Source organism: Acipenser ruthenus, chromosome 25, assembly GCF_902713425.1.
Source record: "Acipenser ruthenus chromosome 25, fAciRut3.2 maternal haplotype, whole genome shotgun sequence".
Classification (NCBI taxonomy): Eukaryota; Metazoa; Chordata; class Actinopteri; order Acipenseriformes; family Acipenseridae; genus Acipenser; species Acipenser ruthenus.
The window spans coordinates 10,579,996-10,868,353 of record NC_081213.1 but is presented as its reverse complement, the minus strand read 5'-3'; the positions used below and the strand labels follow the sequence as shown (position 1 = coordinate 10,868,353).

The 288,358-nt window shown below is 45.7% G+C and overlaps 2 protein-coding genes across 6 annotated transcripts; both read right to left on the bottom strand.

Moving 5' to 3' along the window:
• Positions 1–64,204: 64,204 nt before the first annotated feature.
• Positions 64,205–212,817, bottom strand: LOC117962752 (transcription factor HIVEP3-like). Of its 4 annotated transcripts, XM_058999467.1 has the most exons (9): positions 212,595–212,817; positions 149,790–149,887; positions 136,088–136,150; positions 81,614–86,746; positions 80,743–80,864; positions 75,518–75,693; positions 73,523–73,624; positions 70,531–71,045; positions 64,205–65,280 (listed from the first exon to the last, which is right to left on the bottom strand). In XM_058999467.1, the coding sequence occupies exons 4-9, from the start codon at positions 85,922–85,924 to the stop codon at positions 64,618–64,620; spliced, it is 5,889 nt and encodes a 1,962-aa protein (XP_058855450.1). In that variant the 5' UTR covers positions 85,925–86,746; positions 136,088–136,150; positions 149,790–149,887; positions 212,595–212,817; the 3' UTR covers positions 64,205–64,617. The 4 variants fall into 4 exon arrangements, with proteins under 4 accessions (XP_058855450.1, XP_058855449.1, XP_058855452.1 ...); XM_058999466.1 differs by lacking the exon at positions 149,790–149,887; XM_058999469.1 differs by lacking the exons at positions 136,088–136,150; positions 149,790–149,887; positions 212,595–212,817 and adding an exon at positions 122,046–122,338.
• A 29,182-nt stretch (positions 212,818–241,999) lies between these two features.
• LOC117414096 (serine incorporator 1-like) lies at positions 242,000–271,829 on the bottom strand. 2 transcript variants are annotated; one of them, XM_034023775.3, is made up of 10 exons: positions 271,588–271,829; positions 257,080–257,241; positions 256,113–256,300; positions 255,392–255,471; positions 246,917–247,051; positions 246,433–246,602; positions 245,556–245,646; positions 244,973–245,120; positions 244,242–244,457; positions 242,000–243,932 (listed from the first exon to the last, which is right to left on the bottom strand). In XM_034023775.3, exons 1-10 carry the CDS (start codon positions 271,624–271,626, stop codon positions 243,794–243,796), a joined length of 1,368 nt encoding a protein of 455 aa, XP_033879666.1. In that variant the 5' UTR covers positions 271,627–271,829; the 3' UTR covers positions 242,000–243,793. The 2 variants fall into 2 exon arrangements, with proteins under 2 accessions (XP_033879666.1, XP_058855526.1); XM_058999543.1 differs by lacking the exon at positions 271,588–271,829 and adding an exon at positions 266,978–267,142.
• Positions 271,830–288,358: the final 16,529 nt, after the last annotated feature.

Here is a 288,358-nt window from a genome sequence, read left to right as displayed (position 1 = left end):
CACAGATATGAAGACACACAGATATGAAGACACACAGATACAAAAACACACAGATACAAAAACACACAGATATGAAGACACACAGATATAAAGACACACAGATACAAAAACACACAGATATAAAAACACACAGATATAAAGACACACAGATATGAAGACACACAGATATGAAGACACACAGATATAAAAACACACAGATATAAAAACACACAGATATAAAGACACACAGATATGAAGACACACAGATATGAAGACACACAGATATAAAAACACACAGATATAAAAACACACAGATATAAAAACACACAGATACAAAATCACACAGATATGAAGACACACAGATATAAAGACACACAGATATAAAGACACACAGATATAAAGAAACATAGATATAAAGACACACAGATATAAAAACACACAGATATAAAGACACACAGATATAAAGACACACAGATATAAAAACACACAGATATAAAGACACACAGATATAAAAACACACAGATATAAAGACACACAGATACAAAAACACACAGATATGAAGACACACAGATATAAAAACACACAGATACAAAAACACACAGATATAAAGACGCACAGATATAAAAACACACAGATACAAAAACACACAGATACAAAAACACACAGATATGAAGACACACAGATATAAAGACACACAGATATAAAGACACACAGATATAAAAACACACAGATATAAAAACACACAGATATAAAAACACACAGATATGAAGACACACAGATATAAAGACACACAGATATAAAGACACACAGATACAAAAACACACAGATATAAAGACACACAGATATAAAAACACACAGATACAAAAACACACAGATATGAAGACACACAGATATAAAGACACACAGATATAAAGACACACAGATATAAAAACACACAGATACAAAAACACACAGATACAAAAACACACAGATATAAAGACACACAGATATAAAGACACACATACATAAAAACACACAGATACAAAAACACACAGATATGAAGACACACAGATATAAAAACACACATATATAAAAACACACAGATACAAAAACACTCAGATATAAAAACACACAGATATAAAGACACACAGATATAAAAACACACAGATACAAAAACACACAGATATAAAAACACACAGATATAAAAACACACAGATATAAAGACACACAGATATGAAGACACACAGATATAAAGACACACAGATATAAAAACACACAGATACAAAAACACACAGATATAAAAACACACAGATATAAAGACACACAGATATGAAGACACACAGATATAAAGACACACAGATATAAAAACACACAGATATAAAGACACACAGATATGAAGACACACAGATATAAAGACACACAGATATGAAGACACACAGATATAAAGACACACAGATATAAAAACACACAGATATAAAGACACACAGATATAAAGACACACAGATATAAAAACACACAGATACAAAAACACACAGATATGAAGACACACAGATATAAAGACACACAGATATAAAAACACACAGATATAAAGACACACAGATACAAAAACACACAGATATAAAGACACACAGATATGAAGACACACAGATACAAAAACACACAGATATAAAGACACACAGATATAAAAACACACAGATATGAAGACACACAGATATAAAAACACAGATATAAAAACACACAGATACAAAAACACACAGATATGAAGACACACAGATATGAAGACACACAGATATAAAGACACACAGATATAAAACACACAGATACAAAAACACACAGATATAAAAACACACAGATATAAAGACACACAGATATAAAGACACACAGATATAAAAACACACAGATATAAAGACACACAGATATGAAGACACACAGATATAAAGACACACAGATATAAAGACACACAGATATAAAAACACACAGATATAAAGACACACAGATATAAAGACACACAGATACAAAAACACACAGATATAAAAACACACAGATATAAAGACACACAGATATAAAGACACACAGATATAAAGACACACAGATATAAAGACACACAGATATAAAGACACACAGATATGAAGACACACAGATATAAAGACACACAGATATAAAGACACACAGATATAAAGATACACAGATATAAAGACACACAGATATGAAGACACACAGATATAAAGACACACAGATATAAAGACACACAGATATAAAAACACACAGATATAAAGACACACAGATATAAAGACACACAGATACAAAAACACACAGATATAAAAACACACAGATATAAAGACACACAGATATAAAGACACACAGATATAAAGACACACAGATATAAAGACACACAGATATAAAAACACACAGATACAAAAACACACAGATATGAAGACACACAGATATAAAGACACACAGATATAAAGACACACAGATATAAAGACACACAGATATAAAAACACACAGATATAAAGACACACAGATATAAAAACACACAGATATAAAGACACACAGATATATTGTAGTTTTCACTGTTCATTCTGAATCGCGAATCGAAATCGCCAAGTGACTCGTTTAGGACTACATGGGGGGTGATATTTGGCAGGGGGGCGGAATTTGCCAAGACACTGCCACTGCATACATGCAAACCCTTCTTTGATTTCATGCAAGCTACAATAGTGAGTGGGGCTGGAGTGTGGCTTCATAGGAAATGTAACATAAAGCATTGTGTGGCCTCCATGATTCTTTGTAAATCCCATCTAATGTTATTATAAGTTAGTGAGGATAAAAATCAGTTTGTGAGTCAGATATAAAAATCCTTAACTAGATGATTCTAAAACAATACACCTGTGGATTTTTGTTTGAGAATTAGACTAATTTACAGTCCTATAATTTGTGAAAACCCAAAATATACGAATGTGTCTCATCAATAATAGTTTGAGAAAGGAGCTAAGTGTTGCAGGCTGTGGAGCTGGTTTGATTTGTTCAATGTAATAACAAGCTCACACTTCAGGTTGCTGAGGTTGCTGATGCTGCTGTCCCTGTTTCACTTTCACTGTTCTTTGTTTTTCATTTCAATTAACCTGAACGCAAGATGAGGAACAGTTATAAGTTACTTATTAGGAACCCCACGGACCATGTACACCTCCGAGGGGGCTGCGGTTTGTATTCCTAAGAGCGAGACTCCCACAGTGCTCCTGACTGAGTCAGCTCCCCTCACAGCTCAACACGCACAGGATTACCCTGGCACGAATGCCATTGTTGGTGCGCCTGACACAAACTGTTCGTCTTTTTTTTTTTTTTTGTGAAAGGGATTGTAGTATGTGTGTAATGTGGGTGTGCAGTTAACAGGCTCAACTTTAGATACTGTTTTGGCACAGAGAAGGCAGGTGTCAGATTTAATGATACAGCTATGACAGAGTGAAACTGGGCAGGATAAGGCCAGACCAAAGAAAGAAAATGTTCCTTGCAATTTTGAAAAAGACACACTTTTATATTTCCCTTTGGGCTTTTTTATTATCTTTTAAAAAACACTTGTTTCTTTACTTTTTGTTTTTACTTTACAGGTTTTTGTAACTTGTTTTTCTTTAGAACATAAGAACATAAGAAAGTTTACAAACGAGAGGAGGCCATTCAGCCCATCTTGCTCGTTTGGTTGTTAGTAGCTTATTGATCCCAGAATCTCATCAAGCAGCTTCTTGAAGGATCTCAGGGTGTCAGCTTCAACAACATTATTGGGGAGTTGGTTCCAGACCCTCACAATTCTCTGTGTAAAAAAGTGCCTCCTATTTTCTGTTCTGAATGCCCCTTTATCTAATCTCCATTTGTGACCCCAGGTCCTTGTTTCTTTTTTCAGGTCAAAAAACTCCCCTGGGTCGATATTGTCTATACCTTTTAGGATTTTGAACACAAAACTGTTTTAGTTTTTGTTATAAAAACAAATTTGTTTAAACACCACTTCTGCTTTGTGCAGAGTGGGGGACGGACAGGCAGGTAGCACAGGCCGTGTACTCCTTTGTTTACCTACTGCCATTTTATTATTTTGATTTTAAACTTTGATTTGCTTGTTTCCTTTTTTTTAAGAAATAAAAAAAACACCAAAAAACTGTTTGTGTTTGTCTAGTGCTGCGTGTGCCCCTACACTTTTGCAGTGTAGGTGCTTTTGTCTTGTGTTGTGCATAACCCTGCACTGGTGATTTTTGCAGTGCAGGGGTGTGTCTGTCTTTTTGTTTATTCATAAAATAAATAAATAAATAATAAACAAATAAAAAATAAATAAATAAAAATGATGAATGGACAAGCTATGGCAAAGGAGGTGGGGCCATGAGCTATTGTGGCAACCTCTAAGATGTGCGAGATGGCAGTGTTCTTCCTGAAATTGGAGGCCGTTGCGAATACAGCAATCGAGAGGGGTCTTACCATCAGGGGGTGTTCATCCCCTGCTCAAGCCCCACTTGCAGGCTATAAGGGAGATGAAGACTGCCATCCGTCCCATCCCCCAGGGTGCAAGGACCAGCCCCTCTGACACGTGCTGTCGTTCCGCTGCCAGATTACCATCCACCTGGCGGGGCAGGACGTGGTGAAGGGGCGGTTTCGTGGTCCCCTTTGAGGGGACCAATTACATAGTTTTTTACTCCTAGGAGGAAGCAGTGCTACCACTGCAAGGAGCTGGGGCACCAGAAAAAGAGATGCCCCAAGCTCAAGCAGAGTGCAAAATCACCTGCGCAAGCACCGCACTCCTCCGAGTTCACCTCCCCCCAAGGCCCTCAAAGAGGCCTACAGAGGGGGTAAAAATACCTCGGCCCCCATCCCAAATACATTTGAAGATGGAAAGGGAGAGGGAGCCACTGAAGCGGCCGGACCCCTCTGCACCACCTGACAGTGGGCAAGGGGAGAACAAAGCCCACCACAGCATCATCTAGTGGTGGGTCAGAGGGAGTTCCTGAAAAGGAGACTCCCTCGCTGGAGCCCCCTGCTGGACACGGTCCCCAAGAGGGTCATTTCACCGGTCTCTCCGGCAGCATCCCCTGGAGGTGGGACGGGAGGAGGATCAGTGATCAGCATGTGCATGGTGCTTTGCAATTGAGAGGAGGACGATGGAGAGCTGGAGGAGTGGGAGGATGACACGAGCCCACGTGTAGTGTGGACTCGGACAGTTTGTCCACTTCTCCAGACATCACTGCAGCGGAGCTCGTGGAGTTTCTGGAGCCCACTATCCACTGCACATTCGAACCTGAAAGTTCCATAACCAGTTGGTGAACATCGGGAGAACTCAGGGTCTCCTGTGAGTGTCACTAACAAATCCTGACAGAAGACCATGTTTCACATTGGTACACTGAACGGGCCCAGGTAATCTCATACATGAAAAAAGGAGGTTACTATATGTGCTTCCTGCTTCCTGCAGGAAACACATAGAGGCCGAAGGGGGGGGAGAGTGTCTTTCAGCCACATCACTGAAACATCTTGTGGGGTGGTGACACTCTTCTTCCGGTCCTTTCGTCCCATGGTACTTGATGTGAACAACGTCGTGCCAGGCTGTCTTTTACACCACTGGATCCAGGACGGGTAGGGGAATCGTTCACCACTTGAACATGTATGCTCCGTCCTCGGGTCGTTGAGAGTCTAGTTCTTTCGCCAGATGTCGACCTACATGAGTACTATCAGTGCTGATGAGTTTGTGGTCCTCAGGGGGTGGATTTCAACTGCAGACAGGGTGGGGCAAGAACCCTAACCACTCTCATCGGCAGCTCTGAGAGAGCTGACCACTCAGCTCTCCCAGGTCGACACCAGGGGGGGGGGAGGGGGTGGGGGCGGGTGTCTCAGTCCCTAATCGTTAGGTTCTACGTCTCGCGGAGGCCGTGACGGTAGCCCTAGCACCTACTGGCACTTTAACAATGGCTTATTGGAGGACGAGTGCTTTGCTCTGTCTTTCCGGGAAATCTGGATGGTCTGGCATGGCAGACGATCTTTCTTCCCTACATGGCGCCTACATGGTGGGATGTGGAGAAGGTGCAGATGAAGATCTTCTGTCAGGATTTCACGAGGGGCGTAAGCAGGTGGAGGGACTCACGGATTGAGCAGCTACGTTTCCAGAAGACGAACACAAAAATCGAGACAGTTCTTCCAGCGACAGCGTGGGAGCGACATCATGTCAGAAAAGTGCAGAGCAGTTAGAAGCAGTAAGGAGAAATTAAACCTGGAATTGCTTTCATCAGAAAATACATTCATTGGGAAATTAATGCATCTTAAATTCTAACAGCTGCATCTCTTTATCTGATCATAAACTGAAACTCAGAGCAGCTGATTCAAATTCAGTGCCGTTCTGAGACAAGGGGAAGGGGCGGAGCTACCAGCACAACAAAACACAACATAGCGAGACAGTTCTTCCAGCAACAGCGTAGGAGTGACATCGTGTGAGAAGAGCATCGTTTTAAAAGTGCAGAGCAGTTAGAAGCAGTTTGAAAGCAGATTGACAGCTGCAGAAACTAAACTTAAACTTACAAATAAATAAATAAATAAATAAATAAATAAATAATAATAACATGGTGTCATAGATAGCTGAGTTGGGTGGAGGTGTAAAAATAATAAAATCCAGACAATGATGTTCCACGAGTTCTTTTCTTTTCCCTTTATTCTTTTCCACTAACAGTGGTAATCAGGACAGGACAATAAACAAAAGAAAACAAAGGAGAAACACTAACTGAAATGTGGAAAGACAAAAACAAATAAACAACAAAGTAAAATTATCCAGGCTCTGGGTGGCTGCTCTCGCCTTTCTGGCCGTTCTGCAATCTGCCCTCCTGGTTGGTTGTCTCTCTTTTAAAGTAGTTTGTTTAGATCTGCCAAAGAATCACAGTTAGCATTTGTTTGTTGTTTTTTTATATCACTCTCAGTACCTCTCCCACACTCCTTCGTGCTTTCAGATACCAGCCCCAACTGCTACAACACGGCCCCCTTTTATGTGCCGCGGAACTCCCCCTAATCAGCGGAACACCAATCAGCGATCGGCATTTTAATCGCCTCCCAATTCTGGGACTTTCCAGCACATTCCGTGTTTTTGCTCTCAACAAAGATGGCGACCGTCCTTTCAGGACTTCCGCCCCAAAGGTGGAACTGCCATGTCACACCATCTCTGTTGGGGCCTTCTAGGCTGGCTCACAGCCCCCAGGCGGCTGGGAGTGTGGATTACAGCATGGGATCACTTTACCTCGTCACACATGGTATTCAAGCCAGTAGTCTGTGACACCTGCATGATGTGAGAAATCCGAGAAAACCCAGCAGAGCTCAACCAAGTGTGTGTAACGTGCCACACGATCCAGGACTTGCTTAAACTAGTAAGTATGCTAGAAATGGAGCTGCAGGAAATGAGACAGCAACAGAAGCTTGAAGAGCTGGCACACCCACAATTCATGCAATTTATGGAAGTCAGCACCCCTAACAGACTGAATGCCACCAGGGAGATGGAAGAGAGTCAAAACAGCTGGGTTCAGATAGGCAGAAGCAGGGAAAAAAATAAACTTTGTCAAACACAACCAAAAGAAATCCAAACATCCAATAAATTTGAGCCACTTCAAAATTTAGATGATCAAAACCAACATCAAGAGAATGAAAGGAACAACATCCAGGACCCTATAAACAGTGCTGGCCAGGCAGCAAAAAGAAGGGAGGTCATGATTGTTGGGGACTCCATATTGAGAAACACAGCAAGTTCAGTTCGCAGAGTTTGAATCCTGTTGGGAACGTGCTTAGTTATTAGACATCAATTGGATGATTTAAAGTAAGCTGTATTGACTGAAATAATATGATATACTCTTTGTCAATAATTATAATAAAATTGTATATATTCCTTTCAAAAAGATCTGCCATACTCCGTAGAAAACAATGGATAGATGTTGTGTGCAGTCTGTGAAAGCACCTGCTGGAAGGAGTCAAACTTGGCAGGCTCTTATCATACAGTGTTGAGAAAAAGTTTGTGAACCTTAATGATAATAGTTTTACCAGGATAGCCTTCTTGAATCAAAACCAGTATTTTCTTAAATATCCAATAGGGTTTATATTAACCAATTCCATGTCTTTTGAAACAAAATGATGTATGAATTAGACAAACAATGAGTAATTAAGATTCAGGGTATGTGAAAAAGTAAATGAATCTCTGGTTTTATCAGCTCAATTAAGGGGATAATTAGAATCAGGTGTGTATGTAACGTTATATAAAATATATTTAACTTATTACAGAATTGGCCCGTTTTCATCAAATGTATATATTTGTAATATATTTACAATGTATTTGCTTAAACATATTTTAAATATATTTAAAATATAATTTCAGGTAACAATATATCAATTATATTGTCCATGTATTTTTAAAAATGTATTATTCAATATATTTCCTAAACATGTATTATATAATGTATTCACAATATATTACATAATGTAAAGTGCCTGGACACACACCATATTTTGCATGTGTTCCACCAAACAGATATGAAGCAAATAAATAAGAAAGGAATGGAATTCCACAATTTCACTTAAAAATAACTACTATCTTTAAACAGAACGGAATATATCAACAAAAAATTCAGTGTATATAAAACACTCAAGTACAAAAATGAAAAGCTTTCAACATATGCTAAAAGGCTGTTTGCATTACAACAGGTGCTTGGGCTGCTTCTCTGTAGACCTACTAACATTGTTTTTCTGAAACTATGAGACGTTACAAAAAACTGCTGCTTTCAATTAAAAATTCTAATAGCTATGCAATTGTTGCTAAAAATAGAGCTATGAAAGTAAAAAAAAAAACACTAATAAACTTTTTTCATATTGGTGGGCATACAGTTTAAATATAAGGTGACTTAAAATATGAACAGCCTATTGTGTCCTTGTTTGTTATTGTTTTTTTTTCTTCTTCTAAATACTAGGCTTAGCCCAGTTATTTTTTATGAGGTATCTGTAACACTTCGGTATCTGCAGAAAGATTGATTAACGACCATATTTGTTCCGTCAAGAATAAACTTATTTACCGAATTAAAATCACAGTGTCTGTGTTTTTATCTGCTGTACATGGATAAACTTATGAAGCCTTCTTGTTTTAAATTTAGTGCTGCCTGACCGTCGCAGTCTCCCATTATATGCAATATATAAATATAGTGTTTGAAAACACTGCATACACTTTTAAATATATTAATGTGAATATATTTATTTACAACATATTTTACAATGTATTTTGAATATAATTTAGAAAAATAAAATGTATAAATGTGAATATGTTGATTTACAAAATACATTTATAGTATATTGTAAATATATTTAAGCAACATGTCATGTTTAAGAAAATATATTATAAATACATTTCAAGTTTAAAAAATATATAATTCCATATATTAAAAATATATTTATTTTCCGTATGGGTATATAAAGATCAGAAACTTTGTGAGTTTGGTCTTCACCATACAGGTGTGTGGAAACATGTCATGCCACGATCAAAAGAAATCTCTGAGTACCTCAGAAAAACAGTTATTGATGCTCATCAGTCTAGAAAGGGTTACAAAACCATTTCTAATGATTTGGGGCTCCACCAATCCACTGTCAGACAGATGAATTCTGCATTGTATCAGAAGATTCTAGAGGAGAATGTCAGGCCATCCTTCCGTGAGCTGAAGCTGAACCAAAAGTGGGTCATGCAGCAAGACAATGATCCTAAAAATACAAGCAGATCTACAAAAGAATGGCTGCAGAAGAAGAAATTCCATGTTTTAGAATGCCCTAGTCAAAGTCCGCATCGAAATGTTGTGGCAGGACCTGAAGCGAGCTGTCCATGCAAGGAAGCCCTCAAATGTCACTGAGTTGAAGCAGTTCTGTAAGGAGGAATGGGCCAAAATTCCTCAAAACCAATGTGAAAGACTGACCAACAGTTACAGGAAATGCTTAGTTGAAGTCATTGCTGCTCAAGGCGGTGCCATCAGTTACTGAATCTAAAGGTTAACATACTTTTTCACACATGGATATTGAATGTTGACTCATTTGTGGATAAATAAATATTGAAACAGTATCATGTTTTTGTGTCATTTGTTTAATCAGGTTATATTTATCAATTATTAGGACTTAGATTAAGATCTAATAACATTTTTTTTTAACATATTCCAATTTTATGAGAAAAAGTAGCTTCTTTCGTTACTATACTTTCATTACTTCATGTCTCATATTAATCAACACCAAGAAACATATAAATATAATATAAATATAAATGTTTAGTTTATATAAAGGTTTTACTGCAATAAAAAACAGGAACTGTTAGGTTGGAATATTAGACAAATAAAGTGTAAACTGTATTCAATAATTTTAGTACACAAAAAATCTACATAAAAATAGCCTTGCCCTTACCTGCTTGCAAGCAGAGCGGTGCTAGATGTGGAAGGTTCTTTTTGGTAGTCAAAGTGAGATAAGAAAACCTGGCTGTTGGACCTAGCATTCCATGAATTAGGGGATTTGTGTCCAGTACCAGTACTTAGAGCCTTTCTTTGGGAGAAAACTGACTTCATGTGGTGAATTTGGAGAAGTGCTTACAATGGTGTTTCATATTAATCAAAACAATAGTCTTGGCAAGAAAACAGGGTACCTGAATCCTGCTTGAGCAGGAAACTTTTAGAAACAGAGAGAGGTCAGGCATAGTCCGAGAATGGCACAGTTAAATAAGGCTGTTATATTTAACATGTTTATTATAGCATAAATTTAAATGAAAATAACTGAACTGACCACTGTATGCTTATTCAAAGGCAATGTTTGTCCCATACTTTGTTAACACACATTTGTATATGAAGTTAAACTGGCCCATTGACAACACACTGAAAGGGTAACATAATATGTGACTTGGAGGGACATATATTTTTGACTCAGCTAAATATAATCAAATAGAGCTGGTGTTACATATTAAAAACATCTCTCATACAGACGTGCTCAAATTTGTTGGTACCCTTACAGCTCATTGAAATAATGCTTCATTCCTCCTGAAAAGTGATGACATTAAAAGCTATTTTATCATGTATACTTGCATGCCTTTGGTATGTCATAGAATGAAGCAAAGAAGCTGTGAAAAGAGATGAATTATTGCTTATTCTACAAAGATATTCTAAAATGGCCTGGACACATTTGTTGGTACCCCTTAGAAAAGATAATAAATAATTGGATTATAGTGACATTTCAAACTAATTAGTTTATTTAATTAGTATCACACATGTCTCCAATCTTGTAATCAGTCATTCAGCCTATTTAAATGGAGAAAAGTAGTCACTGTGCTGTTTGGTATCATTGTGTGCACCACACTGAACATGGACCAGAGAAAGCAAAGGAGAGAGTTGTCTGAGGAGATCAGAAAGAAAATAATAGTAAAGGTAAAGGCTACAAGACCATCTCCAAGCAGCTTGATGATCCTGTGACAACAGTTGCAAATATTATTAAGAAGTTTAAGGTCCATGGAACTGTAGCCAACCTCCCTGGGCGCGGCCGCAAGAGGAAAATCGACCCCAGATTGAACAGAAGGATAGTGCGAATGGTAGAAAAAGAGCCAAGGATAACTGCCAAAGAGATACAAGCTGAACTCCAAGGTGAAGGTACGTTAGTTTCTGATCGCACCATCAGTCGCATTTTGAGCGAAAGTGGGCTCCATGGAAGAAGACCCAGGAGGACTCCACTTTTGAAAGAAAAACATAAAAAAGCCAGACTGGAATTTGCTAAAATGCATATTGACAAGCCACAATCCTTCTGGGAGAATGTCCTTTGGACAGATGAGTCAAAACTGGAGCTTTTTGGCAAGTCACATCAGCTCTATGTTCACAGACGAAAAAATGAAGCTTTCAAAGAAAAGAACACCATACCTACAGTGAAACATGGAGGAGGCTTGGTTATGTTTTGGGGCTGCTTTGCTGCGCCTGGCACAGGGTGCCTTGAATCTGTGCAAGGCACAATGAAATCTCAAGACTATCAAGGCATTCTGGAGCGAAACGTACTGCCCAGTGTCAGAAAGCTCTGTCTCAGTCGCAGGTCATGGGTCCTCCAACAGGATAATGACCCAAAACACACAGCTAAAAGCACCCAAGAATGGATAAGAACAAAACATTGGACTATTCTGAAGTGGCCTTCTATGAGTCCTGATCTGAATCCTATCGAACATCTATGGAAAGAGCTTAAACTTACAGTCTGGAGAAGGCACCCATCAAACCTGAGACAGCTGGAGCAGTTTGCTCAGGAAGAGTGGGCCAAACTACCTGTTAACAGGTGCAGAAGTCTCATTGAGAGCTACAGAAAACGTTTGATTGCAGTGATTGCCTCTAAAGGTTTTGCAACAAAATGTTAGGTTAGCGGTCCCATCATTTTTGTCCATGCCATTTTCATTTGTTTTATTATTTACAATATTATGTTGAATAAAAAATCAAAAGCAAAGTCTGATTTCTATTACATATGGAATAAACAATGGTGGATGCCAATTACTTTTGTCAGTTTCAAGTTATTTCAGAGAAAATTGTGCATTCTTTGTTTTTTGTGGAGGGGTACCAACAAATTTGAGCACGTCTGTATATAGACATATACTTGTATTATATTATAGCAAAGATTCTGTGAACTTTGGTCCACCTGACTTTTTAGAAAAAGGAGGAGTTGGAAAAAGAGAGAGATGAAATCATGTTCCAATATTTTTTGGCAAGAAGTTATATCCAATCAGTTTTGAAAAAGGAGTTGACCAGATCCTTCTAGAATGTATCATTAACTTAAAGATAAGAAATGTCAAGGCCAAGTGATGCTTAGATTTAATTGGGACTCCTGATGTATTCAATGGAGGGAAAATCTTATATAAGCCCAGAGCAAGACCCCATTCGATACCATTCAACTTGATCTTGCAAGCTGACGGGGTCCATGCTCTGAGGGTCTCTGAAAAACTGATTGCTGTTTGGTTGAAGTCAAGTCTTTGCCTTTTGAAGATAGTTCTTATTTTTCAATATATCCTACACTACACTTCCATATACTGGAAGGTAAGCATATATTTGAATTTAATATCTATTTTATATTGATGCATTGCTATAAGGTATAGAAATTATAAGAACATAAGAACATAAGAACAACGTAAGAAAGTTTACAAACGAGAGGAGGCCAGGCGGCCCATCTTGCTCGTTTGGTTGTTAGTAGCTTATTGATCCAGAATCTCATCAAGCAGCTTCTTGAAGGATCCCAGGGTGTCAGCTTCAACAACATTACTGGGGAGTTGGTTCCAGACCCTCACAATTCTCTGTGTAAAAAAGTGCCTCCTATTTTCTGTTCTGAATGCCCCTTTATCTAATCTCCATTTGTGACCTTCAGTCCTTGTTTCTTTTTTCAGGTCGAAAAAGTCCCCTAGGTCGACATTGTCAATACCTTTTAGAATTTTGAATGCTTGAATCAGATCACCGCGTAGTTTTCTTTGTTCAAGACTGAATAGATTCAATTCTTTTAGCCTGTCTGCATATGACACGCCTTTTAAACCCAGAATAATTCTGGTCGCTCTTCTTTGCACTCTTTCTGAGCAGCAATATCCTTTTTGTAATGAGGTGACCAGAACTGAACACAATATTCTAGATGAGGTCTTACTAATGCACTGTAAAGTTTTAACATTACTTCCCTTGATTTAAATTCAACATTTTTCACAATATATCCGAGCATCTTGTTGGCCTTTTTTATAGCTTCCCCACATTGTCTAGATGAAGACATTTCTGAGTCAACATAAACTCCTAGGTCTTTTTCATAGTTCCCTTCTTCAATTTCAGTATCTCCCATATGATATTTATAATGCACATTTTTATTGCCTGCGTGCAATACTTTACACTCTTCTCTATTAAATTTAATTTGCCATGTGTCTGCCCAGTTCTGAATGCTATCTAGATCATTTTGAATGACCTTTGCTGCTGCAACAGTGTTTGCCACTCCTCCTATTTTTGTGTCGTACATTTCCTAACAAAAACTACATCATGAAGACAAAAGAACATTCAAAGCAAATCCAGAATAAGGTTCTTCAAAAGCACCAATCAGGGGTAGGATATAAGAACATTTCCAAGGCATTTAATATATCCCCCGGAGCACAGTAAAGTCCATTATTATGAAATGGAGAGACTATGGCACAACTGTGAATCTGTCTAGAACAGGCCGTCCGGGCCATCCGGGCGAGAAGGGCACTAGTCAGGGAGGCCACCAAGAGGCCTATGGCAACTCTAAAGAGTCCCAGTCTTCCACGGCTGAGCTGGGAGACACTGTGCATATGGCAACAATAGCCTGGGTGCTTCACAAAACTGGCCTTTATGGGAGAGTGGCAAAAAGAAAGCCATTGTTGAAAAAAACTCACATCAAATCTCAGCTAGAGTTTGCCAGAAGGCATGTGGGAAACTCTGAGACCAAGTGGAAGAAGATTCTATGGTCTGATGAGACCAAAATAGAGCTTTTTGGCCTCAACGCTAAGCGCTATGTTTGGCGCTATGTGAAGATAGAGGGCAAAATGGATACAGCAAAGTACAGAGAAATCCTGGAGAAAAACCTGCTGAAGTCTGCAAGAGACCTAGGACTTGGGAGAAGATTCATCTTCCAGCAGCACAATGACCCCAAACATACAGCAAAAGCCACACTGGAGTGGCTTAAAAACAAAAAGGTCAATGTCCTGGAGTGGCCCAGTCAAAGTCCGGACCTCAATCCAATTGAGAATATGTGGAAAGACTTGAAAATTGCTGTTCACCAAAGGTCCCCATCCAACTTGACGGAGCTTGAGCAATTTTACAAAGAAGAATGGGCAAAAATTGCAGGTCCAGATGTGCAAAGCTGATAGAGACTTATCCAAATAGACTCATGGCTGTAATTGCTGCCAAAGGTGCCTCTACCAATATTGACTCAAGGGGGTGAAGACTTATGCAATCAATTATTTTCTGTTTTGTATTTGTAATTAATTTAGAGTCCTTCATGCAGATGACTGTGACTGTGCACAACCACATTTTAGGAGCCATCTGACAATGAATGCATAGGTCTGGCCTGAGATCAGTTGCTTAAGGAAAAGTTATTTGCATAGAGGTGCTTCTGTGGTGGAGCACAGGGCATTCGGAACACACGTGACTAATTGAGCCCCATACTCCACACTGCAGGCACTGTTACATCCTGTAAAACTACAGCTCATTTACACAATCACATGACTGGAAACACTGCTTTGGCAAGAAATTGCATTAGATTTACCAAAAAACTGGCTTAGTTCTTGTTTTATATTATTACAGTATTTAATCATATCACGGAGTTAGGCTATATATCATCATTTGAAACAACAACTTAATTCAACTTCCTCATGAAACCAGTAATAGTGCACCACATTTCAGAGGCTTGCAACTTAATGCGACAGCTTTCAGACCACTATTCCTTATGGTATCTAATTAGCAGCATTAAACTGGCCTGGTTGTGACTGAATGGGTGGGCACTGATCATGTGATATGACCCACCTTATCAGCACAATACTCCAATAAAACCTACAGAAGGGGGCTCATGTCTAACTTGATTACAGAATCAGAAAAACCCAGCGATCTAGTCCTGAAGCCGAGATCCATATTGCTGGATAGATATTTACAGTTGCTGACTAGGCCACACTAATTGCTTCAGCAAGGACACCATGATCCTCCTGAAGTACACGGCAAAGCTTTGCAAATACAGAAACAGATGACTCGGGCAAAACTCAATAACTCACATGGTCAGATATTGCTGCTAGGCTTTCTACACTGGTGTAATCAAGTCACACTGATAGAACGCATCAGCAAAAGCATTTGTCCTCTCGCCTCTTATACTTTTACTATAGTATGAATTTAGTATGAGTGATTCAAGTTATGTATGTACTCTGTACACAGAAACCAGACATGCACAAACACACACACACACACAAACACACACTCACACACACACACACACACACACACACACAACACGAACACCGACCATTCTTGAGCCAGATAGTGCTGAGAAAAGTTCCTAAAAAGCAGAGGGTTCACAAAGGAGACCAGAAAACAGGACCTTGTTTGTGTGTGTGAGTCAGCAGCCACAGGAAGTAGCTCTGTCCTGTGAGCTGCACGCGAGCTGGGCTTGTAACCAACTGGGGTTGGTTACAAGCCTTAGTTCAGTTTCATAAGCCCTCATATTCACAATGTGAATAAAGTTACAGAGTCATGTTTGTGTGCCCTGACTTTCTGTGTGAGAAATACCTTTAATCACTCAATCATACATTCAGTGACAGCACTTGAATTGCTGTCCATCCATGACTTTCACAATGCACCCTTGATTTAGCAGTTCACATTCTCAGATTGCTTGCACTGCCTCAGCCCACTGCTCTGGCACACTGTTTAATGTGTTTGTTTTGACCGCTTTCTCATTGTTACAGTATTCCTGCCTGCTTGCTTCATTATCAATCTCCCGCATTGTTTTTAATACAAGCAAGCTTTTTAAAATCTTTTCATGTAGTTGCCTGCACCTCATTCTCACACGTGTGGTTCTGATTTGTTGGCACGTTGCCACTCTAGAAGTGTGATGCAAAGGCATTGGCACAATTAGCTTGTTGTGTTCTAAAACAATGGCAGCTTAGTAAAGCGTCCAGATATTGAAAGAAGACTAATTGCTCACCTCAGATGACCTCTCAACCTGACCTTTAATGGCCTGCATACTGTTCGAGACGCACAATTATTCCAAAACTGCAATTACCAAAGATATCCATTACCAAAGTTTTAATCTTTGACCTTAAACTCCCAATAATTTGATTTGAATGATCTCTGCACAAACCCAAGCACTTATTCGAACACCACAGACAAGCCAGTCTGTCTGCACCTGCAATGCGAGGAGTACAGGGTGGTTCATAAGTCATGACCAGTTCACAGATCTGCCAGAGAGCAATGAAACTTTGCAGTTTGCAACAGTAGACCAGGGGAAGAGGGTGGGATGGTTGGCACTCAGTCCATTCGGGAGACGCTTAATGTGAATGTGTGAACTGCTCAAGTGAGTTCTGGAGTGCCCTGTACAGCACATGAGACATGCCGGGTTCTGAGTTCTGAGTCTCATCCACTATGAGGGCACCAGCAATAAGAGCCTCGATTCTGAGTTCTGAGTCTCACCCACCATGAGGGCACCAGCAATGAGAGCCTCGATTCTGAGTTCTGAGTCTCACCCACCATGAGGGCACCAGCAATGAGAGTCTCGATTCTGAGTTCTGAGTCTCACCCACCATGAGGGCACCAGCAATGAGAGCCTCGATTCTGCATTCTGAGGCTCATCCACCATGAGGACACCAGCAATGAGAGCCTTGACTCGAGTCCAATTGCTTTTACTGACGATCTCCAATGAATAGAAAATTAAAATCTGTATCTGTTTACAGATCCCCATAGTTTCCCTTTACAGACAAATTATTTGTCTTCAAGCAAGAGTTGAGAAATGCTTATCAATCTGCATATTGATCAATTGATCTGCATATACCATAACACATGCTAGTCAGAAGCACCCATGCAATGAAACATAAATATTGATTCAATCTCTTAATCAGGGCAAGCACTGTTTATCTTTAGAAGGGGCTGCATTTGTTGTATGAGCAGGAGTGGAGCAATGTTTGTGTTGCAGAACCCAGTCTTGTATCTTACCAGGTGAGTTGTCCAGTCTGTGTGTCCCTCACTGACCAGGAGGGGAGCAATGTTTGGCACAGCACCATGTTGCCCAAAAAGACTCCACAGACCAGTCTGAATCTTAACTGGAAGATTCCCATCTGTTTAGTTGTTTCCACAGTGTAACTAAGCGACTAGGAGAAGATATGGGAGATTGGCTTGTGCAAGCAGATAAGATCGGAAACAAAACAGGGAAAAATGCAATCCCTGGACCACCACCAATGAAGGTATTTTCATGTACTTTAGAGATGAGGGGAACAAGACAGGGAAATCATTGTAACTTTTTACATTCACTTCTATGGTGGGATTGAGCCAGCATTGCCCTATGCACAGGAAGGTTAGGGCAGGTAAGGGGAAGCATAGTGTGAGTAGTAGAACCTGTAAGGAGTTGAGTTACAGCAACAGTACCAAGAAAGTTTGTGTTCAGTTTACACTCTAGGAAAGCTGGCCATGTTTGTTCAGAGTGGAGAAAATCAATGTTTAATTAAGGAAGCAATAAACAACTGAGGTACAGATACCTGAAGAAAAACTTGGACCAGCGTATTTGAAGCTTTGTTTAAGTTTTGCAAATAGTTCAAAATAATGAATGTGTTTAAGATTCCGATGGCAATGCATTAGGAGTTTCGATGTGACGGCAGTGACACAGACAGAAAGGGGCTGACTGTCAACTGTGTTAATGAACTAAAAGTGTAGACACATTTACTATTGATAACCCAATCAATTCGGTGTGGTACGGGAGGTAGCATTTGGGTTTCAGCTTCGTGCACATGCCTAATGCTTTCTAAGCTCAGCCAGCGGTTTTCATTTCAAGATGAGAGCAATGGAATAGCTGAGTGTCTATGACAATTAAAAGAAATGCAGCCTGGTCTTTGTGCGTGTATGCAATTGTCTGGGCAGTGGGACTTTCACTTGTGCTTCCCCATACTGGTACACACACTGTAACATGTGTTTATACCCCTGCTTGTGGGCATTGCAAATCTCAGCTTGTGTTTACAGATGAGATACACACAGCCCCCCAGAACTATGGATGTGGAATATCAGGCTGCCTGTTCAGTTCCTAACAAACAAAATCAGGAAAAAGCTGAATGTTCTGATAGAGTTTCCACCTTAATCAGCGCCTGGGCTCTGAAGAGCCTGTTCGCCAGAACAAAAAAAAACTGAACAGTAAAAACAAGTTGAAAGCAGAAAAGAAACGCACCAGACAATCCAGTGATTAATCACCTCCTTATCAAACAGCAGCCCCTGCTTTGCTTAATTGAAAGTGGACATTTCTGAATATTTTTCCAACCGCTTTTGTAAGCCAGGAATGCCACAGGAATGTGAAAGCATCCTGTTTTTCTGTCTGGCAAACACGACAATTAACAGAACAACAGGGACACAACTACTCAAGCGGTGTAACGTTTCTTCTCATTTTGCATGAGCTCTACAGACTCCTAGATAACAGCAAGACCAGGTCAAACACTGTACCATGCCAGCCTACCCTAGAGAGGACTGGTAACGCTACACCACAGTGTCTGTATAGCCTTCCATTGAGATCCTGCACTTACATGGTACAAACAAGAGTATGCCATAAGAGACAGAGTCAAATGTTCATATTAACTTATAGCTCTGCAACACAGCGACTAGACTGGAGGGAGCAGGCTGGACTCACCTGGTGCAGCACGACATCGACACTGGGGACGTAACACCAGTCAAGCTGCAGCCCAGCCAACTACTGTGGACAAGTAAATCCCAGTTAGAAGCGGTTTGAAAGCAGGTTGACAGCTGCAGAAGCTAAACTAAACTTCCAAAAAATAAATAAATAAATAATAAAACATGGTCTTCAAGCCAGTAATCTGTGACAACTGCATGATGTGGGAAATCCGAGAAAACCCAACAGAGCTCAACCAAGTGTGTGTAAAGTGCAGCACGATCCAGGACTTGCTTCAACGAGTAAGTCTGTTAGAAATGGAGCTGGAGGAAATGAGACAGCAACAGGAGCTTGAGGAGCTGACACACCCACAATTCATGGAAGTCTGCACCCCTAGCAGACTGAAAGCCACCAGGGAGATGGAAGAGAGTCGAAACAGCTGGGTTCAGATAGGCAGAAGCAGGGAAAAAAGAAACTTTGTCAAACACAACCACCAGAAATCCAAACATCCAACAAATTTGAGCCACTTCAACATTTAGATGACCAAAACCAACATCAAGAGAAAGAAAGGAACAACATCCAGGACCCTATAAACAGTGCTGGCCAGGCAGCAAAAAGAAGGAAGGTCATGATTGTTGGGGAATCATGAGAAACACAGCAAGTTCAGTTTGCAGTTTGGACCCCCTTACTACAACAGTGTGCTGCCTTCCAGGAGCCTCTGTCACGCACATCACTGAGAACGTGGACAGGCTCCTAGAACGAACAGGAGACGACCCAGTTGTAGTCGTCTACATCGGTACAAACAACATTGGAAGAGACAGGCCAAGATCCCTGCAAAACAAATTCAGAGAGCTAGGAAGGAAATTAAAAGACAAGACCAAAACTGTGGTATTTTCTGGGATACTGCCGGCGCCTTGCAAAGGACCATATGGACAGCTGGAAATACAAAATCAAAATGCATGGCTGAAATTTTGGTGCACACAGGAAGGCTTCACCTTTCTTGAACATTGGAGCACATTCTACAACAAGGACTATCTATATAGGTGGGACAGACTGCACTTAAACAGAAAGGGAACCAATCTACTTGGAGAATGGATCCTTGAGGAGGTCCAGAAGCATTTGAACTAGAAAGGAAGGGGGGAGAAAACAAAAAAACAGAAGGGAGACCACATCAAAACAAGGGCAACAACTCAGGTAAGACAACTATTAAATGTATCTTATCTTAATGCTAAAAGTCTCAGAAACAAAATGTTAGAACTTGAAGCTACTGCACTAACAAGTAACTACGATGTGATAGGTGTTACAGAAACTTGGCTGTCTGAGAGTGATGGAGACGAATATAATATTAGTGGGTACACACTGTATAGGAAAGACAGGCAGGACAGAAGAGGCGGAGGGGTAGCGCTATACATAAGAAATAGTCTTGAAGCCCAGGTGTTAAATCCAGACAAAGAAAACAACGCCGAATCAATATGGGTCAGAATAAAGGACAAAAATTCAAAGGGCATAATAATAGGAGCATGCTATAGACCGCCAAATTCAGACGCTGAGCAAAATAATCTGTTGTACAATGACATTCGAAATGCGTGTAGAAAAGGAGAAGCCATACTAATGGGGGATTTCAACTTCCCCTGTATAAAATGGGAGAACCCGTGGGGAGCACGACGGACGAAATTGAAATGGTGGAAATGACAAATGACTGCTTCCTAACGCAATTTGTCAAGGCACGACTAGAGGGGAGGCATGCCTTGATTTAGTCTTTTCAAATAATGAAGACAGAATAACTAAAACAGAGGTCAGAGAGCCATTGGCAAACTCAGACCACAACATGGTCTCATTTGAAGTATTTTTTAAAACCCCCAAAGTAATGCCTAAAGCTAATGTTTACAATTTTAGAAAAGCAAACTATGAAGGTATGAAACAGAGACTAACAAAGTAGATTGGAGTAAAATAGAGAAAACATCCACAGAAAAAGGATGGCTGTTTTTTAAAAATGTAGTACTAGAGGCGCAAAACAATTACATCCCAAAAGTAGACAAATCTAAATCTAAAACAAAATGGCCAAAATGGTTTAATAGATCAATTAAAAAAAATATTCAGCGAAAAAAGGCACTTTTCAGAGCATTTAAAAGGGACCAAAAACAAGGTACACAGAAAGAGTACTTGGAACTATAATAGGGAATACACTCATTTTTACGTCTGTATCATATATATTGAACGATTTAGCAATATTTTAAAATGAACTAGTCGCACGCATCGCAGGCAAAAAAAAAACAAAACAAAAAGAATTTGAAGACCCCAGGCACTTTTATCAACACATATTAATGTATTTCGTCAGCATGGAAATATACTGGGGAACACACTTATTTTGACGTCTATTTCATTTATATTAAATTATGTATTTCTGTTTTAAAATGGAACATTTGCATTCAAATGTTCCATGCATGGGCTCTGGACTCTTGACCAGAGGGTCGTGGGTTCAATCCCAGGTGGGGGACACTGCTGCTGTATCCTTGAGCAAGGTACTTTACCTAGATTGCTCCGGTAATTGTAATAAAAAAAATAATGTGTAAAAAATAATGTAATTGTATGTAAAAATAATGTGATATCTTGTAACAATTGTGTCACCCTGGATAAGGGCGTCTGCTAAGAAATAAATAATAATAATAATAAAATCTTTCTTTATATAAATGATATACGTGGCATTTGAACCTACGTTCATCATCCTCATCATCATCATCATCATCATTGATCTTCATCATCCTCATTCTGAGATCTAGAGCTCTTAAAATGTTTGGTATCCTGTGAGTGTAACGCTCATTGTGGTCCCTATTGGCGCAAGGAAGTATGGTTTCCTCTCTCTATACTGGTCGATGAGAGTAACGCTATTTGCGGTCCCTGCTGGACAAAAAAAGAACATTTCTGAGAATTAGCTATGCTGAAAGATAGCCTATATATTTGGTAAAAGTAAAACACAAATAAATAAATACATTAATATAAATATTGAAATAAATGAATACATAAATTAATACATAGACATGTATGTATTTATTTATTTATCTTGATATTTATTTATTTATTTTTCACTATCATATAAACAGTGACATTTACTACTATATGAAACGAAAACAAATATTCAACAGTTCTTGTTCAATTGTATATTAGTGAAGGTTTTTGTACATAAAGGCCATCATGCTTTCATATATTTTTACTTTCAAATTGAAAACTATATTGTAACGACCCAGACAATTGCTTTGTTGCAGGAGTTGTCTGTTCAGTTTGTCTCATCTGTCTAGTGTCTGTTTAACTGTTGTTACTTGTTATTCTTGACGGCTAAATATCTGGGAGCTGTCACGTTAAGCCAGCATCAACCCCAGACTACACGGCACTACTGTTGTCACCGATTATTGTGTTAATTCACCATTTGTACTAGGAGCACTTACTGTTGGACTTGTGATCGGGTGTGTGTATAAAGTGTGTGTCATTATTAGTATTACTATTTTTGCATCAATGGGCCCACTGGTGGCAATGCTGTCAGCACAAATGCTGACAGTGCACAGGCTGGCTCCTCCAGCTTGGGCTATTCTGCAAGGGAGGAGCCCGAACGTCCTGCGCCAAAAAGGGAGGAGCCCGAACGTCCAGCGCCAAAAAGGGAGGAGCCCGAACGTCCAGCGCCAAAAAGGGAGGAGCCCGAACGTCCAGCGCCAAAAAGGGAGGAGCCCGAACGTCCAGCGCCAAAAAGGGAGGAGCCCGAACGTCCTGCGCCAAAAAGGGAGGAGCCCGAACGTCCTGCGCCAAAAAGGGAGGAGCCCGAACGTCCTGCGCCAAAAAGGGAGGAGCCCGAACGTCCTGCGCCAAAAAGGGAGGAGCCCGAACGTCCTGCGCCAAAAAGGGAGGAGCCCTAATGTCCTGCGCCAAAAAGGGAGGAGCCCGAACGTCCTGCGCCCAAGAGGGGGGAGTCGGTGCGTCCACGGCCCAAGAGGGGGGAGTCGGTGCCTCCACGGCCCAAGAGGGGGGAGTCGGTGCGTCCACGGCCCAAGAAGGGGAAGACCGAAGGTCCACAGCCCAGGTACCTGCCAGCAGAGGGGGAATACCTGCTGGTGCCACCTCCATCTCCATGGGAGGACTGTGAGTTGCTCCCACCTCCGCCAGCAGAGGGAGCATTCCTGCTGGTTCCACCTCCACCGCCCTGGGAGGACTGTGAGTCGCTCCCACCTCCGCCAGCAGAGGGAGCATTCCTGCTGGTTCCACCTCCACCGCCTTGGGAGGACTGTGAGTCGCTCCCACCTCCGCCAGCAGAGGGAGCATTCCTGCTGGTTCCACCTCCACCGTCGTGGGAGGACGACGTGTCGCTCCCACCACCAGCAGAGGGAGAATACCTGCTGGTGCCACCTCCGTCTCCGTGGGAGGACGACATGTCACTCCCACCACCACCACCGCCAGCAGAGGGAACATGCCTGCTGGTTTCCCAGTTGCAGCCAGAAGGGGAGGAGCCGCCTTCGCTGCCAGAAGGGGAGGAGCCGCCTTCACAGCATGAAGGGGAGGAAGCCCTGCCGCCTTCGCAGCCTGAAGGGGAGGAAGCCCTGCCGCCTTCGCAGCCTGAAGGGGAGGAAGCCCTGCCGCCTTCGCAGCCTGAAGGGGAGGAAGCCCTGCCGCCTTCGCAGCCTGAAGGGGAGGAAGCCCTGCCGCCTTCGCAGCCTGAAGGGGAGGAAGCCCTGCCGCCTTCGCAGCCTGAAGGGGAGAAAGCCCTGCCGCCTTCGCAGCCTGAAGGGGAGGAAGCCCTGCCGCCTTCGCAGCCTGAAGGGGAGGAAGCCCTGCCGCCTTCGCAGCCTGAAGGGGAGAAAGCCCTGCCGCCTTCGCAGCCTGAAGGGGAGGAAGCCCTGCCGCCTTCGCAGCCTGAAGGGGAGGAAGCCCTGCCGCCTTCGCAGCCTGAAGGGGAGGAAGCCCTGCCGCCTTCGCAGCCTGAAGGGGAGGAAGCCCTGCCGCCTTCGCAGCCTGAAGGGGAGGAAGCCCTGCCGCCTTCGCAGCCTGAAGGGGAGGAAGCCCTGCTGCCTTCGCAGCCTGAAGGGGAGGAAGCCCTGCCGCCTTGGCCGCCTGAAGGGGAGGAGCCCATGCCGCCTGAAGGGGAGGAGCCCCTGCCGCCTGAAGGGGAGGAGCCCCTGCCGCCTGAAGGGGAGTAGCCCCTGCCGCCTTGGCCGCCAGAAGAGGAGGAGCCCCTGCTGTCTTTACCGTCAGGAGGAGAGGAGCAGGAGCTACCTCTACCTCCACCACCACCACCACCATTGGGAGAAGTGGAGCTCCTGCTGCCGCCTTCATGGCCAGGGGCTCCCCTCCCGCCGTCGGCATCGCCTAGGGTCGCCTGTGTCTCCCTTGCATCTCCTAGGGTTGCTGCCGGTCTTGCGTCGCCTCCCGAGGGTCCGCTGCCGTCGCCTCCCGAGGGTCCGCTGCCGTCGCCTCCCGAGGGTCCGCTGCCGTCGCCTCCCGAGGGTCCGCTGCCGCTGCCGTCGCCTCCCGAGGGTCCGCTGCCGTCGCCTCCCGAGGGTCCACTGCCGTCGCCTGGGGTCGCCAGGGATCCTGCTTCACCTGGGGTCCCTACACTGTGGTCGGAGCCCCACGGAGGGGAGCTGCCGGCCATCAAGAAAGGGGGGGAGGTCAGGAGACCAGCTCCCCCAGCCGCACTTTCGCGGCCAGAGGTCATGTGGTCGGAGCCCCACGGAGGGGAGCTGCCGGCCATCAAGAAAGGGGGGGAGGTCAGGAGACCAGCTCCCCCAGCCGCACTTTCGCGGCAGGAGTTTGGGTGGTCAGAGCCCCACGGAGGGGAACTGCTGGCCATGAAGAGGAGGGGGAAGGTCAGGAGACCAGCTCCCCCAGCCGCACTTTCGCGGCAGGAGAGAGTGTGGAGGGACCCCCGGAAGAGGGAGCTACCGGCCACGAAGAATTGGGGGGTGCCGGAGATTCCACCATGGCCACCCCCTGGAAATAACTTGCTTCCCCCTCTTCCGGGACATTGAGACTGAGGGGGGAGGTGGCCGTTGGGGCCATGTGTGCTTCGCACAAGGGGGGGGGGGGATATGTAACAGGGCGAGCAGCCCTGTATATTGTTTGTTTATTTATTTTTAGATCGGGCTCTCCCCCTCCGCCCCTGTGCAGATTGTTTTGTATTGTTTATTTATTTTTAGTGTATTGTATTTGTCGGCGAGCGCCATATGTTTTATTGTTTTGATTAAATGACGGCGTAGCGCCGTGTTATTGTTTTGTTTATTTTTAAAACGTGTCCTGGCAGAGGCGAGATCGGTGCTCGTCCTCTGCCAGGAGTAATAATTAATAAACCCGTGCAGATTGTGGCCGAGGGGTAATAGGATGATTTACTAATTAGTTAAACCCCTCGGCCATGATATAAAAGCCTGCAGCTCTCTAGTTCAGGGTGGGTGTTGTAGGTGCGGAGAGAGCGAGAGAAGGTTTATTTAAAAACGAAACTAAATCATAGCATACAGGAACAGTGACAGCGACTGCCCAGCCTGACCTGTATGGTTTATGGTTTATTTATTTTGGATTTTGTGTTCGTGATTTGTTTTTGTTTAACCTTTTTTATTTTGCTCTGTGAGCGAGTGTTTTCTGTTTGAAATATTTATTTTATTTTTGGATTCTTTAAATAAAACGGCGCCCGCGCCACTGCACCATACCTTTTTGTTTTTGTTGTCCCTTCTTCTGCCGTGACGTCACCACTCAGCCATTCCTGTCACAATATATATATATATATATATATATATATATATATATATATATATATATATATATATATATATATATATATATATATATGTTAGGACCCCAAATCTTATTCGGGGTGGGGTTGTCTTGCGAATGACTCCGTCGCGGTGCAGAACATTCACTTAACCCGAACCTGATCTGAAGATCATCCAAAGACACTACCTAACAAGCAGTGAGCAGCAATATCAGCCCCTTAGCTACAGTACTATATTAGCTGCACAGTACACAACAGAGTACAGTCATTTTTGCTGTATTCAGAATAAAATAACACATCAAATAGCAACCTAAACCTTCTACATCTGTTTAATTCTAACAAATAACTTTTTTTTTTTTAATTTTACCGTTTTTCTCCCAATTTGAGTTGTCCAATTGTATTTAGGTTCAGCTCATTTTCCAGCATGACAATGCACGACCGCACACAGCCCGGGCCATCACAGCTTTCCTGTGACAGAAATACAGTGATTCTTGGTGGTAAATCTCCCTCCCGAACTGTGAGGGCGCTAAGTAGTGAGAACAGAGTATCTTGGACAGGTTGGCCTGACAGTTCTTTTCCAGGGTCAAGGGAAGTCGGCCAACTAGAAAGGGGGCGGAACTCCAGTGCATTAACTCATCGACCCGGAAGGGAAACGATGTGGCAGCCGCGGATTGGAGGGGCGGCTGCACTCGTTTACCAAGGGGTCATGTGTGATGGCATAAAAGGGGATGGAGAGAGATGCAATCTGTTCCTTCGCTTTGGTTTATGAATAGAACCCGGAAGGGCCTGTGAAAGAACCTGTGATAACGTATTGTGAGTGTTTGTTTTTGTCACCAATTATTATTATTGTTATTAGTAGACGGCTAAACACGTTCTGGAGCTGTCGCCAAGGGCCAGCACAAAACCCGGAACAATGCTGCACTATTGTCACTTATGAACCTGTATCACCCAACACGAGCACTACTGCACGCACTCAGGACTGGTGACTGGTGTTTGTACATTGTGGGGATGGATACGCGGTTTATTGTTTGGGACTGCAGCCCTGCTATTATTTACCCGGTGCTCTACACATTGTTGTGTATTGCCAGGGATTATTATTTGGTCACCAGACCTGGATTATAAAGTAAACCATTTTCCAACTGGATTACAAACCTCTGTCTGTTGATTACACACCGCATCACTCCTGCACCTGTACACAATAAACCACTTTGCCACATTTCCTCACTCAGAACAATGTTCAATTGCTTCCCTGGCCATCTCGAACACCGATTTGAACCCCATTGAGCATTTGTGGGACGAGCTTGATCGACGTCTGTGACGACGTCACCCCGAGCCACAGATGTTACAAGGACTTTTCCAGGCACTTGAGCAAGAGTGGGTTGCCATACACCGGCATGTTATCCAGGCTCTGATTCGATCCATGGGCAGGATGTCAGGCCATCATCGATGCCAATGGTGGGCATACCCGTTACTGATTTCTGTTGACCTTGAACTTAGTTTGACCTTTGTAAGTGACTTTATTGAATGTCTTAATGATTTCTGTACAGGTTAAGGTTCTTTGGAACTTTCTATTTTACTATGTAAACTGCCATACTAATGCTAGAAAAAGTACATTAAAAATACCTATGCCTTTCTTTTTTTGAAGAGTATATACAGCTCTGGAAAAAATTAAGAGACCACTGCAAAATTATCAGTTTCTCTGGTTTTACTATTTATAGGTATGTGTTTGGGTAAAATGAACATTTTTGTTTTATTCTATAAACTACTGACAACATTTCTCCCAAATTCCAAATAAAAATATTGTCATTTAGAGCATTTATTTGCAGAAAATGACAACTGGTCAAAATAACAAAAAAGATGCAGTGTTGTCAGACCTCGAATAATGCAAAGAAAATAAGTTCATAATAACACAATACTAATGTTTTAACTTAGGAAGAGTTCAGAAATCAATATTTGGTGGAATAACCCTGATTTTCAAGCACAGCTTTCATGCGTCTTGGCATGCTCTCCACCAGTCTTTCACATTGATGTTGGGTGACTTTATGCCACTCCTGGCGCAAAAATTCAAGCAGCTCGGCTTTGTTTGATGGCTTGTGACCATCCATCTTCCTCTTGATTACATTCCAGAGGTTTTCAATGGGGTTCAGGTCTGGAGATTGGGCTGGCCATGACAGGGTCTTGATCTGGTGGTCCTCCATCCACACCTTGATTGACCTGGCTATGTGGCATGGAGCATTGTCCTGCTGGAAAAACCAATCCTCAGAGTTGGGGAACATTGTCAGAGCAGAAGGAAGCAAGTTTTCTTCCAGGACAACCTTGTACTTGGCTTGGTTCATGCGTCCTTCACAAAGACAAATCTGCCCGATTCCAGCCTTGCTGAAGCACCCCCAGATGAGTCCAATTTTTAGCTTTGCCCAACACCTGGTCATCTAATGGTTAGACGGAGACCTGGAAAGGCCTACAAGCCACAGTGTCTCGCACCCACTGTGAAATGTGGTGGAGGATCGGTGATGATCTGGGGGTGCTTCAGCAAGGCTGGAATCGGGCAGCTTTGGCATGAATCAAGCCAAGTGAAAGAAATGTGCATCTATATATGAAATTTATAATTAAAGTTCGGGAGGAGTGTCAGACACCAATCTCCGCATCACCAAATTGAATCATTCAATTTACACATTAGCTAATTTAAATTGTTAGCACTATAAATACCCTCTTCACTTATCTCTCAGTTGCGTTTTGATTTCATCGTACATGCACGATCTGTTTGCTGTTTCCCCGGAGCCGAGATCCACGCAACCAGTTCAACCAGCCCTTCCCGGGCCAACTCCACCACAACTTCGGTCGGCGGTATTACCACTCCAAACTTCTCTGCCCAGATGTCAGCTTCTCCTGTCTGCTGTGGCTCCCGCCTGGCCACTCGTTCCTCCGCAACTCCTGAAATCAGAGACTGGATGATCTCCCGGCTCCAGCTTTATCTTCGTAGCAACAACATCCCATTCAAATCTACAGCACGTAAGGAGAATTTATTTACTTTATTTCATCCTTCCCGTCGCAGGCGCTATGACGTCAGCACTGATCGTTGCTTTACCCAGTGTTGCCAAGTATCACGACAAAACAAGCCCAACCCATGTCAGTATGGGTGTTTTTACAAATTCCAACCCGCGACTCAAGAAGCTAGCCCAATTTCCGCGTATTATAAGCGGACTTGAAACACCTCGCCCGCACCGACTGCATCTCCACGAAGCGCTTCTTCTACCGGAAAAATCCGAAAGCAGGACCATCGCACCTGTCAATCAAAGGCTCATTTAGCAGTTCCTGAGCATTCTGGCTCCAACTATAACCTTTCAGGTTACCTCCCCTCACTGCAGGCGTCCAGCAGGCCCCTGCAGTGACCTCTTTTCCAGCAGGCCCCCATAGTGCTCCCTTCACCTCCAAATATAACCTTTCTGGTTCCCTTCCCTCACTGCAGGCGTCCAGCAGGCCCCTGCAGTGACCTCTTTTCCAGCAGGCCCCCATAGTGCTCCCTTCACCTCCAAATATAACCTTTCTGGTTCCCTTCCCTCACTGCAGGCGTCCAGCAGGCCCCTGCAATGACCTCTTTGGCCACTATGGGCGTCCAGCAGGCCCCCATAGTGCTCCCTTCACCTCTAACTATAACCTTTCTGGTTCCCTTCCCTCACTGCAGGCGTCCAGCAGGCCCCTGCAGTGATCTCTTTGGCCACTATGGGCGTCCAGCAGGCCCCCATAGTGCTCCCTTCACCTCTAACTATAACCTTGCTGGTTCCCTTCCCTCACTGCAGGCGTCCAGCAGGCCCCTGCAGTGATCTCTTTGGCCACTATGGGCGTCCAGCAGGCCCCCATAGTGCTCCCTTCACCTCTAACTATAACCTTTCTGGTTCCCTTCCCTCACTGCAGGTTCCCTAACCTTTCTGGTTCCCTTCCCTCACTGCTCATCGGCAGTTTTGAGCATTTGTATCCAGAGATTGTTTTGCCAGATTTGTAATAACTTCATTGAAGGAACCTGTGCTATTCTGCCTGTAACTTCCTTCATTTCCGCTCACCGTAACTCCACCACACCCAGCATCAACAGTCCCTCACGAAGATTGCTCCCTGCAATATGCAAATCGACCACACCATATTCTTAATCAAAATTGCTGGGAAAAACGCATGACTGGCTAAAGCCAATATATCAAACACATTTAAAATCATGCCCATTGAGCCTGTCCTCAGGGGATTGTATTTTTTATATTTCCACTTTTCTGTCCGGTCCGGTCCCCCCGCCCCCCCCCCCCCCCCCCTACTAAACGCAATCTTCTGTCCCTCCTAGGCCATTTAAACTACATGGGAGCATGGGAGGATTTGCAAACAAGAGGATGCCATTCAGCCCATCTTGCTCGTTTGGTTGTTAGTAGCTTATTGATCTCCGAGTATCATCAAGAAGGATCAAGAAGGATCCCAGGGTGTCGGCTTCAACATTACTAAGTTGGTTCCAGACCCTCACTATTTTCTATGTAAAAAAGTGCCTCCTATTTTCTGTTCTGAATGCCCCTTTGTCTAATTTCCATTTGTGACCCCTGGTCCTGGTTCAAAAAGTCTCCTGGGTTGACGTTGTCAATACCTTTTAGGATTTTGAAAGCTTGAATCAGATCACCGCGTAGTCTTTGTTCAAGTCTGAATAGCTTCTTTTCTTTTGGCCTGTCTGCATACGACATGTGTTTTAAATCCGGGACAGTTCTGGTCGCTGTTCTTTGCACTCTTTCTGGAGCAGCAATATCCTTTTTCTTTTAATGAAGTGTCCAGAACTGAACACAGTATTCTAGGTGAGGTCTTACTAATGCATTGTACATTTTTAACATTACTTCCCTTGATTTTAAATTCAAAACTTTTCACAATATATCCGAGCATCTTGTTGGCCTTTTTACAGCTTCCCCACATTGTCTAGATGAAGACATATCTGAGTCAACATAAACTCCTAGGTCTTTTTCAAAGATTCCTTCAATTTCAGTATCTTCCATATGATATTTATAATGCACATTTTTCTTGCCTGTGTGCAGTACTTTACACTTCTCTATTAAATGTCATTTGCCATGTGCTTGCCCAGTTCTGAATGCTGTCTAGATCATTTTGAATGACCTTCGCTGCTGCAACAGTGTTTGCCACTCCACCTATTTTTGTGTTGTGTGCAAATTTAACAAGTCTGCTTACTATGCCATAATCTAAATCATTATGTAGATTAGGAATTGCAGAGGACCTAATACTGATCCCTGTAATACACCACTGGTTACCTTGCTCTATTTTTGATGTCTCCTCTAATCAGTAATTACAGTTGGGTGCGGCTGCTCCCGCATTCCCCACCCCCCATCACTGCAGGCCCCTGCAGTGACCTCGCTGGCCACTATGGGCGTCCAGCTGGCCCCCATAGTGCTCCCTTCTCTGTCAAACGGTTTTCTACCAGCTGCGAGCTTCAACAGGGCCCCACTGCCCCCCTTCTATTCCTTACCTCCGCGGTCTTCCAAATGTAACCTTTTAGGCTACCCTCCCCTCACTGCAGGCATTCAGCAGGCCCCTGCAGTGACCTCCCTGGCCGCCATGGGTGTCCAGCATGACCCCATAGTGGTCTCTTCTCTGTGAGATGCTTTTCTTCTTTCAGCTTACCGGCAGTTTATTCAAACACTTTCAAAACCATTCCCATTTCTTTGAATATCAGTCAGGGCCGCAATACTGCATACTCTGGAGGCCTTCTGTTTTCTACATGTTAACTACTCCCTAATCCACGTGCATGCATTTCATTGAATCCCTACTGCGTTCAATATGAGAAATTAATCTTTTATGTGGGACTTTGTCAAAAGCTTTCTCGAAATTTAAATAAACCATGTCATATGCTTTGCAATGAGGATAAATCCTCGAGGCAGAGCTTTTATCTCCTACCTTCTCTCTATTTGATCCTTTCTGTCGATTCCCTCAATGATGTCATACTTATGGTTTGGTTCCTTTTTTTTCGCAAGGAACTCCGCCTGTGGGAGCTCCTACTAAAAGAAAGGAATGGCAGTACTTTCTTTTACGACAACTGTCTCCTGCTGCACAAAGATATTCAGCCGTTCAAAGATGCAGCTCCCTCTCTTGCCTTTGGAGGATGCTACAAGGGAAAATTGGTTTTCTGCTCCATGGCCCAACGAATTCAGCATTATTCCTATAACCGATCACTCCTCGTCATTGCGCAAAGTGTGTCCATTTGCTGTAGCCGCACTCCTTTTGGGGGTCTTCCTGGGCTCAAAATCCATTCTTCTCCACTCACAATTCACCTTCAGTCTAAATCTTTAACAAGATTGTTCATTCTCCCACCATATAATGAGAATATTCAGAAGGATTACCTGTTTATCTGTTACTCATCAGTTCATTTTCAGAGCTCAACACATTCTCGGCCACCTGAATATAATTGATTCTCTTTCTCGTTTCCAAACGCAGAGATTCGGAGCATTGGCTTCCGAAGACGACCTCCTGCAAACTCAGATTCCTCATTTTTCAGACTTGACATTCATGTGAGCCACCTGGTGCATTCCCTGATTTCTGCAGGCTCAAGAAACAACTCTTCTCAGCATCACTCCCCGCTCACTGCAAATGTCCCGGTCTTTAAAATTTCACTTTGCATTCAACATTCCTTTCCATCATTTTCAGTGCCCGTAGTGTCATCCTGTTTTATGTCCCTTAAGAACAGAGCTATAAGATTTGAATTTCCGGCATCAAGTTTTTCTACAAACTCAACTCAATTTCAGTGTCCCAGCTCTACACTCTGCAACTCACAAATTTCACTAATCCTGAAAGGGCTTCAACTATCAGAATCTCTTTCTCCTCCTGCTTGCCTACCTATTGCCATCAACGTACTCTCTTGGTGCCTCTCATCTGCTCCAGCTACTCCTGCCTGTTTTAGATAAAACCTTACAGCTCTTTCTCTTAGCCTTCTTGGGTTCCCATAGGTGCTGGGAGTCTACATCGCTCTCAAATTCAACCCCCAGATTCACCCCTTAATCTCTGACCTAGCAATCCCCTCATCTGATACCCTTTCCTTCCTGCTCAAAAGAAGTAAAACAGACCAGGAAGATTAGAGAAAGCTTTTCAATTTTGTTTATAAATTAAACTCCCATGTTGGCCCATATGACCCCTTTCTCTCTTGTCCATCTCCATCTTTCTCAGGGCGCATCACCCTCAGGCCCGCTGTTTATTAACGAAAACTGAACAATCGTCGCCCAACATTTGTTCTTCTTTCACCTGATTTATTTCCAGGTCCGGATTCGCAGCTGAGCAGTTTTCCGGTCCTTCCTTCAGAATCGTAGCAGCTTTTTCCCACTGAGTTCCAGACTCTCTTATCAAACGGTTAGGTCGTTGATCCTCCAGTGCTTACCAAGTTTACATTATAACAAATATTATGGAGCCTAAAAATGCTTTTACAGAAATGTGCTCTTAAGTGTTAGTAGCCTGCCTGGAGGAAGGGCATCGAATCAGCCATGGATTCCCAGAGGTTTATTTCCCAAAAATGGGTTTTGTTTTCCTCTCCTGTGTGCTGATGATGATTTGTTAAAGGTTGGCTAAACCTTCAAGTGGGCTATATTCAATTCTAATTGTGGCATTGAGACCGGCTTGTTCTTTTTGGGGGTCTCAGCCTCGTCCAGTTGGCCAGGCAGCGGGTCAGACACCAATCTCCGCATCACCAAATTGAATCATTCAATTTACACATTAGCTAATTTAAATTGTTAGCACTATAAATACCCTCTTCACTTATCTCTCAGTTGCGTTTTGATTTCATCGTAACCCACCACCTCCCCATCTCCACCTTTCTCAATAACAGTTTTTATGTTTTATCAAATGGGGGTCTCAGCCTCGTCCAGTTGGCCAGGCAGCGAACCCTCAAACCAAGTTAGGTTTGATGCCAAATGAATGTGTTGTAGAAGGAATGAGGTATACAGAGGGTACAATAAAGTAAATGAAGTAAAAAGAACGGTTGTACCAAAACGAAAACGCTGTATAAATGGGATGTATTAAGATGAATGTGTTGCTGGTTGTTTTTAAATCCCGTTGTGAGAAGTAAGGGATAGAGTGAACTACAGAACCCATAATCATTAGCGTGACCAGTCAATGCATACTGGGTAATTAACGCAGGTTTAAATTGACTGGCGAAGCTAATGAGAGGGGGGTCGTAGGAACGGTGGAGAGTTCCGTGTTGATTGTAGAGACGGCGAAAGTCTACAATATTAAAATTGTTGAAGTAGTTGGAGACGGCGTACGGTGGAAGATTTAAATTGAACAACGAAGCACAGTTCAGTTTATGAAGAAGGAAAGCTGTAAGCTTTCTTTTATTAACCTGAAGAGGCACTTCGGATTTATAAAAACAACCAGCAATTGAAACGTCTTTTTAAGTTGGACGAAGTACAGAGGCTTAAAGGAAGGGTATGTAAACCCAGGTTTTTGCATTGTTATTCATTCGCTGTTACCAGACAGACGGCCTGTGTTAATGTGTACAGGGAACTGGCGTTCTTTGTGGGACTGACTGATTGTTAAGATTCTTGCGGTGCACTAACAACACCGAGGACGCTGCTGGGAAGTACCACACTGCTTGTGCACACAGAAAGTGCGCGTCTGTTCTTGTGGGACGTGAAGTAACAGCGTGTTTAATTCTTTTTACTCAACAGAGTGGATTTACAATGCATATAAGTCAGTGACGGTTATACCTCTGAGCTACGGGGAACAAAGGCTGAGAGGAGCAGAGATTGGCGCACACGGTGTACAGTGGAAGAAAAAACACCGTGTGCTTTATTTGAAGTACTGTTTTATTAGTTGTTAGGATTGGTCTCTGGACGGTATACTTTTTAACTTTAAGACCTGCAGCATATAAAGGACTTCCACCAAGTACCAGGAGGGGCAGTCGTGTCCATCCTGCAGTACAGGACCTCTGTAACCCAGGAGCAGCAGAGCTGAACCAACGTACTCGCTGGAGGAGGGGTGGCCTGTCTGTGCACTGCCTCTAGAGGGGACTGGAGGAACTGTATGCAACGCAGGAATAAAGTAACTGTGGTTTATAAGGGTTGGGAGTGCCCACTAGAAAGCTGAACCTACTCACCTTGCAGTTCCACGCCAGGAGGTTTAAGTGGATGGTGAGCGACGGACCTGAGACAATCCTGAACTTTATTACGTGTATGATTTACTCCCTCAAGACTACAGGGACACTCTATGTTGTGTTGTGGATAACGCAGAAAGAGCAGCAGCACAATAAAAGTTACTGTAGTTTTGCATTTCCTGTGTGGCGTCCATCTGTTCACCCTGTTCTACACCTTCTGGCTATCCTACACATTACGTAACTAATACCAACCGGGTTACAGTGTATATACAGCATACTTTTCTGTTAAATCGCATACTCCGCATTCTCTACAATAAATATTTGTACTAAAACATTTTGTGATTGGTGTTTGTCCCGAACTACTGAAATATTGTTGTGCTGGGATTCAATTACTAATTAATTATTCACTTGAATCCCAGCACGTGAATTAATTCTGTGCAACCCCGTGCTCACATACTATACTTTAAATGCATGTGAAGCAATCCCGTGCCTAAATATAATTATACAATTTAAATACTCGTGCTGCACACACCCATTTGTAGCCCATGTACCAATAACTATACACCAACATTTAACACACCACACGCAACATACAACACATAACACACAAATGTACACAGGGGCAGGGCACATTGCCACAATATATATAATATATATATATATATACCAGCTCTTTCAAAGCACAGATTGAAGGCAATGGTTTGCACTCAATCAAGGTGAGAGGCAGTGGATACCAGGGTTGAGCATTTTGATTTTAAACCAATAGCAAGATAGGTGGTGTGACAGAAATACAATGAGTTCTGGTGATAAATCTTCCTCCCGACCTGTGAGGGCGCTAAAGAACGGGAGGAGAAGTATCTGGAAGGGCTGGCCTGACAGTTCGTTTCCGGGACCGGGAAGTGGGTCAGCCTGGAAGGAAGCGAGACTCTGTTGTAAGACCGTATTGATTTGACAGGTAAACAAGGGGCAGCTGCAAGTAATAAGGCAGCTGCAACCGTTTACCTAGATATCATGCGGGATTACATATAGGGGCCAGGGTAACGCTGTTCTTTTCCTTCGTTTGGGTTAAACAGGAGGAGAGAAGGACTGAGAGAGGAGCTCTCAGAAATATAAAAAAGGAATAAGTGTTACGTGTTGTGTGTTATTTCTGTCTGTCTATAATTGTCTGTCTTTTTGTCGCACTACTAGACAGTTAAAGCACACCTCCGGAGCTGTCGCCACAAAAGCACTATCCGGAGCACCACTGCACAGAGCACCTGCACGACTGAGTTCACCCAGGACTGGTGACCGTGCCTTTGTTTTTCTGTTCAGGACTGTGGGATTATTCACGCTCCCCGTGCTTTACACATTGTTGTGTACTGCCGGGGATTTATTATTTGACGGTCGCCAGACCTGGAAACAGCACAATAAACACTTGTTCACCAAATTATCGTTGTCTGTCTGTCACTCCTGCATCGCATCACCGCTACACCTGTTCCCCTTACCATCCACTTTGCCACACGTGGTGTCAGAAGTGGGATCATGGATCGCAACGCACTGGCGGAGCTGCTGCAGGCGCTGGAGAGCAGACGCGACGCAGAGGAGAGGAGGAGGGAGGAGCGCTACACGGCGCTCATTGAACGGGTAGGGCTGGCCGTTGCTGCAGCAACGACCCCTGCCACAATACCGCTGATGTCGCCCCCGAAGGCACGGGCAATGAAGATGTCGGCGGAGGATGACCCGGAGGCGTTTTTGGTGGCGTTCGAGCGGCTGGCTACCGCGGCGGCTTGGCCGCGGGAGTTCTGGGCCAGCCAGTTGGGACCCTGCCTGATTGGGGAGGCTCAGGCAGCCTACCAAGCCATGAGTGACCATCACGCCACCGAGTATGACCTGGTCAAGCAGGCTATCCTCCGCCGGCTGAACATCACCACGGAGACCCACCGGGCGCGGTTTAGGGAGTACCGGAGAGCCCCGGAGACACGCCCCAGGGTGGTTGCAGAGCGGTTGTGCGACCACATGGTGCATTGGCTGACCCCCGGGAAGAAGACCGCCCAGCAGATGGGGGAAGCCATTGTGGTAGAGCAATTTTGCCATGTGGTCGGCGCCGAAACCCAGGCGTGGATACGGCGCCACAACCCCGACACCCTGGAGGAGACGGTCAAATTGGCTGAAGACTTCGAGGACTCCCTGACTTCTGCCCGGATCGGGATCCTGTCGGCCCCTGCCCTTCGGAGCAGCAGACCTCTCCCTCCCTCTCCTCCAACACCACCACCACCACCCCCCGCGTTCCAGGGACCCAGACCTCCTAGAACACCGACCCCATTGGGCCCCCTTGCCTCCCCCCCATGGAGACCAAGGTTGGCCCCCAGCTGGGGTAGAGGTGCTGCCCCTGCCCCGTTGCCATACCAGCAGCGGGACAGATTTATGACCTATGCCCCCTCTGTCCCTCCTATCTGTTTTAGGTGCCACCAGCCGGGACATCTGGCCAGGTCATGCCCCGCTGCCATGGAGTGTGACGTGGCCGCGTGCAATTGGGCACCTGAAACTGGTAAGCGTGGGGAAAATGGTCGGGAGGGGCCTTGTTTGATTAATGTTGTGTTAGGGAATGTGAAAACCCACGCATTAGTGGACACAGGGTGTGAGCAGACTTTGATTAGGACAGCTCTCCTGGGCGGTGTGTCGTGGCGGCCACGAGGTCAGGTGGCCATCTCCTGTATCCATGGAGATACGGCAGCATACCCCACATTAAAAGTATATTTATCGGTAGGACCGATAAAACGTCACCTTGTAGTCGGGGTGGCGGAAAGGTTGCCACACCCAGTTATTCTGGGTCGAGACTGGCCAAAATTCAAAGAATTGATGCAAATAATGGCAGTCTCAGCCACACACGTAAACGTGGCAGAAAAAAAAGGAACGAATTGGTGATGTGTTTCCTTTTCACACTGAAATGTTTTCCCCTCTTTTCCGTCCTAGAAAAACAAATAAGGAGAGACGGACCGCGAAATGGGAGGGAGCATTTGTGAGACAAGGCTGGGGTCTGGTGGGAGAGTGCTGCAATGGTAACAAACGCCAGTCGAAGGGAGTGGGAATGCAGTGTGACCGAGAGAGCGAGGTTACTGGACCGACCAGAGCAGAGGTTATTCCGGTCCCTCTCAATGTACCGGACCCGTGGTACTCAAGCGCGGACCTAGTGTGGGGCCAACATAATGACCCGTCACTGGTGCACGCTTGGGGGCAGGTCCGGTCCATTGAAGGTAAGGATGTTGACGGCGCTGGGGCGCTAGTATATCCACATTTCAGTATCAAGGGGCAATTACTATATAGGGTAAACCTAGCCGCGGGCACAGGACAGCCTGTAACACAATTGTTGGTTCCCCCGTCTTGTTGGACCGAGGTCATGAGGCTGGCGCATGATATCCCTTTTGCGGGGCACCTCGGAGCCGAGAAGACGAGGGAACGGATATTGGCTCGATTCTATTGGGTAGGTCTTCATACTGATGTGTCGAGATATGTAGCCACATGCCCAGACTGCCAGCGAGTAGCGCCGGGTCGAGTGCGCCCCGCCCCTTTGGTCCCACTGCCGATTATTTCCACTCCTTTTGAACGCATTGCAATGGACATAGTGGGCCCTTTGCTACCTTCTGACTCAGGGTATACGCATATATTAGTGGTGGTGGATTATGCAACGCGATACCCGGAGGCAGTTCCATTGAGGTCCACTAGTGCCGCTGCAATAGCCACCGAGTTAGCGCAGATTATGGCTAGAGTAGGGATCCCCAAGGAGATTTTGACCGATCACGGAACCAATTTTCTGTCCAATACGTTACAGCAGGTGTACAAAATATTGAAAATACGTCCCATCAGGACGTCCGTTTATCATCCACAATCGGACGGTCTGGTGGAACGTTTTAATCAGACCTTAAAGTCGATGCTGAGGCGATTTGTAACACAAGAGCAGAAACATTGGGCATCGCTTCTTCCCTACCTCCTTTTTTGCGGTGAGAGAAGTGCCGCAGAGTTCAACGGGGTTCTCCCCTTTTGAGCTCCTGTACGGCCGGCAGCCTCGCGGCATTCTCGACCTGCTGAGAGAGGGGTGGGAGGAGCACAAAGGCTCGTCCAAAAATGTAGTGAAGTATGTGCTCCTACTAAGGGATCGCCTGGATTTGGTCGGTCGTTTGGCCCGAGACAACCTCAGATCGGCTCAGCACCGACAGCAGCAGCATTACAACAAAAATGCACGGATTCGAACCTTTCGACCAGGGGACAAGGTAATGCTGCTACTTCCCTCATCAGAATCAAAACTGTGTGCTAAATGGCAGGGGCCGTATGAGGTGATTCGGGCTATAGGGAAAGTAAATTATGAAATTAGACAGCCCGATCGCCGGAATGAACGTGAAATTTACCATGTTAATTTGTTAAAGCCCTGGCAGGCAAGGGAGGTCTTATTTATAGCCCCAGGCAATATGGAGGATGATTTAGGTCCCTGTCCAGAGACCCCGAGCACAAGAGCGATTTCGATGGGGGAACAGTTGGTTCCGGATCAGCAAAGAGAGCTGCGTAAGCTTATTGAGGAGTTTAGCGATGTTTTTTCTGATGTGCCCGGCAGAACAAACTTAGTTGAATATGACATTATCTCTCCACCAGGTGTCACAGTGCGAGAGAGACCGTACCGGATCCCGGAAAGTCGACAAAGTGGCGTGCGCAAAGAGGTATGGGATATGCTCGAGCTTGGGGTAATTGAACCTTCCAGGAGCGAGTGGTGCAGTCCCATTGTCATAGTGGCTAAGAAAGACGGCACCAACCGCTTCTGCGTAGATTTCAGAAAGGTGAACGCTATTGCTAAGTTCGATGCGTATCCCATGCCTCGGGTCGACGAGCTTTTAGACAGACTGGGAAAAGCGAGGTTTATTTCCACTCTGGACCTGACGAAGGGATACTGGCAAATTCCTTTAACCCGCAGCTCCAGAGAGAAAACCGCATTTTCAACACCAGAAGGGCTGTTCCACTTTAAAACCATGCCATTTGGGCTACATGGTGCGCCCGCTGCCTTTCAGAGACTGATGGACCAGGTTTTACGCCCACATCATGAATATGCAGCAGCGTATATTGATGATGTGGTGATTTACAGCTCCACCTGGCTAGAGCATTTGCTAGGGTTGCAGCCGTTCTTCAGTCTCTAAGGGCAGCCCGGCTGACAGTTAACTTGAGGAAATGTGTGTTTGCCAAGACAGATACTCAATATTTGGGATTTTTAATGGGAAATGGAAGGGTGAAACCTGTGGTCACCAAAATCCAGGCTTTGGTTGATGCAGCGATCCCCAAAACCAAGACTCAGGTGAGGTCACTACTGGGCTTAGCCGGTTATTACCGCCGCTTCATCCCCGAGTACGCCACAGTGGTTAACCCGTTAGTCGACCTCACCAAAAAGAGTGCTCCAAATTTAATTAAATGGTCAGCTGAGTGTCAGGGGGCGTTTGATACGATTAAGCGTAAACTTTGCCAGGCCCCCACTCTTATTACCCCAGATTTCACCAAGAGATTCATCCTCCACACCGACGCCTCGGATGTAGGTTTGGGTGCAGTCTTGTCCCAAAAAGTAGCTGGAGTAGAACACCCGATATTGTACCTGAGCAAAAAAATGTTACCTCGGGAACGTAACTACTCCGTAGTCGAAAAAGAGTGTTTGGCCATTAAATGGGCTACTCACTCTTTACGATACTACCTGCTGGGACACTCATTTGATCTTGTCACAGACCACGCCCCACTCAAGTGGTTAAGCACAATGAAGGACAGCAATGCCCGAATAACTCGGTGGTATCTGGCGTTGCAGCCCTTCATGTACCATATGGTACACCGTGCGGGGAAAGACCACCAAAATGCGGATTATTTTTCCCGGGAGGGGGGAGCAATGGGAAAGGTAGATTTTGCCGAGTGTTCCTTCGGCTCCACTCTGAGCGGTGGGATATGTGACAGAAATACAATGAGTTCTGGTGATAAATCCTCCTCCCGACCTGTGAGGGCGCTAAAGAACGGGAGGAGAAGTATCTGGAAGGGCTGGCCTGACAGTTCGTTTCCGGGACCGGGAAGTGGGTCAGCCTGGAAGGAAGCAAGACTCTGTTGTAAGACCGTATTGATTTGACAGGTAAACAAGGGGCAGCTGCAAGTAATAAGGCAGCTGCAACCGTTTACCTAGATATCATGCGGGATTACATATAGGGGCCAGGGTAACGCTGTTCTTTTCCTTCGTTTGGGTTAAACAGGAGGAGAGAAGGACTGAGAGAGGAGCTCTCAGAAATATAAAAAGGGAATAAGTGTTACGTGTTGTGTGTTATTTCTGTCTCTATAATTGTCTGTCTTTTTGTCGCACTACTAGACAGTTAAAGCACACCTCCGGAGCTGTCGCCACAAAAGCACTATCCGGAGCACCACTGCACAGAGCACCTGCACGACTGAGTTCACCCAGGACTGGTGACCGTGCATTTGTTTTTCTGTTCAGGACTGTGTGGGATTATTCACGCTCCCCGTGCTTTACACATTGTTGTGTACTGCCGGGGATTTATTATTTGACTGTCGCCAGACCTGGAAACAGCACAATAAACACTTGTTCACCAAATTATCGTTGTCTGTCTGTCACTCCTGCATCGCATCACCGCTACACCTGTTCCCCTTACCATCCACTTTGCCACAGTGGTCAAGAAGCAGAAGGATTGTATTCCAATAAATGTGTTGCTTTCTTTTTATGTATAATGTTGAACAGAATCAGAGGCCAAAAGATCAAAATAGAAAACACACTCACCTCTTGAACAGCTAATCTTTCATTAATAAACTCACTCACCTCTTGAACAGCTAATCTTTTATAAATAAACTCACACACCTCTTGAACAGCTAATCTTTCATTAATAAACTCACACACCTCTTGAACAGCTAATCTTTCATTAATAAACTCACTCACCTCTTGATCAGCTAATCTTTTATTAATGTCAATTTTCATTTGTTATTTTTCATTTGAATACAACATTTATAATATGAAATACCTTCTCGATATTACAGTGCCTTGCGAAAGTATTCGGCCCCCTTGAACTTTGCGACCTTTTGCCACATTTCAGGCTTCAAACATAAGATATGAAACTGTAATTTTTTGTGAAGAATCAACAACAAGTGGGACACAATCATGAAGTGGAACGAAATTTATTGGATATTTCAAACTTTTTTAACAAATAAAAAACTGAAAAATTGGGCGTGCAAAATTATTCAGCCCCCTTAAGTTAATACTTTGTAGCGCCACCTTTTGCTGCGATTACAGCTGTAAGTCGCTTGGGGTATGTCTCTATCAGTTTTGCACATCGAGAGACTGAAATTTTTGCCCATTCCTCCTTGCAAAAAAGCTCGAGCTCAGTGAGGTTGGATGGAGAGCATTTGTGAACAGCAGTTTTCAGTTCTTTCCACAGATTCTCGATTGGATTCAGGTCTGGACTTTGACTTGGCCATTCTAACAACTGGATATGTTTATTTGTGAACCATTCCATTGTAGATTTTGCTTTATGTTTTGGATCATTGTCTTGTTGGAAGACAAATCTCCGTCCCAGTCTCAGGTCTTTTGCAGACTCCATCAGGTTTTCTTCCAGAATGGTCCTGTATTTGGCTCCATCCATCTTCCCATCAATTTTAACCATCTTCCCTGTCCCTGCTGAAGAAAAGCAGGCCCAAACCATGATGCTGCCACCACCATGTTTGACAGTGGGGATGGTGTGTTCAGGGTGATGAGCTGTGTTGCTTTTACGCCAAACATAACGTTTTGCATTGTTGCCAAAAAGTTCGATTTTGGTTTCATCTGACCAGAGCACCTTCTTCCACATGTTTGGTGTGTCTCCCAGGTGGCTTGTGGCAAACTGTAAACGACACTTTTTATGGATATCTTTAAGAAATGGCTTTCTTCTTGCCACTCTTCTATAAAGGCCAGATTTGTGCAGTATACGACTGATTGTTGTCCTATGGACAGAGTCTCCCACCTCAGCTGTAGATCTCTGCAGTTCATCCAGAGTGATCATGGGCCTCTTGGCTGCATCTCTGATCAGTCTTCTCCTTGTATGAGCTGAAAGTTTAGAGGGACGGCCAGGTCTTGGTAGATTTGCAGTGGTCTGATACTCCTTCCATTTCAATATTATCGCTTGCACAGTGCTCCTGGGGATGTTTAAAGCTTGGGAAATCTTTTTGTATCCAAATCCGGCTTTAAACTTCTCCACAACAGTATCTCGGACCTGCCTGGTGTGTTCCTTGTTCTTCATGATGCTCTCTGCGCTTTAAACGGACCTCTGAGACTATCACAGTGCAGGTGCATTTATACGGAGACTTGATTACACACAGGTGGATTCTATTTATCATCATTAGTCATTTAGGTCAACATTGGATCATTCAGAGATCCTCACTGAACTTCTGGAGAGAGTTTGCTGCACTGAAAGTAAAGGGGCTGAATAATTTTGCACGCCCAATTTTTCAGTTTTTTATTTGTTAAAAAAGTTTGAAATATCCAATAAATTTCGTTCCACTTCATGATTGTGTCCCACTTGTTGTTGATTCTTCACAAAAAATTACAGTTTCATATCTTTATGTTTGAAGCCTGAAATGTGGCAAAAGGTCGCAAAGTTCAAGGGGGCCGAATACTTTCGCAAGGCACTGTATGTATACAATTAAATAAAATAACAATAACTGGTATTATAAATTAAATAAATATCAGCAGAACTTCATTTTGTTAATATTTAAACCATTGTTTGGAATACAATGACATTAATATTAAACAGAGATTGAACAATGGGTTATTTACATAACCCTGCATCTGAACACGGTTGAGATCAACCCCCCCACCCCCACCATTTCCCTGTCCCTGATCTGGGCTGTGATTAACGAATAGCTGTCAGATTAAAGGCAAGATTTTCCAAGCTCGCCACATCGGTCTGCGCTCCTCTGAGAAAGACTACACCCCAACACCCATTTTAAAAAGACCTTCATATTTCTGTTAGACATCTCTTTTCCATATGTCTAGAACTAACCCTAACCCTAAGCCTTCATATGTCTCTTATACATCTCTTTTCCATATGTCTAGCAACTCTTGGCAAAAGTTAGTGCCATTCAAACTACTTGGCATCTGAAACAATTAAAAAGCTGTAACCATACAGAAAGTCGTTCCGGCATAACAAAGGCCTTTGATTTCACTCAGCAGCTTGGCCATTGTGCTGGGCTGAGGGTGCAGAAGGGTCTGGCCAGGTTACAAGTATGATAGCTTTATGCTTAAGAGCGCTGCGCTGCAGGTAGTCAGTATTATTGTTACAGTAAATGCATCTGCAAAACACTTAACAACATTATTTATGGATATCAGTCCAGGAGTCCAGTACAAAGGTAATGGGTATAAAGTTTGATCCATTCCTGTTCTTCTTACCTATACACCATGGCTAATCAAGCTTGAATAAACCTGGAGTGGGTGAAACTGCTATGCACTAGGAGTGTTATTTCCATCCGTGCACTTGCAAACACAAACGGCGTTTAGACAGGAAGGAAATGCAGCCACAGAGCACAAGCAGATCTTCAGGTGAATGCTGTTTGTGCTTCTGCATGAGCAGGAATGTGTTGTACTGCTATGACTCAGTGGAGGGACAACAGCTGTTTAACATTTACTGAAGGATCTCTCAAGTGCAAGGACCTTGCCTGTGTCCTATTGCCTGTGAATGCGGTCTAATAAAAGATGTGCTCTATGATCAAATCAGCCAGGAGGACGTTTCCAATACTAGTACTTCTTTCTGCTGTTCCTGTAACCTGCAGGCTGATTGGTCCATATACCTCTCTGCATCAGAGTGCGGTCAGTGTCATGACCCTGGTATAAAGACTATCAAACAGAACGGCTGCAAATGTCGAATCCATTACTAACGTAGAATACTGTCTACAGGTTTCTCTGTACTGACTCTATGGAGCCACACATTTCAGTGGCTAACATCACTCGTTTTAACCCTTAATTACTACCAACAAATATACCCCAGCATGCTACTCAAGAGAAGTCTAGCTTAAAAGACTAATTCCAGCACCTCTTTCTTGTGTCTGAAATCAGTTCTGATTTTGTTTTTGTTGAAATGACAGACCCAGTCCTATACTAAATCTCCCACAAACCTTTCCGAGGGTTGAAATGAGAGACCCATTCCAAATGTCTCTAACTCAGAAATGAGTACCAAAGTGTCCAGAGCAGTCCTGGTTCTCCAGAGTTGTAGAGATTCATTACTGGACAGTACTGGATGATGCGTAGTATGGAGCTATCCCATTTTCAAGCCTGGAGTCCCAGCTGACTCGCTGGGCACATTTGAAATACTTTTCTATTGGCTAGTCCATCAGTTTGTGACACTCCTCCTCTCTCGAAGCTAATAGGCTAAAGGCAGGAACCACAGAAGCCCAGAAGCCCGCTGGCCTCACTTTGATGGTGTGGTTTTTCTGTTTTGTTCTCTATCTTTGCTGTGGTCTTTCTATCTCATGTGTGTCTTGTGAATCTTGTTCCACAATGAAGGGTTCAGGGGTTTCTCCTTGTCTGAGATGCTCTGCAGTGCGGCCCTGGTGTTGCCCGAAGCAGCATTCCTGAAAGAGAGAGCTGCCGTTAATACATGGGCTTCATACTCCCGTCCCATACACAGGTTAAGACTGGGTTTCATACTACCTTCCCATACACAGGTTAAGACTGGGTTCCATACTCCTGTCCCATACACAGGTAAAGACTGGGTTTCATACTGTCCCATACACAGGTAAAGACTGGGTTTCATACTGTCCCATACACAGGTAAAGACTGGGTTTCATGCACAGGTAAAGACTGGGTTTCATGCACAGGTAAAGACTGGGTTTCATGCACAGGTAAAGACTGGGTTTCATGCACAGGTAAAGACTGGGTTTCATGCACAGGTAAAGACTGGGTTTCATGCACAGGTAAAGACTGGGTTTCATGCACAGGTAAAGACTGGGTTTCATGCACAGGTAAAGACTGGGTTTCATGCACAGGTAAAGACTGGGTTTCATGCACAGGTAAAGACTGGGTTTCATACACAGGTAAAGACTGGGTTTCATGCACAGGTAAAGACTGGGTTTCATGCACAGGTAAAGACTGGGTTTCATACACAGGTAAAGACTGGGTTTCATGCACAGGTAAAGACTGGGTTTCATACTGCCCCATGCACAGGTAAAGTGTAACTGTATTCACCTGAAAGCACGCAGCAGGCGCGAGCTCTGTCTCTGTGTGTCTCTGCTGCCGTGTGAACCGCCAGCCGTGTTCAAAAACTGCTGAATGACATCGCGGGGGCTGCAGCACAGAAAACAAGAAGCACAGTCATTGGAACTGAAGTCACGGCTACTATAGGCTGAGACACTGTGCAGTACAATACAACACAGTGCAATATAATCAAACACACACATGAGCCATTCTATAAAATCAGACTCCCTCTCAGCCAGTCAGAGCACACTCTTCATTACCATTCCAAAATACACTTTGTTCACACAATATCTGTAGTAACATTGCTAAAGCTAGACTAATCATTTTCAATTCAATTCTGTTTACTAATAAGTTGATATATACAGTACTTCTGGTGTGAGGACTATTACAGCCTAGTAAGGGTGTGAGGTATATAAACACCATTGTACCATAATATGATACATAATATTGTATTATAATATGTAATTATATTTACACTACATTGGATGAGCCTGATTGTGACTCAGAACCCTCGCTAACCTGTCATTAAAAACACACATGCACACAATACACGCATATGTGTGTGTGTGCATGTATTGTGTGTGTGTGTATTGTTATGGAAGGTCATCCGGGTCAGAAATGCGCTGTTTAGTATGCGCTCATATATTTAGTACACATATTGATTTGGACCAATGAAAATACATAAAAAAACTACATGTTCTAAATAAATGTAAATTAACTACGCATTTTCTACGTAGGGACTGGTCATTTTACAGTCATGCAGCGTAATTACAAGAGTAGCCAATCACCTTTGGGATAACATCTTTTCAATTTCAGACATGAAATACGCTTTAAAAAAAAGTTCTGGATATGACTGCACAGCGGGCTTGCAGAGTTAGTTTGGGGGTTGCAGCAATGAATAATAATTGGACATTGGAAAAATGAATAAAAATAATTGTTTAAAAAAAAAAGTACATAATCGTTTTTTTAATTTTCTTTCTTATTTCAGTTTTACACTAAAATATAGTTACTACATTAAATATTAGATTTAATGTCAGATCTTTCAACACTTAAAATTACATATTAGTTCTAGTGGGGTTACCACTGAATTGAAGCGATTTCTAAGGCTCTGAACCCGCCGGCTGATGCTCCTCTCAGAGGTTCTGGGTCTGTCCATCCTTCACTAGACTTTACCCAATCCAAGTCCATGTACCGCCACGAGCTGGGTGGGAATGACAGATGTAAGGCGACTCTTAATTGGATAATTTATTACACATACTATTCTTTAAATTCATTGGTTCTCATACAATTTCAGTGATGTTATTGGCCAAATGAGTATGCGCAGTAATTAGAATTACAAAACATACTAAAGTCAAATGAGAACGTTTACTAAAAAACACGTTTTTGACCCGGGTGGCGTTCCATATATTGAGAGCGTGTGTGTGTATTGTGAGCATGCGTGTGTGTGTGTGTGTATTGTGAGCATGCGTGTATGTGTGTGTATTGTGAGCATGTGTGTGTGTGCATGTATTGTGAGTGTGTGTGTGTGTGCATTGTGAGCGTATGTGTGTATTGTGAGCGTATGCATGTATTATGAGCGTGTGTGTGTGTGTGTATAGTGAGTGTGTGTGTGTGTGCATTAACACACACACACAATACATGCACACGCTCACAATACACACACACACACAATCACTCAGGTCCCTCCCCTCACTTAGGTTGTTATGGTTCTGTTTAGACACACCCCTCTCCGCCTGCAAACAGGCAGATGAATAGCTCTGACCTGTTTCCACTCGGCATGTAATAATCATTTGCCTACCACTCCTCAGCACTCCCTGAAAAAGCATGTGCATGTTATAAATAGCTGGCTGGTTGCCACACACTCATTTTCTGGATGCATTTGGTATTAGGTCTCTCAGGATGACGAGCATCATTTTTTGTTTTGTTTTTTTTCTATTAGAATAATCCGTTACACGTTGCACAACAGTTCATTTCACCACTCCCCACTCGATACGGCAATGTGTGTTTTCTTTAGAAAACATTCCACTCCACAACAATCAGGGACGGAGTTATGAAATGGTACAGGCAGTTTAAAGTACAGTAGTATCAGAACATAAGAAAGTTTACAAACGAGAGGAGACCATTCGGTCCATCTTGCTCGTTTGGTTGTTAGTAGCTTATTGATCCCAGAATCTCATCAAGCAGCTTCTTGACGGATCCCTGGATGTCAGCTTCAACAACATTACTGGGGAGTTGGTTCCACACCCTCACAATTCTCTGTGTAAAAATGTACCTCCTATTTTCTGTTCTGAATGCCCCTTTATCTAATCACTATTTGTGACCCTTGGTCCTTGTTTCTTTTTTCAGGTCGAAAAAGTCCCTTGGGTCGACATTGTCAATACCTTTTAGAATTTTGAATGCTTGAATCAGATCACCGCGTAGTGTTCTTTGTTCAAGACTGAATAGATTCAATTCTTTCAGCCTGTCTGCATATGCCATGCCCTTTAAACCTGGAATAATTCTGGTTGCTCTTCTTTGCACTCTTTCTAGAGCAGCAATATCCTTTTTGTAACGAGGTGACCAGAACTGAACACAGTATTTTAGATATTATGATATGTATGGTTAGTGTAAGGATGACTGGTTCGTGTAAGGATGATTGGTTCTTGTAAGGCTGATTGGTTCGTGTAAGGATGATTGGTTCATGTAAGGATGATTGGTTCATGTAAGGCTGATTGGTTCGTGTAAGGATGATTGGTTCATGTAAGGATGATTGGTTCGTGTAAGCATGATTGGTTCTATAAATTATAGGGAGTGGCTCAAACTGCTCTGAATGCTCAAGCATCTCCATCGCAGCTCACTGATCCTCGTTTAAAGCTGCTATGAGGATTTCAAATGAAGCCGGGCACCAATGATGGAAAGTTGACAGGAAAGAAAAGTTCAATCTGGAATGGGTTTGCTGCAGAGCAACCTCTAGCCTTACCACTAAAATCACCAAGTACAATGAAACTGAGGGTGAATGAGTGAATTTCTACTTGAGCTTCTGGAGCTCAGCTTTCAATCTCATTGTGAAACACAGCAACCATTCACAAGCCAAAGCGTGTTGAATGTATTTCAGGGAAAAGGCTTTATAGATGGCTGTATAGTTATTGTAGTTAGCTATCTATGCAGGTAATATAGCAGACAGGTAATTAGAGAGATAGAGAGCCATGCAATTGCTCAGTTGTGTAACAGTGATGTCAATATTGTGAAAGCTGTGTTTAAGACGACCTATATAGAAGTTATCTTAAAAAAGTTTTCACATGTTCAGTTTCTATGATATAAAGACTTCTTGGTGTAAAAGGTTTTTGACTATACAATGAGAATACTGCACAGATAATAATGTAGATAGAATAGAGACGTGTAATGTGTAGTTTGGGGATGAACAAGTAGCTATAACTCGATAATTGATCCTGGCGAGTCATTTTAAACAAATAAACAGAAGCAGATGGACATTCATATAGTTATCAAGTATCAAATAACACAATGATCTATCTATCTATCTATCTATCTATCTATCTATCTATCTATCTATTTATATATATATATATATATATATATATATATATATATATATATATATATATATATATATATATATATATATATATATATATATATATTGTAACACATCAGGGAGGGGGTTAGTGTCCTCCCTGAAGAAAACATGTGCGTATGCACATTTTGTTTTATTGTTTTGTTAATTTGTTTATTGTTTAATTATCACCCTCACCTGATATATATTGTAAATTAATGTCAGGTGCAGGGTATTTGAGCTTAGCCGTCCTGCGAGCTAGTCAGGGACCTGCATAAAATGTTTAGTTAGTGCTCAAAACGGAGCTAGGTGTTTTGTTTCGTTTTGTTTATTTATTTTTGTGTATATTAAAATTAGCGCGTAAGCGCTTGAAAATCCATTTCTTGTGTCTTGGGTCCTGCTTTTAAAGGGGCAACGAACGACCGTGAGTGCCGGCCAGTTACATATGGTGGCAGCGTGTGTGCGCCCCTACGACCCAAAAAGAAATGGAAAGCATTGAGGAGTTGATCGCAAGGATCAACCGGAACACCGCTGCTCAGTTAGAGCAGACCGAGAGATGGGAGAGAGAGTTCGGGTTGACTCCGCTGGAAAGCAAGGAGCGGGAGCCAACAGAATTGGAGCTGCTGCTCCAAAAATGGGAGCAGGCAGAGGCATTGTCGGCAGTGCCGGCAAGAGAAGCCCCGGAATCGCCTGCACCAGAGGAGCTGCTGCAGGGAGAACAGGAGGAAGAGACCGTCCCGGAGCCAGAGGAGGGAGCACCGCACCTCCACCACAGCTCCAGCCCACAACCCCGGAAGAGGATCTGGCGCTGGTCAGTGCGGTACCTTGCCCCTTGCTCCTGGACACCCTGCCGGTCTTCCTAGACCTCCCTGCGCTTGGCCTGGAGCCCAGGAGTTTGCACCATTGGCCACAGCTCTGCCCCTGGTTCCCTACTCCGCTCTCCACAAGCACCCAGACGTCGCTGGGCTGCTGCCAGACGTCGCTGGTGCTCCCCCTGTTCGCTGCTAAGCTCCCCCTGAGTGATCGGACATCGCTGCAACGGTCCCCGGGTGAAGACCTCTGCCCGCTGCTGCAGCCGCTTGTTCCCCGGCCGTCGCTTCGGTCGCCCCTGTCAGCCCGGTGGGGTCCCATGTCGCCGGTTCAGGGCCCCTTCCTGGAAGCGTCGGAGGAACCGACCCACCCTCAAGCCCGCCCGTGCAAGAGGGCGAAAATTGACATTTGTGGACTCGAGGGTGGGTGGTTGTGTTTTAGGGGAGGGGGTGGCCTTGGAATGGCCGATCAGTGTTGCACACTTGAGGGGGAGGATGTGTAACACATCAGGGAGGGGGTTAGTGTCCTCCCTGAAGAAAACATGTGCGTATGCACATTTTGTTTTATTGTTTTGTTAATTTGTTTATTGTTTAATTATCACCCGCACCTGATATATATTGTAAATTAATGTCAGGTGCAGGGTATTTGAGACGTGCAGCTTGTCTGCACACGGCGGCTGAGTAGAAGGAGGCAGAAGGTGCGCTCTGCTTCCGAGCAGTCAAAGTGCTGAATTAAACTTGTGTGGTTTCCAGTGTTTTTATGACAGGTAAATGGCTTAGCCGTCCTGCGAGCTAGTCAGGGACCTGCATAAAATGTTTAGTTAGTGCTCAAAATGGAGCTAGGTGTTTTGTTTCGTTTTGTTTATTTATTTTTGTGTATATTAAAATTAGCGCTTAAGCGCTTGAAAATCAATTTCTTGTGTCCTGGGTCCTGCTTTTAAAGGGGCAACGAACGACCGTGAGTGCCGGCCGGTTACAATAGATAGATAAATAGATAGATAGATAGATATATGCATGCATTGTTTTTAGCTGAAAATTATTGAAGTTATCTGAATCACATTTTTTCCTTTTAAGCAGCAATTGAAATTCACTCCCAGCCCATATTCCACATCTTAAAGCTACAAACCTTCATCAAGGGACACACAGAGCCAGGTGACAGCCAGGGCCAGTAATCCACTGAGGGACAGAGCCATCACTTCTCCTCCTGTAGCTTTAGTAAAATCCTCTCTGTGTGGGCAGGCAGGCAGGCAGGCAGGTATGTCTTCTGGGCTCTGGTGATACACAGGTGATTATAAGCTCTCCAGCCCGGCTGCACTCCATTTATATTCCACTGTGTGTGACATCACTCAGCAGGCCACTCCCCCAGGATGGATAGCAGCAGCAGAAGAGGCGTCCCAGTGCATTGCTCAGCTGACCCTTCCCTCTGCTTCATCACCAGCTCTTACATACCAGGGATTACTCTTCACTGTTTGCCAAATGATCTCAGGTCACTGGAGCATTCTTAAAATATCCATTGCCAACAAACCCCTGCATAGTAATGTACTGTCTATCACAACAACCCCCTGCATAGTAATGTACTGTCTATCACAGCAAACCCCTGTATAGCAATGTACTGTCTATCACAGCAAACCCCTGCATAGTAATGTACTGTCTATCACAGCAAACCCCTGCATAGTAATGTACTGTCTATCACAACAACCCCCTGCATAGTAATGTACTGTCTATCACAACAACCCCCTGCATAGTAATGTACTGTCTATCACAGCAAACCCCTGCATAGTAATGTACTGTCTATCACAGCAAACCCCTGTATAGCAATGTACTGTCTATCACAGCAAACCCCTGCATAGTAATGTACTGTCTATCACAGCAAACCCCTGCATAGTAATGTACTGTCTATCACAGCAAACTCCTGTATAGTAATGTACTGTCTATCACAGCAAAGACCACTCAGTCAGAACTACTGTAAAGAGTGAAGAGTCCACACCTTGTTCTATCTGTGTAGGTACTTGCTCCTGATGTAGTTTGCAGGTTTGGGGTGAGAGGGTCCACACCTTGTTCTATCTGTGTAGGTACTTGCTCCTGATGTAGTTTGCAGGTTTGGGGTGAGAGGGTCCACACCTTGTTCTATCTGTGTAGGTACTTGCTCCTGATGTAGTTTGCAGGTTTGGGGTGAGAGGGTCCACACCTTGTTCTATCTGTGTAGGTACTTGCTCCTGATGTAGTTTGCAGGTTTGGGGTGAGAGGGTCCACACATTCAGAACTGGGCAGACACATGGCAAATTACATTTAATAGAGAAAAGTGTAAAGTATTGCATGCAGGAAATAAAAATGTGCATTATAAATATCATATGGGAGATAATGAAATTGAAGAAGGGAACTATGAAAAAGACCTAGGAGGTATCTGACTCAGGCCTTACTCCAGCCCTGTGGGGGGGCAGAGGCGACTCTGCATCGTGCATTCTTACAGAGTGACTCCAGCTCTGCGGGGGGCAGAGGCGACTCTGCATCGTGCATTCTTACAGAGTGACTCCAGCTCTGCGGGGGGCAGAGGCGACTCTGCACCGTGCATTCTTACAGAGTGACTCCAGCTCTGCGGGGGGCAGAGGCGACTCTGCATCGTGCATTCTTACAGAGTGACTCCAGCTCTGCGGGGGGCAGAGGCGACTCTGCATCGTGCATTCTTACAGAGTGACTCCAGCTCTGCGGGGGGCAGAGGCGACTCTGCACCGTGCATTCTTACAGAGTGACTCCAGCTCTGCGGGGGGCAGAGGCGACTCTGCACCGTGCATTCTTACAGAGTGACTCCAGCTCTGCGGGGGGCAGAGGCGACTCTGCATCGTGCATTCTTACAGAGTGACTCCAGCTCTGCGGGGGGCAGAGGCGACTCTGCACCGTGCATTCTTACAGAGTGACTCCAGCTCTGCGGGGGGCAGAGGCGACTCTGCACCGTGCATTCTTACAGAGTGACTCCAGCTCTGCGGGGGGCAGAGGCGACTCTGCATCGTGCATTCTTACAGAGTGACTCCAGCTCTGCGGGGGGCAGAGGCGACTCTGCATCGTGCATTCTTACAGAGTGACTCCAGCTCTGCGGGGGGCAGAGGCGACTCTGCATCGTGCATTCTTACAGAGTGACTCCAGCTCTGCGGGGGGCAGAGGTGACTCTGCACCGTGCATTCTTACAGAGTGACTCCAGCTCTGCGGGGGGCAGAGGCGACTCTGCACCGTGCATTCTTACAGAGTGACTCCAGCTCTGCGGGGGGCAGAGGCGACTCTGCACCGTGCATTCTTACAGAGTGACTCCAGCTCTGCGGGGGGCAGAGGTGACTCTGCACCGTGCATTCTTACAGAGTGACTCCAGCTCTGCGGGGGGCAGAGGCGACTCTGCACCGTGCATTCTTACAGAGTGACTCCAGCTCTGCGGGGGGCAGAGGCGACTCTGCATCGTGCATTCTTACAGAGTGACTCCAGCTCTGCGGGGGGCAGAGGCGACTCTGCACCGTGCATTCTTACAATGAGACTCAGCAGGGCTGAGATAGAAAGCATGTAAACAAGAGGGCTTGATAGGGGAGCCTGCATGATGAACCTTATCTTTAAATAATACAAAAAAAATCTCATTCCCGTTACCCTGAGTCTGTGTTGGTGACATTGCAGCCCCCTGAGAGGGATAACACAGAGAGCTGCCTCTGTGTGTGATGAGCTTCACATCCCGAGTCTGTGTTGGTGACATTGCAGCCCCCTGAGAGGGATACCACAGAGAGCTGCCTCTGTGTGTGATGAGCTTCACATCCCGAGTCTGTGTTGGTGACATTGCAGCCCCCTGAGAGGGATACCACAGAGAGCTGCCTCTGTGTGTGATGAGCTTCACATCCTGAGTCTGTGTTGGTGACATTGCAGCCCCCTGAGAGGGATACCACAGAGAGCTGCCTCTGTGTGTGATGAGCTTCACATCCTGAGTCTGTGTTGGTGACATTGCAGCCCCCTGAGAGGGATACCACAGAGAGCTGCCTCTGTGTGATTGGCTTCACATCCTCCCGGGTGACAGACAAATCTTAAAATATTGTGCAAGTTTACGTTTCTCAAATAGGATGAATAGGATTAGTAAAAGCACTGCCTCAATTTCTTAAAGAATATACTCATTTTATTGCAATGATCTGAAGTGGATATCTGCTCTCTACTGGCCTCTGTCATCTGTCTTTAGTGAAGCCATTAAGGGGAGGGATAAATCAGCAAGTCGGGCTAACTAAAGAAATAAAAGGGACATGCCAACATTTAGATCAATACATGACATCTCTAAAGCTGAGGCAACACAAAGCAACTTTTTCAGGAACAGTGGCTTGAAACCTGGTTCCAGGAGGCCAGGAGACCTGGTATGAAACAACTTTGCTGTATCAAACCCCAAGTCTCCCCTGGATTGCCATGAAGTGCCTGGAACAAAGTGGCTTTGTGTTCCCTCAGCTCAAGGGCTGTTTTCCACTCCAGATATACGTACTGTATCACTCTACAATGCAACAGACATGCGCCCCCCGTATGTATGAACTATATCCCTGTGGTCTGGAATAGCCATCCTTGGAAGTGTGTTTACAAACTACACACTTCTCAGCCTCTGGAACACACATCACATAAGCAAAAACATGCAAACTTGCAAACAGCTTTAAAAAGGCTTGTCATGCTTTTAATGAAACGACAGATTAACGGATACTGATTTTGCAAATGTAGTGCTGTACCTCGTAATCAGGGACAGTTGAGAAGAATGGGCCTCTCTGGCATTTTATTATTAGCAGCAACAGTGACATCTGCTGGTAGAGACAGGACTTGTGTGCCGGACTGCAGCTCAGTTTGTAAGAAGGAATACTATAAATGTGCATTATAAATATCATATAGGAGATACTGAAATTGAAGAAGAGAACTATGAAAAAGACCTAGGAGTTTATGTTGACTCAGGAATGTCTTCATCTAGACAATGTGGGGAAGCTAAAAAAAAGACCAATAAGATGCTCGGATATATTGTGAAAAGTGTTTAACTTAAATCAATGCATTAGTAAGACCTCATCTAGAATATTGTGTTCAGTTCAACTTTTTATTTATTTCTTAGCAGACGCCTTTATCCAGGGCGTCTTACAATTGTTACAAGATATCACATTATTTTTACATACAATTACACATGTATACAGTTGGGTTTTTACTGGAGCAATCTAGGTAAAGTACCTTGCTCAAGGGTACAGCAGCAGTGTCCCCCACAAGGGATTGAACCCACGACCCTCCGGTCAGGAGTCCAGAGCTCTAACCACTACTCCACACTGCTGCCCTGCCCTGTTTGTAACCTTGTTACAAAAAGGATATTGCTGCTCTAGAAAGACTGCAAAGAAGAGCAACCAGAATTATCCCGGGTTTAAAAGGCATGTCGTACGCAGACAGGCTCAAAGAATTGAATCTGTTTAGTCTTGAACAAAGAATACTACGTGGCGATCTGATTCAAACATTCAAAATCCTAAAAGGTATAGACAATGTCGACCCAGGGGACTTTTTTGACCTGAAAAAAGAAACAAGGACCAGGGATCACAAATGGAGATTAGATAAAGGGGCATTCAGAACAGAAACTAGGAGGCACTTTTTTACACAGAGAATTGTGAGGGTCTGGAACCAATTCCCCAGTAATGTTGTTGAAGCCGACACCCTGGGATCCTTCAAGAAGCTGCTTGATTCTGGGATCATTAAGCTACTAACAACCATACGAGCAAGATGGGCTGAATGGCCTCCTCTCGTTTGTAAATTTTCTTATGTTCTTACAGTATTTGAACAGATCTCGTTAGTCATGAACAGTTTTATTTGTATTTTTTTTAACTTGAAAAAATGAACACTGAACTTTAAGTGCATTGGTACACATTTACTGTTCTGTATTTCATTGGGTTTAATTTCCTGTATGATAAAATTATAGCATTTTATAATGACCTGCTCTTCAGCGTGTGACACATGGTATACTGTCAGTAATCTGTGAGAAAGCAGTTTCTAGTCAGGTAACGCCCTCTAGTGTGCAGAAGATGCAGGGCAGGTTAACTGAACTGCATGTTGGTATTTCCATCAATTTTATGGTGAAGCGTAACAACGTCCCTCACTGGCAATGGCTATCACTGTATACAGGTTCTTCTGTACTGTCAGGGAACGTATTTACTTTAATTCCGTAACAAGTTCTAATAAATTTGACTGAGTTGGTTTGCTCAATGTGTTATGGTGGCCAGTTCCAACAGCACCCTCCCTATCATTGAAACTGAAGAATCCAATCAGATTACACTCTGATGGTGTGAAAACAGAGCTGGTTGCCACGGTTACCGCTCTGGAATTTGAGGAGCCGCCTGGGAAATGTCTGTCTGGCAGCTCGACAGTACACATCTGTCATGTGAGAAACTCTGCAGCGCAGAAAGGGACATGGACTGGGGGACACAGGTTCAACTCTCAGTGACCTCTCAGCGTCTGCCCCACAGAGGAATGGCGCAAACGTTTCTCTGCTCTCCCCAGTGGCTCTGCTCTGTGTGACAGGGAAAGAAAGTGTTTGTCTGGTCTCTCTGTCTCACACACAGAGCAGTTATGGGTCTCTCTCTCTCTCTCTCTCTCTCTCTCTCTCTCTCTCTCTCTCTCTCTCTCTCTCTCTCTCTCTCTCTCTCTCTCTCTCTCTCTCTCTCTCTCTCTCTCTCTCTCTCTCTCTCTCTCTCTCTCTCTCTCTCTCTCTCCACAGATCTCTGCAGTTTAACAGTCAGCGAGCAGGTACACAGCCAGAGCTCATACAAAGTTGTGCTGCAGTTGTTTGACAGGTTCAGTTAATATGCAAATATAGATATGCAGTAGAACCAGCTGTTCAGGTGACAGCAAGATTTTAGTGAATCATTTAGAAATAACATCAAGCTGTGTGCATGGGCTCTGTGTTGCCTCAGCAGATTACCTTTAGAACAAAGAAAACAAAAGTGCAGGTCTGGAGACCAAAAGAAAGGTCCCTGGCAATACACAGCAATGTGTAAAGCACAGGGAAAATAACATGGGCTGCAGTCCCAAATAATAATAACACATATCTCTCCCATAATATATAATCCTGGTCACCAGTCCTGGGTGCGCGTCGTAGTGCTCCAGGGGGGTGATACAGTTATCTGGTGACAATCCGTGCAGTGTTGTTCCGGGTTTTTGCTGGCCCTCGGTGACAGCTCTGGAACTTATTTAAGTGTTTAATAATAATAATAACAATACTTATTACAAAAACAAATAAACATTCATGAACGGTTATTTACTTTTTAACCAAAGCGAAGGAACTGATCACGTCGCTTCGTCCCCTTAATATACCGTCATACATGACCCCTTGGTAAACGATTACAGCCACTCCTCCAATCCATGGCTGTCACATCATTTCCCTTCCGGGTCAATGCATTCCTGTATCGAAGCTCCATCCTCTTCCTAGATGACTGACTTCCTTTTAACCCGTGGAATTAATTGTCAGGCCAAAAAGTCCAAGGTACTCGGTCCTTGCTACTTATTATTATTATTATTATTATTATTTATTTCTTAGCAGACGCCCTTATCCAGGGCGACTTACAATCGTAAGCAAATACATTTCAAGTGTTACAATACAAGTAATACAATAAGAGCAAGAAATACAATAACTTTTGTTCAAGCAAAGTATAAGTGTGACAAACCACAATTCAATAATACAGCAGATAATAGTGATAGTTACATCAGGATATGATTAAATAGTGATAGTTACATCAGGATATGATTAAATACAAAGTACTACAGGTTAAACACTTGGCAGATCACAGTATTCTGAAGTACAGGATTAAATGCAGTAAAATAGGGGGCAGATAAGAGCAAAATAAAGCACATTTACATGAAGGGTGATAGTGTCCCAGGATACAAACAGAGGAGTTCTACAGGTGCTCTTTGAAGAGGTGAGTCTTAAGGAGGCGCCGGAATGTGGTCAGGGACTGGGCAGTCCTGACATCTGTAGGAAGGTCATTCCACCACTGTGGAGCAAGGGTGGAGAAGGAGCGGGCTCTGGAGGCAGGGGAGTGTAGCGGAGGTAGAGCTAGTCTTCTAGTGCAGGCGGAGCGGAGAGGTCGAGTGGGGGTGTAGGGAGAGATGAGGGTCTGGAGGTAGCTGGGTGCAGTCTGGTCAAGGCATCTGTAGGCTAGTACAAGAGTCTTGAACTGGATGCGAGCGGTGATCGGGAGCCAGTGGAGCGAGCGGAGTAGTGGAGTAGCGTGGGCGAAGCGAGGCAGAGAGAACACCAGGCGGGCAGCAGAGTTCTGGATGAGCTGGAGCGGACGGGTGGCGGATGCAGGGAGGCCAGCCAGGAGGGAGTTGCAGTAGTCTAGGCGGGAGAGTACCAGGGCCTGGACCAGGAGCTGGGTAGCATAGTTGGTGAGGAAGGGTCGGATTCTTCGGATGTTGCTCAGGAAGAATCGGCAAGTGCATGCCAGAGTGGAGATGTGCTGGGAATAAGAGAGGCAGGGGTGCAGGGTGACTCCAAGGTTCTTAGCTGAGGGAGAGGGAGAGAGTGTGGTAGATTCCAGAGGAACAGAGATAGAGAGATCAGAGGAGGGGGAGGAGGAGGGAAAGAAAAGGAGGTCAGATTTAGAGAGGTTGAGTTTGAGGTGATGCGAGTGCATCCAGGAGGAAATAGCAGACAGGTAGAGATACGGGAGGAGATGGTGGAGTCAGAGGTGGGGAAGGAGAGGAAAATCTGAGCATCATCAGCATAGAAATGGTATGAGAAACCATAGGATGCGATGAGGGGGCCCAGGGAGCGGGTGTAGAGAGAGAACAGGAGAGGACCCAAGACTGACCCTTGGGGGACTCCAGTTAAGAGAGGGTGAGGTGTGGAGGTTGCTCCACGCCAGGTTACCTGGTAAGTGCGGTTGGAGAGGTAGGAGGAGAACCAGGCCAGAGCAGTGCCAGAGATCCCCAGGTCAGCAAGAGATGATAGTAGAATAGAGTGATCAACAGTGTCAAAGGCAGCAGAGAGGTCGAGGAGAATTAGGACAGAGGAGAGAGAGGCAGCTCGGGCACACTTAAGTGAGTTGGTGACAGACAGGAGGGCGGTTTCAGTGGAGTGGGCAGAGCGGAAGCCAGATTGGAGAGGGTCAAGCAGAGAGTGGTTGGACAGGAAAGCAGAGAGCTGGCGGTGTACAGTCCGCTCGAGGGTTTTGGAGAGGAAGGGTAGGAGGGAGACAGGACGGTAGCTCTGGAGGGAGGTAGGGTCGAGGGTAGGTTTTTTGAGGAGGGGAGTGATAGAGGCTTTTTTGAAGGCAGAGGTAAAGATACCAGAAAGTAGAGAGGTGTTGAGGAGGGAGGAGATGAAGGGGAGTAGAGCAGGAGCAGCAGCTTGAAAGAGGTGAGTGGGGAGGGGGTCCAGGGCACACGTGGTGGGTTTGTGACCCTGGAGCAGGGAGGAGAGGTCAGAGTCTGAGAGGGGCAAGAAGGTGGAGAAGGAGGGCGAGTTAGTAGGGGATGTAGTGGGTGTAGGGGTTGGAGCAGGAGGGGGTGCGGGGGACGGAGAGGTGTTAAAGAGTTTGTGGATATCTGAGATTTTAGAAGAGAAGAAGGAGGCAAAGTCATCAGGGGAGATAGAGGAGGGAGGAGGAGGGGGGAGGGTTTAGGAGGGAGGAGAAGGTAGAGAATAGTTTACGTGGGTTGTTAGTGGAGGCTTGGATTACAGATTGGAAATAAGCACATTTAGCAGAGGAGAGAGTAGAGGAGAAGGAGGAGAGGAGAGTGCGGTAAAGGTCTAGGGCAGCAGGGAGTTTGGTTCTCTTCCATTTCTTTTCAGCAGATCGCAGTGTGATTCTTGCCGAGCGGAGCGCAGAGGAGAGCCAGGGATGGGGAGGGGAGGGGCGAGCAGGTCGGGAGGTGAGGGGACAGAGGGAGTTGAGGGAGGAGGTGAGTGAGGAGAAGAGGGTGGAGGTAGCAGAGTCTACGGAGAGTTGCAAGAAGGAGTCGATAGGAGGGAGGTGAGAGAGAGCAGTGGAGGCAAGGACAGAGGGGGAGAGAGCGGAGGTTACGGCGAGAGGTGATAATGGGGGTAGGAGGAGCAGGGAGAGGGGGGAGAGACAGAGAAAAAGAGATGAAATAGTGATCAGAGAGGTCCAGGGGGGTGACAGAGAGGGTGGAGGGGCAGCAGGCCCTGGAGAAGGTGAGGTCCAGTTGACGGCCAGCTTTGTGGGTAGGAGGGGACGGAGAGAGACAGAAGTCGAAGGAGTGAAGGAGAGGGAGGAATCCAGCAGAGTGGCTGGGGTTGGAGAGATGGATGTTGAAGTCACCCAACAGGACAGTCGGGGTAGACAGAGAGGGGAGGGAGGAGAGTAGATAGTCGAGTTCATCCAGAAAGTGAGTGAGAGGCCCAGGGGGGCGGTACAGGACAATGAGCAGGAGTTGACAGGGTTAGTTGGACTGCATGAAATTCAAAGGTATTGACAGAGAGTGAGGTGAGATCGGAGGGGACAGAAAAGAGTAAGGAGAGAGAGAGGAGAAGACCCGTCCCACCTCCCCGTCCAGTGAGACGCGGGGTATGGGACAGGACGTAGAGAGAGGACAGGGCAGCAGGAGTAACAGTGTTATCAGGGGATAGCCAGGTTTCAGTGAGAGCAAGGAAATCGAGCGAGAGGTGGGAGGCAAAGGCAGAGATGAAATCAGCTTTGTTAGCAGAAGAGTGACAGTTCCAGAGTGCACCAGAGAGTGTGCGGGAGGGGGGGAGAGGCAGAGAAATGAGGTTAGAGGGGTTGGAGGAGCAGCAGCGGAGGGAGGGCAGAGGACGAGGACGGGAGGACAGAACAGGGATGTGAGAGACAGTCATAGCAGGACAAGCAAGACAAAAGGCACAGTAGGAGCAGTAGGGTGGAGGGTACAGACCTGACTAGTAGATAGCTTCTTCTAGAGGTCCGTTAGGTTCGGATCTAGTCGAACAGCGTCTCAGCGCAGGCCTCCCCTTGCTAGACTCCCACAGCTAGACTCCCGGCTCTTTTGTTGAGGCTCTTCAGTTTGCTGGCGCTTCGTGCTGGCGCCGAAATAAGCTGCTTGATTAAATGTTACACCTGCTTGGCAAAAGAACCAACTAAACTGTGTGGAAACCAATCAAATAGCAAAATCAACTGCTAATCAATTTAGCCACTCACCTGGTACTACTCACACACTAACTCAGCCAATTCAAACACCACCTTACAATGTCACCAAATGTAGTTAGTTAAAATTACTAGAAGCAGGAACTTATCTAATCTGCCTCTGTCCCTGGTTACCTGTAGGTTACCTGTACTTAGCGCCCTCACAGGTCGGGAGGGAGATTTACCACCAAGAATCATTGTGTTTCTGTCACAAACACACACTTACATCACTGATCAATCTGTTACACATCCCTGGAAAGCACCTTATAATATGTAAGAGCTATCAAAGATAATAGATTCAGTTGTGATCGGAAAAACAAAACTGCAGAGCTTATAAACTCTCAGAAAGGGCTGACGGGTGATTGGTTGGCAGGTGCTTCATTCCATAAGCAACACTGACCTGATTCCTGATGTCACATGCAATGATTTTAACTGTGGATTAATTCTCCTCCCAAACTCCTTGCAGACAGGTCACATTAAATGGTCGTAGTGGCCCTGCCCCCTAGTCACAGTGTTATGGAAAGTTGTTATGCAGATACAACACTTTCCATGATTGAAATCACCTGAATCCGGAGCAACAGAAAACTTCAGCTCCCAGAACAAGCACGCTGAGAATTCTTATTACTCGAGGACTGTGGAGCGTTCAATTAAGACTCCTCCCTTGAAAGATAATTTCAGAATGGCTTCAAGGCAGATCTCTTTCAATAACTTTTCTTACGTCTCTTAAGTCCTACACCCAGACCCCTGGATACCGGGAACCACTGCCGACTCTCAGCTGACACGCTCCCCGGCTCTACCTGCTGCTGTTCATTCAGAAATCACATCAACCCTCCCGACTCTCAGCTGACACGCTCCCCGGCTCTACCTGCTGCTGTTCATTCAGAAATCACATTAACCCTCCCGACTCTCAGCTGACACTCTCCTCGGCTCTACCTGCTGCTGTTCATTCAGAAATCACGTCAACCCTCTCGACTCTCAGCTGACACTCTCCTCGGCTCTACCTGCTGCTGTTCATTCAGAAATCACATCAACCCTCCCGACTCTCAGCTGACACTCTCCTCGGCTCTACCTGCTGCTGTTCATTCAGAAATCACGTCAACCCTCCCGACTCTCAGCTGACACTCTCCTCGGCTCTACCTGCTGCTGTTCATTCAGAAATCACGTCAACCCTCCCGACTCTCAGCTGACACGCTCCTCGGCTCTACCTGCTGCTGTTCATTCAGAAATCACGTCAACCCTCTCGACTCTCAGCTGACACGCTCCTCGGCTCTACCTGCTGCTGTTCATTCAGAAATCACGTCAACCCTCTCGACTCTCAGCTGACACGCTCCTCGGCTCTACCTGCTGCTGTTCATTCAGAAATCACGTCAACCCTCTCGACTCTCAGCTGACACTCTCCTCGGCTCTACCTGCTGCTGTTCATTCAGAAATCACGTCAACCCTCCCGACTCTCAGCTGACACTCTCCTCGGCTCTACCTGCTGCTGTTCATTCAGAAATCATGTCTCTGAACTCCTGCCAGGCTTACTGATGTTTTGGTTGCTTAGTAACTGGCAGTACCATGGATTGTTTCAGAAATGAAAACAACATTTGTAGGAAAAAAGTAGAAGAGAGTGAGGAGGATTGCTGAGCCGAGCAGTGCTGACACTCCCCTCTCCTCTTCTAGCAGCTCTATGTTTCTCACTCATTTGGGATTTAATTAGAACATCAGATTTGCCACCTTCTCTGTTTGTAATCTGTTACAGTTGCCTCTTGTTACAACATGAATGGTCGATGCCTCCGTAGCCCCACTGCCTGTATGATGTTCAGATACCCAGGAAACACACATGATGATTGGATCAGTACAACCTTTCAGAAAAGTCTGATGTAGTTTTATTGATTTATAAACTAGAAATACACTCTGCAAAAACTTCAGACAACTGACTCTTTCCCAGTATCCTTTGTTTCAAGTCATAAGAACTTTATTAAAAAAAATAAAAAAAACATGCAGGCGAGTAACAAAGATAACAGCATGTTTAAAAAAGAAAAAAAAGAAAACAGAAGCAGTTTAATAAAGTTAAATACGGCAATAAATATGGACCATAGACTTCATATCTGTACACAGACTTAAGTTCTAAATTGTATTAATATAAAAAATATGTCTTCAGTGCATTATCTTTGCAAAGCTTCAGCTTTTCTTTAGATGATCCCTTGCCCACCCATAACCCACCCTGACTCATCATAAAACGGCAAAAAGACTGAAAAATCACTGTCCCCCATACAACAGAACCACCCAACCCCCCCACCATACAACAGAGCCACCCGACCCCCCCCCCCCCCAATATAACAGAACCACCCGACCTCCCGTACACTAAAAATCTGAAAAAATTCACAGCCTTAAAACATTTTTTTTCTACATTTCAAGCAACAAACCTGGTACAGAAAAGGCACAAAAAACTGTACATTTGAGTAATACTGGACATGGACAAACGAAGTAGGAATTATTATTTTGCTTTCCGTAATTAATTTGGTCATTTACAAATATATTCATATATATATATATATATATATATATTTAAATATATCTATATAGATATGAGAGAGAGAGAGAGAGAGAGAGAGAGAGAGAGAGAGAGAGAGAGAGAGAGAGAAATAGAAAGCCCAAGGATGTCTTATTGTAATCCTAAACTGGCTCCAGCAGAAGAAAAAAATAGTGTCGGAAAGTGTAAAAAAAACAAACAAACAAACACAAGGTCTATCGATTGCAGACATCACTGTGAATCAGGGGGCGGGGATTGGGAAGTGCTTCCTGTTTTGTCGTCCTCGTCCTGAACTGCACTGCTGGTACTACTTCCTGCCATGTCAGGTGCGCGCCTCCTCTGTCGTCCTGCCTGCAACGCCGGTTCACCAGAAAGGTTCCTCCTCCTGTGCATGGGGTGGTGAACCAGCTGGCTGGGAGACGGTTCAGACAGGCTGCTTCTGTCTGGAGTCACTGCGCCAGACTCAGAGACCAAAGTGCTAGTTTGGGGGTAAGTGCGTGAGCTGCCATATTGCTTAGTGCCCTTCTCCTGGGCCTGTCCACCTCCTCCTCCTCCTCCTCCGGACCGCGAGGGCGGTTCAGAGGGCGCGTAGCTGGACAGGCTTGTCCCGCTGTCCGGTTTGTGTACCCTGTATTCCTCTGGTGTGAGGGGGCCTCTCTCCCTGGCACTACCCGGAGAGGGGCTCTTCTTCCTGGGCTCCAGCCCCCCAAGGTTTAGCCGCGTCTGCACCATCTGGATCCCCCCGATCGGGATCATGAGGTAGGGGGTCCTGGCCAGCTGCTGGGAGTGAAGGGGGAGGTGGCTGAAGACATGCTGGCCAGGGGACTCCCCTGAAGAGTGGGAGGGTCTGGGAGTTGGGGGGAAGGGGGTGCAGTCCTCCCTCTGCACAGGCTTCTGCAGGAAACAAACAGAAATGATTTAAATACATTTAATAAAAACCGGTTCATTACTACAATAGTATATCTAATAAAAACCGGTTCATTACTACAATAGTATATCTAATGTAATCATTGAGATAATTACCTTCTGTGTTTCCAAATTCATGTCAATGCTCATAGGCCACTGAACACTCCATTTAATTCTGCAAATAATTATTTATTTTCTGTTTACAGGATGGTAGATCAGGCCTGTTTGTTTGCAAATGGTTGGTATTAGAATGAGTTCTGGATAAGTCTATATATTTGACTTTGTTCCTCGTTGTTTATGTGGCTTACAATACTGCAATTTTTCCATGGTTATACTTTGCATTTACCACAGTTTACTTTGCTGTTTGCTTTACCACACCTCTCTGCTTTTTGCTACGCTTACCTATACTTTGCCATGCTGGCACTATACTTTACTATAAGAACATAAGAACAAAAGAAAGTTTACAAACGAGAGGAGGCCATTCAGCCCATCTTGCTCGTTTGGTTGTTAGTAGCTTATTGATCCCAGAATCTCATCAAGCAGCTTCTTGAAGGATCCCAAGGATCTGCTTCAACAACATTACTGGGGAGTTGGTTCCAGACCCTCACAATTCTCTGTGTAAAAAAGTGCCTCCTATTTTCTGTTCTGAATGCCCCTTTATCTAATCTCCATTTGTGACCCCTGGTCCTTGTTTCTTTTTTCAGGTCAAAAAAGTCCCCTGGGTCGACATTGTCTGTACCTTTTAGGATTTTGAATGTTTGAATCAGATCGCCACGTAGTCTTCTTTGTTCAAGTCTGAATAGATTCAATTCTTTTAGCCTGTCTGCATACAACATGCCTTTTAAACCCGGGATAATTCTGGTCGCTCTTCTTTGCACTCTTTCTAGAGCAGCAATATCCTTTTTGTAGCGAGGTGACCAGAACTGAACACAATATTCTAGTTGAGGTCTTACTAATGCATTGTAAAGTTTTAACATTACTTCCCTTGATTTAAATTCAACACTTCTCACAATATATGCTATTCAAGTGAAGTCCTGTTTGATGGGTCAGGTATGGGAGTGGTATGGGTGTAGTGAAGTCCTGTTTGATAGATCAGGTATGGGAGAGTGGTATGGGTGTAGAGTGTGAAGTTCTGTTTGATGGGTCAGGTATGGGAGAGTGGTATGGATGTAGTGAAATCCTGTTTGATGGGTCAGGTATGGGTGTAGTGAAGTCCTGTTTGATAGATCAGGTATGGGGGAGTGGTATGGGTGTAGTGAAGTCCTGTTTGAGGGTTCAGGTATGAGAGAGTGGTATGGGTGTAGAGTGTGGAGTCCTGTTTGATGGGTCAGGTATGGGAGAGTGGTATGGGTGTAGTGAAGTCCTGTTTGAGGGTTCAGGTATGGGAGAGTGGTATGGGTGTACTGAAGTTCTGTTTGATGGGTCAGGTATGGGAGAGTGGTATGGGTGTAGAGTGTGAAGTCCTGTTTGATAGATCAGGTATGGGAGAGTGGTATGGGTGTAGAGTGTGGAGTCCTGTTTGATGGTTCAGGTATGGGAGAGTGGTATGGGTGTAGTGAAGTCCTGTTTGATGGGTCAGGTATGGGAGAGTGGTATGGGTGTAGAGTTGGAGTCCTGTTTGATAGATCAGGTATGGGAGAGTGGTATGGGTGTAGTGAAGTCCTGTTTGATGGGTCAGGTATGGGAGAGTGGTATGGGTGTAGTGAAGTCCTGTTTGATGGTTCAGGTATGGGAGAGTGGTATGGGTGTAGTGGAGTCCTGTTTGATGGTTCAGGTATGGGAGAGTGGTATGGGTGTAGTGGAGTCCTGTTTGAGGGTTCAGGTATGGGAGAGTGGTATGGGTGTAGTGAAGTCCTGTTTGATGGGTCAGGTATGGGAGAGTGGTATGGGTGTAGAGTGTGGAGTCCTGTTTGATAGATCAGGTATGGGAGAGTGGTATGGGTGTGGTGAAGTCCTGTTTGATGGGTCAGGTATGGGAGAGTGGTATGGGTGTAGTGAAGTCCTGTTTGATGGGTCAGGTATGGGAGAGTGGTATGGGTGTAGTGAAGTCCTGTTTGATGGGTCAGGTATGGGAGAGTGGTATGGGTGTAGAGTGTGGAGTTCTGTTTGATGGGTCAGGTATGGGAGAGTGGTATGGGTGTAGTGAAGTTCTGATTGATGGGTCAGGTATGGGAGAGTGGTATGGGTGTAGTGAAATCCTGTTTGATGGGTCAGGTATGGGAGAGTGGTATGGGTGTAGTGAAGTCCTGTTTGGTGGGTCAGGTATGGGAGAGTGGTATGGGTGTAGAGTGTGAAGTCCTGTTTGATGGGTCAGGTATGGGAGAGTGGTGTGGGTGTAGTGAAGTCCTGTTTGATAGATCAGGTATGGGGGAGTGGTATGGGTGTAGTGAAGTCCTGTTTGAGGGTTCAGGTATGGGAGAGTGGTATGGGTGTAGAGTGTGGAGTCCTGTTTGATGGGTCAGGTATGGGAGAGTGGTATGGGTGTAGTGAAGTTCTGTTTGATGGGTCAGGTATGGGAGAGTGGTATGGGTGTAGAGTGTGAAGTCCTGTTTGATAGATCAGGTATGGGAGAGTGGTATGGGTGTAGAGTGTGGAGTCCTGTTTGATGGGTCAGGTATGGGAGGGTGGTATGGGTGTAGTGAAGTCCTGTCTGAGGGTTCAGGTATGGGAGAGTGATATGGGTGTAGTGAAGTTCTGTTTGATGCGTCAGGTATGGGAGAGTGGTATGGGTGTAGTGAAGTTCTGTTTGATGGGTCAGGTATGGGAGAGTGGTATGGGTGTAGTGAAGTTCTGTTTGATGGGTCAGGTATGGGAGAGTGGTATGGGTGTAGTGAAGTTCTGTTTGATGCGTCAGGTATGGGAGAGTGGTATGGGTGTAGTGAAGTTCTGTTTGATGGGTCAGGTATGGGAGAGTGGTATGGGTGTAGTGAAGTTCTGTTTGATGCGTCAGGTATGGGAGAGTGGTATGGGTGTAGAGTGTGGAGTCCTGTTTGATGGGTCAGGTATGGGAGAGTGGTATGGGTGTAGTGAAATCCTGTTTGATGGGTCAGATATGGGAGAGTGGTATGGGTGTAGAGTGTGGAGTCCTGTTTGATGGGTCAGGTATGGGAGAGTGGTATGGGTGTAGTGAAATCCTGTTTGATGGGTCAGGTATGGGAGAGTGGTATGGGTGTAGTGAAGTTCTGTTTGATGGGTCAGGTATGGGAGAGTGGTATGGGTGTAGTGAAGTCCTGTTTGATGGGTCAGGTATGGGAGAGTGGTATGGGTGTAGTGAAGTCCTGTTTGATAGATCAGGTATGGGAGAGTGGTATGGGTGTAGTGAAGTTCTGTTTGATGGGTCAGGTATGGGAGAGTGGTATGGGTGTAGTGAAGTCCTGTTTGATGGGTCAGGTATGGGAGAGTGGTATGGGTGTAGAGTGTGGAGTCCTGTTTGATGGGTCAGGTATGGGAGAGTGGTATGGGTGTAGTGAAGTTCTGTTTGATGGGTCAGGTATGGGAGAGTGGTATGGGTGTAGTGAAGTCCTGTTTGATAGATCAGGTATGGGAGAGTGGTATGGGTGTAGTGAAGTTCTGTTTGATGGGTCAGGTATGGGAGAGTGGTATGGGTGTAGTGAAGTTCTGTTTGATAGATCAGGTATGGGAGAGTGGTATGGGTGTAGTGAAGTTCTGTTTGATGCGTCAGGTATGGGAGAGTGGTATGGGTGTAGAGTGTGGAGTCCTGTTTGATGGGTCAGGTATGGGAGAGTGGTATGGGTGTAGTGAAATCCTGTTTGATGGGTCAGGTATGGGAGAGTGGTATGGGTGTAGTGAAATCCTGTTTGATGGGTCAGGTATGGGAGAGTGGTATGGGTGTAGTGAAGTTCTGTTTGATGGGTCAGGTATGGGAGAGTGGTATGGGTGTAGTGAAGTCCTGTTTGATGGGCCAGGTATGGGAGAGTGGTATGGGTGTAGTGAAGTCCTGTTTGATAGATCAGGTATGGGAGAGTGGTATGGGTGTAGTGAAGTTCTGTTTGATGGGTCAGGTATGGGAGAGTGGTATGGGTGTAGTGAAGTCCTGTTTGATGGGTCAGGTATGGGAGAGTGGTATGGGTGTAGAGTGTGGAGTCCTGTTTGATGGGTCAGGTATGGGAGAGTGGTATGGGTGTAGTGAAGTTCTGTTTGATGGGTCAGGTATGGGAGAGTGGTATGGGTGTAGTGAAGTCCTGTTTGATAGATCAGGTATGGGAGAGTGGTATGGGTGTAGTGAAGTTCTGTTTGATGGGTCAGGTATGGGAGAGTGGTATGGGTGTAGTGAAGTCCTGTTTGATAGATCAGGTATGGGAGAGTGGTATGGGTGTAGTGAAGTTCTGTTTGATGGGTCAGGTATGGGAGAGTGGTATGGGTGTAGTGAAGTTCTGTTTGATGGGTCAGGTATGGGAGAGTGGTATGGGTGTAGAGTGTGGAGTCCTGTTTGATGGGTCAGGTATGGGAGAGTGGTATGGGTGTAGTGAAGTCCTGTTTGATAGATCAGGTATGGGAGAGTGGTATGGGTGTAGAGTGTGGAGTCCTGTTTGATGGGTCAGGTATGGGAGAATGATATGGGTGTAGTGAAGTTCTGTTTGATGGGTCAGGTATGGGAGAGTGGTATGGGTGTAGAGTGTGGAGTCCTGTTTGATGGGTCAGGTATGGGAGAATGATATGGGTGTAGTGAAGTTCTGTTTGATGGGTCAGGTATGGGAGAGTGGTATGGGTGTAGAGTGTGGAGTCCTGTTTGATGGGTCAGGTATGGGAGAGTGGTATGGGTGTAGAGTGTAGAGTCCTGTTTGATGGGTCAGTGATATGGGTGTAGTGAAGGTGGGGTGAGAATCTGCTGCTGTTCCATATATAATATTTACCCACTTTAGGGTGTTTGTTTTTTCTCTGCTGTGTTTTTATAAAAAATTAAATTCTATAAAAAGAATTAAAACAAAACAAAAAAAACTGTTCTGGATTTTAAATATAAATATGGAATCGTTAGCCAAATCGTTTTAAATATAGATGTCAGCCTTAGTGTTTACACAGTGGTAAGTGTACAGTGCAGGCCATGCTTGACCCATCCAGGCTCATACACAGATAGATGTTTGTGTAATTTATAAAATAGTAATGGAGGGCATATCCCAATATGTTCAAGTTGAATTGTTTAAACAGGGTTAACATCTCGGGAATGAAGCGGAATTGAGCAGCCCTAGCAGCTGTCTGTGCACTGAGGCTGTGACTCACCCACTCTGTGCTCAGCTGGACAGTGAAGGAGGAAGAGCAGTGAGCCCTCTCATACCACAAGGCCGCCGTCTCCGTGACGATAGAAGAATGCAGTCGTCGTGGCGACGGGTTGCCCGGGGAGCGTGGCCGGAAGGGGGAGGGACCCCTCTCGGGCCCCGGGGAGAGGTGCCGGCTGGGAGAGGAGAGATCCTCCCTGCTCGGGGACAGGCAGCGCAGGGGAGAGGCCTCCAAGTGCCGGCGGGAGAACAGTGCCCTCTTGCTGCCCGGTGAGGCCTCGCGGCCCGAGGGCCAGTGTCTCCGAGGCGAAAGGTAGTCGGGCGGCCTGGCTGTGGGCTCCCTCTCCCGGGGGCTGGAATGTCTGTTGTCAGGGGAGACGGAGGAGGGCGGCTCCTCGTGAGACTCCTCCTCTTCCTCTTCCTCCTCCTCCTCCTCTTCATCCTCGTTCTCTTCGGAGTCCTCAGAGTCGTCCACGTCCGAGAACTGGTGATCATCCTGCTCCTCGGAACCACCAGGGCCTGCAAGAGAATAACATTATAAACAGGAGAGGAGAGAGGATAGAGGAGAAGAGAGGAGAGAGCAGAGAATAACACTATAAACAGGAGAGGAGAGAGCAGAGAATAACATGAGAAACAGGAGAGGAGAGAGCAGAGAATAACATTATAAACAGGAGAGGAGAGAGCAGAGAATAACATTATAAACAGGAGAGGAGAGAGGAGAGGAGAGAGGAGAGACAGGGAGGAGAGAGGATAGAGGGGAGGAGAGAGCAGAGAATAACATTATAAACAGTAGAGGAGAGGAGAGAGGAGATGAGAGGGGAGAGAGCAGAGAATAACAAACAGGATAGGAGAGAGGACAGGAGAGAGGAGAGAGATATGAGAGAGGATAGAGGAGAGAGCAGAGAATAACAAACAGGAGAGGAGAGCAGAGGGCAGAGGAGAGATAGGGAGGAGAGAGTATAGAGGAGAGGAGAGAGCAGAGAATAACAAAAATAACAGGACAGGAGAGGAGAGAGAGAGGAGAGAGGAGAGCAGAGACTAACATAAACAGGAGAGGAGAGGAGAGGACAGGGGAAAGAAGAGATAGGGAGGAGAGAGGATAGAGGAGAGGAGAGAGCAGAGAATAACATTATAAACAGTACAGGAGAGAAGAGGAGAGAGGAGAGAGAGGATAGAGGACATGAGAGCGCACAGAATGACATTATAAACAGGAGAGGAGAGGAGAGAGGAGAAAGGAGAGAGAAGAAAGGAGAGGGGAGACAGGAGAGGAGAGGAGAGAGGAGAGAGGAGAGAATTACATTATAAACAACAACAGAGGAGCAGGAGAGTCGATTGTGTTCATCGAGAAAGCAGAGGAGGTGGTGGAGTGGTCAAGTCAGAAAGGAAACTCCACTGCTGTTTTTGCTATCAGTCCCATGTGTTGTGTCTGTGTTTAGCAGACAACACTAAACAACTGCTCCAGCTTTCACTGTCCAGCTCTAAAATGACTGGGACGGAGCAGGAATGCAAGACAGGCCAGATGGCTGGAGAGCCTCCCCCCAGCACTCCAGCACAAGAGTGGAGCGTGGGAACTCCCCTTCCAACAGGACCCAGGAGGCTCATGGGAGCACACAGCAGCAACTCAAAGGGCATCAAGGACACATGCATGCCAGTGCAGCCAGCCAGGGCCAGCTACCTGGGCAGTGGGAATGTCACTGCTCACCCTGCTCACAGGGACATGTGATAAAGAAGGTGTGAGTCGTCCTCCAGGTGAGGGCCACTCACCATGCAGTAAAGACAGTGCTGTAGATCCTGTACAGTGCAAAACAGGGGCCAGACGCCACTCTGTGGATCTCACTACTGCTCTTGTTAAAATAATGGAAAGAGGCTTTTACAGATTGCTACACACTTAAATATATTGGAGATGTTTGATTTTCAAACAGTGGCAGTATTTCCATCCTTGTTCAGATTAATTGACTGGACGCCCGCATCATTGTGAGAATACCCTTTGAAAATGCAAGTACAGGCTAATAATAAGGTATATGTATTAAAAAAAAACAAAAAGAGTTTCCAGCAAAATAAAATCAGCCAGCTTCTGTTTCATTCACAGAACCGTCTCAGTTTGTGAATGAAGCTGCTGAATGGAGGATGGCCTTGGCTCTTCCAGCCTTGCTTCACTGATTGAGTCTGTGAGGAGGCGGCAGACAGCAGTCAATCGCAGTGCTATTCTTACAGTTCACAGTAATGTGGAGGCTGTCTGAGGAGCCTGAGTATCCCTTTAACAGCAGAACTCTTTGATGTATTGTGCTTCAGTCGCTCGCCCACCATGCGCAGAACAGCTTGTCAACTAACACGGCAGGGAGCAAGTGTAATATTAACTGCTGATGGTTTATTCCCCCCCTTTATAGAAGCATAGCAAAGTGAGCAATGAGGAATTCACTGTTCCTTTTCCAGGACACCACTCTGATTAACTCACATACTAGTCACAGCGAGTCAAGACTCTTCAGAGGACAGCCTGTCTGACGTACTCTGTTCCCACTGGCCCTCTCTCACAATCATTCCCTAATCGTTTGGCTGTCCCCCCCACCCCTTCCCAACAAGTGTGAGGGAGAGTGTGGGAGAGAGGGAGAGATGGAGGGAGAGAGTGTGAGGAAGAGAGGGACAGCGTGTGAGGAAGAGAGGGACAGCATGTGAGGAAGCAACAGAGAGAGAGAGGGTGACAGGGAGCGAGGGGAGAGAGAGTAAAGGAGTGAGAGAGAGAGAGAGAGAGGGAGAGAGAGAGAGAGAGAGAGAGAGAGAGAGAGAGAGAGAGAGAGAGAGAGAGAGAGAGAGAGGGAGAGAGAGAGAGAGAGAGAGAGAGAGAGAGAGAGAGAGAGAGAGAGAGAGAGAGAGAGAGAGAGAGAGAGGGAGCGCTAGTGCTCAGAGCTGAGGCGCTGTCCTAGCCAGGTCACTCACACAAGACTCCTCCACAAACCTGCCTCCACTATCAGAATGAGAAATAAATGACTGCCACAAACCTCCTTCCTCTGCCTCCAGCTCGTCGAGGGAAGAGCTGGACATGCCCATCTCCTGGCACTTCTTCCCATGAGCCTTCGACTTCATGTGTTTCGTCAGGTTCCCTGCGGAGAGACAGACAGGCATGAAGCGACCCCTCTCACTGCACTTCAACTCAGCTCAGCTCAATGTAAGAGATTAAGGTAGTGAGGGAGACGAGGAGAGGGAGAGGGGTGGGGGAGGGAGGGAGTGTGGGACATATTCCCTGAATATGATAATACATGAATGTGTATTAGAAATGTAACTGGATTCATTAATGAAACTGTGTCTTGAGAATAAACTGCTGTGTCTTGAGAAGGGGGCCAACAGACTGAACTATGGGACCTACTGATTAGAGGACCGGCGCCTGGACTGGATTAGGCTGAGCGGACAGTTGAATTATGTACAGATAATTCACACGTGCAACAACAATCGTTTTGACGAAAGGAAGACATAAACTAGTGATGTCCCAGTGGAAAAGGACATTAAAACATCAAAGGACTGGGAGTTAAAGAGGCAAGATACACAAATGATCTCATGAAAGCAGCTACTCAGCAGAGTGAAAAAACTATAAATATCCAAGCAAAACTCAACATTTTGCGCTCCATATCGAATGCTAAACAAGGTGCTGTCACTCTGCTAAGCAAAGCTGCAACTCCGGGACTCTGCCTAAAAACGGACCTAAGACGAGGAAGCAAGCTGCAAGCGAGTCAACGACCACAAGCAACGAGACGGAGGCCCGGCTAGAGGACTGCCATAAAACTTACAGTGACTGTTATCAGACAAACCAGTCTGGGTCTGCTGTACACCTAAAACCACAGTATCCAAAAGAAACTGTGCCCTGCTACCTGCGTAGCTAAAAGATTCAACAAAGAGGACAGAGCGGACGGGCACTGTTGTGGATCCTATACCGAGGACTGAAGACTTTGTTGCAGCTGTTTGTTGATTCTATCGAGAATTGAAAGCTTTGTTGCCGAGTCTGATCCAAAGTGGGATTGAAGACTTAATTGTGAGAGGAGAGCTTTTTGTACTGGACACTTCAACAGATTGAGTTTCCAAAACAGCGGACCAAAAGTCTAAGCTTCAAGGAACTGTTGAGTATAATTCCAGTTGCAATTTCCTTTCATGGAACTAAATGAATGAATTGTAACACATTCACATAGCATAACTGTTAATTATTTAGTATGCACACTTTGCGTGTGAAATAAATTTTAGTGAAACTTGATGAAGTAACTATAAGTAATCTACCTCATATTGTTGTATGAAGAATTTCTTTAAAAGTAAACTTGCAATATACTTACTCTATATACCATTAATAAGCTGAATGTGATATATTCTAAGATTGTCTACATTATCTCAGATTTACTCTGTGCTTACATGTGGGTGTGTGTGTGTGAGCGAGCGAGTCGCTACGTCACAGCCTGCTTGCTGTTGAAGCTGCTGCTGGTGTGTGAGGAGACAGGCCGTGTCATATTTCAATTGCCTGCTAGTCAAGTTAAGGCAGTGAGAGTTCTTGACTTGTGTTCTGTGCTTAGAGACTAAGACATTTACTTTCTGTCTTTTCTGATTTCTGTTTATTATTTGTGTATTTAATAAAATACTACTGTTGATTAAACATTCCTTGTGTCTGCGTGTGAATGTGTGTTCATAGTAAATCCTCGATCTTTGTAACAAGTCAATTAAATGTTGTTAGTAAGAGAACTAATCAACCCAGATAAACATTAAATGATACATTATTGAATTGTTCCTATAGGAGCAAGGGAGGGAGGGAGAGAGTAAAGAAGCGAGGGAAAAAGAGAGTTTAACTCAACTCAATACAGTTCAACTCGACTCGACAGTTCAACTCATCTGAGCTCAGCTCAGCTCAATTCAATTCAATTCAGCTCAGCTCAATTCTACTCAACTCAATTAAATTAAGCTCAGCTCAGCTCAGCTAAAGCATTTCCATTGTGAAGCCTGTGAGGTACTGCTTGCCTTACCTTTGGTTTTGAAGGCAAAGTTGCAGTGTTTGCAGACGTATGGCCGCACGTCGGTGTGTGTGCGGATGTGTTTCTTCAACATGCTGGGCTTCTTACAGCGGATCCCACACTCCTCACACACGTACTTCCCACGGCCTCGCCCGCGCACATACACATACTCCTCATTGGACTTGTACCTGTGAGCAGGGAGGGGAGGGGACAGAGCGAGAGGGTTCAGTGGACAGGTTCTTATTAAAATAGGAACCACATGCACAACACTGTACAGGTGCTACACTATTCAAACAGGTTTCTGTTGAAAGTCTGAATATTTTTGCACTGTAATAAACTGGATGTGAGATACCCGTTATACATCTATGTTGGCGATCTGCCTGGATTGTATATTGGGTTTGTGATTGTAACAGTTGTTGTGTGCAGGAGTATCACTTGTGCAAACTGGGTTTTTCACCTGGAAAATCATTTCAAAAGAATAAAATACAGTGTGAGGAACTCAAATCTTATGGAATACCTCAATTCATTATCAAAACACTCACTCATAGGAATTGCTGCACTTTTTAAAGTATTACTTAATGAATGACACAGCGGACTGAAGCAGCTCCAGCCAGCCTGCAGCTGCCCGTCTGTCGTTTTTAAAAGACGCTCCTCTCAGACTGATAATGCTATTTCTGTATCCTTCGCTCCAACCGGTTGCCAGGCAACACAAAGTTAAACACTGATTTATCTCGCTCCTCACTACATATCCCTCTCTCTCTCCTCTCCCTTTCTCCTCTCCCTCTCTCCTTGTTCCTGTCCTCTAACTCTCTCCCTCTCCTCTCTGCGCTCCCTCTCCTCTCTCTTCCCTCTCTCTCTCCCTCTCACCTCTGACTTTCCTCTGCCTCTCTATTTCCCTCTCCCTTCACACATTATAATCACAGAGGTACAGCTTTTTCTCCACCAGCTAAAGCAGCCAATTAAAAATGTGGTGAGGCTGGATAAATGTATCTTTTTGTCCCTCATTAAGGAGCGCTGCCAACAACACCAGAAATGAGGTGAATTCTGCAGGAAAGAGCACTCTATGAAAATAAACCATGGCTACACAAACACTAACTGTGCAAAGACACACCCATATTCAGCCTGACACATGTACAGAGGCACATTTATAATGACACACTGACACTCACACACAGCGGCACACACTCACACACACACTCATTAGGTCTTTTGTTTAAAGAGGAGCTGTTTCCAAGGATTTAAAAAAAATATATGAACAGCTGGTCATTTTTTCTCTCGTGCTGCTTTAGGCTGCAAGCTTTCACAATGCTCCCCCTCACTGGTAACGTGTGAAACCTCAAGCTAAATCCACATCGTTTCTGGTGAGAATAATAAAAAAAAAAACTATGAAATGTTGCTTTCTGTAAAACTAGGTCAGGGGAAAGTCTCCCAACCAGGTTCTAGGAGGACCTCACTGAACACAAGGAAAGCAGGAATGAATTCCTCTGCTTATTAATGACATGGTCGCTGAATGAAGATCATCCCTGATGTCTTCTCTTATTCATGCTTTGTTTATTGTTCCTGGAACTGTTACTAATGCAGCTGGAGTCGATTAAACAGCCGCAGATCTTTAACCGGCATCTTATCATTCTGTAGAGATCCTGCTGTGAGATTTACTGACCCCCTCGCTAACATTAACAGATTACAATAAAAATACAGTGAAAGTCTGTCTGTCTGCATTGCCATTGAAGTGCCACTGTCTGTCTGCATTGCCATTGTAGTGCCCCTGTCTGTCTGCATTGCCATTGTAGTGCCCCTGTCTGTCTGTCTGCATTGCCATTGTAGTGCCCCTGTCTGTCTGTCTGCATTGCCATTGTAGTGTCACTGTCTGTCTGTCTGCCTGTCTGTCTGTGTTGCCATTGTAGTATCAATGTCTTTCTGTCTGTCTGTCTTGCCATTGTATTGCCACTGTCTGTCTATCTGTCTGCATTGCCATTGTAGTGTCACTGTCTGTCTGTTTGTTTGCCACTGCAGTGCCACTGTCTATCTGTCTGCATTGCAACACACACAAGCATGAATGCACTCACACACACTCACGCACACGCACTCACACACTCATGCACACACACTCACACACACGCACTCATACTTACACACACTCTCACGCACACATACGCACTCACGCACACACACACACACTCGCACTCGCACACTAATACTCACACTCACACTCGCACTCACACTCATACTCACTCTCGCACTCACATTCACACTCACACTCGCACTCACACTCACACTCGCACACTCACACTCATACTCACACTCGCACTCAAATTCACACTCACACTCGCACTCGCACTCGCACTCACACTCACATTCACACTCACACTCGCACACTCACACTCATACTCGCACTTGCACTCACACTCACACTCGCACTCATACTCACACTCGCACTCGCACTCACACTCACACTCACACTCACACTCACATTCACACTCACACTCACATTCACACTCACACTCACATTCACATTCACACTCGCACACTCACACTCATACTCGCACTTGCACTCACACTCGCACACTCACACTCATACTCACTCACACTCGCACTCGCACTCACATTCACACTCACACTCACATTCACACTCACACTCACACACTCACATTCACACTCACACTCACATTCACACTCACACTCACATTCACATTCACACTCACACTCGCACACTCACACTCCTACTCGCACTTGCACTCACACTCACACTCGCACACTCACACTCATACTCACACTCGCACTCAAACTCACCCTCACATTCACACTCACACTCGCACACTCACACTCGCACTCACACTCACATTCACACTCACACTCACACTCACTTTCACACTCACATTCACATTCACACTCACACTCACACTCACACTCACACTCACACACTCACACTCATACTCGCACTTGCACTCACACTCACACTCCTACTCGCACTCACACTCGCACACTCACACTCATACTCACACTCGCACTCAAACTCACACTCACATTCACACTCACACTCACACTCACATTCACATTCACACTCACACTCGCACACTCACACTCATACTCGCACTCGCACTCACACTCACATTCGCACACTCACACTCGCACTCGCACTCACATTCACACTCACACTCACATTCACACTCACACTCGCACACTCACACTCATACTCGCACTTGCACTCACACTCGCACACTCACACTCATACCCACACTCGCACTCACACTCAAACTCACACTCACATTCACACTCACACTCACATTCACACTCACACTCACACTCGCACACTCACACTCACACTCACATTCACACTCACACTCACATTCACACTCACACTCACACTCACATTCACACTCACACTCACACTCACACTCGCACACTCGCACACTCGCACACTCACACTCACACTCACATTCACACTCACATTCACACTCACACTCACATTCACACTCACACTCACATTCACACTCACATTCACACTCATACTCGCACTTGCACTCATACTCACACTCGCACTCACATTCACACTCACACTCACATTCACACTCACACTCGCACACTCACACTCATACTCAGCAGCGAGCCCTGCTTGGTTCCTGACAGGAAGACGAGTTTCTCGTAACAAATCCTCGTTCTGCCCCAGCCTGTACTTAATGCTCCTAATTAATGTCTGCTTTCAGAAGTCCCTTCTTCCCTCAGTGAAATCCTCTGCTTTCTCACCTCCTCTCTCAGGCGTGTCGGGTTCCGGGGGGGGGGGGGCCCTGGCTGGGATTTTCCTCCCCTGAATATACTGACAGTACAGTTTGTCATAGATTTTTAAATTGATTTTATTGGATTCCATTTAATAACCACTCTTCCATACTTAATAGCAGCATTGGCATTTTCAAATACTACGCTGGCATATTCAATAACTACCAGCCATATTCAATAACAGAATATTCTGAACTACACTGCTAAATTCACTGAATACCACACTATATTCAATAACTACCAGCCATATTCAATAACAGCATTGGCATATTCTGAACTACACTGCTACATTCACTGAATACCACACCATATTCAATAACTACCAGCCATATTCAATAACAGCATTGGCATATTCTGAACTACACTGCTACATTCACTGAATAGCACACCATATTCAATAACTACCAGACATATTCAATAACAGCATTGGCATATTCTGAACTACACTGCTAAATTCACTGAATTTCACACCATATTCAATAAATACCCAGCCATAATCAGAACTACGCGGCCATATTCAATAGCTAGCCTGCCATTTAGTTTGCTGTCTCTGTGAATATCAGCTCCACTATTTCCTCTTGTTCTTCTTGTCTTGACACCCTCTGAGTCAGCACTCCACACTCAATGAGGTGCTACTTCTCTGAAATGCTATTCACACCTATTTATCAGCAATGATTTCTCCTGTGCAGTGTTACCGATTTCATCGCAAGTCATGTTCTCCCTTGACTGCATCAGTGACAGCCGGCAGTGGGCAGGTGTTGCACTTGGCTTCACAGCGAACTGCACAGGCAGATTAACACAGCTCAACCCTGCCTTGATCTTTCAAGTTAACACCACCGTTGCAAGTGGACCTCTAGTGTCAATCCATCCACACACATTTCAGATCTTGTTGCTCACTGTAGCAGGGACAGTATTCCGTCATTGGCTTCTCGGATGCATGCGTGTGCTTGCAGGAGAGAGACAGACGTTCTGCCTGTGACATGCTGCCGAGTTGTTCACAGGGGATCGAAGCCAAGGATTGGTCAGCTGTGATTCTTTGACTGGCTGATGAGTGTGTCCCAGGGGAGTGTCTCGCAATCAAAAGCCGCTGACTCCCCACCCACTACCATGCTGAGAGCCGGGACCAAACTGGGCCCTATTATCGATTTGAGGAAGACACCTTGTTGGAGTGTGGTCACCACATGTAAAACCTCTGACTCTGTCTCCATTGTTCAGCACTGGCTTTCCTTCAAACCCGTACACAGCTCTACACTGTTTTGTTTTTGTGGTTGTTGTATTTGTATATTCCTTTTGTGCTTATTTAAATAAATCAATGAATCCTGCGCCAATGTCAGCTCCATGTCTATCTGTAGCGCATAAGCCACACCCCTTCCTATCACAGCCACCTTTGGTGCCTCTGCGTGCCAAGCTTTCGAAGTGACTTTCTAACCAGCTGGTGTTTAGCTCAGAGGCAGCTCTCTTACCCGCCCTCGAAGATTGGGATTCGGGATGGCTCAGCTCTCTTGGAGGTGGACACCTCTTGCTCTCTCTTCTCCTTCTTCTCCTCCTCCTTCTCTTCCACACTGTGAGTGGCAGGGAGGTGTACCTGTGAACAGGTTCACGATTCAGCAAAGCAAGGTAACATTCTCACAGCTCTTTACTCCAAATAGTAATAAACACCACAAAGAAACAGAGATAAACCGCTTGGACATTTGAATGCTATCTAAGTCAAGCTGACATTTTAATTTTGCAAAAAAAAGTTTTGATAATCTGGTCTACAGACACAAAGAAGAGTGCGCAGAGTGGAGGGACTGAATCCTGGACAAAACTACACTCTGCTATACTCAATACTACTGTGGCAGCAGTGTGGAGTAGTGGTTAGGGCTCTGGACTCTTGACCAGAGGGTCGTGGGTTCAATCCCCGGTTGGGACACTGCTGCTGTAGCCTTGAGCAAGGTACTTTACCTAGATTGCTCCAGTAAAAATCCAACTGTATAAATGGGTAATTGTATGTAAAAATAATGTGATATCTTGTAACAATTGTAAGTCGCCCTGGATAAGGGCGTCAGCTAAGAAATAAATAATAATAATAATAATAATACTGTATATTCTGCTATACTCCACTCACTACTATACTCTCCTAGACTCTACAGCAGCTTGAGATATACTGTGGTTGATATTTCATCAATAACTCTAGACACTCAATCACATATAATTTACAAAGCCTTCTGTCTAATGCCTTTGTCAGTGTTATTCCTGCAGAATTGAGTGTATGTATATTCAATGCTCTGCCTTGTGCCCGGCTATGCCCAGGCCCCCGGAGGATGCAGTAGTTAGCAGTAGCTGTGCCCTCACCTCGGACATCTTGGGTTTCCTGGAGTTGGCGGAAACCAGCTTGCCAGCAGCTGGGTGCAGGCCAGTGGCCATGGTGTAGGTCCCTGGGCTGTGCTTCTGCTTGGAGCGCAGCAGAGAGAGCGCCGTCCTGGTGGCGAGGCCGGGGAGGTTGGGGTTGTGCAAGCTGATGCTCCAGGAGGAGTAGACAGAGCTGTGGGGGTCTCTCTGGGGCCCGGGGGTGGGCTTTACATAGTTCAGGTAGCACCAGCTGACAGTGGTGGTAGTGTGCAGGCTGGGGTAGGGGGGGCCCTTCTTGCTGTCGGGACCCCTAGCTTGGGATGGCCCTCTCTGGCTTTCCTCTCCCTCTTCTTCCTTCAAAGATGGCTCAGGTTTTTCCAGTGGAATCTCTTCAACTTTCCCCACCTCCTCTGCCTTATCTTTCTTCCCCTCCTCGTCCCTCCGCACTGCTTTCTTCTTCTCTTCTCGCTCCTCCTCCTCGCCACCCTCTTCTTCATCCTCTTCCTCCTTCACTCGTTTCTGCTGCCGCTGTGCCTCCACGCTCAGCTCCAGGCTGCCTGCTGGGGAGAGCATGCGCTTGTTGCCTCCGGCCGTGGAAGGCCAATGCCCCTCTCCCGTCGCCATGCCCACTCCAGTCTCCAGCGGCAGGGTCATGGGATGGTACATTTTGAGCTCTGGCGTGGGGATCTTCAAGTAGGGCGTCCGCGGCCTGTCCTCTTCCACCTTGCAGATGACCACCGCGGAATGGGCTGATTCCTGGGCCCGAGTGACCAGGACCTGGGAGAGTGTTGTGTATATGGCACGGCCATAGGTGGGGACGCGGGACTGTAGGCGGATGGGCACTACCAGGGGAACCACAGGCCTCAGCTGCTCCGAGCTGGGGGAGATTACTGGTCTGGGGGGCTGGAGGAGGCCTGGCGCTTGAGGGTCGAGGGAGGCAACGGGTTTGGATTCTTGGAAGGGTTCTCTTGTGGGCTGGAGGGCTAGTCCAGGGGGCAAAGGAAGGAAGAGGGCCGGAGCAGCAACTGTCGGGTACTGAAGGGGAAGGAGGGAGCGGTACTGAAGGGGCAGTCCCAAGTGCTCTCCAAGGTGTAGCTGTGCAGGGTGGAGTTGAGGGGAGGCCTGCAGGAAAGAGTGGGGCAATACCTGGGTGGAAAGAACCTCTGAGATCCCTGGAGCAGGGAAGAGCTGAGGAGCCTGCCCCTGAGAGAGAGCTGGCGGTGGGGGTGGTGGCAGGAGGCTTTGGAGAGGGAAAGCGTGCTCACATGAGGGAGAGGGTGGGAAGAGCTGCAGGGGCTTGGTTAAGTGGTCTGTGCTCAGTATAGTGGAGTGGTAGGCTGGGGCAGGCTCAGTGGCGGGTGGTGTTGGAGAGTGGTACCCGAGGCAGACCTGTGGCATGGCTTTGATGCTCCGCCCCGCAGGCTGCTCCTCCGGCTCCGGCTCACCCAGGGTGGCCTGTCTCACCAGGAGGCATTTCTGCCTCTCCCTCCAGGCTGTCGAGGAGCGCTGAGGGGAGAGGCTGCCATAATCGAAGGACTTGCTTCGTGCCTCTGCGATCTGCGCTGGGTGCTGAGCACTGGTGGGAGCTTGTTCAGAAGCTGAGCGTCTCATCTCCCGGTGGGGTTGGTGATGCTGGTGAGGACCAGAGGGAACAGTCAGCATGTGGGTCACGTGGGAGGCCCTAGTAGCTGTCAGCTGATATTCAGACTCAGGCTTGCCTGTTTCCTCGAAGGACGCGGACCGGCTCGAGGTGTGGGATACGCTGCTCTCCTGGCTGGGGCTACGGGGGAGGGAGATGGACTCGAAGCTGGACTCTCCTGACGACTGGGCAGCTTCTGCCAGCCTGAGTCTCTTCTTCTTGGGTGGGAGCTTCTCAGCAGGGAGCTGGGAGAGGCTCTGGCTCCTCTGTGGCCACTGGAACTCCTCAGTCTTCTCCGGCTCCTTGGTTGTGGAAGCTGAGGGGGTCACCAGCACCACCTCTGGGTCGGACTCCTCAGTCACAAGGATCTCTGGCACCTGGATGTTAGACTGTCGTACCAGCCTGGAGAAAGTGGGAGGCTTGGGCTGCTGGTGCTGTACTAAGGCAGTAGATCCTCTGCCCTTCTCCTCGCTTTCCTGACTCTCCCCACTGGCTGTCTCCTGCTTCTCGAAAGAGCTGGTGTGCTGGATGACAGAGATCTTCCCTGTGGTTCTACGGTCCTGCTCCGACTGTACAGGGGCCCCCAGAGAGCTCTCCTTGCCCAGGATGTCAGCTACTTGTCGGCTTTCCTCCAAGGGCCTGCTTGGGATGCCTGAGTAGGGAGAGGTGGAATAGGAGGAGCTGGATGTCACAGATGCTGGGCTCGGCTCAAAAGCAGGAGGCTCCTCCTCGTCACCCAGGCTCTTCTCCTTCCTCCTCTTCCGCACTGCTGCTGCCGAGGCCCCCAGCGTGTGATGCATCATCTGTGGGCGGTCTTCACGGTTAGCACTGGGGAGCGACTCCCTCTCGGGGGCTTGCGAAGGATGGACAGGACAGTAGTAGCGCCGGTGGGTCTCGTAGTTGTCCTGTTTCTTGTAACGGGCCCCACAGGCCTCGCACTCGTACAGCTGGGGCCCTCGTCGATGCTTCTGCGCAGGATCTGTGGTGTACGTGGATGAGCAGGAGGAGGAGGGCTTCTCCGGAATGAACTCACCACCCAGGGGCACCTCGATGGCAGGCTGGCGGCGGAGCATGCGATGATGCGGAGGCAACAAGGTACCAGCCCGTGTCTCTGTTGCCAAGGCCTGCCGCTCGTCAAAGGAATGGCTCAGCCTGAAGCTGTGCGAGGAGCCTGCGGCTGCGCTGGGGTCTGCAGAGGAAGGCATCGAGTGACTTCTCAGTAGAGGCACTGTGGAGGAAAGGCCTGCCAGGAAAGCTGGGTCGGACACCTGGGGGTACAGAGGCTCCCCTACAACGCCAACCCCCATGCAGCCTATACTGCTACTGGTGCTGGGAAACTCTCCCTTGGGGTCAAACAGGAAAGGCTCCTTCTGTCCCACAGTTTTGGGTGACTCTAGACTGCCCCTTCTAGACAGGGAGGTCCTCCGGGGTTTCACACTGTCAATCTCACTGGTGTCGACCACGGCTTCGTTGATGGTGATAAGTTTGGTGATGTGTTCGATGACTTGAGTCTTGGGCACTGAGAAGGGGATGCTCTTCTCTTCCTGTGTGGATGAAGAGGGAGGCTGCTGCTGCTGCTGTGGAGGAGCGTTCCTCTGCTGCTGCCCCATCCTCCCGTACTTGCCCAGGATGATTTCGGCGTAGCTCTTGGTGTTGGTGCTGGGCGGGCTCCCCTGCTGCTGCTCTGAGCTCTCGGAGCGTGAGAAGTATCCCGACTCAGTGCTGCCCTTACTGCCGGGGCTCAGGAACGATGATGCAGGGTCGTCCGGCACAGCCACAGGGGCTTTCTTCCTCTCGCTGAGCCGCATGGCCAGCCTCTGCTTTACAGCGTGCGAGTCCTCAGGCTGCTCTGCGCCAGCGCTCTTGCGGGGTGCCAGCCCCCCATACGGGTCCAGGGAGAAGGAGGAAGTAGGAGACGAAGTGCGCTGGCCCGTCTCGTCCTCCGAATCTGTGCTTTCGCCTTCCGTCTGCTCCTCCTGCTCGACTCCCGACTGCCCCCCCTCAGGCCCCCCCGGGGTGTAGCCTTCCCTGCCCGAGGCAAGCCCGGCTTTGATGCGGTGGGCATGCGACTTGCGGTGCTTGTAGAGGTTGCTCTTGGTCTTGAAGGAGAAGCCGCAGGGGGTGCAGGGGTACGGCCGCTCTCCTGTGTGTGAGCGGATGTGCTTCTGCAGGACGCTGGGCTTGGCACACGGCCGCCCACAGTACTGGCACACATACTTGCCCGGTTTCTGAGGCTTGCGCTCCCTCTTGGGGACCCCCTCCTGGGCTTCCTTACCAGCATGGGGGGGTGGGACCAACTGGGGGTGCAATCTGGAGGTAGAGGAGGACGAAGAAGAGGGGACACCCTCCCCTGAGGGTCCAGGGGAGTCTGAGAACTGCCATGCTGTCGTCCCAGTCACCCTCTCTGGGTCTGCGCTCCCAGGGAGCTGAAAAGCGGATGGCGGCTGTTGCTGTTGTTGTTGCAGATGGGGGTAGTGGCGCTCTAGGTCCCCCCTCTTCGGTTGCCGGTGAAGGAGGTGTCGACCGGGGGTCTGCAGGGAACGGGAAGGGAACAGTCGGTGGTGCTGTGGGGAAGGAGACTGGGATAGACTGCCCTGCAAAGGGGGCTCTGACACGGACTGTTCTGGCCCTCCGGACCGCTCCCCACCAGTCGGCTGGCTTTGCTCGGCCTCCATGGGGTGGGGAGGGGGCCTCAAACACACACTGGGAATGCTTCCGGCTTCTAAGTAGTGGGGGGCCTCATTGAATTAGCAAGAGAGCCTCCCCCTGAAACTAGCAACATTTAGGAAGGGACTGGGGGAAAGGGCCTGAGAAGAGAGGGAGGAGAGACTGGGGGACAGGGTCTGAGAACAGAGGGACGAGGGACTGGGGGAGAGGGTCTGTTAAGGGAGGGACGAGATACTGGATGAGATGGTCTGAGTAGGGAGGTACGAGGCACTGGGGGAAAGGGTCTGAGAAGGGAGGGACGAGGGATTGGGTGAGAGGGTCTGAGAATGGAGGGACGAGGGACTGGGGGAGAGAGTCTGAGAATGGAGGGACGAGGGACTGGGGGAGAGGGTCTGAGAATGGAGGGACGAGGGACTGGGGGAGAGGGTCTGAGAATGGAGGGACGAGGGACTGGGGGAAAGGGTCTGAGAAGGGAGGGAGGAGGGAGGAGGGGAGAGGGTCTGAGTTTTTAGAAATCCCTTCTGTTAAGTTTATATTGTCCCCCCTAAACTGTCTCTTTATATGTGTGATTTTTTTGTTTTGGTCAGTGGTTCGGGAGTTTGGAAGCTCGACTGCTCTGTATATAGATACTGTCCATCAGAAAATCGAGAGAGGCTGGATACAAGCCGGGGGCTCGGGTCCATAGCTCATCTCTGACAGTCTCCTTGGCCCCCTACAGACTCCCATTGCTGCTCCAGCAGCCCCCCAGGCCAGCACTGCACTCCGGGCTCCTTCGTTGCAGATATTTCCTCCCGTGCTGCTCTCTCTCAATGTTTCTGAACCCAGGGACCCTGGAAGAACAAATACAGACAATTTACAATAACTGTTGTTAGATTTTGCAATTCTGAAGCTGCTGGCAGTTCTAGGAGGTATCAGCATTATAGAAGCAGCTACAGACTGGAAAATCCATACAAGCACAGGAAAGGCCCCTCGCTGTTCTCATGATCCATTGGACCACATTCAAAAAGCTTCCACTCATATATTAAAGAATGCTTTTATGAATGCATTTTGATAGTCATGCCTCTGTTGAGGACTGCTGTTCAGAACAGTTTAATGAACATGAAAAATGTATTCTAAAGATAAAAAAGACTTTGAAAAAATGAAATAGGACCTTTGATCATTCATGAAGGATTCCAGAGATGACAGATATGTGTGGAGTGACAGTCTGTCCCTGATACCTATTGTGGACTGTTACCTCGAACGAGGGAAAGACAGAGAGAGAGAGAGAGAGAGAGAGAGAGAGGGAGAGGGAGATAGAGAAGGAGGAAAGACAGAGAGAGGGACTGTGTGCCCCACAGCACACAGTCCTGTAACAGCACACAGACACAGCCCCACACCACACAAGCTTCAGCACTCCTCCAGAAGGGCTCCCAACATCACCGAACTCAAAAGACCATATTAATTAAAAAGCTCACAGAAATCGAGGAATCATGAAACCTGGCCATCGAAACAGGACGACCCAGACAGTCCTGGCTGCCCAGAGACAGGAGGCTACGTGGTCACTGTGAACTGGGAGAAGTCGAGACAGAGATGCACTTTCTCCTACACTGCAATAAATATATTTAAACAAGGGACACATTCTTCAAAGATTTTTCAATTTCTCTCCCGTAATTCCCACACCTGACCAGTCCAGAGAGAGTGGCAGTCCTACTGGGGGAAGAACACACGGTCCCACTGTCTGCCCAGCATGTGTGTGCCCGTCACAGGCTGAGGGACGCACGGGGGCGCTGACAGGAGAGGGGGGAGGGGGGGGGGGGGGTAGTTAGCTTATTTACCAGTGCTCAGTTTTACATTCCTACCACTACCTCTTTATTTCATTATTTCTTTTCATGTATTCACTTGTATTGATGCACATGTTTAGATTGTATACTGCACTTTGTAACTGCTTTGGCAATAATGCGTACCAGTTATGTGACAGGGGTTCACATAACTGGTACGCAGGTATGCATGCGAACCAATAAAAAGTTCATAAGATCAGTATTTTTCGTTTAATGGACACTTGAAACAACCAATGATAGCAGGGATCTCTATTAAGCCGTCCATTCAGAGAAGAGGGATGCAGTTACGGGCGTGGCATTGAGGAAGCTCGCTGACGCTTCACTTCCCAAACTGAGCGGGGGTGAGAGGAGGTGTCGATGTTTGAAACTGTTGCATTTAAATGCGAGTTTAAAAAAATACAATTACTTAACCATTTTACTTCAAATAATATAGTTGTCTACGTTTTAGTAACTTTAAACTAAAACAATTGGATTCTGACAGCATTACAATGGGTATCATTTCCCTCCACTAAAGAAGCAGCATGTTATTGAGGAATGGCTGAGGAGTGAGGGGCCCTGCTTGTTAATGCTGTGCTGTGACTCGTGACACATAATACAGTAATAAATCAATCATCTTTCAGAGGAATGTATGTGTTCTGCTTCGACTCTTCGTTCTTTATTGAAACTTCATGAAACCTGTTAACTGTGCAGCGGGTTGCAGTGGCTTTGAAATTTATGCCATCATTTACAATTGATTCTGTCTGACCAGCAGCTGACCAAACGTGGCCGAGGCAGAGATAGTCAAGCAAATCAAACATACCTGCTGCTTCCCTAGTGTTCACTTTGGATCCCAGTGTCTCCTCCCCACTCAGTCACGATGTGTCGTCAGCACAGCTGCTCAGAAACGACTCACAAACTGAAAGTGGCCTTAGCAGGTTTCATGGTGTTCCACTGAGGAACCAGTCACACATGTACTCTAAACGTGAGCTATTTCTTACAGTATTGTGCAAGCTCTGTAAAGTAAATGTTGAAAGCAAGCCTAATTGTTAGAGTGTCCAGCTGGTCTACAGAGTGCTTTCTGGTAACTTCCCTGCTCCTGGCTGTATGCACCCCCAATGGAGGAAGCAGTACAGGCACTTTTCTGTGTAACACCTAGGAACCAGGCCAGGTGCAAAGCAGCTGAGGCATTACGTTATGTTTTAAACCTGCTCTATTGCACATTGGAGGGGGTTCTTGTGAAATTCTAATCAGCATAGCAAAAAAAGTGTTCTTGTAGTTTTAACAGAGAATTACATTTGCATACCAAATGAATAAGCAGTGTGAACGGAAGGCTATTAATGCAGAAGTGTGCACTACAAAAGGCTGGTCTTTGCAGATATCTGTACAAGCCCTGCAGTTTTCTGTTTTTGTGGTTGTTTGCATTAGGTTGAGAAAGGCTTTCTTGACTTTTCTCTTATCAGAATAAAGAAGATGCCTTTTTTTCTTCCTCTGCTTATACTTCTGTTTTGCGTCTGCAGATAACCGAGTAGATGCAGACACATGACTTTCTAAATTCCAGAGTGACCACAGCTGAAACTACCTTTTACAAGAATGTACACAAACTAGAATGCCAACGGTGTCTGGTTTTACAATGCTTCCCCATGCTTTGCTATGCTTCCATATGCTTTGCCATGCTCCCCCATGCTTTGCCATGCTTCCATATGCTTTGCCATGCTTCCCCATGCTTCCCCTTGCTTTGTTACACATTGCTGTGCTTTTGCTGTAGGACACTTTTATATGTGGAGTGCCGCACTGGCCTGCCGGACAGCTTCAATATTTTAGTATGAAACTGAACATGCCTGTCTGGTGAAGCCGTCCCGACAGACAGACAGGCAGGCAGACAGGCAGACAGACAGGCAGGCAGGCAGGCAGGCAGACAGGCAGACAGACAGGCAGGCAGACAGGCAGACAGACAGGCAGGTAGGCAGAGAGTAGGCAGGCAGGCAGACAGGCAGGCAGACAGACAGGCAGGCAGACAGACAGGCAGGTAGGCAGAGAGTAGGCAGGCAGACAGGCAGGCAGGCAGACAGGCAGGCAGAGACAGAGCAGGGAGGCAGGCAGGCAAGCAGGTAGACAGACAGACAGACAGACAGACAGACAGACCCAAAAGCTGTTTCTGAAACCTGCTGTTGTTGCAGCTGCAAACAGCAGTTTTTTCTTCTTTATTTGTCTCTGAGATTTTTTGGGAGAGACAGGATTGTATAGCTGCAGCCACACTCTGAGTATGTTTCTGTTTGTACGGAGGCTAATCTTCCCAGTTGCTAGGGGGAAAAGAAAACCCAAAGAAAGCAGCCAAAGAAAATATTTCCAGGAATGTAACGGCTTAAGAAAATAAAGCTCTTGTTTCACTGACTTAGCGAGGGAGATTTCTTTAACCTGCACTGCCTCTCTGTCAGGACTGACACAAGTCCTGTGATGGCAGCAATTATCTAAATAAACACTGTCCATGTGGTGACTGCAGCCCTGACAGGACCTCTGTGTGTCGTATCTTGGAAAACATTACCAATAATTACCACATTTGTGGTAAATCATCTGTTTCAATGAATACAAAGTACAGTAGTTTGAAACATGTATTTTAAACTCTACTGCAGTGCTTCTATGTGTGTTATAATGTTGGAATGTTTAAGCATTTTTATTGACTGAATCTTATACCCTGAGCTCAAAGTGTGAACACATTATGGTCTGCTTCACCTTGTAGGGTTCCAGTTTTAACTGGAGCTCTGCAGTGTAAAATCAATGTGCACAGGGGCACTAAAAAGGGTTAATGGCATGCAGTCCACAAACAAAGCCTGCTCGTCAGCTAATGAAAGCACGTTCAGGACTGAGCCCAGGATTCATGTACAAGATAATAAGCAGAAAGAGTCTCTAATGTCCTGAAGATCGAGCAGCAAACCATCCAGCCATTACAACCAGCTTTAACAAAAGCACCCAGAAACCATCCAGCTATTACAACCAGCTTTAACAAGAGCACCCAGAAACCATCCAGCCATTACAACCAGCTTTAACAAGAGCACCCAGAAACCATCCAGCCATTACAACCAGCTTTAACAAGAGCACCCAGAAACCATCCAGCCATTACAACCAGCTTTAACAAAAGCACCCAGAAACCATCCAGCTATTACAACCAGCTTTAACAAGAGCACCCAGAAACCATCCAGCTATTACAACCAGCTTTAACAAAAGCACCCAGAAACCATCCAGCCATTACAACCAGCTTTAACAAAAGCACCCAGAAACCATCCAGCCATTACAACCAGCTTTAACAAGAGCACCCAGAAACCATCCAGCCATTACAACCAGCTTTAACAAGAGCACCCAGAAACCATCCAGCTATTACAACCAGCTTTAACAAAAGCACCCAGAAACCATCCAGCTATTACAACCAGCTTTAACAAAAGCACCCAGAAACCATCCAGCCATTACAACCAGCTTTAACAAGAGCACCCAGAAACCATCCAGCCATTACAACCAGCTTTAACAAGAGCACCCAGAAACCATCCAGCTATTACAACCAGCTTTAACAAGAGCACCCAGAAACCATCCAGCCATTACAACCAGCTTTAACAAGAGCACCCAGAAACCATCCAGCCATTACAACCAGCTTTAACAAGAGCACCCAGAAACCATCCAGCCATTACAACCAGCTTTAACAAGAGCACCCAGAAACCATCCAGCCATTACAACCAGCTTTAACAAGAGCACCCAGAAACCATCCAGCCATTACAACCAGCTTTAACAAGAGCACCCAGAAACCATCCAGCTATTACAACCAGCTTTAACAAGAGCACCCAGAAACCATCCAGCCATTACAACCAGCTTTAACAAGAGCACCCAGAAACCATCCAGCCATTACAACCAGCTTTAACAAGAGCACTCAGAAACCATCCAGCCATTACAACCAGCTTTAACAAGAGCACCCAGAAACCATCCAGCCATTACAACCAGCTTTAACAAGAGCACCCAGAAACCATCCAGCCATTACAACCAGCTTTAACAAGAGCACCCAGAAACCATCCAGCTATTACAACCAGCTTTAACAAAAGCACCCAGAAACCATCCAGCTATTACAACCAGCTTTAACAAAAGCACCCAGAAACCATCCAGCCATTACAACCAGCTTTAACAAAAGCACCCAGAAACCATCCAGCCATTACAACCAGCTTTAACAAGAGCACCCAGAAACCATCCAGCCATTACAACCAGCTTTAACAAAAGCACCCAGAAACCATCCAGCTATTACAACCAGCTTTAACAAGAACACCCAGAAACCAGCCATTACAAAATCCAGAAACTACAAAATGATATTTTAAAAGTCTACCGGAAGCCATAATAGTAGTACAGTATTTCATGTTAGATTTCGAAATGTCAATTTTTTAAAGTTTTTTTGTTAAGTATATGGAAAACTACAAAGCGGTATGTATTTCAATAGGTTAACATAACATTACTCAGCAGGTTTCATTTGACTTTATGAAGCAAAATGAGTTAATTCTACAGGGTGATGCAAACGTGTGGCCACAGCTGTACACTGTATTGTACATGAGGCCTCTCCAGAATATAGCTGAGCTCATCCTCACATCAGGGGCTCCAGTGACAGGAAGAGCCCTGCATCATGCTGACAGGGTTACGGCTCTTTGTTTGGCGGATGTGAACAAGTCTAGAGTGAATGGACTGCACTACAGTGTACATTTCACATAGGAAGGTATAGCTTGTCCTCAAATTCCATGGATCCCAGCTGGCTGTGTTCAGAACCCTTCTGAGAGGAGTTCTAAAAGCAGGTGCCAGCACGCAGTCTCCTCTTACAGCTACTCTAAACTGACATGTGGCTCATTACAGAAGTTATCCAGCCAGTAATTAGTCTTTTCTGGCAATTCAATTCTTTAATTGATTATCAGCTAGAAGAGGTCCAGGCCTTCTGATGAGGGGAAGCAGTTTGCCTGAACCAGTTAACCTGAATTAGCACAAGACTGACTGCCCGATCACTCTAGCAACACGTCAGCAATGAAGTTATCAAACACAGGGCTGGACTGGACAAGAGATACTCATTGGATACTGGGATTGCAGAATTCCAACCCCAAGCTAGTCAGTGACATCTATCCCCTGCACGGCTAAATACCAAAATCCATTCAAACCAGTAACTTGAAAAAAGTAGATCACCATGACCGACATCCACGGCATAAAATGCACATTTAACACACAGACAGACAGGCGGGCGTGCCCTGTGATTCGAAAACAAAGTCCCAACTAAAGTTTCTTAAATGCATGTAAAAAGTGTGACCTACTGATGTACTGCCTCCAAATAGCCTCAAATGAACACACTCGCAGTGACTTGGGCTAAAGATGCTCCACAGCAGGTTTCCTTACGATTGGACACGTGGTCATCACTGAACCCTCGCCCACCACGATTCAAGTTCATCACTGAACCCTCGCTCACCACCGATTCAAGTTCATCACTGAACCCTCGCTCACCACAGATTCAAGTTCATCACTGAACCCTCGCTCAACACCGATTCAAGTTCATCACTGAACCCTCGCTCAACACCGATTCAAGTTCATCACTGAACCCTCGCTCAACACCGATTCAAGTTCATCACTGAACCCTCGCTCAACACCGATTCAAGTTCATCACTGAACCCTCGCTCAACACCGATTCAAGTTCATCACTGAACCCTCGCTCAACACCGATTCAAGTTCATCACTGAACCCTCGCTCAACACCGATTCAAGTTCATCACTGAACCCTCGCTCAACACCGATTCAAGTTCATCACTGAACCCTCGCTCAACACCGATTCAAGTTCATCACTGAACCCTCGCTCAACACCGATTCAAGTTCATCACTGAACCCTCGCTCAACACCGATTCAAGTTCATCACTGAACCCTCGCTCAACACCGATTCAAGTTCATCACTGAACCCTCGCTCAACACCGATTCAAGTTCATCACTGAACCCTCGCTCAACACCGATTCAAGTTCATCACTGAACCCTCGCTCAACACCGATTCAAGTTCATCACTGAACCCTCGCTCAACACCGATTCAAGTTCATCACTGAACCCTCGCTCAACACCGATTCAAGTTCATCACTGAACCCTCGCTCACCACCGATTCAAGTTCATCACTGAACCCTCGCTCAACACCGATTCAAGTTCATCACTGAACCCTCGCTCAACACCGATTCAAGTTCATCACTGAACCCTCGCTCAACACCGATTCAAGTTCATCACTGAACCCTCGCTCAACACCGATTCAAGTTCATCACTGAACCCTCGCTCAACACCGATTCAAGTTCATCACTGAACCCTCGCTCAACACCGATTCAAGTTCATCACTGAACCCTCGCTCACCACCGATTCAAGTTCATCACTGAACCCTCGCTCAACACCGATTCAAGTTCATCACTGAACCCTCGCTCAACACCGATTCAAGTTCATCACTGAACCCTCGCTCAACACCGATTCAAGTTCATCACTGAACCCTCGCTCAACACCGATTCAAGTTCATCACTGAACCCTCGCTCAACACCGATTCAAGTTCATCACTGAACCCTCGCTCAACACAGATTCAAGTTCATCACTGAACCCTCGCTCACCACCGATTCAAGTTCATCACTGAACCCTCGCTCAACACAGATTCAAGTTCATCACTGAACCCTCGCTCAACACCGATTCAAGTTCATCACTGAACCCTCGCTCAACACCGATTCAAGTTCATCACTGAACCCTCGCTCACCACCGATTCAAGTTCATCACTGAACCCTCGCTCAACACCGATTCAAGTTCATCACTGAACCCTCGCTCAACACCGATTCAAGTTCATCACTGAACCCTCGCTCAACACCGATTCAAGTTCATCACTGAACCCTCGCTCAACACCGATTCAAGTTCATCACTGAACCCTCGCTCAACACAGATTCAAGTTCATCACTGAACCCTCGCTCACCACCGATTCAAGTTCATCACTGAACCCTCGCTCAACACCGATTCAAGTTCATCACTGAACCCTCGCTCAACACCGATTCAAGTTCATCACTGAACCCTCGCTCAACACCGATTCAAGTTCATCACTGAACCCTCGCTCAACACCGATTCAAGTTCATCACTGAACCCTCGCTCACCACCGATTCAAGTTCATCACTGAACCCTCGCTCAACACCGATTCAAGTTCATCACTGAACCCTCGCTCAACACCGATTCAAGTTCATCACTGAACCCTCGCTCAACACCGATTCAAGTTCATCACTGAACCCTCGCTCAACACCGATTCAAGTTCATCACTGAACCCTCGCTCAACACCGATTCAAGTTCATCACTGAACCCTCGCTCAACACCGATTCAAGTTCATCACTGAACCCTCGCTCAACACAGATTCAAGTTCATCACTGAACCCTCGCTCAACACCGATTCAAGTTCATCACTGAACCCTCGCTCAACACCGATTCAAGTTCATCACTGAACCCTCGCTCAACACCGATTCAAGTTCATCACTGAACCCTCGCTCAACACAGATTCAAGTTCATCACTGAACCCTCGCTCAATACCGATTCAAGTTCATCACTGAACCCTCGCTCAACACCGATTCAAGTTCATCACTGAACCCTCGCTCAACATCTTTAGTGCAACATTGGGCTGCGCTGTGTTTGAGTTTGTACATCTTTAAAATAATACAGTCTTAGATAGCAGTACCATGGTTCACTCTAATACAATCTCAGATAGCAGTGCCACGAGCAGCAGTGATCTGTCCATTAGTATCTCCTCTGTGAGTGAAGCACAGTGGGGAGCAGCAGTGATCTGTCCATTAGTATCTCCTCTGTGAATGAAGCACAGTGGAGAGCAGCAGTGATCTGTCCATTAGTATCTCCTCTGTGAATGAAGCACAGTGGGGAGCAGCAGTGATCTGTCCATTAGTATCTCCTCTGTGAATGAAGCACAATAGGGAGCAGCAGTGATCTGTCCATTAGTATCTCCTCTGTGAATGAAGCACAGTGGGGAGCAGCAGTGATCTGTCCATTTGTATCTCTTCTCTCGCTGGGGACCTCTCTAATCCCCCGCTGCCTTGCTGGAGCTACATTGTGTCTCCAGGGGCTCAGAGCCCAGGTTGCGAGAGTTCAGCCTCAGTGACGTTCATAGTAACTCACCTCACACCGCCATCGTCCCCCACACTCACACTGTTATTTCTCTACAGAGCGGTCTCCTGCGGGCCTCACTGCCACCCAGGGGCAATGTGCTGCCAAATACCGGCACGCACATGCAGGGTGGATGTACCCTCATACAAGTGTCCCACAGTAAAAACACAGTAAAGTGTAATAAAGCATGCCAAAGAATATTACAAAAAAAACATGGTAAACTGTGATAAATGTGTAGTACAACCATGGGAAAAGCATGACAAATTCACTGTTGCAAACCTTTGTAAAGGGTTGACACAATGGTTCAGTAATCCACAAATAAGCAATGAGGGAGGGAGACACGAGCACAGAGACTGTTACAGTATGTCTTTATGCACAAATTGACTATGAGTAAGGATGCAACACGTTGATTTTTTTGTGCATTTCACTGGCAAGTTGCAGAAAAAAAACAAGAATTCTCATAAAAGTTAACACAGGCAGGCATCGTGTCCAAGAAGCGGGGCATCACAAAGATCAGAAAAAAAGATTACGAAACAGATAAACCTCTCGCTTCAGCTACAGTTTGCAGGAAATAAAAAATGATGTTCAGCGGCAGTCTGAAGTGTTTTGTTTAGCAATGTTTAGTTTTAGAGAAAGTGGGTATTTATTTTCAACTTGGGTACACTACATTGTATTAAAAAAAGTTTCAAGAAATAAAATGTAAGTATTAATTAATATTTTTTAAAGATGCAAGTGTATGTATGTGAAGATCACAACCGAGAGTTTACAGTAACATACGATCTGTTTATTTTATTTTATTTATTATTTTTATTTCGTATCAGACGCCCTTATCCAGAGCGACTTACAATTGTGTTCATTTACATGCTCACTCAGCTACACAATACAAATCTCATTCGCTGACCTACATAGCTACACGTAAATGCTGCGTGCGTACACAACCAAACAATTCACAGACTCACAGGTTTGTATTTTCAGTGCGTGACATACTGCATTTTTAGAAAATAAAGAAAGTGGCAAACCAAATGTGTTTTTACATCCATTTCCAAGATTTCAGAGACTTTTGTTCAAATTCAGGATTTTCATGATTTCTGTGACCTCCGTGACAAAATCGTATCCTTAACTATGAGTTACCCACAAAGAACCACTGTATTTTCTGTTTATGCCGACGTAATTAGACATTTAATGATTTACGCAATATGCTAGACTTAATTAGGTACAGTCATTTATGTTTGTGTCACAAGACTGGCTGAGTGATGACGCGTCAGACCCGGAAGAAACACACAGACAGACGGTGGTGATGAGTAGCTGAGTGCAAATGGTAGCACTCAGCGTTTATTAACAAAATAAAAGATTTAAACAGAACACAAAAACAGGACACGGCAAAATAAAGAGACAAACAAAACGGACTACACAGTAAACAGACAGTGCACGGACAGACACACACACACAAACAAACAAACACGGTGAGTTTTAAATAAACAAGTATCGTGCTGGTCCTACCAGCACGTAATAGCAATTGATATTTAAACTAACTTTAACTTCATTTCTCCTTCTCCTTCTCCTTCTCTCTCTCCCGTTCACTACTCACCGAACACCCAACCACGAGTGAATGAAACGTGCATCTATTTATACTGTTGTGCCGGGATTCAATTCCTAATTAATTATTCACTTGAATCCCAGCAGGTGAATTAATTACGTACAACCTCGTGCGCGCATATTACTTACTTTAAATGCACGTGCAGTGATGTGCAATCCCGTGCCTAAATACAATTATACATTTTTAAATACACGTGAAACACAGACCCGTTTATATCCCGTGTACCAATGACTATACACCAACATTAACACACGCACCATACAACACATAACACACAAATGCACACGGGCGAGGCGCATTGCCACAATCCCGTGTACCAATGACTATACACCAACATTAACACACAAATGCACACGGGCGGGGCGCATTGCCACAATCCCGTGTACCAATGACTATACACCAACATTAACACACAAATGCACACGGGCGGGGCGCATTGCCACAGTTTGTTTTAGGGGTTGAACATTGCTGTTGCTGTGGGGAGCCACTATTGTGATGTTGCTCTGCTCAAGCTGGCCGTTGAAATATGATAAATAAATAGCTTTGAAACAGCCACATGCGCAGTATAAACATTTCTCAGAGGACACAAGCAGTTTCTACACAGACACCGAGACACACACAGAAACACAGACACACACACAGACACCGAGACACACAGACACCCAGACACACCCAGACACACACACAGATACCCAGACACACACAGACACCCAGACACACATACACAGACACACAGAAACACACTCACACAGACACCCAGACACACACACAGACACACACAGACACACAGATACCCAGACACACACAGACACCCAGACACACACACACACAGACACACAGACAGACACACACACAGACACCCAGACACACAAGGACACCCAGACACACACACAGATACCCAGACACACACACAGACACACACACAGACACACAGAAACACACACAGACACCCAGACACACACACAGACACACACACAGACACCCAGACACACACACAGACACCCAGACACACATACAGACACACACACTCAGACACCCAGACACAAACACAGACACCCAGACACATACAGACACCGAGACAGACACACACACAGACACCCAGACACACACACAGATACCAGACACCCAGACACAGACAGACACCCAGACACACACACAGACACACTCACAGACACCGAGACATACACACAGACACACACACAGACACCCAGACACACACAGACACACACATAGACACACAGTCACACACACAGACACCGAGACACACACACAGAGACCCAGGCACACACAGAAACACACACAGACCCCGAGACACACACACAGACACACACACAGACACACACACAGACACAGAGACATGCAGACATGCACACTCACACACTCAAAACCACATACACACACTCAAACACGCAAACACACACACAGAGTTCAGCCATTCCATTCCTGAAGGAATTTGCAAGCTATTATCTTGCATCTCCACTGGACTGTCATGGAGAAATCTAGAGAAATATAAGGAACATAAGAACATAAGAACATTTCTTTGAGTACAATAACAATGTTGTCTCAAGCGTACAGTGCTGTGTAAGCAGAGGATCCCTGGCCCAAGAACACTTCCTATTTCAGGGAGCGTCAGGAGTGCGTCTGCCTACAACAGCATTACCATCCACAACCCAGAAACACAGAGACGCTGAGAGACACTCCAGCTAAATACACGAGCCGTGCCAGCAATGCAACAAGCTGAAAGCAAAGGCCTGCCACAAACACACTCAACACTCTTGTATTCATGAACAGAGTTTAGTTGAGTAAATAAGCATCTGCCATGCATATCACTTACCTGAGCGTAAAATGAATTTATACGACTGACTCATTTGTTATGCAGATGAAATCCCGCTGTGTGCTGTGTAATATTTTACAGCTTCACCTCCCTGCTGAAATCCCGCTGTGCTGTGTAATATTTTACAGCTGCATCTCCCTGCTGAAATCCCAATGTGTGCTGTGTAATATTTTACAGCTGCATCTCCCTGCTGTGTAATATTTTACAGCTGCATCACCCTGCTGAAATCCCGCTGTGTGCTGTGTAATATTTTACAGCTGCATCTCCCTGCTGAAATCCCACTGTGTGCTGTGTAATATTTTACAGCTGCATCTCCCTGCTGAAATCCCGCTGTGTGTTGTGTAATATTTTACAGCTGAATCTCCCTGCTGAAATCCCGCTGTGTGCTGTGTAATATTTTACAGCTGCATCTCCCTGCTGAAATCCCGCTGTGTGCTGTGTAATATTTTACAGCTGCATCTCCCTGCTGAAATCCCGCTGTGTGCTGTGTAATATTTTACAGCTGCATCTCCCTGCTGAAATCCCGCTGTGTGCTGTGTAATATTTTACAGCTGCATCTCCCTGCTGAAATCCCGCTGTGTGCTGTGTAATATTTTACAGCTGCATCTCCCTGCTGAAATCCCGCTGTGTGCTGTGTAATATTTTACAGCTGCATCTCCCTGCTGAAATCCCGCTGTGTGCTGTGTAATATTTTACAGCTGCATCTCCCTGCTGAAATCCCACTGTGTGCTGTGTAATATTTTACAGCTGCATCTCCCTGCTGAAATCCCGCTGTGTGCTGTGTAATATTTTACAGCTGCATCTCCCTGCTGAAATCCCGCTGTGTGTTGTGTAATATTTTACAGCTGCATCTCCCTGCTGAAATCCCACTGTGTGCTGTGTAATATTTTACAGCTGCATCTCCCTGCTGAAATCCCGCTGTGTGCTGTGTAATATTTTACAGCTGCATCTCCCTGCTGCAGATCTGACTGATGCAGGTGCTCGGTAGGCAGGTGCTTCTGTATCAGGTGCTTTTGTATCCAGTGATTCTGGAGAACAAACTTCGCTTCAGACTCACAACACAACTTCCCTGCTGGAATTAGAAGAGCCAGTCTCAGTCACTGAGGAAATTTAAACACCTTGTAGACTCGTCACATTGAGCCCTCCAGTCAGCCCTGCAGCCTACTGACATTGTTATGGCAGGTCATTAGGATTTGACAGAGAGTTAGAATCACGTGTTGTAACCCTGTCAGCATGGTGCAGGGCCCGTAGAGCCCCTGATGTGAGCTGTATTCAGGAGAGGCTTCATGTACAGCAGCTCTGCCAGTGAAGCAAGCCCCTTTGAAATGCCTTTCACTGGAGCCTGTGTTCAGAGGGACACACCGGGGACTCTCCTGACGAGCTGCTTCTCCACAGCGCTCAGGGGGGCGAGAGCAGGCTAATGAACACAATCCATTATTAATGAGAATCAAAGCCTGAGACTGGAGGACCTGCCGTTAATTCACTGGGAAAGGTTCAGTGTCACAGTATCACAGTGTTACAGTATGACAGGCTCAGTCTGCAGGTAAATTCAGAAACACTTCTAGACTAAATGTTTTGTCATTGAATTTATTACATTTCTTTTAGTATTTCTAAATGTAGCACTGTTGAGTGTGTAATAGTAAAGGAAGATATCTCCTTGTACTGTGACAAGCATGGATTTTCATGTTTGGATATTCTTTCATTGTTAGTTACAGGCTACACTGTAATTGACTCGTGTGTTGATTTTATAAAAGTAGCTTGCATCACAGAAAAATGTAAGAAATGTGTCAGGAAGTTCCATAAGAAGTCCTTGCCTGACACCTGATCACTCGCTGTGCTGTCGGCCGGCCGGCCGGGACGCCCTCTCTCTGTCATGCTCTTCAGTAATCTCTGCGCTGACTCAGTCGCTCCCTGGCTTGTGTTTTCCCTGTTCCTATGGCATCAGTGACAGTGTAGCAACTCCTAGACCCTGGTGGAGACTGATCTTCTAGTCAAACAGCACTTACAGGGCTCAGGAACTCCAGCACTATCAGAAATCAGAAATCCCAAGTGCGTTTTAAATAGGGCTGCTCTGCATGGACAATAACTCATGAATGGCAATAAAATTAATTATTCAAAAAATGTTCAATACATTTTTTTTTCAAAGAGGGCTGCAGTTAAGTACAGTATTGCAGCTTTTGCAGATTAGTTTCTGTTGTGGGCAAAGCACTCTGGCCATGGGCACAGTTTATAGTAGCCCTGCCTTACAGGGCTAATGATGGTGTTGTTAGGAGGCACAGGGCTCCACATAGTCAGCCCATAGTGTGTAGACACCCTCTGAGATGCAAAAGGAGAAGCTGATTCAGATGAGTAAGCAGCCAGTGGTACTTTCGGGGAATAGTCACTGTAAGTGTGTGAGGCAATCGGAGTGAGAACACAGCACAGAAAACACAGGGTCACTATGCTGGTCAATGACATGCTGCCCACCTCAAGCTTCATCTCACCTGCTATTGCAGGAGAATACACAGAGAAGTTAACCAGGACCTCCGTGAAAGACTGCTTTCTTTTCAGGACTCAAAGCCCTGAAAATGAAACGTTGCAATTGATCCACACCCCAGTGTCATCACGTGTGTCCTTAGCTTCTCAACCTGTTCCCATAACAACACATTCAGTCAAAATGAGCTACTCTGGTACCCACTTCTAGAGGGCTCTTCCCGTACCCTTCAACAAGTATTTGGACAGAATAATAACAGCAAAGTATTTACCCAACTCACACAAACCCTCGCTCAAATACATCAATAAATTGAATGAGCAGTCCATGAAGCATGCAGAATGACTGCGTGGGACATTTCTTCATGTTATCCCCAAACACTGAGTTTCTGCAACAGTGAATGTGTTATTCAGCCTGCTGGGCTGTGAGCTGTGAGCTGTGAGCTAGCACTTCACTGGGGGAGGCTGTCTGTGCCGAGTCAGCAGAAAGAATCGGGTTAGCAGCTCAGAGTCAGGGGATCGCCAGGGGCAGCTGAGTGCAGAGTGGAGCAGAGCCAAGCACAGTGTATCAGGCAGCGCACACTGCAGATCTACTACCCTGCTTCAACAAAGAAACAAAAGGCTACAGTACACTTCTCTACACGTCTGCTTACCGGACCCTGCACAGAAACTAGAGTTAAACCAAACCCTGATCATCTGAACACCTCTGTTATCCAAACAAGCCCTACTTGGTAGCCTGTCCTTGCAGTTTGGGCAGTAGATGTTTCACTGTGGCACTGTCCAGCTCTCCAAAGTGCTCTCATTTCCACAGCTCTGCTCTTACTGAGTAGCTGATAGAAGATGAGCTCTACTCCGGCTCTCTAGGCTGGGCTCATTGTGGAAAAACAACACCTACAAAAACAGCTCTTATGCTCCTTATAAAATGTTACTGTGGCAAACCACAGTAAGGCATTCTGACAGCACATGAAAGCATGCTGAATCAGTAAGATACAGAATTCTAAAAAAACAAACCAGGTCCAGCTCTGGAAATGATCAGTATTCGCATGGTAAAAGCATGGTACAGCGTTACTATGGTAAACTGCGTTGTGGTTCAGAAAGGCAGGTGAAGCACGGCGCTTGTTGTGTTAAAGATGACTAAGACTGAACACTGAACAGAACAAAACAACGGAAGCCAGATTCACACCTGGAGGGAACAGCTTCACGCAATGGTGCCATTTTTTTTTCAGGATGATAATTTAAGAAGTGACAAATGTTTTAAAAATTCAGTGCAAATTGGCTACAGCAACACTGCACTTGTGCTCAATAACGTAAAGTAAAAAATTCTAGAATGTTTTTTCAGACTTGGTCTGCTATATGGGAAAAACTTTCAGAGCTGTGCAAAGTCAGAGCTCATGATCTACAGCACAGCACATTACTGGACCTGCAATACATACAACACTTTACACAGTTAATGCACAGTATTAGGATGATGGATACACAGTTAATGCACAGTAATAGGATGATGGATACACAGTTAATGCACAGTATTAGAGTGATGGATGCACAGTTAATGCACAGTATTAGTGTGATGGATGCACAGTTAATGCACAGTATTAGGATGATGGATGCACAGTTAATGCACAGTATTAGTATGATGGATACACAGTTAATGTACAGTATTAGGATGATGGATACACAGTATTAGTGTGATGGATGCACAGTTAATGCACAGTATTAGGATGATGGATACACAGTTAATGCACAGTATTAGAGTGATGGATGCACAGTTAATGCACAGTATTAGTGTGATGGATGCACAGTTAATGCACAGTATTAGGATGATGGATGCACAGTTAATGCACAGTATTAGTATGATGGATACACAGTTAATGTACAGTATTAGGATGATGGATACACAGTATTAGTGTGATGGATGCACAGTTAATGCACAGTATTAGGATGATGGATGCACAGTATTAGTGTGATGGATGCACAGTTAATGCACAGTATTAGAGTGATGGATGCACAGTTAATGCACAGTATTAGTATGATGGATGCACAGTTAATGCACAGTATTAGTGTGATGGATGCACAGTTAATGCACAGTATTAGTGTGATGGATACAGAGTTAATGCACAGTATTAGTGTGATGGATGCACAGTTAATGCACAGTATTAGTGTGATGGATACACAGTTAATGCACAGTATTAGGATGATGGATGCACAGTTAATGCACAGTATTAGTGTGATGGATGCACAGTTAATGCACAGTATTAGTGTGATGGATGCACAGTTAATGCACAGTATTAGTGTGATGGATGCACAGTTAATGCAAAGTATTAGTGTGATGGATGCACAGTTAATGCACAGTATTAGGATGATGGATACACAGTTAATGCACAGTATTAGTATGATGGATACACAGTTAATGCACAGTATTAGTGTGATGGATGCACAGTTAATGCACAGTATTAGTGTGGTGGATGCACAGTTAATGCACAGTATTAGGATAATGGATGCACAGTATTAGTGTGATGGATGCACAGTTAATGCACAGTATTAGGATGATGGATACACAGTTAATGCACAGTATTAGTGTGATGGATGCACAGTTAATGCACAGTATTAGGATGATGGATACACAGTTAATGCACAGTATTAGTGTGATGGATGCACAGTTAATGCACAGTATTAGTGTGATGGATGCACAGTTAATGCACAGTATTAGGATGATGGATACAGAGTTAATGCACAGTATTAGTATGATGGATACACAGTTAATGCACAGTATTAGGATGATGGATACACAGTATTAGTATGGTGGATGCACAGTTAATGCACAGTATTAGTGTGATGGATGCACAGTTAATGCACAGTATTAGGATGATGGATACACAGTTAATGCACAGTATTAGTGTGATGGATGCACAGTTAATGCACAGTATTAGTATGGTGGATGCACAGTTAATGCACAGTATTAGGATGATGGATACAGAGTTAATGCACAGTATTAGTATGGTGGATGCACAGTTAATGCACAGTATTAGGATGATGGATACACAGTTAATGCACAGTATTAGTATTATTATTATTTATTAGCTGACGCCCTTATCCAGGGCGACTTACAATTGTTACAAGATATTATACATTATTTTTCCATACAATTACCCATTTATACAGTTGGGTTTTTACTGGAGCAATCTAGGTAAAGTACCTTGCTCAAGGGTACAGCAGCAGTGTCCCCACCGGGGATTGAACCCACGACCCTCCGGTCAAGAGTCCAGAGCCCTAACCACTACTCCATACTGCTACCCAGTATGATGGATACACAGTTAATGCACAGTATTAGTATCATGGATACACAGTTAATGCACAGTATTAGTATGGTGGATGCAAAGTAAGGCATGGAATAAGTCCTGTAAACTGCTGAATTACCAAGCACGTCTGGAAGATGTGTTCCAATATTATTCAGTGCCACACTGTACACTTCCTCCTGTATAAGCAGCACTAAGGCTGACAGTTATATTTGAACTGCATGTCATCACAGTGTTTGAAACGTGGCACTCACTCATTAACTATCAGCACCCCTCATAACAAACCAATCAGCTGCTCCAGCGGCATCCCATTGAACCCAAAGTGGAGCACACGTCACAAAGCAGCTTTCAATATATAAAGATCCCAGACAGGCACACTCACAGTGTGCAACAGCTGTGCCCACAATAGTGCAATCCTTTCAATATATAGAGATCCCAGACAGGTACACTCACAGTGTGCAGTAGCTGTGCCCACAACAATGCAACACATTCAATATATAGAGATCCCAGACAGGCACACTCACAGTGTGCAACAGCTGTGCCCACAATAGTGCAATCCTTTCAATATATAGAGATCCCAGACAGGTACACTCACAGTGTGCAGTAGCTGTGCCCACAACAATGCAACACATTCAATATATAGAGATCCCAGACAGGCACACTCACAGTGTGCAGTAGCTGTGCCCACAAGAGTGCAACCCATTCAATATACAGAGATCCCAGACAGGCACACTCGCAGTGTGCAGCAGCTGTTTTTACTCTTTCCTTTCAAAGCCAGATCTTTGGGGGCTCAGTGTGGCTGCTTCACAAGCCCACAGACACACAGTGCAGTTTTATCAGAGAGTATGTCCCGGGGGTTCTAAACCTGCACACCTCTGGCTCCCAGTGCAGCACGCTGCCTGCAGCGCCCCTGTGCGCTGGTTTATTGTGTTAACCCTCCGCTCCCGAGTATGGTCAGCTCTGATCCACACATGAAGAGAGAGCGGAGGGTCCACTAGCACCCCATGAGAGAGGGGTCACACTGCCCAGGATAGACTTCTCCACGGGATATCTTCTCCCTAAGCTTTACAATGCTTCCCTCTTCTTCTATGCTTTATTACCAGGGATTCACATAACTTATCATTAGGTTCTCACAGGAGTAACAGCAGAAATGGTTTGGAATTCACCCAAATTAAGGGTCATCATCCAAGTCGCTGTCCAGCTCCACCTCCTCCTCCCACAGTTCAAACAATTGGGATAGCAGTGTCAGAGACCACAGCTAGAGCTTCTGAATGTTTAAGTAGGAGTCCGGATTTTCTTTGATTACAATTGTTAACAAATCATCACGCATCCTCTATTTATTTCAATATCCTACCACCATATTGCCACTCTGGGGATTCAAAAGCAAAACCCCAAACACTTTGTCACTTTATTAGTGCCGTTGAACACGCTTGATGACACAGTGGTATTTATATATTTGAAGTAAAATATACAGGGTGATTAGAAAGTAAGTTTACCACATCAACACACCATGTCATTGATGTGGTAAACTTACTTTCTAATCAGCATGTATAAATGTAACAAATGCTACTATTTTCCGTAGTGAACATAGAATTAATCAGGTTACTGTCCCAGGTTATTCATCTTTTGAACTGTTAACATTAACACTAAATAGTGCACTACCTGTTCATATTGTAATTATCTATCGACCACCTAAGTCAAACCCATTACTTTTAGCTGAATTTAGTGACTTGCTATCTTCATTGACAGTCCATTATGACAGGATTCTTCTACTGGGTGATTTTGACCTACATGTTGATAAAGAATCTGGCTCCACTTCTGTGGAATTGATGAGGCTCCTGGATTCCTTAGATTATCTCCAGCATGTAAAAGGTCCCACACACAATCGTGGCCATACTCTAGACCTGGTAATCTCTCGTGGTTTAGTTGTTAAAAATGTATTAACTACAGATCTCACCATTTTTGACCATCCTGCTATTCCTTTTGAGGTCAGCATACCAGTAACTACAAACTCCATGGAACGCACACTTACAACTCGGGATATTAACTCCTTAACTGCTGGTAAATGTTCTGATATACTCAGTTTATTATCAATCCCGGAGGGTTTATCTGTGATGAGATGGTGAATACCTACCACACCTCACTGACTGGTATCTTAGATGTTGTAGCGCCAGTCAAAACTCGGAGGGTGTTTTTAAAAAAAGCGCACCGTGGTTTCATGATGCTACTCGCAAATTGAAATATGAGGGTCAGAAATTAGAACGAAGATGGCGGGTAACGAAACTGCATGCTCACTACACTATATGGAAGGACCACCTGGCTAAATATAGGAAGGCTCTGGCATTGGCCAGATCAACTTATTACTCTTTATTACTTTATTACTTAATTGAAACTAATAAAAATAATCCTAGATTTCTTCTTGCTACAATTGATAAATTAATTAATCCTTCTCCAAATAGTTCCACCCTTGATACTGGTTTTATTCCTAGATGTAATGACTTCTTAAATCACTTTAAAAAAGAAATACTACACATTAGAAATCAGATTCCACAAACATATTCTATTCAGGAGGCTTGTTGCACAGCATTTTAAGGCTGCTATGGAGGTCTTTTCTTTGATTACCCTTCAAGAGCTGACAGCTCTGATTCAGCACATGAGAACTACAGCATGTTCTTTTGACCCCATTCCTACAAAATTATTAAAAAACGTTCTTGGAGTTATTATTACCCACATTTTAAAAATGATAAATAGTTATATTTCTTCCGGTATTGTTCCCTCAGCACTCAAGGTAGCTATAGTAAAGCCAGTGCTCAAGAAACACAACTTGGATCCTAAACTCATTAATAACTACAGGCCCATCTCCAATCTTCCATTCTTAGACAAGGTTTTAGAGAGGGTTGTTGCATTTTAAGTACAAAGTTTTTTAACTCTTAATGGTATCTGAGAAATTTCAGTCTGGATTTCGGGCTGCACATAGTACAGAGACAGCCCTTGTCAAAGTTGTAAATGACCTGCTGATAAGCTCTGACTTGGACTTTCCATCAGTTCTAATTCTTCTTGGGCCTTGTCTTATCCTGGTTTCAATCTTACCTATCTGATAGGTATCAATGTGTCTCTATTGGGGAGGAAAAATCAGCATTGACCGAAGTTGATTGCGGTGTTCCACAAGGTTCTCTTCTGGGTCCATTGCTATTTTCATTATATATGGGTGACATCGTTAGGAAACATGGTGTCTTCCACTGCTATGTGGATGACACCCAGCTGTATTTGTCTTTAAAACCTGGTGATACTTCTGTCAGGGTGGCATTTGTTGCTTGCCTTGCTGATATCAAGTGCTGGATGTCTCAAAACTTCCTAATGTTGAATTCAGGAAAAACAGAGGTTATGTTTGTAGGCTCCCATAAGCAACAAAAAAACGTAGGATTGCATGAGTTTGACCCTAGCAGTCTTTATCAAACCCTAAAACTGAAATAAAACATGTGGGGGTTATCTATGATCCTGATTTATCATTTGAGTCTCATATTAGGGAAGTTTCTAAAGTATCCTTCTATCACTTGAGAAACAGCCAAACTGAAACCTATTATCTCCTTATCTGACGCTGAGACTAACACATGCCTTTGTTTCTTCAAGAATTGATTACTGTAATGCACTCCTCTCTGGCATCCCAAAATGTGCGGTGTCCCGCCTACATCTTGTTCAGAATACCGCTGCTAGAATTTTGACTAAAACCAAAAAAAATTAGCACATCACCCCTGTTTTAGCCTCCTTGCACTGGCTCACTGTACAATATGGAATTGATTTTAAAATCTTATTATTGACCTATAAAGCCTTGAATGGAGCAGCACCTAGCTATCTGCAGGAGCTACTGACCGCGTATCTCCCAAATCACACTCTTAGATCACAGGAAGCGGGGCTGCTCGTTGTTCCCAGGGTCAATAAAATCAATACAGGAGGTAGGGCTTTTTCTTTTAGAGCCCCTAAACTATGGATTGCTCTGCCTCCATGTGTTAGGGAAGCTGGGTCTGTAGATATTTTGAAGTCTAAACTTAAAACGCATTTTTATAAAATGGCATTTTTATCTTAGTGGTTTTAATGCAACATAATTGCTAGCTTTTAATGATTTTATTATTATTATTATTATTATTATTATTATTATTATTATTATTATTATTATTATTATTATTATTATTATTTGTATATTTTGTATTTTATTGTATTTTTATGTATTTATGTACAGTGCCTTGTGATACTTCAGTATGAAAGGCGCTATATAAATTAAATAAATAAATAAGTTTCAAACATCGACACCTCCTCTCACCCCCGCTCAGTTTGGGAAGTGAAGCGTCAGCGAGCTTCCTCAATGCCACGCCCGTAACTGCATCCCTCTTCTCTGAATGGACGGCTTAATAGAGATCCCTGCTATCATTGGTTGTTTCAAGTGTCCATTAAAAGAAAAATACTGATGTTATAAACTGGAGTGGTTCCACCTATCACTCTCCATTTTTTTATTAAAACTTGAAGCAGCCAATGACAGTGCTAGCAGGGAGGGACTGCAGTTAAATTGGAACCTTCCAGTCTTAAGTGAAATAAGGGGACTGTAATTTAATTATGGTCAGTGGTAATCAGCACATTTACTCAGAGATCGTTGACAGAGACTGGGGACCCTGAGACTGAATAGAAAAATCTCTGGGGAAATTCCTGAGGTTAGGCAGGTATGGGTCACAGTCAGATAATACGCTTGATCTTGCAATAGTGAGCACCCTCGCTGCCTTTATGAAAAATGCTTTCCTGTTAAAAACTTACTGACGGTACGCCTTTGCACCTTAAAAAACAATATGGCAGTGTGCATTTCTTTGTATTGGTGAAGCCCTGTTTATTACACTTTGCTATGCTTTTCTAAGGCTTAGCATAATCTTTTAAATTTTACAAGAAATCAAATATTATCATGCCCTCCCCCTTTTGAGAAACACACAGGTGTGCACATAACAAAAACCTCTGGGGACTGGCTTTGAATGTTTTCCACTTCCTGTTCAGTCTATTCTCCTTTCTATCACTGCCCCCAAGCCTGTCCTGGAGTGACCCTGCACAGTCAGCTCAGCATTCCCCAGCACAGCAGAGAACCTGAAGATATTTGAACCCACACAGCACAGTGTCTCAGGGTTCAAATCAGACAGCACAGCGCCTCAGGGTTCAAATCAGAGCACAGGGCCTCAGGGTTCAAATCAGAGCACAGCGCCTCAGGGTTCAAATCAGACAGCACAGCGCCTCAGGGTTCAAATCAGAGCACAGCGCCTCAGGGTTCAAATCAGAGCACAGCGTCTCAGGGTTCAAATCAGAGCACAGCGTCTCAGGGTTCAAATCAGAGCACAGCGCCTCAGGGTTCAAATCTGAGCACAGCGCCTCAGTGTTCAAATTAGAACACAGCATATCAGGGTTCAAATCAGAGCACAGCGCCTCAGGGTTCAAATCTGAGCACAGCGCCTCAGTGTTCAAATTAGAGCACAGCGCCTCAGGGTTCAAATCAGAGCACAGCATATCAGGGTTCAAATCAGAGCACAGCGCCTCAGGGTTCAAATCAGAGCACAGCGCCTGAGGGTCCAAATCAGAGCACAGCGTCTCAGGGTTCAAATCAGAGCACAGCATATCAGGGTTCAAATCAGAGCACAGCGCCTCAGGGTTCAAATCAGAGCACAGCGCCTGAGGGTCCAAATCAGAGCACAGCGTCTCAGGGTTCAAATCAGAGCACAGCGCCTCAGGGTTCAAATCAGAGCACAGCACCTCAGCAGGGTTCAAACAGATCTGAGTGCTGGTTTCTGCATCAGTCACACTGCAGACAGGGAATGTGTTCACAGCACACTGCAGACCCTCGAGCTGCACAGGGAATGTGTTCACAGCACACTGCAGACCCTCGAGCTGCACAGGGAATGTGTTCACAGCACACTGCAGACCCTCGAGCTGCACAGGGAATGTGTTCACAGCTCACTGCAGACCCTCGAGCTGCACAGGGAATGTGTTCACAGCACACTGCAGACCCTCGAGCTGCACAGGGAATGTGTTCACAGCTCACTGCAGACCCTCGAGCTGCACAGGGAATGTGTTCACAGCACACTGCGGACCCTCGAGCTGCACAGGCAATGTGTTCACAGCTCACTGCAGACCCTCGAGCTGCACAGGGAATGTGTTCACAGCACACTGCAGACCCTCGAGCTGCACAGGGAATGTGTTCACAGCACACTGCGGACCCTCGAGCTGCACAGGGAATGTGTTCACAGCTCACTGCAGACCCTCGAGCTGCACAGGGAATGTGTTCACAGCACACTGCGGACCCTCGAGCTGCACAGGGAATGTGTTCACAGCACACTGCAGACCCTCGAGCTGCACAGGGAATGTGTTTAAGGTGAAACTCACCCTGCTGTGTTTTACAGAGCAGTCGGGTTCCTAGACACAAAGTAAACACTTGCATCACTCCGGTTGCTATGCAGCACAGAATTGTTATATTTTGCTGTATTCGTTGCTGCTTAACCAGTAGAGTCCCCATTGAGCCTCACAACTCAGTTCACTGTACCTTATCACACTTTGCTATGCTTTCACTGTGGGAATCTGTGGGAATTGTATGGTCAATCCAAGAACAGTTAATTCCATGTTATGTTACACAAAAACAACCTAACTCCTTAATTATATTATTTACTTTGTTGGTTTTAGTTTTGTAAAATTACCAGGTGTTTTGCTCTTTTAAAAAAATAGGAGTTAAATTAAAGACTGGAATAAACGCTTTGATGATTATGTTTGGTACTGATGCTTCTGCTGCCCCCTGTGGGTGGGATGAGGAAGTGAAAGAAAAAAAAAACATGAATACTGCAAAACAAGAACACAGCTTTTACGCGATGGGTATTGCTACAGCAGTTCTACAGTACATTATTTCTGGTCACATGCTCGCTCTCAGTTGCCATGGTGCTGGTCCCAAAGATTACTGGGTAGAACAGAACTGTTAATTGGTTTTGAATACAGTACTGTACTACTTGGTTGCATTAAATTACTGGTAATCATACTTCTCTGGTGGGTAAAGTTTAAAAACAACCCAGGAACTCCTGGATCAAATTAAGAAGAAAAGGGATCTGAAGCAAGCGCAGTAGCATCTGTCAATGAAGAAGTTATCGAGGCCACCAAACGACCAGGTAAAAGAGGACATTATAATGTGTAAGCCAAAATAGCCAGGTACTCTACTGGATTTTGATATGCCAATAAATACAGTTTTTTGTTTTTTTTTCTACACTAAGATTGTGAATTTGAGTCATGTAATCTAGCAGGCCAAAAGTGCAAACATTTGTTGCAGCAAAAATGTACCTTGAGGGCGATTAGTGAAATGAAGTTTCAAATGAATATTATAGCATTTCAACACACAGTACTTTATTGCTGCTAGGAGCAATTCAATTTTTTGTTGCTTGTTTTAGAAAAATAAAATTGTTTTATTCCTATAAGAACTTTGCTTGGATTGAACTCAAATAGTAGTAACCAGCATTGCCCCCCAGCCTCTTTCATAGTAACCAGCATTGCCCCCCAGCCTCTTTCATAGTAACCAGCATTGCCCCCCAGTCTCTTTCATAGTAACCAGCATTGCCCCCCCCAGTCTCTTTCATAGTAACCAGCATTGCCCCCCCAGTCTTTTTCATAGTAACCAGCATTGCCCCCCCCAGTCTCTTTCATAGTAACCAGCATTGCCCCCCCAGTCTTTTTCATAGTAACCAGCATTGCCCCCCCCAGTCTCTTTCATAGTAACCAGCATTGCCCCCTGTCACAAAGACGGCCAGAGTGGGTGGCGTCAGACCAGAAGCAGGAAGGAATACAGAGAGACTTGGGGTTTTGGTATAGCTGAGCGCGTGATCGCGCTCAGCATATAATAAACAGAACAGAAAATAAAAAGGTTGTAACAAAAACACAGGACACGGCACTTGACGCCAAAATAAACAGACAGACAAAACGACTAGACACTAACACACAGGTGAAACGGAGACGAACAAACACGGTGAGAATACACTTATTATATTTATAATTACGCTGATTTTAACTCTCCTCTCTCTCTCCCGTTCTCCACTCTCTGAACACCTAACCACGAGTGACTAAAAATGTGCCTATTTATACTGTTGTGCTGGGATTCAATTACTAATTAATTATTCACTTGAATCCCAGCACGTGAATTAATTCTGTGCAACCCCGTGCTCACATATTACATTTAACCAGCACGTGAAGTGATTTGTGCCCTCCTCGTGCCTAAATACAAATCTACACTTTTTAAATACACGTGAAACACAGACCCGTTTATATCCCGTGTACCAATCTATACACCAACATTAACATACGCACGCATACATACAACACATAACAAGCAAAATACACACAGATGCACACAGGGGCGGGGCACATTGCCACACCCCCCCAGTCTCTTTCATAGTAACCAGCATTGCCCCTCCAGTCTTTTTCATAGTAACCAGCATTGCCCTGCCAGTCTCTTTCATAGTAACCAGCATTGCCCCCCCAGTCTCTTTCATAGTAACCAGCATTGCCCCCCAGTCTCTTTCATAGTAACCAGCATTGCCCCCCAGTCTCTTTCATAGTAACCAGCATTGCCCCTGTCGCTTTCACAGTAACCAGCATTGCCCCAAGTCTCTTTCATTGTAACCAGCATTACCCCCCCAGTCTCTTTCACAGTAACCAGCATTGCCCCAGTCTCTTACATAGTAACCAGCATTGCCCCCAGTCTCTTTAATAGTAACCAGCATTGCCCCACCACCAGTCTCTTTCATAGTAACCAGCATCGCCCCCCCAGTCTGTGATGCCACTGCACTGTTAAGATTCCATTTCATTTCTGACCTGCTTGCTGCAGGAAGCATTGACACTGCATTGGTGTCGCTTGGTTCTGCCCAGGCAGCTTTGTGTCACAGGTCAGGGGTTAACTGGTTAAATCTAAAAGCAGCCTGGCTGCAGGGTTAACGTTACGCACATCTGTAACAAAAACTCTCTGTAATCTCTTTCAGTGCTGTGGCCGCTTCTCCCTATTCTCGTAACCCTAACTGGTTTCCATGGAAACACACCCAGATCCAACAGCAGACGAGACAAAAAGCCTTCTGGTTCTAAATTCACCTGATGGACGATTCTCTGCGTACAAACACTGCCAGCACAGTAACTGGTGCCTGGCCTTCAATAGCGAGCTGAATTAATATGAACAAAGAGAGATAAAAACAGCCCTCCGAGAGGAAAATAACTACAACAAACATCTCCATACAGCCACTTATTTAAGAATGGAAAATATCTGCAATACTAATACTACTACTAATAACAACAACAATAATAATAATAATAATAATAATAATAATAATAATAATAATAATAATAATAATAATAATAATAATAATAATGATGATGTTAGTTGAAATGCTTTCGTTTGCTATTTAGATTGAATAGACACTCCTGTGTTGAGGATGAAATAAAACAGCACACTGTTTCAAGATGTATAATATAAGTGCATGCTGTATATCCAGCTTCCTTGCTTTCCTCTTCTGATAATATGGAAAGCACTGAGGCAGAGCGTGTTTCTCCCCTGCCTGGGCTCTGCTCCACCAGCTCTGGTGGGATTCCCTAAATATCTTTAACATCTTTAACCTCTCACATTCCAGCCTGCAGAAACCACACTGTATGTCAATGCTGTTATATAAATACATGCTGTTATATGTCATTAATACATGCTGTTATATGTCATTAATGCATGCTGTTATATGTCATTAATGCATGCTGTTATATGTAACACAATTTTTGTTCCTGGGTAGTAAGTGTTATTTCCTAATTGCTTATGCCTCAAAAGTATGGTAAATGCCTATTATTCCCCACAAACTTTGCTTTTGTGACCAGGACAGTGATATTTTGAAATTTACCTATTTCCAATGAGAAAACGGGCAAATTTGTGTCTTTTCGTTCACATAAAGTCAGAAAAAAACAACATATGAATCCAAATTAACATGTATTTATACTAAAGTAATACAAAAATGACTACAAAAGATTTAGAAGTGAGTAGTTTTTCGAGATTTACGATTATACTGTAAATCACTTTCACGAATCAGCCCCCAAATGTAGTCTCCCATCATGTTCTCATTATACTGTCCTTGGTAGCGGCGTTCATATCCTGGTGGAATCGTTCGCCTTGCTCCTCCGAGTACGCTCCCATGTTCTCCTTGAATTTATCAAGGTGAGCATCAAGGATATGGACTTTGTGCCGTAGTTCTTCACCAGAGTCTCAACCAGCTCCACATGGTTTTCGGCCTTGTGATTGCCCAGGAAGCCCCGAACCACTGCGACAAAGCTGTTCCAAGCCGCTTTCTCCTTACTAGTGAGCTTCTTGGGGAATTCATTGCACTCCAGGATCTTCTTTATCTGTGGTCTGACGAAGACACCGGCTTTGACCTTTGCCTCAGACAGCTTAGGGAAGAAGTCTTGAAGGTACTTGAAGGCTGCCGACTCCTTATCTAGAGCTCTGACAAATTGTTTCATAAGGCCCAATTTGATGTGCAGTGGTGGCATCAGCACCTTCCGGGGGTCCACCAGTGGCTCCCACTTGACGTTGTTCCTCCCCACAGAGAACTCGGTCCGCTGTGGCCAGTCCCGCCTGTGGTAGTGCGCCTTGGTGTCCCTGCTGTCCCAAAGGCAAAGATAGCAGGGAAACTTGGTAAAACCGCCTTGGAGACCCATCAGGAATGCCACCATTTTGAAGTCTCCTATGACCTCCCAGCCGTACTCATCATACTTCAAGGCGTCCAGCAAGGTCTTGATGCTGTTGTAATCCTCTTTGAGGTGCACCGAGTGAGCCAGGGGAAGAGACGGGTACTTGTTACCATTATGGAGCAGCACGGCTTTGAGGCTCCTGGATGAGCTGTCACTCATTCTGGTTACAGGCGATTCCGATTGCCTCGAACAGACTGGTCACATTGTGGCAGAAGCAGAGCCCATCTTGACGGGTGAAGAAGCTGGAAAAAGGTTGGTGACGCTTCCTCTGATCTGCGACTTGCACACTTTCATCCAACAAGTTCCACTGCTTGAGCCTAGACGTCAAAAGCTCGGCATTGGACTTGGTGAGACCAAGATCTCTAATCAAGTCGTTGAGGTCTTTTTGGTTGGGGTAGTATGGGTTTCTCTCCTCAGCTCCACCTCTGAAATTGTCATCTGGATCTACAACGTCTTCCTCGCTCTCTGACTTGCTGCTCTCTTCTAAAGACGGCTGCTCTCTCTCCGGAGGAGTGGGTACGGGGAGCTCATGGCAGTGTGGCACTGGGGCGATGGATGAAGGAAGGTCCGGATACGTGATAGCAGGTGCATTCTTGCCAGTCTGCCGTTTGGAAGGGTCCACCATGCAGAAGTAGCAGTTGCTTGAGTGGTCAGTGGGTTCCTGCCAAATTCTTGGGATAGCGAACTTCATGACTCTCTTTTCCCCTCTGTACCATCCTACAAATTATTATTATTATTACATTTCTTAGCAGACGCCCTTATCCAGAGCGACTTACAATTGTTACAAGATATCACATTATTTTTTTTCATACAATTACCCATTTATACAGCTGGGTTTTTACTGGAGCAATCTAGGTAAAGTACCTTGCTCAAGGGTACAACAGCAGTACTCCCCTCCCGGGATTGAACCCACAACCCTCCGGTCAGAAGTCCAGAGCCCTAACCACTACTCCACAATACATTTATTTCACCCATGACTAATGTGTAAGAGATTCTCGCAACATTTTTCATATATGATATATTTTTTCAATAACATTGAAAATTGTAAAACATTTTAAAATTAAAAACTTTTACAATTTTAAAAATGTTAACACATTTTATAACATAAAATTCCGAGCAACAATTGTCCAGCTTACCTTCCAGAGTTTTTTTGCAGTGCTCGCAGGTGAAATGAGGTGCCCAGGGTTTGTCTTGATCCCAGACAGGCATGCCGAAATATGCCTTGTAGGCCTCACACATCTTAGCAGATGCTTCCACGGAGTACTTTTTCGCTCTTGTCTTGATAAATTGGCCGCAGACATAGCAAAATGCGTCTGCCGGATGCTTGCAGCCTCTTGATGCCATCTCAGAAAAATGCAGATATGTATCCACTTAGGCAGCTGGAACTAAACTGAACTGGTGGGCTTAAGGCCCCTGTATTTATACTACTATTTATATTACTGGAAAGTTCTAGAAGTTACTCCAAGTTTACTCAGCACTGAATCTATCTGGAATGTTCTGGAAAATAGGTACATTTCAAAATATCACTGTCCTGGTCACAAAAGCAAAGTTTGTGGGGAATAATAGCCATTTTCTATACTTTTGAGGCATAAGCAATTAGGAAATAACACTTACTACCCAGGAACAAAAAAAGAAAAAAAAAAAAATGCATGCTGTTATATGTCATTAATATATGCTCTTATATGTCATTAATACATGCTCTTATATGAACGAATACAAACACATTTTGAGCAGTGCTAGTTCCAGTATTGGCCCCAGTGTAAATGATGCAGGTAATTAAAACCCAACATCACTACAGACAATGAAGAGACAGTGAAAGAGCTCTGAGATAGATCAGTGTATTCTGATTAAGAGCCTGGAATCAGACTTTTCATTACTGCTGCACAATATGTATCCAGTACTTCCTCATTATAAGGCATCCAGATTTACCATGGGAGACGGTCATCACTCGCATTTGCCCCATAATGCCACTACATTAACACTTGTATCCCTGTTATAAGGTGGAACACAAATGATCTCTTAGCTATGGCTCCTGACTACCGCCTGTAATACTCCTGCTGTACGACTGCATCGTCCTGCATTACGACCTGACAGAGAGTGCTGATCCACTGCAGGCTCCACTGCGGGCTCATTCCCAGTGTAACAGAGAGTGCCGTTCCACTGCGGGCTCGTTCCCAGTGTAACAGACAGCGCTGATCCACTGCGGGCTCGTTCCCAGTGTAACAGAGAGCGCTGATCCACTGCGGGCTCATTCCCAGTGTAACAGAGAGCGCTGATCCACTGCGGGCTCATTCCCAGTGTAACAGAGAGCGCTGATCCACTGCGGGCTCATTCCCAGTGTAACAGAGAGCGCTGATCCACTGCAGGCACCACTGCGGGCTCATTCCCAGTGTAACAGAGAGCGCTGATCCACTGCGGGCTCGTTCCCAGTGTAACAGAGAGCGCTGATCCACTGCAGGCTCGTTCCCAGTGTAACAGAGAGCGCTGTTCCACTGCGGGCTTGTTCCCAGTGTAACAGAGAGCGCTGATCCACTGCGGGCTCATTCCCAGTGTAACAGAGAGCGCTGATCCACTGCGGCCTCATTCCCAGTGTAACAGAGAGCGCTGATCCACTGCAGGCACCACTGCGGGCTCATTCCCAGTGTAACAGAGAGCGCTGATCCACTGCGGGCTCGTTCCCAGTGTAACAGAGAGCGCTGATCCACTGCGGGCTCATTCCCAGTGTAACAGAGAGCGCTGATCCACTGCAGGCTCCACTGCGGGCTCATTCCCAGTGTAACAGAGAGTGCCGTTCCACTGCGGGCTCGTTCCCAGTGTAACAGACAGCGCTGATCCACTGCGGGCTCGTTCCCAGTGTAACAGAGAGCGCTGATCCACTGCGGGCTCATTCCCAGTGTAACAGAGAGCGCTGATCCACTGCGGGCTCGTTCCCAGTGTAACAGAGAGCGCTGATCCACTGCAGGCACCACTGCGGGCTCATTCCCAGTGTAACAGAGAGCGCTGATCCACTGCGGGCTCGTTCCCAGTGTAACAGAGAGCGCTGATCCACTGCAGGCACCACTGCGGGCTCATTCCCAGTGTAACAGAGAGCGCTGATCCACTGCGGGCTCGTTCCCAGTGTAACAGAGAGCGCTGATCCACTGCGGGCTCGTTCCCAGTGTAACAGAGAGCGCTGATCCACTGCGGGCTCGTTCCCAGTGTAACAGAGAGCGCTGATCCACTGCGGGCTCGTTCCCAGTGTAACAGAGAGCGCTGATCCACTGCGGGCTCGTTCCCAGTGTAACAGAGAGCGCTGATCCACTGCGGGCTCGTTCCCAGTGTAACAGAGAGCGCTGATCCACTGCGGGCTCGTTCCCAGTGTAACAGAGAGCGCTGATCCACTGCGGGCTCGTTCCCAGTGTAACAGAGAGCGCTGATCCACTGCGGGCTCGTTCCCAGTGTAACAGAGAGCGCTGTTCCACTGCGGGCTCGTTCCCAGTGTAACAGAGAGCGCTGATCCACTGCGGGCTCGTTCCCAGTGTAACAGAGAGCGCTGATCCACTGCGGGCTCGTTCCCAGTGTAACAGAGAGCGCTGATCCACTGCGGGCTCGTTCCCAGTGTAACAGAGAGCGCTGATCCACTGCAGGCTCGTTCCCAGTGTAACAGAGAGCGCTGATCCACTGCGGGCTCGTTCCCAGTGTAACAGAGAGCGCTGATCCACTGCAGGCTCCACTGCGGGCTCATTCCCAGTGTAACAGAGAGCGCTGATCCACTGCGGGCTCGTTCCCAGTGTAACAGAGAGCGCTGATCCACTGTGGGCTCGTTCCCAGTGTAACAGAGAGCGCTGATCCACTGCGGGCTCGTTCCCAGTGTAACAGAGAGCGCTGATCCACTGCGGGCTCGTTCCCAGTGTAACATAGAGCGCTGATCCACTGCGGGCTCGTTCCCAGTGTAACAGAGAGCGCTGATCCACTGCGGGCTCGTTCCCAGTGTAACAGAGAGCGCTGATCCACTGCGGGCTCGTTCCCAGTGTAACAGAGAGCGCTGATCCACTGCGGGCTCGTTCCCAGTGTAACAGAGAGCGCTGATCCACTGTGGGCTCGTTCCCAGTGTAACAGAGAGCGCTGATCCACTGCGGGCTCGTTCCCAGTGTAACAGAGGGCGCTGATCCACTGCGGGCTCGTTCCCAGTGTAACAGAGAGCGCTGATCCACTGCAGGCTCATTCCCAGTGTAATGCCTGCGATCCTGCCAAAGGGTTTAATGTTGTCTGCACTGCACTGCACTTTACTGCAGGTGAGCAATGGGAACAAGCTTCCAGTGTCACTTCTTTTTCACAGTCATCAGGTATCAATAACTTTCATCAATCCCAATACGAACCAAACCCATCAAATAACCCTGATCTGTGCTGGGAAAATACCCTTCGTGATGACAGGCTACTACAAACACAGCGCAGTCCAGCTATCGACCAATGAATTAGTAACAAATACAGCTCAGAGTGCGAGACAAAGTTATGAAGAACAGGTAACACAGGAGCAGAGTTCAGCACAATGAGATCTTAATTAGCAACAATGAGATCTTAATTAGCAACAATGAGGTATTAATTGCAACAATGAGATCTTAATTAGATATTGCGAGGTACTAAAAACAGGGTTTAAAAGGTAGAAAAGTTGCAATCTTTCATTTATTTTAATTTTCACTGATTCCAAGTCCAAGGTAATGAGATGCCTCTCTTCCAGAACAGCACGTTCAGTATTTCTACACAGCTACATCCCAGCAGGTCAGTGCTCTTGATGTGCCGTGACTAACAGTGACACACAATAACGCAATCTGATAGTGTGTGTGCCATTCATGAATATTTGTATGTGTTTTGGGAAACCTGAAGTTCATGCAATTAATTGAGTGAATGTGATAATATATTATTTTTTTATTAAATGTATGTCCATTGGATACTAGACTAACCTCAGACTTTTTCTGTTTTAATGTAGACTGCCTGGTGGGTAGGGCAAACATAAAGGAGCTGCTCTGTTATAACTGGGAAATAACCATGCATACAGTATGTCTGTCTGCTATCAGCAACGGGACCACCTTGGGTTTATCCTGAAGAAATATATTCAACTAAATGCATTTGTTTGGTAAGTTTTGCTGGTTGTGTGCTTCATGGCACGTGTTGCATTGAACAGTATCTGTAATCAGTGGCATGGATAATAACACTGCCTTATCCTGAACCCGCATTATACAAGAATGACTTTGGACTGGAAATCAAGGTGCACTTTGTGTAAAAATGATGAATCACAAAATAACAAATTAGTGACAAGCAAGTCAGTAGTTTATCTACATCACTGCATACTGTACCCTACTGCTGTACATTATAACACTCCCAGCATGCCTACTGGATCATTTACACACTGAATTCAAAAGTGAAACAGGTTGTGTGGTTTGGTATGAGCAGGTGGTTCAGGTGACCACTGACACGGGACACAGGACATCTCATTAAAGCTGCCCCACATTACTGAACCTTTCATCAAATAACATCTTATTGCAGCACCCTCTGGATTCACCACTGAACCTCTCACTTCACCCATTCATCACAACAGCAGAGAGCAGTGAGCCACACTGAGCACAGAGAATACACACACACACACACACACACACACACATACACACTCACAGCCCCTTACTGTAAAGCCATGCTGAGCACAGAGTATACACACACACACTCTCTCACAGCCCCTTACTGTAGAGCCACGCTGAGCACAGAGAATACACACACACACGCACACACACACACACAGCCCCTTACTGTAGAGCACAGTGAAACACAAACTGCAGAGTGCAAATATCTACAGAGCTAACAATATGAGAATTGCTATCACTATCACTCGCACTATTACCATGGCCAGCAATAAGAATAAGAAGAATAAGAACAGCAACTGGGAACAGAAATGGAAGCAGAATCATTGAAATATTATTACATTTAGACTACAAACCGAAAAAAAAAAACAACAAAAAAAAAACATCATTTTAGAAATTGAGATACAAATCTGAAAATACTGATCCAAATATGACTACTTCTACTTCTACTACTACTACTACTACTACTACTACTACTACTACTACTACTACTACTAATACTACTACTAATAATAATAATAATAATAATAATAATAATAATAATAATAATAATAATAATAATACAAATTATCATTATTACATTAAATAAAACCCCTTTACCTGTCAGCCTGTCCTGTGTGGTCCTGCCCTGTCCTGGCAGCGCTGACAGTAACAGAATGACTGGAGTCCAACAAGTATTACAAGCTTCCGCTGCGCTCCCCTCCACTCCAGGCAGGTCGCCAAAACTCTGACACTGTCAGCTCGCGGTGATGAGAGGCTGGATCATTAAATGCACACACACACACACACACACGCTCTCCTCGTCTGTCTGAGCGGCAGTCTGCTCCAGACACTGGGACCCCTGCGGAGGGGATGAAGAGCTGGGTGAATGCGAGAGCCTGGGCGAGTCTGACTCCCACTGTGACAGCGCCATGCGCAGGCAGGCAGCACTGGAGGTGGCTCTGATAGTAAAAGTGTTTGAGAGCTCCTTATTTGGGCTGTGATGTAACGGTAAGTTGCTCAAGATGAAGTGCAGAAGGGAGGAGGGAGGGAGGAGGAGGAGGGGGGTTCTGCCTACATTTTTTACATTTTTTTTCCATTCACCGCAGCACACTTCCTGTTGTCTGAGAAAGCGGCAACGCAATCGACTGACACACACTCAGAGCAGGGAATCCTTGCCCTGGCACGCCATCAAAAGAGTTTGCACACAGTACACAACATTTATCATTTCAACTCTAAACAACACACAGCCTTCTCTTTTTATAATCAGACTGAACTGAATTAACCCTTCATCCCCAAAATCACCTGTCCAGAACCGGGACACAGCAACACAGTGAGATGGTCTGCATTAGTTACAGGGGTTTAAAAGGTCTGTGTGCAGAACTGGAAGCATAAGATCCCTACTGCAGGAGGAATGAGAAACAGACAGCATGTGGAGAGGTTGGAGCCAATGCTCTGTATTACTGTACAGTCTGTCTACCTGTCTTCACATAGTAGTGTAATCCAGTGACAATGGAAATTGCAATCAGTAGGTGGCGCTGTGGCAATGAAGCAAGTATTGAGATTGCTGTGACCGCAGAGATATCTGCGCATGGCAGTTCAATTAAAGAGTAATTTCGAGTGATTATACAGGTAACTTTTCCATCATTACTGCAATTTGACCTTGTTGGTTGATAATCTAAAATCTTGCTGGAGATTGGTGGTGTGGTTCCTCTGCTCAGTAAAAATAAAAAAAGTGGGTATGTTCTATTAATCATAACCAATGCACACACATGCAGAGGGTCCTCATGAGTGTGCAATAATCACAGTACCTGAAAGGACCATTGAATCTGGGCAGCAGACACTGAGGGAGGTGTGGAGATAAGGCTGGTAAATGAATCACACAGCACCTGAAAGGATCATTGAATCTAGGCAGCAGACTCTGAGGGAGGTGTGGAGATAAGGCTGGTAAATTAGTAAATCAAGCAGAATCCACAAAGTCAAGACATGTGTGTGAGTCAGGCCGTGAAGCAGTAAGCCCAGGACACTGGAAAGTACCAGGGATTCCTGAGTAGACAGCAGAGTATGCAGGATTGGCACTCCACTGGTACTGCACCCAGTCCTGTTCTTTCAAACTGCTGTGTCGAGGTGTGTACTTTTTCCACTGGGACTGAGCTGAAAGCTGTTTCAATCAGGTCCAGTTATCACCGTATGATTAAGGCCCTGTGAAAATCGCGGACATTGTCATTAAAATTCACGGCAGCGTCACAGGTAAAGTATCGTATTTCGCACTCAAGCACTTTACAATAGCTTGTGAAACGGTGTTGTAATTAACAGCCTGTAGGTAAAGTGTACATGCAAGGACAGCTTTCAGTTCTAGTACATCAGATGCATGTTCACCACTTGCAAAACAAATACAATGTGTAACCCATACTGATCTTGTGCATCAGTCGACTCTGACAAGCAAGCAGTCTGTTTTACCAATTCCATAACCTCCTGCTTGTGATACTCGGCAACTTTAGGTAAGTATTCACGTCTCAGCTGGGCTGATAAGGGAATCACTCCACCATTTGCTACACAGTCTGAAGAATTTACATAACTTTTGGTTGTCCAATTTTTCAAGAGGGATATTTGCGCAAACAAACACCTCTATCAGGTCAAAATTTAATGTATTTTGTGCTTCATGGTTTTCAGTGGATTTTTGGAACATGGAAGTCACTGTTTTTTGTTTCTTTGAAAAGTAAAGCAGTCGCAGCACTGCTCTGGATTTCTCTTTGGGTGAATACTTGAATCTAAATGCCTGTCAACAGCCGATTCTCGGTAGTGATCTACAGTAATGATTTGGATTTGTTTCAGCTAAATTGGTGTATTGGTTGTGTGCTCAGTGAGACTGAAGAGGAACTCCTTAATATCTATTTAAAATATTTATTTATTTATAATGACTTAAATCTTGTCTTATAAATATTTAAAGAAAATATAATGTGATTGTTATTGTTCCTTTTTGTCAAACTTGTGTACCAAAAGAGTCAATAAAGTCTTTTTCAAAATCTATCTATCTATCTATATGTGTAGTACTCGAGAAACATAATGCCCAGTATTTGTGATTCTGAATGCTGTTTGGGATCAAGGTGCCCGACATCAGCACGGATTCTTTCAATCACACCCCTGTGCTTGGAGCGAGACTCTCTCTGCTGTCTACCACCAGCATCAATCAATTTCACATGCAGTCCCCCTCATGCGTTATCAATGAGAGTGTTGTTGCTGACACAGTGCTCTGCCTTGCTGTCAGCGGCTGCATTGTCACGCTGTGAATATGAGCCTTGTTATCCCTGTGTGCAGTGCTGCCCCAACAGAAAATCACAAGCGCTCAGAGAGACCAAACATCTTAAACAGTCTGCTTGTCTGGAGACTCTTCAGCATTCATCTGTGAGAAGAATTAGAATAACGTGGAGCTGGATTTCAGGCATTAAAAGAAACTGATCAAAAAATCATAATTGAGCTATAGCTTGGATATGGGTTGAAAGACAAGACTTCCATTGCAACTATGGTTTTAATTAGTCACAACCAAGCTTAATTACAGTCAATATATCCAGGAGGCCACAGGCTTTAGATGCTGCAGGTCTGTTTACAGTCCTGGAGGCCACAGACTCATGGCTAATTAAGCATACGCAAAGCCTGAAATGTATCTCATATCGCTGGCCATCCAGCAGGCACTGGAGACTGTGACCTGCAGCTGTACTGTGGCACACTGTCGGGCCGCGTGGGATCAGGACGCTTTCTGATGGCAGCACTTTTGGAGGTCTGGAGTTGAGGCTAAAGGGTAGAAATGGAAGGAGGTGTGGAGAAAAGGCTGCTAAATTAAGACAAGTCGAATGCCCAAAGTCCCTCCACACTTTGCTATGCTTTTATTATGTTAAACCTTTATAAGGGTTAGCCTAATTATCCTTTTCCTCAGTTTAATTGCATGCCTGATGTGGTGGTTGTAGGAATGAATATCCAGGACAGGGCTTATGCTGATTCTTAGAAACAAGTCTTCACTTCCTCTCTACCTATAGATGGATGCACCGGAAACATCTCTTTAAAAACCACATGCATCATCTCAGTGGCTCTTCAATACATAATGAAAGGAATCAATGAATCGATCAGTATCTTCACAGGGAAAACAGATGATAGACAGTGCTGCTGGTGTTTACGTTGTGTGAGGGGACACCCTGCCAGGTTGAAAGAGCAAGTGTAGGCTGTATCTCTGGGAGTGAGAAGGCCGCTCTGCTTGAGCGTAGGGCTCCGGCTCCGGCTCCGGCTCCCCTGCTGCCAGTCGTCAGAGATTCACCGACTCGGCCCCTTGATCCAGCGAGTGGGAGGGAGACCTGCAGCCTCCAGGTCAGCTTGATCCAGCGTGCGGGAGGGAGACCCGCAGCCCCCAGGTCAGCTTGATCCAACGTGCGGGAGGGAGAGGGAGAACCACAGCCCCGAGGTCAGCTTGATCCAGCGTGCGGGAGGGAAAGGGAGACCCACAGCCACCAGGTCAGCTTGATCCAGTGAGCAGGAGGGAGAGGGAAACCCACAGCCCCCAGGTCAGTTTGATCCAGCGAGCGGGAGGGAGACCCGCAGCCCCCAAGTCAGCTTGATCCAGCGAGCGGGAGGGACAGGGAGACCCACAGCCCCCAGGTCAGCTTGATCCAGCGTGCGGGAGGGACAGGGAGACCCACAGCCTCCAGGTCAGCCTGATCTAGCGAGCGGGAGGGAGAGGGAGACCCACAGCCCCCAGGTCAGCTTGATCCAGCGAGCGGGAGGGAGAGGGAGACCCACAGCCCCCGGGTCAGCTTGATCCAGCGAGCGGGAGGGAGAGGGAGACCCACAGCCTCCAGGTCAGCCTGATCCAGCAAGCAGGCAGCACAGAGCACACGGCACAGCGCCTCTGTTATCAAACTAAATGATTGGAAGGGTAACAAGCCCCGCTGTCTGCCAGAATAACACTGCTCAGCAACAATCAGTGTAAGGGGACTGCAGTTTTCTCTTATTTCGTACTGCCTGCATGGATGGAAGTTGCTTTACACACTCAGTTCTGTTAGCACAGGTTGCTTTTGTAAAAATGATCAAGTGTTTTTTGGTGACTCCAGTACTTCATGAAACTGAACTCAAATTTATTTTATTTTTATATTGACTGTATGGGCCCATGGTCAGCCTCAATAAAGCTGGCTATTATTACAGATGTCACTGTGTGACATCACTGGTCTCCTAGTGGACTAGAGAGAAACCCAGCCTTCCAGGCCCACTACAGACCATACCAGGGTTACATGCAACCACTCACACTGATGAATCATTAACTAAAATGCTTGTCTGCTAGACTTTATGTATATTTTCAAAGCTTGAACTAACTTCTGTTATATGAAAGGAGAGAAACACCTGTTCATTTTTTAAAACTGGAATCAAATGACTACGGTAAGTACTGTAACTATGATATAAATACACACTCATTTTGCATAGGGTTAACTAAGGACTGGAGAAAATGGCCTTCAGTTTATCCTGACATCTAAATGTAGAAATATTATGACCTTAAAGCAAACATGGCCAGGTGTTCATCCTAATAAAGTTACGCAACAGTGCAAGTTTTATAAGAGTTTATTTTCTGTTCTAAAATAAAAGTCTAAGCCTTGGTAACTTGAACACTGAGCTGCAGCTGCCTGCTGCTGTATATTTCCATATCCAGATGTAATACTTAATGGAAACCCTGGAACATATTTCACTGTTTGCATCCAAAACATAGACTTAAGAGGATAAGAGGACACCTCTTGGGCAGGAAGGGGTTAACAGATGCACCAAGTGCAGCCCTGTGCAAACTGCTCATAAACATGAGGTGCTGCTGCTAGTCTCTATATATAGCTGCCTTCACTCTTCACTCATCCTGCCAGCAAACCTTGGAGCTGCTGCACAGGCACCCTGTGTGTGTGCCTGCAAATGAGCAGCAAGCCTGGTCCAAACCAGAAGAGCCCTGCACCGCTCACACCCCCTCCCTCTACCCTGGGATCCTGACAGCACTGCCTGCCCAGGTGTTAGGCTGCAGGGGGAACACGCAGCAGGAAAAACACTCAGCACCCAGGCTTGCGAGCAGTGGCACCTCCCCCTGCTTAGAGAACAGTTAAAGCTGTATAGAAACATTCAGAAGCTACAGAGCTTTAAAATACCCACACAGAACAGGGGATGGCAACTTCCAATTCAATGCTTTGTTAAAACAAATGTGTCTATAAATGTTCACGCTGCTTGTAGACAAGGGGCTGTGCATAAAACACCTTCAATATGAAGTTTAAGTGTAACACTGAAGGATACATCTTCCCTTAACTAGGGTATTGATTTCAGTGTTAAGCTGCTTTGTGCAACACCCTTAAACAAACACTTAAGGGGAAACCGAAGGGAAATTTAACTTAAGGTGTTTTTTGCAACTGGCCAAAGGAGCATTCCGTCTTTAAGAACCCCTTCATGGAGAGCTTTAAACACTCAAGGTAGACTGCTGAAAGATTGGCCCCCAAAATAAAAAAGCATTGGGTCCTTTATAGCAGCCCAGATACTGAATTAAGCTCATTTCAAGCTTTTTTAAACTGTCCCCCTTTACAAGAACCCTCAAGAACCCTTTACAATTTTTGCTCTACTGAATGGTACCACAGTTGCAATAAAAGGCAGGCTAATCTGATTGACAAATGAAACATGTTTTCTGTTTATTTATATATAATTTAGGTCACAACAGTTTGGTGTGACAAACTGCTGGTTTAGGACAGAATTCCAAACTGTAAACATTCTTAAAACTTTTCATTTCAAGTCTTTGGATAATCTGGGTACACTGTATGAAACACTAAAAACAATTCAACCAGCCGCTATTGCTGTTACTAAAATGCATCTGTGCCTCATATCAGAGTAGAAATCCGCTGAATGGAAATTACACATGCGTACAAATGGAGGACCATTTTGAAACTACAGTCAGGCTGTAACCTTTGAGCTGCTAAACAAAAATGAAATATTTATGCAAGTGGTTTACTGATAATATATAATATGGTTTAAAAAATTAATTGAAGACAATTATTTTCTTTTGCTTTCATTTGTATTTTGTGCATTTCTGAGTTGTCATGCGCACCCCCATGACTCTTAGAAGTAGCCCCAGGGGTGCACGCCACCCCCGGTTGAAAACCCCTGCTTTAGAGGTTCAAAAACAGCCCAGAAAAGCCCAAAGAACAGCAAACCTATTTAACAAACCAAACCAGTGCGTGCACATACAGAGGAATATGAGTCCTCATATTCACACAGTCACATACTGAGAGTCCTCATATTCACACAGTCACATACAGAGTCCTCATATTCACACAGTCACATACAGAGTCCTCATATTCACACAGTCACATACAGAGTCCTCATAGTCACACAGTCACATACAGAGAGACCTCATATTCACACAGTCACATACAGAGTCCTCATATTCAGTCACATACAGAGTCCTCATAGTCACACAGTCACACACAGAGTCCTCATAATTACACAGTCACATGCAGAGTCCTCATAGTCACACAGTCACATACAGAGTCCTCATATTCACACAGTCACATACAGAGTCCTCATAGTCACACAGTCACATAGAGTCCTCATATTCACACAGTCACATACAGAGTCCTCATATTCACACAGTCACATACTGAGAGTCCTCATATTCACACAGTCTCATACAGAGTCATCATATTCACACAGTCACATACAGAGTCCTCATATTCACACAGTCACATACAGAGTCCTCATAGTCACACAGTCACACACAGTCCTCATATTCACACAGTCACATACAGAGTCCTCATATTCACACAGTCACATACTGAGAGTCCTCATATTCACACAGTCTCATACAGAGTCATCATATTCACACAGTCACATACAGAGTCCTCATAGTCACAGTCACACACAGAGTCCTCATAGTCACACAGTCACATACAGAGTCCTCATAGTCACAGTCACATACAGAGTCCTCATAGTCACACAGTCACACACAGAGTCCTCACAGTCACACAGTCACATACAGAGTCCTCATATTCACACAGTCACATACAGAGTCCTCATATTCACACAGTCACATACAGAGTCCTCATATTCACACAGTCTCATACAGAGTCCTCATATTCACACAGTCACATACAGAGTCCTCATAGTCACAGTCACACACAGTCCTCATAGTCACACAGTCACATACAGAGTCCTCATAGTCACAGTCACATACAGAGTCCTCATAGTCACACAGTCACACACAGAGTCCTCACAGTCACACAGTCACATACAGAGTCCTCATATTCACACAGTCACATACAGAGTCCTCATATTCACACAGTCACATACAGAGTCCTCATAGTCACACAGTCACACACAGAGTCCTCATATTCACACAGTCACATACAGAGTCCTCATATTCACACAGTCACATACAGAGTCCTCATATTCACACAGTCACATACAGAGTCCTCACAGTCACACAGTCACATACAGAGTCCTCATATTCACACAGTCACATACAGAGTCCTCATAGTCACACAGTCACACACAGAGTCCTCATATTCACACAGTCACATACAGAGTCCTCTTGTAAATCTGTATGCCAGTAAAAACAAAATGGTTGGCAACCTTGATTTAACTACACGATAATGTGCAGGTGTTTGTTTATTTAATATATATTTTTGTGTACTATGGGGGACAGTTAGTTGACAGAAAATTGAGCCCCTCCAATCCAAGTATCAGGTTTTTAAATTGGATAACAATCAACATGGTGCTCTTGTCCATATTTGAACTGTTGAATGTTTATTCAGTAAATCGTTAAAGGTGATTATCAAGCTCTGCTATGGGATTTGACGTAGGCTTCAGGTTTTTCCGAATTTATTTTGAAATGTATTTAGCACACTACCTTCAATTGAACTGTTTCTGGCAGATTCGCTCAGTCGTTCAGTTCAGAGCAGTGTGTGAAATTTTCGTTATAATTAATAACCATAATTGACCGTTTCTGATCAAAACCTTGTATAATAGCTTAAAAACGGAAATGATACCTTTTGGAAATTGGTGGAGCGTGAGTTAAGCTAATATATATATATATATATATATATATATATATATATATATATATATATATATTTGTTGTTATTCATATAAGAAGATAGGGGCTCAGAAGTGTATGTTTGCCTTGGGCCCTGTGATGGGTTAATCCGGCCCTGTGTACATGACACAAACTCCACTGCACTGTCTGCATTTCACATTGATTTTCCATGTGGCTAAACAATCACACCACAATGAATCTTTAGTTACAGACAAAATCTTCAGAAAAAAAGCCAAGGTAGTGACTAAAAACATAGTATTGTTTGTTATCATTAAAAACCTGTGTGCTTCACAAAGCATGCTACATATGTCAGCGCTAGCCGGTTCAGTGCTGAAGTCTTCTTCCTGCATGGCTCTGTCACTCTGTGTTACTGTAGCTTTAAATCACCGGTCCAGATTGAGGCAGAGCCCAGTTTCTTTCAGTCCTGGCACTGGCCCCTCTGGCTTCTTCCAAGGATTAAAAATGAAACCTTATCCAAACATTGTTTGTTGAAGACTAAGGCTAGACCTGAAGGTTTTTGGCCAGGACTTTGTGGATATTGTTTACAGAGATGTCCAATGCTTTATCATGCTTTCACTATGCTTTATTACACTGTGATATTAGGGTACCCACAAAGCCCCTCAGATTAACACTGCTGTTCTGCACTGCTGTTCAGTTATAAGACCCCTGGACAATGTCCTGGTTACTTCACACTATTATTTATTGTTCAATACATCTTCAATAGATCTTAAAAAGTGAAACTTAATCCTGGGGCTGACAGATGCAAAGTGATGCAATATTAATGGCTGTATCTTGGGTAAACGTGACCACCACTTGTGTTCTAACCACCCTATCTGTAATGAATCATTCATATAAACCACGAAGCTGCTCAGCCTTTCAAAATGGCATTTCAGAACATTCCAGAACACGTTATTTTGCCTTAAGTGTCATCTTGTGTATGGCGGACAACCAACCAATAGCAAGAATGTCCTTAATTAAGTCATGTACTGTTTTCTTCTAATGAATACATGATTTATAATAAACTTATATGTGCAGTTGACCCTCTCTCTCATGGTATAAGAGCTTGGCTTTGCGGTCCTATTGTCCACCCAAAGTGCTCACGAGAAGACAGGGTCAGCTGTGCATTTAACTGATCACATATCCATACACGGGGCTGCTTCCAGCTTGTGTGCCTGCCTTACAGACTTACTACTGCATATGGAAAAGACGACGCAGTACCGCTATAAACCTGCAGTTACTATAAAAATTTGTTACACCGTGTAACAAATTATAATTATTTTTTTGGTTCCTGGGTAGTAAGTGTTATTTCCTAATTGCTTATGCCTCAAAAGTATAGAAAATGGCTATTATTCCCCACAAACTTTGCTTTTGTGACCAGGACAGTGATATTTTGAAATGTACCTATTTTCCAGAACATTCCAGATAGATTCAGTGCTGAGTAAACCTGGAGTAACTTCTAGAACTTTCTAGAACTTTCCAGTAATATAAATAGTAGTATAAATACAGGGGCCTTAAGCCCACCAGTTCAGTTTAGTTCCAGCTGCCTAAGTGGATACATATCTGCATTTTTCTGAGATGGCATCAAGAGGCTGCAAGCATCCGGCAGACACATTTTGCTATGTCTGCGGCCAATTTATCAAGACAAGAGCGAAAAAGTACTCCGTGGAAGCATCTGCTAAGATGTGTGAGGCCTACAAGGTATATTTCGGCATGCCTGTCTGGGATCAAGACAAACCCTGGGCACCTCATTTCACCTGCGAGCACTGCAAAAAAACTCTGGAAGGTAAGATGGACAATTGTTGCTCGGAATTTTATGTTATAAAATTTGTTAACATTTTTAAAATTGTAAAAGTTTTTAATTTTAAAATGTTTGAAATTGAAAAAATATATCATATATGAAAAATGTTGCGAGAATCTCTTACACATTAGTCATGGGTGAAATAAATGCATTTTTTGTAGGATGGTACAGAGGGGAAAAGAGAGCCATGAAGTTCGCTATCCCAAGAATTTGGCGGGAACCCACTGACCACTCAAGCAACTGCTACTTCTGCATGGTGGACCCTTCCAAACGTCGGACTGGCAAGAATGCACCTGCTATCACGTATCCGGACCTTCCTTCATCCATCGCCCCGGTGCCACTCTGCCATGAGCTCCCCGTACCCACTCTTCCGGAGAGAGAGCAGCCCTCTTTAGAAGAGAGCAGCAAGTCAGAGAGCGAGGAAGACGTTGTAGATCCAGATGACAATTTCAGAGGTGGAGCTGAGGAGAGAAACCCATACTACCCCAACCAAAAAGACCTCAACGACTTGATTAGAGATCTTGGTCTCACCAAGTCCAATGCCGAGCTTTTGACGTCTAGGCTCAAGCAGTGGAACTTGTTGGATGAAAGTGTGCAAGTCGCAGATCAGAGGAAGCGTCACCAACCTTTTTCCAGCTTCTTCACCCGTCAAGATGGGCTCTGCTTCTGCCACAATGTGACCAGTCTGTTCGAGGCAATCGGAATCGCCTGTAACCAGAATGAGTGGCGCCTCTTCATTGACAGCTCATCCAGGAGCCTCAAAGCCGTGCTGCTCCATAATGGTAACAAGTACCCGTCTCTTCCCCTGGCTCACTCGGTGCACCTCAAAGAGGATTACAACAGCATCAAGACCTTGCTGGACGCCTTGAAGTATGATGAGTACGGCTGGGAGGTCATAGGAGACTTCAAAATGGTGGCATTCCTGATGGGTCTCCAAGGTGGTTTTACCAAGTTGGGTCAGCAGGGACACCAAGGCGCACTACCACAGGCGGGACTGGCCACAGCGGACCGAGTTCTCTGTGGGGAGGAACAACGTCAAGTGGACGGAAGGTGCTGATGCCACCACTGCACATCAAATTGGGCCTTATGAAACAATTTGTCAGAGCTCTAGATAAGGAGTCGGCAGCCTTCAAGTACCTTCAAGACTTCTTCCCTAAGCTGTCTGAGGCAAAGGTCAAAGCCGGTGTCTTCGTCAGACCACAGATAAAGAAGATCCTGGAGTGCAATGAATTCCCCAAGAAGCTCACTAGTAAGGAGAAAGCGGCTTGGAACAGCTTTGTCGCAGTGGTTCGGGGCTTCCTGGGCAATCACAAGGCCGAAAACTATGTGGAGCTGGTTGAGACTCTGGTGAAGAACTACGGCACAGTGGGCTGTAGGATGTCCCTCAAAGTCCATATCCTTGATGCTCATCTTGATAAATTCAAGGAGAACATGGGAGCGTACTCGGAGGAGCAAGGCGAGCGCTTCCACCAGGATATAATGGACTTTGAAAGCCACTACCAAGGACAGTATAACGAGAACATGATCGGAGACTACATTTGGGGGCTGATTCGTGAAAGTGATTTACAGTATAATCGTAAATCTCGAAAAACTACTCACTTCTAAATCTTTTGTAGTCATTTTTGTATTACTTTAGTATAAATACATGTTAATTTGGATTCATATGTTGTTTTTTTCTGACTTTATGTAAACGAAAAGACACAAATTCGCCCGTTTTCTCATTGGAAATAGGTAAATTTCAAAATATCACTGTCCTGGTCACAAAAGCAAAGTTTGTGGGGAATAATAGCCATTTTCTATACTTTTGAGGCATAAGCAATGGCTCCATACCTTCAGGAACATTCACAAATTAGAAAACTCTTATAAGAAACGCTGTGTATTAATGAAGGCACTAGCTGAGACGTCTTAAATGCATATTTCCTATAACACTGCTAATGACACTTTCATTGTGGGACTTTTCCTAAATAACATTCCACTGACAAACAACAACCCCAAGCAGCAACTCCATGCCAAGCTTTTACTGGAATAAATCAACAAGCAATTAAATCACACTGAACTGAAGAAACATGTGAGAATATCTGAATCAATGCGGTAGAGAGCAATAACACGACAAAGCACAGGGATAGCGCTGCAGAATACAGGGCCTTGGGGCAGCATGTGAAAACCCTGGCATTACTGAGTAATTACCTTCTCTCACGTGGTAACTGCAGTGTAATTACATGGAAATGCTCTTGCGAATCCTGTTACTGTAGTTACAGTAGTGTAATCACACGTCACACTTCAGTACAGGCCACGTCCAAGTAATTACACACCTATCATTCATATCAGATTTGATCATGGTGACTGTTACCATGTGATTCCATGCCTCTGCACTGCCCCGTAGCAGAAAGTGAGTCAGATTACTTTTATTTGTATTATCAAACCTATTCTTGAGTTGTTTGGTAACTATTTATTTTGTGCCTATTTGCTCATCATGAAAAAATATGCATCCTCATCCTCAGCCCCTATTCACAAAGCTTTAAATACTGTTTTAAGGAATGTTTTTGTACTGTGAATTGTATTGTATTGTATTGTATTGTATTATAAACATTTTTTAGTTTAAATTCTGCTTTTAAAATTGAGAATAAACTTGTAACCCTCTCTAAAAACAACTGAAAAAGGTTTTCCATGGATGGCAAAACAGGTTTTAAAAAAACAGTCCTTATCAAAACATTCCTTAAAACAAACAGGGACAGGGCGCCTCCTTCAGACTACAAATGTCGCAATGAGTGAGGAGAATGAAAGAGATTTTCACAGTGACACTGTCATAAAGAGAAAGGGGAATGAAAGGGGTTTTCACAGTAACACTGTCGCGATGAGAGAGGTGAGAATGAAAGGGGTTTTCACAGTAACACTGTCGCGATGAGAGAGGTGAGAATGAAAGGGGTTTTCACAGTAACACTGTCGCAACGAGAGAGCTGAGAATGAGAGATTTTCATAGTAACACTGTCACAATGAGAGAGGTGAGAATGAAAGGGGTTTTCACAGTAACACTGTCTCAATGAGAGAGGTGAGAATGAAATAGGTTTTCACAGTAACACTGTCACAACGAGAGAGGTGATAATGAAAGGGGTTTTCACAGTAACACTGTCACAATGAGAGAGGTGAGAATGAAAGGGTTTTCACAGTAACACTGTCTCAATAAGAGAGGTGAGAATGAAAGAGGTTTTCACAGTAACACTGTTGCAATGAGAGAGGGGAATTAAATGGGTTTTCACAGTAACACTGTCACAATGAGAGAGGGGAATGAAAGAGGTTTTCATAGTAACACTGTCGCAATGAGAGAGGTGAGAATGAAAGGGGTTTTCACAGTAACACTGTCACAATGCGAGAGGTGAGAACAAAAGGGGTTTTCACAGTAACACTGTCACAATGAGTGAGGGGAATGAAAGGGGTTTTCATAGTAACACTGTCTCAATGAGAGAGGTGAGAACGAAAGGGGTTTTCACAGTAACACTGTCACAATGAGTGGGGAATGAAAGGGGTTTTCACAGTAACACTGTCACAATGAGAGAGGTGAGAATGAAGGGTTTTCACAGTAACACTGTCTCAATGAGAGAGGTGAGAATGAAAGGGGTTTTCACAGGAACACTGTCTCAATGAGAGAGCTGAGAATGAAAGAGATTTTCATAGTAACACTGTCACAATGAGAGAGCTGAGAATGAAAGAGATTTTCATAGTAACACTGTCACAATGAGAGAGGGGAATGAAAGGAGTTTTCATTTGCGCTCTTACCTGTGGAATCAGGGCTCCTCTCCTTGCACTCGGCTCATTCTCCTGAAAGGGGGGACCCGGGGCCTGGGAAAGATAGGAGACACAGGGATTAACATCTATCTCTAGGACAGCCCTAGTGAACTAGTACCTGGGGCTGTGACTCAATACCAGGATTCTAGTTTCAGATGTCACCATACCCTGGTGCCACATATGAACTGGAAGAGGAAAAAGATTAACTTGTGGTCTGCAAAAGCCTAAGAAGTTTACCAATGACACCCTGGGATCCTTCAAGAAGCTGCTTGATGAGACTCTGGGATCAATAAGCTACTAACAACCAAACAAGCAAGATGGGCCGAATGGCATCTTCTCGTTTGTAAATGTTCGTTCTTATGTTCTTATAGTGAAAGCATGGTAAAGCATAGGAAGCTGTGTGGTCCGGTGGTTAAAGAAAAAGGCTTGTAACCAGAAGGTCCCTGGTTAAAATCCCAGCTCACTCACTTACTCACTGTATGACCTTGAGCAAGTCACTAAACCTCCTTGTGCTCCATCTTTCGGGTGAGACGTTGTTGTAAAGTCGAGTCCATACCCGAGCAAGCTGTTGAGCAACTGGTTGCTTACAGTGGAGACAAGCAATCTGCTGAGCGATCTGTAGTGACGTTTTTTAACATGTGCACGATCGCTCATTGGTTGTTACAATCTCCTGACTCTCTACTTTCCTGTGATAAAGAGAAGGTACATTTAAAAAGATGTCAACTATTTAAAAAGATGTCAACTATTTAAAAAGATAACAACTGCGTCCTCAGCCAAGGTCTTGTCCAGCATTCAAGCCATCATTTACTAAAGATAATAACAGATGAAGGAAAGACCGACAGCACCAGCAGCAGAAAAAAACAAAGATACACACGCTTTAAACGCATGAAACGTGTTGCTCAACTAGTTGCTCAGGTTTGGACAAAGCGGTTGCAGGAGATTAAGTTGCGCAGTTTCGAGAGCGATTTGGTTACGCAGCTGATTGCTCAGGTGTGGACCCGGTTTAAGTGACTCTGCAGCTGATGCACAGTTCACACACCCTAGTCTTTGTATCATCTTGGAGAGAGGCGTCTGCTAAATAAATAAATAATAATAGGGAAGCATTGTAAATCCCAGAGAGGTATGGTAAAGCATATTAAAAATCATTCCAAACCATGGTAATGGAAAATGCATTGTATAACCATGGAAATACATTGTATAACCATGGAAATGCATGGGGGGGGGGTGACTGCAAACATTCTGTGCAAATCCTCTCTCAATACAAGCAGACTGATGGGGGGCAAGGCTGTGACCTGAGCAGACAGACTGCACCCCAGACCTCCAGAGAGACCACTGAACAAACCTGCTGCCTGCTATGGGACATTCCTACCTGATCTTATAGACAGGCACCCCAATACAAAAATCCACATTCCACAAGTGTTTCGTTACACAAATAGAACTTGATTTTTTAACTAACATTGGGATTGGTAAATCTGGCCTCCATATCTTTCCATCATTGCAGAGGTTAAAGAATACAGAATCCCGTTATCCTTCAGCAGCTCAGAGCAGCTGCACCGGGATGTATTTATTTATTTGAAGCATGTCTGACAGACACCACCAGAGTAACCCACACATCTCGTCCACAGCAGGTCTCTGTGCTGCTCTATTCAAATAGGATCTTTTAAAATACCAAGTTCAGTTTACACAGGCTGAAAACACACACCACCGCTATTCAAATTGAGTCAGATCAGTTTTAGCCAGGAATACCGTTGGTTAACCACGAACAGATGCTAGGTGGAATATGTGCTACAATCACTCATGAAGCAAAGCTGACTATTTCATGAAGCAAAACTGACTATTACAGTACCACTCAAACACAGACTGAAGTATCCATGCCTACCCCACTCAGTGTTGAACCTTGCAATACAGTACCACTCAGACACACACTGCAGTATCCATGCCTACCCCAGCACAGCTTGCAGGAGCTCTACTAGGAGTGTATCAATGAAATACCCACAGTGCACAGGGCTGGGTTCTCCGAAGATGGAAATGGTTAGAATATTTGTACTAATTATTGCGGTTTAAGGTATCGGTAATGGATTTCATGAGGGGATGTGAAGCCTTTAGTAGACTGGCTAGCATACAGCTGTGCCTCTGAGAATCTGGCTTTTATTGACAGTGGGATATTCTGGGCGAGACCTCGGTTTTTAAGAACGATGGTCTGCATCCAAATAGCTTGGGATCGTTTAGATTGGTAGAAAACATTGAGAATTACTCTATGTAACACAATTTTTGTTCCTGGGTAGTAAGTGTTATTTCCTAATTGCGTGTGATTACACTACTGTAACTACAGTAACAGGATTCGCAAGAGCATTTCCATGTAATTACACTGCAGTTACCACGTGAGAGAAGGTAATTACTCAGTAATGCCAGTGTTTTCACATGCTGCCCCAAGGCCCTGTATTCTGCAGCGCTATCCCTGTGCTTTGTCGTGTTATTGCTCTCTACCGCATTGATTCAGATATTCTCACATGTTTCTTCAGTTCAGTGTGATTTAATTGCTTGTTGATTTATTCCAGTAAAAGCTTGGCATGGAGTTGCTGCTTGGGGTTGTTGTTTGTCAGTGGAATGTTATTTAGGAAAAGTCCCACAATGAAAGTGTCATTAGCAGTGTTATAGGAAATATGCATTTAAGACGTCTCAGCTAGTGCCTTCATTAATACACAGCGTTTCTTATAAGAGTTTTCTGATTTGTGAATGTTCCTGAAGGTATGGAGCCATTGCTTATGCCTCAAAAGTATAGAAAATGGCTATTATTCCCCACAAACTTTGCTTTTGTGACCAGGACAGTGATATTTTGAAATTTACCTATTTCCAATGAGAAAACGGGCGAATTTGTGTCTTTTCGTTTACATAAAGTCAGAAAAAAACAACATATGAATCCAAATTAACATGTATTTATACTAAAGTAATACAAACATGACTACAAAAGATTTAGAAGTGAGTAGTTTTTCGAGATTTACGATTATACTGTAAATCACTTTCACGAATCAGCCCCCAAATGTAGTCTCCGATCATGTTCTCGTTATACTGTCCTTGGTAGTGGCTTTCAAAGTCCAGTATATCCTGGTGGAAGCGCTCGCCTTGCTCCTCCGAGTACGCTCCCATGTTCTCCTTGAATTTATCAAGATGAGCGTCAAGGATATGGACTTTGAGGGACATCCTACAGCCCACTGTGCCGTAGTTCTTCACCAGAGTCTCAACCAGCTCCACATAGTTTTCGGCCTTGTGATTGCCCAGGAAGCCCCGAACCACTGCGACAAAGCTGTTCTAAGCCGCTTTCTCCTTACTAGTGAGCTTCTTGGGGAATTCATTGCACTCCAGGATCTTCTTTATCTGTGGTCCGATGAAGACACCGGCTTTGACCTTTGCCTCAGACAGCTTAGGGAAGAAGTCTTGAAGGTACTTGAAGGCTGCCGACTCCTTATCTAGAGCTCTGACAAATTGTTTCATAAGGCCCAATTTGATGTGCAGTGGTGGCATCAGCACCTTCCGGGGGTCCACCAGTGGCTCCCACTTTACGTTGTTCCTCCCCACAGAGAACTCGGTCCGCTGTGGCTAGTCCCACCTGTGGTAGTGCGCCTTGGTGTCCACTGTCCCAAAGGCAAAGATAGCAGGGAAACTTGGTAAAACCACCTTGGAGACCCATTAGGAATGCCACCATTTTGAAGTCTCCTATGACCTCCCAGCCGTACTCCTCATACTTCAAGGCGTCCAGCAAGGTCTTGATGCAGTTGTAATCCTCTTTGAGGTGCACCGAGTGAGCCAGGGGAAGAGACGGGTACTTGTTACCATTATGGAGCAGCACAGCTTTGAGGCTCCTGGATGAGCTGTCAATGAAGAGGCGCCACTCATTCTGGTTACAGGCGATTCCGATTGCCTCGAACAGACTGGTCACATTGTGGCAGAAGCAGAGCCCATCTTGACGGGTGAAGAAGCTGGAAAAAGGTTGGTGACGCTTCCTCTGATCTGCGACTTGCACACTTTCATCCAACAAGTTCCACTGCTTGAGCCTAGATGTCAAAAGCTCGGCATTGGACTTGGTGAGACCAAGATCTCTAATCAAGTCGTTCAGGTCTTTTTGGTTGGGGTAGTATGGGTTTCTCTCCTCAGCTCCACCTCTGAAATTGTCATCTGGATCTACAACGTCTTCCTCGCTCTCTGACTTGCTGCTCTCTTCTAAAGACGGCTGCTCTCTCTCCGGAGGAGTGGGTACGGGGAGCTCATGGCAGAGTGGCACCGGGGCGATGGATGAAGGAAGGTCCGGATACGTGATAGCAGGTGCATTCTTGCCAGTCCGACGTTTGGAAGGGTCCACCATGCAGAAGTAGCAGTTGCTTGAGTGGTCAGTGGGTTCCCGCCAAATTCTTGGGATAGCGAACTTCATGGCTCTCTTTTCCCCTCTGTACCATCCTACAAAAATGCATTTATTTCACCCATGACTAATGTGTAAGAGATTCTCGCAACATTTTTCATATATGATATATTTTTTCAATAACATTGAAAATTGTAAAACATTTTAAAATTAAAAACTTTTACAATTTTAAAAATGTTAACACATTTTATAACATAAAATTCCGAGCAACAACCTTCCAGAGTTTTTTTGCAGTGCTCGCAGGTGAAATGAGGTGCCCAGGGTTTGTCTTGATCCCAGACAGGCATGCCGAAATATGCCTTGTAGGCCTCACACATCTTAGCAGATGCTTCCACGGAGTACTTTTTGCTCTTGTCTTGATAAATTGGCCGCAGACATAGCAAAATGCGTCTGCCGGATGCTTGCAGCCTCTTGATGCCATCTCAGAAAAATGCAGATATGTATCCACTTAGGCAGCTGGAACTAAACTGAACTGGTGGGCTTAAGGCCCCTATATTTATACTACTATTTATATTACTGGAAAGTTCTAGAAAGTTCTAGAAGTTACTCCAAGTTTACTCAGCACTGAATCTATCTGGAATGTTCTGGAAAATAGGTAAATTTCAAAATATCACTGTCCTGGTCACAAAAGCAAAGTTTGTGGGGAATAATAGCCATTTTCTATACTTTTGAGGCATAAGCAATTAGGAAATAACACTTACTACCCAGGAACAAAAAAAAAAAAATTGTTACACGGTGTAGACTCCACAACTGAAACATTTAATCTGCCCAATTGAAGTAGTGTCAGTTCCCTACTATCAACCAACAGCTTCCCCTCCGGGCTCTGGTACTTAAAATGTAGTTAAAGTTATGACTTCATCACACTGTCAACTTACCATGCCCTGCACCAACCATGCTGCGTCTTGGCTTACTTAATATAAGATCTTTGGCAAGCAAGTCAGTTTTAATTAACGATTTTATTCTTGAAACGAATTTAGACATTTTTGCTATAGTTGAGACGTGGTTGAAGAGAGATGAAAATGCATCCCTGGTAGAGGCCTGTCCTTCAGGTGTTTCCTTCTATCTGAAAGCTCGTCTTAAGGGACGAGGTGGTGGTTTGCCACCATTTTTGATAATGAGTTTAATTTTTGCAATGAAAAAACAGAGGTTTATACATCATTTGAAATCCTATCTTGTATGTTTCATGGCAAACTCCTATTATGGCTGCTGTTACTTATCGTCCCCCTAGAGCCAGCTCTTCTTTTCTATCTGAATTCAGTGAGGTTTTATCAACAATTATTGTTAAACATCATAGTATCTTACTTTCAGGTGATTTTAATGTACATGTTGATGTCGATAGAGATCCTCTTGGTAGAGAGTTTCTGGCATTGCTTGAGTCCTTGTGTTTTATTCAGCATGTTACTGGTCCTACTCATGGCCATACATTAGATTTGGTTATCTCTAGTGGTCTAATTATTCAGAATCTGTCCATCAATAATCTAATGATTTCAGATCACTAAATGGTTGACAGAGAAGCTCCCAGTACCTCCAGATTATCAGTATAAATACCAGGGATAGAGACGACACAGACAGAGAAGCTCCCAATACCTCCAGATCATCAGTATAAATACCAGGGATAGAGGCGACACAGACAGAGAAGCTCCCAATACCTCCAGATCATCAGTATAAATACCAGGGATAGAGACGACACAGACAGAGAAGCTCCCAATACCTCCAGATCATCAGTATAAATACCAGGGATAGAGACGACACACACAGAGAAGCTCCCAATACCTCCAGATCATCAGTATAAATACCAGGGATAGAGGCGACACAGACAGAGAAGCTCCCAATACCTCCAGATCATCAGGACCATCACTGAAGCATCCAGAGGTGGAGATAATCTGATTAATACTAGTGGCACGTATTGTATCTAAACAACAACTTTCAATGTAGAATGTAATGTGGGTATTTGGAACTAATAAATGGTAAACATTGTCAAAATTTTAAACATGGTCTGGTCTCATTCTTATAGAGTAACAAAGTAGTTCATTCCATGTTTATCAATCAATCTTTATCAATCTTTATTTTACATAGTGCCTTTCATAGTGGACCACCATCACAATGCGCTTTACAAGATAATGAGGAACAATGCATATTAAATACAGTGAAATACAGGGCATGGTACATTAAAAAAAATGCAAATACATTAAATACAGGCATATTACATTAAATATAGGGCTAGGATGTGAATTCTAAACATTGTGGATGCACGTGTCATACAGAATCATACGAATAAGATGGAGTGAAAAACCTTCATTTTTAAACCTTACAAGAGCACCAGGCCAACGGCATGTTGTATCTGTGCTGGCACTGGAAGGGTTAATGCACAGGGCCTCTGTAGGTATTTACAATGTGAGTGTACCATGCAGAGGGCTTGTTGTGTCTGTGCTGGCACTGGAAGGGTTAATGCATGGTTCCTCAGTAGATCAGTGTGTATTTACAATGTGAGTACGGTGCCTTTTGGTGATTGCTGTGTGTGTGTCTGTGTCGCTCCCGCTCTTCTCTCTTCATTCACTCACAGACAATAAGAGCCCTTTGTCTGCGCCTCACCCTGAGCACTGTCATTCAAACGGTGTGAGATATCGCTTCCCCAGATCATACCGCTCCCGCAATGGGCGGTCTCCTGGGCTTTCACCATCACTCCCAACACACAGCCGCTGTACCCCTGCATATAGCTTCCCCAGATCACACAGCCGCTGTACCCCTGCATATAGCTTCCCCAGATCACACAGCCGCTGTACCCCTGCATATCGCTTCCCCAGATCACACAGCCGCTGTACCCCTGCATATCGCTTCCCCAGATCACACAGCCGCTGTACCCCTGCCTCCCAGGCCCCCCTCTCTCTCTCTATACCATCCCCATTGAACTTTCTCTCCACTTTCACTCCTCTCTTTTTCTTTTCCTTCTCTCCACTTTCACTCCATTCTTTTTCTTTTCCTTCTCTTTCACTTCTTTTTCTTTTCCTTCTCTTTCACTCCTCTCTTTCTTTTCCTTCTCCCCTCTTTCACTTCTCTCTTTTTCTTTTCCTTCTCTCCTCTTTCTCTGTCTGTCCTGAAAACGCTGGCTAGCTTCTCTCCGCTATCTCAGTGAATCTGAGAGTCCACCCCTCTATTCCCATGAACCACGTCAGTCAATCCCAGAGCACTGTGCCATTGCAATCTGTGTGCAAAACGGAAACCTGACAGCTACACAACTCACAAGATGAATTTCATTAGGACACAAGGGGATTTCCTTTCTGTCTTTCTTTCTATTTCAAGGTTTTCAGTATAAAGTAAAACTTAACCAAGAGGATTTTTTAATGGCCATGAAAACATGTCCGGCACACGGCCTGAACTCTCTAAGAACACTAAAACAGAGACTCTTTCAACATGAAGGAGGCCCCTGTTATCGAGCTGACATGCTAACACAGCAGCTCAAGAAAACCCTCATGTCAGATAATCAATATGCACACAACGTGCTGTGAAAGACAGAAGCTCATTTCCACCAGCTCAGGGCCAGTAAGCCCACTTGTTATCAGTCTCACCTTCAGACCTTCCCATCAGACTCAACAATGAGCTCACTTGCACAGGCGCATCACAACGCTGCTGTCAGCTGGGAAGCTCGCACAGGTGTAGGTGAGACTAACAACTAGTCTCACTCTCTTACCTCAGTCTCACACTGAAGTGCAAGCTTAGGTCAAGATTAAAAACGTCCCAAGGCAAACTTGTATAAGGGTTTCATAAAACAAGTTACAGTAACTTTGCATTTCAGATGCATTGTTCACGTTTCATTCATTGTTCATTTATCAGCAAATAGTTCAAAGGAATTTCATTAATAAAGTAAACATGATTAACATTCATGAATATGAATGCTAGCTATTGTTAGATGAAATGCTAACACTAGTCAATTGCCTGGTTACCATTCTTACTATTCTTATGACTCTAATAGAAATGCTTACCATGGTATTTTAGCACTGTGAGGTTGCAGTTTCCCCCATGCTTTTCCAGTGGTTATAATGTGTACTTACCAAAGTCTTCCAGGGTTTGCCTGTATTTTTGGCCTGGGTTTTTAATATGCTTTACTATTCACATCTGGACTTTACAGTGCTTACCTATGCTTAACCATGCTTTTATTATACTTTATCACACTTTGCTATGCTTTACTATGGAAAACTTTTATAAGAGTTGAAAAATACCTTTTAAAGAACAGTTTAAAACATTTGACGACATGTAGAGGCAAGGTTCTGCATACAGAGGCACAGTTTAGGGAAAAGAGTAGCCTGGGTTCATTTAGACAAGAAAATGTCAGCAATCAGGTAAACAAAGAACGAAAGCAAGAATGAAAGAAAGCAAGAATGAAAGAAAGCAAGCCTGACGTAGCACGGAAAATAAAAAGAAAAAAGGAAGTGCTATAATTAGAAACGGCTGCCGCCCCCTCATTCACGAGCTGTGGCCCACGCATTTCACTGCGAGTGGGCTGGGAGCTAAACATAGCCTCACCACGCAAGCCGTGACACAGAGAAGAACCAGGATGTGGCTGTCGGGAGGAAGTCAACAATGGGAGGACAAAGAGAGTCAGAGAAACAAACTCTCCCTCCCGCCTCTGAATTTACACTGCTGCAAGACCGCACTTCATTCCAGCATTCGCTAATACCAACAGAAAAACAAACTCTCCCTCCCGCCTCTGAATTTACACTGCTGCAAGACCGCACTTCATTCCAGCATTCGCTAATACCAACAGAAAAACAAACTCTCCCTCCCGCCTCTGAATTTACACTGCTGCAAGACCGCACTTCATTCCAGCATTCGCTAATACCAACAGAAAAACAAACTCTCCCTCCCGCCTCTGAATTTACACTGCTGCAAGACCGCACTTCATTCCAGCATTCGCTAATACCAACAGAAAAACAAACTCTCCCTCCCGCCTCTGAATTTACACTGCTGCAAGATCGCACTTCATTCCAACATTATTTATTTATTTCATATTATATTTACGTTTTTTTCAGTACAGTACAGTGGGTCTCTTACAAAGATTCAAAACTGGTCAATTTTCGTTGTGTAAAAGTCATTTGAACTGACTAGCTGTCTAAGGTTGTACAACAAGCATGAAGTAAAAATACTGAAAAACAAAGTTCCAGAGGAGTGTGGGTGATTGTGATCGCACGCTAGAGGAACAGTGTCAGTGTTACAGGATATGAATCAGCCACACAAACTAAACTGAGGAATCAAGTGAACCCACTCCTGACTTCCACCTGCTCTTCTCTCTACAAACAGCAGGCACTGGATTCTATTACAGACCAGGCTCATACAGCAGGTCTATACCAGCCGTACACACTGCACTGGATTCTATTACAGTGCAGCTGGCAGACCAGGCTCATACAGCAGGTCTATACCAGCAGTACACACTGCACTGGATTCTTTGGATACAGTGTTGATGTGTTTCAATAAGCCCTCTTGTGGGCTCTGTGTGTTCATCCAGTTTGGATACAGTGTTGATGTGATTCAATAAGCCCTCTTGTGGGCTCTGTGTGTTCATCCAGTTTGGATACAGTGTTGATGTGATTCAATAAGCCCTCTTGTGGGCTCTGTGTGTTCATCCAGTTTGGATACAGTGTTGATGTGATTCAATAAGCCCTCTTGTGAGTGTTATGTGTTCATCCAGTTTGGATACAGTGTTGATGTGATTCAATAAGTCCTCTTGTGGGTGTTGTGTGTTCATCCAGTTTGGATACAGTGTTGATGTGATTCAAGCGCTCACACTTTTCTATTCACTGTGGAGCATTTCACCCACCAGGCATTTTATTAGGCTGCCAACAAACAGATTGATTATTTGCCCTGATATGTTTAATTTCTCAAGCACTGTTTTGCTATGATAAGCATGCTCCAAAGTGCCTTTTTCAATGTAGAAGTCAGATGGCTGGGGTAAGGTTCTTTTTATCATAAAGGAAAGCTATCTAGAGAAAGCCAGGTACCATGCACGGTGTGAATGTGTAATGAAAATGGAGGGAAGCCCCAATGCCTTGTATCTCCGAGGCATGGCCGTGCCAATGGAATATAACCTGAACCACACGTTTCACTCTGACTGGCAAGATACCAAAATAATAATCCTTTTTAAATGCAGATGTTTTTATTTGTCGGTATTCACCCCCTACTCTTCCATTAACATGCTGCATACACTGTAGCAGTTATTTAGTTCTGCATTGTGTAGCCGACTGAAATAAATGCAAAGCGTGCCAAAAGCTTTTTACAGTTTTGTGGTTTTTGAAGCCTTCTGTTCACTTCAAAGAAAGTTGCCCATCCCAAATCGTTACGTGCTGTTACTGAACTTTTGCTCCGTTGGAAGATGTTTGTACTTCTTCACTGAGAATTAGTATTTCCTGAAACCAGACTGTTGACTTTCTTGGATTATTTTGGGGATAACAACGCTGATGTATTTACAGACACTGATACCATAGCCAATCTATGAGAGTAGCAAGCATACAGAGCCATGGCTGGAGTCAAAGCTTTCTGATTAATGATGTTTATTTAGCTTCTCTGTCGCTGTGCCTGGCTGGACAGTTGTGTAGAAGGGATTGAAATGCGTATTTGAGTGTAGGGAAATTATATTAAAGCTATTATGAATAATAATATACTGAATATGTTTCAGTTTAAAGCTATTCACCGAGACATATGGTAACTAATGCTGTTTAACCACACAATACACAGCAGTAACTCAGAGGGGGCGCCACCTCAATCGCTGCCTAGCGCTGGTCCTGAAAACACGCCAGAATGAATATCCCTTCCTGTAACTACTACAGCTGCTGCTGCTGCTGCTTGCTGCTTCTGTTCTCTGCTTCTTTTTAAATGCTTACCACAGTAAATTTACACAGTACTTTATAGCACTGTGACTGCAGACCAGTCTGTGACAGGGAAGCCAGTCTGCTCTGTGCAGCACTGTGACTGCAGACCAGTCTGTGACAGGGAAGCCAGTCTGCTCTGTGCAGCACTGTGACTGCAGACCAGTCTGTGACAGGGAAGCCAGTCTGCTCTGTGCAGCACTGTGACTGCAGACCAGTCTGTGACAGGGAAGCCAGTCTGCTCTGTGCAGCGCTGTGACTGCAGACCAGTCTGTGACAGGGAAGCCAGTCTGCTCTGTGCAGCCCTGTGACTGCAGACCAGTCTGTGACAGGGAAGCCAGTCTGCTCTGTGCAGCACTGTGACTGCAGACCAGTCTGTGACAGGGAAGCCAGTCTGCTCTGTGCAGCACTGTGACTGCCGACCAGTCTGTGACAGGGAAGCCAGTCTGCTCTGTGCAGCACTGTGACTGTGTCTGTTGACTATGTTAATGTTAAAAGGAAACTGAAAGAGGAAGTCAGTTGTTTGCATGACAGCAGTGGTAATTTAGTGACTAAAGACAACCAAATCACAGATGCACTTAATCAATACTTTATACAAGTATTTACAAAGGAGGATTTATACAATATAACAAAGTTAACAGAATGTACACAAACATCATTACCAGCGTTGCAGCCTGCAGTACTTATAATAAGCAAACTACCTATAAGTTTAACATCAATCATTTGTAAAATCATGGAAACTATAATAAGGACCAAAATGGAGGAATATTTATATAGTAACAACATAGGAGACAGCTAGCATGGCTTTAGGAAGGGTGTTTAACTAATTTACTAGATTTCTTACAGGAGGTGACTACTAGAGTGGACAAGGACAGGGCGTATGACATCATCTACTTAGATTTTCAAAAGGCATTTGACAAAGTACCGCAGGAAAGACTATATCTAAAGATTAAATCAGTGAGTATACATGGTAAAGTAGCAGCATGGATTCATAACTGCTTACAAGATAATTAGAGGCCAGGCATCAAACTGGAGTAACGGAACAAGTGGGGCACCACAGGGATCAATATTGGGACCACTGTTATTCCTAATCTATAGAAATGACTTGGACCAAGACATAATCAATAAACTATGCAAATTTGCAGATGACTGGGAGGGGTAGCCAACTCCCAATCAGCAACTTTAATAATACAAAGAGACTAATGGCAGATTAAATTTAATGTGAATAAATGCAAAGTCTAGTACATAGGGGGCAAAAACATTATAGGCAAGTACAGCATGAATAATAAAGAAATAGAGGAGGCTGTGTATGAAAAGGACTTGGGGGTAGCAGTGGATGAATCTCTTAAGCCAACACAGTGCGGAAAAGCTATAAAAAAGGCCAATAGAATGTTAGGTTATATATTCAAGACAGTTGAATTCAAATCTAGAGAAGTTATATTAAAATGCTATAATGCACTGGTACGACCACACCTAGAATACTGTGTACAGCTCTGGTCCCCATATCATAACAAAGACACTGAGGCACTGGAGAGAGTACAGAGGAGAGCAACACGATTAATTCCAGGATTGAAGGACATGTCATGTGAAGATAGACTGAAAGAGATTAATCTGAAAAGCCTAGAAAGAAGGCGTCAGAGGCGACTTAATAGAGGTATTTCAAATTGTCAAGAGGTTTAACAAAGTAAGTGCTAAGAATTATTTTTCACAGGTCACAGAGAACAGGACCCTCTCTGTGACCACAATAAGACCTTTAGCTAGCTGCCTGGAGGAAGGGCGGTCCGTCTAGCCACGGATTCCCAGAGGTTTCATTTCCTCTACTAACCTGGTTCGGGTTGTTTTGTTTTTCCTCTCCTGAGTGCTAACGGACCATGAGCATAGGTGGGCCAAAAGGCCTTTTCTTGTTCTTAAGAAACAAATACAAACTACAAAAAATAAAAAGCGGAGAGGATCCTGGGTTTAGTTTCTGGCTCACAGCACAGCACAGCACAGCACAGCATAGCACAGCACAGCACAGCACAGCACAGCTGGAACACTGTGTACAAGTCTCAGCTCATTTGCATCTTGTTACAGTACAGCGCACGAGAGCCGGGGACATGGGTGTGACTGTGTTTACATGAATAAACAGGCAGAGGCCGCTTCTTCACAATGCAGCAGTTGGCTGGAATAAAACCTCTGGCATGTGTCATTCACACAGGATGCTGCTACCAGCTGAACAGCACTGATGGAAAGTGATCAGTGAACATTGTATTATGGGTCTAACACAGTAAATTCAGCTCATAGTAAAACACGATGCATTCAGTTGCAGATAAAAGAAAAGACGATGCATTCAGGATTTCAGTTTCACTTTTAACATGCTGTCACTTTAACCAGGTTAAATAAAAGAAAACAAGAAAGCAAGGGATTCATATAATTACTGTACCGTTAACAAGATTTTTTCGCGGCCCTCCAAAGCCAGTCTGTGTTTGCTTTCTTGTTGTTCCTGTCTTGGGTTAACAGCACGGATTGCTTTGGCATAGACTGAGGAAGCAGGAGAAGAGCTGTTTTTGGAATGCTGTTTTGTAAATTGCCAAATACTGTATCACAGTGCTGATTTGCTTTGTATAGTATACGTCCAGTACCACACTGTGGTGATTTAGACACACTGCTGTATCTGACATTGTTCACTTATAATCTCCCGATGTAAATAAAGCAACTGCAATGTAGTACAACGACTCCCTCTGAGGAAGGACATTTCTACATATCCGATGGACTCCTGGAACCAATTAAATGGGATTTGACAGGTTCTACTGTAACTATCAATCCAACTGTCATTCAGGCTTTTTTGTTTCTTTCTATATTTTTGTATTCCGATTTCACAATCAGTTATTTATAGGAGGTCTTTTTCCCATCAGTAATCATACAATACAAAACCTGCCTTTCCCCTTTGTATAACTAGCAGGGGGAGGCTGGGGACTGAGAGGAGGCAGAAAAGGAGGATGAAACACAGAAAGATAAGGAGGGAAAAGAGGGTGAGAGAAAGACAGGTAGGAAGAAAGGCAGAAAAGGGAGGCAGGGAGAGAACAGGAGGGAGAGAGGTGCAGGGATAGAGGAGGCAGGGAGAGAGTGAGGGAGAGACGTGCAGGGAGAGAAAGGGAGGCAGGGAGAGAACAGGAGGGAGAGGTGCAGGGATAGAGGAGGCAGGAAGAGAAAGGGAAGGAGAGAAAGGGAGGGAGAGAGGTGCAGGGAGAGGGAGACTGGGAGAGAATGGGAGGGAGAGAGGTACAGGGAGAGAGGGAGTCAGGGAGAACGGTGCAGGGAGAGAGGTGCAGGGAGAGAGGGAGGCAGGGAGAACTGTGCAAGGAGAGAGGTGCAGGGAGAGAGGGAGGCAGGGACAGAAAGGGAGGGGAGTGTCCCAGCTCATCTCAGGTGGCGAGTGCTGACCAATAATGACACAATTAAGCGTGACTGCATTTCCTGTTTTTGCTAGTTTTCTGACAAAGAATTAAAAAGAGAAAAAAAAAAGGTTTTCAAGGGAAAAACGGTGTAAGTGAAAGAAGGGTTGAGAGTGTGCCGCTTCCCTCTGAGGGGTGTGTGAGTCATGGGCTCATAGAGAGGCCCATCTCCTGAGATACTCGAACCTGCTCTCACTGCAGCACGTGTTCCCTGAGAGCTGGGTTACTGCCAATCACTCACACTGTGGATCTGAGAGCTGAGTTACTGCCCATCACTCACACTGTGGATCTGAGAGCTGGGTTACTGCCCATCTCTCACATTGCGGATCTGAGAGCTGGGTTACTGCACTCACACTGCGGATCTGAGAGCTGGGTTACTGCTCTCACACTGCGGGTCTGAGAGATGGGTTACTGCACTCACACTGCGGGTCTGAGAGATGGGTTACTGCACTCACACTGCAGGTCTGAGAGCTGGGTTACTGCACTCACACTGCGGGTCTGAGAGCTGGGTTACTGCCCATCACTCACTCACACTGCAGGTCTGAGAGCTGGGTTACTGCACTCACTGCGGGTGTGAGAGCTGGGTTACTGCACTCACACTGCGGGTCTGAGAGCTGGGTTACTGCACTCACGCTGCGGGTCTGAGAGCTGGGTTACTGCACTCACGCTGCGGGTCTGAGAGCTGGGTTACTGCTCATCTCTCACACTGCGGGTCTGAGAGCTCTTGCTCTGATATTTCACTGTGATCTCATGATCTCTACAGTGGTAGATCATAGCTCTGTATTAATAACCCTGCTCAGGATTCCCTCAGAGATGATGAATTGACAGGTTATTGGCAGCAATGAATACAATAAAACAGTTTATGAGTCGTTGGGCGGCAGTATAAGGAATGTTTGTTCGATTGAAAGTCTAATAAGAAGCAAAGGGGAACTAGAGATCAATGCTTTAATTACACTGCACTGTAATGACCTCTCTGTGAATGTTACTGAGCTGCTAAGAAAGCACGTTGGTGGAGGGACAGCAGGAAATAACACTCACATTTGTTTATCTCTAGATTTGACTGCTTTCTGATCCTTTTAGAAACACAGACATGCACAAGATTAGTAAATTCAGTCCCCTGAAGGGTTTGGAAAAACTATCTGGGGCAGAAATGTATCAATAAAAAAAAGAAACTCCCACAAGAAACAAAGAAGCCACAAGAAAGGATCTCCAGACACGCAATCTCTGTGCTGGCTGGCACACACACACACACACACACACACACACACACACACACACACACGCTGTGGACAGCTACACTTTCCACCTCCGCTCTGATCCACTTTCTCTTGAGAAACAAGAACATCGCTGTGGTAACAAGTGGAATTCCACCCAACAAACTGGAAAACGACACAGTGTGGAGCTGTATTGTATCACAGTGTGGAGCTGTATTGTAACACAGTGTGGAGCTGTATTGTAACACAGTGTGGAGCTGTACTGTAACACAGTGTGGAGCTGTACTGTAACACAGTGTGGAGCTGTACTGTAACACAGTGTGGAGCTGTATTGTAACACAGTGTGGAGCTGTACTGTAACACAGTGTGGCGCTGTACTGTAACACAGTGTGGAGCTGTACTGTAACACAGTGTGGAGCTGTATTGTAACACAGTGTGAAGCTGTACTGTAACACAGTGTGGAGCTGTACTGTAACACAGTGTGGAGCTGTATTGTAACACAGTGTGGAGCTGTATTGTAACACAGTGTGGAGCTGTACTGTAACACAGTGTGGAGCTGTACTGTAACACAGTGTGGAGCTGTACTGTAACACAGTGTGAAGCTGTACTGTAACACAGTGTGGAGCTGTATTGTAACACAGTGTGAAGCTGTACTGTAACACAGTGTGGAGCTGTACTGTAACACAGTGTGGAGCTGTATTGTAACACAGTGTGGAGCTGTATTGTAACACAGTGTGGAGCTGTACTGTAACACAGTGTGAAGCTGTACTGTAACACAGTGTGGCGCTGTACTGTAACACAGTGTGGAGCTGTATTGTAACACAGTGTGGAGCTGTACTGTAACACAGTGTGGAGCTGTACTGTAACACAGTGTGGAGCTGTATTGTAACACAGTGTGGCGCTGTACTGTAACACAGTGTGGAGCTGTACTGTAACACAGTGTGGAGCTGTACTGTAACACAGTGTGGCGCTGTACTGTAACACAGTGTGGCGCTGTACTGTAACACAGTGTGGCGCTGTACTGTAACACAGTGTGGAGCTGTATTGTAACACAGTGTGGAGCTGTACTGTAACACAGTGTGGAGCTGTACTGTAACAGTGTGGAGCTGTATTGTAACACAGTGTGGAGCTGTACTGTAACACAGTGTGGCGCTGTACTGTAACACAGTGTGGAGCTGTATTGTAACACAGTGTGGAGCTGTATTGTAACACAGTGTGGAGCTGTACTGTAACACAGTGTGGAGCTGTACTGTAACACAGTGTGGAGCTGTACTGTAACACAGTGTGGAGCTGTACTGTAACACAGTGTGGAGCTGTACTGTAACACAGTGTGGAGCTGTACTGTAACACAGTGTGGAGCTGTATTGTAACACAGTGTGGAGCTGTATTGTAACACAGTGTGGAGCTGTACTGTAACACAGTGTGGAGCTGTACTGTAACACAGTGTGGAGCTGTATTGTAACACAGTGTGGAGCTGTACTGTAACACAGTGTGGCGCTGTACTGTAACACAGTGTGGCGCTGTACTGTAACACAGTGTGGAGCTGTACTGTAACACAGTGTGGAGCTGTACTGTAACACAGTGTGGAGCTGTATTGTAACACAGTGTGGAGCTGTACTGTAACACAGTGTGGAGCTGTATTGTAACACAGTGTGGAGCTGTACTGTAACGTCTCATTCACAGAAACAGTTTTAAGGGGCTATTCTACGGTCTGGAATGATACTGTATCCCAGTGTGGAATTATTTAAACCAAGGCCAGGGCTCTGCTGAAACCTGCTCCATGCATTTCATCTTTCGCTGTGTTTTTTAATTCACTGGATTATTGTATTGGTTATGAGTCTTGCCTCGTTCCGGTTCTACAGATGACATCACAGCACTCTTCAGAAGCCTGGTTGGTTTGGGATGGATGTTAAGATCTTGTTGTTGACCTATTAGACCCTTCATGGTTTAGCTCCTCAGCGCCTCTCAGACATGCCTGAATAGCTTCCAGCCCGTTCTCTCTGCTCTGCTACAGCAGGGCTATTGACCATCCTGAAGCCTCGCTCAAAACTGTGGGAGGTACTGCACTGCATTTCATTATTATATATTAACCAATATAGTACAAGGGTGTACATTTATATTCTCTCACATACATAAACCCTTAGATTAGGCCCCCTATCTATATGTCCAGTCTCGCTGATGCTAACAGCCCTCAAATCAAACCCTGCCAGCTCTGCTGTCTTGCTGTCCCATTGTGACAAGAGATCAGCTTATGATACTGTGGAATGCACATGCGGGTTTCTTATTTGCATAACAAATAAATCAGCCCTGTGAATGACAGTGATTTGCACACCTTGTTTCTAATTGCTTGTCCGGCTCCTGGACTGTAGATCCTTCATTCAGCAGACCCCACACACAGGACTCTTCTCCTTGCAATGAGTTAGTGAGTTTAAATGAAGGTCCCCTTTGAAAAGTTCCCCATAGTACAAGCATAGCAAAGCTACTCAGCGCTGTGCGACTCTCCCAACTAAAGAGGAGCCCTTGTCACCAATGACACCCCCTCTAGAACTCTCTAGAACTCTCCCTTCTGCTTCGAGGCCAGAATGGAACCTCAATCAGGGATTAGCAGAATAAATCTGCACGCTTTGTCATGTTGTTATCAAATGCTTCGTTGAGCTGTAACTACACACACACACACACACACACACAGTGAAACATCCCATTCATAAGTGCTTCAGATTTCCAACTGAATGTGTCCTCATGTAAACATTTACAGACACAATATGCAATTCTTCCCATTGACAGAGACAGCAAGATGCCTTGCCTTCAATTCAAAGTCACATTAACCCAGACTCTGTATCAATGAAGGGGATTCCTGTGCTACACCTACTCAGTTCCATCAACCCCTTGGAACAAGGATGGGGTGATGCAATCCAGGGTCATTCATCAGTGCTGTACCTACCTGCTGACAAAATCATCAGGGTGCAGTTAAAAGCACAAGATGGGATACATTGTGATAGACCACACACCTACAGCTGCTGTGAATTCTTCTACAAACAGAAGAAAATATCTGTGAAACATCAGATAAGAATTCATATCCCTTGTGTGATCAAGCTGTAGGTTTTCATTTACCTCGTAACTCCCATCAGGACAGCACTGAGTAACTGAGACTGAGGAACAAACCTGTACCCACCCTGGGGGATTAGCAGCCTGGCCAGGGAATTCACACACTGGCAGGACGGTCGAGCGCGGACGTCCCCAGACCAGGAAGTTGACACAGACAAGTACTGCGGGTTGAAGCGCTGTGTGCCTATTTATTAAATAAAAATAAACAAAACACTTTTACAAACCACGGCTTACAGAGCCAAAATAAAAGTTTAAACAAAAACAGTCGCAAGCACAAAATACCTTCACCAACAAGTATCGTGCTCGTCCTTCCAGCACGAGTAGCAATTGTTTATCTATTTCTTTTAAATCTTTATCTTCTTCTGTCTCTCACCCGTTCCTCCTCTCTGCTGTGCTTTTATACACGTGGCCATCTCTAAATTAGCAATCACTTAATCAATTCAGAGACGGATACATTCTGCACGCGTTTCCAGGGATGGTGCTTTTATCCCATCCACGCTGCCGAACAACACTAACATCATTCGTTTTCAATCAACACAAAACAATCCATTTCAATCATAGTAGCTTTACCAGCAGGGCTCTGCTACATGCTCGTTTTACCTGAACACAAAACAATCAATTTCAATCCTAACACTACAACAACAAACCATTCCTTTTTAAATAAACACAAAATAATACATTAACCATATTTACACGCAGGGCTCTTGCCATGATACACACACACTCTCACACACTCACACTCTCACACTCACACTCAAACACACACTCTCACACACTCACTCTCACACTCTCACACTCTCACACACTCACTCTCACACTCTCACACACTCACACTCACACTCTCACACACACAGATTTAATAAACAAAACAGGCCCGACGCAAGAGTATCAACAAGGGTAATCCTAGCGGCGGATTTAATAAAGAAAACAAGGCGAGCGCTAGCCTCAGTAAAAGAGACATCTCACTCCAGGAACCTACTACACTATGGAACCTCTCTATACTTGTTTGGGATCAAATCCCCTAAACTGACCTAGTGAAGTCCCGGCATCCTCCTGGCGACTATGGCCTCTTTCTGATGGTCTCGACTGGGCAATGCCTTCACGAGCACCGTCTTGCAGTGGAAGGGTTTCGTGTTGTAGTTCTCTCCATGGAGCGGACACGCTCCTGCTCAATGTCAATGCCTTCACAAGCACCGTCTTGCAGTGGAAGGGTTTTGTGTCGTAGTTCTCTCCATGGAGCGGACGCGCTCCTCCTCGATGTTCCTCCTCGATGTCAATGCCTTAACAAGCACCGTCTTGCAGTGGAAGGGTTTCGTCCCTTTTTGTCCAGTGGGGACAACAAATAGCATTACTCTCATCAACCAGTATCAAGAGGAACTGTACTTCCTTGCACCAATAGGGACCACAATGAGCATTACACTGACAAGAAACCAACATTTTTCAGAGCTCAAGATCAGAATCTCAGGATGATGATGATGAAGATGAAGATGAATGATGACTCGAAAAATTTCCAAAATATAACAAAGTCTGGAGAATTCTCAGCTAGCTGACTTCATCTTTCAAAATACTGCTTGTCTCAACTAATCGTGTAGCACTGACAGTTAACACAACACGAAGGTTATAGTTTCAAATCCCATGCATGCCAGACCTTTTTTTAGATTTAATATAAAAAAAAAGATATTTTTTGCAGGCAGATGTTCCATTTTAAAACAAAAATAAATAATTTAATATAAATTACATAGATGTCACAATAAGTGCGTTCCCCAAGTATATTCCCATGTTGACAAAACAATTTAATTGTCAATAAAATCGGATGCCTTTTAATATACATATGCGTGGATAGAAGTGCCTGGGGTCTGCAAAAAAATACGTTGGGAGAAAAAGGAGGAGGAGGAGAAGGACATTTTCACTTTACTTTGGCAACTTATTTCTCTTACTGTATGACAGGAATGGACTTTCTTATTTCTACATTTCACCTAAGAGTGTTGGGAACTACACATTAAAAGTGAAATGGTGCTTTTGGCTGATTTGCTTTTGCTGCTCCAATCCCCTGAACACACGTAAACTATCCTTGCTGTATAGAGTCTGGCTTCGCTGATAGCTTGGCACGAGCAACTACCGTCCCTCTGACTATGTGGATCTCTTTAATGAACACAGACTGTGCTCCTGCAAGGTGCTTCTGAGAACCCTGTGCTTCTTTCTGTTTGTATTCTATTCCTGTCTGGGGGTGGATTTGTGGATTGCTGCCCTGCCCTGCCCCCTGTAGTCCTGACAGTCACCACTGACCAAGACGAATGAGGAGGGAAGCTGCTAATCGCTACATAAACCATTCCTCTTAATGCTGCATTTATTGAAACCAGCAACACAAATACAGATATTTACCGACCATCCCAAAACTGCTCTTAATGCTTCATACAGTCTAATCCCTCATTTAGCATCGGGATGGCCAGTCTCTGGGACTCCACAGTGACCCTTCACAGAGCTCCTCTACATCTCTTTGTATTGCTGATTAGAGACTGCATTGCTCTTCAAAAAGAAGAGAGACTTTTACAGGCAAGCAGAGTGACACCATGAATGTTATATCGATTCAATGCCAATACAGAACTGAGAAATCCTACAAGAAACCTAACAAACTCAGTTACTATTTCTAAATGTAGCATTGCTGAGTGATAGTTATTAATACAGAATGGTTGATATAATGTTCTTCATTTTAACCTCAAAGATGTCTTTGTCACTGTTGACTCCTAGACAGGTGTCACAGGTGTTTTCTTGTTTTGTTTTTACTTTTTTCTTTATAAAAAGCTGGTGAATTTGGAGCTTCTGAGATGTGAAAACAATTACACCAGCTACAGAGTGCAGGATTTATTACAAATCTGACATTGCAGACAGACCCAGCTGACATACTGTACTGCAGAATCACCTACACTGTGTCTGCCTCATCACAGACAGAGACCCAGCTGACATACTGTACTGCAGAATCACCTACACTGTGTCTGCCTCATCACAGACAGACCCAGCTGACATACTGTACTGCAGAATCACCTACACTGTGTCTGTCTCATCACAGACAGACCCAGCTGACATACTGTACTGCAGAATCACCTACACTGTGCCTGCCTCATCACAGACAGACCCAGCTGACATACTGTACTGCAGAATCACCTACACTGTGTCTGCCTCATCACAGACAGACCCAGCTGACATACTGTACTGCAGAATCACCTACACTGTGCCTGCCTCATCACAGACAGACCCAGCTGACATACTGTACTGCAGAATAACCTACACTGTGTCTGCCTCATCACAGACAGACCCAGCTGACATACTGTACTGCAGAATCACCTACACTGTGTCTGCCTCATCACAGACAGAGACCCAGCTGACATACTGTACTGCAGAATCACCTACACTGTGTCTGCCTCATCACAGACAGAGACCCAGCTGACATACTGTACTGCAGAATCACCTACACTGTGTCTGTCTCATCACAGACAGACCCAGCTGACATACTGTACTGCAGAATCACCTACACTGTGCCTGCCTCATCACAGACAGACCCAGCTGACATACTGTACTGCAGAATCACCTACACTGTGTCTGTCTCATCACAGACAGACTCAGCTGACATACTGTACTGCAGAATCACCTACACTGTGCCTGCCTCATTCCCCATCTCAATAAAGCGCAGTCTCCTTTAGAAAAGTTAAACAGTAAATTTGCACAGTAATTTTGCAGTTTTCCCCTATGCTATCTCCTTTACCATACCTCTATAGGCTTTGCAATGCTTACCTATGCTTTCACTGTGCTTTATTACTCTTTGCTGTGCTTTTACTGTGGGTCACTTTAATCTCACAGGACTCTGTGCTCCATGCAGGCAGGCTGTGCTGGTCCCAGGACTCTGTGCTCCATGCAGGCAGGCTGTGCTGGTCCCAGGACTCTGTGCTCCATGCAGACAGGCTGTGCTGGTCCCTGGACTCTGTGCTCCATGCAGGCAGGCTGTGCTGGTCCCAGGACTCTGTGCTCCATGCAGGCAGGCTGTGCTGGTCCCAAGACTCTGTGCTCCATGCAGGCAGGCTGTGCTGGTCCCAAGACTCCGTGCTCCATGCAGGCACGCTGTGCTGGTCCCAGGAGTCTGTGCTCCTGCTCTGGACAGGCTGGCTCAGAGAGCTCCTTCGCTTTTCTTCCTCTGCGCAGTCTCAGAGCTGGCTCTGTTACTCCACTTCATACATACTGGATTTACAGCTGCTTTTTCACAGGTTTATTTAATGAAATGTGATTCTGTAACATTGCCTTTACAACCTGCTCTCTCTCTCACCTCTTCCTTGCTCTTTAACCCCTTCACTCCTCCGCTGCTCTAACTGTAAACCCGGCTCTAACGGAGACCTCTTCCACCATGCCTTCTGAGCACAGCGTGTCACCAGGACCTCTGAGTTGAGGGTCAGGCTGGGAAATGTAAAGTCTGACCATGACTTTCAGCCTCTTTCTCACCAGCCAATTTCTCTCGTGTCAGCTGTAAAGGAGTTCCTGTTTAAGCAGCCACTTCCAATGGCTCTGATAGCATCTTCAGAATGGACTGGTGCTGAGAGGTATCAGCTCCGACTGCTGAGTGTAAAACACAAAGCGAGGTCAGCGATACGATTGATCTGCATGCTGATCAGAGTCAGAAGCTGCCTCTCTCTCCCGCCACAGGCCGTGCGATTGTTCTTATCAGCTGCCAGCTGTCAGCATTCTTAAATAGACAGCACTCTGAATGGCAGCTTGTAACGTGACCTGGCCACCTCACTGAGAAATGCACAGACCCATCACTGCTTCCTCACTGTGCTGTTCAGTTCTTACACACCACGAGATAAATCTGCTAGCTTAGATGATAAGACTGCCTGTTTTATGATTATCTCCATTGTTCTGACCTGATTTGCCCCTTTTCACTTTTTTAAAATCTAAAACAAACTACACAACCTTTGATTGCTTGCACTGCCTATATCCCTGAAGGGTGGGCTTATATGTAGGGTCTGTAAGCTGACATTAGTGGGGGGCTGATGGCTGCACCCCTGCCTTGAAGCACTTTCTCGACAGCATATGCACAAGCTGGGTCGACACTTTTCAGCCGCCCTTTCTTAAAAGAGCTTGTGTATTTTAAGGGTGGAGAAAGACTAAATAAATAAATAAATAGTACTGATCCTGTGAATGGAATCCCTTGTTGTTGCAGAGGAAATCAGGAGGCTGTGCTGCTGCTGGAGTGTTATATTTAGCACTCTCCAGAGACTCGCTCAGTTCCCGATGAGCCGATGGCCCCGTTGAGGACAGAATAGAATGACCTCAGTGCAAGGGAAGCCATAGCACTGCAGAGAACATCTCATTCACCTGCCTGTGAGAGACACGCCCCGCACACAGCACTGCACACAGCACCTCACAGCACTGCACACAGCACCTCACAGCATTGCACACAGCACCTCACAGCATTGCACACAGCCCTGCACACAGCATTGCACACAGCCCTGCACACAGCCCCGCACACAGCATTGCACACAGCCCTGCACGCAGCATCCCTGCAGCATGCACAGACCCCTCAATGTCCATTATTACAGCATCCCTGCAGTGTGCACAGACCCCTCACAGTGTCCATTACTACAGCATCCCTGCAGTGTGCACAGACCCCTCAGTGTCCATTATTACAGCATCCCTGCAGCGTGCACAGACCCCTCACAGTGTCTATTATTACAGCATCCCTGTAGCGTGCACAGACCCCTCACAGTGTCCATTATTACAGCATCCCTGCAGCTTGCAGACCCTTCAGTGTCCATTATTACAGCATCCCTGCAGTGTGCACAGACCCCTCAGTGTCCATTATTACAGCATCCCTGCAGCGTGCACAGACCCCTCACAGTGTCCATTATTACAGCATCCCTGCAGCGTGCACAGACCCCTCACAGTGTCTATTATTACAGCATCCCTGCAGCGTGCACAGACCCCTCAGTGTCCATTATTACAGCATCCCTGCAGCGTGCACAGACCCCTCACAGTGTCTATTATTACAGCATCCCTGCAGCGTGCACACACCCCTCACAGTGTCCATTATTACAGCATCCCTGCAGCGTGCACAGACCCCTCACAGTGTCCATTATTACAGCATCCCTGCAGCGTGCACAGACCCCTCACAGTGTCTATTATTACAGCATCCCTGCAGCGTGCACAGACCCCTCAGTGTCCATTATTACAGCATCCCTGCAGCGTGCACAGACCCCTCACAGTGTCCATTATTACAGCATCCCTGCAGCGTGCACAGACCCCTCACAGTGTCTATTATTACAGCATCCCTGCAGCGTGCACAGACCCCTCACAGTGTCTATTATTACAGCATCCCTGCAGCGTGCAGACCCCTCACAGTGTCTATTATTACAGCATCCCTGCAGCGTGCACAGACCCCTCACAGTGTCCATTATTACAGCATCCCTGCAGCGTGCACAGACCCCTCACAGTGTCCATTATTACAGCATCCCTGCAGCGTGCACAGACCCCTCACAGTGTCCATTATTACAGCATCCCTGCAGCGTGCACAGACCCCTCACAGTGTCTATTATTACAGCATCCCTGCAGCGTGCACAGACCCCTCACAGTGTCCATTATTACAGCATCCCTGCAGCGTGCACACACCCCTCACAGTGTCCATTATTACAGCATCCCTGCAGCGTGCACAGACCCCTCACAGTGTCCATTATTACAGCATCCCTGCAGCGTGCAGACCCCTCACAGTGTCCATTATTACAGCATCCCTGCAGCGTGCACAGACCCCTCACAGTGTCCATTATTACAGTATCCCTGCAGCGTGCACAGACCCCTCACAGTGTCCATTATTACAGTGTTCCCTGCAGCGTGCACAGACCCCTCACAGTGTCCATTATTACAGCATCCCTGCAGCGTGCACAGACCCCTCACAGTGTCCATTATTACAGCATCCCTGCAGCGTGCACAGACCCCTCACAGTGTCCATTATTACAGCATCCCTGCAGCGTGCACAGACCCCTCACAGTGTCCATTATTACAGCATCCCTGCAGCGTGCACAGACCCCTCACAGTGTCTATTATTACAGCATCCCTGCAGCGTGCAGACCCTTCAGTGTCCATTATTACAGCATCCCTGCAGCGTGCACAGACCCCTCACAGTGTCCATTATTACAGTGTCCCCTGCAGTGTTCTTTCCTCATCATTCGCAAACTACAAATGATTAAGTATCAATCACTGACAATAAGACTGCGTCTCCTGGTAGTGTGATCTTCTCAGAACCTATTCTATAATCTTTCATCTGTAATTATTTATCTTTCCTTTGTTTCATCCATTTGATATAAAATCAATTTCCTTTTGATTTTCACTTCACTAAGAGCCGACTCTTCTAGTGTCCAGTAATTCAGCAGTAATTCAAAGCAATTAACTTCCCTCTGTTCAAGCCCTTACACCCGTATTGTGCGTGTCTCTTAAATACGAGTCACTGAACTGCTGAATTATTGGACAGTGCGAGGATCTGCACACCCCTAGTTCCATGTGTATCCTCCACCTCAAGGCTGGTCCGTGCTCAACACACCAGCCTGTCATTGCATGTGGTTTCTTCTGTGTATCCTGGTATAGCAAGAACACCTGCATTACTATTTCAGCTTCACTGCAATGTCTGGTATAAAGAAGAAGCAGGCAATGCAGAACAGCAGACAGGATTTCTGATGCTGCAGAGAAACAGCTTGGGATTAGGAAGCAGCAGTAACATTCACAAGTTGTTTTTCTCCTTGTATAACATGGAGTCAGACTCACTCTGCACTGGAGCAGAGTAAACACTGGTCACAGGCCACAGTTTAGAAAGATGATGGAAACAGAAAATGATAAACAAGTGATTCTGAACAACAGCAAAAAAACAAATAGTTAAGAATTGTCCCAAAACATTTCACATATACCAAAATGTCTGAGTTACCCGAAAGTGACCATCCCTATAAAGACGTGATAGCTACACAAGAGGCCAACAAAAATAACCCGATTCTTTCCATGTTCTGACTGCCTATCTCTTCTGGATATCCACAGATATTCCAATATGAATTCTACGTTCTGACTGCCTATCTCTCCTAGATATCCAGATATTCCAATATGAATTCTACGTTCTGACTGCCTATCTCTCCTAGATATCCAGATATTCCAATATGATGTTCACAGTGTTTAGAGCTGCTGTCCACAATCAGTGTTTGAATGCTGCTGGATCAATACCCTGCAGCTCTCTCCACAATCATTGTTTGAATGCTGCTGCAGCTCTCATCAAGTTTGGTCCTGTGTCGGCAGTCACCCTAGTTTTCCTCCCTCCTTTATTCAAGCTAGCGTGACTCCCACTAACTGGGATATTTCAAGCCTGTACCTGCTGTGTTTACTTTTAGTTTAGTAACTTTAACACGTTGGTTCTTTTTCTAAGTAATTTAACCCCTTAAGGTACACAAGGAATTGAGCACTTGTTTTTCAAACAGTTTCTTCTTAAAATACATTCGAGAGAGGCTCAAGTATGACGAGAAGGAAGCTGCCCATTTAGATGAGCAGATCCACCTGTGAGTACATCTGAAACCTGTTTCGTGCACCTCATTGCAAAGATAAGAAAGTCAGCATCATGGTGTGTGTGGAGCACATATGTCTCTAGTACCTTAAAGAGTTCAGATCTCCCTGAACTGAGAGCTGAAAGTATCCAGCCTCTGACTCAGCTTCGATCCATCCTGCGCTTCACTGCTGCTCTGAATTGCAATTGTTTGATGTTTTGTTAATTAGGCTGATTAGGGACTCATTAAGTGGAACTGATCTATCACGTTTTATAACACTGATATTTTGACTTGTTTCACTTGGTGCCATTTTGTCATAAACTTCCTCTTCAGTTCTGGAGAATTCTTAAATGAAAAATACCCGTACCAACCATCCACTCCCATCAGTACTGTATAGTGCTGCAGTATACTTCAGGAAACAGTCCTATAGTATGTGTATATGGGTGTACAGGGTGCCTATAGGTGAGGTGCTGTGAGCACAGACCTGGTCAAAGGGAGACTCTGTGAGCACAGACCTGGTCAAAGGGAGACTCTGTGAGCACAGACCTGGTCAAAGGGAGACTGTGAGCACAGACCTGGTCAAAGGGAGACTCTGTGAGCACAGACCTGGTCAAAGAGAGACTCTGTGAGCACAGACCTGGTCAAAGGGAGATTCTATGAGCACAGGCCTGGTCAAAGGGAGACTCTGTGAGCACAGACCTGGTCAAAGGGAGACTCTATGAGCACAGACCTGGTCAAAGGGAGACTCTGTGAGCAAAGACCTGGTCAAAGGGAAACTCTGTGAGCACAGACCTGGTCAAAGGGAAACTCTGTGAGCACAGACCTGGTCAAAGGGAAACTCTGTGAGCACAGACCTGGTCAAAGGGAGACTCTGTGAGCACAGATCTGGTCAAAGGGAGACTCTGTGAGCACAGACCTGATCAAAGGGAGACTCTGTGAGCACAGGCCTGGTCAAAAGGAGACTCTGTGAGCACAGGCCTGGTCAAAGGGAGACTCTGTGAGCACAGGCCTGGTCAAAGGGAGACTCTGTGAGCACAGGCCTGGTCAAAGGGAGACTCTGTGAGCACAGATCTGGTCAAAGGGAGACTCTGTGAGCACAGACCTGGTCAAAGGGAGACTCTGTGAGCAAAGACCTGGTCAAAGGGAGACTCTGTGAGCACAGACCTGGTCAAAGGGAGACTCTGTGAGCAAAGACCTGGTCAAAGGGAGACTCTGTGAGCACAGACCTGGTCAAAGGGAGACTCTGTGAGCACAGACCTGGTCAAAGGGAGAATCTGTGAGCACAGACCTGGTCAAAGTCTGTGCTCACAGTACCGAACCGTCCACTAAATAATATACGGGACTACCCGCTGCTCCAGGGGCTGTACTAACGAGAACAAAAAATGGGATTGGATCCGAATTCACTGGAGTCGGAGCATGTGAAGGTGTTGTACTAAGCGGCTCTGGATCAGACTCCACTGATCTATAATCTTGATCCAATTCTGGAGCTACACGCGGCGTAACTAGGGAAACTGACCAATGAGAAGCGAGCATGTCTGTGTGGAGCGAACTTTCAATACCTGGGCTGGCAGATTTATATACCGCCTGAGATCACAGTAATGTTACGAAGAAATGGCAAATACTAAATAAAAATAATATGAAAACATGTCAATTATATGCCACTCTTAAAAATGTAAGTGGGCACATTATTTAAAAAAAAAAAAAAATCTTTAGATATATTTTTGTATTTTTTTTTTTTTTTTTAAATGTTCCTAGCTGATTTTTACCGAGGCCGTCTCCTCGGCTACGCATGTCTCCAGTCATATGTGGTTTTCACAATCACCTAGCATTCAGTTCTAGCCAACATCGTAGATATTTACTGCCATAGCCTTATCTTTACGCCTATTGATTCACCCTATTGCCACTGTACTTTATGCATCCATGCATCCTTTCTGCAATGTCATCGGGCAGTGTGAACAAATCTCATTCATAACCACAAATATATAAAAGTCTAAAATATTTTCATAACTACAAATATTGAATTATCTAGGTAGTCTCGGTATCGTCGGCGTCACAGCCGCGGTCTGTTAAATTTCTGTTTCAAGGTGAGTTTTAGTCTTTCGTTAATTAAAACCCTCCTTTTCCAAATGCAAATGAACTTATAAATTATGACAATTAACACAGATTTGCTTTTAAATTCCCACGCAAACAAAATAAATAGTCACAAGAAGCACTGCTCGTTAAGATATTAACATTATTTCATAAATCAACATCATTTTGGAAATTATTTAATAATGAGATAGGCATAACAACCTCTTGGAAATGCCAATACAGAGAAGACATTTAAAATAGTACAAATGCAATGCAGTTGGAAATAAAAAAATAAAATAAGGCACCTTTATTAACTTTCTACTGTGCTGGAGCTGCGGTGTCCCTGCACCTCGGTAACACTGTGATAGCCACTGAGGATACCGTGTTCTCTCCTGTTTATTCATTTGTTTTACATATACTGTATATGTATATTATCTCAGCCATAACTCCGGTAAAATATAGTATACTTATACACTTGCAATCACTGTATAGAGCCAGCGCCATTCTAGTAAAGTATAAAGCAAATTCCGCCCTCTGATTGGTTTATCTGTCATGTCACTGATCTTGCAAGCAACTAATGCGCAATTAAAAAAAAAAATGGAATGGCATGAATCTTATGGCATGAACCAATCACAATTGGATTCACTGGTTACTATAGCTATTGCTTCAACTGAGTAGGCATGTACTAAACGGGAAGTAAACTAAGCTGGTTTATCAGTCTGTCTGTACAAAGTAACCAAACATTTCTATGTAGAAGATCTTTGAAGTAACTGCTTAAGACTAAATCTTTAGAAGTGATTTATGTCCTCCCCTGCTACACCACTGCTGCAGAGCCCTCTATAGTGGTACACATGGATCCTCGATCAGTAATGTACAGGGGGTTAGAGAGAGAGGGGAGAGGGGGACAGTGAGAGAGGGACAGTGAGAGAGGGAGAGAGAGAGAGAGGGGGGGGGGAGAGGGGACAGTGAGAGAGGGGGAGAGGGGGACAGTGAGAGAGGGAGAGAGAGAGAGAGAGAGAGAGGGGAAGAGGGGACAGTGAGAGAGGGGGAGAGGGGGACAGTGAGAGAGGGGGTTAGAGAGAGAGGGGGAGAGGGGGGCAGTGAGAGAGGGAAAGAGAGAGGGGGGAGAGGGGTTAGAGAGAGAGGGGGAGAGGGGGACAGTGAGAGAGGGGGTTAGAGAGAGGGGGAGAGGGGGACAGTGAGAGAGGGGGTTAGAGAGAGAGGGGAGAGAGGGGGGAGGGGGACAGTGAGAGAGGGGATTAGAGAGAGAGGGGGAGAGGGAGACAGTGAGAGAGGGGGTTAGAGAGAGAGGGGGAGAGGGGGACAGTAAGAGAGGGGGTTAGAGAGAGGGGGAGGGGGACAGTGAGAGAGGGAGAGAGAGGGGGACAGTGAGAGAGGGGGTTAGAGAGAGAGGGGGAGAGGGGGACAGTGAGGGAGGGGGTTAGAGAGATGGGGACAGTGAGAGAGGGGGTTAGAGAGAGAGGGGGAGAGGGGGACAGTGAGAGAGGGGGTTAGATAGAGGGGGAGAGGGGGACAGTGAGAGAGGGGGTTAGATAGAGGGGAGAGGGGGACAGTGAGAGAGGGGGTTAGAGAGAGGGGGAGAGGGAGAGAGGGGGTTAGAGAGAGGAGGAGAGGGGGACAGTGAGAGAGGGGGTTGAGAGAGGGGGAGAGGGGGACAGTGAGAGGGGGTTAGAGAGAGGGGGAGAGGGACAGAGAGAGAGGGGGTTAGAGAGAGAGGGAGAGAGAGAGGGGAACAGTGAGAGAGGGGGTTAGAGAGAGGGGGAGAGGGGGACAGTGAGAGGGGGTTAGAGAGGGTGAGAGGGGGACAGTAAGAGGGGGGTTAGAGAGAGGGGGAGGGGGACAGAGAGAGAGGGGGTTAGAGAGAGAGGGAGAAAGAGAGGGGGACAGTGAGAGAGGGGGTTAGAGAGAGAGGGGGTAGAGTGAGAGGGGGTGAGAGAGAGCACTTCAGTCTGTGTGGAAATCCAGATGAATGAATCTTTCTAGGAACTGCCCAACTGCACATGCAAATATTGACTTTACATTAAGAGACGCTTTCAGTGCTCAGACATCCTGTGAAATGTTTGCCACGGGGACCGGGGGCCTACAGGAAAAATAAACAGTCACTTGAGAGCACAGCAGCTCCTGGGCTCACTGCACTGAGCTCTCCGTCAGAGAGGGGAGAGGGCTGGCAGCGGGGCAGCGGACACACGGATACTGACAGAGAGTACAGAGAACACTGAGAGCATGCAGTGCAGTGGAACCTGTCATATTCCATTTCATTGGTTCCAGGGGCCATTATGACACGCTGCACAAAGCAACGTATTTTGAGTTTACTGGAAATAAAAGAAGCTATGGAGTCTCAATTAAAGGTTTCTCTGAAAATGAGAAGAAAAAATGAAAGTACTGTGGATGCCATGAACAACACAACTACAGGAAAGGACTTTTTAACTTCATGAACAAAAGAAAAAACATATTTTGTCTTTGCAGAATTTAATGGAGCCCACTGGAAATACTGGGTTCAGCAGTTACAAAACTGAAAACTTCAAGAGAAATCTGAATTCCACAAAGTAGCAGTAATAGTTGGCAACGATTTTGTATCTGTGATGCAACAAACTAAAACACCTGTACATCAGGAGCTGAATGCAGCTTGTAGAGAAAGAGTGGAAAAAAACAGGCAGAAGCTAGTTTTATAACTTCAAGTGTAGCTTGTTATAGTTGTACTCTTAGTATGTTACTTAAATTTACTAGCAAATGTGTTCCAAACTGCATTGAAAGGAACATTTCCTTAAAGTATGTTATAAATTTGTTGAGCTGAGGTGGGGTCACTGGGAACCTTTTGTGTATCTTGAAGAATTTAGTGAACCCGTCAAGCTACAAGGCTACATCCGCCCCTGTTAATCACTGATTGATTGAGTGTGTTCACTGTTAAATAAAACCAAAATCCTACAAGGTATATTCTACTTTGTTGTGTGTGTTTTGTGTGCAAGTAGATTTTTAAGAAGGGCAAGTAGATTTTTCTAGCATTTTGTCCCTTGGACAAGAAGTTTTTTTTAAAAATTGCACACCCCTGAAAGTTATTGATGCACATCCCCGGAGAGCATATAGCGCCTATAAATAAATGTGTGGGGTGCTCTATCACCCAGAGTCGGACAAGTACAACGCAGTTAGAAGCAGTTTGAAAGCAGGTTGACAGCTGCAGAAGATAAACTAAACTTCCAAAAAAATGGTCTTAAAGCCAGTAATCTGTGACAACTGCATGATGTGGGAAATCTGAGAAAACCCAACAGAGCTCAACCAAGTTTGTGTAAAGTGCCGCACCATCCAGGACTTGCTTCAGCGATTAAGCCTGCTAGAAAAGGAGCTGGAGGAAATGAGACAGCAACAGGAGCTTGAGGAGCTGACACACCCACAATTCATGGAAGTCTGCTTTCCTAGCAGACTGAAAGCCACCAGGGAGATGGAAGAGAGTCGAAACAGCTGGGTTCAGATAGGCAGAAGCAGGGAAAAAAAGAAACTTCATCAAACACAACCACCAGAAATCCAGACATCCAACAAATTTGAGCCACTTCAACATTTAGATGACCAAAACAAACATCAAGAGAACGAAAGAAACAACATCCAAGACCCTATAGACAGTGCTGGCCAGGCAGCAAAAAGAAGGGAGGTCATGATTGTTGGGGACTCCATATTGAGAAACACAGCAAGTTCAGTTCGCAGTTTGGACCCCCTTACTACAACAGTGTGCTGCCTTCTAGGAGCCTCAGTCAAGCACATCACTGAGAATGTGGACAGGCTCCTAGAACGAACAGGAGATGACCCGGTAGTAGTCGTCCACATTGGTACAAACAACATTGGAAGAGACAGACCAAGATCCCTGCAAAACAAATTCAGAGAGCTAGGAAGGAAATTAAAAGACAAGACCAAAACTGTGGTATTTTCTGGGATACTGCCGGCGCCTTGCAAAGGACCATATGAAAATGCATGGCTGAAATCGTGGTGCACACAGGAAGGCTTCACCTTTCTTGAACATTGCAGCACATTCTACAACAAGGACTATCTATACAGGTGGGACGGACTGCACTTAAACAGAAAGGGAACCAATCTAATCGAAGAAAGGATCCTTCAGGAGGTCCAGAAGCATTTAAACTAGAAAGGAAGGGGGGAGAAAACAAAAAAACAGAAGGGAGACCACATCAAAACAAGGGCAACAACTCAGGTAAGACAGCTATTAAATGTATTTATCTTAATGCTAGAAGTCTCAGAAACAAAATGTTAGAACTTGAAGCTACTGCACTAACAAGTAACTACGATGTGATAGGTGTTACAGAAACTTGGTTGTCTGAGAGTGATGGAGACAAATATAATATTAGTGGGTACACACTGTATAGGAAAGACAGGCAGGACAGAAGAGGCGGAGGGGTAGCTATACATAAGAAATAGTCTTGAAGCCCAGGTGTTAAATCTGGACAAAGAAAACAACACTGAATCAATATGGGTCAGAATAAAGGACAAAGGCATAATAATAGGAGCATGCTATATACCGCCAAATTCAGACGCTGAGCAAAATAATCTGTTGTACAATGACATTCGAAATGCGTGTAGAAAAGGAGAAGCCATACTAATGGGGGATTTCAACTTCCCCCATATAAAATGGGAAAACCCGATGGGGGGCACGACGGACGAAATTGAAATGGTAGAAATGACAAATGACTGCTTCCTAACGAAATTTGTCAAGGCACCGACTAGAGGGGAGGCATGCCTTGATTTAGTCTTTTCAAATAATGAAGACAGAATAACTAAAACAGAGGTCAGAGAGCCATTGGCAAACTCAGACCACAACATGGTCTCATTTGAAATATTTTTTAAAACCCCAAAAGTAATGACTAAAGCTAAGGTTTACAATTTTAGAAAGGCAAACTATGAAGGTATGAAACAGAGACTAACAGAAGTAGATTGGAGTAAAACAGAGAAAACATCCACAGAAAAAGGATGGCTGTTTTTTAAAAATGTAGTACTAGAGGCGCAAAACAATTACATCCCAAAAGTAGACAAATCTAAATCTAAAACAAAATGGCCAAAATGGTTTAATAGATCAATTAAAAAAAATATTCAACGAAAAAAGGCACTTTACAGAGCATTTAAAAGGGACCAAAAACAAAGTACACAGAAAGAGTACTTGGAACTGCAAACACAAGTCAAAAAGGAAGTTAGAAAGGCCAAGAGAGAGATAGAAATCAATATTGCTAAGGGGGCTAAAACCAATTCCAAAATGTTTTTCCAATATTATAACAGCAAAAGAACATTCAAAGAGGAGGTTAAATGTCTAAGAGACACAAATGGCAAAATCATAGATGAAGAAAAAAAAATAGCAAATATATTAAATGATTACTTTTCACAGGTTTTTACAAAGGAGGACACGGACAACATGCCCCACATGTCAACCTGTTCCTATCCAATTTTAAATAACTTTAGCTGTATGGTAACAATATCCTGGGAGACAGTCAGCATGGTTTTAGGAAAGGGAGATCGTGTCTAACTAACCTACTTTGAGGACGCAACATTGAAAATGGATAACTGCAAAGCATACAACATGGTTTATTTAGATTTCCAGAAAGCTTTTGACAAAGTCCCGCATCAAAGATTAATTCTCAAACTGAACGCAGTAGGGATTCAAGGAAATGCATGCACATGGATTAGGGAGTGGTTAACAGGTAGAAAACAGAAAGTACTGATTAGAGGAGAAACCTCAAAATGGAGCAAGGTAACCACAGGGATCAGTATTAGATCCTCTGCTATTCCTAATCTACATTAATGATTTAGATTCTGGTATAGTAAGCAGACGACACAAAAATAGGAGGAATGGCAAACACTGTTGCAGCAGCAAAGGTCATTCAGAATTGGGCAGACACATGGCAAATTAAATTTAATAGAGAAAAGTGTAAAGTATTGCATGCAGGCAATAAAAATGTGCATTATAAATATCATATGGGAGATACTGAAATTGAAGAAGAGAACTATGAAAAAGACCTAGGAGTTTCTGTTGTCTCAGAAATGTCTTCATCTAGACAATGTGGGGAAGCTATAAAAAAAGGCCAACAAGATGCTCGGATACATTGTGAGAAGTGTTGAATTTAAATCAAGGGAAGTAATGTTAAACTCTACAATGCATTAGTAAGACCTCACCTAGAATATTGTGTTCAGTTCTGGTCACCTCGTTACAAAAAGGATATTGCTGCTCTAGAAAGAGTGCAAAGAAGAGCAACCAGAATTATCCCGGGTTTAAAGGGCATGTCATATGCAGACAGGCTAAAAAAAATTGAATCTATTCAGTCTTGAACAAAAAAGACTACGCAGTGATCTGATTCAAGCATTCAAAATCCTAAAAGGTATAGACAGTGTTGACCCAGGGGACTTTTTTGACCTGAAAAAAGAAACAAGGACCAGGGGTCACAAATGGAGATTAGATAAAGGGGCATTCAGAACAGAAAATAGGAGGCACTTTTTTACACAGAGAATTGTGAGGGTCTGGAACCAACTCCCCAGTAATGTTGTTGAAGCTGACACCCTGGGATCCTTCAAGAAGCTGCTTGATGAGATTCTGGGATCAATAAGCTACTAACAACCAAACAAGCAAGATGGGCTGAATGGCCTCCTCTCGTTTGTAAACTTTCTTATGTTCTTATGTACAACAATGTCCGTGTGGATCTACTGGGGTAATGGTTATTATTATTATTATTATTATTATAAGAACACTCTACTAAACATTTGACGTCATCACACATCACCACTGCGAGCCAGACTGCCACATATGGTGTCCTGCATGGGACAAACAACGCCTCCAAGAGCCGGACCAGGACAGAAAAGTGCGTTTTTTTTGTTTGTTCATTTTTTTTTTTTCAAATTAAATAATAGGAAGAAGGAGGAAACAGCAGCAGCAGGTGCAACAGCGCGGGGCTGGTCGCAAGTCCTGCCGGGTCTCTGCTGTGCTGGACGTCTGCCTCACCTGTCTGAGGGGTGAGGAATGGTGCTTCGCCGTTGGTGAGGTTGGGCATGTAGCAACCGACCAACCCCCTCCATGGCAGGTGAGGCAGGAGCCTGAACATCCTGCGCCCATGTGGGAGGAGGATGGCCCAGAGCAGGAACCGGAGGATGAGGGGTCGGTCCGTCCACAGCCCAAGAGGGGGGAGGCCGAGTGTCCACAGCCCAAGGCTCCACTAGCAGGGGAAGAATACCTGCTGGTTTCACCTCCACCACCACCGTCCGAGAGAAAGGAGCAGGAGCTGCCTCTGCATCCTCCGAGGCGGACTGGTCCACTCTCCTCAGAGGGGGTCTGGGACTGGCTGGCGGAGCCTGAAAGGGATATCGAGGACGCCCTCCCTGCTGTGATCAACCTCCTGTGGGCAAGAGATGGAGAGCGCTGGGAGGCCTGGGAACAGAAACACCATCCAGCATCCCTCCCAGACATCGCAGCCATGGTGCTCAACTACCTGGCTGCAGATATGGGAGGGGCCCCGCTGCTGTTTCCAGCGCCAGAGGGAGAGGAGCCAGTGCTGTCGTCTCCAGCGCCAGAGGGAGAGGAGCCATTGCTGCCTTCTCCAGCGCCAGAGAGAGAGGAGCCATCGCTGCCTTCTCCAGCGCCAGAGGGAGAGGAGCCATCGCTGCCGTCTCCAACGCCAGAGGGAGAGGAGCCATTGCTGCCGTCTCCAGCACTAGCAGCAGAGCAGCAGGAGCTGCCTCTGTCTCCACCACCACCAGGAGCAGAGCAGCAGGAGCTGCTTCTGTCTCCACCACCACCAGGAGCAGAGCTCCGCTCCCAGCTCCATCAGCAGAGGGTGAATGCCTGCTGGTTCCGCCTCAGCCGCCGTGGGAGGACTGTTTTCCCCTCCCACCTCCACCAGCAGAGGGTGAATACCTGCTGGTTCCACATCCACCGTCATGGGAAGGACTGCTCTTGCCCTGCCTCGCACCGCCCAAGGATGCCTGCCTCGCTTCGCCCAAGGATGCCTGCCTCGCTTCGCCCAAGGATGCCTGTTTCTCCGCATCGCCTGGGGATGCCTGGTGCTCCGCATCGCCTGGGGCTGCCTGTTGCTCCGCATCGCCTGGGGCTGCCTGTTGCTTCGCATTGCCGGGGGCTGCCTGTTGCTCCGCATCGCCTGGGGCTGCCTGTTGCTCCACATCGCCTGGAGAGCCACCAGTTACAGGGAACGAGGGAGAAGTGGAGCTCCCGCTGCTGCCTCCATGGTCAGGGGCTCCCCTCCCGAGTTCACCTCCCGAGGGTCCGCTGCTGCTGCTGCTGTCGCCTCCCGAGGGTCTGCTGCTGCTGCTGCCGTCGCCTCCCGAGGGTCTGCTGCTGCTGCTGCTGTCGCCTCCCGAGGGTCCGCTGCTGCTGCCGTCGCCCCCCGAGGGTCCGCTGCGGCTGCCGTCGCCCCCCGAGGGTCCGCTGCTGCTGCCATTGCCTGCCGAAGGTCTGCAGCTGCTACCTTCGCCTCCCGAGGGTCCTGTTTTGCCTGGGGTCGCTACCAGTCCTGCCATGCGGCAGGAAATACTGTGGCTGGAGCCCCATGAAGGGCAGCTGCCGGCCACGGAAAAGGGGGGGGAGGTCAGGAGACCAGCTTCCCCAGCCGCACTTTCGCGGCAGGAAATACTATGGCTGGAACCCCATGAAGGGGAGCTGCCGGCCATGGAAAAGGGGGGGAGGTCAGGAGACCAGCTCCCCCAGCCGACTTTCGCGGCAGGAAATACTGTGGCTGGAGCCCCGTGAAGGGCAGCTGCCAGCCATGAAGAAGGAGGGGGAGGTCAGGAGACCAGCTTCCCCCGCTGCAATTTCGCTGCAGGAGAAAGGGTGGCCGGAGCCCCACGGAGGGGAGCTGCCAGCCATGAAAGGGGGGCAGGTCTGGAGACCACCCCCAAAATTTTTCTGGCCAGAGGAACCGGCCTGTGCGTGGTCCACTGGGACGTTACAGTTGTTTAGGTGGGAGGAGGACATCCCACCGTGGCCGCCACCTTTGGCCCGTTGCTGCCCCTGTTCCTGCGCCAGGACTGCTAACCGGGACTTTAGGGAATAAGGGGGGAGGTGGCCGAAAAGGCCATGTGTGCTGCGCACAAGGGGGGGCATGTGTGGCGGAGTGTCCCGCCCCTATTTATTATTATTTGTATTTTTGTTTGCGGCGCAGTTAAAAGCGCAGCGTCTTTTATTATATTTAAAAACCCAGTGAGGATGCATGACTGATCAGCTACTGATTATTTAACTAGCTGACAGTCATGCATCCTTACCAAACGCGTGCAGACTCTGGCCGAGGGGTAATAAGATAATTAACAACTAGTTAACTCCTCGACCAGAGTATAAGAACCTGCAGCTGTCCGTTCTGCAGTTGTTGAGTGTAGAGAGTACGGGAGAGCAGAGAGAGAGAGCGCGAGAACATATAAAATTAACAATTGCTATATTTGTTTCTATTTGTTTGGCCATCACGCCTTATTGTTTTGTGTTTTGTTCATTGTTTAAATCTTTTGTTTTTGTTTATTTGATTAATTAAATACACTGAACGCAATAGCATTCAGCTTCACCCGCCCATCCACTGTTGTTTGGTTTCTGTACTTCCTGGTCCGTGACGTCATCACACATCACCACTGCGAGCCAGACTGCCACAATCGCCCATATGATATTTATAATGCACATTTTTATTGCCTGCGTGCAATAATTTACACTTTTCTCTATTAAATGTCATTTGCCATGTGTCTGCCCAGTTCTGAATGCTGTCTAGATCATTTTGAATGACCTTTGCTGCTTCAACAGTGTCTGCCACTCCTCCTATTTTTGTGTCATCTGCAAATTTAACAAGTTTGCTTACTATACCAGAATCTAAATCATTAATGTAGATTAGGAATAGCAGAGGACCTAATACTGATCCCTGTGGTACACCACTGGTTATCTCGCTCCACATTGAGGTCTCTCCTCTAATCAGTACTTTCTGTTTTCTACATGTTAACCACTCCCTAATCCATGTGCATGCATTTCCTTAAATCCCTACTGCATTCAGTTTGAGAATTAATCTTTGATGCGGGACTTTGTCAAAAGCTTTCTGGAAATCTAAATAAACCATGTTGTATGTTTTGCAGTTATCCATTGTCGATGTTACATCCACATGAAAATCAAGCAGGTTAGTTAGACACGATCTCCCTTTCCTAAAACCATGCTGACTGTCTCCCAGGATATTGTTACCATATAGGTAATTTTCCATTTTAGATCTTATTATAGTTTCCATAAGTTTACATAGAAGTCAGGCTTATTGGTCTGTAGTTACCTGGTTCAGTTTTGTCTCCCTTTTTGTGGATTGGTATTACGTTTGCAATTTTCCAGTCTGTCGGTACAACCCATGTCAAGAGACTGTTGCATTATCTTGGTTAGCGGTTTGTAAATAACTTCTTTCATTTCTTTGAGTACTATTGGGAGGATCTGATCCTAGTCCCTTTAACACTTGTAGCTTTTGTTCTGTAAGTCTTGCAGAAGCTGACATTAAGCTCCATATTTGACTTTTTGAACAAATTCATGTTTTGTTCTTGTGAAACACATCTTGCCCTCTGAATGAAGTTTCAGAGATTGTACTTCCATGCACGGTCACTCAAGCCGGGTGCTGAGGGCAGCAGCAATAATATAGGAGACCGCTGGCATGAATACACAGCTAGCCTAAATATGCATTTTGGGGTGCAAACGTGACTTTTTTTGTTCTTGGTAGGTTCCCATGACAGATGCTACTCAGGACAGTGTAACATGAATTGCCTCTTCTCTTAGTGCTAAGGGACTGACAAGTCTAAGCTTAAAGCAATCAGCTATCCGATAACCAAGCATGAAAATAACACAAGGGTGAAGGATAAAAATCTCTTTCGGAATTGATTTATTTATTTTGCAAAACGCTGCTTTTTTACTTTGTAGTAGCCAGTATTTTGTTTTATAACTTTGCTTATAAAGAACTAAACTATAAAAAAAACTGTAAAGCACTATCATATGCAAATGGTAATAATTTGAAACATTCAGTAAATTGTGTCACATTAAAACAAATTCTGAAGTCAGAGGTCTCTAAACCCCACGTACTTTCAGCAGATCTCATTTGTTAATAAAGAATTGCTTGGTGCCTTTAGTTATAGAAGAAAGTTGCGTGAGATTACGTCACAAACGGGATCTTCACTGCTGGGGTACAGCTTTCGAACTTGATGCCATGCAAGGTGATTTACCCACCCATGTCCCATGTTTTGGCTGCACACTTGCTATACATGAGGAATGTGCTTCATCACACACCCTGTAGCCGTCCCATGTTTTGGCTGCACACTTGCTATACATGAGGAATGTGCTTCATCACACACCCTGTAGCCGTCCCATGTTTTGGCTGCACACTTGCTATACATGAGGAATGTACTTCATCACATTCTCACGACAATGGAAACCAAGCTAAGGATGTCAGGTACAAACCTGCCAGTGGTGCTCTATGCAACATTAAGTCGAGTCAGAGCACTTTTCTGCAAACCACCTCAAAGCGATTGATCATGGGAACCGGATTTGTAAAGTTGGTAAAACAAAAGCATCTTTGACTTCTGGAAAAAACAAAAAGACCTGAACATTTTTAGGGTCCTCATTGAAAAAATGTTATCTGTCTGTCACACTCTACTTGGTGAACGCGATAACTGTCTTAGGTTTGTTGTAATGTCCCTGTATGTGTCTGCACTGTGTTGTAATGTCCCTGTATGTGTCTGCACTGTGTTGTAATGTCACTGTATGTGTCTGCACTGTATGTGTCTGCACTGTGTTGTAATGTCACTCTGTATGTGTCTGCACTGTGTTGTAATGTCACTCTGTATGTGTCTGCACTGTGTTGTAATGTCACTCTGTATGTGTCTGCACTGTGTTGTAATGTCCCTGTATGTGTCTGCACTGTGTTGTAATGTCACTGTATGTGTCTGCACTGTGTTGTAATGTCACTCTGTATGTGTCTGCACTGTGTTGTAATGTCACTGTATGTGTCTGCACTGTGTTGTAATGTCCCTGTATGTGTCTGCACTGTGTTGTAATGTCACTCTGTATGTGTCTGCACTGTGTTGTAATGTCACTCTGTATGTGTCTGCACTGTGTTGTAATGTCACTCTGTATGTGTCTGCACTGTGTTGTAATGTCACTCTGTATGTGTCTGCACTGTGTTGTAATGTCACTCTGTATGTGTCTGCACTGTGTTGTAATGTCACTCTGTATGTGTCTGCACTGTGCTGTAATGTCACTCTGTATGCGTCTGCACTGAGTTGTATAAGCGAGTAGCAGAGCCCCTGTATGCGTCTGCACTGTGTTGTAATGGCGTTCTTGAGTTGTCATTTGTGTATCATCAAGGATTGCAGAGAGAAACTCAAATTAAAATCACAAAAAGGAAAGGATCCGCTCACAATAAAAGCTTTCCTTCGCTTACACCAGGCACAGTATCTGCTCCATTGAGATCAGCTGATTCAAGCTGTGAAACACTTTGGAATGATGATCAGTTCTGGTCTGTCTTGACATTTTTCTTTTTTTAATGATAGAGTGCTTTGGGAGTTCACGTGTCCGGATTTAGCATCTGCTGAACACAGACATTAGCATACCAGCACTCCTAATGAGGTGATGCTAATAGAGTCGTATTCACGAGCTGAAGGGAATGGAATGGAAACTCCACTGGCTGGTTTTAAACAGTCTTCACTTACTAGGGATGTTCTCAGTCATTCAGGAATGGTCTTGGTGTAATAAAGCACAGTGAAAGCATGGTAAAGTGTAATACAGCACAGTGAAAGCATGGTAAAGTGTAATACAGCACAGTGAAAGCATGGTAAAGTGTAATAAAGCACAGTGAAAGCATGGTAAAGCACAGTGGAAGCATGGTAAAGTGTAATAAAGCACAGTGAAAGCATGGTAAAGCATAGCTTAGCATGTGTAATAAAGAACAGTGAAAGCATGGTAAAGTGTAATACAGCACAGTGAAAGCATGGTAAAGTGTAATACAGCACAGTGAAAGCATGGTAAAGTGTAATACAGCACAGTGAAAGCATGGTAAAGTGTAATACAGCACAGGGAAAGCATGGTAAAGTGTAATAAAGCACAGTGAAAGCATGGTAAAGCATAGCTTAGCATGGTAAAGTGTAATAAAGAACAGTGAAAGCATGGTAAAGTGTAATACAGCGCAGTGAAAGCATGATAAAGCATAGCTTAGCATGGTAAAGGCCAAAGGGGTACATGTATAACATAATACAAAATATGGAAAACCCTGTGTAACCATGAGAAAAACATGTTCAAACTGCAGAATTACCGTGTATATTCACCATGGGAAACTTTTATAAGGGTTCAACATTAATAAAAAATGAAAGAAACTTAAAGCCCCATCGCAGGACGACTCTCAAAAAAAAAGGTTGAGCGCTCTTTACATTGCATGTAGAATATGCCATCCCTCCAGACACTTCGTACAAGACATGCCTGTTTACAATAATAAGACTTTTTCTAGTTCTGTGTAACTGATTTCTAAATAATGTATTTGCATGTGTTTGTTTTTCATCCGGTTTGAGTGGGTTCATTGGGTTTGCAAGCTGCTCTCTGGAGACCCTGCTGTGTGAAGCAGACCCTGGCGTCTCAGCTGCTGTATGTGCAGCGCTCTCTCGGTTTGGTGGGACAAATGCAAAGTGACTTCAGTGCAGAGAGTCCAGTATGAGCCTGGACAGGATCCAGAGAGATTTCAATACTGCACACTTTACAAACTCAACACTGATCCTCAGCTGTGAGAGGCTTTCATTGCAACGTGTTTTCTGTCAAGCAGGGGAAGGGCTCAGGGCAGAAGACAAGATCCCAAAGGAACCTTTAACCCCTTCTCTGCTGAGGCCTTGTGACGCTCTGTGCTACCAGAGTCAGCTGTTTTACCATATCTTCCCTTTCAGATACCCCATGCAAACTATATCTTTTTTGTCACACTCTGAAGTTTTCATTGGTGCCAAGTTTTTGTGGATTCTTTGTCATGTGAGCACAAAATACAGCTATTATTATAAACAAAATGCTACTTTTTCATAAAATGTATTTTAGCTACACATTTAGTCCCTAAAATCCTAATGTTTGAGGTAAGATTTTAGGCTCTTTTACGCTGCTGGATTTGCCTATGTCTGTGTGTGCATTTTTTCATTGGTTTTGGGGGGTTTACGTGCGCTAGAGCAGTGGTGCGCAAACTTTTATATGACGCCCCCTTTTCTTCGCGTACATTTTGTTGCGCCCCCCTACTCTACAAGTCCTAGAGTGATCGTCAACAGCTCACTTGAAAGGTAAGAACTTTTTTACAGAACTGAAGTCATAGTCGTGCCCCCTTACTGGCTTTGCGCACCACTGCTCCAGACTGACACAAGGCCACTTTGACTTCTCCACTTCGTATTATGCAGCCTATGGTGATATATCACCCTCCCTAATTTCATGTGCCCAGTACGCCACCAAAGAATGAGATACACTGGCACAGGCAAGTATACATTTTTTGAATCTGCACAAAATAAGGATTATAGAAATGGATAACATAACATCTCCCTTCAATGGTTTGTTACCCAGTATACTTATATGACATAAAAACAAGTGATTTTCACTACCTTTGGTTACGTTATCTCAAGTACTGGTACAGCATGTGTCATGGTGGTTTGTTCTGTGCTTTATTTAGTCCTTCCAGGACTCATTTACTATGTGGTACCTCTCAAAACACTCCTCCAGAGAGAGGCCTGGCTGACAGGGGCAGCGTGGACAGCAGTATACCTTTCAAAACACTCCTCCAGAGAGAGGCCTGGCTGACAGGGGCAGCGTGGACAGCAGTATACCTTTCAAAACACTCCTCCAGAGAGAGGCCTGGCTGACAGGGGCAGCGTGGACAGCAGTATACCTTTCAAAACACTCCTCCAGAGAGAGGCCTGGCTGAGAGGGGCAGCGTGGACAGCAGTATACCTTTCAAAACACTCCTCCAGAGAGAGGCCTGGCTGAGAGGGGCAGCGTGGACAGCAGTATACCTTTCAAAACACTCCTCCAGAGAGAGGCCTGGCTGAGAGGGGCAGCGTGGATAGCAGTATGTGGTATTTCTTGTGTGCCAAAAACAAGGCTGGAGACCACAGAACTCTGAAAATCCAGAAATGTGAGATGATTCTCTGGCTCTGTACTTAGGTACACTACAAAGGTGTTGTGCAAAGAAATCTGGACCATGTACATGGCAAGCTTCTTAAACCATGGCATGGTTTTCCTGCAGCTTTGTATGGCTCCAGCATCTGCTCTGACCAATCCACGCCTCCCATGCATTTATTGTAGTCCAGGACACACTTTGGCTTGTTTGTGTGTGTGTGTCCTGACCTCGCACAGGAACTGCTACAGTAGCCTCATCGTTTATGGTGGTGAGGAGGTACACATCTTTTTTGTCTATGTATTTAACTGCTAGCAGCTCCTCACAGCGCTGGTCTCGCCACGCCTGACGTGGAAATCCCTTCCTCTGGTGTCCTATTGTACCACAAGCCATTGTATCGGATGTGTACAAGGCCCTGAACAGAGGGACCCCTGTGTAGAAGTTACCTACATATGTGTGCTAACCAAGATTTAGGATGGGAAAAACAAGACCCGGCTCACACCTCCCGTGTTCACTCTGAACCGACAATTGTACCCAGTGGAACCCTCACAGAGTTTGTACAGCTTCATCCCATAAAAGGCACGCTTCATGGGAATGCACTGCTAGAGGGGAATCCTCCCTGTACAGGGCGAGTGTGGGTGAGGCGCTGATGCACATGGAGATGATTATTTGAGACGCCACACAGGAGCACGGTTTTATTGTGGCTACCAACAATGGTATTGTTATTTCTGTGTTGTGTTTGTGCTTTTGCCACAGTCCTTTCAGCACATGCAAATGCCAGTTAAATCAATAGCAAAGCGAGAAAATTAAATGATGAAAGTAAAAAGGAAAACAAAACACTGTAAACCAAACCACAAAACAAATAGTGCTTTACACAGGGCCTCGCTGCCTCCGCTGCTCTGCGAGGTGTGATTTGTGAATGACGCTCCCCTATTCCTCACTACGGACTATGGGGTAACTTTTGCATGTAATAAAAGTTAATTCAGTGGCTGCTGTTTCTTTATTTGTTCTCCTTCTGTATATTTGTATCCTGTCAGGGCTAAACGAGGAATAGGAGAACGTCACTCTGATGGAATCGACGGTCCCCCTCCAAGTCCCGCCCCCCCCAGCCAATCAAGGAGGTCAGAGCGAACACATCCCTGCTCAACCTCCTTGTGTCATCGCCATGACTGGCAGGCAGGTCAAACAGGGCTCCCGATGCCCCCCTGCAGGATCACGCCTGCGCCTGATAGCCAGCACAGATCTCCCCTCTCACACTCCCCTTGAACAGCAGGAGCAACTCAACCACACATATATTTTTTACCTGGTGTATATATCTCTTCAAATGTATGGTGCAGATGGTCTAGAAGTGGTCGTAATTTGTAGAGCCTGTCAAACTGAGGATGGTCCCTCGGAAGAGCCATAGCAAAGGAAACTGGAATCTGTCCCGCTCATTGTGGAGGGGAAAATTGGGGCAGCATGGATTGTGTTGGGGGACCAATATAAATCCACTCTAGGTTTATCCCCTAGTCCCATTAGAAGAGATAAGCCCCAGAACTTTATTTCAAAAGCATTTGTGGGGACCCACTTGCGTAACCTAGAATGTGGCCCAAGGTTGTGCCCATGCTGTGCCAGATATTGCTGAGGATACAATTTGGTTTGAGTTACCAAATGTTCAAAAAATGAATCAGTGATAAACAACTGGCAAAAGTGAATTGGGGTAAACCCAGCTGGGTTCACAGTGCTACCAGGTGTGCCATAAAAAAGGGGGTATTTGAGGCTGGATGATGTTGGGGGGGGGGGGGGTTCAGTGGTAGAATGGTAAAATGACAAACATTTCTACTAGAAGCCTTGCCCAATCTCTTAACAGTGGAAACGAATGTTGTTGAATTGATAAGGTTTCTTTTAGTGCTCCCTCCCTCCAGCACATCTCTCTTTCCTTTTGTGTCTGTGGCAGGTCTAACAAGGGTATGCCTGTGATGGGGTGCAGCCTATTTTGTGGTGGTTCTGTGTTTTTTGTATTGTTTAGAGTGGATGTGAGTGAGTTTGGGGTGTGGTTCAGTGAATTTGTGTGAGGAATGTGTGGAATGTGCCTGGGCTAATGAGGTGCCCAATTAGCCCAGGCACCTGTATAAAAGGGAGTGGTTGGGTATGTTAGTAGGAGAGTGTTTGTTAGGAGGGGAGTGTTTGTAACTGTGAGACGACGTGTGTGAGAGAGAGTGTGAGTGGTTCTTTTTGGTTTGTTTAAAGCCTGTTTTTGTGTTTGTCTTTTTGGTTGGCCATCGTGCCTTTTTATTTGTGTTTTGTTAATTAAAAAATTTGGGTTTCACTGCACTTTCTGTCTCTGAGTCCCCTCTGCTGCTATCCTGCCACAGGTTGGAAGACTCAGAGACAGAAAGTGCAGTGAAACCAAAAATATTTTAATTAACAAAACACAAATAAAAAGGCACGATGGCCAACCAAAAAGACAAACACAAAAACAGGCTTTAAACAAACCAAAAAGAACCACTCACACTCTCTCTCACACACGTTGTCTCACAGTTACAAACACTCTCCTACTAACATACCCAACCACTCCCTTTTATACAGGTGCCTGGGCTAATTGGGCAATTTGCACCTCATTAGCCCAGGCACATTCCACACATTCCTCACACAAATTCACTGAACCACACCCCAAACTCACTCACATCCACTCTAAACAATACAAAAAACACAGAACCACCACAAAATAGGCTGCACCCCATCACAATGCCTCTTGCTGTCAATAGACAGTCCAGACACATTTCCCAAGGCTACCATGTCAGAATGGGACAAACAGATACGATCTTTCTCTCATCTGTGTGTATTCATGTGCTCTTGTTCCCAGTTCCTATGTTAAGTTGTGTAAGGTTGTTTCACGGTATGAGTGTTGATGAATTCTGAATCGCTTATTCACAGCAGTCGTATTGTCTCAGCAACCCCACTGGCTGTTTATTGTGCTCCAGCTCAGAGCATGTGTAAACCAGCTGCCTCTCGTGCAAACACACTGCGACCCACAGCCACTGAGAACACAAAACAATACAGGAGGTACATCTGTAACTGTATACATCTGTAACTTTCTTATGTTCTTATGTTATGTCCAGGCCCTGAAGCAATTGTTACCGGACCCACACGCATCTGCCATGTGTATAGTCTGAAATGTACCCGCAATAGCCAGATAAAGTCGATAGTGGAAGACGCCACACTTTCTAAGCGCTGACTACGTTTGTTTGCCTTCTTACTGGTGCAGCTAAAGATTAGTTGTTGATGATGCGGCTAAAGATTAGATCTCCCTGACTGGCCTAACAGCAAACCATTCTGCCTAATATGTAAGCAGATGGTGGCAATTGTAAAAAGTTCATATTTAAAAAGGCACTATGAAACTAAACACAGCAAAGAGTGTGACAAAAACAAGTCCCCAGAAGAACAGATACAAGATAACGCCACGGCAGACAAGTTACTGGCGTGGCACGGCACTAATTAGAGGTCTACGACAAATCAGGAAAATGCAAAAGGCTTCATTGCAAGCAGCATGGATTATGGCTCAAAAAATGACTACTTTCTCTTACTCAGACATGAGGAAAGAGTGCATGATGGGAAGTGCTTCAGTGTTATTCCAAGAAAGGAAACGTTTCAGAGGATTCCACAGTCTAGCAATTCAACTGCTTGGCTATGTGAAGTGCTGTCCGATAATGTATTTGAAAATCTAAAATTGGATATTGAAAAGGCTGAATGGGTTTCAATTGCTCTGGACGAGTCTGGCAACATTGGTGACGCTGCTCATGTCGCAATGGTCAGCAGTGTGGAGTAGTGGTTAGGGCTCTGGACTCTTGACCGGAGGGTCGTGGGTTCAATCCCAGGTGGGGGACACTGCTGCTGTACCTTTGAGCAAGGTACTTTACCTAGATTGCTCCAGTAAAAACCCAACTGTATAAATGGGTAATTGTATGTAAAAATAATGTGATGTCTTGTAACAATTGTAAGTCGCCCTGGATAAGGACGTCTGCTAAGAAATAAATAATAATAATGTTTCTTCAATGTCAAAAAGTTTGAGAAGGAATTGCTTCTTCTCTTCCCAATGATGAATCGCACTCACAGTGAAGATCTGTACTACACGGTTTCTTCCTACTTGGAATCCCATGGCATTGCTGTGAAGAAAATGATTTCAGTGTGTACAGAGGGTGCAGCAGACCTCTGTCATTTCAACACTCTGAAGACAGTTATCACGCAGTCTTTCAGGGAAGAACACAACCTTTCAATGGTAGTCTAATTGAAGTCACACTGAGACACTGAGAAAGACTTCTCATCCACACGTTTCATAATGAATTCATTATGTTTTTCAGTATTAGCACTATTGAGTGTTTAACAGCTATGGAGGAGTGTGGCAATGTGCCCCGCCCCTGTGTGCAATTGTGTGTTATGTGTTGTATGTTGCGTGCGTGTGTTAATGTTGGTGTATAGATTGGTACACGGGATATAAACGGGTCTGTGTTTCACGTGTATTTAAAAAGTGTAGATTTGTATTTAGGCACGAGGAGAGCACAAATCACTTCACGTGCTGGTTAAATGTAATATGTGAGCACGGGGTTGCACAGAATTAATTCACGTGCTGGGATTCAAGTGAATAATTAATTAGTAATTGAATCCCAGCACAACAGTATATATAGATGCACATTTCTGTCACTCGGGGTTGGGTGTTCGAGAGTGGAGAACGGGTGCGAGAGAGAGGATAAATAAAAGTTAGTTTAAATATCAATTGCTATTACGATACTTGTTTATTTAAAACTCACCGTGTTTGTTTGTGTGTCTGTCCGTGCACCGTTTGTTTACTGTATAGTCCGTTTTGTTTGTCTCTTTATTTTGGCGTGAAGTGCCGTGTCCTGTGTTCTGTTTGTTAAACCTTTTTATTTATTTGTTATTAAATGCTGAGTGCAACCATCGCACTCAGTTTCTCTCATCATCACCGTCTGTCTGTGTGTTTCTCTCTCTGGTCTGAGTTCCTCCCTGCAGCCAGCCTGTCACAAGGAGCCAGTGAGAAGCGGGTAAAACTGAAATTATTATTATTATTATTATTATTATTATTATTATTATTATTATTATTATTAATTAGCAGGCGCCCTTATCCAGGTCGACTTACAATTTTTACCAGTTATCACAGTACAAAGTATCGCATTATAAAATGTCACATTACAGGTTGCATCAAGGGGCCCATTCTTCACTAAAACATTCCAGTCAGATCAGCGACTCATTAAAATAAGAGCTTGTTCGTGGATTTAATGTTAAACAGGATTTGAAATGTTGAGAGCAACACCTTTCATGAATAGAAGTTCATTTCATACAACCAGTATCTGCCTCTCACTTCACCCAGTCAGAATTCCCAATCCCATCACCTCATGCAAAAGGTGAAATGGACTGCAAAGCCATGCACCCTCACAGAACCTGATAAAGTGAAGCAATGGACTGCAAAGCCGTGCACCCTCACAGAACCTGATAAAGTGAAGCAATGGACTGCAAAGCCGTGCACCCTCACAGAACCTGATAAAGTGAAGCAATGGACTGCAAAGCCATGCACCCTCACAGAACTTGATAAAGTGAAGCAATGGACTGCAATGCCATGCACCCTCACAGAACCTGATATTATTATTATTATTATTATTATTATTTTATTTAGCAGACGCCTTTATCCAAGGCGACTTACAGAGGCTAGGGTGTGTGAACTATGCATCAGCTGCAGAGTCACTTACAACTACGTCTTCCCCGAAAGACGGAGCACAAGGAGGTTAAGTGACTTGCTCAGGGTCACACAATGAGTCAGTGGCTGAGGTGGGATTTGAACCGGGGACCTCCTGGTTACAAGCCCTATTCTTTAACCACTGGACCACACAGCCTCCTATGATAAAGTGAAGCAATGGACTGCAAAGCCGTGCACCCTCACAGAACCTGATAAAGTGAAGCAATGCCTGCAAAGCCGTGCACCCTCACAGAACCTGATAATGAAGCAATGGACTGCAAGGCCATGCACCCTCATTGCTATGAATCATCTGGAGAGCTCAGTGTCACTTCCTGCTCTGATGAAGAGGTCTCGGGCAGGGTTAAGCCAATGGGAGTGTGGGTTTCAAGGGCATTGTCTGAATAAACCCTCTGCTCTGATACTGGTCTGGGCTGTCTTAACCACTGCTCTTAAGAGCCAGGAGCAGTTCTATATAGTCGGTTGCATCCTCAGCCACAAGGTTCAGAATCCTTAAGGGCGGTGCTTCAGTGCTTCACACACACTGCCTGCCACACCTGCAAAGCACCCAGTCCAGCCAAAGCTCCATTATAAACCATTAGAAATGCTTATAAACCACATGTTTGGCCAATCAGGTTCTGAGTAAGGAGGAAAACTCTATATATCATAATGTATGTTACAATACAAGACCAGATCTGTATAATGTATGCGCTATCAAATATTGAAACTATGTTTGGAATATGGAAAATGAAAATGCACCCAGTAAGCACTGCACAGCACAATGACCAAACAGAGTTGTAAGCAGTGAAAACAGGCAGTGTTCATTACTCTGCATCAGGGCTCTTCAAATGGGGGCCCACAAGGGACAACCAAGTGGTCACAAAAACTATATAAAAATGAACTAAAATAAATATGGAAAAAAACAGTAACATCGTACATTTTGTATCTGCAAAGCAGCACGCGCAACACACCAACCCTTTCCAGTCACTAGCCACTCGGCACGACTCACGCAAGCCACTTCATTTGAGTTCCCCTTTGCAGACGACACAAAAATGGAGGAGTGGCAAACACCGCTGCAGCAGCAAAGGTCATTCAAAATGCTCTAGACAGCATTCAGAACTGGGCAGACACATGGCAAATGACATTTAACAGAAAAAAGTGTAAAGTATTGCACGCAGGCAATAAAAATGTGCATTATAAATATCATATGGGAGATACTGAAATTGAAGAAGGAATCTATGAAAAAGACCTAGGAGTTTCTGTAGACTTAGAAATGTCTTCATCTTGCTCCCGAGTGGCGCATCCAGTAAAAGCGCTGACTAGAGTGCAGGATGCGCTCTATAGCCTGGACGTCGCCGGTTTGAGTCCAGGCTATTCCACAGCCGACCGTGGACGGGAGCTCCAGGGGGCGGCGCTCAATTGGCCGAGCGTCGCCCAGGGGGAGGGAGGGTTAGGTCGGCCAGGGTGTCCTCGGCTCACCGCGCACCAGCGACCCCTGTAGTCTGGCCGGACGCCTGCGGGCTTGCCTGTAAGCTGCCCAGAGCTGCGTTGTCCTCCGATGCTGTAGCTCTGAGGCGGCTGCATGGTGAGTCTGCAGAGTGTAAAGAAGCGGGCGGCTGACGGCACACGCTTCGGAGGACAGCGTGTGTTCATCTTCGTCCCTCCCGAGTCAGTGCAGGGGTGGTAGCGGTGAGCTGAGCATAATAAAATAATTGGGCATTTCAAATTGGGGAGAAAATAATAAAAACTAATTGGCAACGACTAAATTAAAAAAAAAAAAAATGTCTTCATCTAGACAATGTGGAGAAGCTATAAAAAAGGCCAACAGGATACTTGGATATATTGTGAAAAGTGTTGAACTTAAATCAAGGGAAGTAATGTTAAAACTCTACAATGCATTAGTAAGACCTCATCAAGAATACTGTGTTCAGTTCTGGTCATCTCGCTACAAAAAGGATATTGCTGCTCTAGAAAGAGTGCAAAGAAGAGCAACCAGAATTCCTTCAAAATTCTAAAAGGTATAGACAACGTCGACCCAGGGGACTTTTTCAACCTGAAAAAAGAAACAAGGGGTCACAAATGGAGATTAGATAAAGGGGCATTCAGAACAGAAAATAGGAGGCACTTTTTTACACAGAGAATTGTGAGGGTCTGGAACCAACTCCCCAGTAATGTTGTTGAAGCGGACACCCTGGGATCCTTCAAGAAGCTGCTTGATGAGATTCTGGGATTAATAAGCTACTAACAACCAAACGAGCAAGATGGCCTCCTCTCGTTTGTAACCTTTCTTATGTTCTTATGTACCCTTATAATTGTTCAGTTTTCCCCCATGCTTTTCCCTTAGTTATACTAGACATGTATCTTCCTTTACCATGGTTTGCCATGTTTTTAATGTGCTTTAGCATACCTCTCTGGGCTTTACAGTGCTTAAGGCAGAGATTGGTCTGTTTGAGATTGGTCTGTTCAGTATTTACTCAGTAAGGATCCTGAAATGCAGGCTCAGTGCATTACTCTACAATACGAAACGCTAGCCTTCAAGGTCAAGCTACTCTCTCCAATCAATAATGGATTGAAGCCAAAACAAGTCTTGCGGTTGAAGTTCATATAAGCACTTTCTAGTGTTACTGAAAATCACACAAGAAAACACAGCAAAACAAACAGCACGGCTGTGTGAAGAGGAGTGTGCTTCTGGTTCATCAGGGGGGTTTTCTCATAAACAGCACGGCTGTGTGAAGAGGAGTGTGCTTCTGATTCATTAGGGTGGTTTTCTCATAAACAGCATGGCACATTCATTTTCTTCAGCTAAATTCTGGTAAAACTGAAGTCATGCTTTTAGGCTCTCGTCTTGGTCTTAAGAAACCACAACCATGACTGTATCCTATATGAATGAGGTAACTGTAATATTACTAAGATGAGGTCAGACTACATTACTGTAATGCACGAATTATTGGACTTTTTTTCTGATTCTATGCGTACCGTAGACTGATACGAATTGCAGTAGATACAAAAAGTTGCCAGCATTGTCATCTCTTTTTGTATGGCTACAAGTTCACCCAATGATGGATTTTAAGATTCTACTCCTAACATACAAGCTAGGAGAGGTCAAGCCCTTCTCTTCAGCTCTGACCTTTTAACACCTTACCAGCACCATCGCTCTCCTCGCTCCTCAAATCAGGGTCTGCACCCAGAACCCAGAGCTCAGAGCAGTACACAGGAAGCACAGACACACACACAGGAGGCACAGCCCTACACAGGAGACACAGACACACACAGGAGGCACAGCCCTACACAGGAGACAGAGACACACACAGGAGACACGGCTCTACACAGTCCAGTGCACAGCCAGTGAGACAGGAGCTGCTGCTGTGTGCACAGCCAGAGAGGCGGGAGCTGCTGCTGTGTGCACAGCCAGAGAGACGGGAGCTGCTGCTGTCTCCAGAGCCAGAGAGACGGGAGCTCCTGCTGTGTGCACAGCCAGAGAGACGGGAGCTCCTGCTGTGTGCACAGCCAGAGAGACGGGAGCTCCTGCTGTGTGCACAGCCAGAGAGACGGGAGCTCCTGCTGTGTGCACAGCCAGAGAGACGGGAGCTCCTGCTGTGTGCACAGCCAGAGAGACGGGAGCTGCTGCTGTGTGCACAGCCAGAGAGACGGGGGCTGCTGCTGTGTGCACAGCCAGAGAGACGGGAGCTGCTGCTGTCTCCAGAGCCAGAGAGACGGGAGCTGCTGCTTTGTGCAGAGCCAGAGAGACGGGAGCTGCTGCTGTGTGCACAGCCAGAGAGACGGGGGCTGCTGCTGTGTGCACAGCCAGAGAGACGGGAGCTGCTGCTGTCTCCAGAGCCAGAGAGACGGGAGCTGCTGCTTTGTGCAGAGCCAGAGAGACGGGAGCTGCTGCTGTGTGCAGAGCCAGAGAGACGGGAGCTGCTGCTGTGTGCACAGCCAGAGAGACGGGGGCTGCTGCTGTGTGCACAGCCAGAGAGACGGGAGCTGCTGCTGTCTCCAGAGCCAGAGAGACGGGAGCTGCTGCTTTGTGCAGAGCCAGAGAGACGGGAGCTGCTGCTGTGTGCACAGCCAGAGAGACGGGGGCTGCTGCTGTGTGCATAGCCAGAGAGACGGGAGCTGCTGCTGTCTCCAGAGCCAGAGAGACGGGAGCTGCTGCTTTGTGCAGAGCCAGAGAGACGGGAGCTGCTGCTGTGTGCAGAGCCAGAGAGACGGGAGCTGCTGCTGTGTGCAGAGCCAGAGAGATGGGAGCTGCTGCTGTCTCCAGAGCCAGGGATACAGGAGCTGCTGCTGTGTGCAGAGCCAGAGAGACGGGGGCTGCTGCTGTGTGCAGAGCCAGAGAGACGGGAGCTGCTGCTGTCTCCAGAGCCAGAGAGACGGGAGCTGCTGCTGTGTGCAGAGCCAGAGAGACGGGGGATGCTGCTGTGTGCACAGCCAGAGAGACGGGAGCTGCTGCTGTCTCCAGAGCCAGAGAGACGGGAGCTGCTGCTTTGTGCAGAGCCAGAGAGACGGGAGCTGCTGCTGTGTGCACAGCCAGAGAGACGGGGGCTGCTGCTGTGTGCACAGCCAGAGAGACGGGAGCTGCTGCTGTCTCCAGAGCCAGAGAGACGGGAGCTGCTGCTTTGTGCAGAGCCAGAGAGACGGGAGCTCCTGCTGTGTGCACAGCCAGAGAGACGGGAGCTGCTGCTGTGTGCACAGCCAGAGAGACGGGGGCTGCTGCTGTGTGCACAGCCAGAGAGACGGGAGCTGCTGCTGTCTCCAGAGCCAGAGAGACGGGAGCTGCTGCTTTGTGCAGAGCCAGAGAGACGGGAGCTGCTGCTGTGTGCACAGCCAGAGAGACGGGGGCTGCTGCTGTGTGCACAGCCAGAGAGACGGGAGCTGCTGCTGTCTCCAGAGCCAGAGAGACGGGAGCTGCTGCTTTGTGCAGAGCCAGAGAGACGGGAGCTGCTGCTTTGTGCAGAGCCAGAGAGACGGGAGCTGCTGCTGTGTGCAGAGCCAGAGAGACGGGGGCTGCTGCTGTGTGCAGAGCCAGAGAGATGGGAGCTGCTGCTTTGTGCAGAGCCAGGGAGACAGGAGCTGCTGCTGTGTGCAGAGCCAGAGAGGTGAGAGCTGCTGCTGTGTGCAGAGCCAGAGAGACGGGAGCTGCTGCTGTCTCCAGAGCCAGAGAGATGGGAGCTGCTGCTGTGTGCAGAGCCAGAGAGACGGGGGCTGCTGCTGTGTGCAGAGCCAGAGAGACGGGAGCTGCTGCTGTCTCCAGAGCCAGAGAGACGGGAGCTGCTGCTGTGTGCAGAGCCAGAGAGACGGGGGATGCTGCTGTGTGCACAGCCAGAGAGACGGGAGCTGCTGCTGTCTCCAGAGCCAGAGAGACGGGAGCTGCTGCTGTGTGCAGAGCCAGAGAGACGGGGGATGCTGCTGTGTGCAGAGCCAGAGAGACGGGGGATGCTGCTGTCTCCAGAGCCAGAGAGACGGGGGATGCTGCTGTCTCCAGAGCCAGAGAGACGGGAGCTGCTGCTGTGTGCAGTGCCAGAGAGACGGGAGCTCCTGCTGTGTGCACAGCCAGAGAGACTGGGGATGCTGCTGTGTGCACAGCCAGAGAGACGGGGGATGCTGCTGTGTGCACAGCCAGAGAGACGGGAGCTGCTGCTGTCTCCAGAGCCAGAAGGAAGCACCGCTGTCCACAGAGCCAGAAGGAAGCACCACTGTTGCCAGTCAGTGATGTCGGATGGTGTCTTATCTATTGCAAAGTACTGTTTAATGTCCTTAACGGAAAGCTTGAGAGATTTTTTTTTATTAATTATTTACCTTATTGACTAAAGTTTGTTTACTAAAACAAATTCTTTATTTCAGTATTTAATTTGCATTTCATCAAAGTGTATCTTAAGGAAACAGTTCACATCATGCATCAAAACAGTCAACATTGTTTTTATAAGACAAAATAAAAAACTATACATACATCATTTATACGGCAAAATGTTTATGCATTATTTAACATATGTTTTTAGCGAAATGTAATTTTCACATTGTCCCTAATTATAACATAACAGGACACAATTTTCTATGTTAGGGGATAGTGGCTATGGCCTGTGACCCTGGGTGATGACACAGTTGAGCAATGCAGAAACCAAAGCTCCAGTTCTCTACACCATGCCCATGTAGCAATGCGAAGTGTCATTGAGAGGACGTTCGGCATCCTGGAGGGTCGGTTTCACTGCCTGGACCTCGCCTCTGGGCTGTAAGTGCGGCCGCTATTGAGACCCTCAGGGGTATCGAACTCGTGGTATACTAACGAGAGCTTTAGAAGCAAGTGATTTTCAAACAAAATGTGTTAAATCATGATGAGGTCGTTAATGATCGCATTTCTCATTAAAATTGTCGCAGGTCACGTACATCACTTCCTGTTTCAACGACTAAATAAGGGGAACTCGTTAATCAAAATACATGTTAACGAGATGAAGAACAATTAATGGAAGCATAATTCTCTGTTATGGAAACTACTAGCGTACAGTGAGACGGCTCTCTGAGCTGCGAGCAGCAGCCAAATGGAAATGAAATAAAAAATAATGGGAATCTCTATTGTGTGTATAATTTGTAAACTTCATTTAAAAGTGTGCATTGTGTCATGCAGAATATACATTTATTTAGATAACTTCACATACACAATGCTGAGTTACCAAGAAATCGGACAGCACGGATTAAAAAAGAAATAAAACCTTTTTTTATGTATTTTTTGGAAGCATATTGGCTGGAATTTATTTTCTTATGTTGACTCTACTTTTGTCTGTATTTTAGTGTGTACAATTGTAGGCTATAAATATACGTTTGAAGTGTCATGTGTGTTTGTAGCTGTTAATATTATACATGTATACCGTGTATGTAACACTTCATTATACATTTATTAAGCTTTTAAAATTACGATAGAACTCCCTACCCAATATACAATTTGTTTATATTGTTCGGTGAATTCCTCTAATCATGTTGAATGCATTTTCTCTGGTACTGTTTGCTCGCTTCCATGATAAATAAACTCAGCATGAATAGAAGTAGCCACCAAACACTTCCACTCCTATAAGAAGATGTTATAATATGTGCATGCAGACGTGTGCAGGTGAGAGAGTACACTGTACATGCAGTGTGGGGGGAGTCTGACAACATTACAAAAACATTCAGGCAGAATCCATGTCAGTGATCTCTATCACATTAGGTATTCCATTCATGTCCGTGGCGATATCTTTTGAAAGTAAGCCCCATATTGCACATTTTAACTATTAGATTAAATGTTTACAGATTACTTAACACAACTGCTATTAGGACCATGCTGCATGATGTGTTTATTATTAATAGCGTTATCATTAAACTGTACCAAATCACGTTTTTATTTACAAAGAAGGGAAAACATGTTTTTGCTGACTTTATAACAACAGTATAGATTACCTTCATTGTAAATAAAAAAACCGTGATTTGGTATAATTTAATGATAACGCTATTCATAACGCTATTCATAATAAATTGCTTGATTATAGCAGCAGTTTTTAAGTATTCTGTAAACATTTAGTCTAATAGTTTAAAAGTTCAATGTGGGGCTGTCAGGGGGCTGCACAGACATTACTGTATAGTATAAACCAATGGAATACCGTGTGTGTGTATGTGTGTGTTTAATAGAGAATACATGCATGTCTCCAGTCATATGTGGTTTTTCCCGACCACGTCGCCTTAATTTCTAGCCAAAATTGTAGATATTTACTACCATAGCCCTATGTTTACGCCTATTGATTCACCCCACTGCCACTGTACTTTATGCATCCATGCATCCCTTCCTGTGATGTCATCAGGCAGTGTGTTCCAGGCTTAAGGTTACAAATTGTTCAGACAAGTGATATATAAAAGTCTAAAATATTTTCATAACTACAAATATTGAATTATCTAGGTAGTCTCTGTATCGTCGGCGTCACAGCCGCGGTCTGTTAAATTTCTGTTTCAAGGTGAGTTACAGTCTTTCGTTAATTAAAACCCTCCTTTTCCAAATGCAAATGAACTCCTGATAAATTATGACAATTAACACGGATTTGCTTTTAAATTCCCACGCAAACAAAAGAAATAGTGGCAAGAAGCATTGCTCGTTAAGATATTAACACTATTTCATAAATCAACATAATATCAGAAATCACGTAAGCATGATTATTTAATAACGAAAGAGGCATAACGACCTCTTGAAAATGCCAAAGTCAATGCTACATAACGATCTGTTGATTAACACTGGAGTTTACACACTTTTGAAACTCCTGTCCTCATTATCATGATTGCAGTTCATTATTTGTGTGTGTTGTGTAATTTGAATTGCTCTTGAGCTTACACAGGAGCTTCCCTTCCACTGAAAGAAAGACGAGTGCTGTGAGCCTGGCAGGCAGGAAGCCCTGTGGCTGCAGCGAGGGAATCGGTTTAGTCTGGGATGTGATTGAGCAGGGCCAGCCAAGGATTCACTCATCACACAGTCCATGAAGCAAATTAGAGAACTCACTAAATTATACACCCTGCACCTGGCACTGAGAGAACCTGCACAGCTCAGAGGAGGCCAGGAGCTACACCACAGCACTGCTGAGACCTACAGCACAGCATTACTGAAACTATGAGCTACAGCACAGCATTACTGAAACTATGACCTACACTACAGAATTACTGAAACTATGAGCTACAGCACAACACTGCTGAGACCTACAGCACAGCATTACTGAAACTATGAGCTACATCACAGCACTGCTGAGAACTACAGCACAGCATTACTGAAACTATGAGCTACAGCACAACACTGCTGAGAACTACAGCACAGCATTACTGAAACTATGCGCTACAGCACAGCATTACTGAAACTATGAGCTACACCACAGCATTACTGAAACTATGAGCTACAGCACAGCACTGCTGAGAACTACAGCACAGCATTACTGAAACTATGAGCTACACCACAGCATTACTGAAACTATGAGCTTCAGCACAGCACTGCTGAGAACTACAGCACAGCATTACTGAAACTATGAGCTTCAGCACAGCACTGCTGAGAACTACAGCACAGCATTACTGAAACTATGAGCTACACCACAGCATTACTGAAACTATGAGCTACAGCACAGCATTACTGAAACTATGAGCTACAGCACAGCACTGCTGAGACCTACAGCACAGCATTACTGAAACTATGAGCTACAGCACAGCACTGCTGAGAACTACAGCACAGCATTAATGAAACTATGAGCTACAGCACAGCACTGCTGAGAACTACAGCACAGCATTACTGAAACTATGAGCTACAGCACAGCACTGCTGAGAACTACAGCACAGCATTACTGAAACTATGAGCTACACCACAGCACTGCTGAGAACTACAGCACAGCATTACTGAAACTATGAGCTACAGCACAGCACTGCTGAGACCTACAGCACAGCATTACTAAAACTATGAGCTACAGCACAGCGTTACTGAAACTATGAGCTACAGCACAGCACTGCTGAGAACTACAGCACAGCATTACTGAAACTATGAGCTACACCACAGCATTACTGAAACTATGAGCTACAGCACAGCATTACTGACACTATGAGCTACAGCACAGCGCTGCTGAGACCTACAGCACAGCATTACTGAAACTATGAGCTACAGCACAGCATTACTGAAACTATGAGCTACAGCACAACACTGCTGAGACCTACAGCACAGCATTACTGAAACTATGAGCTACACCACAGCACTGCTGAGACCTACAGCACAGCATTACTGAAACTATGAGCTACACCACAGCACTGCTGAGAACTACAGCACAGCATTACTGAAACTATGAGCTACAGCACAGCACTGCTGAGACCTACAGCACAGCATTACTGAAACTATGAGCTACAGCACAACACTGCTGAGAACTACAGCACAGCATTACTGAAACTATGAGCTACACCACAGCACTGCTGAGACCTACAGCACAGCATTACTGAAACTATGAGCTACAGCACAACACTGCTGAGAACTACAGCACAGCATTACTGAAACTATGAGCTACACCACAGCGCTGCTGAGAACTACAGCACAGCATTACTGAAACTATGAGCTACACCACAGCACTGCTGAGACCTACAGCACAGCATTACTGAAACTATGAGCTACACCACAGCACTGCTGAGACCTACAGCACAGCATTACTGAAACTATGAGCTACAGCACAACACTGCTGAGAACTACAGCACAGCATTACTGAAACTATGAGCTACACCACAGCACTGCTGAGACCTACAGCACAGCATTACTGAAACTATGAGCTACAGCACAGCATTACTGAAACTATGAGCTACACCACAGCACTGCTGAGACCTACAGCACAGCATTACTGAAACTATGAGCTACAGCACAGCATTACTGAAACTATGAGCTACAGCACAGCATTACTGACACTATGAGCTACAGCACAGCATTACTGAAACTATGAGCTACAGCACAGCATTACTGAAACTATGAGCTACAGCACAGCATTACTGAAACTATGAGCTACAGCACAGCATTACTGAAACTATGAGCTACAGCACAGCATTACTGAAACTATGAGCTACACCACAGCATTACACAGCCAGCCTCAGCAAGGAAGAGAAGCCTCCAGTCATATGAGAAGATTAAAGTTCTGAGAGACAGAGACTTCTTGTTGTTTGCACTGAAAACTGTACAGGGAGAACCCTGAGTGTGTGACAGAACCTGGGGTGCAAATGAAGGGTCAGGGACAGGTAACCTGACACACACACAGGCACAGGCACAGACACAGACACACACAGATACAGACACACACACACAGGCACAGACACAGACACACATACAGACACAGACACAGACAGGCACACGCAGAGGCAGAGGCAGAGGCAGACACACACACAGGCACAGACACAGACACACACACAGGCACAGCACATTACCGCTGTGTCCCCTTTCACAGTTTGCTAACCAAGGCTTTATCAGCACTGGTCTCCCAGTCACTCCATTTAGGATCTCTTTGTTAGATTTTGTCTGGAAATGGACCCTGTTCTTTCTCTCCTGCAGAAGAACAAGGGTCGCTTCTCTACTCCCCAGTACAGCTGCAGGTCTGCTGAGGTGAACTTCCTGCAATAAGCAAAGCAGCTGCGCGCTATATTACGCATGAAGGCACGGACAGCGTGTCCCTGTTTTTTGGTCTTCTGCTTGCGTCTCTGACCCGGTGTACAGTACAGCGTGTACGTCTTCACAGCAGCCCTGCATCAGAGCGTTTCCACGGCAACTCCTTTGTGTGCGTCCCAGCTCTCCAGGGGGCATGTGAGCACCTTTCGGCAGCGCTGTGGAGTAAAACCGGGTTGCCTAGCAACAGCTTCCCACTCAGAGGGGAGGGAGGGGTGTATGATGTGAGCGGCTTGGTGACAAAAGCAGAGATAGAGCCTCCATCCACCTGTCACTGCACCACCCAGCACAGTACAGCACAGCACAGGCCGCTCACTGTGTCTCTGTGTGTACCTCCGAGTGTGTCTGTGTCTGTTGTCTCTGTCTTTGTGTAGTGGTTTGTGTTGACTCTTTCTGTATCTGTCTATGTGTCTGTGTGTGCATGTGTCTCTGTGTGTGTGCATGCGTCTCTGTGTGTGTGCATGCGTCTCTGTGTGTGTGCATGTGTCTGTGTGTGTGCATGCGTCTCTGTGTGTGTGCATGCGTCTCTGTGTGTGTGCATTTCTTTTCAATGCTTCTTTTATACAGAGTAGGATTAATTATCAAAAGCTTAGATCTGCCAGTTAATGTATTCTTTGTTCTTTTTTCCCCCCAGAACACCAGTGTGTGTAATGTCCTTGTGCCTGTGGGTGCAGTGTACTGAACGCTCTCCAGCCCCATCAGCCTCTCTCTGCTAGGGTCTGCTCCTCATGATCCAGGCCTGCCTGTCCCTGTGCCAGCAGCTTGCTCTCCGCTACAGTCAGGGGCACCTCAGGGAGAGAGGGAGGAGACAGGACAAAGAGAGGGGGGAAAGGACAAATTGATACAGGTAGAGGGGACAAAGAGATAGGGAGAGAGACTGGGAGAAAGGACAAACAGGGAGAGAGAAGGGGAGAGAGGACAAAGAAAGTGGGAGACAGAGGTCAAAGTGAGACGGAGGGGGAGAGAGACAGGATCTTGCACAGCAACACTCCAGCTGTCTTTGTGCTCATTGACTGTTTCGGAACTTGGTGAGATCATCTATGTATCACTTCCTGCCTGCAGAGGAGGCTGAGCTGCTCCCTGTCCCCTCAGAGGGAGGTCCCTCCAGGGCAGCCTCGAGTCAGGCAGTCTGGGGGCAGTGTGGGGATACAGACAGGATGTAGAGCTGACAAGCCGGCACACTCCAGCAGTGAAGAGTCTGTCAGCCCTGTAATAAAGGTATGAACGATTGTCTTCCACTGTGTGTATTGTGACAGGGCAGAATAGTGTAGGTGGAGTGTGTTTATTATTTGTTTGGTAGGGATGGGGTTAAATCCATCCCTGCTGAATACACGTGTGAAATGTGGCTGGCTCTTAATTGAATAATTGATCATCAGTGAAGACCCAGCCACATGGTATACAAAGGGAACAATCCTTTGGTTGGTGGTGGGAGTTGAGAGGCGTTTATGGACTGTCTTAGTGAAAGCCAATGCCCAGTCTAAGCAGTAGTGTTTTTGTTTAAGCTGTTTATTTTGGCCCCTGTGCCTTGTTTGTTTTTGTACATTGTCTTTGACTAAACCTGCGCTTCAGCAGGTTGACTGCAGCTCTCTGTGTCTGAGCCCTGCTTGTGACCAGCTTTGCCAGTGACGCTACCCTTTCACAGTATAAAAACTCTTCCTTCAGGTGTTACAGAACCCCCTGCAGTGTTCACAAGAAACACATTCTCCACATGACAGGGTTCCACATTAACCACGGCCCCTGGCCCGGGGCTGCTAGAGATCGTAGTTCAGCCGGCAGTCATGAAGCACCACAGGCCCAACTGGGACTGTTTTTTTAACTGTATAAAACCTTTTTTTTTTTTTAAACATAACTCCCCCTCTGATAACGGTGTAATTGAAGTTTCCCGCCGCACGTCGGATTTGTTGTGCAGTCAGAGACTACACCCTGAAGTGCTGCTGGGAAGACTAGTTCCCTTCACGTGGCACTTTTTATACTTTTATAATTCAGTTTTTTTGCAACTAAGCAAATAACTGCACCAATAAGCCAAAAGGAAAGCCATAATGAAATTATCAAGAAAGAAATTATGAAAAGAAAATGAACACGAAAATTTAGAGTGGAGTGGCTTCATTATGACAGTGAAAAAAATGTCATGTTCTGAAAAGCAGCAACAGAAAAGCAGCATTGTTGCAGGGGGAGCATGATCTGGACACACTGCAATCCTCAGTAGAGGTTTTTTGTTCTCCTGGTGAATGTTCCCAAGTAAATGCTGAGAAATGTATTATGGAGTTGATTTATTACCCCTGAAGTGTGATTACTGTGAAAGAGTCATTACTGAGGAGGCTGTGTGGTCCAGTGGTTAAAGAAAAGGGCTTGTAACCAGGAGGTCCCCGGTTCAAATCCCACCTCAGCCACTGACTCATTGTGTGACCCTGAGCAAGTCACTTAACCTCCTTGTGCTCCGTCTTTCAGGTGAGATGTAATTGTAAGTGACTCTGCAGCTAATGCATAGCTGAGAGACAGACAACGCGGGACACAGCAAAGAAACACAACACTGAGATACAGACAAACACGGCACAGCAAAGAAACAGAACGCTGAGAGACAGACAACGCGGGACACAGCAAAGAAACACGACACTGAGAGACAGACAACGCAGGACACAGCAAAGAAACATAAAGTTGAGATACAGACAACGCGGGACACAGCAAAGAAACATAACACTGAGATAGAGACAACACGGGACACAGCAAAGAAACACAACACTGAGATACAGACAATGCGGGACACAGCAAAGAAACAGAATGCTGAGAGACAGACAACGCGGGACACAGCAAAGAAACATAACACTGAGATACAGACAACGCAGGGCACAGCAAAGAAACAGAATGCTGAGAGACAGACAACGCAGGGCACAGCAAAGAAACAGAACGCTGAGATACAGACAACACGGGCACAGCAAAGAAACATAACACTGAGATACAGACAACGCAAGGAACAGCAAAGAAACAGAATGCTGAGATACAGACAACACGGGACACAGCAAAGAAACACAACACTGAGATACAGACAACACGGGCACAGCAAAGAAACATAACACTGAGATACAGACAACGCAGGGCACAGCAAAGAAACAGAACACTGAGATACAGACAACACGGGACACAGCAAAGAAACATAACACTGAGATACAGACAACACGGGACACAGCAAAGAAACACAACACTGAGATACAGACAATGCGGGACACAGCAAAGAAACAGAACGCTGAGATAGAGACAACACGGGACACAGCAAAGAAACACAACACTGAGATACAGACAATGCGGGACACAGCAAATAAACAGAATGCTGAGAGACAGACAACGCGGGACACAGCAAAGAAACAGAACGCTGAGATAGAGACAACACGGGACACAGCAAAGAAACACAACACTGAGATACAGACAATGCGGGACACAGCAAAGAAACAGAATGCTGAGAGACAGACAACGCGGGACACAGCAAAGAAACATAACACTGAGATACAGACAACGCAGGGCACAGCAAAGAAACAGAATGCTGAGAGACAGACAACGCAGGGCACAGCAAAGAAACAGAACGCTGAGATACAGACAACACGGGCACAGCAAAGAAACATAACACTGAGATACAGACAACGCAAGGAACAGCAAAGAAACAGAACGCTGAGATAGAGACAACACGGGACACAGCAAAGAAACACAACACTGAGATACAGACAATGCGGGACACAGCAAAGAAACAGAATGCTGAGAGACAGACAACGCGGGACACAGCAAAGAAACATAACACTGAGATACAGACAACGCAGGGCACAGCAAAGAAACAGAATGCTGAGAGACAGACAACGCAGGGCACAGCAAAGAAACAGAACGCTGAGATACAGACAACACGGGCACAGCAAAGAAACATAACACTGAGATACAGACAACGCAAGGAACAGCAAAGAAACAGAATGCTGAGATACAGACAACACGGGACACAGCAAAGAAACACAACACTGAGATACAGACAACACGGGCACAGCAAAGAAACATAACACTGAGATACAGACAACGCAGGGCACAGCAAAGAAACAGAACACTGAGATACAGACAACACGGGACACAGCAAAGAAACATAACACTGAGATACAGACAACGCAAGGAACAGCAAAGAAACAGAACGCTGAGATACAGACAACACGGGCACAGCAAAGAAACATAACACTGAGATACAGACAACGCAAGGAACAGCAAAGAAACAGAATGCTGAGATACAGACAACACGGGACACAGCAAAGAAACACAACACTGAGATACAGACAACACGGGCACAGCAAAGAAACATAACACTGAGATACAGACAACGCAGGGCACAGCAAAGAAACAGAACACTGAGATACAGACAACACGGGACACAGCAAAGAAACATAACACTGAGATACAGACAACACGGGACACAGCAAAGAAACATAACACTGAGAGACAGACAACGCGGGACAGAGCAAAGAAACAGAACGCTGAGAGACAGACACACGGGCACTGCAAAGAAACAGAACGTTGAGATACAGACAATACGGGACAGAGCAAAGAAACATAACCTGGAGAGACAGACAAAGCAGGACACAGAAAAGAAACATGATGACGTTGTTGTAAACTCAGTGGTGAGAGACAGGCCCCAGTCCGAGACCTAGTTAAACATGTATTTGTACTGCAGTATAGTTTCCCCCTGATCAAACCCTAACCCTTATTATAAGAGTCTGCCACAGTAGATAGTTGGAATTCACTGTGCTTTATTAGGGTTTGCCACACTCACTTGTAATTCATCATGCTTTTACTATGCTTTCCTAGAACAGTAATGTTTGATTGGAAACCCTAGAGAGATGGTTTGTTCAGTAGTGCGTGCTCACAGCGTTCTGTGTTGATTGGCACGAAGCAGCGCGTCCATCTGGAGGGGAGTCGCAGCCAAGCTGAAGAGAGGTGAAGGAATCTGCAGACACAGTAGGGGTCTGAGGACAGGCTGGCTGGCGGGGGGCTAGGCTAGGAGCAACAATCAGGATGGGATCGATATTTTTGCCATGTTAAACAAGGTATTAGTGGTAATTGGTTTGAAGATTTGATCCTGTTTATTAGATTAACTGTGAAATAAAATCATGAGCTTTCAAGACCTAACAAGCCTATTCTTCAGGTGCAGTATTTCTTTAAATGTACACTTACACCTGACCTGCCTCGTGCCAATGAACACAGAGACTGTGAAAGAGACTCCCGAGGTCTGGAAGCTAGCCACTGTTTAATCTCCGTTCATTACTGCACTGCAAAAATATTAATGATAATCATATTAAATCTACAGTCATCTAAAGTTTAATTGGATCAGCACCACAGCTGAAGAGATGTCTTGTTCCTCTCTCTTCCTGTAGACAGCTGTCTATAATGAGATGCTGGGGAGGGGGGTGAAGTGCTATGTAATTAAACTGGACATCCGAAAGTTACAGGAAACAGTGGAAGAGCTTATTTTAAAAAGCTAACAACCAAAAAGCAGACAGAGAAAAAAAAGAGAGTGTGAGAGAGAAAGAGCTACCAGCTTGGGAGACAGCCAAGGATTCAGGATTGCTGTGATCACTTGTAGGCGATAATTGATAGTCCAGCTCTATGGGGGGCACTGGCAGCAGCATGGTCACACTCTGGAATCCAAACTCAGAGGCAGGTGGGGACAGCTACAGAGAGAAGCGATTCGATAGTCTCAGTACAGAGCCACTCAGGAGCACTGCAGACATGAAACAAGGTCAGGGGCAGGGACTAGAAAAGGCAATCTCACTTTCACCTGCGAGCGCTATCTGACTTCAAAACAATGAGAACTCAAACAGTGAAGATCCCTAACACAGCAAAATACGGCTTGAACTGTCAACATGGCCTAACCGTGAATTAACCACATTAATGAATGAGGAATAGTCAGTGGAGAGCACTACGTCAAATACTACAGCCTTAATACTGTATGTACATTATGCATTCAGAGGGTGTGTATGTGGGGAATACTGAAGTGACTGGACCGAGGCCGAGCACCAGGACAATGCAGGTGACTGATTGTGATGTCACCATTTTGAATTGACTTGAATGGAATTCCGAGAGGTGCCTCTGCTTTTTTAAAGCAAGGTTCAAACAAGGTCCGGTTGAGGTCATGAATTGGGTTAATAAAAATACTACTATATTTTAGAGGCTTACTATACTACTACACATTACAATCATTAAGCATGTGGTTTACCATGCTTTCAGTGTCCTTGACCTCCACTTTGCTGTGCTTCTTCCACTGCAGACTGCAGTACACCTTCAAAAAGGAACAAAGGAGGAAGGAGGGAACTGAAGCACCCAGCTCTGGATATCAGAAGGCCATCAAACCTCAGGGAGGCATTTGCATACCTCTCCAGTGTACAAATATCAGCTGTGTGTGTCTGACAGGGAAATGTAGAGCCCAGGGCCTCTTGTGCAGTCATTGCTGTCACTGCAGAGATATTTTTCAGCCACCAGGAATTTTGAAATGAATCAACATGATATTAAATCAAAATAAAACACAGCACATTCTGTGCATCCCAGCTTGACCTCGTCTAGCTTTCTATGTTAGGAGGAGAATCTTACAAATCGATCCTTCGAGCTGGTGAAGAGATCACAAAATTGGTGTGACATGTTTATCAATGGCCAGGCAGCAGCGTGTTGTCTCACCTGCGATCTACGTATGGAATCCAAAGACAAGCTAATAGAGAGTGCATTACAGTAGTCGAGTCCGAATGCATGAATCAGTTTCTCTGCAGCTCACTTCCACTCAGCCAGGCTTGAGAACGCTGCTGCCCCTGACACTGCGTTCCCATGCACCACTCAGCCGGGCTTGAGAACGCGGATGCCCCTGATACTGCGTTTCCATGTTCATTTAGTCGACCCGCATCAGCTGCCAATCCGAGCTGCCCCTGCTATTCCCCAAAGTGAGACGGGTGGAAGTACATCACAACACTGACAAATCAAGTGACGAGCGGGCATAAACATTTAATCCAAGAAAGAGAACACTCTGATTCTGACAGTGAGGAAGTGGTGTTAAAGAGGAGGAAAAGGTCGTGCAGAGCCTCCCCGACAAATCAAATAAACACACTGGAGGCAGAGCCTCCCCGACAAATCAAATAAACACACTGGAGGCAGAGCGTCCCCGCCGAATCAAATAAACACACTGGAGGCAGAGCGTCCCCGCCGAATCAAATAAACACACTGGAGGCAGAGCGTCCCCGCCGAATCAAATAAACACACTGGAGGCAGAGCGTCCCCGCCGAATCAAATAAACACACTGGAGGCAGAGCGTCCCCGCCGAATCAAATAAACACACTGGAGACATAGCGTCCCCGCCGAATCAGAGCGTCCCCGCCGAATCAGAGTGTCCCCGCCGAAGCCTCTCTCACACTCCGCTGTGAGAATGTTATTCACTGAGCTGAAGCCTCTCTCACACTCCGCTGTGAGAATGTTATTCACTGAGCTGAAGCCTCTCTCACACTCCGCTGTGAGAATGTTATTCACTGAGCTGAAGCCTCTCTCACTCTCCGCTGTGAGAATGTTATTCACTGAGCTGAAGCCTCTCTCACACTCCGCTGTGAGAATGTTATTCACTGAGCTGAAGCCTCTCTCACACTCCGCTGTGAGAATGTTATTCACTGAGCTGAAGCCTCTCTCACACTCCGCTGTGAGAATGTTATTCACTGAGCTGAAGCCTCTCTCACACTCCGCTGTGAGAATGTTATTCACTGAGCTGAAGCCTCTCTCACACTCCGCTGTGAGAATGTTATTCACTGAGCTGAAGCCTCTCTCACACTCCGCTGTGAGAATGTTATTCACTGAGCTGAAGCCTCTCTCACACTCCGCTGTGAGAATGTTATTCACTGAGCTGAAGCCTCTTTCACACTCCGCTGTGAGAATGTTATTCACTGAGCTGAAGCCTCTCTCACACTCCGCTGTGAGAATGTTATTCACTGAGCTGAAGCCTCTCTCACACTCCGCTGTGAGAATGTTATTCACTGAGCTGAAGCCTCTCTCACACTCCGCTGTGAGAATGTTATTCACTGAGCTGAAGCCTCTTTCACACTCCGCTGTGAGAATGTTATTCACTGAGCTGAAGCCTCTCTCACTCTCCGCTGTGGACACTGCCACAGTCTCTAGTGTTTTGATGAGCCCTACCATGTCTGCTGGGACCGTCTTTCCTCCATTGTCCTTGTACTCTCTGAATCCTCCAATAATCTGTTTTTTCTGGCAGATGAAATCTCCTGCATAGTGAGATCACCTCACTTTCACCATACAGAATGTCAAGGTCAGCTGAAATAAGTCACTACTATCGGCAGACCTGAAACAACATATCAGTTTAGTTGCCTGAGAATGTATGTGCTTAACTAGTTTGAAACATTATAACGAATTGAAGTACTTGACTGAATGGCCTGAGAAACGATTCAGAACACTGTCAGCACTAGTTTATGAAAACCTTTTTATTTTCTTTATAGTAATTTGTGAATCTAAAACTGAGAATGTAACGCCTGTCTTTTCATAGCAATGCAATTTCCTTGCTGTGTTGGGAATCAGAGACCTTCTATGTGGAAGTCTAGACTTCCTCTTGTAAATAAGGTTGATTCACGCATTTGTCTTTTGGAGTTTTACTTATTTGAAGTGTTATGTAATTTCCTAGTTGGCTACTGAAACAAAAAAAATGTGTAAGAAATGCTTATTTAAACCAAATTGCTTTGATTTAAAATAAGATAAATGTAATTGCTTTAAATGATCCTGTTTTTTTGGTTTATGAGATGTGCTTGGGTGGGGTGGGAGTGGGGGATTCGTGGCGGATGGGCTCTGGGAAATAGTCCATGAAAATGTAAGCCCTGGATAGGACCTAATCTTGGCAATATTGGGGTACACCGCGGCTGGCATCAAAATGTACTGTCAATCCACATTAATGCTGCTGGTGATTCCCAGCCTGGATGATTAATCAGAAGAGGCAAGCACATCTGTGGCAAGAGAACGGACTGCTGTGGTGCAGGGCAGCGGCGCGGAGATCATTAGAACAGACCCTGCTGTCTGATCAAGGAGGCATCTCCCTGACAAATCCACACACTATAGCTGCACTTCCACATGTCTTTCCAGTGATAATGGGGTCATTCCCAATGACAATCCTGTCCAATGATAATGGGGTCATTCCCAATGATAATCCTGTCCAATGATAATGGGGTCATTCCCAGTGATAATCCTGTCCAATGATAATGGGGTCATTCCCAATGACAATCCTGTCCAATGATAATGGGGTCATTCCCAGTGATAATCCTGTCCAATGATAATGGGGTCATTCCCAGTGATAATCCTGTCCAATGATAATGGGGTCATTCCCAATGATAATCCTGTCCAATGATAATGGGGTCATTCCCAATGACAATCCTGTCCAATGATAATGGGGTCATTCCCATTCAGGAGGCCCATGTCAATTCATTAGTCATGTAATATTTTTTTGTAAGAAACCCCTTGAGGCCCTTTTTAAATTGATACTAACATTATTTGTCAAGGTGATGCAAAAGGGCATTTTCACCCCTTCAGACTGGTTCTCCACGTGAGGGGCTGCAGCTCTTCTGTTCTGCATACAGCACCTACCCTGGAGCCCTTTTCTCCACCACAGGTACCATATGGATCATCAATAACAAATGAAGGAAACACCTCCCCGCGATCTGGCCCACTTGAGCTGGAATGCCTGTTATTTCTTATAAAAGTTTACCATATTAAATTTACACAGACATTTTGCAGTTTTCCCCGGCTTTTCCAATGGTCATACTATGCATTTACCACAGTTTACCATATTCTTTAAATATACTTTACCATACGCCTCTGAGATTTACTTGCTGGCCTGTACATGCTTTACCATGCTTTTACTCTGCTTTATCACACTTTGCTATGTTTTTACTATGGAAATCTTTTATAAGGGACAGCAGGCAGCTCTACTTTCTGCGCTTCCCCATGCTTTCACTACACTACAGCTCTTGCTTTGCTTGTATCACAGTACTGCACACTGGAGAATCCCTCGTCTCTCCACTCACTGTTCCACACAGTACTGCACACTGGAGAATCCCTCCTATCTCCACTCACTGTTCCACACAGTACTGCACACTGGAGAATCCCTCATCTCTCCACTCGCTGTTCCACACAGTACTGCACACTGGAGAATCCCTCCTCTCTCCACTCACTGTTCCACACAGTACTGCACACTGGAGAATCCCTCCTCTCTCCACTCGCTGTTCCACACAGTACTGCACACTGGAGAATCCCTCGTCTCTCCACTCGCTGTTCCACACAGTACTGCACACTGGAGAATCCCTCCTCTCTCCACTCGCTGTTCCACACAGTACTGCATACTGGAGAATCCCTCCTCTCTCCACTCGCTGTTCCACACAGTACTGCACACTGGAGAATCCCTCCTCTCTCCACTCGCTGTTCCACACAGTACTGCACACTGGAGAATCCCTCATCTCTCCACTCGCTGTTCCACACAGTACTGCACACTGGAGAATCCCTCGTCTCTCCACTCGCTGTTCCACACAGTACTGCATACTGGAGAATCCCTCGTCTCTCCACTCACTGTTCCACACAGTACTGCACACTGGAGAATCCCTCGCCTCTCCACTCGCTGTTCCACACAGTACTGCACACTGGAGAATCCCTCGTCTCTCCACTCGCTGTTCCACACAGTACTGCATACTGGAGAATCCCTCGTCTCTCCACTCACTGTTCCACACAGTACTGCACACTGGAGAATCCCTCGCCTCTCCACTCGCTGTTCCACACAGTACTGCACACTGGAGAATCCCTCGTCTCTCCACTCGCTGTTCCACACAGTACTGCATACTGGAGAATCCCTCCTCTCTCCACTCACTGTTCCACACAGTACTGCACACTGGAGAATCCCTCGTCTCTCCACTCACTGTTCCACACAGTACTGCACACTGGAGAATCCCTCGTCTCTCCACTCGCTGTTCCACACAGTACTGCACACTGGAGAATCCCTCCTCTCCACTCGCTGTTCCGCAGAACCCCTACAGTCTTCTCTCCACCACAAGCCTTGATAACAGTGTACCAGCCCTGACCCTCTGCCAGATCTGAATATTTGTGAGGCACACCATGATAATATGTTCTTAATGAACAGTCCGAGTTCTGATTCTGAAACGTGTGTGCAGTACATTGCATGCTTTACATACAGAAGAGAATGGATCAGAGTCATGCCTCTGGTCCTGAACATGGGGTTGCAACTTTCAAATACCACGTGAACCAAAAACAGAGATTGTTAATTTCATCCTCCGGACAAACACGAGGGTTTAATAATACTGACAGTTTGATTGTTTTTCTTTTGTAATGATCCCTCAGTGCACTACAGTCCCTACACTCCCAATGCAATGATCCCTCAGTGCACTACAGTCCCTACACTCCCAATGCAATGATCCCTCAGTGCACTACAGTCCCTACACTCCCAATGCAATGATCCCTCAGTGCACTACAGTCCCTACACTCCCAATACAATGATCCCTCAGTGTACAGTCCCTACACTCCCAATGCAATGATCCCTCAGTGTACAGTCCCTACACTCCCAATGCAACAATCCCTCAGTGCACTACAGTCCCTACACTCCCAATGCAATGATCCCTCAGTGCATTATAGTCCCTACACTCCCAATGCATTGATCCCTCAGTGCATTATAGACCCTACACTCCCAAAGCAAATGATCCGTGATTTGTAACTTCTTCCAAAATAATTATACACAGAATATAAAATATCATGTTGGTTTTTTTTTTTAACTGGAAGATGAATGCACAAGGATAGGGCAAATATAAAACATACCTGCCACACGTAGCACACAGACTTATACCCACTTCCACTGCCAGCCGGCCCAAAAGTCGTGTGTTTGTGCTCCTGTGTGAACCCTAGCACTGGAGCAGACTGCATGCTGCACGGCTGTGAGAGTCGTGGGTTTGTGCCCCTGTGTGAGCCCTAGCACTGGAGCAGACTGCATGCTGCACAGCTGTGAGAGTCGTGTGTTTGTGCTCCTGTGTGAGCCCTAGCACTGGAGCAGACTGCATGCTGCACAGCTGTGAGAGTCGTGGGTTTGTGCTCCTGTGTGAGCCCTACCACTGGAGTACACTGTATGCTGCACGGCTGTGAGAGTCGTGGGTTTGTGCTCCTGTGTGAGCCCTACCACTGGAGTACACTGTATGCTGCACGGCTGTGAGAGTCGTGGGTTTACGCTCCTGTGTGAACCCTAGCACTGGAGCAGACTGCATGCTGCACGGCTGTGAGAGTCGTGGGTTTGTGCCCCTGTGTGAGCCCTAGCACTGGAGCAGACTGCATGCTGCACGGCTGTGAGAGTCGTGGGTTTGTGCTCCTGTGTGAGCCCTACCACTGGAGTACACTGTATGCTGCATGGCTGTGAGAGTCGTGGGTTTACGCTCCTGTGTGAGCCCTAGCACTGGAGCAGACTGCATGCTGCACGGCTGTGAGAGTCGTGGGTTTGTGCCCCTGTGTGAGCCGTAGCACTGGAGCAGACTGCATGCTGCACAGCTGTGTGAGTCGTGGGTTTGTGCCCCCGTGTGAGCCCCAGCACTGGAGCAGACTGCATGCTGCACGGCTGTGAGAGTCGTGGGTTTGTGCCCCCGTGTGAGCCCCAGCACTGGAGCAGACTGCATGCTGCACGGCTGTGAGAGTCGTGGGTTTGTGCCCTTGTGTGAGCCCCAGCACTGGAGCAGACTGCATGCTGCACGGCTGTGAAATCCATTCCAAAAACAATGGTCTTATATCCAAGTCTAGAGAACAACTACACAGGAATACATGAAGGAAAGCGCTTCCAGAGCAACTGGAATGGTTAGCTAGTTCCACAAGCATATCAATTCAGATCACAATTTTACGCAATTTGGGCAGATTTTTTTAATTACTAAGCAGAAAGCTTTTCATTGAAAAAAAAGGGTTCCTTAAATATAAAAAAGCCTGGAGAATCAGCCCCATTGCATGTGATGGGAAATCAAGCCATTGACTACCATATACTGAGACGTGCACTGTTATTATCATTAGAATGCAACAGAAACACTGCTGTATAAACATATGTTTTTATTTGAATTAGTAAAGACTATTTCAGACAAGCCTGCATATGATGCCTCATTGCTGCTTTCTCGTTTCTGTATTTCAGTCATTATTCTGGGTCCTTTAACCAGCCAGAATCCCCCTGACCGCGCATGACGTTCTGCCCACGCACGCACGCACGGTGACCCGCAGTAGCTGCTTGTTCCTCACGCCTGCTCAGTAGAGTTCAACAGCGGGCGGTGAACGCTGACACAACTGCTCTCTTTACAGTGTTTAACGGAACATACATTATGTGCAGGTGACCTAATAGCCTGCTCTACACTATAACTAGCCATACAACACGCTATTAAAATAAAGCATGATACTATATATTCAAACCCAGGCTATCTAGATCACAGAGGCAGTGCGCCTCCGATCTACTACTGACTGTACAGAACAAAGCAGCTACAGAACCCAACTGGTCTGGAAAACAACCACTCGCAGACGAGGCTACCCAAGCGAATACGCGTCCCAGCGACTGCACTACGGTCTATCAGAGCCCGGCCCTGCACACACACAGGGATTGACCCGGGACTGACCGTGCACAGCGTCATTACAATATTATAACATTACCACACCCCCATGTGCAAATTCAAAGAGCAGTTCCACTAGCGGACTGCACAATAAGAGAACACAGGCACTTTGCCTAAGTAAGTTGTATGACAAGGGCTTTCTGCGAACGCGCAAGTAGCCGCTTAAAAAAACTATTAAATGCCAAATAAATCACATTACACGCCAATATCAGCCCCTTCATTATTTCTGTGTGTTGCTCTTTTTATTCAGCTGTCTGTATTTTTGACACTCCCGAATCGTCTCTGATTTGGGCAAGAGGTGAGCGAGGTGCGCTTTCTATCTGCGTATCTTACTCCAAGAAATAATACCAGCAGCGTTTGCGATGGCTGTTACAGGACCAATACGAATACTAATAGTAATACTAACACTAACATGCATGCACCGCTTCTCCGGGTTCATTGTGATTATGCAGGCGGCACTTTTTTATTTTTGTTTTGGGGGAGATAAAAAAAAAAAAAACAATAAAGAAGCCGGGAAGCAAGGCATTGTGAGCCGGTACTATACTGTATACTGTAGTGAGCAAAGCTGCCGAGCCTCGACTCGATGGGTATTATTGTTCGTTAAAACATGACGGCACACTGTATATTAGCGAAATAACTACTGGCACCCAAAACGTGTGATGTGTAAAATACACAAAGAAAGAGAATGACAGCGAAATTCTGCACAGCTAGGCAATAACCATACCGTACATCGTAATAATAATAATAATAATAATAATAATAATAATAATAATAATAATATTTGGTGTCGTGGTGATAACTCTCCATGTCTACATTTGGGACACTGTTAGCCAAGCTGTCTCTTTTATTTCTTTTGCATTTTTTTTCCAAAGTCCACCGTATCTCATTTAATAAAGAAAAATGCCGTGACACGCTAAGAACATGCTTGCCAGACTGAGACACTTCCAAACACACCGACCGTGATGCACAAACTCCGTGTGCAGTAATTCACAACCGCGCGGTTATCTTACTGCTCAGATCCACAGCAGCGTTATGATATTATAATTCCGTGTGCAGTAATTCACAACCGCGCGGTTATCTTACTGCTCAGATCCACAGCAGAGTTATGATATTAATAATATTAATAATTCCGTGACATCCCCCGGGTCCTTACCTGGCACAAGCTATCCTGCGGCTGCAGACATTTATTCCACAGTGCAACGCAGGCGGCCCGGGGCTGGCATCTCCCCTGTATGCGATGTTTTTTTGCGGATCCGTGCAGCTGTACAAGAGAAAGGTTTGGAGAGGAAATGGGTTTTCCTCGTCTTGTCAAACTACTCTGCAATCACACTTCAGCTGATCATCACAACAAAAACACCGTCTCTAGCTACGCAAACAGCCCGCGCCGCGCCGCCCACCACGAGACGCCCTGGGCCACGCCCCCACTCCGCCTCCCATTGGCCGCCTTGCCTCATTGGCATATACTTAATATTTATGATGGAACTGCATTCTGGTGAGGATATTGGTTTAGGGAGCGTTCTGTCTGTTCTCCGACCACTCCCCAGCCCCTGAGATAGCAGCGACCAGGTGACGTCATGGAACATTCCGAAGATTCCGAGCCGCTGCATTGGGATAGTCCCGTGGGATAGAGCGGACGCTGAACGCAACCACGCTGCGTTATACACTCGCCCCCGGAGTTAACAAGTGGAATGGCATGACATTTAGGTCTTAAAATTACAAACTACCGCACATTAAATACCATTATGCACACTGCAAGCACGGCGTCATGGGGGCGGGGCCGACGGGCAGTTTCTCTGAGAAGTTAAAAGGCTTAAAGTGCTCGTGCTTCGGGACATCGAAAGTGCAGCGATTAGCCTGAGAAAGTGACGTTGTTGAATGAAACATTCTCTTTTTTCTGCCAAAAGCTGCAATGCTCTGTTTTAAAAATGCTCTAAAAAACGTCATAGCAACAGCCTCTCCCACGTTATTGCGGTAATTTGCATTCGTTTAAATTCAAAATTAACGATAGCAGCTGTTGTGTTACAAAAAGCAAAAGAAAAAGGTACGCTTTACTGATAATTATGCCGAAGTGGGGAGCGCCGCGCACTGGTTTCGTATTTCTGTAAAATGACGCTTCTTTGTATTAATAATGTTGACCAATAATAACATGCGGTCTTTAACAAGCCAGTGGGATTCCCCGGACTGTTTCATTGTTTAGTGAGTGGTGTACCCATTCTCTATTTCTTTGTGTTTTACTCCACAAAAGGAGTCAGTCTTTTCTTTTCATGACTAGCTACAGTTGTCGGGTTTTTTGTTTTGTTTTTGTACTGGTAGTGTATTCGTGTCGCTCGCGTCTCTCCCGGCGTGCGTACTTTATTCGCCTCGAATTTGCTCGCTCTGGTCGTTCGCGTCCGGTGTGCATAGCTCATAAAAGTGCTTAGCTTATAAGATCTAGCACGTCACAGCACCTAAGCAAATAGCAAAATAATAATAGCCAGCGTCATTTGAATTAATTAATAAGAAGTTACCGAGTTGAAGAGGAGGACGAAAAGCTAAACTCGCGCCACCGGTAGTTATTCTTTTTTAGCTGGTACAACTCTAAAAGGATACTTGCTATTAATTATACTTACAGGAGGCTGTGTGGTCCAGTGGTTAAAGAAAAGGGCTTGTAACCAGGAGGTCCCTGGTTTAAATCCCATCTCAGCCACTGACTCATTGTGTGACCCTGAGCAAGTCACTTAATCTCCTTGTGCTCCGTCTTTCGGATGAGACGTAATTGTAAGTGACTCTGCAGCTGATGCATAGTTCACACACCCTAGTCTCTGTAAGTCGCCTTGGATAAAGGCGTCTGCTAAATAAACTAATAATAATAATATATATTACCAAAAATCATCACGGTAGTCATCACTCTTCCAGTGACCACTGCAAGTCTGTTTTCTGCTGTAAGTTTGATTAAAACCTATTTACAAACTTTCATTACCAATCCTAGTCTGAGTGATCTGCTTATTACTATTATTATTATTACATACAATGGCAACTAAAAATCATTGGTTAAAAAAAACAAAACTTGATTTTGATGTCCTGGTTGATATCTTTGCAAAAATGAAGCCTAGATGATATCCGCTTCTTCACGAGGTGTATTCATGATATCCGCTTCTTCACGAGGTGTATTCGTGATATCCGCTTCTTCACGAGGTGTATTCGTGATATCCGCTTCTTCACGAGGTGTATTCGTGATATCCGCTTCTTCACGAGGTGTATTCATGATATCCGCTTCTTCACGAGGTGTATTCGTGATATCCGCTTCTTCACGAGGTGTATTCGTGATATCCGCTTCTTCACGAGGTGTATTCATGATATCCGCTTCTTCACGAGGTGTATTCGTGATATCCGCTTCTTCACGAGGTGTATTCGTGATATCCGCTTCTTCACGAGGTGTATTCATGATATCCGCTTCTTCACGAGGTGTATTCGTGATATCCGCTTCTTCACGAGGTGTATTCATGATATCCGCTTCTTCACGAGGTGTATTCATGATATCCGCTTCTTCACGAGGTGTATTCATGCAATGCCACTTTTTTTTAAAAGTTTGTTGCACAGTTTTATTATTATGGAGAGGGGGCTCTAAATTAATTATTTCTCCCCTGCCCCTCCCCCCCCCAAAAGCCTTTTGTGAAGTGACGCCTCTGACTGCAAGCTAATTAAAAATCATCAGCAACACAGTGCAATATTTGAGAGAGAGATTTTTTGTTAAGTTTGAAATAACCTAGAATTGTGTTAAACAGATGTATTTCAAACTCACACACACACACTGTGCATTCACCAGAGTTTGCTTACTCTGGTTTCCAATGTTTCTTAAAGATGCATTATCACACCTCTCTGGGCTTTACAATGCTTACCTATGCACTGTGCTTCATTACACTGTGCTATGCTTTTACTGTGGGAAACTTTTCTAAGTAAATCAATATTTGCTTCCAGATTGGTTCTGAAATGTTTGCGGTCCCCCTGTACACCCTGGTGCTGTGCAGGAAAGGTGTGATGTGTGCTGCAGTGGGGAGAATGGGGTCCTGTGTGCCTGTGGTTCCACTCACACTGCCCGCTGTGTGCGGGAACTCCCTGGGGGGGGGGGGGGGGTGCTATTAATATTACATCTAGGGATACTTTCTGTTTGTTTTTCCCATGATTTTACAGCTGTGGGTTTAGTTTGCCTTATGTTTTTTCGTACCTTACTCCTGAGTGATTTGCTGTGCCTGTTACCTTCTCTTTACCATGCTTTTACTGTGCTTTATTACACGTTCCTAGTCTTCAAATACGCTGAGTGATTCATACTTACAGAACATCCCAATCTGGAAAGAAAGTAAGAGTAAGTACATTTCACAGCCATTTACCTTTGCTGGGCTATACCACTCTTCTATATGCTGTAACTTACTTGAATATGCTATATCACTATTTCCTGTGCTGTACCCTGCTCCCCCCTGTGCTGTACCCTGCTCCCCCTGTGCTGTACCCTGCTCCCTGTGGTGTACTCTGCTCCCCCTGTGGTGTACCCTGCTCCCCTGTGCTGTACCCTGCTCCCCCTGTGCTGTACCCTGCTCTCCTCAGTGCTGTACCCTGCTCCCCCTGTGCTGTAACTTGCTCCCCCCTGTGCTGTACCCGATGCCCCTGTGCTGTAACCTGCTCCCCTGTGTTGGACGGCTGGGGTTGTGCCAGGAGGGAGGTGTAGTGCAGGCTGGCAGGGTCATTCTTTCACACAGCTGTTCAGTGAAGTCCCTCCTTTCTGCCTCAGCATGATTATCAGCTTAGCAGGGAGGAACTGGGTTTTAACCGAGAGCTGAACCCCTTAAAACATTCCTGTGACCCCTACAGAGCAGGGTGTCAGGTCTCTGTGTATCCCCGACACTGCCCCTACAGAGCAGGGTGTCAGGTCTCTGTGTGTCCCCGACACTGCCCCTACAGAGCAGGGTGCCAGGTCTCTGTGTGTCCCCGACACTGCCCCTACAGAGCAGGGTGCCAGGTCTCTGTGTGTCCCCGACACTGCCCCTACAGAGCAGGGTGTCAGGTCTCTGTGTGTCCCCGACACTGCCCCTACAGAGCAGGGTGCCAGGTCTCTGTGTGTCCCCGACACTGCCCCTACAGAGCAGGGTGCCAGGTCTCTGTGTGTCCCCGACACTGCCCCTACAGAGCAGGGTGTCAGGTCTCTGTGTGTCCCCAGCACTGCCCCTACAGAGCAGGGTGCCAGGTCTCTGTGTGTCCCCGACACTGCCCCTACAGAGCAGGGTGCCAGGTCTCTGTGTGTCCCCGACACTGCCCCTACAGAGCAGGGTGCCAGGTCTCTGTGTGTCCCCGACACTGCCCCTACAGAGCAGGGTGTCAGGTCTCTGTGTGTCCCCGACACTGCCCCTACAGAGCAGGGTGCCAGGTCTCTGTGTGTCCCCGACACTGCCCCTACAGAGCAGGGTGTCAGGTCTCTGTGTGCGTCTCTGAGAGAGTGAATGCGATGGAGTGAGTGTTGCCAGGGGAAGCAGTCTGCTGGCAGTGCAGCTACATCACCGCTTGCTGGGCTGCATCTCCCCCTCTCCATCTCGCCAGCGAGGCTGGTGTGAGAGAGAGAGAGAGAGAGAGAGAGAGAGAGAGAGAGAGAGAGAGAGAGTGAGAGTGTCTGTGTGTGTGTGAGAGAGTGTGTGTGTGTGAGAGAGAGAGAGAGAGAGAGACAGCACAGAACAGAACAGAACACAACAATAGCATCTTCAGTTGGTTTTACAACCCTGTCCTCTCTTCACCTCACCATGCAGTGAAGACACACAGCACCCCTACTGCTTATACAACCACTTTAGTCCTGCTTCTCAGAAACACAAAACAGGGAAAACTGTATGCAAATAGGAGAGTGTGTGTGTGTGTCTATGAGTGTGAGTGTGACTGTGAGCAAAATATAGGATCAATCATCTTTATGTTTCCACGTGGTAGAATTTCAGAAGTAAAATCCCAAAGGTTCATCCACAGACCTGTGTTTCTCATAGTGTCTCTACACTCCCTCTCCCTGTCTCTACACTCCCTCTCCCTCTCCCTGTCTCTACACTCCCTCTCCATCTCTACGCTCCCTCTCCCTGTCTCTACACCCCCCTCTCCCTGTCTCTACACTCCCTCTCCCTGTCCCTGTCTCTACACTCCCTCTCCCTGTCTCTACACTCTCTCTCCCTCTCCCTGTCTCTACACTCCCTCTCCCTGTCTCTACAATACCTCTCCCTGTCTCTACACTCCCTCTCCCTCTCCCTGTCTCTACACTCCCTCTCCATCTCTACGCTCCCTCTCCCTGTCCCTGTCTCTACACTCCCTCTCCCTGTCTCTACACTCTCTCTCCCTCTCCCTGTCTCTACACTCCCTCTCCCTCTCCCTGTCTCTACACCTCCTCTCCCTGTCTCTACACTCCCTCTCCCTGTTCCTGTCTCTACACTCTCTCTCCCTCTCCCTGTCTCTACACCCCCTCTCCCTGTCTCTACACTCCCTCTCCCTGTCTCTACACTCCCTCTCCCTCTCCCTCTCCCTGTCTCTACACCCCCTCTCCCTGTCTCTACACCCCCTCTCCCTGTCTCTACACTCTCTCTCCCTCTCCCTGTCTCTACACTCCCTCTCCCTCTCCCTGTCTCTACACTCCCTCTCCCTGTTCCTGTCTCTACACTCCCTCTCCCTGTTCCTGTCTCTACACTCCCTCTCCCTCTCCCTGTCTCTACACCCCCTCTCCCTGTCTCTACACTCCCTCTCCCTGTTCCTGTCTCTACACTCCCTCTCCCTGTCTCTACACTCCCTCTCCCTCTCCCTGTCTCTACACTCCCTCTCCTTCTCCCTGTCTCTACACTCCCTCTCCCTGTTCCTGTCTCTACACTCCCTCTCCCTGTCTCTACACTCCCTCTCCTTGTCTCTACACTCTCTCTCCCTTTCCCTGCCTCTACACTCCCTCTCCCTCTCCCTCTCCCTGTCTCTACACCCCCTCTCCCTGTCTCTACACTCTCTCTCCCTCTCCCTGTCGCTACACTCCCTCTCCCTGTCTCTACACTCCCTCTCCCTCTCACTGTCTCTACACCCCCTCTCCCTGTCTCTACACTCCCTCTCCCTGTTCCTGTCTCTACACTCCCTCTCCTTGTCTCTACACTCCCTCTCCCTGTTCCTGTCTCTACACTCCCTCTCCTTCTCCCTGTCTCTACACTTCCTCTCCCTCTCCCTGTCTCTACACTCCCTCTCCCTGTCTCTACACTCCCTCTCCTTGTCTCTACACTCTCTCTCCCTCTCCCTGTCTCTACACTCCCTCTCCCTCTCCCTCTCCCTGTCTCTACACCCCCTCTCCCTGTCTCTACACTCTCTCTCCCTCTCCCTGTCTCTACACTCCCTCTCCCTGTCTCTACACTCCCTCTCCCTCTCCCTGTCTCTACACCCCCTCTCCCTGTCTCTACACTCCCTCTCCCTGTCTCTACACTTCCTCTCCCTGTTCCTGTCTCTACACTCTCTCTCCCTCTCCCTGTCTCTACACTCCCTCTCCCTGTCTCTACATTCTCTCTCCCTCTCCCTGTCTCTACACTCCCTCTCCCTGTCTCTACACTCCCTCTCCCTCTCCCTGTCTCTACACTCCCTCTCCATCTCTACGCTCCCTCTCCCTGTCTCTACACCCCCTCTCCCTGTCTCTACACTCCCTCTCCTTGTCTCTACACCCCCTCTCCCTGTCTCTACACTCCCTCTCCCTGTCTCTACACTTCCTCTCCCTGTTCCTGTCTCTACACCCCCTCTCCCTGTCTCTACATTCTCTCTCCCTCTCCCTGTCTCTACACTCCCTCTCCTTGTCTCTACACTCCCTCTCCCTGTTCCTGTCTCTACACTCCCTCTCCTTGTCTCTACACTTCCTCTCCCTCTCCCTGTCTCTACACTCCCTCTCCCTGTCCCTGTCTCTACACTCCCTCTCCCTGTCCCTGTGCATCAGAAAACATTGATGACAGTAAGTATATCCTTAACCATTAGATGTATGTGAAACACTTTTTAGAAATCTTATTTTTTCTATTAGATGTTATGTATGTATCTGTATATGCGATTGTGATTCGCTGATAGACACATTCATAACCTCTCCAGCAGCAGGTCTGAGATGCAGCCCCTGAGGATATCAGTGTTGTTATTAAATGCTAAAACAAAGTCCAGGAAGTCCAGGAAAGGTAACGAGGCAAGAAGGGTTATTAAAACAGAGCCTATCCTAGTGGGATCACAGAACCAACTAAAAGGAAATGTAGGATTACATGAGCTCAACCCTTGCAGTCTCTCATCAAAACTAGAAATTAAGAGTTCGGGGGTCATCTTTGATCCTGATCTATCATTTGAGATCTATCATATTAGGGAAGTTACTAAAGTATCTTTTTACCATTTGAGAAATATAGCCAAACTTAGACCAGTTATTTCTGTATCTGATGCCGAGAGACTAATGCATGCCTTTGTTTCTTCTAGGATTGATTTATTGTAATGCACTTTTTTCTGGTATCCCAAAACGTGTGTTATCCCGCTTGCAGCTTGTTCAGAATAACGCCGCTAGAATTCTGACTAAAACCAAGAAAAGTGAAAATATTACCCTTGTTTTGCTCTGTTTACACTGGCTCCTTGTGCAGTACAGAATTGATTTTAAGATGTTGCTGTTGACTTACAAGGCCCTGAATGGGTTAGCACCTAGTTATTTGCAGGAGTTACTGACCCCGTATTTCCACACCGCACTGAGATCACAGGATGCGGGGCTGCTGGTTATTCCTAGGGTTAACAAAAGCAACATGGGAGGAGGGAGGGCTTTTTCTTGTACATTGAAAGTTATTGTTTATATACAATACATGCCCCTAGTATTATCAGAGATAGACAATTGATCAGATCACCTTAACCCTGTCGCCTCTATCCCTGGTATTTATACTGATGATCTAGAGGTATTGGGAGCTTCTCTGTCTGTGTCGTCTCTATGCAGATCCTTCAAGAAGCTGCTTGATGAGATTCTGGGATCAATAAGCTACTAACAACCAAATGAGCAAGATGGGCTGAATGACCTCCTCTCGTTTGTAAACTTTCTTATGTTCTTATGTTCTTATGATGATCTGGAGGTATTGGGAGCTTCTCTGTGTGTGTCTCCTCTATCCCTGGTATTTATACTGATGATCTGGAGATATTGGGAGCTTCTCTGTCTGTGTCGTCTCTATGCAGATCCTTCAAGAAGCTGCTTGATGAGATTCTGGGATCAATAAGCTACTAACAACCAAATGAGCAAGATGGGCTGAATGGCCTCCTCTCGTTTGTAAACTTTCTTATGTTCTTATGTTCTTATGATGATCTGGAGGTATTGGGAGCTTCTCTGTGTGTGTCTCCTCTATCCCTGGTATTTATACTGATGATCTGGAGATATTGGGAGCTTCTCTGTCTGTGTCGTCTCTATCCCTGGTATTTATACTGATGATCTGGAGGTATTGGGAGCTTCTCTGTCTGTGTTGTCTCTATCCCTGGTATTTATACTGATGATCTGGAGGTATTGGGAGCTTCTCTGTGCGTGTCTCCTCTATCCCTGGTATTTATACTGATGATCTGGAGGTATTGGGAGCTTCTCTGTCTGTGTTGTCTCTATCCCTGGTATTTATACTGATGATCTGGAGGTATTGGGAGCTTCTCTGTGTGTGTCGTCTCTATCCCTGGTATTTATACTGATGATCTGGAGATATTGGGAGCTTCTCTGTCTGTGTCGTCTCTATGCAGATCCTTCAAGAAGCTGCTTGATGAGATTCTGGGATCAATAAGCTACTAACAACCAAATGAGCAAGATGGGCTGAATGGCCTCCTCTCGTTTGTAAACTTTCTTATGTTCTTATGTTCTTATGATGATCTGGAGGTATTGGGAGCTTCTCTGTGTGTGTCTCCTCTATCCCTGGTATTTATACTGATGATCTGGAGGTATTGGGAGCTTCTCTGTCTGTGTCGCCTCTATCCCTGGTATTTATACTGATGATCTGGAGGTATTGGGAGCTTCTGTGTGTGTGTCGTCTCTATCCCTGGTATTTAAACTGATGATCTGGAGGTATTGGGAGCTTCTCTGTCTGTGTCGTCTCTATCCCTGGTATTTATACTCCAGTTGGCTCAGAGCATACATGACTACAGTCTGTTTCTCTTATCTTACTAGTTTGAATTGTCAGGAATAGAAATTAGTTATTCAGCTGTTATTCCACTCAGGTGAAACCAACCACAAACTACTCGTTTTTACAAAGCTACTGTGGTTAATTGTTTGCCATATTTCACCTTTCCCATACTTTCATGCACATGCCTTATCATTCAATCATTCTAAGCATACGGCCAAGTGGTTTGTTGCCTTAGCAGCTCTGCTTATGCCAGATGAGATCCTCCCAATAGTACTCAAAGAAATGAAAGAAGTTATTTACAAACCACTAACCAAGATCATGCAACAGTCTCTTGACACAGGGGTTGTACCGACAGACTGGAAAATAGCAAACGTAATACCGATCCACAAAAAGGGAGACAAAACCGAACCAGGTAACTACAAACCAGTAAGCCTGACTTCTATTATATGTAAACTTATGGAAACTATAAAAAGATCTAAAATGGAAAATTACCTATATGGTAACAATATCCTGGGAGACAGCCAGCATGGTTTTAGGAAAGGGATTTCATGTCTAACTAACCTACTTGACTTTTTTGAGGATGCAACATTGAAAATGGATAACTGCAAAGCATACGACACAGTCTATTTAGATTTCCAGAAAGCTTTTGACAAAGTCCTGCATAAAAGATTAATTATCAAACTGAACGCAGTAGGGATTCAAGGAAATGCATGCACACGGATTAGGGACTGGTTAACAGGTAGAAAACAGAAAGTACTGATTAGAGGAGAAACCTCAAAATGGAGTGAGGTAACCAGTGGAGTACCACAGGGATCAGTATTAGGTCCTCTGCTATTCCTAATCTACATTAATGATTTAGATTCTGGTATAGTAAGCAAACTCGTTAAATTTGCAGACGACACAAAAATAGGAGGAGTGGCAAACACTGTTGAAGCAGCAAAGGTCATTCAAAATTATCTAGACAGCATTCAGAACTGGGCAGACACATGGCAAATTAAATTTAATAGAGAAAAGTGTAAAGTATTGCATGCGGGCAATAAAAATGTGCATTATAAATATCATATGGGAGATAGTGAAATTGTAGAAGGGAACTATGAAAAAGACCTAGGAGTTTATGTTGACTCAGAAATGTCTTCATCTAGACAATGTGGGGAAGCTATAAAAAAGGCTAACAAGATGCTCGGATATATTGTGAGAAGTGTTGAATTTAAATCAAGGGAAGTAATGTTAAAACTCTACAATGCATTAGTAAGACCTCACCTAGAATATTGTGTTCAGTTCTGGTCACCTCGTTACAAAAAGGATATTGCTGCTCTAGAAAGAGTGCAAAGAAGAGCAACCAGAATTATCCCAGGTTTAAAAGGCATGTCGTATGCAGACAGGCTAAAAGAATTGAATCTATTCAGTCTTGAACAAAGAAGACTACGCGGCGATCTGATTCAAACATTCAAAATCCTAAAAGGTATAGACAATGTCAATCCGGGGGACTTCTTTGACTTGAAAACAGAAACAAGGACCAGGGGTCACAAATGGAGATTAGATAAAGGGGCATTCAGAACAGAAAATAGGAGGCACTTTTTTACACAGAGAATTGTGAGGGTCTGGAACCAACACCCCAGTAATGTTGCTGAAGCTGATACCCTGGGATCCTTCAAGAAGCTGATTGATGAGATTCTGGGATCAATAAGCTACTAACAACCAAACGAGCAAGATGGTCTGAATGGCCTCCTGTCGTTTGTAAATATATATATATATATATATATATATATATATATATATATATATATATATATATATATATATATATCTAACATTGAATGTCAGAATTTTGTTAAAACAATAATATAAACCATCCTAATCAAATAAAAGCCATCAGAACCACTAGTTATAATGCTATGTAAAGGTCCTGTCGTTGGGAGTCAGACATGCACAGTGAAGCACAGAGGAGCTCTCTATCAGCAGCATATTTAAACTCAAATCTATTCATTTTCTCATGAAAAGGCAGCTTTGAAACAGTGTCTATATTTTGAGAGTCTCTGGCAGGATTTCAGCAGCAATTACACATAAAAACTATAAATAAATACAAGCACACCTCACAGGGCTCTGGCCAGGAGCGAAGCTATGCGAGAGAGTGGATCACAGCCAGCATACTGCACAGCCAGCACACCTTGCAGGGCTGCAGCCAGGAGTGAGGCTGTGTGTGTGTGTGTGTGTGTGTGTGTGTGTGTGTGTGTGTGTGTGTGTGTGTGTGTGTGTGTGAGAGAGTGTGAGCGTTTTAAGATCCTTTATTTAAATATTCCAAATAAAATCCATTAAAATTCAAATAAAGGTAAAACACAACAAAAGTTAAGATTCCTCTCCTTAAAAACAGATTTTAAACAAAATAAAAGGATCATAAAAAATCAATATAAAAACAGTGTTTTTTCCTTGTTGAAAACAGATTAAAGCCAAAATAAAAACACTGTAAAACTAAAAATTAAATAAAATTAGAACAAAAACTGGAGCTCCCCCTCCTCACTCACAGCACATAAGGCGTCTCCCACACACCACCTCTCCTGGAAGTCCTCCAGGTTACTGACCAGTTTAAAATACTCAAACTCTACTCTGGTCTGGCTGACCACGAGCACTCTGAACTGAACCACTAAACTGGTCAGTCCAGAACCAGAGAGTTGATTTTTCCTTGTCTTTAAAATAGCCAATTTTGCCTGTCCAATTAAAAAATTAATAAGAACACATCTGTTTTTCATTTTAAAACTGTACAAAACACCAAAAATAAAAAGCTCCTTACTAAAAACAACCCCTAAATTTTTCAGGATTCCTTGCAGTAAATTAAAAAGTGGCCGCAGCCTCTCACACTCACTGTAGGCATGAAAGAGAGTTTCCTCTTCTGAGCAAAAAACGCACTGCTTACTGATACTGGGGTCCACTCTATGGAGAAACCTGCCTGTGGACACAATGCAGTGTAGAATCTTCCACTGCAGGTCCCCCACTCTCTTGGCAAGAGGCGGCTTGTACAGCACCCTCCACACTGGCCTGTGCCCCTCCTCAACAGTCAAGTAAGCTCCCCACTTGGAGTCTACCAGACCCCTTAGCCTACTATACTCTGTGGCTTTAACACACAATTTGTATATATGTTTGCTATTCATTGTGTGAAAGACAATTTCCTCCACATTCTGCAATTTAAGCAAAGTCCCTCCATTCTCTCCACCCTCCTCTCCTTCCTCATCTACTGCTGATGACACAATCATCCCTGGAAATAAGGAAAGCTGTCTCTGCTCTGTGCCTCTGGGCAGCTCCTCCCTCAGGACTGCCTTGAGCCGCGAGGAGAGGCAGCCCCTCAACTCACCCATTACACTTTCTGCAAGCTTCTCTGAGTGCCAGCCTAGCTGTACAGTTAACTGGGAGGCAGTTAGCCAGCAGGAGAGCTCAAGATTTAACAGGTGGACCAACCTGGTTACACCTGCTTTTAAAAAACTAGCACAGAGCGTCATTGACTGGAGGAACTTAACTGGAAAGAGTGGATTAAAAAATAGGGGCTCCTCAAACAGGTCCTGCCCTGTCAAGGACTCCACATCCCTTTCCACCCTCACCAGCTGCCAAGCATTTAAAATACTTTGATAAAAAGGAGGAAGTCCTGCTTTACTAAAATTGGTGTTCTCAATTAAAAACAGGTGTTTTCCTAACCCCAGCCCCCCAACTCTATTGAGAAGGAAACAGGCCAGCCTCTTCCAATGAGCCTCCTCTTCAGTGTACAGGAGTCTCTGAACCGCCTGCAGTCTGAAGGCTGCCACCCTGCTGAAAATGCTGACTAGCCCCTGCCCCCCCTCATCACTAGGGAGGTAGAGGACTGCCGGCCTCAAACTGTGTCTCCCGCTCCAAAAGAACTCCAGCAGCACTCTCTGAATCTCCTTCACCAGGCCCTGGGGTGGGTCCAGGCATACCAGCTTGTGCCACATGCTAGAGGCCACCAGATTATTAATAACAAGCACCCAGCCCTTGAAGGACAGTTGGGCCAGCAGTCCCTTCCACCTCTGCAGCCGCCCCCTCACCCTGTCCAACAAACCCTCCCTGTTCTTTTTCATGTAGTTCTCTGTTCCGAGGTGCACCCCCAGCATTTTAATGCTTGTTCTGTTCCATTCCAGCCCCTCAGGCAGGACAGGAGGAGTGCCCTCATCCCAGCTGCCTGACAGGAAAGTGTCACATTTTGCCCAGTTTACTTTGGCAGAATATCCTCTCTGGAACTCATTCAGAGTCTGCTGCAGTGCTTTGATATCCGCATCCCCACTCACAAACACAGTCACATCGTCTGCGTAGGCAGACACCTTCACTGTGGCAGAGGAGGGTGTGGAGGGCGAAGCTAATCTGACCCTCAGCAGGTGCAACAGGGGCTCTATAACCAGCGAATACAGCATACCAGACAGGGCGCAGCCCTGCCTTATACCCCTGCACACTGGGAAGGGCTGACTCAGCCCATTGTTGATCTTTAGTGTTTTAAAGAGGTAGGTGTGGTCGACTCTATCGAAAGCCTTCTCTTGATCCAGGGAGACCAATATCACTTACAGTTAAAAAATCTCTAATAAAAAATAAGTTATCAAAAATAGAGCGACCCGGTATACAATATGTTTGATCCATATGTACCACAGTTCCAATAACTGTTTTTAATCTATTAGCGATTGTTTTGGATAAAATATTTAAATCAGAACATAAAAGTGACACAGGTCTCCAATTCTCAAGCTGGCAAAGGTCTCCCTTCTTGGGCAGCAGTGTAACCACTGCCCTACGGCAGCTAACAGGCAGTTCCTTGTGGCTGAGGCTCTCTCTCAGAACCTGGAGCAAATCCACCCCCATTATATCCCAGAAAATATTATAAAATTCTGCTGGCAGTCCATCGATCCCGGGAACCTTTCCGCTGGAGAGCTGCTTGACAGCGGCGGTCATCTCCTGGTGGGTCAGCGGTGCGTCCAGCTGAATCTGCTCCTCCTCACTGAGGCTGGGTAACCCCTGGAGCAGCCGCTCAGTGTCCTCTAGGTTGCACAGTTCTGTATCATAAAGTTCCTTGTAAAAACGCACCGCCTCTCTGCTGATTTCCTCCCGGGTGTGCAGTTCTTTCCCACCAGGAGTCCTGATACAGCACAGCTGTCTACTGTCCGCTCTCTTCCTTTCCAGGTTGAAGAAGAAACTGGTGGGGTCATCCATGTCTCTCAACTCCATGAATCTGGAACGCACAATCGCCCCCTTCACTCTTTCCTTCAGCAAGCTCCCCAGTGCAAGTTTCTGCTCTTTTAGGTTCTCCAGGGTCTGTTCTTTAAATTCTGAATTTAAACTTTCCTCTAGGAGGAGGATTTTTGACTCCAGCTCTCTCACGGCTGTGTTCAGTGACCTGGTTGCATTTATAGTATATTGTTGACAAAAACATTTAATTTGTATTTTGCCAATGTCCCACCACTGTCTTAAATCTTTATACTGTGCTTTTTCTTTTTTCCAAATTATCCAAAAAAGTTTGAATTGTTGCTTGAATTTTACATCTTGTAATAATTTTACATTGAAATGCCAGTAAGATGTTCTGTGGGGTTCTGATTGAATTATTACTGTAATTAATAGACAGTGGTGGTCAGAGAGACTACTGGGGATGAGTCTTGCTTTGATAAAACCGGTCTAGTCTCACTCTATATACACAGTTTGTGTGATACTGAGACCAGGTGTATTGTCTTGAACTGGGGTGCAGGCATCTCCATATGTCAACCAGGTCACGGGTGTGGTTCATCATTATTTCTATCAATATTAAAATTAACAGTACAATTAAAATCTCCTCCTAGTACCATCACATCGTTATTATTAATATTAAAAAGAGCTTGCTTTAATTTAAAAAAAAATAAAATTCGTTCCCCCCTCTATTGGGGGGCATAAATATTAATAAAAACATACACTGTACTGTCCAGCCTAGCTCTTACTTTTAAAATCTTCCCCTTCTCTATTTCATCCATATCTAATAAAACTGCCCCTAGGCTGGGTTTAAAAAGCACGGCTACTCCTGCACTAGTACTAGCGCTGTGACTCATCACGCACAACCCCTTCCACTCCGCTCACCACGCCTCCTCATTCTCCTGATCCGAGTGCGTTTCCTGCAGAAACACCACCCCCGCCTGCTTCTGCTCTAAAAACTCAACTAGCTGCACCCTCTTAAAAGACTGTCTGCAGCCGTTTAGATTAAAAGAAACAAAAACGCACCTTTCCATAACGTTTTGGCTGATCAAATTCTTTCCTTGAGCGGAGTGGAGAAATAACCTTAAATCAGGGAAAAGCGAGGAGTCAGAGTGCTCCCCCTCCATCTCTTCTGCGCTGTCCTCTCGCTCGCCCCCGAGAATCCACTCCTCCGCAGCTCCCTCCGACTCCTCGACACCGGTCTCTGCCTCAGCCGTCACTGTTTCAGGCGGCTGAGATTCAGCCAGCAGAGAATCTTGCACCGCGCCCGGCTCACCCTCCACTATGTTCTCTTCCTCCGCATTGGGAGGGACTGACTCCCCGTCTGGAGCCCGCAGTCTCCCTGTCTGCACGGGTTCGGAGTTCTGCACTGGCTCTTGAAATCGTTTCTTTTTAGCTACTACCTTGAATGGTTCTTCACCATTCTCAGTAGTAGCTGTATTATCCTCCGAACCCGTCAGTGACAGACTACGGCTGGGTCTCTTTGTGCGAGGCCGTGGTGTTGGTGGTTCTGCTCTGGTTTCCTTCTGGATCGCTGCCTCCTCGGTCAGCACGGGCTCGCTCTGCGGCTGCGGTGCAGAAGCCAACTGTTCCTCCCGCTCACCCCCAACACCCCCGACTTCCTCCCCGCCAGCATCACCCTGATCCTGCCCTGTTTCTGCTCTAGCCTCCTTTCTCGGGCAGGCTTTCCTCTGGTGTCCCTGTTCTCCACAGTAAAAACACCTCATCATTTCAGAACTGACAAACACCACACAATTCATCCCTTCCACATTAAAATTCCAGGCTACATTAATGACTTGATTAGGATCATTTAGTAAGACAAACGCCTGCCTTCTAAACGACATGACATGTCTAACACTGTTGTTTTTGCACCCCAGCGGGATTCCCTTAATCGGGGACACCAGTTTACCAAAACGACTTTCGTTACCGGGGTTACTAGAGGGGAAACCTGAACAAATTCTCCTTTTACTGTAAAGCCTTCCTCTACCAGCTTGTTTACCAGAGACACCTCCACTAAAAAAATTACCAGCGCTTTATTCATCCTTGACGCTGACATAATATTCTCAAACCCCACCACCTCTCCTACTGCCAGCAGACACTCCTCCACCGAAACCCCGGGGTCAGGCAGGCAAACAAACACACAACTAACCTACGAACAAACAAACACCCAAAAAGAACAACTAAGTAACTATCAAAACAAAATAAATAAATAAATAAATAAATAAATAAATAAAGTTTTTAATTTTCCGGTCCTACCGCAGCGGCGTTCAGCCTCTCTGCAAGCCCTTCCCACAATCCTCCACGAGAGAGAGAGAGAGAGAGAGAGAGAGAGAGAGAGAGAGAGAGAGAGAGAGAGAGAGAGAGAAAGAGAAAGAGAGAGAGAGAGAGAGAGAGAGAGAGAGAGAGAGAGAGAGAGAGAGCTAGCACACCCTGCAGGGCTCCAGCCAGAAGCGAGGCTGTGAGAGAGAGAGGCGCAGAGGCAGGACACACTGCAGAAACATGGATAAAATGCAGGGATACCAGTCATATACTACAGGCACATGTACATCCAGCTGCAGCCACGCTGCACACAGCATGCAGGCTATTCCAGCCAGTTTATTCAAGAACAGAACATTGCTGAACCAATGACAAATGTATGAACAATGTCCCGGGACGCATGTTACTGACATGCTTTTTTACATCGATCCTTTATATAATATCTGCTGACCCGATTCATCTTGGCTGGTGTTTTAAAACATTTCTATGTAAAAACAGTATAGTTATAAATAAAACTAGATGGCTTGTATTGTCCATTATGAAGAGAATCGTTTTTAAAAGCTCTGGGTTTTTGAACAATTAGAAACCGGACTCTGAACCCTCTATTATAATTCTACATGGTGACCTGTTATTCCCTATGAACAGCAGGCTCACAGTCTTGATATAGTTCAGGAGTCAGTGAGACACAGCGAGTGGGGCAGTCCCCTGTGTGTGTGTGTGCCTGTGTGTGTGTGCGTGCGTGTGTGCGTGCGTGCGTGTGCGTGTGTGCGTGTGTGATAAAAAGTTTTGTTTGAATGAGGATTCATAAATTATAGTATAATTGGAGCCAAGACAATGTCTCACTAATATAATAAAGTGTGAGTACAGTGTAAGTCATGAAAGAGAGTCCAGGTCAGACAGTAACACAATTAACTTAATTCACTGTCAGCCCCATTCACTGTGCCTTTCACACAGAGAGAGAGGTGGTGGGTGTGCTTCTCTGCTGACTGTGCACCAGACCCAGAGAAGGAATGCAGAGGAATGAGAAGGAAACCTCCCTGCTTGGGGCCCTGCCTGGGCTGCGAGATCTCCTGCAAGCTGCAAACCCCCCACTCATTCCGAGTAATTCTATACAGGAGACCTTTATTATCCAATCTAACTGGGACCAGGGGATGCTCAAACAATCAAATCATTCAGATCATTCAATACGATTGAGGAATTGTTTATAGGACTTTCCCTGCCAGCTCTGAGTTCACTGAAGATTAAATGTGATTATTTTATCTGGAACTGAGAAACAAACAAATTGGCAGTGCTGAGACTGGCTGAGCTGTGTAAAGAAAAAACTTAATGTCATTTCTTCGGGGTCAAAGCTTGTTACTGGTTGCAAAGCATGTCAGTCATTAGGGGACGCAGCTGGTTGGTTTATGAAAGTTAAAAGGGCATTGAAGGGGTGGGGACAATTTCACTCTACTTGAAAAGACTATCTGACAGTTAAGAGATTACTGGTGTAGTATCAGACCTCATGTTTAAAAATGAAAACACAGATGCATGTTTGTTATAAAATGTTTCTTTCATAGATGCACCTCTGAGACCCAGGTACCACTGAAATGAAGGACTGAAGGAAACCCTTGGAAGATCTGCCCCAAAGAGCCATAAAACTGAAGGCACAGAGGCAGCATTGAGCAGAGCTGACTGGTCCTTATTACAGGAAGACCGCGAGAAGGCTTTCAAACAACCTGAGCCAACACGGAGATAAGAATGAGTCGATCTGTGACAGCTGTGAAAAGCACTCCAAACCACACACTGAGACAGTGTTTGAGAAGCGTTACCATTCAATTACTGGAGAAACAGGGCTTTCTAACCAACACCCTCCGTGTTCAAAAGCAATCGCTGCATTTCCAAACTTTACATTCCTTCAGCCCTAGCCGATTCCACCCCATTAATCACATTGTTTTATCCGATTCTCTCTCATTCCTTCAGCTGAAAACCCCATTACAGCAAAGGCAGGACGCAGGATTTGGTACAAACACACCGCAGAAACACCCGTCTGCCTGCCAGTCTGAGGGGGTACAGGGGGATTGCAATGGATTGATTGATCACGAGGCTGCAGAGCTGTGCTGTCATTTCCATGTGGGATCAAGACCAAGCTGATGAGTGATGCTGACTGGGAGGCAGTGGCGGTGGGCATGTTCCTACCATGGTAGATTTGCAGTTTCCCCAGCTATAAGCTTCATCCTGGTTAAGCACAGTCTCCAGTGTGCAGTGTGTTATTCATTGCGCTTTCATTGTGTTTTAGTGCAATGTGCTTGGCTTGTACCTCAGGGTGCCACAATCCAGTGGTAGTAGAGGAGTCCAGAGAAGCTCCCAATGAGGGACGAGACACAGCAGCACTCACAATGATTGAAAACATGATGGACAAATCAACCCTGCACTCGAAGCACTTCCCCTGGAAATAAGAATAAATAATATACACCAGCACTTAAATGTACAATATTATCAGAAAGCATGAAGCCGCTCTCAGCGCCTTCATTTTATTTTACCACAGTCCACCAAATGACAAGAACTATCAAGACAAAATCACCCGGACACATTAACTGATAAGACAGAGACAATCGCACCTATTCATGTTCTGGATTTGGATTCAGATCAAAATCCTTTTACTTTCTTTTTTTTTGTTTAAATAAACTGGATTAGATGAACACATGGCTAAGTTCAGCGAAGTTCCAGTCACTAGTGGAATAATGTTCAGTTTATAGACTAACAGCATCATGGCTTTGATAATTACCATTTGTAAATTTGCTGTGTTGCTATAAATTCACATTCATTTGACTGGGATGAGTGAATTCATTAGAAACACAATAGAAACTTCAATACAGCAAATTCAATGCAGTATAGTATGGAGAGCCTAATACAGTACTGGGCACCTTGGAGACAATAAGATCACTGCAGTACACAAGGTGTGTGTGACGGGGTACACCCCGCCACTGTGTGTATTTGGGTTATTTTATATTAGTTGTGTTATTATTTACTATACTGCTAACCCTGTCCAGATTGATGGATTGACTCATTTCTTATTCATTTGGAGACAGTCACACGTATATAAACCCACAGCTTTGGCTGATCGGGGAAGGTGTTCGGAGGCGGAACGAGTGAAAAGTGAAACTAAAACTGAAAATAAAGCTTAGATAACACTTGCTACGCGTGCTGGTTTAGACCAGAGCTGTTTGTTTCGGCCACCGTGCCTTTTTTGTTTCTGTCAAGTGTTTTGTTTTGTTCAACCTTTTTATTTTACAATAAACTGGCGCATAAGTGCATTTATTCATATCTCAGTACTGCTGTCTGTGTCCACTGTCTTCCAGGTCTGACGTCACCACCAGCCAGCCTGGTCACAGTGTCCCACAAGACAGGCATCATCGTGGAGACATTAAGATCACTACAGTTTACAAGCATCATCGCCCAAATCATACGCATGTTATGGGGCAAGGCTGAGACCTGAGCAGCCGGATTGGAGCCCAGGAATGAGAGGCCAGTGAATCAGCCCTGTGTCTGTCTGTCTGTCTGTCACAGCTCCTCTGACTGTAACCCAGGCCTCCAAAAGAGAAAGGTAGAAGCAGTCTGTCTGTCTGTCTGACATCACCATGCAAAGTTACTGCTCTATTTTTCCACACAGTGTCTCTGTGTGTGTGAGTATGTCGGTGATGGGGTGTCTGTGTGTATGAGTGTGTCGGTGATGGGGTGTCTCTGTGGGTGTGTGTCAGTGATGGGGTGTCTCTGTGGGTGTGAGTGTGTCGGTGATGGGGTGTCTCTGTGTGTGTGAGTGTGTCGGTGATGGGGTGTCTGTGTGTGTGAGTGTGTCGGTGATGGGGTGTCTGTGTGTGTGAGTGTGTCGGTGATGGGGTGTTGCTCTGTGGGTGTCGGTGATGGGGTGTCTCTGTGGGTGTGAGTGTGTCGGTGATGGGGTGCTCTGTGGGTGTGAGTGTGTCGGTGATGGGGTGTTGCTCTGTGGGTGTGAGTGTGTCGGTGATGGCGTGTCTCTGTGGGTGTGAGTGTGCCGGTGATGGGGTGCTCTGTGTGAGTGAGTGTGTCGGTGATGGGGTGTCTCTGTGTGTGTGAGTGTGTCGGTGATGGGGTGTCTCTGTGGGTGTGAGTGTGCCGGTGATGGGGTGCTCTGTGTGTGTGAGTGTGTCGGTGATGGGGTGTCTCTGTGAGTGTGAGTGTGTCGGTGATGGGGTGTCTGTGTGTGTGAGTGTGTCGGTGATGGGGTGTTGCTCTGTGGGTGTCGGTGATGGGGTGTCTCTGTGAGTGTGAGTGTGTCGGTGATGGGGTGTCTCTGTGGGTGTGAGTGTGTCGGTGATGGGGTGCTCTGTGGGTGTGAGTGTGTCGGTGATGGGGTGTTGCTCTGTCGGTGTGAGTGTGTCGGTGATGGCGTGTCTGTGTGTGTGAGTGTGTCGGTGATGGGGTGTTGCTCTGTGGGTGTCGGTGATGGGGTGTCTCTGTGAGTGTGAGTGTGTCGGTGATGGGGTGTCTCTGTGGGTGTGAGTGTGTCGGTGATGGGGTGCTCTGTGGGTGTGAGTGTGTCGGTGATGGGGTGTTGCTCTGTCGGTGTGAGTGTGTCGGTGATGGGGTGTCTCTGTGGGTGTGAGTGTGCCGGTGATGGGGTGCTCTGTGTGTGTGAGTGTGTCGGTGATGGGGTGCTCTGTGTGTGTGAGTGTGTCGGTGATGGGGTGTCTCTGTGAGTGTGAGTGTGTCGGTGATGGGGTGTCTGTGTGTGTGAGTGTGTCGGTGATGGGGTGTTGCTCTGTGGGTGTCGGTGATGGGGTGTCTCTGTGAGTGTGAGTGTGTCGGTGATGGGGTGTCTCTGTGGGTGTGAGTGTGTCGGTGATGGGGTGCTCTGTGGGTGTGAGTGTGTCGGTGATGGGGTGCTCTGTGTGTGTGAGTGTGTCAGTGATGGGGTGTTGCTCTGTGTGTGTCGGTGATGGGGTGTCTCTGTGTGTGTGAGTGTGTCGGTGATGGGGTGCTCTGTGTGTGAGAGTTTGTTGGTGATGGGGTGTTGCTCTGTGGGTGTGAGTGTGTCGGTGATGGCGTGTCTCTGTGGGTGTGAGTGTGCCGGTGATGGGGTGCTCTGTGTGAGTGAGTGTGTCGGTGATGGGGTGTTGCTCTGTGTGTGTCGGTGATGGGGTGTCTCTGTGAGTGCGAGTGTGTCGGTGATGGGGTGCTCTGTGTGTGTGAGTGTGTCAGTGATGGGGTGTTGCTCTGTGTGTGTCGGTGATGGGGTGTCTCTGTGAGTGCGAGTGTGTCAGTGATGGGGTGTCTCTGTGAGTGTGAGTGTGTCGGTGATGGGGTGTCTCTGTGTGTGTGAGTGTGTCGGTGATGGGGTGTCTCTGTGAGTGTGAGTGTGTCGGTGATGGGGTGTCTCTGTGGGTGTGAGTGTGTCGGTGATGGGGTGTCTCTGTGGGTGTGAGTGTGCCGGTGATGGGGTGCTCTGTGTGTGTGAGTGTGCCGGTGATGGGGTGCTCTGTGTGTGTGAGTGTGTCGGTGATGGGGTGTCTCTGTAAGTGTGAGTGTGTCGGTGATGGGGTGTCTCTGTGGGTGTCAGTGTGCCGGTGATGGGGTGTCTGTGTGTGTGTGTGAGTGTGTCGGTGATGGGGTGTCTCTGTGGGTGTGAGTGTGTTGGTGATGGGGTGTCTCTGTGGGTGTGAGTGTGTCGGTGATGGGGTGTCTCTGTGAGTGTGAGTGTGTCGGTGATGGGGTGTCTCTGTGGGTGTGAGTGTGTCGGTGATGGGGTGCTCTGTGTGTGTGAGTGTGTCAGTGATGGGGTGTTGCTCTGTGTGTGTCGGTGATGGGGTGTCTCTGTGAGTGTGAGTGTGTCGGTGATGGGGTGTCTCTGTGGGTGTGAGTGTGCCGGTGATAGGGTGCTCTGTGTGTGTGAGTGTGTCGGTGATGGGGTGTCTCTGTGAGTGTGAGTGTGTCGGTGATGGGGTGTCTCTGTGGGTGTGAGTGTGTCGGTGATGGGGTGCTCTGTGTGTGTGAGTGTGTCAGTGATGGGGTGTTGCTCTGTATGTGTCGGTGATGGGGTGTCTCTGTGAGTGTGAGTGTGTCGGTGATGGGGTGTCTCTGTGAGTGTGAGTGTGTCGGTGATGGGGTGTCTCTGTGGGTGTGAGTGTGTCAGTGATGGGTTGTCTCTGTGTGTGTGTGCGCCGGTGATGGGGTGTCTCTGTGGGTGTGAGTGTGTCGGTGATGGGGTGTCTCTGTGTGTGAGAGTGTGTCGGTGATGGGGTGTCTCTGTGGGTGTGTGTCGGTGATGGGGTGTTGCTCTCTGTGTGTGAGTGTGTCGGTGATGGGGTGTTGCTCTCTGTGTGTGAGTGTGTCGGTGATGGGGTGTCTGTGTGTGTGAGTGTGTCGGTGATGGGGTGTTGCTCTGTGGGTGTGAGTGTGTCGGTGATGGTGTGTCTCTGTGGGTGTGAGTGTGCCGGTGATGGGGTGCTCTGTGTGAGTGAGTGTGTCGGTGATGGGGTGCTCTGTGTGTGTGAGTGTGTCGGTGATGGGGTGTTGCTCTGTGTGTGGCAGTGATGGGGTGTCTCTGTGAGTGTGAGTGTGTCGGTGATGGGGTGCTCTGTGTGTGTGAGTGTGTCAGTGATGGGGTGTTGCTCTGTGTGTGTCGGTGATGGGGTGCTCTGTGTGTGTGAGTGTGTCAGTGATGGGGTGTTGCTCTGTGTGTGTCGGTGATGGGGTGCTCTGTGTGTGTGAGTGTGTCGGTGATGGGGTGCTCTGTGAGTGTGAGTGTGTTGGTGATGGCGTGTCTCTGTGGGTGTGATTGTGCTGGTGATGGGGTGCTCTGTGTGAGTGAGTGTGTCGGTGATGGGGTGTTGCTCTGTGTGTGTCGGTGATGGGGTGTCTCTGTGGGTGTGAGTGTGTCGGTGATGGGTTGTCTCTGTGTGTGTGTGCCGGTGATGGGGTGTCTCTGTGAGTGTGAGTGTGTCGGTGATGGGGTGTCTCTGTGGGTGTGAGTGTGTCAGTGATGGGTTGTCTCTGTGTGTGTGTGCGCCGGTGATGGGGTGTCTCTGTGGGTGTGAGTGTGTCGGTGATGGGGTGTCTCTGTGTGTGAGAGTGTGTCGGTGATGGGGTGTCTCTGTGGGTGTGTGTCGGTGATGGGGTGTTGCTCTGTGTGTGTCGGTGATGGGGTGTCTCTGTGGGTGTGAGTGTGTCGGTGATGGGTTGTCTCTGTGTGTGTGTGCCGGTGATGGGGTGTCTCTGTGAGTGTGAGTGTGTCGGTGATGGGGTGTCTCTGTGGGTGTGAGTGTGTCAGTGATGGGTTGTCTCTGTGTGTGTGTGCGCCGGTGATGGGGTGTCTCTGTGGGTGTGAGTGTGTCGGTGATGGGGTGTCTCTGTGTGTGAGAGTGTGTCGGTGATGGGGTGTCTCTGTGTGAGTGTGTCGGTGATGGGGTGTTGCTCTGTGTGTGGCAGTGATGGGGTGTCTCTGTGTGTGTGAGTGTGTCAGTGATGGGGTGTTGCTCTGTGTGTGTCGGTGATGGGGTGCTCTGTGTGTGTGAGTGTGTCAGTGATGGGGTGTTGCTCTGTGTGTGTCGGTGATGGGGTGCTCTGTGTGTGTGAGTGTGTCGGTGATGGGGTGCTCTGTGAGTGTGAGTGTGTTGGTGATGGCGTGTCTCTGTGGGTGTGATTGTGCTGGTGATGGGGTGCTCTGTGTGAGTGAGTGTGTCGGTGATGGGGTGTTGCTCTGTGTGTGTCGGTGATGGGGTGTCTCTGTGGGTGTGAGTGTGTCGGTGATGGGTTGTCTCTGTGTGTGTGTGCCGGTGATGGGGTGTCTCTGTGAGTGTGAGTGTGTCGGTGATGGGGTGTCTCTGTGGGTGTGAGTGTGTCAGTGATGGGTTGTCTCTGTGTGTGTGTGCGCCGGTGATGGGGTGTCTCTGTGGGTGTGAGTGTGTCGGTGATGGGGTGTCTCTGTGTGTGAGAGTGTGTCGGTGATGGGGTGTCTCTGTGGGTGTGTGTCGGTGATGGGGTGTTGCTCTGTGTGTGTCGGTGATGGGGTGTCTCTGTGGGTGTGAGTGTGTCGGTGATGGGTTGTCTCTGTGTGTGTGTGCCGGTGATGGGGTGTCTCTGTGAGTGTGAGTGTGTCGGTGATGGGGTGTCTCTGTGGGTGTGAGTGTGTCAGTGATGGGTTGTCTCTGTGTGTGTGTGCGCCGGTGATGGGGTGTCTCTGTGGGTGTGAGTGTGTCGGTGATGGGGTGTCTCTGTGTGTGAGAGTGTGTCGGTGATGGGGTGTCTCTGTGGGTGTGTGTCGGTGATGGGGTGTTGCTCTCTGTGTGTGAGTGTGTCGGTGATGGGGTGTTGCTCTCTGTGTGTGAGTGTGTCGGTGATGGGGTGCTCTGTGTGTGAGTTTGTTGGTGATGGGGTGTTGCTCTGTGGGTGTGAGTGTGTCGGTGATGGCGTGTCTCTGTGGGTGTGAGTGTGCCGGTGATGGGGTGCTCTGTGTGTGTGAGTGTGTCAGTGATGGGGTGTTGCTCTGTGTGTGTCGGTGATGGGGTGTCTCTGTGAGTGTGAGTGTGTCGGTGATGGGGTGTCTCTGTGTGTGTGAGTGTGTCGGTGATGGGGTGTCTCTGAGTGTGAGTGTGTCGGTGATGGGGTGTTGCTCTGTGTGTGCGAGTGTGTCGGTGATGGGGTGTCTCTGTGAGTGTGAGTGTGTCGGTGATGGGGTGTTGCTCTGTGTGTGCGAGTGTGTCGGTGATGGGGTGTCTCTGTGAGTGTGAGTGTGTCGGTGATGGGGTGTCTCTGTGAGTGTGAGTGTGTCAGTGATGGGGTGTTGCTCTGTGTGTGTCGGTGATGGGGTGTCTCTGTGTGTGTGAGTGTGTCGGTGATGGGGTGTCTGTGTGTGTGAGTGTGTCGGTGATGGGGTGTTGCTCTGTGGGTGTGTCGGTGATGGCGTGTCTCTGTGGGTGTGAGTGTGTCAGTGATGGGGTGTTGCTCTGTGTGTGTCGGTGATGGGGTGTCTCTGTGTGTGTGAGTGTGTCGGTGATGGGGTGTCTGTGTGTGTGAGTGTTTCGGTGATGGGGTGTTGCTCTGTGGGTGTGTCGGTGATGGCGTGTCTCTGTGGGTGTGAGTGTGCCGGTGATGGGGTGCTCTGTGGGTGTGAGTGTGCTGGTGATGGGGTGCTCTGTGTGAGTGAGTGTGTCGGTGATGGGGTGTTGCTCTGTGTGTGTCGGTGATGGGGTGTCTCTGTGAGTGCGAGTGTGTCGGTGATGGGGTGTCTCTGTGGGTGTGAGTGTGCCGGTGATGGGGTGCTCTGTGTGTGTGAGTGTGTCGGTGATGGGGTGTTGCTCTGTGTGTGTCGGTGATGGGGTGTCTCTGTGAGTGTGAGTGTGTCAGTGATGGGGTGTTGCTCTGTGTGTGTCGGTGATGGGGTGTCTCTGTGAGTGTGAGTGTGTCGGTGATGGGGTGTCTCTGTGGGTGTGAGTGTGTCGGTGATGGGGTGTCTCTGTGAGTGTGAGTGTGCCGGTGATGGGGTGCTCTGTGTGTGTGAGTGTGCCGGTGATGGGGTGCTCTGTGTGTGTGAGTGTGTCGGTGATGGGGTGTCTCTGTGAGTGTGAGTGTGTCGGTGATGGGGTGTCTCTGTGGGTGTCAGTGTGCCGGTGATGGGGTGCTCTGTGTGTGTGAGTGTGTTGGTGATGGGGTGTCTCTGTGTGTGTGAGTGTGTCGGTGATGGGGTGTCTCTGTGGGTGTGAATGTGTTGGTGATGGGGTGTCTCCGTGTGTGTGAGTGTGTCGGTGATGGGGTGTCTCTGTGAGTGTGAGTGTGTCGGTGATGGGGTGTCTCTGTGGGTGCGAGTGTGTCGGTGATGGGGTGCTCTGTGTGTGTGAGTGTGTCGGTGATGGGGTGTTGCTCTGTGTGTGTCGGTGATGGGGTGCTCTGTGTGTGTGAGTGTGTCAGTGATGGGGTGTTGCTCTGTGTGTGTCGGTGATGGGGTGTCTCTGTGAGTGTGAGTGTGCCGGTGATGGGGTGCTCTGTGTGTGTGAGTGTGTCGGTGATGGGGTGTCTCTGTGAGTGTGAGTGTGTCGGTGATGGGGTGTCTCTGTGAGTGTGAGTGTGTCGGTGATGGGGTGTCTCTGTTGGTGTGAGTGTGTCGGTGATGTGGTGTCTCTGTGAGTGTGAGTGTGTCGGTGATGGGGTGTTGCTCTGTGTGTGTCAGTGATGGGGTGTCTCTGTGAGTGTGAGTGTGTCGGTGATGGGGTGCTCTGTGTGTGTGAGTGTGTCGGTGATGGGGTGTTGCTCTGTGTGTGCCGGTGATGGGGTGTCTCTGTGGGTGTGAATGTGTTGGTGATGGGGTGTCTCCGTATGTGTGAGTGTGTCGGTAATGGGGTGTCTCTGTGAGTGTGAGTGTGTCGGTGATGGGGTGTCTCTGTGGGTGTGAGTGTGTCGGTGATGGGGTGTCTCTGTGAGTGTGTCGGTGATGGGGTGTTGCTCTGTGTGTGTCAGTGATGGGGTGTCTCTGTGGGTGTGAGTGTGTCGGTGATGGGGTGCTCTGTGTGTGTGAGTGTGTCGGTGATGGGGTGTTGCTCTGTGTGTGCCGGTGATGGGGTGTCTCTGTGAGTGTGAGTGTGTCGGTGATGGGGTGTCTCTGTGGGTGTGAGTGTGTCAGTGATGGGTTGTCTCTGTGTGTGTGTGCGCCGGTGATGGGGTGTCACTGTGGGTGTGAGTGTGTCGATGATGGGGTGTCTCTGTGGGTGTGAGTGTGTCGGTGATGGGGTGTCTCTGTGAGTGTGAGTGTGTCGGTGATGGGGTGTTGCTCTGTGTGTGTCGGTGATGGGGTGTCTCTGTGAGTGTGAGTGTGCCGGTGATGGGGTGCTCTGTGTGTGTGAGTGTGTCGGTGATGGGGTGTCTCTGTGAGTGTGAGTGTGTCGGTGATGGGGTGTCTCTGTGGGTGTGAGTGTGTCGGTGATGGGGTGTCTCTGTGAGTGTGAGTGTGTCGGTGATGGGGTGTTGCTCTGTGTGTGTCAGTGATGGGGTGTCTCTGTGAGTGTGAGTGTGTCGGTGATGGGGTGCTCTGTGTGTGTGAGTGTGTCGGTGATGGGGTGTTGCTCTGTGTGTGCCGGTGATGGGGTGTCTCTGTGGGTGTGAATGTGTTGGTGATGGGGTGTCTCCGTGTGTGTGAGTGTGTCGGTGATGGGGTGTCTCTGTGAGTGTGAGTGTGTCGGTGATGGGGTGTCTCTGTGGGTGTGAGTGTGTCGGTGCTGGGGTGTCTCTGTGAGTGTGTCGGTGATGGGGTGTTGCTCTGTGTGTGTCAGTGATGGGGTGTCTCTGTGGGTGTGAGTGTGTCGGTGATGGGGTGCTCTGTGTGTGTGAGTGTGTCGGTGATGGGGTGTTGCTCTGTGTGTGCCGGTGATGGGGTGTCTCTGTGGGTGTGAGTGTGTCGGTGATGGGGTGCTCTGTGAGTGTGAGTGTGTCGGTGATGGGGTGTCTCTGTGGGTGTGAGTGTGTCAGTGATGGGTTGTCTCTGTGTGTGTGTGCGCCGGTGATGGGGTGTCACTGTGGGTGTGAGTGTGTCGATGATGGGGTGTCTCTGTGTGTGAGTGTGTGTCGGTGATGGGGTGTCTCTGTGGGTGTGTGTCGGTGATGGGGTGTTGCTCTCTGTGTGTGAGTGTGTCGGTGATGGGGTGTTGCTCTCTGTGTGTGAGTGTGTCGGTGATGGGGTGCTCTGTGTGTGAGTTTGTTGGTGATGGGGTGTTGCTCTGTGTGTGTCGGTGATGGGGTGTCTCTGTGGGTGTGAGTGTGTCGGTGATGGGGTGTTGTTCTGTGTGTGTGAGTGTGTCGGTGATGGGGTGTCTCTGTGGGTGTGTGTCGGTGATGGGGTGCTCTGTGTGAGTGTGTCGGTGATGGGGTGTCTCTGTGTGAGTGTGTCGGTGATGGGGTGTCTCTGTGGGTTTGAGTGTGTCGGTGATGGCACTCATAGAGGTTGGGCCACCTCTATTCAACTTGACAGTGTGCTTTCTCTTGCCCTCGTTGTATGACAGGCTCCCTGACACAAAGTGCAAGAGAAATACTCTCAACTTGATTAGAGGTAGCCACCAAACACTGAGAAACTGTAAACATACAACAAACGCTAGCGACCTCTTGTGGAAGAATTGAGAATACACCACCTATACTGTAAAACACAGCTTTGATTCAGCCCCCTATAACTCCAGTCTAGAAACGTAATGAATTACAAACTGAGTGCAATTGGTATAGAGAGAGTAAACACACTTTCAGTAACTGGAGTGAAAGCTCTGTGGTTAACGTGCTATTAAACAATAATCTTCTAAAAATAACGCTTTCCTTGTGAAGCGCCTACACTGTGGAGTGTTCTGCCTTCCTCTGTCAGGCAAGCTGGCACTCTTACTGTTGTGAAATCAAGACTGAAAATGTATTTTTACAAAAACATATTTTTTTTATCTTAGTTTTAAACTCTCTTTTATTCTTCTAATAAGTTTATTTATTTTTATTTAGTAGTTGCCAATTCATTTTACCCCGTTTTTCTCCTCATTTGGAATGTTCAGTTATTTTTAGGCTCAGCTCATCGCTGCCACCCCCGTGCTGACTCGGGAGTGTGAAGATGAACACGCTGTCCTCCCAAGCGTGTGCCGTCAGACCACCGCTTCTTTACACTCTGCAGGCCCGCCATGCAGCCAGCCCAGAGCTACAATGTCGAAGGACAACGCAGTTCTGGGCAGCTTACAGGCAAGCCCGCAGGCGCCCGGCCAGACTACAGGGGTCGCGGGTGCGCGGTGAGCCGAGGTGTTGTATTTATTTCAATTATTGGCTGGCATTGGCTAGTTTAGAGGTAAACGTTTAAACTTGTGATACAATGTTAGAATATATAACATGCTTACCTGTTTAACAAATGTCAGAGATATGCGTTACAAATCTAGAACAATTGCCTGGGTCTTTCCTACACATGTACCTGCTGAACAGAGGACTCTCCAGCTCTTAAGCCTTATAGAAAAGAAACACCAGAAAACCAAGCTGGATAGAACATGTTTATTTGTAAAACACAAACTGCCAGTATATAGAAGGCCGAGTCTGAGTGGAGCCCCTCAACTGTGAGGTACTATTAGCAGTCAGCAGTGAATGTAGTTCTTCATACAGTGAATATAGAGAGCAGACACATATCAAGATTCAAACCTTATACACTTGGTTTAAACAACACGATTAGAGCTTTCCCTTTAAGCCATACAAAAAGGCACATGAAGTGGTATGATCAGAATTACTCTAATAATAAAAATCAAACAAAAACCAAACCCTCATTAAAATTACAAGACAATAGTGAGTAACAAGAAAAACAGGCGTAGAGTTACCATGGCTACCGTGTCATTACAGCACTGGCTTTCCTATAAAAAACAGTAAATCAGACAAGCAAGGTGAAAAAAATAACAGGAACACTACATTAAAAACTTACTTTACCTTCACATTTAAACACAGGTTTCTTTATTTCATTTTTTAAAATCAATAAACCAAATCCAAAAACGGTGTATTCCTAAATAACAGTAACATTGTGCAGAAGCAGTAATAGGATACGCAACGTTACTGAAAATCAAACCATTCCTAGAATAATGACACCCCAAAATATTCTGTGTATGGGTATACACCATTTCAGAAAGGGTTATTTTCTTGACTTGATTTAAAAGCTGTTTAGCCCTGGTTATACTGCAGACTGTGTTTAAGCAAGGGAACCAGTGATTGAGTCTTCCAGCCGCTGCATACAACACCTTTGCTGGTTTCACAGCCCTGATTAGCACTAATCTTGGACTAGCGAATGTTACTGTAGGAAAGGAAGTCCAAGGCTAGTGCTGATCAGGGTCTGTTAACTTGCTTTCTGCAACATCCTTAAACTTAAAGGGTACATAAGGACCTTTTTATTTTATTGTGTTACATGTTCCCATGTGTTGCTACAGCTGTTTACGTAAGGTGTGTGTTGTTTAGATTTTTTTTACATTTTGATCACTTTTTTTTAAACTTTGAAATTGCATTCCCTGCCTCAAGATGGCTTCCCATGTACCTGCAGGGACCTCTCAGAACTACATTTTACATCATCCTCCTGCTCACATATGTAACCGAGATGGATTTACCAGCGAGCAGGAGGGTGATGGCAAATGTAGTTCTGAGAGGTCCATGCACATGTGAAGGGAATGCAATTTAAAAAGTTTAAAAAAGTGGTCAAAATGTAAGAAAAAACAAAACAAATAAAACACATTTAAAACAATACACACACCTTACGTAAACAGTTGTAGCAACACTAGGAGGCTGTGTGGTCCAGTGGTTAAAGAAATGGGCTTGTAACCGGGAGCTCCCTGGTTCAAATCCCATCTCAGCCACTGACTCATTGTGTGACCCTGAGCAAGTCACTTCACCTCCTTGTGCTCCGTCTTTCGCGTGAGACGTAGTTGTAAGTGACTCTGCAGCTGATGCATAGTTCACACACCCTAGTCTCTAAGTCGCCTTGGATAAAGTCATCTACTAAATAAACAAATAATAAAATAATAATAATAACACAATAAAATAAAAAGGTCCTTATGTACCCTTAAAGAAACACCGCAGACTGAAGTGGCCAGCGGGCTTGTTTAACTGAGTTCAGCTGTTGGGACCCCTAGCTAATCAATTAAGCAATTAAGGGCCTGGTTGAAGTTGGGTTGTGAATGAACAGAGAGAGCAGTCAGAGTGCCGCTGCCTGAGAGGGAAAGAGACCCCAATGATGCCGTTGGCACATGTGTCCTGTGACCAGTGCTGTGTGTCTAACCCCCTCAGCTCCCCCTGCTGGCGCTCAGTTGAAGTCACGGTCGGGCAGGACAAGCGGCGCCACCAGAGTCCAGAGGTACAGAGCCAGCCCGAGCCAGCTGGACGAGATCTTCACCCACACCGCCGGCCAGGCACTCGTCATCACCTGGTACCCAGCGTCAGGCCTGCAGAGAGGGGAGGGGAGAGAGAGAGGGGCGGGTTAGAACGGGAGCAAGTGACTGGGTTTCTCAACCGACATAAATAAATTATGATTCAAGCAAAAGTAACTAGGAGACTTCCTCAATTAAAGACATTGAGAAAGACTGAGTCAAAAGACTTGTCATGGATCTTTAGTTTCTTTTAGTATAGAAAGCAGAAAATTGTGGATTTGAGAACTCAGCACATATTTCGACTGTGTGATTTCTTGTTCTGAAGAATAGAAATGGCTCTCTGTAACAGACACACAAGTAGTGCACAATCCCAGTGTCACTTACTGGTACCAGTTGGTGAGCGTCATCATGATGTACAGCGAGGAGAGGACGAGGCAGAAGTGGAAGAAGGAGTAGCTGTAGGTCACAGCCTCCTCCTCGTTGTCGACCGGGCGTCGCAGCCCCTCTTCACGGAGCCCCTCCGAGGACTCCCCGCCTGGCCCCGACCCCTCCTCCGTCAGCATCAGCTTATTCACCTGGCTGTGATTGGACGAGCGGATACTGTGGGCGGGACAGACACGCCTAGTTAGGGCAGCAGCGCAGTGGATGTAACCACTCACAATCACACCCGACATGAGGCTTAAAAACAAGTGGACAAGAACCAGGAAAAGGGACTGCAGCTCCCAGAATAATCCATCAATCTCACCTGTCCGCTCTTCCATTAGCGACAAGTGGGCAGTCCTGAAAGAAACACATGCGAAAGCAAACCTGGGTTTTCATTTTAAACACGATATCCAGGATACTCCTTATCAAGAGATCAGCTACACCTGCACTTCACCGCCAGAGAATCTTCAGGGTCAAAGCAAGTTACTGGCTGAAAGCCTGTCAATCAACACAGTAAGCAGCTTGTTGTTGGTTAATGACAGGGAGGAAGCAGTTGAAGGGGTGGGGACTATTTCACCCTCCAGATGAAATGACAAAAACAAACAGACATGGACAGGAGACCCTAAACCCCTGTGACGGGAGCATCCATCGCTATGTTACACTGACAGTCTGCCACTGGCCGAGCTGCTTACCTGGCATACAGGGTGCACATGAGGAAGATGACGAGCCCCACAATGCTCTGCGCATCCCACCACTGCACCACCTGCCCCGGGGCGGGGGAAGGGGAGAGGGAGCTGCTGTTAGAGATCAGCCCCAGCAGGCTGGGGTTACAGGTCTGGTCTACAAGGGGTTAAACAAACATGTCAGGAGAGCAGAGGAGAGATGAGAGGAGAGAGTGAAAGGAGAAAGCTGGAATGGAGAGTGAGAGCGAGAGTGGAGAGAGTGAGAGTGGAGAGTTAGAGGACAGAGCTGGAGTGGAGAGAGAACGAAAGGAGAGAGCAAGAGGACAGCTGGAGTGGAGAGAGTGAGAGGAGAGAGCGAGCGAGAGGAGAGAGCTGGAGTGGAGAGTGAAGAGAGTGAGAGCGAGAGTGGAGAGTTAGAGGACAGAGCTGGAGTGGATACAGTGAGAGGAGAGAGAGCAAGAGGACAGCTGGAGTGGAGAGAGAGAGAGGAGAGCTGGAGTGGAGAGAGTGAGAGGAGAGAGTGAGAGGAGAGAGCGAGAGGAGAGGAGAGAGCAAGAGTGAGAGGAGAGAGTGGACTGCAGTGGACACTCACCTGGCTCATTGGTCATGGCAGACCAGGTCACATACATGGTGTAGAGAGTGATGACAGAGGCCTGCAGCAGCCCTGAGTGAGGCTGGGCTTCCTGAAACCGACAAGACAGCTTACAATCAACACACACACACACACACACACACACACACACACGAACGCACACACACACACACACACACACACACACACACACAGTGTCTTAACATTTGCAAGCACCATCTAGTGCAGCACCCGCCAAACTAAAGGAAACGTGAACCAACGTGGCAGATCACCAGATCACCTTACTATAAAGACTGATCTAGCCTAGGCTACGTGCATCTAACACTAATTTACTATAAAGACTGATCTAGCCTAGGCTACGTGCATCTAACACTAATTTACTATTAAAGACTGATCTAGCCTAGGCTACATGCATCTGTACACTAATTTACTATAAAGACTGATCTAGCCTAGGATACATGCATCTAACACTAATTTACTGTTAAAGACTGATCTAGCCTAGGCTACATGCATCTAACACTAATTTACTATTAAAGACTGATCTAGCCTAGGCTACATGCATCTGTACACTAATTTACTATAAAGACTGATCTAGCCTAGGATACATGCATCTAACACTAATTTACTGTTAAAGACTGATCTAGCCTAGGCTATATGCATCTAACACTAATTTACTATAAAGACTGATCTAGCCTAGGCTACATGCATCTGTACTCTAATTCTTAAGCAGGTCTCCAACTGATGTGTTTGCTTGATGAAGGAGACTGAATGTTGCTCTGTGTCCCTGCATTTGTTGGGGAGTGGATCTGTATGTCGGTGTGTGTGACTGTCAGACTGTGTGTCCCTCCCTGCCCCTGTGTCCCTGGCCTGCGCTGACCTGCACTCGCGGGAGGATGGAGACGACGGAGACAATCACACAGAAGATGAAGTTGAGGCTGATGAAGGCCTTGTTCTCAGGGCAGGCGTCCGGTTTGGTGTAGTACAGGTAGAACAACACCAGGGCGGCGAAGGAGGCAGCATAGTTCAGGAAGGTGCAGATGAGGAGGCCTGCGGGGTGGCAGAGACAGAGAGAGTCAGACAGACAGACGGGAGGGGCAGAGCAGGACTGGGGGGAGTGTGTGAGAAATACACTCTCAACTTGATTCGGGGGTAGCCACTGTACGCTTATACACATGAAGAAATATGCAAAGTAAGCGACCAAGCTTTCAATAACAGGGATGGTGTGCATCATTCATGTTATTTTAATTGTGGTCAATGCGGTTCAGGGGCCCAGTCAGTCTCAATCCAGCCCTGGAGATGGGGTGGGGGGGCCGGGCTCGCTCAGCTGTGCAGAGAGGCGTCTCGCTCGCTCAATCACTCACCTGCGTACCAGCACTTGCTGCCCTCCTCTGCGTTCTGAACCCAGGCCTGGTTCCAGGAGTGCGCAAAGTCGATGAGCAGAATCAGCTGGATGATGATGAAGATGAAGGCACCAACCACTCCGAAATAGAACCACACTGAAAACCAGACCAAACACACAGTGAGATCCACACACGGCAATTACACAGAGACACAGCAAGAGACACTGTAATCGCACACAGAGAGACACACAGCAATCACAGAGAGAGAGAGAGAGAGAGAGAGAGAGACAGCAAGAAACACTGCAATCACAGACAGAGAGACACACAGCAATCACAGAGAGAGACACACAGCAAATCAGAGAGAGGGAGAGACACACAGCAATCACAGAGAGAGACACAGCAATCACAGAGAAAGAGAGACACACAGCAATCACAGAGAAAGATAGACACACAGCAATCAGAGAGACACACAGCAATCAGAGAGACACACAGCAATCAGAGAGAGAGAGAGACAGCAAGAAACACTGCAATCACACACAGAGAGACACACAGCAATCACAGATAAAGAGAGACACACAACAAATCAGAGAGAGACACACAGCAATCAGAGAGAGTGCGAGACACCAGCAATCAGAGAGAGAGACATCAGAGGGAGAGGGGAGAGAGATTCCGTGTGAGCAGTCACCAAAAAGATGTGCTCCTGAAGAATTTGTATTTATACTATTTCTTAGTGAAATTAAATGCTAAATTAATAACACAAAGATATGTAAACAAATATTGAATTAAAATAGAAAAGAAAAATAATTTAAACAAAAATAACAAGCACATGAAAACAGAAGAAAAATAATCAAACCTACCCAGGTTCCACAGAGTGAAGGAAATAAACAAAAAAAAACACACAGAGAGAGGCGGGAAGAATAGGAGAGAGAGGAGAGAATTAGGAAAGAAAGAAAGAAAGAAAGAAAGAAAGAAAGAAAGAAGAGAAAGAAATCAAAGAAAGAAGAAAATAGAGGTAAAAGGCAAGCCTCTTATAGCTGCTACAGTTAAAAATAAATAATAAAATAATAATAATATAATTTTTAAAAAATAAATAAAATAAAATACAAACAAATAATATAAACAAAGTGTAGTTACTCTAAAAGTACAGTGGTTCTAACTGTTCAAATTCAAAAAGCAGTGGCAGTTGGAAGCAACCGTTTGAAATTGGAACTTTAAGTGTAGCAAGTTGTGGTGGTTGCGACGAAGCAGAGTGCAGGCAGCAGGGAGGTGCAGTACCCTGCAGAGCTGAGCAACGCACAGACCAGGAGGCAGCACAAGATCAGTGTGCTGAGAGACAACCCTGAATGCCTGTACTCCGACTACACGAACACAGGAGGCAAGAGGATAAAAAACAACCTCATCTTCCACACTGAACACCCCCAAACCTGGCATGCTGCTATATGCAGCAAGCACAGAAACATTAAAAAAAGAGGGATCTGGCACGGAAGACAAATTACTGTGGGAGAGGACTCTGACCCAGACAGTACAGTCCTAACTATAAACATATACCACAATGGGACTGTGGTGATCCAGGGAAATGAGGCCAGCCTTGACCTCTTTGAGGAGTCCTTTCAACCCCTGAAAGAAGAGGTGGAGAGAGAAAAAACACACCCGGCATCCACCGACCCTGACGACCCCGGCCCTGAAAACACAGCACCAATCACAGATGACACACCCGACGCCAGCCAGCTGCCCAGCTGCACCCAGCACCTGCGGGAGAGCCTGGCCCAGCTGGAGCTGGAGTTTGCTGAATTCAGGGAGCTCACCCTGGCTAGCTTGACCGACTCCAGCCTCACCCAGCAGCTGCGAGACGAGGTGAGCCAGGTGAAGAGAGAGAGCAGGGTGGCCGTCAGTGAACTAATTACCGAGGTGAGAAACCTGCAGCTGGAGAACGAAGACCTGAGAGCCCAGCTGGCCAGTGTCATGGAGGACATAAAGCGCCGAGAGAGGACCCACACCAAGGAGCTGCAGGGGCTGAGGGAGCAGCTCCACAGACACACAGCCCCTCCCTGCACCACCACACACAACACAGCCATCACACCCCCCACCTCCCCCACTGACACACACTCCACTCTCCCCACTGACACACAGCCCCCCCCTGACACACAGCTCCCCCGTGACACACAGCCCCCCCATGACACACAGCTCCCCCCTGACACACAGCTCCCCCCTGACACACAGCCCCCTCCTGACACACAGCTCCCCCCTGACACACAGCGCCCCCCTCACACACAGCTCCCCCCTGACACACAGCGCCCCCCTCACACACAACCCCCTCCTGACACACAGCCCCCTCCTGACACACAGCGCCCCCCTCACACACAGCCCCTCCCAAACACACCAGCCATAAGGAAGACCAAAGCAGAAGTGGCCCTTCTCACTGACTCCAATGGGAAATACCTCGACACGCGGAGGCTGTTCCCCGGCCGTCAGGTGAACAAGATCCGTTGTGTGAACACGGAGCGAGCCCTGCAGCTGCTGGACCGCCACACTCTGGGGAGCCCAGCCTGCATCATCATCCACACCGGCACCAACGACCTGGGCTCCCTGCGCCAGCACACCGGCAGAGCCATGAAGAGAGTGGCAGAGAGAGCCTCGCTGGAGTTCCCCGACTCCAGAGTGGTGATCTCCACACTGCTACCACGAGCCGACACCCCCCCACACATCATCGAGGCCATCAACACAGAGCTAGCCAGGGGCTGTGCCACCCTGCCCAATGTGCACCTGGCACACCACCCTGCTGTGGGCCCCTGGCACCTGTATGACAAGGTGCACCTCAACAAGAAGGGGGTAGGGGTATTCGCCAGGACCCTGAAGGATGCAGCCCTCGGCCGTGGCCCAACCAGCCCCCGTCTCAACACCCCCAGCAGAGCCCAGCGGAGCAAGAAACCCCCAGGTGCCACAACACACCCCCCCGCGCCCCACACCCTCCATGCAGCACCCCCCCAGCCCCCACGCACCTGGCCTGCCTCCCCCAGGCCTCCTCCTGCCAGGCCCAACGCCCCCCAGCAGCAGCTCAGCTACGCCGCAGCCCTGGCCCAGCCGCCCCCCCACGCCCCCAGTGAGCTGGGTGAGATCAGGCAGCTCCTCAGCATGCTGTGCTCCAGACTGCTGAACTGAGCTCCACTGCACCCGGGAACAGCACTGCCTGTATGTATACATCTGGATAGCTCGATACACATTGAAAATATACATGAAAACTAAAAGTAATACATAAACAGGTAAATAAATTATATATATATATATATATATATATATATATGTGTGTATATGTGTGTGTATGTGCACGCGCATGCATATATATAGTGTTAAAACAAACAAACAAAAAAAAAAAACCCTGCTGTACATACATATCTATAGATATGAATATATCTCTATGTATGTATGTATATATGTATGTGTGTGTGTATACGGTATATATATGTATGTGTGTACTTATATACAGTATAGATAAGTACCAAAATCTATTCTTGTGTTGCTGTTTGCATTGCATTTCACTAGAATTAATAAGTATAAAAACAAACAAAAAATATATATATATATAAATAAAAATAAACATGAGATCTTTTTCAGTGAGTTGTTGGAACATACAGGGTTTGTATTCCTCGGCTTTCGGGCTGAAGAGCACAGACCCTGAGTTTATTAAAAATGTAAATAATTTAGATGTTCTCATTTTGTTAGAGACGTGGTGCCGCACAGACGTGATCACTCACTGCCCCTCAGGCTACAGGGAGGTAATAGTGCCCTCTATCAAACTGAGTACTGTCCGGCGCGGCAGGGACTCAGGGGGGATTATAGTGTGGTACAGAGGGGAGCTCGCCAACTACATCAGCCCAGTTAAACAGGGCCAAACACACACATGGCTCAAAATTAACAAGGGACTAGCCCAGTGTGAAAAGGATATTTACCTGTGTGCAGCATACACGCCCCCTTCTGAATCCCCCTATTATAATGAAGAATATTTTAACACCCTCCACACAGAGATCAGCTACTTCCAGTTCCAGGGGAATGTGCTGCTCTGTGGGGATTTCAACGCCAGGACAGGCTCAGAGCCTGACTGTATAAACTCCCAGGGTAACAGGCATGTATTTGGACAGACCCCTCTGTACCTCACACCCACCACAATCCAGAGAAACAACCCTGACCGTGCCGTGAACAAGAACGGGAGAGAATTAGTGCATCTCTGTCAAGCCCTGGGTCTGTACATCGTTAATGGCAGGATCAGAGGGGACTCTTTAGGGAGGTTCACGTTTTGCTCAGCTCTTGGGACAAGCGTAGTCGACTATGCCATCACTGACATGGACCCCTCCTCTCTTAATGCATTCACTGTCAGGCAACAAACCCCTCTATCGGACCACAATCAAATCACTGTGTTCCTGAAAAGGACAGGTCAGTCTAGCACCGCACAGACACAGCCCAGTAAGCTGTACAATCTGAATCAAACATACAGGAACACTTTCCTCAACACACAGTACCAACCAAATGTGTCAGGACTAAATCTGGCAGTTAAAGACATCAATAAGATATTTGAGAATGCAGCCACAATGGCAAATCTTAAAAAGAACAAAAAGAAAATACAGCAGAAACAAAAACACAAACAAAGCTGGTTTGATGACGAGTGTAAATCTATTCGAACAAACCTAAGAAAATTATCTAATCAAAAACACCATCAACCACAAAACCCAGATTTACGCCGGAGGTACTGCGAGACCCTCAAATACTACAAACACACCCTGACACAGAAAAAACAAAAACACACAAACAAAACCCTCACTGACATAGAACAAGCTGTCGACAAAAACCAGTTCTGGGAAATGTGGAACAATTTAAACTCAACAAAAAAACAAGAACTGACAATACAAAATGGAACAACCTGGAAAAATTATTTTGAAAACCTTTATAAAGATATCCCTCAAAAAGATCTAACAGATACACAAAATGAAACTAGAGAAAAACTTAACTTACTAGAAAAATCAATTAAAGATAACCAAAATCCAATTGATGCTCCAATCACCCCACAAGAATTAACAAAGAAGCTCCAGGCACTTAAACCTGGAAAAGCCTGCGGCCCTGACAGCATCTGTACTGAGATGCTAAAACACAGCAGCCCTAAATTACAGGAGGCAATGCTTAAATTGTTCAACATGGTACTAAGTACTGGTTACTTCCCTGACATCTGGAACCAAGGGCTTATATCCCCAATTCACAAGAGTGGAGACAAATTCGACCCCAACAACTACCGGGGCATCTGTGTGAGCAGTAATCTGGGGAAGGTGTTCTGCAGTATCATTAACGCCCGGATACTGGCCTTCCTTACCGAACACAATGTCCTGAGTAAGAGTCAGATTGGATTCCTACCAAACCATCGCACAACTGACCATATTTACACCCTGCACACCCTAATAGATAAACATGTACACCAAAAAAGTAAAGGCAAAATTTTCGCCTGCTTCATTGACTTTAAAAAAGCCTTTGATTCAATTTGGCATGAAGGTTTATATTATAGAATTCTGCAAAGTGGTGTAGGGGGTAAAGTCTATGATATAATAAAATCAATGTACACAGAAAACAAATGTGCAGTAAAAATTGCCAACAAAAGGACAGATTTCTTCACTCAGGGGCGGGGGGTGAGGCAGGGCTGCAGTCTGAGTCCAACACTGTTCAATATTTACATCAATGAGTTAGCAACGATGTTGGAACGGTCTGCAGCCCCTGGCCTCACATTACATGACACTGAAGTCAAGTTCCTGCTCTACGCAGATGACCTGGTCCTGCTGTCACCCACAGAGCAGGGGCTGCAGCAGAGCCTGGCACTGCTAGAGCAGTACTGTCAGTCCTGGGCCCTGGCAGTAAACCTCAAAAAGACCAATATAATGATTTTTCAAAAAAAGGCCAGATCTCAGGGAAACAGATATCACTTTACACTCGGCAACACCACCCTAGAGCACAGCACCAGCTACACTTACCTGGGTCTGACCATCAGTGCGTCAGGCAGTTTTAACCTGGCAGTGAATGCACTAAAAGCAAAAGCACTCAGAGCTTTTTATGCCATCAAGAGGGGATTCTATAAAATCAATATACCTGTCAAAATCTGGCTAAAATTAATTGACAGTGTTATCCAGCCCATTGCGCTGTATGGAAGTGAGGTATGGGGTCCACTCAGTCAACAAGACTACACTAAATGGGACAAACACCCAATCGAGACCCTGCATGCTGAACTATACAAGAATACACTGCAGGTGCAAAGAAATACACCAAACCACGCATGCAGGGCAGAATTAGGCCGATATCCAGCTCTTATTAATATAAAGAAAAGAGCACTCAAATTCTGGTTGCACCTTGAAAAAAGTGAACCTGACTCACTCCAGTACAAGGCCCTCCAGACCCAAGAGCTCAGCCCTGAAAAGAGTCCCCTATGCCAGCTGGCTTTGAAGCTCATCACACTGACCCCCTCCAATACTAACTCCAACCAGCTTCAGGTCAGCACTGCTTACCAGCCCCCAATCAGAGTAAACCAAATTATAAAACAAACCAAAAACTCCTATCTGGAACACTGGGACACAGAAATAAAATCCCAAAATAAACTTGATTGCTATCGGGCCCTAAAAAGAAACTACAGCCTAGCAGAGTATCTCTCCACTGTCAGAGATACGAAGCAGAGACAGATCCTGACCAAGTACAGGCTCAGTGACCACAGCCTGGCCATAGAGACAGGCAGACACAGGCAGACCTGGCTGCCCAGAGAAGATCGGCTCTGTGGTCACTGCGAGACAGGAGAGGTGGAAACTGAGATGCACTTTCTCCTACACTGTATAAAATACAGCCATATCAGAGAATCATTCTTCATTAAAATACAAGAAAAATATCCTCTTTTCAGACAAATGGCAGACTCAGAGAAACTTGCTGTCCTCCTAGGGGAGGGACACACAGCTCCACTGGCTGCCAAATATGTAGCCACCTGCCACAACCTGAGGGGCACGCAGTGACGGCACAATTTAATAGTTTCAATATCATTATTTCAATATTTCAATTTCTGTATTATTATTATTGATCTTCTATTTATTTATTATTATTTTGTTACCATTGTTCCTTGTTTGTATATAGATGCATCTGTTCATAATATGTATGTATTTGCTTTGGCAACACTGTGGAAAATAAGTCATGCCAATAAAGCACTTTGAATTGAATTGAATTGAATTGACACCAGCAATCAGAGAGAGTGCGAGACACCAGCAATCAGAGAGAGAGCGAGAGACACCAGCAATCAGAGAGAGACACCAGCAATCAGAGAGAGACACCAGCAATCACAGAGAGAGAGCGAGAGAGCGAGAGAGAGAGACTAGCAATCACACAGAGAGAGAACCCAAATTGATGAACGTATTGGGAGAAATAAACTCCTCATTTACTGTAGAAATGTCAGTCATACAGTGAAGTAGCTACCTGCTTTCCAGGAGACATTTAAAACCCTGATTAGAATGTGATACTGTGTGTTTACTGGCTTAACTTGGCCAATCTCCTGGTGACGTCATTACAAATCTAAAGGTCTCAAGCCGCTGCTCCTGAAAAGGTGGCTTTGTGTTCCCAGGGCTTAAACACTGCACCCGCTGCTCATCCGCCCCCCACCCACACTACAATCAGACCAACACAGCAAGCAAAGAGATTTCTCACACAGGTCCAACTTATTTTAAAACACCCACACACATAGTGCCCCCCCAGCTCCACACACACACAGTGCCCCCCCAGCTCCACACACACACATGTGCCCCCCCAGCTCCACACACACACAGTGCCCCCCCAGCTCCACACACACACAGTGCCCCCCCAGCTCCACACACACACAGTGCCCCCCAAGCTCCACACACACACACACACATAGTGCCCCCCCAGCTCCATACACACACACACACACACACACACACAGTGCCCCCCAGCTCCACACCCACACACAGTGCCCCCCAGCTCCACACCCACACACAGTGCCCCCCAGCTCCACACCCACACAAAAACAGTGCCCCCCCCAGCTCCATACCCACACACACAGTGCCCCCCCAGCTCCACACCCACACACACAGTGCCCCCCCCAGCTCCACACCCACACAAACAGTACCCCCCACACCTACCCACCCACACAAACACAGTGCTCCCCAGCTCCACACACACAGTGCTCCCACAGCTCCACACACCCACAGTGCCCCCCCCCAGCTCCATCCACAGACAGTGCCCCCCCAGCTCTCCACACACACACAGTGCCCCCCCAACTCCACACATACACAGTGTCCCCACACACCCCCCGACACACACACAGTAGCCCCCCCCCCCCCCACACACACACAGTGCCTCCCCAGCTCCACACACAGAGTGGCCCACACACACACACCCCCACACACATTGGCCCACACACCCCCCCACAGCTCCACCCACCCACACACAGCCCCTCCTACACCCCCACCCATGTACCTGTGTTGAACGTCCCATCTGGGATGAAGAAGGCTCCCACGGTGATGCCAACCAGAGCCAGGAACTTGAAGAACCAGAACCTGCAGAGAGGGGAGGGATGAGAGAGAAGCCTTCAGAGAGAGTAGATGAGTGAAACAGAAGCCTTCAGAGAGAGCAGAGGAGCCTGCAGAGAGCAGAGGAGTGAGAGAGGAGCAGAGGAGTGAGAGAGGAGCCTGCAGAGAGAGCAGAGGGGTGAGAGAGGAGCCTGCAGAGAGAGCAGAGGAGTGAGAGGGGAGCCTGCAGAGAGAGCAGAGGAGTGAGAGGGGAGCCTGCAGAGAGCACAGAGCGGTGAGATGGGAGGAGTGAGAGAGGAGCCTGCAGAGGACTGAGAGGAACCAGCAGTGCAGCTCTGCAGAGCACACACAGACCCTCAGTCAGATTCCACTGTTGCACTTGAATCCTGTATGGAGGTGTTAATTCAGTGTGTGGTACATCATGAACAGTCTGCTGTCCTGTCTCTGTGCTCGGATGCTGTTGGGAAAGTCTCAGGAAGATTCTCACCAATTATGGATCCTCATGGATCACCAAGTTTCAAGTGCAGAATCATTATACAACAGCTCCATGTGATGTTTCAAGTCGCCTCAGTTATTAAAAATACTAACAGAAACTTAAAGTTCCCTGACAAACGATGCAATGAGACTTCTGGAATAATAAGGTAACGGGATTGCCCCAGGCTGCTCACCCGTTCTGCAGACCGGCCCGCGGGTCCTTGCTGCTGCGCACACGGATCATGATGAGAGAGAAGAGGAAGAAGAAGCAGGCCATGGCGAAGCACATGCGGTACACAGACTTGTACCCCACGACGATGTCACAGTTCACATGGTTCGAAACGCCAGGAATGGAGCTGCCGCCCACACAGAACCCAGGGATCTGCAGAGACAGACAATCAGCAATGATCTCCAAACACACAGCGTCACTCAGCAATGATCTCGAAACCCACAGCCTCACTCAGCAATGATCTCCAAACCCACAGCCTCACTCAGCAATGATCTCCAAACCCACAGCATCACTCAGCAATGATTCCAAACCCACAGCGTCACTCAGCAATGATCTCCAGACACACAGCATCACTCAGCAATGATCTCCAAACCCACAGCCTCACTCAGCAATGATCTCCAAACCCACAGCATCACTCAACAATGATTCCAAACCCACAGCATCACTCAGCAATGATCTCCAGACGCACAGCGTCACTCAGCAATGATCTCCAGACGCACAGCATCACTCAGCAATGATCTCCAAACCCACAGCCTCACTCAGCAATGATCTCCAAACCCACAGCATCACTCAACAATGATTCCAAACCCACAGCATCACTCAGCAATGATCTCCAGACGCACAGCGTCACTCAGCAATGATCTCCAGACGCACAGCATCACTCAGCAATGATCTCCAGATGCACAGCATCACTCAGCAATGATCTCCAAACCCACAGCCTCACTCAGCAATGATCTCCAAACCCACAGCCTCACTCAGCAATGATCTCCAGACACACAGCCTCACTCAGCAATGATCTCCAAACCCACAGCATCACTCAGCAATGATCTCCAGACACACAGCGTCACTCAGCAATGATCTCCAGACACACAGCCTCACTCAGCAATGATCTCCAGACACACAGCCTCACTCAGGACAGTGAGGCAGCGTACCTTCTTGAGCTGTGTCTCCATGCCAGGCAGGATCATGATGACAGACACGATGGTGCCCAGCAGCAGGAAGAAAGAGAAGACGAGGCGAGTCACTGTGGAGTTATTACTGGAGGGGCAACATCCACACAGCAGGCATGGTGCTGAGCCACACAGACACGATGCCTAGAGAGAAAGAGGGGTGGGGGTCAGGGAGCCGTCACACAGACTCAGTGCATGTGAATACAGCCTGTTCTGTACTCAGTGATTGTGAATACTGCCTGTTCTGTACTCAGTGATTGTGAATACTGCCTGTTCTGTACTCAGTGCATGTGAATACTGCCTGTTCTGTACTCAGTGCATGTGAATACTGCCTGTTCTGTACTCAGTGCATGTGAATACTGCCTGTTCTGTACTCAGTGCATGTGAATACTGCCTGTTCTGTACTCAGTGCATGTGAATACTGCCTGTTCTGTTCTCAGTGATTGTGAATACTGCCTGTTCTGTACTCAGTGCATGTGAATACTGCCTGTTCTGTACTCAGTGATTGTGAATACTGCCTGTTCTGTACTCAGTGATTGTGAATACTGCCTGTTCTGTACTCAGTGATTGTGAATACTGCCTGTTCTGTTCTCAGTGATTGTGAATACTGCCTGTTCTGTTCTCAGTGCATGTGAATACTGCCTGTTCTGTACTCAGTGATTGTGAATACTGCCTGTTCTGTACTCAGTGATTGTGAATACTGCCTGTTCTGTTCTCAGTGCATGTGAATACTGCCTGTTCTGTACTCAGTGATTGTGAATACTGCCTGTTCTGTACTCGGTGATTGTGAATACTGGCTGTTCTGTACTCAGTGCATGTGAATACTGCCTGTTCTGTACTCAGTGCATGTGAATACTGCCTGTTCTGTACTCAGTGTGATGTAACTTAAAAAAAAGGATGGTGAGTAAGTAGGTTCAAGAAACTGCACAGAGTCCTTTTCTTCAATCAGTTGTTAGGTTTATTGAAATATGCAGGGAGTCTGGTCCCAGGTACAGGACAAACAGAATACTCGTTCTTACAATTGTTGCATATACCCTTCTGCATAGGTGTCTCTCTCCTCCTCTTTCTCTGACACTTAACCAATAGAAAAGGTACAACTCATTATCCTGTTACCATATATTTCATTTAGTGTGAGTGTGTGTGTGTGTGTGATCTAGTGTGAAGACCTCTGAACTCAGTGCATTCTTCAGACCCCTGGTGCCACAAAGGTCCATACATCTGGTTTTTGTCATCTTCTTGAGACCCTTTGATTCCAGTGGCATTATCTCTTTGGATCTCTCTGAAGTCTTAGAGCCTGGTCTCTTCTGGTCCCCTTGAAGACTAGCTTTATGACCCCCTCATAAACCAGCTGTATATTCTAAGCAAAAACCTGTTTAATCAGTTTTACACCCCAGTGGACTCCCCGAAGGGCAAGCTTCTTTCATGTCCGGGCTGGAGGTCAAAGGACTTGTTTGTACAGCCTTGTGCTGCTGGCCAGTCATTTGCTTTGACACAAAGAATCCTTTTCAGTTGTCACAACTTCAAGGTAACTTCTCTACCATATTACCTTCAATTTACTTCCAATGTGCAGTTGTTTAAGTATAGTTAAATATACGTTAACTTGGTGTTTTTCTCAGCTCTCTGCTACCATCCATTGCTCAGTGAAGCTGCTATTATTTCTTGCTTGCTCGGAGTCAATGCAGTGCAAGTATCTATATACCCAGAGTATATAGCCAGCTTTCATCTATCACAGCAGTGCTTGCATTTTTGGAACTAACAGTTTTTTCTATCCAATGTTAAATCACTTTTCAGAAAAATAACATGAATACAGCCGTCATTCCTCATGCGTAGCAAACTGCTATTCAATACTTGTTCCATGTTTTCCAACACAGTGCATGTGAATACTGCCTGTTCTGTACTCAGTGCATGTGAATACTGCCTGTTCTGTACTCAGTGAATGTGAATACTGCCTGTTCTGTACTCAGTGCATGTGAATACTGCCTGTTCTGTACTCAGTGCATGTGAATACTGCCTGTTCTGTACTCAGTGCATGTGAATACTGCCTGTTCTGTACTCAGTGCATGTGAATACTGCCTGTTCTGTACTCAGTGCATGTGAATACTGCCTGTTCTGTACTCAGTGATTGTGAATACCGGCTGTTTCGTACTCAGTGATTGTGAATACTGCCTGTTCTGTACTCAGTGATTGTGAATACTGGCTGTTTCGTACTCAGTGATTGTGAATACTGGCTGTTTCACCACCACAGTGAAGTAACATTTTTCTGTACATGTTGTTGTTATTCAAAAGATATGTTTCCAGAATCCCTGGGGCCCTTGGGAAACCTTTGTGGACCCCAGTTTGGGAAGCGCTGTCGTAAAACAAGCAGTGCTACTGACGTCCAAGGTCGGGGTCCATTCCGGTTTTTCATTTCCTTTTAAAATCAATTCCAATTCCTTCGAAGGAATTGATATTTTAGAGACAATGGTTGTGATTGTTCAACTGCTTTTATTTGAAGCCCATTTAATTGACTAACAGTGACTTCAATTAAAGTAGTGTGTTGCCACTGTGAGAAGCTCATTTGAACAGAATATTGCTAGTTGTAATTTTGATCAATGGTGTGTTGGAACTGATTAAAATGGGAATGGAAATTAGGAATTGATTTTTAACCCTTTGCGGTCCTATGTCGGACCCTATCCGACATCATCAAAAAGAAGCAAAAAACAGGTCTCTAGTCGTTTTTTCTCCGGAAAAAGCTGAGAAAACCATTCAAAGGCCGAGTTTGATCGATAGGAGCCGAGAGAAGCCGAAACAAAAAAAAGAAAAAGGGGCGGATTTCATGAATACTGATAGCCCCGACACCACATAGATAACATGGACATAAACAAACAAGATAGCTGCTTCCGCATCCAGCGCTCAAAGAATATCAGACATTTTGCAGAGCTTTTTTTAGATGTTATAGTAATAAAATAACGACTTGGATCGCATTATTGAGGAGTTTGGTGATAAAACAAGTGATCAAGAGATGATTTATCGGTATGTACTATTATTGAGTTTTTTGAAAAATATAGCGAACAAGGGGTGGGGCGGTGCTGGAGATGCAGTACTGAGTGTCCTGTTGATATGCAGTGCCTTTTAAATCTGTTTTACTGTGAAAAAAAATACTTTTAAACAGCGCGTCTAAAATAAACTGCGTGTGTGAATAAATGGACCGGAAAGGGTTAAAAGGAAATGGAATTGAAAAACAGGAACTGACCCCAACGCTGCTGATGTTAAGCAGTGAATGTGTTACCCCTGGAAGTATCACTTAATATAATAATAATAATAATAATAATAATAATAATAATAATAAGTCATTTAGCAGAGACTAGGAGGTGAACTATGCACCAACAACTGCTGCTGTAGAGTCACTTACAGGACCTCGGTTTTACGTCTCATCCAAAGTTACTTATTAACACAAGTCCAGTACTCCTATTTATTTAAAGAAATCCACGTGTCTTGTGATGCGTTTGCCTCACTGCTGTAGTACTGTTCTGTATAATGTTGTGTGAGTTCTAAAACAGTAAAACAAGCACATTATCAAACAGGGGAGAATCGACAGAGCTGCAGGGAGGAGCTGCAGTAGTAGGGAATGCTTTTAGACTCGCACTGCAAAGCAGCTTCGGAGAAGGGACTGGAGCATTCTGTGGCCTGTGGGCTGGACCACTCAGCGGTCCGACGTCACAGTGGTCCAGACCACTCCAGCATAACCACGGTACAGGGTCTTGGGTACTGCTTTAGCATAATTGTTTTCTTTTCCTAATACTTAACTTACAGTAATAAAGGCCAGTATTCAGTGGCGGCGCCAGACCTTCCCAGATGAGGGGACAGAACAAAAAAAAGAGAGGGCTGTACCCCACTTTGTGTGGGCATGCGTAAAACACATCTGAATCATTTTCTGAGTCAGATAAGCGGACCAGTGTAAACAGCAGACACTTGAACGCGTGCTGCATGCATTTTAAGAGAAGGAGAAGAAGAAGAAAGTGAAATTGTCATGCTGGATTGTCTTGAAAGCAGCACACAGAGGAACATGGTGTGTGTAAATGGGCACTGGGACTGATCAACACAGACAAGCCGTGTAAACAGGCACTGGGACTGATCAACACAGGCAAGCCGTGTAAATGGGCACTGGGACTGATCAACACAGGCAAGCCGTGTAAACAGGCACTGGGACTGATCAACACAGGCAAGCTGTGTAAACGGGCCCTGGGACTGATCAACACAGGCAAGCCGTGTAAACGGGCACTGGGGCTGATCAACACAGGCAAGCCGTGTAAACGGGCACTGGGACTGATGAACACAGGCAAGCCGTGTAAACGGGCACTGGGACTGATGAACACAGGCAAGCTGCTTTCACGCGAAAGTTGGTATAAAACTGTATCAGGTCTTAGCAAATACTGTAGATAACTAAAACAAACAGGTGTGACAGCAAATGTTTCTTCATTTGTCATCTTCTAACACTTCCATTTCATGCAAGTTGTGTCCGAAGCAGTAAATAACTGTAGAACTCAAAACGTAGCTATCCTTTAGGTAGGCTAGTAAAGCTAAACAAATACTTTGTAGACAGCGGTTTAATATTCTTTATTAATACATTCTTTATCAATGTAAATGCTGTACATGGTCATTTTCATGTTTGTTTGTTTTACAAAACAAACATTTCATTTCTTTTGAAGTCATTTAAGTGATGTTTGTGGGATACGACTCACATTCACATGACAAGCTCATTATTATTAGTAGTATTTGTAGCATCGTCGTAGTCGTAGTATTGTTGTTCACGTTAAACTTTAAAGTAACCAGTAGACTATAAATATAGAACCTGCTTCAATATTGACATAGTTTTTAAATAAAATTGGCAGTTTTTCTATGATAGTAATGTTATCAGTTGTACTATTGGGGGGGAAAAGGGGTTTGGCAACTAGGTCTCTTGCATTTTGAGATAATTCTGTATTAAGTACCCCATTACACTCCACTTTGATAAAGCAACACCTGTTGCACACCATTCAGTTTCAGGCTCTTTTTTACATTTTAAAACACAAATATCTTTATGTACTGTTTTATTACAATAGGCTTGCTTAAAACTGAATTGGCCCTGCGATTGTTTTCCCTGGTCCGCGCTATGGGGGGACGGGATGTAGAGTAAAAAGAAAACGCCTAATAATTTTCATTGATGAAACACTTGTCCTACATGTGCATCTCGTTTTCTGTTGATGCTGTCAACACGGAAATGGCAATATGTTATGGTTTTAAGCAGGTATAACTTTGATGAAAACATACAAATATTTTACCAGTAACAACACTGAAGTTAGCAGTAGCTACAAGTGAAAAGCCGTCCCTCTCGGTGATTGCTCAGGTTAGTGTGAGACAGCGTAGCTGCGTATGGCTTTGCTCACTTAAACACAGCGCTAGAGAGAAGCCTGACTTAGTCATTTCGCTTGGGGGCCATGAAGGGGGGGGGGGGGGGGCTAAGGTAAATTTTGGGGAGGCTCCAGCCCCTTCCAGTGTTTATTTCTAATAATAAAGAGCTTCGGACCACTTGAGCAGTTACCACACACTGTCCTGTGCACTGTAGAGTGGTGCGGACCACTCGAGCAGTTACCATACACTGTGGAGTGGTGCGGACCACTCGAGCAGTTACCATACACTGCCCTGTGCACCGTGGAGTGGTGCGGACCACTCGAGCAGTTACCACACATTGTCCTGTGCACTGTGGAGTGGTGCGGACCACTCGAGCAGTTACCACACACTGTCCTGTGCACTGTGGAGTGGTGCGGACCACTCGAGCAAAATGACGGTCCAGTATCTTGTGTACTGCGAGGTGGGTGGGACCACTCAAGCTGCCACTGTTATAGTCTGATTTTACACATTTATTATTCATTTTCCTTTTGGCTAATTATTTTATTTTCCTAATTCTTAACTTACAGTAATAAAGGGCAGTCTTTTATTTCTAAGAAATATTCTCACAGGTGCTATAGATGTTTTGATTTCATTAGGCTTTTGTTTTGCTTATCACTCGAATGATTGAGTTCATCCCCTATGAGGACAGTGTGTGCGTATCGTCAATGCCAGTGATTGAGTTCATCCTCTATGAGGACAGTGTGTGTGTATCGTCAATGCCAGTGATTGAGTTCATCCCCTATGAGGACAGTGTGTGCGTATCGTCAATGCCAGTGATTGAGTTCATCCTCTATGAGGACAGTGTGTGCGTATCGTCAATGCCAGTGATTGAGTTCATCCTCTATGAGGACAGTGTGTGTGTATCGTCAATGCCAGTGATTGAGTTCATCCCCTATGAGGACAGTGTGTGCGTATCGTCAATGCCAGTGATTGAGTTCATCCTCTATGAGGACAGTGTGTGTGTATCGTCAATGCCAGTGATTGAGTTCATCCCCTATGAGGACAGTGTGTGCGTATCGTCAATGCCAGCGATTGAGTTCATCCCCTATGAGGACAGTGTGTGTGTATCGTCAATGCCAGTGATTGAGTTCATCCCCTATGAGGACAGTGTGTGTGTATCATCAATGCCAGTGATTTTTTTATTAGATAATCTGATCCAGAAGTGAGAAGGAGGCACTTGTCACTATTTTTCTCACTTGATTTTTATTATTTGTATCTGTGCGTTTCTGTGTTTATTTATTTCTTTATTTTACATGTTAGGTCATTTAAATTACTTGCTTGATTTTTTACTATTAAATTGCACGTTTTATATTGTACTTTACTGAAGTTATTCCTCACTTGGACAGACGTCTTCATGATGTCTAACCCTTTGCAGTCAATTTATTAAGTGCGCGTCAGGTCCAATTTATTTTCACACGCGCAGTTAATTTTAGATGCGCTGTTTAAAAGTATTTTTTTTCCCCACAGTCAAACGGGTTTAAAAGGCCCTGCATATCAACAAAGCACTCACTAGGCATCTCCAGCCCCGCCCCACCCTTTCGTTCGCTATAGCTTTCACATATGCTAAGAAATAAATAATAATAATAATAATAATAATAATAATAATAGTCGTACATACCGATCAATCATCTCCTGATCACTCGTTTTATCACCAAACGCCTCAATAATGCGATCCAAGTCATTATTTTACTACTATAACATCTGAAAAAAGCTCTGCAAATGTCTGTGATATTCTCCGAGCGCTGATGCAGTCACAGCCAGCTTGTTTCCTTATGGCCTCCATTATCAGATGCCAGGGGCAAGTATGACTATTCATGACATAGGCCCTTTTTTATTTTTTTCAGCTTGTCTCGGCTCCTGTCGCTCCCACTCGGCCATTGAATGGTTTTCTCCGACATAGGACCGCAAAGGGCTAAAGCAAGCAAACAGCATTGAAGTTAGCTGTAGCTACAAGTGAAAAGCCGTCCCTCTCTGTGATTGCTCAGGTTAGTGTGAGACAGCGTAGCTGCGTATGGCTTTGCTCACTTAAACACAGCGCTAGAGAGAAGCCTGACTTAGTCATTTTGCTTGGGGGCCATGGGGGGGAACACTAAGCATACAACATGGTTTATTTAGATTTCCAGAAAGCTTTTGACAAAGTCCCACATAAAAGATTAATTCTCAAACTGAACACAGTAGGGATTCAAGGAAATGCATGCACATGGATTAGGGAGTGGTTAACATGTAGAAAACAGAAAGTACTGATTAGAGGAGAAACCTAAAAATGGAGCGAGGTAACCAGTGGAGTACCACAGGGATCAGTATTAGGTCTTCTGCTATTCATAATCTACATTAATGACTTAGATTCTGGTACAGTAAGCAAACTTGTTAAATTTGCAGACGACACAGAATTGTGAGGGTCTGGAACCAACTCCCCAGTATTGTTGTTATTATTATATATTTCTTAGCAGACGCCCTTATCCAGGGAAACTTATAATTGTTATTTTTACATACACTTATCCATTTATACAGTTGAGTTTTTACTGGAGCAATCTAGGTAAGGTACCTTGCTGAAGGGTACAGCAGCAGTGTGCTCCACTTGGGATTGAACCCACATGCCTATAGTATAACCCTCTCAGGAGGAGGGTCCGGATCCTTGCCTATAACCCTCTCAGGAGGGTCCGGATCCTTGCCTATAACCCTCTCAGGAGGAGGGTCCGGATCCTTGCCTATAACCCTCTCAGAAGGAGGGTCCCGATCCTTGCCTATAACCCTCTCAGGAGGGTCCGGATCCTTGCCTATAACCCTCTCAGGAGGGTCCGGATCCTTGCCTATAACCCTCTAAGGAGGGTCCGGATCCTTGCCTATAACCCTCTCAGAAGGAGGGTCCCGATCCTTGCCTATAACCCTCTCAGGAGGGTCCCGATCCTTGCCTATAACCCTCTCAGGAGGGTCCGGATCCTTGCCTATAACCCTCTAAGGAGGGTCCGGATCCTTGCCTATAACCCTCTCAGGAGGGTCCGGATCCTTGCCTATAACCCTCTCAGGAGGAGGGTCCGGATCCTTGCCTATAACCCTCTCAGAAGGAGGGTCCCGATCCTTGCCTATAACCCTCTCAGGAGGGTCCGGATCCTTGCCTATAACCCTCTCAGGAGGGTCCGGATCCTTGCCTATAACCCTCTAAGGAGGGTCCGGATCCTTGCCTATAACCCTCTCAGAAGGAGGGTCCCGATCCTTGCCTATAACCCTCTCAGAAGGAGGGTCCCGATCCTTGCCTATAACCCTCTCAGGAGGGTCCCGATCCTTGCCTATAACCCTCTCAGGAGGGTCCGGATCCTTGCCTATAACCCTCTCAGGAGGGTCCGGATCCTTGCCTATAACCCTCTCAGAAGGAGGGTCCGGATCCTTGCCTATAACCCTCTCAGAAGGAGGGTCCGGATCCTTGCCTATAACCCTCTCAGGAGGGTCCGGATCCTTGCCTATAACCCTCTCAGAAGGAGGGTCCGGATCCTTGCCTATAACCCTCTCAGAAGGAGGGTCCGGATCCTTGCCTATAACCCTCTCAGGAGGGTCCCGATCCTTGCCTATAACCCTCTCAGGAGGGTCCGGATCCTTGCCTATAACCCTCTCAGGAGGAGGGTCCCGATCCTTGCCTATAACCCTCTCAGGAGGGTCCGGATCCTTGCCTATAACCCTCTCAGGAGGAGGGTCCAGATTTGTCTCTTTGCCTTCTTTCTGTGTCGAGATGCAACAACTTGTATAACACCTCAAACTGTCTTCTTTAACAATTTCAGATTGCACCTGTCTGTTATATATCCGAGTGTAGGAATGTGCTAATAAGACACACCTGGGACCATGTTTTAATTCTGTTATATATCCGAGTGTAGGAATGTGCTAATAAGACACACCAGAAGGCAGATACTAATGTTAGAATAAGCTAAGCAGACCGAAAAGATAGAGAGGTTTAATTTACGTAGCACACACTATGGATCACAATTTAACATGAATCTGTGCTGTCAAATGATCCAACCTGTTGGAAAACAAAAGTTTATCTAAGGTGAAAACAGAACTGTTTACATCATGACAATATTAAAAAGAACTGTGGCAATGTGCCCCGCCCCTGTGTGCATTTCTGTGTTGTATGTTGCATGTGTTAATGTTGGTGTATAGAGTTGGCTGCACGGGATATAAATGGGTGTGTGCAGCACGAGTTATTTAAAATGTATAGTTGTATTTAAGCACGAGGATTGCACATCACTTCATGTGCATTTAAAGTAATTAATATGCGAGCACAAGGTTGCACATAATTAATTCACGTGCTGGGATTCAAGTGACTAATTAATTAGTAATTGAATCCCGGCACAACAGTATAGATAGATGCACGTTTCATTTACTCAGGGTTGTGTGTTCGGTGAGTGGAGAACGAGTGTGGAGAAGGAGAAACTAAAAAGTAAAACTAAGGAAAAAGTACATATAAGTTTGTTTGACTCACTGTGTTTGTTTGTCTGTTCATCCACCATTTGTTTAAGTGTTAATCCGTTTTGTTTGTCTATTTATTTTGACCTCAAGTGCCGTGTCCTGTCTTCTGTTTTGTTCAAACTTTTTATTTATTTGTTTATTAAACACTGAGCGCTGCCGCGACTCAGTTTCACTCATCACCACTGTCTCTCTGTGTATTCATTTCCTGGATCTGACGGCACCACTCAGCCAGCCGTGTGACAAGAACACACTCCCAATGTAGCAGAGAGGGCACAACAGACATTGTCACGTGCAAACTGCTATGCAATGGGAGTGTCAGGAATGCGCATTGTTGGGTGACATTTAATCAGTCTAATGGAATTGTGCTGTACAGTGCAAAAAAAACACTTTCAAACTGGTTATAACTTGTTAATGATGTCATAAGCAACCTGTGCCTCACCCTGCCTTCTGTCCTTAGCTTTAATACAGGACTAGGACAGAAAACACTGAGTAGGGGACAGGACGGCACTGATTTCACGTGGCTGTGAATAGGATGCAGGACGACACTGATTCCACGTGGCTGTGTGCGGTGAATAGGGTGCAGAACGGCACTGATTCTGCGGGCTGTGAGCTGTGAATAGGATGCAGGATGGCACTGATTCCATGTGGCTGTGTGCGGTGAATAGGGTGCAGGACGGCACTGATTCTGCGTGGCTGTGAATAGGATGCAGAACGGCACTAACTCCACGTGGCTGTGAGCTGTGAATAGGGTGCAGGACGGGACTGATTCCACGTGGCTGTGAGCTGTGAATAGGATGCAGAACGGCACTAACTCCACGTAACTGTGAGCTGTGAATAGGATGCAGGACGGCACTGATTCCACGTGGCTGTGAGCTGTGAATAGGATGCAGGGCGGCACTGATTCCACGTGGCTGTGTGCTGTGAATAGGGTGCTGGACGGCACTGATTCTGCGTGGCTGTGAATAGGATGCAGGACGGCACTAATTCCACGTGGCTGTGTGCTGTGAATAGGGTGCTGGACGGCACTGATTCTGCGTGGCTGTGAATAGGATGCAGGACGGCACCGATTCCACGTGGCTGTGAGGTGTGAATAGGCTGCAGGACGGCACTGATTCCACATGGCTGAGCTGTGACTAGGGTGCAGGACAGTACTGATTTGACGTGGCTGTGAATAGGGTGCAGGACGTCACTGATTCCACATGGCTGTGAGCTGTGAATAGGGGGCAGTATGGCACTGATTCCACGTGGCTGTGAATTGGGTGCAGGACAGCACTGATTTGACGTGGCTGTGAATAGGGTGCAGGACGGCACTGATTCCACGTGGCTGTGAGCTGTGAATAGGGGGCAGTACGGCACTAATTCCATGTGGCTGTGAATAGGGTGCAGGACAGCACTGATTTGACGTGGCTGAGCTGTGAATAGGGTGCAGGACAGCACTGATTTGACGTGGCTGTGAATAGGGTGTAGGACGGCACTGATTCCACATGGCTGAGCTGTGAATAGGGTGCAGGACGGCACTGATTCCACGTGGCTGTGAATAGGGTGCAGGACAGCACTGATTTGACGTGCTGAGCTGTGAATAGGGTGCAGGACAGCACTGATTTGACGTGGCTGTGAATAGGGTGCAGGACGGCACTGGTTCGACATGGCTGGGAGTGTGCAAGGTGTTTAAAGTATTCTGGAGGGACACAGGGCCATTTCTCAGTGATTACCTCCTCTAATCTCATCAGAGTTAATGGAGGGAGGAAATATGCACTGAATGGTCATTTCAAACTGTTTTTAGAATGTTCCTAATGTTTAGTAGTAGGATCTAAAACTGGGAACACTTTAAAACAATGAAATCCCTTAGCAGGGCGAATAGTACGCTAGAAGGGATGAGCCTTCACAGGCTCATTGCGTAACCTTTCTTACGATCTCGAAACACCAGTAGTCTGGGAAGTCTCCCATATAGAAGCAGCGAGCCTTCTGTCAAACGCATCAGATCCGAGGCTGCCTTGCCACTCTTTTCATCTGGGTTACAAATCGACCCGTTGTGCCGTGGCCAGCAGGTTTTACAATAAGTGTGTGCAGGTCAGAAACAGTACATTTGTTAAATCGAGTACCAAACTGTACCAGTGTGCTCCGCAAGTTATAACAGGGCAATGCATTATGCTTTTGATTAGATACATTATCATGGTTCTAGACGATCATATTTAGTACAATAAATTCTATCATACTGGACCTTACAACGATCATCATACCATTACACCAATGTGAAGAGGAGCTGCATCTTCATCTCAATACAGTGCTATCAGTGTAGCATGTCAGAAGTTTAGTGCCCTTGTGCTGACCATATGTACAGTTACTTCAATATAGAATGCATGGCCTGACTGCAACTTCATGCTCTATAAACATGATTCTGTTGGCTAAGGGTACTTTTTCAAAAGATGCAGTTACTCATAATAGTATACATAGCCAAGTACGCTGTGTCGCAATACATTGATAGGAAATTGGTATACAGCAGGCTTTAAAATTATAGTAGAGCTTAGGAGTACTACAAGATACCACGGTTACCATGGTTACAATTATAATAATAATAGCCTAAATCTATTTTTAATATAGCACCTTTCACAATACAAATTGCCACAAAGCTTCACATGAATAAAAACTTTAACAAATATTAAAAGAATGCAAGAAAAGCAATACAAACAAAAGAAACACATAGAACAGTAAAACAAGGCAGAGAATAAAAGGAACATCATTTTAGCACAAAACACGCTACATTATAAAAGTGTGTTTTTCATCTTGTTGTAAAAGCAGTGACACTTGGGGCTTCCCTTACAGAGCTAGGCAGATCATTCCAGAGTTTTGGGGCCCTATAACTGTAAGTAACCTGGCGTTCTGTGATCTGAGTGGCGTCTAGGAATATATGGGATTAAAATATCATTTAAATATGTCCCAGTTAAAATTCTAGCTGCAGCATTTTGTATAAGTTGCAGTCGAGTTATAACATGGCTATGAGTACCAGAGAATAGAGCACAACCAATTCTAGAAGATACAAAAGCATGCATCAGTCTCTCAGTATCTGAGTGGGTAAACATACTTCTCAATTTGGCGATATTCCTTAGATGATAATGTCAGTAACTTTTTTGTTAAAATGATTCATGAAGTCTTTACAACTATAGTATTAGTATTTATTATTATTATTTATTATTATTATTATTATTATTTATTTCTTAGCAGACGCCCTTATCCAGGGCGACGTACAATTGTTACATGATATCACATTATACATTATTTCACATTATACAGATATCACATTATTTTACATACAATTACCCATTATACAATTGGGTTTTTACTGGAGCAATCTAGGTAAAGTACCTTGCTCAAGGGTACACAGCAGTGTCCCCCACTGGGGATTGAACCCACGACCCTCCGGTCCAGAGTCCAGAGCCCTAACCACTACTCCACACTGCTGCCCATTTATGGCATGCTATGATACCCACATTGTACCCAGTACTTCACACTGTACCATGGCAAATCTTGGAAATGTACTGTGTGTACCATGGTAGCACCTATGGTATTCAAGGTATTCTATGGTGCATGTTATACATTGTACCATGGTACAGAAACATGTACCATAGTGCATCCCATAGTATTACCATGGTATAGCACGGGTTATCGCAATACATACTACAGCATACCATGGTATACTTTCATATCCAGCTATTTTTATAATTGATTTAATAATGGGGCAGCAGTGTGGAGTAGTGGTTAGGGCTCTGGACTCTTGACCGGAGGGTCGTGGGTTCAATCCCAGGTGGGGGACACTGCTGCTGTACCCTTGAGCAAGGTACTTTACCTAGATTGCTCCAGTAAAAACCCAACTGTATAAATGGGTAATTGTATTTAAAAATAATGTGATATCTTGTAACAATTGTAAGACGCCCTGGATAAGGGCGTCTGCTAAGAAATAAATAATAATAACGATAGATAGAATAGATCTGCAATACCTTTAACGTTTGAATTATGATTGTGTTACAATATACAGTTATTTTAACTGCTTCAGAGATGCTACAGCGTCGATGGATTGAAGAAGAAAATATTTTAACTTTGGAAATCTGGTAACACTACGTGTGTGTTGCATTTATCATTTCTCAGTGTGTGTTTTTTTTTTTTTTTTTGTCCAAGCATTTTTTTCAAAGTTGTAACACTGACGTCAACTAAACAGTATCACGGGTGTTAACCGCAAACTCGGAATTAATACACTGCCGATAATTATGAAGCATTTACACTTCTCACTAAACATAACAAGGCTGTAATTATATTTATTTATTTATATATATGATAGATAGATAGATAGATATTAAATTCCCCTAAACTAAACCACGCTAATACAAACGCACCCCTAGTATCGGCACGGCAATAGGTGTAATGAAAATAAGGAACTTAAATTTGCTAACATTCATATTTTTATGTTTGTTTTTCGTTTTTTAATTAGCGATATAAAGTACGAACAAGTACAATTTAAAAGAAAAATAGAAAAACAAAAGCTTTTTACATTTCTTAACACGGGTAAAACTCCACTGAACTTTAACACAGTTTAACTTGATTAAACAGAAAACAAGTTTACAAACTTACGCAGCTGACCGCTGAACAGAGCGCCAGGCAGGCTCCCATGACGAAGTTTCAAAACTCCCGAAACAAAAATAAAACAACGGAGATGAAAACCACGCACGGCGATACTAGTCCTACAGTACAACAACCGTATGCTGTGTTTGTGTTTTCTGTGGGGTCCGTTTCCTGCTTCCTTCGGCTCTGTCTGAAAATTATCGGAAGCTTTCGGAGTTGGAAGAAACTCCGCCCGAGTGAGTTCAACACGCAGACCGATAGGGGTAGGTCTACTGCGTGGGAATAATAATAATAATAATAATAATAATAATAATAATAATAATAATAATAATAATAATAATAATAATAATAATAACTACTATCTGAATTACACATAAAAAGACGTGACATATTGAAAATAGTGAATTAGTGAATAGTCTTCATACTGTAAAATACGATCTTGTACTACTGTCAAAATAGCCTAACACAGTGAATAAGCGAATTCGTTATCAAATTGTGAAATACTGAGGTAGCTCTTGTAGTTGATTGATTAGCTTTGTGTCTTTCATTTATATACTTCTTATATATTTCATGTACACTTATTTTTAAAAATACGTTAGAAAACGATTGGTATATGTTTACAAGTACAGTACAATGGAAAATCTAGATATTTTTTAAAAACAGCCATCCTTTTTCTGTGGATGGCTGTTTTTAAAAAATGTAGTACTAGAGGCGCAAAACAATTACATCCCAAAAGCAGACAAATCTAAATCTAAAACAAAATGGCCAAAATGGTTTAACAGATCAATTAAAAAAATATTCAGCGAAAAAAGGCACTTTACAGAGCGTTTAAAAGGGACCAAAAACAAAGCACACAGAAAGAGTACTTGAACTGCAAACACTAGTCAAAAAGGAAGTTAGAAAGGCCAAGAGATAGAAGTCAATCTTGCTAAGGGGGCTAAAACCAATTCTAAAATGTTTTTCCAATATTATAACAGCAAGAGAACATCCAAAGAGGAGGTTAAATGTATAAGAGACACAAATGGCAAAATCATAGATGAAGAAAAAAAAATAGCAAATATATTAAATGATTACTTTTCACAGGTTTTTACAAAAGAGGACACGGGCATCATGCCCCACATGTCGACCTGTTCCTATCCAGTTTTAAATAACTTTAGCATAACAGAGGCAGAAGTGTTAAAGGGACTAGGAGCTCTTAAAATAAACAAATCCCCTGGGCCAGATGAGATCCTCCCAATAGTACTCAAAGAAATGAAAAGTTATTTACAAACCGCTAACCAAGATCATGCAACAGTCTCTTGACACAGGGGTTGTACCGACACACTGGAAAATAGCAAACGTAATACCGATCCACAAAAAGGGAGACAAAACCGAACCAGGTAACTACAGACCAATAAGCCTGACTTCTATTATATGTAAACTTATGGAAACTATAATAAGATCCAAAATGGAAAATTACCTATATGGTAACAATATCCTGGGAGACAGCCAGCATGGTTTTAGTAAAGAGAGATCGTGTCTAACTAACCTACTTGACTTTTTTGAGGATGCAACATTGCAGACGACACAAAATTAGGAGGAGTGGCAAATACTGTTGCAGCAGCAAAGGTCATTCAAAATGATCTAGACAGCATTCAGAACTGGGCAGACACATGGCAAATGAAATTTAATCGAGAAAGGTGTAAAGTATTGCATGCAGGAAATAAAAATGTGCATTATAAATATCATATGGGAGATAATGAAATTGAAGAAGGGAACTATGAAAAAGACCTAGGAGTTTATGTTGACTCACAAATGTCTTCATCTAGACAATGTGGGGAAGCTATAAAAAAAGGCCAACAAGATGCTCAGATATATTGTGAGAAGTGTTGAATTTAAATCAAGGGAAGTAATGTTAAAACTCTACAATGCATTAGTAAGACCTCACCTAGAATATTGTGTTCAGTTCTGGTCACCTCGTTACAAAAAAGATATTGTTGATCTAGAAAGTGCAAAGAAGAGCAACCAGAATTATCCCAGGTTTAAAAGGCATGCAGACAGGCTAAAAGAATTGAATCTATTCAGTCTTGAACAAGAAGACTACGCGGCGATCTGATTCAAACATTCAAAATCCTAAAAGGTATAGACAATGTCGACCCAGGGGACTTCTTTGACTTGAAAAAAGAAACAAGGACCAGGGGTCACAAATGAAGATTAGATAAAGGGGCATTCAGAACAGAAAATAGGAGCCACTTTTTACACAGATAATTGTGAGGGTCTGGAACCAACTCCCTGGGATCGTTTGTAAACTTTCTTATCTTCTTATGTTCTTATGTTCTTATATAGTTCTCTACAATAACAGAATAGATGAACATATGAAAACAACGTTCTGTTTAGAATCTAACACATTTGGAGAGGCAAAAAACGTTATTTTAGATATTTTTCAGAAATACATTTTTTAGACATTGATATTATATGAGTGTAAGGATACACAACCGATTCGGACCATGCCTCGATATATCTTTTTTTTTTCTTTTAAGTATTGCAAAAACAAGAACCACGTATAATTAACACCATGTCTGAATAAGAACACTTAACATTTATTTATTTATTTATTTATTTATTTATTTATTAATGTTTTTTAAGAGAACAAGCAGGCTAGGTGTTAAGTTGGTGCTGAACGGTTTGACAAGCCCCAAGACGGGAGGTAGGCGCAGAAGAGTCAGCCCTTGCAGATCTGACAATGGCCGCTAGGTGGCACTGAGGCAGGCTCGTTCTACAGGACAGCACTCATCAGCGGAGGTGCGGTTTGTTTGGGGCAAAGCTGGTTAAGAGGTGGTTGCAGGCTGGCACTTGCAGTGCCAATAAAGTATTTGAACTTGAAGTTGAGAGAGAGCGAGAGAGAGAGAGGCTGGGACAGACACAACTGCTGCTGCCAGGATAATGTCCGGAGAGAAGCGCAGTCACTGGAATAGCATCCCCCCTGTCAGGCTGAGTCTCAGTGCACTGGAATAGAACCCCCCCCCCCCCCCCCCCCGTCAGGCTGAATCTCAGTGCACTGGAATAGAACCCCCCCCTGTCAGGCTGCATCTCAGTGCACTGGAATAGCACCCCCCTGTCAGGCTGAGTCTCAGTGCACTGGAATAGCACCCCCCTGTCAGGCTGCATCTCAGTGCACTGGAATAGCACCCCCCTGTCAGGCTGAGTCTCAGTGCACTGGAATAGCACCCCCCCCCCCCGGTCAGGCTGAATCTCAGTGCACTGGAATAGCACCCCCCTGTCAGGCTGAGTCTCAGTGCACTGGAATAGAACCCCCCCCCCCCTGTCAGGCTGAGTCTCAGTGCACTGGAATAGCACCCCCCTGTCTGGCTGAGTCTCAGTGCAGTGGAATAGCACCCCCCCCTGTCAGGCTGAGTCTCAGTGCACTGGAATAGCACCCCCCCCCCCTGTCAGGCTGAATCTCAGTGCACTGGAATAGAACCCCCCCCCTGTCAGGCTGAGTCTCAGTGCAGTGGAATAGCACCCCCCCCTGTCAGGCTGAGTCTCAGTGCACTGGAATAGCACCCCCCCCCCTGTCAGGCTGAATCTCAGTGCACTGGAATAGAACCCCCCCCCCTGTCAGGCTGAGTCTCAGTGCACTGGAATAGCACCCCCCCCCCTGTCAGGCTGAATCTCAGTGCACTGGAATAGAACCCCCCCCTGTCAGGCTGAGTCTCAGTGCAGTGGAATAGCACCCCCCCCCCCTGTCAGGCTGAGTCTCAGTGCACTGGAATAGCACCCCCCCTGTCAGGCTGAGTCTCAGTGCACTGGAATAGCACCCCCCTGTCAGGCTGAGTCTCAGTGCAGTGGAATAGCACCCCCCCTGTCAGGCTGAGTCTCAGTGCAGTGGAATAGCACCCCCCCCCCCCCCCGTCAGGCTGAGTCTCCTAATGCAAGTAGACACACTGAGTGGCTCCACATTGCCTCGACACACACAAGCGCTCATGCTTACATAACAAGACAAGTCCGCTCTGCTCAGGGAGCCCAGCTCTTTCATCCCAGCATGCTGCTGTCTGAACCTGAACTCACAGCATCCATATAAATATGTAAATTTAACCTGTGGTCAAAACTGGCAAATGCTGACAGCCAAGACTGGTACAAAAGCAGCAGTGACATAACAGGGCAGGGCAGAACAGGTATTGGCCCACACAGTCATTCTGCCTTGGTAAGTGGGAACAAAGAGGCGATAAAAGACACATGTCATGACACCAGTGGATTATATTATAGCTGACTGTAATAGATTTAAAAAGAAACTGCAACTTTAAACATCTCACCCCCAGTGTCGTAGCCTCGAACCAGCATGTATGTTCCAGAAGAGTCTTTTAAATAGTATGTTAAAAACAATGATTGCAATCGAAATGTGTGTGTGTTTGTTTGTGTGTAATCTCTATACAAAAGGTATACAAAAATGTGAAGAATTGGTACCTACATGACCTTTTTCTTTTAGATTTTGCACCTTATGGTACACAGCACTTTTCCTTTTTCAAATTAATTACATACATAATTACATATATACAGTATATATACAGTGTATATACAGTGTATATATATATATTCATTAGCTCAATACATATTACATATATACAGTATATATATTAGCCAGCTGCCCTCCTGTTATATATCTCCTGGTATATAACATGCATGGCTGTGTGAACCGTTCCTAACCATGCATTAGACTCCGAGGTTTGTGCTTGAGGACTTGTTGATAGCGCGGTATACGAGACAAACACAGAAGCAAGTCTTCTCTCTTATCACATTGCTCCAGCTATCCGCTCCTAGCAACACACCCTGGCAGAATGTTAATGCCGATGCTGGACTAAACCTTCGAGCTGACCGCATACCATGCAACGGAATGAAAAGGGGTTTGTCAGGGGGCGATCAAAGCCCTACCGTCCCACATAACATCCGCAAAGGATCACAATAATCCTTACAGCAAAGTGAAAACATAAATACACTGTGCATTTCAATGCAGTCTATACGTGTTTATAAAAACGTTTTAAAACATACGTGTGTATTGGTACGATTGACCCCACTCCCCCCTTCTAGTATTGGTAGTTGGTAGCGCCGCACTCGGGTCCTTAGCATCGCTAGAGGATTTCACAAGCGGAGTCTGTATTCAATAAAGGTACCGAGACGCTGGTAAGAGGTGGTATTCCTGCTGGGTGAATGAATTTTAGGGCTGCACTGATTTTTTTAAATCAATATATTATATATTTGGTTCTAATCTCAGGTTAAAAATAGAACCGGGTTTTTGTGTTAAATCACACGTTTTGACTGCAATTGGTAAGTAACTATTTCCAGGGTACTATATTGTAACATCGCCTGTTTGTTGTGTTGTGTTATTTATTTATTTGGCATCGCTGCTGCGCGCTTAATGATGGAGGAGGCGAGCTGGTCTGGTTAATGCTGTCTGAACAATGTGTCGGGCGCGGGTCAGTGTCGGTCTCCCCGCGGTGTTTTACAGGGTGTCTGGTGAAGAAGGGGCTTCATCTGTATTAGCAGGTGACGTTCTGTTACTCTCTGTTTGATTTATTCATTCATGTATTTACAGTATAAATAAATGTATGTTTGCTTTTTTGGAATGTCAAACTGTCGTTTTCATTTTCTTATAAATTGCTTGGAATTCAAACATGACTATTGATGCATTTAATGAATGAGTGAATTAGTTAATTAATTAATTGCCCGTCTTTACACTGCGACCTGAATTTCCCACCTCAAGAAATCCGATGTCTGGAATGAATTAGGTTTTTTAAATGGAAGTTTTTGTTTGGTGTTGAGAGAAAAAAGAAAAAAAACTACTTTAAACAAAAAACTGTTCTCTGAAACTGCACAAGGGTTAAAGAAACACACGTACAGGTGATCAGCACTACAGTACTGTAACTAGCCATGTTCTTACAGAGCAGCACAGCTGATCAGTACTACAGTACTGTAACTAGCCATGTTCTTACAGAGCAGCACAGCTGATCAGTACTACAGTACTGTAACTAGCCATGTTCTTACAGAGCAGCACAGCTGATCAGTACTACAGTACTGTAACTAGCCATGTTCTTACAGAGCAGCACAGCTGATCAGTACTATAGTACTGTAACTAGCCATGTTCTTACAGAGCAGCACAGCTGATCAGTACTACAGTACTGTAACTAGCCATGTTCTTACAGAGCAGCACAGCTGATCAGTACTACAGTACTGTAACTAGCCATGTTCTTACAGAGCAGCACAGCTGATCAGTACTACAGTACTGTAACTAGCCATGTTCTTACAGAGCAGCACAGCTGATCAGTACTACAGTACTGTAACTAGCCATGTTCTTACAGAGCAGCACAGCTGATCAGTACTACAGTACTGTAACTAGCCATGTTCTTACAGAGCAGCACAGCTGATCAGTACTATAGTACTGTAACTAGCCATGTTCTTACAGAGCAGCACAGCTGATCAGTACTACAGTACTGTAACTAGCCATGTTCTTACAGAGCAGCACAGCTGATCAGTACTATAGTACTGTAACTAGCCATGTTCTTACAGAGCAGCACAGCTGATCAGTACTATAGTACTGTAACTAGCCATGTTCTTACAGAGCAGCACAGCTGATCAGTACTACAGTACTGTAACTAGCCATGTTCTTACAGAGCAGCACAGCTGATCAGTACTATAGTACTGTAACTAGCCATGTTCTTACAGAGCAGCACAGCTGATCAGTACTACAGTACTGTAACTAGCCATGTTCTTACAGAGCAGCACAGCTGATCAGTACTACAGTACTGTAACTAGCCATGTTCTTACAGAGCAGCACAGCTGATCAGTACTATAGTACTGTAACTAGCCATGTTCTTACAGAGCAGCACAGCTGATCAGTACTACAGTACTGTAACTAGCCATGTTCTTACAGAGCAGCACAGCTGATCAGTACTACAGTACTGTAACTAGCCATGTTCTTACAGAGCAGCACAGCTGATCAGTACTACAGTACTGTAACTAGCCATGTTCTTACAGAGCAGCACAGCTGATCAGTACTATAGTACTGTAACTAGCCATGTTCTTACAGAGCAGCACAGCTGATCAGTACTACAGTACTGTAACTAGCCATGTTCTTACAGAGCAGCACAGCTGATCAGTACTACAGTACTGTAACTAGCCATGTTCTTACAGAGCAGCACAGCTGATCAGTACTACAGTACTGTAACTAGCCATGTTCTTAAAGAGCAGCACAGCTGATCAGTACTATAGTACTGTAACTAGCCATGTTCTTACAGAGCAGCACAGCTGATCAGTACTACAGTACTGTAACTAGCCATGTTCTTACAGAGCAGCACAGCTGATCAGTACTATAGTACTGTAACTAGCCATGTTCTTACAGAGCAGCACAGCTGATCTGTACTAGAGACTGTACTACAGTTTACTATGAAGTAAAGCGCTGGCAAAAGCCCTATACTGTAGTATGCATATGCCTCTGATGTGGAACTAGACCACACTACAGGATATTCTGATTGCACAGGTGGATGAAATGCAGCACACTTTCACATTCAGCACTACTTGTTGGGGCAGGATAGATTTTTCTACCTATAAAGCACAGTGCATGTATGGTAAAGCATAGGTAAGCATTGTGAAGCCCATAGAGGTATGGTAAAGCATATTACAAAACTAACCATGGCCAACTGTGGTAAATGCATAGTATACCCATGCGAAAAGCTTGAGGGAAAACTGCTGAATTACTGTGCGATCATAAGAGTGACCTTGCTGAAACCTCACCGTGCTGGTTTAAACTGGCGCTGAGACAAGAGGCAATAAACAGCAGCTGTAACGGGTTGGGCTGGCCTTTGGAACTGAGACTGAGTAAAGAATACAGGGACCCTGGACGTTCTCTATAGAACCCTACTCTCAGCTTCCATTGGGACCCTGGGTTTATTTAGCTTCCTGTACAGAACAACAGAGTTCTAAATAGAAGCGTTCACAGCAGCAGTGGAATTATGAGATATGAAGCATCAAACTACGCAACTTGGTTGGAAATGGTTCTGAATTAGAACCCTTAGTTTTGTATTGAACCCTTTCTGCTATATATTAATTATATAAGAATGTGGTTGTATAGAACCTATGAAATAACAGGTCAAAAAGGAGCCCAAAGAACTGGACATGATTCCACACAGAATGCTGGGAAACCTGCTGTTCTTTTTAACAAAAGCAGTTGTACAGGGTAACAAGTATTCAGTGTATATATATATATATATATATATATATATATATATATATATATATATATATATATATATACATGACGTGTGTGTGTGTGTGTTTATATATATATATATATATATATATATATATATATATATACAGTGCCTTGCGAAAGTATTCGGCCCCCTTGAACTTTGCGACCTTTTGCCACATTTCAGGCTTCAAACATAAAGATATGAAACTGTAATTTTTTGTGAAGAATCAACAACAAGTGGGACACAATCATGAAGTGGAACGAAATTTATTGGATATTTCAAACTTTTTTAACAAATAAAAAACTGAAAAATTGGGCGTGCAAAATTATTCAGCCCCCTTAAGTTAATACTTTGTAGCGCCACCTTTTGCTGCGATTACAGCTGTAAGCCGCTTGGGGTATGTCTCTATCAGTTTTGCACATCGAGAGACTGAAATTTTTGCCCATTCCTCCTTGCAAAACAGCTCGAGCTCAGTGAGGTTGGATGGAGAGCATTTGTGAACAGCAGTTTTCAGTTCTTTCCACAGATTCTCGATTGGATTCAGGTCTGGACTTTGACTTGGCCATTCTAACACCTGGGTGTGTTTATTTGTGAACCATTCCATTGTAGATTTTGCTTTATGTTTTGGATCATTGTCTTGTTGGAAGACAAATCTCCGTCCCAGTCTCAGGTCTTTTGCAGACTCCATCAGGTTTTCTTCCAGAATGGTCCTGTATTTGGCTCCATCCATCTTCCCATCAATTTTAACCATCTTCCCTGTCCCTGCTGAAGAAAAGCAGGCCCAAACCATGATGCTGCCACCACCATGTTTGACAGTGGGGATGGTGTGTTCAGGGTGATGAGCTGTGTTGCTTTTACGCCAAACATAACGTTTTGCATTGTTGCCAAAAAGTTCGATTTTGGTTTCATCTGACCAGAGCACCTTCTTCCACATGTTTGGTGTGTCTCCCAGGTGGCTTGTGGCAAACTGTAAACGACACTTTTTATGGATATCTTTAAGAAATGGCTTTCTTCTTGCCACTCTTCCATAAAGGCCAGATTTGTGCAGTATACGACTGATTGTTGTCCTATGGACAGAGTCTCCCACCTCAGCTGTAGATCTCTGCAGTTCATCCAGAGTGATCATGGGCCTCTTGGCTGCATCTCTGATCAGTCTTCTCCTTGTATGAGCTGAAAGTTTAGAGGGACGGCCAGGTCTTGGTAGATTTGCAGTGGTCTGATACTCCTTCCATTTCAATATTATCGCTTGCACAGTGCTCCTTGGGATGTTTAAAGCTTGGGAAATCTTTTTGTATCCAAATCCGGCTTTAAACTTCTCCACAACAGTATCTCGGACCTGCCTAGTGTGTTCCTTGTTCTTCATGATGCTCTCTGCGCTTTAAACGGACCTCTGAGACTATCACAGTGCAGGTGCATTTATACGGAGACTTGATTACACACAGGTGGATTCTATTTATCATCATTAGTCATTTAGGTCAACATTGGATCATTCAGAGATCCTCACTGAACTTCTGGAGAGAGTTTGCTGCACTGAAAGTAAAGGGGCTGAATAATTTTGCACGCCCAATTTTTCAGTTTTTTATTTGTTAAAAAAGTTTGAAATATCCAATACATTTCGTTCCACTTCATGATTGTGTCCCACTTGTTGTTGATTCTTCACAAAAAATTACAGTTTCATATCTTTATGTTTGAAGCCTGAAATGTGGCAAAAGGTCGCAAAGTTCAAGGGGGCCGAATACTTTCGCAAGGCACTGTATATATATATATATATATATATATATATATATCTCTAGATATAGATATAGATATAGATATAGCACTATAGCTATCTGATATCTGCTAGGGGGTATAAAGCAGCCCAGCCTCCTCTGTAATCTAGTCCTGTTTAAGCTGTGTGACATGCATGCCACTGCACTTTTGGAAGACTTATTTTAGTGTTGCGTTCTCATAAGGAATCAGTAGCCTGTTAGTCCTCCCAGTATTCCCAGTTTGTGCTGGCTGCTGTGTTCTGTGAGCAGACAGAGATGTGTTTGAGAGAGTTTGCGGGTTCATGTGTTCTGTGAGCACACAGAGATGTGTTTGAGAGAGTTTGCAGGTTCATGTGTTCTGTGAGCACACAGAGATGTGTTTGAGAGAGTTTGCAGGTTCATGTGTTCTGTGAGCACAGAGATGTGTTTGAGAGAGTTTGCAGGTTCATGTGTTCTGTGAGCACACAGAGATGTGTTTGAGAGAGTTTGCAGGTTCATGTGTTCTGTGAGCACACAGAGATGTGTTTGAGAGAGTTTGCAGGCTCATGTGTTCTGTGAGCACACAGAGATGTGTTTGAGAGAGTTTGCAGGTTCATGTGTTCTGTGAGCACAGAGATGTGTTTGAGAGAGTTTGCAGGTTCATGTGTTCTGTGAGCACACAGAGATGTGTTTGAGAGAGTTTGCAGGTTCATGTGTTCTGTGAGCACACAGAGATGTGTTTGAGAGAGTTTGCAGGTTCATGTGTTCTGTACAGTATATTAAACGAGGCAGACCATGATATACTGGTGAATGCATAGTATAACCACTGCCTGCAGTGTGCCAGATTGATGAGTATTCGCAGGTCTACCTGCAGTGGAGGGGTGCCAGATTGTCTGCCAAAAGCATTGTTCAAAGCATTGCTAATTAAGAAAATGACTCTCCAGTCAGAACAACTGCAATTAAAAAAAAAACATTTTACAAGAGAATAACAACTGTTGACAGAAGTATTCATCACAGCACTTCGACCTGCTTGGTTGTGGCTATTGGCCTCACCTGTAGGGCACTTGGTGCTGTCTCAATCTCTTAAATCAGAGGCCCCTTGGCGATGCTGGAGTTGTGGCTGGAGAGGAGGAGGTAAACTCAAAGACAAGGCACTGACTGCAAAGAGGTTTACAGTTACCTGTCTTGAATACTGTAGATCTGCCACTGATTAAAGGTTGGATGTGGGGGTTGCCTCCTAAGTTCAATGTCTGCTTCAATGTAGATGGTTGTAGGAATGTTCATGTCAATCAAATGATCATATTTGCAGATGCATTTCAAGTTTTCTGTCTTGAAACTTAGCATAGCTTTATATTCCTTTGGTAAGTGAGAAAGAACTGGCCCACCTTGTCTCTGATGTGTTTGTTACTGGGTGGAGTCCTTTCACTGGGAGAGCACACATTCTTACCCCCTCTCTCACTTTTCTGACAGTATTAGTATTTTTCATGTTGACTCATTTTGAACACACCCTGCCTGCCATTCCGTCCTGGGTCTCTATCAAGCAGCCCTTATAAACGTTTCCTATAGTAAAAGCACAACAAAGTGTAATAGAGCATAATTAAAACACGGTAAAGCATAAGGAAGCATTATAAAGCATATTCATAAACATGGCAAACCAAGGTAACCTTGAAGAGCCTTTGGTCTGACTAATCAATGATATACAGAAGCCTAAACACCTCAATTCAGATTATATTGCATAAGCATGGCTAATAAAGCTAAAAGACACACTGTTGCATTCCTAACCTGGCAGAGTTGAAAGGCAATGTCTGCATTATATAATAACCCTGCTGTGGGTCTGCTTCAGATCTGATTGTTGCGTGACCCAGTTTGAGAACCACTGGATTAACACATTGTAGATGACAGTGATCAAACTACACTGTGGATCTACAAAATGGATGAACCCTCACTGTTTCATTTCAGGAATTTATATTGTGCAGCTCATTGGTAAAGACTGCTTATAGTGTTCTCACTGCCAGGAGACAGAGAGAGACGCTGAGCAGAGGCACTCAGCTTCATTACTTTATAGAGATGCCAGTGCTAAAGGATAAAGGCAGGAGAATGGAGTTTACCTGCAAACATTTATTTTCTGGATTGAAGTAAAAAAAACAAAAAACAAAAAAAACACTTTTGCACCCAAAATGCACAGCAGAGTAAAAAACATACCGGAACTCTGCAAACACATTGAAAACAGGACTCTGCAAACACATTGAAAACAGGACTCTGCAAACACATTGAAAACAGGACTCTGCAAACACAGTGAAAACAGGACTCTGCAAACACATTGAAAACAGGACTCTGCAACCACATTGAAAACAGGACTCTGCAAACACATTGAAAACAGGACTCTGCAAACACATTGAAAACAGGACTCTGCTTACACAGTGAGCGGACTGCGGAATGGGTTCACACTGACATGAGGGACTGCAGCCCTGGCAGGTTACCTTGGGAGAGGGGCCTCTATCTCAATGAACACTTTCAATAGAGGGCCTCAGGAAGGGAGGGGGTCTCTGTGCCATGGATTGCATCATGGTTGCCATGGAGGTCACAGAGTGGCACCTATTGAGACTGAGATGACATCATCAGAGTGGCCAGGTGCTGAGGAGTAGAGCTTCACACGCATGCATGCATACACACACGTTTACATACCCACTCACAGAGGCTACATGTATTCCACTTTCTGAGAAATTAATATCCCATCAGATCAGAATCCAAGACAAACAAGAAACAATGCCTTTGATGAAAAGGTTTCAGTCTCCATGTTCAGTCTTTTTGTCACATATAAAGGCCCACATGCAAATACACACAGAGAAACACACAAACAGAGCTCACGCACAGACATCCACAGAAGAACACAGACTCACAAAGACACTGTGATGTGCCTCGTGCCTCAGGCCCCAGGCCCCAACTCCAGCAGTGTCCTGGAGTGCTCTTGCTGTTTATGACATTCTGCCAAGCCCTTTCATTTTCTGTGACCCTGTCCCTCTGTCAAGTCTGAAACATTCTGCCAAGCCCTTTCATTTTCTGTGACCCTGTCCCTCTGTCAAGTCCAGAAACATTCTGCCAAGCCCTTTCATTTTCTGTGACCCTGTCCCTCTGTCAAGTCCAGAAACATTCTGCCAAGCCCTTTCATTTTCTGTGACCCTGTCCCTCTGTCAAGTCCAGAAACATTCTGCCAAGCCCTTTCATTTTCTGTGACCCTGTCCCTCTGTCAAGTCCAGAAACATTCTGCCAAGCCCTTTCATTTTCTGTGACCCTGTCCCTCTGTCAAGTCAGGGTTCCTATCAATATGCTTTTATTTCACAAAACCGGTTTTGATTCAAAGTGAGTTCCCTTTCAAGTCGAAAATAACCATCAAGGTATGGGACATTGCCGTCAGGCAGTAGGGATTGGCTGAGCTTTAAGTTTATTGTTTTTATTGTCAAAGCTGCCGTGTAAGCCTGCCCCCCTGGGAGCTTACTATACGCAACGCGCGGAGAGTCACTTCCTCTTTTGCCTTCAGCCTCAGTAGCGGTAGGACTTAGAGCTGTACACTGATTGTACTCCATAAGCTTAGGCTTGAGAAGCTGGTTTATCCCCTTCTCTGAGTTTATTTCAGTGATTATTATTGTTATTATTATTATTATTGTTAGATATATATTGTTTTCTTTATATATCTCTTCTCGCTTTGCTTTTGCATCGCGTTTCTTCGTGGTCTCTCCGTCTTTCCTCTGTTCACACTATTATTATTGTGTTTGGGTTTTTTGTATATTATTGTGTATATATATATTGTTATATATATACATATATTTTTGTTCAGACGCGTTGGCCTTGGCCCACGCACATATCTGCATCCTCGGTCTAGCTTAGGCTAGACCGTGCGTGTGCGTGTAGTCTGCTCTGCAGTGTTCCTTCCCCACCACGGCGCGTTCCCGCCACATGTGTAATTGTTCTACACCCTCTTACTTTATTCTGCAGCGTCCAAAAAAAAAAAACTTTTTTCCCTTTCACTATACAGAGGAAGACAACCACCAACGTGCAAAATCCCCAGCACCATCAGGTAGGTATAGCACAGCATCAGACACCGTACCAGCACTTAGCGTCTCCGCTTGGCGGGTCAGCTGACGCGTAGGCGTCTGTGCTAGCGTTCCACGCTTGGTACTCGCGCTTCGGCGCTCCGGCGCTTTTGGTGTAAGCGCTTGTGCACTTGGTGCAGCGCTTCTGCGCGTGGTGCTTAGTGCTTCTGCACTTGGGGCTCAGTGCTCGACGCTCGACGCTCGGTGCACGTTCCATCAGCGCTCGGTGCTCGACGCTTCGGTGCTCGACGCTCGGTGCTTGACGCTTCAGCACTCGACGCTTCGGCACTCGACGCTTCGGCGCCTCGACGCACGCACCTCGGTGCTCGACGCTTCGGCACTCGACGCTTCGGCGCCTCGACGCTCGATGCACGCACCTCGGTGCTCGACGCTTCGGTGCTTCGACGCTCGGTGCTCGACGCTTCGACGCTCGACGCTTTGGCGCCTCGACGCTTTGGCGCCTCGACGCACGCACGCTCGATGCACGCACCTCGGTGCTCGACGCTTCGGCGCACGCACCCTCGACGCTTCGACGCCTCGACGCACGCACCCTCGACGCTTCGACGCCTCGACGCACGCAGCTGGTCAGAGGTCTCCAGTCAGGCGTGCTTGGGAACGTTCCCGTAGTCCCTCCTCTCGCGGGGCGCGCCCCCGTCGGGAGTCTCGATCCAGATCGATCGCCTCGCCGGAGAAGGCACTCTCGCTCCCCTCGAAGGGGTAGGCGTTACCAGGACACATCTGGAGTGACTGAGCTCACCTCCAAGATGTCACAGTTCATGGAGCTCATGATGGGACAGCAATCCCTCCTCATGCCCCTAGCGAATGTGGCGCCTCAGGCCCCAGAGCTAGTAACCGGACCCATCGCTAGTCAGCCGATGGTTCCTCCACCAGTGCCTCACAGCCAACCCCAGGAAGTAGAGTGGGACGCCGATGCTGTCTCAAGGGACGCATCTGACGCAGACCCGCTCTTTGAAGACACAGAGCCTGAGGTGGCATCACTCTGGGCAGGACGACCCTGAAGTGCTGGATACTAATGACCCTATCTGGTCGGTGGTGGAGAGGGCAGCCCGTCACTTAGGCGTGGACTGGCCTGCGTTAGAGCCAACACGACGCTCTCTATTTGAGTTGCCATCGGCTCCGCCCCTTCAGTCCAGGATGCTCCCGGCATTCCCGGATTTTATTAAAGAGGTGCAGTCCACCTGGGGGGCCCCGGCCTCCGCCCCTGCAACTTCTCGCAAGGCTTCTGCTTTCACCATGCACGGGGCGAGCGAAGCTGGGTTAGCGTCCTTCCCACTAGTGGGCGCCGCGTTCGCCGCGGTAAAGGCGCCGACATTATCGGGGCTGGCTAAGGACCCCTCCTGCCCTAACAGGCAGTGTAGGATTACGGAGGCCCACCTGAAAAAGGGTTATGCCGCGGCTACAGAGGCAGTTAGGCTGTCTAACGTGGCCAGCCTCCTGACGGTCTACCAGGCGGCGCTGATTCGCGATCTGCCTGAGTCCCCATCTGTTGGACTTAGGACCGAGCTGGGTGCAGTTGCGCAGCTTTTGGTTAAGCTGGCTCAGCTGAATGCGCGAGCACAGGGCAGGAGCATTGCTTCCCTTGTGGTGGCAAGGAGGCAGCTCTTGCTCTCGCAGGCCAGGGTACAGGAGCCTGATAAGGCCCCATTGCAAGATGCTCCTATATCCCCGGGGCACACGTTTGGCCCAGCGGTGGAGGAGATGCTGCAACGCTCTGTCAAGGCGCGTGAGGCGTCGCAGCAGTTGGCAAAGATGTGGCCAAGCAAACCCTTCCAGCCAAGGCGGCCACAGGAGCGCCAGTGGCGCAGGGTGCCGCCGCAGCAGCAAGCGCACCCACAGGGCAGTAAAACCGCCCCTTTGGGGGTTTCAGCACGTAGCCAACCTGCGTTTGCAAGACCGCAGCGCGGAGGGTGGCGCCCTAGAGGAGGTAGCAGACCGCGTCCTCGTGGCTCTGGCCAGGCCCCTCGTGAGCGAGCGCAGCCTAAGCAGCCCTGAGAAACCCCGGCAGCAGTTAACCCACCCCTACACTGTTCCACAGCTCCTGTTCTGGCAACAATGCACCGACGACATCTGGGTGCGCAAAACTATACTCACCGGGTACACCCTTCAATTCCGGTTAAACCCCCCCCCCCTTCAGGGGAGTGGTGGTAACTGCAGTGAAGGACTCGGTTCAGTCCTCAGCTCTAAGTGCAGAAATACAGGCATTGCTCAAGAAGCGTGCCATTCAACTAGTAGACCCTGCTCTGACCGACCAGGGGTTCTACTCCAAGTACTTCCTAGTGCCAAAAAAGGACGGCGGGCTCCGCCCTATTTTAGATCTGCGACTACTGAACAAATACCTACGGGTGTTGTCGTTCAAGATGCTTACGCACAGGCACATTGTCCAGTCTGTCCGGCAGGGCGACTGGTTTACCACCGTAGACCTCACAGATGCATACTTTCACGTTCCCATCTGTCCGGGTCACAGGAAGTACCTACGATTCGCATTTCAGAGCAGGGTCTACGAGTTTTGTGTCCTGCCATTCGGCCTGTCTCTAGCTCCTCGAACCTTTTCGAAGTGTATGGATGCCATTTTAGCCCCCTTGCGGGCTCAAGGCGTCCGACTGCTGAACTATCTGGACGACTGGCTCGTCTGCGCGCAGTCAAAGGAGCAGTTGGCACAGCACACAGTGATGGTTACAAATCATCTTCACAGGCTAGGTCTGAAGGTCAATTCAGAAAA

Coding starts and splice junctions, on each gene's coding strand:
- LOC117962752 (XM_058999467.1), bottom strand. CDS start 85,924: ATGGAGGCCGAGCAAAGCCAGCCGACTGGTGGGGAGCGGTCCGGAGGG. Junction 71,046..73,522: donor GCTGGAGGCAGAGGAAGGAG/GTTTGTGGCAGT, acceptor ATTCTCTTGCAG/GCCCTGGTGGTTCCGAGGAG. Junction 65,281..70,530: donor TCCAGCTGAGCACAGAGTGG/GTGAGTCACAGC, acceptor TGTTTCCTGCAG/AAGCCTGTGCAGAGGGAGGA.
- LOC117414096 (XM_034023775.3), bottom strand. CDS start 271,626: ATGGGAGCCTGCCTGGCGCTCTGTTCAGCGGTCAGCTGC. Junction 244,458..244,972: donor ATGTGCACCCTGTATGCCAG/GTAAGCAGCTCG, acceptor TCCCGCCCACAG/TATCCGCTCGTCCAATCACA. Junction 243,933..244,241: donor ACGCTCACCAACTGGTACCA/GTAAGTGACACT, acceptor CCCTCTCTGCAG/GCCTGACGCTGGGTACCAGG.